The sequence below is a fragment of the Oncorhynchus mykiss genome, chromosome 10 (genome assembly GCF_013265735.2).
Source record: "Oncorhynchus mykiss isolate Arlee chromosome 10, USDA_OmykA_1.1, whole genome shotgun sequence".
Taxonomy (NCBI): domain Eukaryota; kingdom Metazoa; phylum Chordata; class Actinopteri; order Salmoniformes; family Salmonidae; genus Oncorhynchus; species Oncorhynchus mykiss.
In genome coordinates, this window is record NC_048574.1 from 31229918 (window position 1) to 31518275 (window position 288358).

Sequence of the window (288358 nt, forward strand, 5' to 3'; positions counted from 1 at the left end):
GATCCTCACTGAACTTCTGGAGAGAGTTTGCTGCACTGAAAGTAAAGGGGCTGAATAATTTTGCACGCCCAATTTTTCAGTTTTTGATTTGTTAAAAAAGTTTGAAATATCCAATAAATGTCGTTCCACTTCATGATTGTGTCCCACTTGTTGTTGATTCTTCACAAAAAAATACAGTTTTATATCTTTATGTTTGAAGCCTGAAATGTGGCAAAAGGTCGCAAAGTTCAAGGGGGCCGAATACTTTCGCAAGGCACTGTACATGCAAATTCAATTTTTATAAACTCCCATAACTGCCATCAGAGCAGCAAGATTTGTAACCTGTTGCCACAAGAAAAGGGCAACCAGTGAAGAACAAACACCAATTTAAATACAACCCGTATCAATTTATTTTCCATTTTTGTACTTCAGCTATTTGTACATTGTTACAACACTGTACATAGCCATAATATAGATTATTAGTTTATTAGTTTATTGATTAGTTTATTTCACTTCTGTTTAATGTATTTCACTTGCTTTGGCAATGTAAACATGCATTTCCCATGCCAATTGAGATAGAAAGAGAGAGAACCACTATAAACTACATCATAATCAGGGGCGCAACTTTCACTTTCACATTCTGCAACTGCATTTTTGTCCCCCACAGTTTTTTCATTGGAATGTGATACAAAACGAGGCAACGGTGTGCTTTAGGACCATGCAGATGCCCACGAGAGGTCAGGTAGGCTGTTTGGAGTGTTTATCTGACACACCAAAAAATATATAGTTGAAGTCGGAAGTTTACATACACCTTAGCCAACTACATTTAAACTCAGTTTTTCACAATTCCTGACATTTAATCCTCGTAGAAATGCCCTGTCTTAGATCAGTTAGGATCACCACTTTATTGAAAGAATGTGAAATGTCAGAATAATAGCAGAGAGAATTATTTATTTCAGCTTTTATGTCTTTCATCACATTCCCAATGGGTCAGAAGTTTACATACACTCAATTCGTATTTGGTAGCATTGACTTTAAATTGTTTAACTTGGGTCAAACATTTCAGGTAGCCTTCCACAAGCTTCCCACAATAGGTTGGGTGAATTTTGGCCCATACCTCCTGAGCTGGTGTAACTGAGTCAGGTTTGTAGGCCTCCTTGCTCGTAAATTTTCTATGGGATTGAGGTCAGGGCTTTGTGATGGCCACTCCAATACCTTGACTTTGTTGTCCTTAAGCCATTTTGCCACAACTTTGGTAGTATGCTTGGGGTCATTGTCCATTTGGAAGACCCATTTGTGACCAAGCTTTATCTTCCTGACTGATGTCTTGAGATGTTACTTCAATATATCCACATAATTCTCCTGCCTCATGATGCCATTTATTTTGTGAAGTGCACCAGTCCCTCCTGCAGCAAAGCAACCCCACAACATGATGCTGCCACCCCCGTGCTTCATGGTTGGGATGGTGTTCTTCGGCTTGCAAGCATCCCCCTTTTTCCTCCAAACATAACGATGGTCATTATGGCAAAACAGTTGTATTTCTCCTTATGGCAAAACAGTTATATTTCTCCTTATGGCAAAACAGGATATTTCTCCAAAAAGTACGATCTTTGTACCCATGTGCAGTTGCAAACCGTAGTCTAGCTTTGTTTATGGTGGTTTTTGAGCAGTGGCTTCTTCCTTGCTGAGCGGCCATTGAGGTTATGTCGATATAGGACTTTTTTTACTTTGGATATAGATACTTTTGTACCTGTTTCTCCAGCATCTTCACAAGGTCCTTTGTTCTGGGATTGATTTACACCTTTCGTACCAAAGTTCATCTCTCCTTCCTGAGTGTTATGACGGCTGCATGGTCCCATGGTGTTTATACCTTGCATACTTTTGTTTGTACAGATGAACCTGGTACCTTCAGGCGTTTGGAAATTGCTCCCAAGGATGAATCAGACTTGTGGAGGTCAACAATTTTTTTCTGAGGTCTTGGCTGATTTCTTTTGATTTTCCCATGATCTCAAGCAAAAAGGCACTGAGTTTGAAGGTAGGCCTTGAAATACATCCATAGGTCTCCAATGGACTCAAATGATGTCAATTAGCCTATCGGAAGCTTCTAAAGCCATGACATAATTTTCTGGAATGTTCCAAGCTGTTTAAAGGCACATTCAACTTAATGTACAGTGGGGCAAAAAAGTATTTAGTCAGCCACCAATTGTGCAAGTTCTCCCACTTAAAATGATGAGAGAGGCCTGTAATTTTCATCATAGGTACACTTCAACTATGACAGACAAAATGAGAAAAAAAAGCCAGAAAATCACATTGAAGGATTTTTTTTATTAATTTATTTGCAAATTATGGTGGAAAATAAGCATTTGGTCACCTACAAACAAGCAACATTTCTGGCTCTCACAGACCTGTGACTTCTTCTTTAAGATGCTCCTGTTTGAACTTGTTATCAGTATAAAAGACACATGTCCACAACCTCAAACAGTCACACTCCAAACTCCAATATGGCCAAGACCAAAGAGCTGTCAAAGGACACCAGAAACAAAATTGTAGACCTGCACCAGGCTAGGAAGACTGAATCTGCAATAGGTAAGCAGCTTGGTTTGAAGAATTCAACTGTGGGAGCAGTTATTAGGAAATGACTCCAATGATTCCCACAGTTTTGTCAAGTTGTCTGGATTTCCTTTGGATGGTGGACCATTCTTGATACACAGAGGAAACTGTTGAGTGTGAAAAACCCAGCAGTGCTGCAGTTCTTGACACAAACCGGTGCACCTGGCATCTACTACCATACCTCGTTCAAAGGCACTTAAATATTTTTTCTTCCACTTTCACCCTCTGAATGGTACATACTCAATTGTCTCTTAAAAATCCTTATTTAACCCACTGATTGAAGTGGATTTAACTTGTGACATCAATAAGGGATTGCAGACTGACCAGGTGAATCCAGGTGAAAGATATGTAATGGAAAGATAATGTTTTGTATACCCAATGTTTATTTCTTGAGCTTTCTTATATCTTCTATATATTTCTCTGGCCTAACTCCAACGACACTGGGCTTATTGTGCACCGTCCTATGGGACTCCCATTCACGGCTGGATATTATACAGCCTGGATTCGAACCAGGTACTATAGTGATGCCTCTTGCACTGAATTGCAGTTCCTTAGACCACTGCACCACTCGGGAGTCCATGTAGGACAGACACTTCAAACCTTATGATTATTATTTATTTTTTGACTGTCTGTCACATTTATGAATGTGTTATTCAATGCGTTTCTATGGGCTATAGTAGTAAAGGCCAAATTCAATATTTTATCAAATCATTTTATGATATATTTTTTATACCTACGGGGTCCTAAATTTCAAAATCGAATGCTAAATTGGGCTTAGACTTTTAGGGATTAAAGAGAAGTGACTAAACTATTCAACCATAACATTACCCAGAGGGGTACACGCCTTCGAAAAGTACCCAGAGCGGTACACGCCTTCGAAAAGTATCCAGTGTGGTACACGCCTTTGAAAAGTATCCAGTGTGGTACACGCCTTCGAAAAGTATCCAGAGGAGTACACGCCTTCGAAAAGTATCCAGAGGGGTACACGCCTTCGAAAAGTATCCAGAGGGGTACACGCCTTCGAAAAGTATCCAGAGGGGTACACGCCTTCGAAAAGTGTCCGGAGGGGTACACGCCTTCGAAAAGTGTCCAGAGGGGTACACGCCTTCGAAAAGTATCCAGAGGGATATACGCCTTCGAAAAGTATCCAGAGGGGTACACGCCTTCGAAAAGTATCCAGAGGGGTACACGCCTTCGAAAAGTGTCCAGAGGGGTACACGGCTTCGAAAAGTGTCCAGAGGGGTACACGCCTTCGAAAAGTATCCAAAGCGGTACATTTTGTTACGTTTTGTAATGTAACAAAATGTGGAAAAAGTCAAGGGGTTTGAATACTTTCTGAAGTCCATGGACTTCCAGGTCCTCCAAGTCCCCATGGGGATATCCCTGTCTGGATATCCCTGTCCGGGTGAGTCACACTCCCTGGCTGACTGCTGGGTCATATTCATTAAGCACCAAATGGAAGAAAACAGACTGAAACTGGGAGGGACCTCTTTTAACACGTCTTGATACTACCCATCCTGGGTCCGGGAGCGTAATCATCAACTGACACTAATTAGCATAACGCAACAGACATAAATATTACTAGAAAATATTCCTATTCATGAAATCACAAGTGAAATATATTGAAACACAGCTTAGCCTTTTGTTAATCACCCTGTCATCTCAGATTTTGAAAATATGCTTTACAGCCAAAGCAAGACAAGCATTTGTGTAAGTTTATCAATAGCCTGGTCACACAAATCAGAAAAGCAATCAAATTAAATTGTTTACCTTTGATGAGCTTCGGATGTTTTCACCCACGAGACTCCCAGTTAGATAGCAAATGTTCCTTTTTTCAAAAAATATTATATTTGTAGGCGAAATAGCTCTGTTTGTTCTTCACGTTTGGCTGAGAAATCGACTGGAAATTGCGATCACTACAACTCCGAAAAATATTCCAAATTACCTCCATAATATCGACAGAAACAAGGCAAACGTTGTTTATAATCAATCCTCAAGGTGTTTTTCAAATATCTATTCGATAATATATCAACCGGGATTGGTGGCTTCATAGTAGGATAGAGAGAAACAATGGCCGCATTTGTCCTTTATGCACAAAACACTCTGAGAGACTTCAGTTGATCACTGACGCAATGTTGACGTTCAGGCTCATTTTTCAAAATAAGAGCCTGAAACTATGTATTGTGACACTAGACACATTAGGGAAGCCATAGAAAAAGGAATCTGGTTGATATCTCATTCACTGCTCAATAGGGACACAATAGGGACAGAGCTTTCTAAATAAGAGTCCCTTCCTGATTGGATTTTTTCAGGCTTTCGCCTGCAATATCAGTTCTGTTATACTCACAGAAAATATTTTTACAGTTTTGGAAACTTTAGAGTGTTTCCTATCCTAAGCTGTCAATTATATGCATATTCTAGCATCTTGTCCTGACAAAATAGCCGTTTACTTTGGGGACGTTATTTTTCCAAAAATGAAAATAGTGCCCCCTAGATTCAAGAGGTTTTAATCAAAATCACCTTTATTCGCCAAATACATTTGCATGTACAGGAATTTGACTCTGTGAAATGTTGCTGCTGCAATAAAAATAATATACAGACAGATAATAAACAGAATATACGGACAAAATATATTGGCACAGAATTGACACAGTCCACATACAATGTGCACAATAAACACTAAAGCTAAAAACTACAGACTACACTATAAACACTATAAGCTACATTATAACTATGAGTGTAGAGATGTACTGTATGAATAGAATGAAAGCGCAGGGTGCATACTCTGTGAGTGGGAAGATCATCGTGGACTATGTGGCTGGTTAGTAAGGGCCACGGCACGGGTCAAATAAGAAATACTTTTTTTGTGTCCCGTTGCAAAACTTTTTGCTATAGTGTGCCCTAATGAATACCATCCTGGACTCAGTTAGGGGAAGCACCAGCAGGGCCGTCTCATAAGGATCACTTCTGAACCAGAACTGATTATGCTACTCTGCAACTCACCCGCTCTCAACATTCCACATGTTCACTTCCTATTCAAACAACCATTATTTAATCCCGACTGTAATGTTCTGTTTTTCTGAAATATGGAGTTGGATACAGATCAATCATACCATAACACACCAAGTTTAATCCAAGACTTTTCTGCAAGTGTTGCATTTCTTCTACCGTTTTTGATCTTCTAATGTAATGAGCTTCCATGCAGGAAGCTCAACAGTATAGAAGTCAATTCTCTGCCAGCATGGGGGTCTAGAGGAGCTGTATGAGCCCTGCTGCCTGGGGAAATGACTGCCTATCAATCAGCTGCATAGACCAGCAGGAGACACATCTGGAACACATTGATGCTCTGGTGCCTTGATGCTTTTCCATCTTAGAGAGAGACAGCTTCCAATTAAGAGATTAAGAGCCTATGATGGGAAACATGGCCGTTGAACTAGGGTCCTTTAGGTCTAGTGCATGGAGCACTGGTGGAGAAGCCCTCAAGGCATCATCATGGCAGGCTATACACCACCACCCCACCTTCCTAACCTAACCTTGGGTTTAACCACGGCTCTCCCCTGGTTTGGGTCTAATTGCTGCCTGCATCAGATGCAGGGGAAACTGCAGTGTGTGCAAACCTGATTGTTTCTCAGAGTTGTGTTTGTTTTTCTCATCTAGTGTTAACCATTCACAAGTGCCAAAATGTAGAAAATGACAAAGTGTCTGTCATAGAGAAATGTCAGATATGTTGTCACTCAGTCCTTCACACAGCTGAGGTTCTTCTGACTGTCTAACAGGAGTCTAGTTCATGGTTTTCGCTGACTTGACTTCTGTGCTCCCTTCCTTTCCAGTTGCAGCAAAAGCAGACAGGGAGCCACGGAGGTGTGGGAGCTCATCGCATTAGTTTACAATTCATATTGAATGTATTAATCCCATGCTGTTTTCTGAAGGCTGCTTAAGGAGAGAGAAACAATCCCAGATATAGACTCCTTTCCTCCATCTGCTCACAACGCGCGCGTGTGTGTGTGTGTGTGTGTGTGTGTGTGTGTGTGTGTGTGTGTGTGTGTGTGTGTGTGTGTGTGTGTGTGTGTGTGTGTGTGTGTGTGTGTGTGTGTGTGTGAGAATAATGAGGTGGGTGGGAAAGGGAAATTGAGAGGGATCCTAACAACAAGGTTCTGTGCTAAAAGACTGCAGCGGGAAAAAGTGTGTCAGAACATTTACCAGCAGGGATGCACGAAGTCGTCTTTTTCCTGGGCGGCAGCCTTGCAGAAAAGCTCTTGTCTAGTCAGCAGCACAACAAAGGGATAACCATGGCTTTATTTGTGCCTCTAGAATGTTCCTGCACAGGCACTGCATGTACCAGCGCCCATACAAGTGGTCTCTTGCTTCAGCTGCATGGGGAGTGGGGTGCTGTTATAACACAGAACCGACTAGAGGCACACCCATATGTGCATGCACGCACTTACACAGAGGCTTCAGAGATCTGCAAACGTGTCTTAAAACAAGTGATGCTGTCAAATCACTTTATTCTCTCAAACTACAAAGACCCTGGCAGCCGTAGTTTTGACTCAACTGAAAGAGCAGAGCACTGCTCTCTCTGCCCGACTGCCTTTGTGTGAGTGACACAATCTGACAAAGTTCAAAAGAGGCCCTTTAGCGAGTAGCTGGCTCCGTCTGTGCCTCACAGGCCCTTTACAAAGCACCTCTGTCGTGTTGGACATGGAGGGGTGGAGTAGTGAGTCTGGCCCTGTACAGCTCTACATTGTGTCCAGCCCACTGCCTCCCTGCAAGGACGTACCACATTGAAGACAGACAGACCTGAAATTACTCCCAGAAAGGCTAGCCTTATTGGATCTCTCTCCAGAATTATGATTTTCACTGGTTTCCCTTGTTGACCAGAGTTGTGCCTTTGAAATACTCACCCTGCAGCTCTCTCAGAACATGGCTGTCTACAGGACACACATTGTATTTGGATTGTTGGATTTCTTATTATCTTAATTCCACTGCTGAAATAATGTGAGTTGGTTAAAAAAAGAGCCTGATATACAGTTGACTAAATTCACTACATGAACACAGGCTTGATACTATATTTGCTGGCTACGTTAGAGGCTATAAAATGTGCATGTGGTTTTAGTATACGTATAATTAAGGCAGTTGGGTTCATATGTTAATTAGCAAACCATGTGTGAGTGTGTATGGGTGGGGGTTGTGTACTTTATTTGAACATGGTGGCCCAGTTGACCCTTTTGATTACTAAAGCCATTCCTCCATTGTAGAAACTAAGACAAGGATATTACCACTTAGCCTTTGTAAACAAGAGTCTGTAAACAGCTGTGCTGTTGAACTATAGACCTTCCAATCCTGCCCTGCCTGGGCCTCAATCCACACACACACACACACACACACACACACACAAACACACACAATTTAATTCCAGCTGCTTTGACAACAATGAATGTCAATGAATCCCATTATTATGACGCACTCAAGCTATTCAGACTATTTAAAGACCTCCAGATATCTTGCATTCCGTTCACTCTTCACTGTTTAGCTCACAGTCACTCACTTAATAGTGATTGGTGCAATATCCTGCTCCTCTTGCTGCTGTTCTCCTGTCTTATCTGACCACATGTTTTCATTATATGCAGGTTATGGCCTCACAGGCAAAATATCAGATGTATTATTCAATTTCTTTATACAGGATTTAGTCACAGAACAATAAGACTTTTTGACACGTGCTGCACACCGTTCCTTTTTGCAGACAGATAGGAAGGGCCTGTAGACAGTGTTGAATCAGATGGTACAAGACCAGTGGGCTAACTCCTAAGTGCCAAACCACTTGTTATAAACTGGGTGGTTCGAGCCCTTAATGCTGATTGGCTGAAAGCCATAGTATATCAGACCGTATACCATGGGTATGACAAAACATTTATTTTTACTGCTCTAATTATGTTGGCAACCAGATTATAATAGCAATAAGGCACCTCGGGGGGTTGTGATATATGGTCAATATACCACGTCTAAGAGCTGTGTCCTAGCACTCTGCATTGCGTCGTGCATAAGAACAGCCCTTAGCTGTGGTATATTGGCTATATACCACACCCCTCTTGCCTTATTGATTAATTATATACAGTACCAGTCAAAAGTTTGGACACACCTACTCATTCAAGGGTTTTTCTTTATTTGTACTATTTTCTGCGTGTAGAATAATAGTGAAGACATCAAAACTATGAAATAACACAAATGGAATCATGTAGTAACTACAAAAAGTGTTTAACAAATCAAAATATAATTCATATTTTATATTCTTCAAACCCTTTGCCTTGATGACAGCTTTGCATTCTCTCAACCAGCTTCATGAGGTAGTCACCTGGAATGTTTTTCCAACAGGAGTTCCCACATCTGCTGAGCACTTTTCCTTCACTCTGCGGTCCAACACATCCCAAACCATCTCAATTGGGTTGAGGTCAGGTGATTGTGGAGGCCAGGTCAACTGATGCAGCACTCCATCACTCTCCATCTTGGTCAAATAGCTCTTACACAGCCTGGAGGTGTGTTCTGGGCCATTGTCCTGTTGAAAAACAAATGATAGTCCCACTAAGCGCAAACCAGATGGGATGGTGTATTGCTGCATAATGCTGTGGTAGCCATGCTGGTTTAGTGTGCCTTGATTTCTATATAAATCACAGACAGTTTCACCAGCAAAGCACCCCCACACCATCACCACCTCCTCCTCCCTGCTTCATGGTGGGAACCACACAGGCGGAGATCATCCATCACAAAGAGACAGTGGTTGGAACCAAACATCTCCAATTTGGACTCATCAGACCAAATGAGAGATTTCCACCAGTCTAATGTCTAATGTATTTTCTTCTTAGTGGTGTCCTTTAGTAGTGGTTTCTTTGCAGCAATTTGACCACAAAGGCCTGATTCACGCAGTCTCCTCTGAACAGTTGATGTTGAGCTGTGTCTGTTACTTGAACTCTGTGAGGTGCAATCTGAGGTGCAGTTAATTGCCGATTTCTGAGGCTGGTAAATCTAATGAACTTATCCTCTGCAGCAGAGGTAACTCTGGGTCTTCCTTTCCTGTGGCGGTCCTCATGAGAGCCAATTTCATCATAGCGCTTGATGGTTTTTGTAACCTCACTTGAAGGAACTTTCAAAGTTCTTGACATTTTCCGCATTGACTGACCTTCATGTCTTAAAGTTTCGTTTCTCTTTGGTTATTTGAGCTGTTCTTAACATAATATGGACTTTACCATCTTCTGTATACCCCCCTAACTTGTCACAACACAAGTGATTGGCTCAAACTCATGAAGAAGGAAAGAAATTCCACAAATGAATTTTTAACAAGGTACACCTGTTCATTGAAACGCATTCCAAGTGACTACCTCATGAAGCTGGTTAAGAGAATGCCAAGAGTGTGCAAAGCTGTCTTCAAGGTAAAGGGTGGCTATTTTGAAGAATCTCAAATAGAAAATATATTTAGATTTGTTTAACACTTTTTTGGTTACTACATGATTCCATATGTGTTATTTCATAGTTTTGATGTCTTCACTATTATTCTACAATGTAGATAATATTAAAATAAAGAAAAACCCTTGAATGAGTAGGTCTGTCCAAACTTTTAACTGGTACTGTATGCTATACTTTCATTTTCACAGTTGTTCTTGTAGTTTGGCATTGTGTCAGTAGAGATTTAATGAGATAAGTAAGAGAGAGAAATAACCTCAGAAGATTAGATATGCATTTCCTGTTTGTTGCAATGTTATGACAATTGTGCTTATGAGGTCTATCATCAAATGTTTTTCTTTAAAACAATCACACAGACACTTAATCATTCCCCAATAGCTTATCATATCTAGTGGGAGTGATGATAAAGAGAAAAGAGCAGGGAGAGAGAGAGAGAGAGAGAGAGAGAGAGAGAGAGATTATCAGTGCTGTCTGGTGGGAGATAGATATAACGATGGGAGCTGTTGGACCTGTCAGGATTAGATCAGAATCACTGATGAAGGGAGAGAAACACATGATCTACTATCTGGCCTTGGATAGTATTGCCTGCACAGTATCACAGCAGCAAGCATGAACACATGGCGATGCACTGGATGGGCTATGACTTTGATTGAGAATCTCACAGGCAGTGTGACAAAGAGATGCCATTATCAGCTGGAGCGGCATAGCATTTTTTATTTGGATTATTAGATAAGTTAAAATGGCAAATTGTGCTGAATGCTTTGCTTCATTGTGGCTCCTTAGAATTCTGTGCATTCATTACAACCAATCATCTAAAAGGATTGGCCTAATTGAAATGTTTATACAAATGAAGGAGTAGAGCTCAGTATCTATTGTAAGAAAAAAAAAGTATTTGAAAAAAAGAAGAAGTGTATTTCACTATTGGGTTGCATCAGTAAATTGAAATTGACTGAATACTTCATCATAACCAAATGTATTCAATCATCTTGAAGGATTGGCAGCAAAAAAACAAAATAAAGCCATTTCTTCACACAGAGGTGCAACAATAATTTGATCATGTCACGTTTAGTTCTTTCATGGCATGTGTGGCCTGGGGCAACTCTTGAAATCTATTCATCTGCTTCAACTGTTACAGTGTTACTACAGCTTCACAATGGTGTTACAATAGTGTAACAGTGTATCCCCACCTACATTGACACATTCAAGGTGCACGTGTTGTACTCGAATTAGGGCTTTGATTGGATTGCAAGGGCAGGCAGGGCAGGGCACACACAGTTGAATGATGTAAATATTGATGCAAGGAATGGATACATTTCTTTGTGTATGCACTAGGTGGTGCACTGTGAAAGTCGGCAAGTTAGGTTTGATCATTAGTAACAGAATCTGGTTGCTCAGTAGCGCCTCTTGCTCTCGCCTAGCGGCAATACCCATCAGTTACTGTGTTATTACAGCCCTCATGACCACAATGAGCCAATAGGCTTTGGGAGGCAGAGTTCTCCCTGTGGCCGCCATTAAAGAAAGGAATCCATGAATTCAAATGGAAACCAGCAGGAACAGAGACCGAAATAATGGTTAAAATTACCGCAAAAATATAGGCATATGCCAATTTTCGATTGGTTTTTAAGGATGTTATTCGTTTTTACATCGATTTTGATGGTGATGGAGGAGTAGAGGGACGTTTTTAGCAAAGACCGTTTTAAGCTAAGGGGGAGGGGGAGAGTTGCTTATTTACTCTCCTTTTCTTTTTGTTTTAAAGTATTTTTCGCTCCCTTTAATTTGTTTACTTCATGTGTATTTGAGAGGTCGACAGAGAGGTTGCGAAGACGATATTTTAACTGCTTTTATTTTTGGGCGGATAATAGCTTTCGAAGGGTTGTTGAATTACATACTCCAGCCGATTGGTAAAAATAATTTTCGTTGATTAGCTTATACATCTTGCAAAATACTAGTGGAAATCGGTATTTATTTTCCCCGGAACTGCAATGATGGAATGTTCGATCTCGCTGTGAAAGGATGAGTTCTTGTTTTGTACCAAACGGGGCCAGCTTGGAGGATTGCCATTCCAATCTATTTTGTCTGGTAAGAGATTTAAAACTAAAGGAAAAGCAGCCATTTTTAACTAGCTGAAGAGAGCAAAAACGGTAGCCACAGCAGTGAGAAAACAGTCGTAGGGCCCTTCGTGCACTGCAATTCAAACATCATTCACCAAGGCAATGGTTATTTGCATACTGAGAAGTTGTGCACGATTAAGAAATAATAAGGTTATCTATCACTTGCAGCTGCATGCATGTGTTTGCCATCATAAATGTTCAGTTTGATCATATTAAATACATTCCAGCCCTGAGAGTTTTAGGAAATAACTGTGCAACTAATGTAATGTGTGTAGATAAACATCTTAGCCAGCTAGATATAACTAGCAACACTGAATACCATGCATGATGCATGTTTTGCCTCTTCTAGTTGTTTGCTTGGTTGAAGTAACGTTATGCTTTTTATCGAATGCATTGTGCAGCATGTTTACGTGACCTACAAATAAACCCAATCAGTTTGCTAGCCTGCTAACTAGCTTGCAATGTCGTTCATTTGCACAAATAGCAAGTTAACTAAATGACAAATACATTTACATTCAGTCATGGAATGCAAAGTAAAGGCTTGTGAACATTGGCCTCTAATTTCAACTCCCATGTTCAATGAATTAATCATGTTGTTCTTGTCAGTGGGCCGGTGTAGTTGTTCAGATACATTGCTTGCTACATTGTTTTCTTTAAAGTAGCCAATGAAGAGCTTCGTTACTGAAACAGCGTATCCTATTCGCTGGCTTACATATACAGTACTTTCCCTTTGAAGTTGTCGGGTTTGCTTGCCAATCATTTGTTGTTTACACTCTTGGCTCGCGCATACTTAACGGAGGCACGGGCTGAAATATTAATAAACAAGAATGTATTCTTGGCTATTGTTAGTGCATGATAGACTTTAGGACTCACTTCCTCTCTGGCAAGTTGTCAAGTTGAATACATTGTTCATGACAGATTAATGCATTTCACAGTATTGCTAGAGTTGTTGTGTGTATTTATTTTGCTGTTGTAGTTCTCATAGTGCTGATTGATACCGTTGCCAGTCAGTCGTAAAACAATTGAATTATATAGCTATCATAAACGCATACAACCAACAGTACCTAATATATTTAGGTTATAGCCTACTATTACGACTGAAGGAAAAAGCTCACATGTCCACTCTTGTCCCTGACACTACTACTACTCTAGAGGCTTCTCAGTAGTGCACTATCTATAGGTTTGTATCAATGCATTGCATTTTTTTTGTACAATATGCACTGCATGACATATGCTAACAATTCCCCACCATGAAGGTTAAATTAATAAATAATGATACACTTTGGACATTGATAGACATGAACTGTCCTTTTCCAAAGCATTTGACAGTAGAGCTGAATGAACAGGAGAAGCTACGAGGCTAGTAGTGAATTACTGGCTGCTGTATTGCAATAGCAGGGAGACATTTTACTGCATACTGAGACTAAGCATGATACCAGTGCTTCTGTTCACAGTCCTGTATGACTTGCACACTAACCAGACTTAGTGGTTTTACGCTAAAAGAATGCAGTGGACAGTGGCACTTTTACCATGACTTTAAACAGTTCCCAGGAGTCTTATAACAATGTTTTATATACGATTCCTGTTTGTATTTGAAGTTAAACGGATTTTGGTAAAGTTTGAAGATTAGTTATTTTGCTTTAAAAAAAAGTAACATCACAACTGCCCTCACAACTAGTGTCTCCTGGCAGTCTTAAGTTCTCAACCTTGTGTAGAAGATAGTCATTTTAGCGGGCATCAAACTCCCGGGCTGGGCAGGATTAGAACAAAAACCACAGCAGCGACACATGCTGTGCAGAAGGAAAGGCTGGGCGAGACAAGAGAGTAGACCAAGTGGATTTGCATTTCTCTCCAGTTCTCTAAGATGCAAACAGACACTTGTTAACTAGTTTCATGGGTTGCCACAGGAGGGTGAGGCCTTGACGGAGAGTTTCTTGTAGTGGTGGTGGGGTGTCTATCCGTCTGCTCAGGATTGATTTGAGCAACTTCACCTGTTGCCTGTCTCTGGGAGGGAGAATGTCAGGAAGTGAAAGTTAAAGGAAAGGGGGATACCTAGTCAGTTGTACATACCTAGTCAGTTGTACATACCTAGTCAGTTGTACATACCTAGTCAGTTGTACATGTCTAGTCAGTTGTACATGCCTAGTCAGTTGTACATGCCTAGTCAGTTGTACATACCTAGTCAGTTGTACATACCTAGTCAGTTGTACATACCTAGTCAGTTGTACATACCTAGTCAGTTGTACATACCTAGTCAGTTGTACATGCCTAGTCAGTTGTACATGCCTAGTCAGTTGTACATACCTAGTCAGTTGTACATGCCTAGTCAGTTGTACATGCCTAGTCAGTTGTACATACCTAGTCAGTTGTACATACCTAGTCAGTTGTACATACCTAGTCAGTTGTACATGCCTAGTCAGTTGTACATGCCTAGTCAGTTGTACATGCCTAGTCAGTTGTACATACCTAGTCAGTTGTACATACCTAGTCAGTTGTACATGCCTAGTCAGTTGAATGCTTTCAACTGAAATGTGTCTTCTGCATTTAACCTCTGAATCAGAGAGGTGTGGGGGGCTGCCTTAATCCACATCCACGTCATCGGCACCCAGGGAACAGTGGGTTAACTGCCTTGCTCAGGGGCAGAACAACAGATTTTTACCTTGTCAGCTCAGAGATTCGATCCAGCAACCTTTCGGTTGCAACCTACCCGCCAGGCTACCTGCCGCCCCAAAGCAAGGGAAGGATAGGCAGCTGTTGGCACTAAGTGTACTCCACAATGGGACCTGGAGCTCTGAGCTGTGAGAGGGAAGGTAAGCAGAGCTGAGCAGCTGATGAAAGGAGGGGTCGTAACCCTCAAATCCCAGGCCGATTTAACGTCAACTTCCTGAGTCTGTCAAATGGCTTTGCCCTCAGATTCCCCTATCGCCGCTATGGGGGTTTGGCTTGCCATCTGAAAAGGGAAACTTAACTTCACCCTGGTTCTTTTAGTGGGGTACACTTTGCATATACAGTTCCCCACATACCTGAGCATAATACTAACAGTCAGTTAGCCGTGCCATTAGTCATTTTGAAGGAAACACACGGGTTTCCCTGACACTCACTCATTCATCCTGCATACAGACTGTAACTCAGATGTACTGAAAATATGGATTGATTGATTGACAGCAGAAGGCACACAGAACCTTGACGGTGCAATCTACCTCTTGAAGATTGACACTTAGTGTTTGCAGAGAATAGCCTAGTTTACGTATCGAAAGCTTCAACTTGATCTTTGACATGGAAAACAACCAAGCCAATAGCCTCACATTGACAAAAAATCAGAGCTGTCATCAGAAGACTGGATTGTGCGATGAAAATACATTTCTGTAGAAGAATAAGTGAGATGTATGCAGGCAAACTGTCCAAGCATGGCCCGTTTCAGAAACAGTCCGTTTCTATAAGTGCGGACGATCTGGTTTCACACTTCTGTTTTTTTCCCATCCCCTTTCTTTCTGTGCAGCACAGATGTTTCTCTGCAAGATGCAGGTGTCAGGTAGTTCCTCACACCACTGTGTCTGCCAGAGAGAGGACTTGATGGAGGGAGTTAGTGAAACATATACTGCAGCAGTAGTACTATACTGTGGAAGGAAAACGCTATAGGCTATAGGCCTATATGATAATTGAACATTGGTGTGTGAATAGGGTCTTGTCTGGAACAGCGTTTGAATGCCCTTGAGCAAGATTCCTGACGTGAGATATTTCCTATGATGTTGCTTGATTAATTGATAATACGTGATAACATGGCAGTTATGTAAGAGGCTGGGAGTTGGTGTGTCTGTCCATCATAATAAATCTTGGTATTGAAAAGCAAATTTAGGGGCACGTGGGATAGAGTAATGTTGAGGAAGGTCATTTTTTGTTTTGGCCATGTGTGGAATATATTTGTAGTCATCTTGTGATTTTTTGTTGTTGTTGAGATTGTGCCACAAACTCAACAGCCTATGAGCTTTCAATAATTGGTATCTCTCAATTTATGTATACTGAACACAAATATAAATGCACCATGCAACAATTTCAAAGATTTTACTGAGTTACAGTTCATAAAGTGTCACGTTCTGACCTTAGTTCCTTTGTTATGTCTTTGTTTTAGTATGGTCAGGGCGTGAGTTGGGTGGGTTGTCTATGTTCCTTTTTCTATAATTTGGGATTTCTGTGTTCGGCCTAGTATGGTTCTCAATCAGAGGCAGCTGTCAATCGTTGTCCCTGATTGAGAATCATACTTAGGCAGCCTGGTTTCACTTTTGAGCTGTGGGCGTTTGTCTTCCGTGTCAGTGCCTGTTGCCACACGGGACTGTTTCATTTATTCACGTTTATTGTTTTGTTCCAGTGTTCTGCTGTGTTTTGATTAAACATTATGGACACTTACCACGCTGCGCATTGGTCCTCCGATCCTTCTCGCTACTCCTCCTCAGAAGAGGAGGACGAGATCCGTTACAATAACTGGGTAGGGGTACAGCCATAGGCCCACCCACTTGGCAGCCAGGCCCACCCACTGGGGAGCCAAGCCCAACCAATCAGAATGTGTTTATTACAGACTTTATTACAGACAGAAATACTCCTGTTCAGTGTAGCTAAAGTTGCTCATCATATTTGGTATATGAGACTAGCAATTTTTTGCTGAGATAATTTTAGCATTAGGATTTCAGTAGCGTTCTGTGGCCAGTGTATGGCCTTCCTTGCTGTCATGTTAGAATGGATAACTAAAACCTGACTCCAGATGACAACACATCTCCCAGCTTATCCGTGACTAGGCTAAAGACTAGCTATAACACAACCAGGCTTTTATTACTCAGTCATACACATAGCTTTTAAATTGATTTCATTTTACCCTCAAAATGTAATAAATCGTCTACTTCTAACAAAGTGACAGTTGGTCGACTGGAACATATTGCCTAGCAGCGCAAAACAACCTGCCTAAAAAAATCAGTAGGTCCAGTTTTAAATAATCTGGTAAACTGTCTGCCGTGCTGCGAGGATAGATAGGAGAGCCAGCTCCATCAAGAGTAGTACTGCAAGGCAACAGGTTGCGGGGATAGTGTTGGCTTTTGCAGTGTGTAAGTGTATGACATGGGCACAGAGTGTAAGCCTAAAACACTGGAAGGCATGATGTATTCAGCAGTGTAAGTGTTAGTGGTGTGTTAGTGGTGTGGGAGACAGTGTATGGCGTCAGTGTAGGACATGAGCACAGGGATCGCTGGTTGGTTGTATGTACGTAGGGCTGTCTGATGAGTGGCAGCCAGCCGGCACGGCTAAGCAGGCTGCAGTAGCAGTGGAGCGTAATGTTCCTGCTTTAACATAACGCTGTGGTACCCTGTGCTGCTGCTGCCTGTGATTTATGACCTATGAGTTTCTCTGTGTTGTGTTTTCACTCTCTATAAAAGCCAAACAGCATTGGTTATTAGAGAGCAGTGGGCACACTCCCCAAAGCACTCATCATTAAAAAAGATGAAGTTGGTCAGAGAACCCATTTACATGCATTAGGGAGTTTTATCGAGCTTTGAACACGTTGTTCATGTTGTTTTTCTGGAGATTGTGCGCATTTTAGCTTCAGGTGCTTTCAGTCGGAACAAAAACAAACATGCTTTTTTTGTGTGTGCTGCTTCGTTCTCCAGCCGTGTTTCTGTCTGTTTATATTGCAGCCTTTTCTATCACCATCTGTCTGTCTGTTGTCTCAATCCTCCTCTATCTTCCTTTATCTCTCTCTCTTTCCTCCCTCTCTCCTCCCTCTAGATCTCTCTTTCTCCTCCCTCTCTCTCTTCTCCCTGCCCCTATCGTTGTCTCTTTCTCCTGACTTTCTGTTTTCCCTCTCTCTCCTCCCTTTATATCTCTGTCTCTCTCCTCTCTCTTTCTCTCTCTCTCCTCTCTCTGTTTTTCTCTTCCTGTGGCTGTCTTCCTTTGTGTCTCCTTGTCATAAGTGTTCCTGCTGAGGAGGCAGATGCTCCATAAAGGAGAATTAATGCTTGCTCTTTAGTACTCACAAGAACTGGCTTGGTGCTGAGTACTGGTGAATGTAGCAGAAATTGAGACTCTCTCTCCCTCCTTCCCCTCAGGCGGACTTGACGGGGATCAAATGGAAGCGGTACGTGTGGCAAGGCCCCACCTCGGCACCCATCCTCTTCCCGGTGACCGAGGAGGACCCCATCCTGTGCAGCTTCAGCCGCTGCATCAAAGCGGACGTGCTGAGTGTGTGGCGACGGAGCCAGAGGCCCGGACGTAGGGAGCTCTGGCTCTTCTGGTGGGGGGACGACCCCAACTTTGCCAAGCTGATCCATCACGAACTTACAGGTGAGGCTAGAGGGAGTGGGCGCACACACACACACACACACACACGCTAGCTTGGCTATAATACTTGCCATGGTCCTGTGTAATGGCTTTGGCCTATTAACAGAAAAATACAGTCCAAGCCAGAGCCCTCTCAGACCAGGAGTTTCACTCCTTTTTCCATGCTGCTTCCACGTTTCAGATTGCCTTAGCTGGTCACGAGATAAATGAAGGATTCATTTGTCTTTCGATGCACCTTTTCACATATTCACCAAAGATTATAGACGTATAGACATTTGAAGGTCTTGAAGAATAATCTGGCCTTAATGGCAATGTTCTTTTATAATCTCCCCCTGGCACAGTCAGAAGAGGGCTGGCCACCCCTCAGAGCCTGGTTCCTCTCTAGGTTTCTTCCTAGGTTCCTGGCTTTCTAGGGAGTTTTTCCTAGCCACTGTGCTTCTACATCTGCATTGCTTGCTGTTTGGGGTTTTAGGCTGAGTTTCTGTATAGCACTTTGTGACATCTGCTGATGTAAAAGGGCTTTATAAAATATTGAATAATTGATAGAGCTGGTTAAATGAGTGATCATTGTAAAATATAATGAAAAGGGCTTGTTACATCTGTTTGAAAAGACCTCATAGAGCACGCCCTAGCTTTGTGATGATGGTAGTAGTGATCTGGTTGTATAATGTGAAATATTGCATGGTTCAGGACATGGGTTGATTGATGCTGGAAGCTCTGGGGATATTCATTTCCTGTAAATGAGAGCTTAGAAGGCGTTAGAGTTGGTGTAACCAGATAGTTAGTTTCCCCCCTCATCCCCTAAATGACAAGCAGCCAGCCTGGCAGAGAACAGCCTTCCTTCCACCTGCACGTCAATTCTCACTGTTTGGCACAAACGGTCACTGCAATCACAGTTTTGTTTTGTGTTAACACACATTGCGGCATCTAAGCACCTTCCGCCCTCCGGCACACAATAAAGCAGCGCCTTGCACCTTGTGTCGCCAAGGCTGAACAAGAAAGCCTATCCCATCTTCCCATTTAAAAAGGAGGATAGAAATGGAGCTCCCTCCTCCTCACATGACTTCTGTGAAAAATAGAATATGCAGGAGCAATGATGCAGAAATGAGCCTAGCACATCATGGTGGACTGCATCATGGAGGTCTGACCATTTTTTTCTGCAGCAGCAGTGGAGGATGGACAGAGACGTACTTTAATCATACTCTCTTGCCGGGGAGATTGAACTCCTCTCTCTCACTCACTCACTCACTCACTCACTCACTCACTCACTCACTCACTCACTCACTCACTCACTCACTCACTCACTCACTCACTCTACACAATGCGGGAGAACAGAGGAGCCTCACTGGACTGACCTCATGGCAGCCAGACCCTACCTCTCTCCTCTCTATGTATCTATCTGTCTGGTGAGAGGGTGTGCTGTGAGCCCTGAGAACACACAGAGGTCATGACCCCTACCTCACCAGCCGGAGTTGTGAACCTGTGTTTCCCTCTGTGGATCACACCGACTCGCCTCTCTTCTCAGAGCCTGCAAAGTGCCTGTCCTACTGTGTGTGTCCTTGTGTGTGTGATGTATGTGTGTGTGTAGACATTGCTGGGATGGGCTGAGACTGGCTCAGTCGTGATGATTCACAACCTGATGCATTGAAGCCTCTCATGGACTTGCTGGCAGTGAAGGTGTGAAGCGAAACACAAAAGCTAGCAACAACGTGTGTGTTTTGGTGGTGGTGATCAGACTGGCCGACACATCACCAGTAATCTTGCTCTTTTTCTTCCATGCTAGTGGCTGATGGGTTTGTCCTTTTCCTCATCTGTCCTTTTCCTCATCCTTTTCCAAATGAAATTTGAATATCCCTGGAAATATTAAGCACTTTTTTGTTTGTCATTTTTTTTATTCCCCCCATTGCAATGTTGGTGGTAAACATGACAATCAGCTATTTTCTTTCAGTGGAAATGGCGGCGGCTTATTTTACCCTTCCACGCTCATTAGATTAGCTGCTTGGCTATGGAAGTATTACTATTTTGAGCATGTGCCATTTCTGTATAAATCAGTGGGCCAGTAATCCTTTCAAATCAAATAAAAACACATTTTATTTGTCACATGCGCGGAATACAACCTTACCATGAAATGTTTACTTACAAGCCCTTAACCAACAATTTCTCCCCAGAGAGTGAGAGAGAAGGAGAACGAGAGGGGGGCTAGAACATTAGAAAATGTGGAACAAGTCAAGGGGTCTGAATACTTTCCAAATGCACTGTATATATTGTGAATTGGCCATAAGTTTGAAAAAAGCTGAGCTGTGATTTTTAGGCAATTTCGCCCAACAGTAATGTTGACAATTAATCACCATTCAAGGAGCGCTGAGAGGAGGGGGGGCGAGGAGGGGGGATCCCCATCCCCTCTCCCTCCTTCCCTTCACCCCTCCCTCCCTCCGGATGTTTACTCATGTTGCTATCATGGAACCATACACACTATCAACCCCTCTGTATTACTCTGTCTCTACACAAAGCCCTTGCTTTGTCTAATCTGAGCTTGCAATGAAGAGGTTAAAAGCGAAACGAAAGAGTTGTTTGTTCTGCAGAGCAGAATCTCTTATTAGCCCAGCCATCTCCACTGTGCTCCTGGGTAGCACACCCATTCATTCATTACTGCATGTTGGGTCAGATCTCTGGAGGAGGAGGAGGAAAGTACACTTGTCATACTGTGCCCCCTCTGCTGTTTCATGGACGGACAATACATTGTTTTGGATTTTTGTCAGGAATGAGAGGAAGGGGATGTGCTTCATTTAGCTTCTCTCTGAAGGGTTTTATTTTAGTATGGATGTGTGTGGTGCTAACAATCTGCTGGCATAGCTCTGCTCTTGTTACTTTTTGTTGGCTCTGCCAAAAGTCTTTGGACATGTCCAGGCCTGCCCATTCTTTACTATTCAGAACAGCTCTGGTGTGCACCTCTCAGGGCAGCGCCAAGCTCCAAATGGCATATTTCAGTACCCTGGAGGGGCAGAGCAAGTCAAAGTTGTAACTTTTGTCTGCATGTCAGGTCTTTGTTTTTCTTCCTTGCCCTGACCCCTGTGAAGATTGCTACCATTCAGATTGAACGAGGCGTCTGGTGAAAAGAGATCCATCTCTCAGATCTGTGGGAAAGACAAAAACATTGAATGCAGATAATGTTCCGTCAGCTCCGTCTGGTGCAAAACACACTAAACAGAAAATAACTATCCATCACCCATAGTGGGAAAACAGGCTGCCTAAGTATGGTTCTCAATCAGAGACAACGATTGGCAGCTGCCTCTGATTGGGAACAATACCAGGCCAAACACCTAGAAATATAACACACAGAACAAAACATAGAATAACACGGTGCCCTGACCAAACTAAAATAGAGACAAAAAAGGAACTAAGGTCAGGACGTGACACACCATTACTCTACAGTGTTGAAAATAGTTAAATAAAGGAAAACCTTTGAATGAGTAGGTGTGTCCAAACTTTTGACTGGTACTGTATATCACCATGTACTGTTGATTCCTATAATTTGTAACCTACAACGTTTGTTTGGTCACGGTAATTTCTGTTAATATTTTCAGTATATTATTATTGTCACGGGGCTTGAGGTCGCCAAACTGATCATCATTACGCACATCTATCAGCATCATTACACGCACCAGTGCTTCATCGTACTCACCTGGACTCTATCACGTCTTTGATTGCCTCCCCGTGTCTGCAGTGATGTTGTTTTGTTTCTCTTGTCCATCACCCTGTACTTGCTTGCTTCTCCCAGGGTATGTCGTCTCAAGACCATTACAGAATGCAGACACCACAATCGGAAGCATCAAGGAGTTTTTTTAAATTTGATTTATTTTTTGGTGACGTCGGGTCCGGGTGCCACTGCCGTAGCAACTGGCGATGCCTCAGCTGGCTCGAGAGGCTCTCAAGCCTCGGTTGGCTCGTCAGGCTCCAACGCCTCACCCGGCTCGTCAGGCTCCCATGACTCAGCCGGCCCGTCAGGCTTGCCCAGGTCGGATGCCAAGTGGTGTCCCTAGATGGCGGGGTACTGTCAAGTTTGCTTCCGCTTCTCCTTTCTGGTGCTCGAAGTCGCTAGGCTGCTCATCATTATGCACACCTGTCACCATCGTTACGCGCACCAGCACTTCATCGGACTCACCTGGACTCCATCACGTATTTGATTGCCTCCCCTATAGCTGTCATTTCCTCAGTTTCATCCCGGTGTCTGCATTGATGTTGTTTTGTTTCTCTTGTCCAGATGCTATATATAAATGTATATTTATTATTAAATCATCACCCTGTACTTGCTTCCGGTCTCCAAGCGTCTGTCGTCTTAAGACCGTTACAATTATTCCCTTTACCGTTCTCATTGCAAAAAGTGTGTCCAATTCGACAGAGTGCACAACCTATGCAACAAGTATGAGAAACACGTTTTTTTCATTCCATTAACGAGTTTTGTCAATTCATTTTAGTCAGTCTTTGGTTTGGAGCACTCCTGTCAATGTTGAGTAAGGACGCGCACCTGATTACGCTTTGAATTAGGCCTATAGGCTACCTTGCCTGCGTACAAATGTAGGCATAATAAGGTGACCATTTGGGATCTGATAGTATTTCTGATTGGCTTAATGCACCACCACCAATAAGCTGTGGAGCTTCTCAAAGTAATGTTTTCTTCACCTCAAATAGCAAGCAAACACAGTTTGTTTATACAGCCATTGACAAAATAGTTTCTCAATATATTTAAACATCTTTCCAGTGCTCTCCCTTTCGATAACCACTCAGCGTGAAAGGGAAAAGGGCATGCTCTGATCCAGTGGAAACGTCATAAAATAGGCCTTCCTGATTACTTCTTATAAGAGCTTGACTTGCACTGAAATTGGTTCCGGTACTCATTTTGGGTGCTGGTACTGTTTATATTTAGTTGCAGGAGCTCCACAATACTTTTGAGCTAATATTCTATAAGAGGAACAGGAGCTCAAGCAGTAGAATATTTGAGGTGTCGGTACTCAGCTCCGGTGAGCTCCTGCCCAAGTTAAGCACTGCTTCTTATCCCTTGTGCAAATAGCCTACAGCTGTGTCTGTCCCAAGCTCCCTGGTGTGGGAAACTGAGGGCCCAGAATATTTTATTCAATCTCGCTAGTTAGCTAGTGCAAGCTTCTGGCCTGACCCAAGTTAACCTCTTTGGGCTAGGTGGCAGTATTTTGATGTCTGGATTACAGGCGTGCCCAAAGTAAACTTCCTGTTACTGAGGCCCAGAAAAGCTAGGATATGCATACAATTAGATTTGGATAGAAAACACTCTAAAGTTTCTAAAACGGTTAAAATCATGTCTGTGAGTATAACAGAACTGATATGACAGGCGAAAACCCGAGGACAAACCATCCAGAAAAAAAAATTCAGCCCACCATTGATTCCCATGGCTGTCATTTTTAATATGAAGGGAAAATCTCCCAGATTGCAGTTCCTAGGGCTTCCACTAGATGTCAACACTCCTTAGAAAGAGTTTCAGGCTTGTTTTTGGAAAAATGAGCTAGAATTTGTAGTTTTTCTAAGTGGCTCCCATTTTGGCAGTAGTGTTTGTTACGCGTACTGGCGAATGCGCGTACTTTGTTGTTTATCTCCGGTAATGACAATAACGATTCTCCGTCTTCATTTTTATAATTTATTTACGTATTAGGGTATCTCAGGTTTGATCATAAACATAGTTTGACTTGTTTGGAGAAGTTTAGTTTAGTTTGAAGGAGGGAAACCGGTGGATTATTGAAAGAAGCACGCCAGGTAAACTGAGTTTTTGGGGATTTAAAGAAGGACTTTATCGAACAAAACAACCATTTGTGATGTAGCTGGGACCTTTTGGGGTGCCAACAGAAGAAGATCTTCAAAGGTAAGTGATTTATTTTATCGCTATTTCTGACTTTTGTGGCGCTTCTGCCTGGTTGGATTTTTTTTTAATGCTTTTGTGTGCTGGGCGCTGTCCTCAGATAATCGCATGGTATGCTTTCGCCGTAAAGCTTTTTTGAAATCTGACACAGTGGCTGAATTAACAAGAAGTTAAGCTTTTAACTGCCGTATAACTGACGTATGACTTGTATTTTTATGAATGAGAAATAGTCATATTTAAGTCATTTGAATTTCGTGCTCTGCAATATCACCGGAAGTTGTCGAAATGGGATGCAAGAAGTTAGGTTGTTTCAAGTTCGTTGCAGGCAGACCATGCGTAGCCAATGTGATTCTAAGATATTTATTTTTATCTGGATATTTTCTACCTGCAGGCTGCAAAGTTTTTATTTGTTGGCTTTATGTAGGCTAATTTTACATAGTTGGCAATGGCAATATAATTTACTTTTTAGTTATGTTTAATTTTCATTTGAATTTTACCCCTTTTTCTCCCCAATTTCGTGGTATCCAATTGTTAGAAGTTATTATCTTGTCTCATCGCTACAAAGCCTGGGCCCGAACCCAGAGTCTCTGGTGGCACAGCTAGCAGTAGGCACTGCACTGTGGTGCAGTGCCCTAGACCACTGCGCCACCTGGGAGGCCCAGATTTGGATAGAATTTTGATTAACCACATGACAACGATTTTGAGATCTGAAGACGTCTTTATAAATTAAATTAAACTGTTCCATGAAAATGTGCATATGAAAACCATAACTGCCGCACAGATTGGTAGAATTTGTATGAACATGGGCATTCCATGTGAGAAAGGTTGCCGACTTGTGTAGCCTATTACCAGCAACTTTGGCATCATTTTGGCAGAGTCTATGAAGGCCAGCAGGAGCGGGAGGAGAATGTTTGGGTCAGGTTAAGTTTTTTCTTCTTCTGGTTATCTAGATCTCTGGCTCCCTCTTGAGTCATTTGGTCTTATTTCATCACACAGTAAGCTTAAAGCATCAGACAAGCTCAATGCATATAGTTGATTTTATTAAACCACATAGTGTGTCTAAATATGGAAGAATACACAGTAAAAACATTTGACCGAAAGAACAGACGACTTTCGACCAAGATTGTATTTAGTTGGGGAGAGCCCTAGAGCAAATACTGTCCAAATCCATATGGAGGGGAGTGTATGTCCAAAAAAAAGTATTCCTGTTGCACACATTTCAACGCATAGAAATGTGTATGCATTCTTTTAACAGGTTATATATTGTTATCGGGCCACACCTGACAAATGTTTTATGTTTTCCGTCCCAGGTTTTCCGCAAACAATTTAAACACAATCAAGTTGTAACTGTTCTCGATTACACATAGTAGGCCTATTGCTTTAGTTTGTTTAAATTATGATTAGTCACGGTTGCAAAAGCAGCAGTGTAGCGCCAGGGCTGTTGATGTGGGTCTAAGATAATTGGTAAGCAATATGCCCTATTAACCCAGGCTAAGGATTCTGGGTGGTTCGGTTTTTACTCTGTTCTCTGTGTCAATGCTGGAAAGACAAATAAACTGATATGTCTACTCTACTGGCTTGTAGTTGGCTTTTCAGAGAGAGGGATATATCCCTTTCGCAATAAGATGTTTTTTCCGCGAACTTTATCGTACCGCAAACTTTTTCTGTCTTTTCGATATCAAAGCCAACATCTTTATTTCCGCCAAACAACCTGTTAATCATTTCAGTAAAGTTCTGCCTATGGCTTAGTGGGAAAAGTAGACACAATGCTGAGGCGGCATTAGCAGGCACTACGCTCTTAAACTTTTGATGGTTTAAACTTTGCAAAGCATGCCACTTTGCCCATCTATTCGTATAGCCAACTACTAGGCATACACTGGATGTATCACAGAATTACAGAAATATTGGAATAAAGTAGGTTAATGCAATTGAAGACTTATTATTGATTACTTTACCAAAGTCATCCAATCCTTGTAATACATTTGAAGCAATAGCCTACCTGCATGTGGTCAACTAGATTATAATTTTAGCACCATGTAGATTGGAGACACGTCTTGATAAATGTAAGATTTTTGTTTGGATATTGGTTAGGCTACAATTAGCCTTGGGAAATGTTGGGTAGGTTGAGGTGAGGGCTGCTCATGATTAGAGGTCGACTGATTATGATTTTTCAACGCCAATACCGATTATTGGAGGACCAAAAAAAGCGGATACCTTTTTAGTCGGTGATTTATATATATTTTATTTATTTATTTATTTGTAATAATGACAATTACAACAATACTGAATGAACACTTTTATTTTAACTTAATATAATACATCAATAAAATCAATTTAGCCTCAAATAAATAATGAAACATGTTCAATTTGGTTTAAATAATGCAAAAACAAAGTGTTGGCGAAGAAATTAAAAGAGCAATATGTGCCTTGCTCAGAACATGAGAAAGCTGTGAGAAGTGACATACAGTGCCTTGCGAAAGTATTCGGCCCCCTTGAACTTTGCGACCTTTTGCCACATTTCAGGCTTCAAACATAAAGATATAAAACTGTATTTTTTTGTGAAGAATCAACAACAAGTGGGACACAATCATGAAGTGGAACGACATTTATTGGATATTTCAAACTTTTTTAACAAATCAAAAACTGAAAAATTGGGCGTGCAAAATTATTCAGCCCCTTTACTTTCAGTGCAGCAAACTCTCTCCAGAAGTTCAGTGAGGATCTCTGAATGATCCAATGTTGACCTAAATGACTAATGATGATAAATACAATCCACCTGTGTGTAATCAAGTCTCCGTATAAATGCACCTGCACTGTGATAGTCTCAGAGGTCCGTTAAAAGCGCAGAGAGCATCATGAAGAACAAGGAACACACCAGGCAGGTCCGAGATACTGTTGTGAAGAAGTTTAAAGCCGGATTTGGATACAAAAAGATTTCCCAACCTTTAAACATCCCAAGGAGCACTGTGCAAGCGATAATATTGAAATGGAAGGAGTATCAGACCACTGCAAATCTACCAAGACCTGGCCGTCCCTCTAAACGTTCAGCTCATACAAGGAGAAGACTGATCAGAGATGCAGCCAAGAGGCCCATGATCACTCTGAATGAACTGCAGAGATCTACAGCTGAGGTGGGAGACTCTGTCCATAGGACAACAATCAGTCGTATATTGCACAAATCTGGCCTTTATGGAAGAGTGGCAAGAAGAAAGCCATTTCTTAAAGATATCCATAAAAAGTGTTGTTTAAAGTTTGCCACAAGCCACCTGGGAGACACACCAAACATGTGGAAGAAGGTGCTCTGGTCAGATGAAACCAAAATTGAACTTTTTGGCAACAATGCAAAACTTTATGTTTGGCGTAAAAGCAACACAGCTCATCATCCTTAACACACCATCCCCACTGTCAAACATGGTGGTGGCAGCATCATGGTTTGGGCCTGCTTTTCTTCAGCAGGGACAGGGAAGATGGTTAAAATTGATGGGAAGATGGATGGAGCCAAATACAGGACCATTCTGGAAGAAAACCTGATGGAGTCTGCAAAAGACCTGAGACTGGGACGGAGATTTGTCTTCCAACAAGACAATGATCCAAAACATAAAGCAAAATCTACAATGGAATGGTTCAAAAATAAACATATCCAGGTGTTAGAATGGCCAAGTCAAAGTCCAGACCTGAATCCAATCGAGAATCTGTGGAAAGAACTGAAAACTGCTGTTCACAAATGCTCTCCATCCAACCTCACTGAGCTCGAGCTGTTTTGCAAGGAGGAATGGGAAATAATGTCAGTCTCTCGATGTGCAAAACTGATAGACATACCCCAAGCGACTTACAGCTGTAATCGCAGCAAAAGGTGGCGCTACAAAGTATTAACTTAAGGGGGCTGAATCATTTTGCACGCCCAATTTTTCAGTTTTTGATTTGTTAAAAAAGTTTGAAAAATCCAATAAATGTCGTTCCACTTCATGATTGTGTCCCACTTGTTGTTGATTCTTCACATATCTTTATGTTTGAAGCCTGAAATGTGGCAAAAGGTCGCAAAGTTCAAGGGGGCCGAATACTTTCGCAAGGCACTGTAATTTCCCTAGTTAAAATAAATTCATGTTAGCAGGCACTATTAACTAAGTATGCAGGTTTAAAGATATATACTTGTGTATTGATTTTAAAGAAAGGCATTGATGATTCAACGACAGTGCTTTTTTTCGCGATTGCGCTTGTTAAATCATCACCCGTTTGGCGAAGTAGGCTGATTCGATGAGAAATAAACTGGCACCGTATCGATTATATGCAACGCAGGACAAGCTAAATAAACTATTAATATCATCAACCATGTGTAGTTAACTAGTGATTATGTTAAGATTAGTTCCCCAGGTCATCTTAGGTTTCATTACATACAGTCGAGAAGAACTACTGAATATAAGAGCAGCGTCAACTCACCATCAGTACGACCAAGAATATGACTTTCGCGAAGCGGATCCTGTGTTCTGCCTTCCACCCAGGACAACGGAATGAATCCCAGCCGGCGACCCCAAAAAACAACTTTGTAAAAGAGGGAAACGTAGCGGTCTTCTTGTCAGACTCCGGAGACGGGCACATCGTGCACCACTCCCCAGTATACTTCTCGCCAATGTCCAGTCTCTTGACAACAAGGTTGATGAAATCCGAGCAAGGGTAGCATTCCAGAGGGACATCAGAGACTGTAACGTTCTTTGCTTCACGGAAACATGGCTCACTGGAGAGACGCTATCGGAGTCGGTGCAGCCAGCTGGTTTCTCCACGCATCGCGCCGACAGAAACAGACATCTTTCTGGTAAGAAGAGGGGCGGGGGCATATGCCTTATGGCTAACGAGACGTGGTGTGGTCACAAAAGCATACAGGAACTCAAGTCCTTCTGTTCACCTGATTTAGAATTCCTCACAATCAAATGTCGACCGCGTTATCTACCAAGGGAATTCTCTTCGATTATAATCACAGCCGTATATATCCCCCCCCCAAGCAGACACATCGATGGCTCTGAACAAACTTTATTTGACTCTTTGCAAACTGGAATCCATACATCCTGAGGCTGCATTCATTGTAGCTGGGGATTTTAACAAGGCTAATCTGAAAACAAGACTCCCTAAATTGTATCAGCATATCGATTGCGCAACCAGGGCTTGCAAAACCTTGTATCACTGCTATTCTAACTTCCGCGACGCATATAAGGCCCTGCCCCGCCCTCCTTTCGGAAAAGCTGACCACGACATTTTGTTGATCCCTGCCTACAGACAGAAACTAAAACAAGAAGCTCCCACGCTGAGGTCTGTTCAACGCTGGTCCGACCAATCTGATTCCACACTCCAAGACTGCTTCCATCACGTGGACTGGGATATGTTTCGTATTGCGTCAAACAACAACATTGACGAATACGCTGATTCGGTGTGCGAGTTCATTAGAACGTGCGTTGAAGATGTCGTTCCCATAGCAACGATTAAAACATTCCCAAACCAGAAACCGTGGATTGATGGCAGCATTCGCGTGAAACTGAAAGCGTGAACCACTGCTTTTAATCAGGGCAAGGTGACCGGAAACATGACCGAATACAAACAGTGTAGCTATTCCCTCCGCAAGGCAATCAAACAAGCTAAGCGTCAGTATAGAGACAAAGTAGAATCTCAATTCAACGGCTCAGACACAAGAGGTATGTGGCAGGGTCTACAGTCAATCACGGATTACAAAAAGAAAACCAGCCCCGTCACGGACCAGGATGTCTTGCTCCCAGGCAGACTAAATAACTTTTTTGCCCGCTTTGAGGACAATACAGTGCCACAGACACGGCCTGCAACCAAAACATGCGGCCTCTCCTTCACTGCAGCCGAGGTGAGTAAAACATTTAAACGTGTTAACCCTCGCAAGGCTGCAGGCCCAGACGGCATCCCCAGCCGCGCCCTCAGAGCATGGGCAGACCAGCTGGCTGGTGTGTTTACGGACATATTCAATCAATCCCTATCCCAGTCTGCTGTTCCCACATGCTTCAAGAGGGCCACCATTGTTCCTGTTCCCAAGAAAGCTAAGGTAACTGAGCTAAACGACTACTACTACTAGCTCTCACTTCCGTCATCATGAAGTGCTTTGAGAGACTAGTCAAGGACCATATCACCTCCACCCTACCTGACACCCTAGACCCACTCCAATTTGCTTACCGCCCAAATAGGTCCACAGACGATGCAATCTCAACCACACTGCACACTGCCCTAACCCATCTGGACAAGAGGAATACCTATGTGAGAATGCTGTTCATCGACTACAGCTCCGCATTTAACACCATAGTACCCTCCAAACTCGTTATCAAGCTCGAGACCCTGGGTCTTGACCCCGCCCTGTGCAACTGGGTACTGGACTTCCTGACGGGCCGCCCCCAGTTGGTGAGGGTAGGCAACAACATCTCCACCCCGCTGATCATCAACACTGGGGCCCCACAAGGGTGCGTTCTGAGCCCTCTCCTGTACTCCCTGTTCACCCACGTGATTGTTAAATCAAGGCCCCTGAACTTTCGTGTAGTTTCTGCACTATGCAATGATATGGGCAGCGACCATGTAACGCTTTTACAACATACAGAAGTGCACTGGTTATCAAGGGGCAAAGGATTGACATGTGCTTTTGAATTGAGAGACGAGCTTAAAGTTCTTTACTGACCATCATTTTCACTTGTTTGACCACTTGCATGATGAGTTTCTCACAAGACTGGCCTACCTTTTTTCTTGCCTGAATGATCTGAATCTAGGATTACAGGGACTCTGCAACTATATTCAATGTGCGGGACAAAATTTGGGCTTGATTTAAGAAGTTGGAGCTCTTCTCTGCCTGCATTAACAAGGACAACACACAGGTCTTTCCATCATTGTATGATTGTGTGCAAAAAACTTACGGACAATGTAAATGTGATATAGCGAAGCACCTGAGTGAATTGGGTGCGCAATTACGCAGGCACTTTCCCGAAACGAATGACACAAACAACTGGATTCGTTATCCCTTTCATGCCCTGCCTCCAGTCCACTTACCGATATCTGAACAAGAGAGCCCCCTCGAAATTGCAACAAGCGGTTCTGTGAAAAATGAATTTAATCAGAAGCCACTGACAGATTTCTGGATTGGGCTGCGCTTGGCAAATTGCACTGTTAAGACACTAATGCACTTTGCAACCACGTACCTATGTGAGAGTGGATTCTTGGCCCTCACTAGCATGACAACTAAATACAGGCACAGATTGTGTGTGGAAAATGATTTAAGACTGAGACTCTTTCCAATACAACCCAACATTGCAGAGTTATGAGCATCCTTTCAAGCACGCCCTTCTCGTTAACCTGTGGTGAGTTATTCACAATTTTCGATGAACAAATAAGGTTTTATATGTAAGATTGTTAAATAAAGAGCTAAATGAATGATTGTTATATTATTATTTGAGCCCTGGTCCTATAAGAGTTCTTTGTCACTTCCCACGAACCGGGGTGTAACGGTTTTCTAGGTGAGAAGGAGAGTCGGACCAAAATGCAGCGTGTAGATGGCGATCCATGTTTAATAAACAAATGTAAAACACGAATCAATTATAAACACTACAAAACAAATAACGTAACAAACGTAACGAAAACCGAAACAGCCTATACTTGCATAAACTAACACAGAGACAGGACCAAAGACACTAAGGACAATCAACCACAAAACCCAACACCAAACAGGCTACCTAAATATGGTTCCCAATCAGAGACAATGACGAACACCTGCCTCTGATTGAGAACCATATCAGGCCAAACATAGAACTAGACAAACTAGACATGAAACATAGAATACCCACTCAGCTCACACCCTGACCAACCAAAACATAGAAATATACAAAGTAAACTATGGTCAGGGTGTGACAGTACCCCCCCCCCCCCCCCCAAGGTGCGGACTCCGGCTGCAAAACCTGAACCTATAGGGGAGGGTCTGGGTGGGCATCTGTCCGCGGTGGCGGCTCTGGTGCTGGACGTGGCCCCCACTACACCTTAGTCTTCCCCCACGTTATCCTCTTCCGTGGCCTCCTCACCATGGCAACTCTTCTCAATGGACAGAGGGGCGGCAGCTCGGGACAGAGGGGCGGAAGCTCTGGACAGAGGGGCGGAAGCTCCTGGCTGACTGGCAGATCTGGAAGAGTCTGGTCGACAGGCAGATCTGGAAGAGTCTGGTCGACTGGCAGATCTGGAAGAGTCTGGTCGACTGGCAGATCTGGCGGCTCCTTGTAGACTGGCAGCTCTGGCGGCTCCTTGCAGACTGGCAGCTTTGGCGGCATTCTGCAGACTGGCAGCTCTGGCAGCTCTATGCAGACTGGCAGCTCCTTGCAGACTGGCAGCTCTATGCAGACTGGCAGCTCCATGCAGACTGGCAGCTCCATGCAGACTGGCAGCTCCATGCAGACTGGCAGCTCCTTGCAGACTGGCAGCTCCTTGCAGACTGGCAGTTCTGAACAGGCGGGAGACTCCGGCAGCGCTGTAGAGGAGGAAGGCTCTAACAGCGCTAGACAGGCGGGAGACTCCGACAGCGCTGGAGAGGAGGAAGGCTCTGGCAGCGCTGGACAGGCGAGGCGCACTGTAGGCCTGATGCGTGGTGCTGGCACTGGTGGTACTGGGCCGAGGACACGCACAGGAAGCCTGGTGCGGGGAGCTGCTACCGGAGGGCTGGGGTGTGGAGGTGGTACTGGAAAGACCGGACCGTGCAGGCGCACTGGAGCTCTTGAGCACCGAGCCTGCCCAACCTTACCTGGTTGAATGCTCACGGTCGCCCTGCCAGTGCGGCGAGGTGGAATAGCCCGCACTGGGCTATGCAGGCGAACTGGAGACACCGAGCGCAAGGCTGGTGCCATGTAAGCCGGCCCAAGGAGACGCACTGGAGACCAGATGCGTAGAGCCGGCTTCATGGCACTTGGCTCGTTGCTCACTCTAGCCTGGCCGATACGCGGAGCTGGAATGTACCGCACCGGGCTATGCACCCGCACTGGAGACACCGTGCGCACCACAGCATAACACGGTGCCTGCCCGGTCTCTCTAGCCCCCCGGTAAGCACAGGGAGTCTGCCCAGGTCTCCTACCTGGCGTAGCCATACTCCCTGTTAGCCCCCCCCCAAGACATTTTTGGGGCTGACTCTCAGGCTTCCATCCGCGTCGCCGTGCTGCCTCCTCATACCAGCGCCTCTCTGCTTTCGCCGCCTCCAGTTCCTCCTTGGGGCGGCGATATTCTCCAGGCTGTGCCCAGGGTCCATTACCGTCCAAATCGTCCTCCCAGGTCCATTTCTCCATGTAATGCAGCCTCTCCCACTGCTGCTGCTGCTCCTGCCTCTGTTCCTTCTCCTGCTGCTGCTGCCTGTTGACACACCGCTTGGTCCTGTTGTGGTGGGTGATTCTGTCACGGTTTTCTAGGTGAGAAGGAGAGTCGGACCAAAATGCAGCGTGTAGATTGCGATCCATGTTTAATAAACAAATTTAGAGGCCTCCCGAGTGGCGCAGTGGTTAAGGGCGCTGTACTGCAGCGCCAGCTGTGTCATCAGAGTCCTGGGTTCGCGCCCAGGCTCTGTCGTAACCGGCCGCGACCGGGAGGTCCGTGGGGCGACGCACAATTGGCCTAGCGTCGCCCGGGTTAGGGAGGGCTTGGTCGGTAGGGGTGTCCTTGTCTCATCGCGCACCAGCGACTCCTGTGGCGGGCTGGGCGCAGTGTACGCTAGCCAAGGTGGCCAGGTGCACGGTGTTTCCTCCGGCGCATTGGTGTGGCTGGCTTCCGGGTTGGATGTGCGCTGTGTTAAAGAAGCAGCGGCTTGGTATGTTGTGTATCGGAGGACGCATGACTTTCAACCTTCGTCTCTCCCGAGCCCGTACGGGAGTTGTAGCGATGAGACAAGATAGTAGCTACTACACAATTGGATACTACGAAATTGGGGAGAAAAAGGGGTAAAATTCAAAAAAAAAAAAAAATTATAATAAATAAATAAATAAATAAACAAATTTAAAACACAAATCAATTATAAACACTACAAAACAAATAACGTCACGAAAACCGAAACAGCCTATACTTGCATAAACTAACACAGAGACAGGACCAAAGACACTAAGGACAATCACCCACAAAACCCAACACCAAACAGGCTACCTAAATATGGTTCCCAATCAGAGACAATGACGAACACCTGCCTCTGATTGAGAACCATATCAGGCCAAACATAGAACTAGACAAACTAGACATGAAACATAGCTCACACCCTGACCAACCAAAACATAGAAATATACAAAGTAAACAGCGTGTGACACGGGGTGTATATTTGATGGTGTATATCTCAATGGACCCACATCTTCACACACCTACTACCACTCGTCCCGGCATGCGGACGGGAGATATAAACAGCTTATGAAGGCAAGATTGCTGTAAAATGGGTATTTTTGTAAGGGGGTCTTTTTTTTTATACAGGCAAAATACCATAAATCCTATGTGAAAGCAGTAAGAGCGAGTCAGGGGAGTTGATGCCTTTTGTGCTCTGGGATACATTTTTAAGGTGTAATCTCCTGGATGTGACCCCCTCCCTCTCCCTGTTATCTGATGGATCTCTGTTGGCTGTCTGGGGGGCTGTGGGACTGGTGTGGTGCAGCGCAGATGAGGACGGGGACTGGGAGGGATGAGGCCATACTTGCATCTCTCTGGTTTTGTGTGCCTGGGTGCTCGGTGGGCCTTAATTAGAAATGGAGACCTTGTGGAACCCAAAGCACAAAAGACATCAAACCCTTGACTCGCTATTACTGCGTTTACATCAGATTTATGGTATTTAGCTTGTAAAAATGTTTGCCTGGTTGCCAGCCTCTGTTAAGATGTTGCATTCCACTCCTTGTACTCTGTGTCGTTTGCCAAAGACACAGAGTACAATGAGTGGAATATTAAAAAAAAAAATGGTACCCAGACTACCACCACTGGTGCCATTCGCTCTGCTGCTTGTGGATGGATGGGAAGGAGAGGAGGAAGGGGGGCAGAGAGAAATAGAAAGAGGGAGAAAAATATCCTCTGTCTAGCCTGGAAGGAAGAGTCCCCTGGAGGCCTGTGTATCACAATACATTAATCTAGGTGTTTAATGAGCGACCAACTGCAGATTTAATTACCAGAGCATAGAGACCTGTGGCTGGAGGGACTGACCCCCTCCAAGCCTATGCCCTCTTACATTCACCCCTTAGCTCCAACAAACACTACTGGAATGGGCCCACACACACACCTGTATGTATGTGTGCCTGCTAAAGTTGAGCTCATCTGTGGCTCCTCTGCCACACGGGAGACATGAATGTGTTGCAGCCATCAGCTGAGCCTATAGGTTTGGTCTGCGCACCTCTGTGTTTGTGACTGTCTCCAGAGAGAGTATTGCTCTTGTTCTCTTGGCTCTGTTGGACAATGAGAGACATAAGGCTGTTAGGAATGCCTGATGCAAAGCATACACCTGTATGCTCCTCTTCAGCGCTAGAGGAAAAGAGAGAGAGAGGGGCAGGTGTGATCCTGACAGAGAAAAGAGTGTGTCGTGATGATCTGTTTATGTAAATGTAGGTTTAGAGGTTTCCCATCATTTATGCTGGGGCTGTATTCTTATTTTGCAAATTGGCCACAAAAAAGGGGGACTTAGCTTTTGTTCCTTCGTCAGCCTCTTGCTGTTTGTTTGGTCTTTTTCCCTTTTCTCCTCTCCTACACCTACGCTCTCCAACTTTGGACAATTGGTGTTATTAGTAATAGTGAGTGGGGATCTGTCTATATTCAGTCAGGCCAGCATGGCTTTGGAATCGGACGAATCCCATGTTTTTTCTTAATAATCTACTAGTGGTGTTGTCAAGAACTGGCTGGCCAAGCTGGCTGATTCCTAGCTGTCATGACCTTGTGACCTTTGGACCCCCATGTCAGAGGATGGCCGACTGGCCGGCCGGGGCCTTCATGTTAGATCCTTTTTAACAAACAGACTTAGAGAGCAAGGGCTCCCGCCTGCCTTCTGCACAGAATACTAGAGCTGCGTTCAGCAGGGAACAACATTGTGGAACGTTCAGATTAGAGGTCGACCAATTATGATTTTTCAATACTGATACCAATTATTGGAGGACCAAAAAAAGCTGATATCGATTAATCGGACGATTTTGATATGTATATTTGTAATAATGACAATTACAACAATTCTGAATGAACACTTTTATTTGAACTTAATATAATAGATCAAATCTATTTAGTCTCAAATAAATAATGAAACATGTTCAATTTGGTTTAAATAATACAAAAACACTGCGTTGGAGAAAAAAGTAAAAGTGCAATATGTGCCATGCAAAAAAGCTAACATTTAAGTTCCTTGCTCAGAACATAAGGACATATGAAAGCTGGTGGTTCAATATTCCCAGTTCTACAATATTCCCAGTTAAGAAGTTTTAGGTTGTAGTTATTATAGGAATTATCAGTTGACTATTTCTCTCTATATCATTTTTATTTAATATTCCTTTGACCATTGGATGTTCTTATAGGCACTTTAGTTTTGCCAGGCTAATCTCGGGAGTTGATAGGCTTGAAGTCATAAACAGCGCTGTGCTTTAAGCATTGCTAAGAGCTGCTGGCAAAACGCAGTAAAGTGCTGTTTGAATGAATGCTTATGAGCCTGCTGCTGCCTACCACCGCTCAGTCAGACTGCTCTATCAAATATCAAATCATAGACTTAATTATAATATAGTAATCACAGAAATATGAGCTTTTGGTCATTAATATGGTCAAATCCGGAAACTAATTTCGAAAAAACAAAACGTTTATTCTTTCAGTGAAATACGAAACCGTTCCGTATTTTATCGAACAAGTGGCAACCCTAAGTCTAAATATTGCTGTTACATTGCACAACCTTCAATATTATGTAAAATTCTGGCAAATTAATTACGGTCTTCACACAGTTCGCAACGTCTCAACGAGCAGCCCAAACAGTTGCATATACCATGACTCTGTTTGCACTGTACGCAAGAGAAGTGACACAATTTCCAGAGTTAATATTTCCTGCTAACATGAATTTCCTTTAACTAAATATACAGGTTAAAAAAGATATACTTATGCATATTGATTTTAAGAAAGGCATTGATGTTTAGGGTTAAGTGCATTTGTGCAACGCTTGCGCATTCGCGAAAAAAACACTTTTGTTAAATCATCACCCGTTTGGCGAAGTTGAAGTAGGCTGTGATTCGATGATAAATTAACAGCCACCGCATTGATTTTATGCAACGCAGGACAAGCTAGTTAACTTAGTAATATCATCATGTGTAGTTAACTAGTGATTATGTGAAGATTGATTGTTTTTTATAACATAAGTTTAATGCTAGCTAGCAACTTACCTTGGCTCCTTGCAGCCACAAGGTCCTTTTGACGCTGTGCTTGCGTAACCGGCGGTCAGCCTGCCACGCAGTTTCCTCGTGGATTGCAATGTAATCGGCCATAATCGGTGTCCAAAAAGGCCGATTACCGATTGTTATGAAAACTTGAAATCAACCCTAATTAATCGCCCACGCCGATTAATCGGTCAACCTCTAGTTCAGATAGAAATATATAATGTAGAACAGGGAATCACGTCTAGGGCCATGACGGTCCTGACATTTTGTCAGCTGGCTATTGCCATGTAAATGACTGCCGGTCTCACGGTAATTTACCGTTAATTAACATTAACACATTTAGCATCTCCAGGCCTCCAAGCATACAAGCCACTGATGTGCACGTTTGGAACATCTACATTAAAAAAAGGCTAGGCTATATGACAGAACCATATATTTGTAATCTCTAAACACACACTTTTTGCTGGAAACCCACTCCTCTCAACACACTTTTCAGGATTGTCTTCTTTTGGCAGGATCAGAGATAGGTTTGGAATATTGCTCACAGTGACCAGAGGGGCTAAGGAAAATCTTATGAAAGAGGGGTAAAAAGTAATTGAGGAATGTGCGATGTTTTATAGTAGATGGTAGAAGGGTAGACTAGAGATATGAAAAACAAGGTCAAGCTCTCTCTCCAGAGTGGATGGACAGCTTTGTGCTTCAGCCCTTTTTAAGTTTCTCTGGCGGTTGTTTACAAGTGCACCAGTGAAATATAGCTGGCCCTCTACTTAACCTTTTTCTGCAGTGGACTAAATCAGGGTCACACTGTTTTTCTTGGTAGTCTTAAACAAATCTACTTTATAACAAATGTATACACCTCACACACGTGGTTAAGGGCTTAAAACTCACCTGTACCATGTCAGATCTAGAGTTGAAATCTATTCAATTTTGAGTTTGCGTCCCAATATTATACTTCACAGAAGACTGAGATATAACAAAACCGTTTGACATAAAAACACTGGATTTTCGGCCTTTTGAAATAATGTTTAGTAGTTATGAAATTATGAAAAATATGAATAACATTCCACCCATTAGGGCTACAGGAAAAGGCTACAGTCCTGAAAAAATATATAGCCCAGATTCCCTTAAACAAGCTGTTCAGCACTTGCTGCTCTGCCATAGAGCTTCACTTACTATTGATATGGGGGACAAAGGAATCACAGTTTAAATTCCTCTTTCAAAGGCAGAGATACACTATAATCATTGATGTATGTTTATGTCTGTGTAGACTTTCTTCTCACCTAACTAAACTAATCTGTGTCCATTTAAGAATGTAGGCCTAATACATTTTAATTGACCTGAAGTTTATAGTTGCATAGTTTAGTAGCTAGCTCCTCAGTGCTGATACCCTGACCACACCACTCCCATCGCGTGTGCGAGCGTTACAAAATAAATGTAGAAATCCATGTTATTCAATTATTGAACCCAGACTGCTCGCACGCGTCAACGAGTGTCTGCATTGCTAAGGGCTAAAATAGAAGTCCTTTCTATTTCTGACGCTGAATGCGCTGCAAGGCCTGCCTCTCCCATCTCCTCATTGGTTTATAGAAGCAGGTACCCACGTGCTATCACCTCATTGGTTATACCCACGTGGGTGATTGAAAGACGAACTGTGTTGCCGGTTGTCGTGGTAATAGTATGAAAGTTTAGATGCCAATCACAATATAAGTTCACAGATGAAAAAGCCTGGAAGGAGAGATGACTAGAAACGATTCGGTTTACCGTTTTATGTGTGGATTAATTGTCGGAGTGGAGGACCTTGTGCATTTCAGGTAAAATAACAACCTAATGTTTATAACCCAGGACAAATTAACTAGCAACAGCATGCTAGCTAAATAGGACAAATTAGCTAGCAAGTGCAAGCTAACTAGCTAAATTGCCATAAATGTTTAATGCTTTTCGACCTGTCCCCAAATTAATATAATTGGTTCAGGGTTTGTTTTGATATTTTAACGTGCGTGTCGTGATCGCGTTTGGTGTAGGGGGACAAAATACATTTATGCACGATGGCGCACGCGCGCAGCCGGTTTGGGTTCCGTGTGAGTCTCACCACATTAAGGAACAACGTCTTGTCAAATAAGATATGTGGGATAATGTCTCGTGGTCATGTCTGGTGTTTATTTTTTCTGTGCTGATCAGCGCTGCACACTGGGAGAAAGATGTTTGCTGGAGACATGTTTGAAACGAGATTAAGTGCTCTAAAATGTCTCACAGTGGCTGTTAATGAGATTAGCAGAGCATCCAGGCCACAGCCGAGCAGGATCCAGAAACAAACCCCACAACTATTACAGTCAGGTAGTAAAGACACTGCTAGCCCGCTCCCTGATCTATTTGTGCTGTCTTGCCAAATCCTATGGTCATTGTCAAGACGCTGCAAACAGATCCGGGACCAGGATTGAAAACATTTGCTGTCTTGTGTGGTATTCTTTGTACCATCAGGCAGGAGCCCTTGTTCTCTAAGGCAGCAAGTGACAATGACCAAAGGAGTTTGACAAGACTCCACAAACAGATCAGGGACCAGGCTAAAACAGCGCATCTGGAGCTGCTATCTCTATCTACCATCAGCCAGGCTGCAACAGCACTTTCACTTGACTCCTCTAACTGGGCACAGACACACTTGAGCCATGATTGGAAACATGTGGTGAATTGTAGCTAGGTTGTCTGTTTTCTGTCTGCTGCAAAGAAAATGACTTGCTTTGAGTTTTTGGATGTAAGAAATACTTTTCCTGTTATAGTTTGTCTTTCCCTCTTGCTTGCTTACGGTCAACATATGATTTTCAGATGTCACTAAACTGACTGGCTATTTTGCATATCAGGAAATTAAGAGTTTCAAATCTCTATTTTTAGATGCCAGGTACAAAATGCTGCCCTTTGAAGTAGTAGGATATAGTTTGTGATTGTCATCTGCCTCCTGCAGAATCTTTTATGTCTGTATGCTACAATTTAGAATTATAAACAGTGCCTTGCGAAAGCATTCGGCCCCCTTGAACTTTGCGACCTTTTGCCACATTTCAGGCTTCAAACATAAAGATATAAAACTGTATTTTTTTGTGAAGAATCAACAACAAGTGGGACACAACCATGAAGTGGTATGACATTTATTGGATATTTCAAACTTTTTTAACAAATCAAAAACTGAAAAATTGGGCGTGCAAAATTATGACCTAAATGACTAATGATGATAAATACAATCCACCTGTGTGTAATCAAGTCTCCGTATAAATGCACCTGCACTGTGATAGTCTCAGAGGTCCGTTAAAAGCGCAGAGAGCATCATGAAGAACAAGGAACACACCAGGCAGGTCCGAGATACTGTTGTGAAGAAGTTTAAAGCCGGATTTGGATACAAAAAGATTTCCCAAGCTTTAAACATCCCAAGGAGCACTGTGCAAGCGATAATATTGAAATGGAAGGAGTATCAGACCACTGCAAATCTACCAAGACCTGGCCGTCCCTCTAAACTTTCAGCTCATACAAGGAGAAGACTGATCAGAGATGCAGCCAAGAGGCCCATGATCACTCTGGATGAACTACAGAGATCTACAGCTGAGGTGGGTGACTCTGTCCATAGGACAACAATCAGTCGTATATTGCACAAATCTGGCCTTTATGGAAAAGTGGCAAGAAGAAAGCCATTTCTTAAAGATATCCATAAAAAGTGTTGTTTAAAGTTTGCCACAAGCCACCTGGGAGACACACCAAACATGTGGAAGAAGGTGCTCTGGTCAGATGAAACCAAAATTGAACTTTTTGGCAACAATGCAAAACGTTATGTTTGGCGTAAAAGCAACACAGCTGAACACACCATCCCCACTGTCAAACATGGTGGTGGCAGCATCATGGTTTGGGCCTGCTTTTCTTCAGCAGGGACAGGGAAGATGGTTAAAATGATGGGAAGATGGATGGAGCCAAATACAGGACCATTCTGGCAGAAAACCTGATGGAGTCTGCAAAAGACCTGAGACTGGGACGGAGATTTGTCTTCCAACAAGACAATGATCCAAAACATAAAGCAAAATCTACAATGGAATGGTTCAAAAATAAACATATCCAGGTGTTAGAATGGCCAAGTCAAAGTCCAGACCTGAATCCAATCGAGAATCTGTGGAAAGAACTGAAAACTGCTGTTCACAAATGCTCTCCATCCAACCTCACTGAGCTCGAGCTGTTTTGCAAGGAGGACTTCATTCTTCCTGCTGCCGCATATATGGCTGAGACAATGCTGGGGGAAAAGGCATGAACACTAAATACAGGCACAGACTGTGTGGAATATATATTATTTTTTTATCTGAGACTCAACATTGCAGAGTTATTTTCATCCTTTCAAGCACACCCTTCTCATTAACCTGTGGTGAGTTATTCATAATTTTTGATGAATAAATTATGTTTTATATGTAAAATGACTAAATAAAGAGTAAAATAATTGATTATTATTATATTATTATTTGTGCCCTGGTCCTATAAGAGCTCTTTGTCACTTCCCACGAGCCGGATTGTGACAAAAACTCGCACTCATTCTTATGTTTAATAAATGTATCATATAGTGTGATGGCAATGATGGCAAAAAACAACATTTGAGAGTGCGCTGACCCTGGTGCTATTATCAATAGTTCAAAAACATCTGCTATGTGCCTCATTTACACTTGCGTGCTCTATTAGTGGTCTATTAATCAATCAGATATAAGTGCCCCTCTTGCTCCCTTACCGGGTAGATTTTGTCCTGAGCCCAATACCCACTGTCATCTCCCACAGAGAAGTGTGCTGCCTGCGTTGGCTAAATCAAGTTGTGAAGATTTTTAACTGGAGAGCAGGCTACAGACAGTGTCAAGCTGGAGGTTGAATCTTTGAAGGGGTACGAGACTATAAAAGTTTGGGAACCACTGATGTAGACTAGCCTACCCTCACTGTATCTGTGAGCTGTTGGCTAGAGTGCACCAGCCATGACCAAAGTAGGCACATTTGCTATTTAAAGGGATACTTCAGGATTTCTCCAAACTTTTGGATACCATTTTTATGTGTCTGTGTCCAGTATAAAGTTAGATGTAGTTTCGCGAGCCAATGCTAACTAGTGTTAGCGCAATAACTGAAATTTGTGGGTCTACTGGCATGCTTTTGTGACTAAATGATCGTTTGAGTTGAAAATGCGATGGAAACACATTGAACTTTAGATTTTTATTCAGTACATGCAAGCTTAAGAAAAAAAGTACATTTTGTGTGCACTACATCATCAAACGCAGATTTTTTTTATCCGCAACAAGTCCATTTGGTGGAAACACCAATGTTGGTAAAATGCGCATATTTTCTTTATGCAGATTCTAGAATATTTGCGTTAAAATCTGTCGCCAATTAGATGGAAACCTAACTAATGAGACCACCTCAATAATTTGGGATCAAACACAAGACTTCTGTGTTGGCTATGTTGTTTGATATAATTTAAGACTCTAGGTTTAAGGAACTGGCAGGTACAGCAGAAAAAAAGGTAAGTCCGGACCTCCCCACTACCCAGCCTTAGGCCTACATCAGCACAACCAGGGGAGAGCCCTGATTGTACATTTAAACATATTTCTAGCTAGCTACTGAAGAGTTGCCAATTACCAAGCACCCAAAACAGTCAGAACTTTCCATTCCTTCTGCGGCAGTCTTCTGCCAACATCATTATTAGGCTAAAAAAGGTACATTTGCCTATGATTTGAGCAGTGTGTGTGTCGTATTGCCATATAAATTATGTTTGATGCAGCTGATTAGCAGTTGCTGCTGTTTCAGGAGTTAAGGGTCACTGCAGGTGTCTCTACTGAACCTTTTTACCAGTTGCTTGCTGCCTCTGCAGCAGTTCATCTTTTCAAACTGAAGGCTTGACTTTTATTGTTTCATCTCATGCAAACCGAAACACTAAAGTGCATGAAGACGAGACACATTAAACATTTGTTTTTAGAAAATCACTCCGTCCTGTCTCTAACCCTATCGCTCTCTCTTTCTGTCTGTCTCTATAGCTGAGGAAGACGGTGTGTGGGAGAGTGGTCTGTCCTATGAGTGCAGGACGCTCCTGTTCAAAGCAATCCATAACCTGCTGGAGCGGTGTCTCATGAACCGTAGCTTCGCACGCATCGGCAAATGGTTCGTCAAGCCCTACGAGAAAGATGAGAAGCCCATTAATAAGAGGTAAGATGCTCCTACTCACTCCTCTTAACACCCCAGTTCCCCCTTCTTCCCTTCCCTTCCCTTCCCACTCCCCAGTTCCCCCCTTCTTCCCTTACAACTCCCCAGTTCCCCCCTTCTTCCCTTCCTCTCTCCCCAGTTCCCCCCTTCTTCTCTTCCCCTCTCCCCAGTTCTGCCTTCTAACCATCCCCAGTTCCCCCCTTCTTCCCTTCCTCTCTCCCCAGTTCCCCCCTTCTTCCCTTCCTCTCTCCCCAGTTCCCCCCTTCTTCTCTTCCCCTCTCCCCAGTTCTGCCTTCTACCCATCGCCAGTTCCCCCTTCTTCCTCCCCTCTCTCCAGTGTCAACGCTCCCACTGGTGTTGTAGTAACTCACTCAAGGATATAATAAAGATGGATTGAAAACTTAATTTATCAATAGTTCAAAAACATCTGCTATGTGCCTCATTTACACTTGCGTGCTCTATTAGTGGTCTATTAATCAATCAGATTTATGTGCCCCTCTTGCTCCCTTACCGGGTAGATTTTGTCCTGAGCCCAATACCCACTGTCATCTCCCACAGAGAAGTGTGCTGCCTGCGTTGGTTAAATCAAGTTGTGAAGATTTTTAACTGGAGAGCAGGCTACAGACAGTGTCAAGCCTGTTTTCTATACTCCGTTGGCTGTACTCCCTGGAAATGTGTTGTCGAGCCACAGCAATGGCTGAGCCACCCCCTCTACCCTCTATTTGGTGGGCAGGATTTGTCTCTGTCAGTGTCTGGCCTCTTACATAAGAGCAGGTACACGGCTGCTGAGGAGAAAACAACCGAGGTGGTGACACTCAGTCCGTCACTGCCTTTGCATGGCTCCCACGACTTCATCTAGCTCCCTGTTTCGCCCAGATGTTTGTGTATATTGATATTTCAATGGAGGCTTAGAGCTCTGTTTATGTAGACCTCCTGTCCCCTTTCATTTCAATGTGAATATAGCCTATGTATTTCTGAGGTGAAGCTTCTGCAGATTAAATACTTAAACAGTGTGGTGTGGTTAGCAGCCCGGAGCAGGGATTGAAAGGCAAATGAGGAATGAATGATAAAAGCCCCTAACTAACAAGCTAGGGGAGACGGGAGCTCTGTTCTGTTTCATACTGGATGGACTCACGGTGTTGTCACAGTGCAGTCATCCCAGGCAAGGTATTGTGTGTTTTTGTTTTTGTAGTAGATAAATGTCTCATATGTTGTTGCCAGAAACCCCAGGAAATCAGGTGACCACGGGAAATGCAGTCGGGTGAAGCAGGCAGGCATCATTGTGATGTGATGTGAAATCTGGGAGCTACTGGCTGGCTGGGGCCACAGGAACTGGTGGTGGTTGATTCTATGGTTAGTTGTTTCACACTCAGTCGGTGCTACTGTGGTAACAGCCATAGTTGATTATCTGATGGCTGTTATATCTTTATCTGATGATCACATCATAAGTTCCAGCCTTAACATTCTTTTAGAGCCCCTGAAATATTACTCCTTGTTAAAAATTACTATGTTTTCATTGTGCTTGAATGGGAATAAAATTGCTTAATTTTCGCATAACTAATCATACTACTAACACCCAACCTCAGCAGCACTGCTCTCTCTCTCTTTACCTCTGCTGGCTGGCCCAGTCGAGGAAAATGAACAATGGGGTTTCCTCAGTCAGCCCTGGAATTCGCAGCCAGCCAAGCCAGGCCCTTTCTCTCCAGTCTTCACCCACTGTGCTGCAAGGGGATGGGGACAGGGTATAAATATTGTAGATCTTCAGCCACCCAGAAAGGGACCAGTCATGTTCTCCTTAGGATGTTGTTGTTGTTCTTCACTCAGCAGTTTGTTCCTGTTCCAGCCGCTCGGCCACAGAGGCCAGACTAAGAGCAAAGCCATGACGATCGGACATTCATAACACATGGCTTGTGTTTTAATGTTGTGCCCGGTCGGAACAACTGGTCTATCTGAGGAGGAGGCCTTCTACCATTTAACCACCATATTTCAAGAGGAAAAGTTGCTTATTATCCTTTCTATTTAACTGGGACATTATAAGGATGTTTATTTCCAGAGAGTATTGTTTGAGTTGTTAGACTGTTAGGTACACAGTGCTGAGGTGCTGCTCAGAGAGAGAGAACGAGCTCTTTGCTTTACCTCCCCAGTGGCCAGCTCCAAGTCTCCCAGCTATGTGTGTTTTTCACCATGGCAAGGTTAAATTTGTCCTGTTCTTCCCCCAGGGAGCCTCCATCCACCAGGTTGGCGATAGCGTACACCTTATCACACATACCTTCGTGCAGTGGTTCCAAAACCTTTTATAGTCTCGTACCCCTTCAAACATTCAACCTCCAGCTGCATTCCCCCTCTAGCACCAGTGTCAGCGCACTCTCAAATTGTATTTTTTGCCATCGTTGTAAGCCTGCCACACACACACACACACACTATAAAATAATTTTATTAAACATAAGAATGAGTGTGTGTTTTTGTCACAACCCAGCTTGTGGGAAGTGACAAAGAGCTCTTATTGGACCAGGGCACAAATAATAATATAATAATAATACATTTTGCTCTTTATTTAGCCATCTTACATATAAAACTTAATTTGTTCATTGAAAATTGTGAATAACTCACCACAGGTTAACGAGAAGGGTGTGCTTGAACGGATGCACATAACTCTGCAATGTTGGGTTGTATTGGCGATAGTCTCAGTCTTAAATAATTTACCACACACAGTCTGTGCCTGTATTTAGTTGTCATGCTATTGAGGACCAAGAATCCACTCTCACATACAGTTGAAGTCGGAAGTTTACATACACTTTTGTATGTATGAAGAAGCCACTGCTCCTAAACTGCCATGAAAAGCCAGACTACGGCTTGCAACTGCACAAGGATCGTACTTTTTGGGGAAATATCCTCTGGTCTGATGAAACAAAAATATAACTATTTTGCCATAATGACAATCGGTATGTTTGGAGGAAAAAGGGGAGGCTTGCAAGCCGAAGAGCACCATCCCAACCGTGAAACACGGGGTGGCAGCATCATGTTGTGGAGGTGCTTTGCTGCAGGAAGGACTGGTGCACTTCACAAAATAGATGGCATCATGAGGCAGGAAAATTATGTGGATGTATTGAAGTAACATCTCAAGACATCAGTCAGGAAGTTAAAGCTTGGTCGCAAATGGGTCTTCCAAATGGACAGTGACCCCAAGCATACTTCCAAAGTTATGGCAAAATGGCTTAAGGACAACAAAGTCAATGTATTGGAGTGGCCATCACAAAACCCTGACCTCAATCCTATAGCAAATTTGTGGGCAGAACTGAAAAAGCGTATGCGAGCAAGGAGGCCTACAAACCTGACTCAGTTACACCAGCTGTGTCAGGAGGAATGGGCCAAAATTCACCCAACTTATTGTGGGAAGCTTGTGGAAGGCTACGCAAAATGTTTGACCCAAGTTAAACAGTTTAAAGGCAATGCTACCAAATATTAATTGAGTGTATGTAAACTTCTGACCCACTGGGAATGTGATGAAATAATTAAAAGCTGAAATAAATCCCTCCCTAGTATTACTCTGACATTTCACATTCTTAAAATAAAGTGGTGATCCTAAATAACCTAAGACAGGGAATTTTTACTCTGATTAAATTTGAGGAATTATGAAAACATTTAATTTTAATGTATTTGGCCTAGGTGTATGTAAACTTCTGACTTCAACTGTAGGTACGTGGTTGCAAAGGGCATCAGTGTCTTAACACTGCGATTTGCCAAGGCAGGATACTCTGAGCGCAGCCCAATCCAGAAATCTGGCAGTGGCTTCTGATGAAATTACATTTTCACAGAACAGCTTGTTGCAATTTTGATGAGGCTCTCTTTTTCAGATATCGGTAAGTGGACTGGAGGCAGGGCATGAAAGGGATAACGAATCCAGTTGTTTGTTTCATCAGTTTCGGGAAAGTACCTGCGTAATTGCGCATCCAATGCACTCAGGTGCTTCGCTCTTTCACATTTGACATTGTCCGTAAGCTTGAGTTCAGTTGCACACAAAAATCATACAATGATGGAAAGACCTGTGTGTTGTCCTGTTTTACCCTAACCCTAACCCTAATGCAGACAGAGAAGAGCTCCAACTTCTTAATCATGACCTCAATTTTGTCCCGCGCATTGAATATAGTTCAATTGGATATAGTTCCCTGTAATCCTAGATTCAGATCACTCAGGCAAGAAAAAACATAACCCAGATAGTTTGGTCGTGTGAAAAACTCATTATCATGCAAGTGATCAGACAAGTGAAAATGATGGTCAGTAAAGAAAACTTTAAGCTCGTCTCTCAATTTAAAAAAACTTGTCAATACTTTGCCCCTTGATAACCAGCAATGTTGTAAATGTTGTAAAAGCGTTACATGGTTACTGCCCATGTATCATTGCATAGTGCAGAAAATACATGAGAGTTCAGGGGCCTTGTTTCAACAAAGTTAACCATTTTCACTGTAGTGTCCAAAATGTCTTTCAAGCTGTCAGACATTCCCTTGGAAGCAAGAGCCTCTCGGTGGATGCTGCAGTGTACCCAAGTGGCGTCCAGAGCAACTGCTTGCACGCACGTTACCACTCCACTAGTCTTTGACAACTTTTTGGGCCTTCCTCTGACACCGCCTGGTATAGACGTCCTGGATGGCAGGAAGCTTGGCCCCAGTGATTTACTGGGCCGTACGCACTACCCTCTTTAGCGCCTTACTGTAAGATGCCGAGCAGTTGCCATACCAGGCGGTGATGCAACCATGCTCTCGATGGTGCAGCTGTAGATCTGGGGACCCATGACAAATATTTTCAGTCTCCTGAGGAGACTGCCTTCTTCACAACTGTCTTGGTGCGTTTGGACCATGATAGTTTATTAGTGATGTGGACACCAAGGAACTTGAAACTCTCGACCTTCTCCACTACAGCCTCGTCAATGTTAATGGGGGACTGTTCGGCCCTCCTTTTCTTATAGTCCATGATCAGCTCCATTGTCTTGCTCACATTGAGGGAGAAGTTGTTGTCCTGGCACTACACTGCCAGGTCTCTGATCTCTTTCCTATAGGCTGTCTCATTGTTGTCAGTGATCAGGCCTACCACTGTTGTGTCGTCAGCAAACTTAATGATGGTGTTAGAGTAGTGCACGGCCACGCAGTCGTGTGTGAACATGGAGTTCAGGAGGGGAATAGGCACACCCCTGATGGGCACAAGTGTTGAAGATCAGCGTGGCAGATGTGTTGTTGCCTACCCTTACTACCTGGGTGCGGATCCAGTTGCGGAGGGAGGTGTTTAGTCCCAGGGTCCTTAGCTTAGTGATGCACTATGTGGGCACTATGGTGTTAAACGCGGAGCTGTAGTCAAGGAACAGCATTCTCACATAGGTGTTCCTTTTGTCCAGGATGGAAAGGGCAGTGTGGAGTGCAATTGAGATTGCTTCATCTGTGGATCTGTTTGGGCGGTATGCAAATTGGAGTGGGTCTAGGGTTTCTGGTATGGTGGTGTTGTGAGCCATGACCAGCCTTTCAAAGCACTTCATGGCTTTCGAGTGCAACTAATCATTAAGGCAGGTTACCTTCACTTTCTTTGGCACAGGGTATGTTTGAAACATACAGAAAATACAGACTTGGTCAGGGAGAGGTTGAAAATGTAAGTGAACACACTTGCCAGTTGGTCAGCACGTGCTTTGAGTACACGTCCTGGTAATCCGTATGGCCCTGCGGCTTTGTGAATGTTGACCTGTTTAAAGGTCTTGCTCACATTGGCTGTGGAGAGCATCATCACACAGTCATCCGGATCAGCTGGTGTTCTCATGCATGCTTCAGTGTTGCTTGCCTCGAAGCGAGCATAAAAGGCATTTAGCTCGTTTGGTAGGCTTGCGTCACTGGGCAGCTTTGTGGTAGTAAATAGACGTCTACGAATAATATAGATAGTGTGGTCTACAGCTTATCATGAGGTATTCTACCTCCTTTCGAGCAATATCTCAAGTCTTCTTTAATATTTGACTGCGCTCCAGCAGTAATTGACAAATAGACACACACCCTCGCCCCTCATCTTACCAGACATAGCTGCTCTGTCCTGCCAATGCACGGAGAAGTCAGCCAGCTCTATATTATCCGTGTCGTCGGCTAGCCATGTCTCGCTGAAACTTAAGATATTACAGTTTTTAATGCCCCGTTGGTAGGATAGTCTTAATTGTAGATTGTTTTTTAAACTAATGTTACTAATGCTGTAGAACTTAGTCCTTAAGCTATATCTGTACCCATTGGATTCAGTGATCACAGTATAGTGGCTATATCTAGGAAAGCCAAAGTTCCAACAGTTGGGCCTAAAATAGTATATAAGAGATCATAAAAAATATTTTGTTGTGACCCTAATGTGGATGATGTTAAAAATATTTGTTGGTCTGATGTGATTAATGAGGAGCATCCAGACACTGCTCTTGATGAATTTATGAAATTGCTTCTTCCAATTATTGATAAACATGCACCTGTTAAGAAACTGACTGTTAGAGCTGTTAAGGCTCCATGGGTTGATGTGGAATTGAAAAACTGTATGGTTGAAAGAGATGGGGCAAAAGGAGTGGCTAATAAGTCTGGCTGCACATCTGACTGGCTTACTTACTGAAAATTGAGAAATTATGTGACTAAACTCAGCAAAAAGAAGAAACTTTATTATGAATCCAAGATCGATGATATAAAGAATGATGGAAAAAAACTTTGGAGTACCTTATATTCAATTATGTGCAGAAAGACAAATTCAACTCCATCTTTCATCGAATCAGATGGCTTATTCATCACAAAACCATTTGATGTTGCCAATTATTTTAATGATTATTTCATTGGCAAAGTGGGCAAACTTAGGCAGGATATGCCCACAACGAACAGTGAGCAATTGTATTCCTGCATAAAAAAACAAATAATGATAGAAAAGCAGTGCAAGTTTGAATTTTGTAAAGTTAGTGTGGGAGAGGTGGAAGAATGATTGTTATCGATCAATAATGACAAACCTCCTGGCATTGACAACTTAGATGGAAAGCTACTGAGGGTGGTAGGAGTGGCGATAGAGTCAGCTATCTGTCATATTTTTAATCTGAGCATAGAGGAAAGTCTTTGTCCTCAGGCCTGGAGGGAAGCGAAAGTAATTCCGCTACCCAAGAGTAGTAAAGCGGCCTTTATTGGTTCTAACAGCAGACCTATAAGCGTGCTGCCAGCTCTTAGCAAACTGTTGGAAAAAATTGTGTTTGACCAAATACAATGCTATTTCTCTGTAAACAAATTTACAGACTTTCAGCATGCTTATTGAGAAGGACACTCAACATGTACTGCACTGACACAAATGACTGATGATTGGTTGAAAGGAATTGATAATAAGAAGATTGTGGGAGCTGTACTGTTAGATTTCAGTGCAGCCATTGATATTATTGACCATAACCTGTTGTCGAAAAAACGTATGTGCTATGGCTTTTCAACCTCTGCCATATCTCAGAGGGTTTAATGGAAGCGTCTCTAATGTCAAACATGTAAAGTGTGGTGTACCGCAGGGCAGCTCTCTAGGCCCTCTACTCTTTTCTATTTTTACCAATGACCTGCACTGGCATTAAACAAGTAGCAACTACAGCTAATGAAGTCACTGAAACCCTTAACAAAGAGTTGCAGTCTGTTTTGGAATGGGTGGCCAGTGACAGATGATGATGCAGTTGATGATGATGATGCAGTTGATGCCAGGTGATGGAGTTGGCTTGCTGGCACATTCTATGCTCACTTCGAGGCAGATAATACTGAGCTGTCCAGGAAGACTCGCTTCTCCGGACTACCAGGTGCTTTTGATCTCCAAGGCTGACGTGAGGAAAACTCTCAAAAGAGGGATTACTCGCAAAGCCACCTGCCTAGATGGCATCCTTGGCAGCGTCCTCAGAGTGTGTGCTGACCAGCTGGCGGGCATCTTCCCGGACATCTTCAACATTGCTTTAATGAGGTGACATGCTCAAATGACTATTGCAACATTGTGCTCACCTTGGTCATCATGCAGTGCCTCTGGACCCACTCCAATGGACCCACTCCAATGGACCCACTCCAATGAACCCACTCCAAGAGATCCACGGAAGATGCCATTTCCATCACTATTCACATGGCGGTAACACATCAAAAAACACATTCTCCACACTAACTGTTAACACATGGGCCCCCAGGGGTGTGTCCGCAGTCCTCTGCTGTACTCCCTGTTCACCCATGACTGCTTGGATTTGCTCAACACCAACTCCATCAACAAGTTTGCTGACGACACCACAGTTGTAGGCCTGAGGGTCCTCTCCAAATACTACTGCTGCACCATCGAGAGTATCCTAACTGGTTGCATCACGGCCTAGTACGGGAATTGCTCCATCTACGACCGCAAGGCCCTCCACAGCAGGTGAAGACGGCCCAGTACATCACTGGGACCGTGCTCCGACCCATTCAGGATGTCTAGTCGAAACGGTGCCTGAGGAAGGTGAGCAGTATCACCAAGGACCTGACAAACCCCAGCCACAAGCTGTTCTCTCCCTTGCCATTGGGCAGACGGTATCGGAGCATGATGTCTGATACCAAAATGATCAGAGACAGTTTCTATCTACAAGCAAATCAGACTGCTGAACACTTGAACTGGACTGACCACCTGCTCTGATTCTCCACACCTTAGCACACATGCACTCACTCATGCATACACACACAGAGATATACACACACACTCTTATACATTCATGCCACACACATCACAACTGCTGCTACCAATCTCTTATTATACGGCATCTGAGGTAAAGTAGTGACTGGCTACAACTGGACTGAGGCGCGGGAGAATGAGCCAACTGAAGGGGGAGGGGGGAAATTACAGTATATTGATTCTTATTAAGTAAACTATATTAGGCCTACACTTCCTTTCCTGCGGGTCCCGCGGGAGTCCTGTTCCCGTGTCAACCTCTAGTGTTGAGTACAGATAAATACTTTTCTCAGGTGACCTGGGTAAACGTGTGAACGTTAGAGTTGTAGGACATGTCATGCTGTCGTCGCAGCAACCGTGCTGCAGCTTAAAAGTCACACTTTCCCAGTCACTATAATAATCGAATGTCTTATGCAAAGCAGGCTAGCTCAGACTGCAAACTCACTGTGTGGTTGTGCTGCAAAACCCATCCTCTTCAAAGAGTATCTTAAATAATCCCACAGCACACCATCTCACACCCCCTCATCGGTCCCCCATCACCCCCCTCCCCTCCCCCAAACAAAATATGATATGTGGTTGTCCCACCTAGGAGGGAGAGAGGGAGAGAGAGATCAGGTCTGTAAACCTGCTCTAGATAACCCCAAGGCACCATTCTGAAGTCTTCTGCTGCTGTAATGTGTTTGAGAGAGAATGCACTGTCTGAAGAGGAAGAGAGAGAACCTCCTCGTTGTCATGGCAGCAGGGAGATGCACCCCGGGATGGGGATTGTGTGTTTCCATGGGGAAGGAGGATGCCTGTCCGCTATTGGTCAGCTTCAAACAGACTATGTCTATGTGTTGTTTAGCCTAGACCTAATTGGTCCCATTTTCAAAGAGCTCAGAAATTCTTTAAGATCAGTCATCTCCTAGCCAAAGTTCATAATATTAATAGAATTTTCTTGATATGTTGATAGATTTTGCTTGATAATTCTGCTTGATCTCAACATTTCCTTTTAAATATGGCTAAGTGTTAAATTCACTAAACAACACATGAAGTCCTTGTATACTTTCAGTGTTAGCTTCTGTTAGATTTATAGCAGATTGAACAGGTTCTTTGTTATTAAATGGAATGAGTGATATCAGTTTGCCTTACTGACAATTAATTAATGCAATGCAGTGCGTTATGCAATGGAGCATATGCCTGTGTGTTTATGACGAGTGTTTGCATCCGTGGGTTGTACAGTTCTCCTTGCTCGCACTTCCCCTCCTCTCTTCCTCACTCTCTTCCTTTCCTCCCTCCCTCTTTCCCTCCCTCTTGCTCTCTGTCCTTCCCTCCCTCCCTCCCTCTCAGATGGAGAGATGGAGGGAGAAGGGAGGGAGGTGAGTGACACTCCTCTCCTGTGCAGGGCGGAATCAGAGCGCAGAGCTGCGTTAAGTAGGACAGTGCAGGATAAAGACACACACACACACACACACACTGCCTCCAGTCTGGGGCTAAAGCACTCAATTTATCCCCTCCCAACACACACATGCAGATACAAACACACAAATATACACAAACATTCACAGGTAGATAGACACATGTTTACATACATAAAACAATAACAAACACACAAATGCACATGAAGACAGACAAATACAGTGCTTTCAGAAAGTATTCACACCCCTTGACTTATTCCACATTTTGTTGTGTTACAGCTTGAATTCAAAATTGATTAAATATATTTTTTCTCTCACCCATCTACACACAATACCACACAGTCTCTCTCTATGTGACACAGTCTCTCTCTATGGCACACGGTCTCTCTCTATGGCACACAGTCTCTCTCTATGGCACACATTCTCTCTCTATGGCACACAGTCTCTCTCTATGGCACACAGTCTCTCTCTATGACACAGTCTCTCTCTATGGCACACGGTCTCTCTCTATGACACAGTCTCTCTCTATGGCACACAGTCTCTCTCTATGGCACACGGTCTCTCTCTATGGCACACGGTCTCTCTCTATGGCACACAGTCTCTCTCTATGGCACACGGTCTCTCTCTATGGCACACGGTCTCTCTCTATGGCACACGGTCTCTCTCTATGGCACACGGTCTCTCTCTATGGCACACAGTCTCTCTCTATGGCACACAGTGTCTCTCTCTATGGAACACGGTCTCTCTCTATGGCACACGGTCTCTCTCTATGGCACACGGTCTCTCTCTATGGCACACGGTCTCTCTCTATGGCACACGGTCTCTCTCTATGGCACACGGTCTCTCTCTATGGCCGCCAGTCTCTCTCTATGGCACACAGTCTCTCTCTATGGCACACAGTCTCTCTCTATGGCACACAGTCTCTCTCTATGGCACACAGTCTCTCTCTATGGCACACGGTCTCTCTCTATGGCACACAGTCTCTCTCTATGGCACACATTCTCTCTCTATGGCACACAGTCTCTCTCTATGACACAGTCTCTCTCTATGGCACACGGTCTCTCTCTATGACACAGTCTCTCTCTATGGCACACAGTCTCTCTCTATGGCACACGGTCTCTCTCTATGGCACACGGTCTCTCTCTATGGCACACGGTCTCTCTCTATGGCACACGGTCTCTCTCTATGGCACACGGTCTCTCTCTATGGCACACGGTCTCTCTCTATGGCACACGGTCTCTCTCTATGGCACACGGTCTCTCTCTATGGCACACGGTCTCTCTCTATGGCACACAGTCTCTCTCTATGGCACACAGTGTCTCTCTCTATGGAACACGGTCTCTCTCTATGGCACACGGTCTCTCTCTATGGCACACGGTCTCTCTCTATGGCACACGGTCTCTCTCTATGGCACACGGTCTCTCTCTATGGCACACAGTCTCTCTCTATGGCCGCCAGTCTCTCTCTATGGCACACAGTCTCTCTCTATGGCACACAGTCTCTCTCTATGGCACACAGTCTCTCTCTATGGCACACTGTCTCTCTCTATGGCACACAGTCTCTCTCTATGGCACACAATCTCTCTCTATGGCACACGGTCTCTCTCTATGGCACACGGTCTCTCTCTATGGCACACGGTCTCTCTCTATGGCACACAGTCTCTCTCTATGGCACACAGTCTCTCTCTATGGCACACAGTCTCTCTCTATGGCACACAGTCTCTCTCTATGGCACATAGTCTCTCTCTATGGCACACCTGGCTTCCTACTGTCCCACCGTGACCTCCCAGTCTGTCTGCCCTGGGTGCAGGGAGAGGTCGTCCCACGTTGACCTCCCAGTCAGTCTGCACCAAGGCCCCAGGACAGGCTGCTCTGTTGGAACCAAACAGCGGCCAGAATGTCTGAGTGGAGACAGACAGGAGAAAGAGGAAGGCTGTTCCAGAGACAGACAGACCGTAGTGAGGAAATTATGGAGCGATTTCATTGCCAACAGAAACTGTATTGGAATCCAATATTTTTTAAATTTGCATTTAGATATTGAATTTGTAATGCACAAATTCAATAATTGTATTTCATGATTTGACATGGAATTGAATGACTTACATTCAGTTTTAAAGTTATATTTCAATTTAATTGAATATTCAAATTCAATATTTGTATTTTCAGTTACAGTGTGTTAATTTTGCATTAATTTTCTGTGTATCAAGTTCACTAACTATCATTTCAAGTTTACCAAAGTTTCATATACAGTGCCTTCAGAAAGTATTCATATCCATTGACTTATTTCAAATGTTGTTGTGTTACAGCATGAATTAAAAATTGATTAAAAAAATCAAATAATAACTCGACCACTCACAAACCCTCAGTGTCTTCTTAGTATGAAACTGTAGTGTACATTTTGCTTTGTGTTTTAGATTGTTGTCCTGCTGAAAGGTGAATTCATTTCCCAGTGTCTGGTGGAAAGCAGACTGAACCAGGTTTTCCTCTAGGATTTTTCCTTTGCTTAGCTCCATTATATTTATTTTTTATCCTGAAAAACTCCCCAGTGCTTAACGATTACAACTATACCCATAACATGATGCAGCCAGCACTATGCTTTAAAATATAGAGAGTGGTACTCAGTAATATGTTATATTGGATTTGCCCCAAATATAACACTTTGTTTTCATTACAAAAAGTTAATTGCTTTGCCACATTTTTTGCAGTATTACTTTTAGTGCCTCGTTGCAAACAGGATGCATGTTTTGGAATATTTTTTATTATTCCTTCTTTTCACTGTCAATTAGGTTAGTTTTGTGGAGTAACTACAATGCTGTTGATCCGTCCTCAGTTTTCACCTTGTCACAGCCATTAAACTCTAACTGTTTTAAAGTCACCATTGGCCTCATGGTGAAATCGCTGAGCAGTTTCTTTCCTCTCCGGCAAATGAGTTAGGAAGGACGCCTGTATCTTTGTAGTGACTGGGTGTATTGATGCACCATCGAAAGTGTAATTAATAACTTCACCATGCTCAAAGGGATATTCAATATCTGTTTTTTTTATCCATCTACCAATAGGTGCCCTTCTTTGCGAGGCATTGGAAAATCTCCCTGGTCTTTGTGGGTAAATCTGTGTTTGAAATTCACTGCTCGACTGAGGGACCTTACAGATAATTGTATGTGTGGGGCACAGAGATGAGGTAGTCATAAAAAAATAATGTTGAACACTATTTCTGCACACAGTGTGTCCATGCAACTTATTATGTGACTTTCTTCTGAACTCAAGCTTTTCATTATTAATTAATTTGTAAAAATGTCTATAAACATAATTCCATTTTGGCATTATGGGGTGTTGTGTGTAGGCCAGAAAAAAAATCTAAATTCAGTTTAAATTCAGGCCGTATCACAACAAAATGTTGAAAAAGTCAAGTTGTTCGTGTACTTTCTGAAGGCAATGTATATGCTATTTAGCAGACACGAAAAGGTCTGCTTGAAACAGCAGGACAATAACCTAAAACACAAGGCCAAATATACACTGAAGTTGTTTACCAAGACGACATTGAATGTTCCTGAGTGGTCTAGTTACAGTTTTGACTTGAATCAGCTTGAAAATCTGTGGCAAGACTTGAAAAATAGCTGTCTAGCAATGATCAACTTGACAGAGCTTGAAGACTTTTTAAAATAATAATGTGCAAATATTGTACAATCCAGGTGTGCAAAGCTCCTATAGACTTACTCAGAAAGACTCACAGCTGTAATCATTGCCAAAGGTGATTCTAACGTATTGACTCGGGGGGTTGAACACTTATCCAATCAATATATATTAGTCTTTTACATTTTTCAGATAATTTCTTTAAATGTTTGAATTGTTCTTCTACTTTGAAATTAGAGTATTTTGTGTAGATCGTTGATATAAAATGGCAATTAAATCCATTTTAATCCCACTTCGTAACACAACAGAAAGTGGAAAAGGTGAAGGTGTGTAAATAAAGTCACTGTATGCACACACACACACACAGACACACACACACCCACACGCACACACACACACACACACACACACACACACACCCACACCCACACCCACGCATGCACACGCACACACACACACACACCCGCACGCACACACACACACACACACACACACACACACTCACACACTCACACACTCACTCACACACTCACACACTCACTCACACACTCATCAACCCATCCCTGCGCCCACCCAAGTTGTATCTCTAGCAACAGGAATTCCTTAGAGACCAGCAGTGTTTGGCCATGTGATTAGGCAGGGATGCAGGCAGCTCTGTAGATGTTGCCTCTTGTCAGAACAGAGAGGGAGAGAGAAAAGGAAGGAGAGAGAGAGAACAAGAAAGAGAGTGAGCGAGATCCTGCAGATCAGATAAATATGTCTCTTAAGCGCTACACAGGAGTGAGATTACCAACGCCAGTGAGTCCCCACTTCCTTTCTAATACCAGCCCTTTTACTGTGTCTAATACTAATACCATCTGGCCTCACAGAGAACACAGAAACACACAGCAACAGTCATAACCATCTGATAATCTCTCTCTCTCTATAGCAGATGTCATAATGCTACTCAAAGCCTTTTAGTAGCACATTAAAATTCATATGAAAATGGCATAAAACAAAGATGTTAAAAATATGACAACAGAAGGGCTCCTATTACGGTAGTGAGTGAACTTGTGTACAGGGCTAAAGAGGGGGCTAAGCCATTCATGTTTCCCCTCACTCTCCTCCCTTTTCTCTCGACTCCTCTGCCCGCTCCCAGACCCTAACCAGGCATTCCTCCCATTCCATTCCTCTCGCCTCTTCTCTTCCCATGTGACCTGGGGCTCTGGCAGAGCCTTGCTCATTCTGAGGAAGTCATCAGAGTTAATCTGTGTGTGTGTGTGTTTCCTATGAACTCTCTTTTAGTTCAGTACACAGTTGAAGTTTGAAGTTTAAATACACTTAGGTTAAACCTCGTTTTTCAACCACTCCACAAATTTCTTTGGCAAGTCGGTTAGGACATCTACTTTCTGCATGACACAAGTATTTTTTCCAACAATTGTTTACAGACAGATTATTACACTTAATTCACTGTATCACAATTCCAGTGGGTCAGAAGTTTACATACACTAAGTTGACTGTGCCTTTAAACAGCTTGGAAAATTACAGAAAATTATGTCATGGCTTTAGAAGCTTCTGATAGGCTAATTGACATAATTTGAGTCAATTGGAGGTGTACCTGTGGGATGTATTTCAAGGCCTAACTTCAACTCAGTGCCTCTTTGCTTGACATCATGGGAAAATCAAAAGAAATCAGCCAAGACCTCATACATTTTTTTGTAGACCTCCAGAAGTCTGGTTCATCCTTGGGAGCCTGAAGGTACCACGTTCATCTGTACAAACAATAGTACACAAGTATAAACACCATGGGACCACACAGCCGTCATACTGCTCAGGAAGGAGTGCAAATCAATCCCAGAACAGCAGCAAAGGACCTTGTGAAGATGCTGGAGGAAACAGGTACAAAGGTATCTATATCCGCAGTAAAATGACATAACCTGACATGCCGCTCAGCAAGGAAGAAGCCACTGTTCCAAAACCGCCATAAGAAATCCAGACTACGTTTTGCAACTGCGCATGGGGGCAAAGATCGTATTTTTTTGAGAAATGTCCTTTGGTCTGATGAAACGAATATAAAACTTTTTGGCCATAATGACCATCGTTATGTTTGGAGGACAAAGGGGGAGGCTTGCAGCCTATGAACACCATCCCAATCGTGAAGCACGGGGGTGGCAAAAACATGTTGTGACAGTGCTTTGCTGCAGGAGGGACTGGTACACTTTACAAAATAAATGGCATCATGAGGAAGGACAGTTATGTGGATATATTGAAGCAACATCTCAAGACATCAGTCAGGAAGTTAAAGCTTGGTCGCAAATGGGTCTTCCAAATGGACATTGACCCCGAGCATACTTCCAAAGTTGTGTCAAAATGGCTTAAACTCTCTGGGATATGTGGTACGGTAGCATCCCACCTCACCAAGAGTCAGTGAAAGTGCAGGGCGCCAAATTCCAAACAGCAACAATATCATAATTAAAATTCCTCAAGCATACAAGTATTTCGCACCATTTTAAAGATAAGATTCTCGTTAATCCAGCCACCGTGTCTGATTTCAAAAAGGCTTTACAGCGAAAGCACCACAGACGATTATCTTAGGTCACCACCAAGTCACAGAAAAACACAGCCATTTTTCCAGCCAAAGAGAGGAGTCACAAAAAGCACAAATAGAGAGAAAATTAATCATCAACCTTTGATGATCTTCATCAGATGACACTCATAGGACTTCATGTTATGTTTTGTTCGCTAAAGTGCCTATTTATATAAAAATACATCTAATTTTACATTGGTGCGTTAGGTTCAGTAGTTCTAAAAACATGCAGTGATTGTGCAGAGAGCCACATCAATTTACAAAAATACTCATCATAAATGTTGATGAAAATACAAGTGTTATACATGGAATTAGAGATATACTTCTCCTTAATGCAACCGCTGTGTCAGATTTCAAAGAAACGTTATGGAAAAAGCAAACTGTGCAATAATCTGAGTACAGCGTTCAGACAACAAAGCAGCCAAAAAGATATCCGCCATATTGTGTAGTCAACATTAGTCAGATATAGCATTATAAATATTCACTTACCTTTGATGATCTTCACCAGAATGCACTCCCAGGAATCCCAGTTCCACAATAAATGTTTGATTTGTTCGATAAAGTTCATAATTTATGTCCAAATAGCTTCTTTTGTTAGGGCGTTTGGTAAACAAATCCAAACGCGCGTTCAGGTCCAGCCGAACGTCGGACGAAAAGTTCAAAAAGTTATATTACAGGTCGTAGAAACCTGTCAAACTAAGTATAGAGTCAATCTTTATGATGATTTTATGATAAATCTTCAATAATGTTCCAACCGGAGAATTCCATAGTCTGTAGAAAAGCAATGGAATGAGAGCTAACTCTCTCGTGATCGCGCCTCACGATCCTGTGGCACTCTGCCAGACACCTGGCTCAATCCCCTCTCATTCTCTCCCCCTTTATAGTAGAAGCCTGAAACAAAGTTCTAAAGACTGTTGACATCTAGTGGAAGCCTTAGGAAGTGCAATATGACCCCATTTACACTGTATATTGGAATGGCAAAGAGTTGAAAAACTACAAACCTCAGATTTCCCACTTCCTGGTTGGATTTTTTAAAGTTTTTTTTGCCTGCCATATGAGTTTTGTTATACTCACAGACATCATTCAAACAGTTTTAGAATCTTCAGAGTGTTGTCTATCCAATACTACTAATCATATGCATATATTAGCATCTGGGACAGAGTAGCAGGCAGTTTACTGGGCATCTTATTCATCCAAGCTACTCAATACTGCCCCCCTGTCACCAAGAAGTTAAGGACTACAATGTCAAGGGATTAGAGTGGCCATCACAAAGCCCTGACCTCAATCTTGTATAAAATTTGTGGGCAGAACTGAAAAAGCGTGTGCGAGCAAGGAGGCCTTACAAACCTGACTCAGTTACACCAGCTCTGTCAGGAGGAATGGGCCAAAATCCACCACCCAACATATTGTGGGAAGGCTACCCGAAACAAGTTAAACAATTTAAAAGCAATGCTACCAAATACTAATTGAGTGAGTGTAAACTTCTGACCCACTGGGAATGTGATGAAAGAAATAAAAGCTGAAATAAATCACTCTCTACTATTATTCTGACATTTCACATTCTTAAAATAAAGTTGTGATCCTAAATGACCTAAGACAGGGAATTTTTACTCTGATTAAATGTCAGGAATTGTGAAAAGCTGAGTTTAAATGTATTTGGCTAAGGTGTATGTAAACTTAAACTGTTTTTATTAAAGGGCTCCCCTTTAAAAGAGACCCTAGCTCACAGGCCTCTAAATATAGCCTCTAAATAATTTTTTACTAAATAGTTGAAGAAGCACATGCAGTGGCTGATAGGGAAAACAGATCTGGCAATAAGAATAGGCTATAGATAGTCTTGATCATTTGGGACCCCGTAGCTATTTCACTAAGGAGAGGTTATAAGAAAGACTTAATCAATATTTCGTTTTGTCTCATTTATTGATATGGATATTGCTTCTGCGTGATGGGCCTACATACAGAGTGGAATTCACTATCAAAATGCCTAATATAAGGCCTACAGTCCGTGCTCCCAAAAACTGCAAAAAGTGTGATTCATTAGGTTGCATGATCATCACAGCAGACCCACGTGGCTATCAAAGTATATTATGAAATGATAAGGCCATTAAATAATACTTCATGGCATATTTAGTGCAATAAGCCTAGCCTAAATCATATTTACTTTCTATTTTGCAGCTCAGGCAGTTATTCAAGGCAATGCTCTTCTTTGTCTTTATCATTCACACAAAAGTAATTTGCTGAATTCCCAAGCCTATACTATGCCATCTACTGGTATAATGTCATTATTAAATGCAGTTTAAAAACAAGCTCTAGACATTTATTTTGGAAATTATACCGGAAGCTGCTAAGCAACTAACATCTGGGCTAGAGTTGCTTGATTGACTAGCTAACTTCTTTGCAAATGCCACATTACTGACAAAAGTTTGTACGCATAAACAAGATCTTTAACCGAGTAAAGGGAGACGTAAAGTAAGAATTGAACATTTAAATGTTAATTCATAGTCGTAACATAGGGTTTGAACGTTTACAGATCTAATTTAACATTTACTTTTGATGTTTTATGCTTGGCTTTTCTAACGATCCGAACAATTTCCGGATGGATTTTCTTACAATCCTAACGACACGTATGTTCAACCTTTTGGCAGTTATCGCCCTCCATATTCTCAAGCCACCTATGAGTAGCTCCCCAAACAATTCTGAAAGTACATGCAATTTTCATATGTTCTGCCGCAAACTGTCATAAACAAATCTCACAAGTATCAGACACTGTAGACTCCCAGCTACTATATAAACAGTGCAACATTGAGATTATCCCACCCCTGGTTAGCCACTTAAGTTCAAGGCAAACTTAAAACTATCTGACAATTCATTTTCAGCAATATTGCCCCTGTCTGTCTGTGTGGTGCGCACGTTTCTCTGTCCGTATAGCCAGTTGATGTGATAATCTCGTGGGTTCCCCAAAACCCTCTTAATTAAATGTTAACTGCAAGGTAGGCTTACCTGGCAGAAGTACAGTACCAGTCAAAAGTTTAGACACACCTACACATTCCAGGGTTTTTTAAATTGTTTTTAAATGTTTTTACTATTTTCTACATTGTAGAATAATAGTGAAGACATCAAAACTATGAAATAGTAGTAACCATAAAAGTGTTAAACAAATCAAAATTTGAGTTTCTTCAATGTTGTCACCCTCTACCTTGATGACAGCTTTGCACACTCTTGGCATTCTCTCAACCAGTTTCATGAGGTAGTCACATGGAATGCATTTTAATTCACAGGTGTGCCATGTTAAAAGTTAATTTGTGGAATTCCTTTCCTTCTTAATGCGTTTGAACCAATCAGTTGTGTTGTGACCTGGTAGGGGTGCTATACAGAAGATAGCCTTATCTGGTAAAAGACCAAGTTCATATGTTGGCAATAACAGCTCAAATAAGCAAAGAGAAACGACAGACCATCATTACTTTAAGACATAAAGATCAGTCAGTCCGGAAATGTATTTCTTTTTTTCTTTAAGACATGAAGGTCAGTCAATGCAGAACATTTCAAAAACTAAACTAATAAACTACACATTTATTCAAGTCCAGTCACAAAAACCATCAAGAGCTATGATGAAACTGTCTCTCATGAGGACCGCCACAGGAAAGGCAGACCCAGAGTTACCTCTGCTGCAGAGGATAAGTTCATTAGCGTCTCAGAAAATTCATTAGAGCCTCCGAAATTGCAGCCCAAATAAATGCTTCACAGAGTTCAAGTAACAGACACATCTCAACATCAACTGTTCATAGGAGACTGCGTGAGTCAGGCCTTCATGGTCAAATTGCTGCAAAGAAACCACTACTAAAGTACACGAATAAGAAGAAGAGACTTGCTTGGGCCAAGAAACACAAGCAATGGACATTAGACCGATGGAGATCTCTCCTTCAGTCCAAATGTGATTTTTTTCCGTTCCAAACACCGTGTCTTTGTGAGACACAGAGTATGTGAATGGATGATCTCCGCATGTGTGGTTCCCACTATGAAGCATGGAGGAGATGGTGTGAGGGTCCATTGCTGGTGACACTGTCAGTGATTTATTTAGAATTCAAGGCACACTTAACCAGCATGGCTACCACATTATTCTGCAGCGATACGCCTTTCCATCTTATTTGGGCTTAGTGGGACTATCATTTGTTTTTCAACAGGACAATGACCCCTCCAGGCTGTGTAAGGGCTATTTGACCAAGAAGGAGAGTGATGGAGTGCTGCATCAGATGACCTGGCCTCCATAATCACCCGACCTCAACCCAATTGAGATGGTTTGGGATGAGTTGGACTGCAGAGTTAAGGAAAAGCAGCCAACAAGTGCTCAGTATATGTGGGAACTCCTTCAAGAGTGTTGAAAAAACATTCCAGGTGAAGCTGGTTGAGAGAATGCCAAGAGTGTGCAAAGCTGTCATCAAGGCAAAGGGTGGCTGCTTTGAAGAATCTCAAATATATCATATATTTAGATTTTTCAAAACACTTTTTTGGTTACTACATGTTTTCATGTGTTATTTCATAGTTTTGATGTCTTCACTATTATTCTACAATGTAGAAAATAGTCAAATAAAGAAAAACCCTTAGTAGGTGTGTCCAAACATTTGTCCTGTGTATCATAAGGAAGTATATCATTTGTATCTATTATTTGCAAACTTTGCCATGAAATGAGCTGCAGCAGTACAGAACTGTCACTAGACAGGCACATTGGACTGCATATTCCTCTCTCGCTAGATGTGCAATTAATTTAAAGGGGAATTACATTCAAAAATCTATTTCATAGTTTTGTTCCAGACCTAAAAATAATGGTCTTCTGATGTGATTTAAGCATTGGCATGGACTCAGAACATCCCATTTTGTTTTTTCTCTTTGAACAACTTTTTGAGAGTGAAAAAATTAAGACATCTAAAACCAGGAATGTTTTTTTATAGGGCCATTGGAGTTGCTTATTAACTTTTTTTTTTTACCAGGTATATTGACAAAAAACAGTGCACTGCCTCCTCTACACTAAGGACCGACGGAAGAGTTGCAGTGGAGAGGAGAAGAATGTGTCTATTTGAAAACTAGAAAGAATCTGCAGCTTACTACATGTTTCCTTTTTTAAAAGTAGCCCTCATGCTGGAAAAGGATAGACCCCTGGATTAGAGAGATGTCAGTACACTGTCTGGGTAGAGGAAGTGCTCTGGGTGCAGCACTGTTTCTCGCTCCCTGAAAAATATTAAATTAATTGGATTTCTCTGGTTTCTATTTCTCCTGGAGTCTTGTTCTTTCAAGCGCTCCCTCTCTCTCTCTCTCTGTTCTCTCTGTTCTCTCTCTCTCTGTTCTCTCTCTCTCTCTTTCTCTCTCTCTCTCTCTCTCTCTCTCTCTCTCTCTCTCTCTTTCTCTCTCTCGTTGACTGCTCCAATCAGACATGTGTAAAGTGTATCTTCTCTATTTGTGGCAGAGAAGAATCTATTCTAAGTAATATGGCTTGGCTGTGTGTGAGCACGTGGGTGTGTAGAGTTGGTTTAGTGTGCTGCTACACCATAGCTCTAGTATGCTGCCTCAAGAAATGGTGTTTTAATGTTTATAAGTTGTGTATTTGTGTGTATATGCCACGGGTTGTGTGTGTGTGTGTTTGCGTGTGCACATGTTTTCCAGCACGTTCCCCGGCCTGCAGGCTGTGTTGTTGTGTGCTGTGGTCAGGTGGTCTGACAGTAGGGGGAGATGACATCACTCTGGAAGCGTCTCTCTCTCTCTCTCTCTCTCTCTCTTTCTTCTCTCTTCTCTCTCTCTCTCTCTCTCTCTCTCTCTCTCTCTCTCTCCTCTGTTCTCTCTCTCTCGCTCTCTCTCTCTGGCTCTCTCACTCGCTCTCTGTTCGCTCTCTCTCTGTTCTCTCTCACTCACTTCGCTGTCTTTCTCTTGTGTTCGCTCTCTCTCTCTTGCGCTCCTCTTTTCTCTGTCTCTCTCTCTTTCCGCCTTTCTCTGGTAATGTTAGCAACTCTCGTCATTACAGGGGAGTTCGTAAATTGTTTTTGTTTGAAAAATTGGAGTCTCAGCGTAAATCCGTTACTGTGGAATTGCCCTTATACTGTGTGTGGCATCAGAAGCATTCTACAGGAGCATTACTTGTCAAATCGACCATCTTCCCCTGGGGGATAATAAAGTTAATCTTATATTTGATTGTGTGTGTGTGTGTGTGTGTGTGTGTGTGTGTGTGTGTGGAGCCCCACCCCATGCTAGAGCCACTTGTTGTCAGGAGTGTACAGCAGCCCTGTTTTTATAGCACTGCTAGCCAATCCAAACAAACATCTAAGGAATGTGACATCCCTCCCTCTCTCTCCCTCCCTCTATCGCTCTCTCTCTCCAAATCATTTCTGTCCTCAATCAAACTTTCTGTTTACCCTCACGTTTGATAATGTGTGTGAGGAATCTATATGTATGCGCGTTCATGTGTGTTAGTGTTTAAGTATGTGTGTTGAAAGGCCTGTGGTGATCCTCTGGGCTGGTGTGTTTATGTGGTGATGATGATATGATGTATATTCTACTATAAAGTGGAAGTAGTGATAACAGTCAGCCTGATAATGATAATACTACCAGTTATTTCCCTTCCTCTCCTGTCCTGGCGCTGCCTCCAGGCTGTCTTGCTTCCAGACGGCCCTTTGCCTCTTTATTTCCATAGCCTGCCTTTGCCAACCAACACAAGGCAAATTACCCACCTGGTTTTTAAGGTGTACTATGGCACGGGACCAAGTAAATTCGTTTTTCTAGATACTTTACTTAGGACAGTTGATCAGCCGTACCTAATCAAATCAAATCACATTTTATTTGTCACATACACATGGTTAGCAGATGTTAATGCGAGTGTAGCGAAATGCTTGTGCTTCTAGTTCCGACAATGCAGTAATAACCAACGAGTAATCTTACCTAACAATTCCACAACTACTACCTTATCCACACAAGTGTAAAGGGATAAAGAATATGTACATAAAGATATATGAATGAGTGATGGTACAGAACGGCATAGGCAAGACGCAGTAGATGGTATAGAGTACAGTATATACATATGAGATGAGTAATGTGGGGTATATAAACATAAAGCGGCATAGTTTAAAGTGGCGAATGACACATTTTTACATCAATTCCCATCAATTTTCATTATTAAAGTGGCTGGAGTTGAGTCAGTGTGTTGGCAGCAGCCACTCAATGTTAGTGGTGGCTGTTTAACAGTCTAATGGCCTTGAGATAGAAGCTGTTTTTCAGTCTCTCGGTCCCCGCTTTGATGCACCTGTACTGACTTTGCCTTCTGGATGATAGCGGGGTGAACAGGCAGTGGCTCGGGTGGTTGTTGCCCTTGATGATCTTTATGGCCTTCCTGTGACATTGGGTGGTGTAGGTGTCCTGGAGGCAGGTAGTTTGCCCCCGGCGATGCGTTGTGCAGACCTCACTACCCTCTGGAGAGCCTTACGGTTGTGGGCGGAGCAGTTGCCGTACCAGGCGGGAATACAGCCCGACAAGATGCTCTCGATTGTGCATCTGTAGAAGTTTGTGAGTGCTTTTGGTGACAAGCCAAATTTCTTCAGCCTCCTAAGGTTGAAGAGGCGCTGCTGCGCCTTCTTCAAAACGCTGTCTGTGTGGGTGAACCAATTCATTTTGTCCGTGATGTGTACGCCGAGGTACTTAAAACTTGCTACCCTCACCACTACTGTCCCGTCGATGTGGATAGGGGGGTGCTCTTTCTGCTGTTTCCTGAAGTCCACAATCATCTCCTTTGTTTTGTTGACGTTGACACCACACTCCGAGGGCCCTCACTTCCTCCCTGTAGGCCGTCTCTTCGTTGTTGGTAATCAAGCCTACCACTGTAGTGTCGTCCGCAAACTTGATGATTGAGTTGGAGACCCAGGGTCTCGAGCTTGATGCCGAGTTTGGAGGGTACTATAGTGCTAAATGCTGAGCTGTAGTCGATGAACAGCATTCTCATATAGGTATTCCTCTTGTCCAGATGGGTTAGTGCAGTGTCCAGTGTGGTTGCGATTGCGTCGTCTGTGGACCTATTGGGGCGGTAAGGAAATTGGAGTGGTTCTAGGGTGTCGGGTAGGGTGGAGGTGATATGGTCCTTGACTAGTTTCTCAAAGCACTTCATGATGATGGAAGTGAGTGCTACGGGTCGGTAGTCATTTAGCTCAGTTACCTTAGCTTTCTTGGGAACAGGAACAATGGTAGCCCTCTTGAAGCATGTGGGAACAGCAGACTAGGATAAGGATTGATTGAATATGTCTGTAAACACAGCAGCCAGCTGGACTGCGCATGTTCTGAGGACGCAGCTGGGGATGCCGCCTGGGCCTGCAGCCTTGCGAGGGTTAACACGTTTAAATGTTTTACTCACGTCGGCTGCAGTGAAGGAGAGTCCGCAGGTTTTGGTAGCGGGTCGTGTCAGAGGCACTGTATTGTCCTCAACCGGGCAAAAAAGTTATTTAGTCTGTCTGTGAGCAAGACATCCTGGTCCGCGATGGGGCTGGTTTTCTTTTTGTAATCCGTGATTGACTGTAGACCCTGCCACATACCTCTTGTGTCTGAGCCGTTGAATTGCGACTCTACTTTGTCTCTATACTGACGCTTAGCTTGTTTGATTGCCTTGCGGAGGGAATAGCTACACTGTTTGTATTCGGTCATGTTTCCGGTCACCTTGCCCTGGTTAAAAGCAATGGTACGCGCTTTCAGTTTCACGCTTTCAGTTTCGCGCGAATGCTGCCATCAATCCACTGTTTCTGGTTTGGGAATGTTTTAATCGTTGCTGTGGGTATTACATCGTCAATGCACTTTCTAATGAACTCGCTCACCGAATCAGCGTATTTGTCAATGTTGCTGTTTGACGCAATGCGGAACATATCTCAATCCACGTGATCGAAGCAGTCTTGAAGCGTGGAATCAGATTGGTCGGACCAGCATTGAACAGACCTGAGCGCGGGAGCTTCTTGTTTTAGTCTCTGTCTGTAGGCTGGAAGCAACAAAATGGAGTCGTGGTCAGCTTTTCCGAAAGGATGGCGGGGGAGGGCCTTATATGCGTTGCGGAAGTTAGAATAACAATGATCCAGGGTTTTACCAGCCCTGGTTGCGCAATCGATATGCTGATAGATTTTAGGGATTCTTGTTTTCAGATTAGCCTTGTTAAAATCCCCAGCTACAATGAATGCAGCCTCAGGACATGTGGTTTCCAGTTTACATAGATTCTAATAAAGTTTGCTCAGGGCCATCGATGTGTCTGCTTGGGGGGGAATTTATACGGGTGTGATTATAATCGAAGACAATTCGCTTGGTAGATAATGCGGTCGACATTTGATTGTGAGGAATTCTAAGTCAGGTGAACAGAAGGACTTGAGTTCCTGTATGTTGTTATGATCACACCACGTCTCGTTAATCATAAGCCATACCCACCCGCCCCTCTTCTTACCAGTGATTGTCCGAGAGGTGACTTCATCGTCTCTACCTCGTGTTGAACCATTTTGCAACTCAAAACATTTATATGAACAGCCAAAAAAACCCTTGCTGGAGACCAAAACAAACATAAAATGTTGCCATAATATATGCACAAACTGTTCCGAACTGCGTATGCTTTTTAGCCTATTCATTGATGTAAATAATAGTCGATGAAAATACGTTTGACCTGTCATGCTTGTCGATCTATTGGTTAATTTTCATAAATTAGTGGAATTAAATTGGTGGAATTATGTATCTTATTTATCCCACATGCACAGCATACAGATACAGTCTTTTCAAATATGTCAGACTGCGCAAAAGCTGCTGCTGCAGCATCTTGTATGGAACTGGGAACTGGGAACTGGGAATTTTGAGTTGGATGACTGTTCAAAACGATGTTTCCCAGTCGGAACTAGTTTTTTGTTCCGGTTGTTTTGAACTCGGCATAAAACGACAATGGAAGGCAGGCTTCATCAGCGCGTCACACGCCACTTTGCAATGAGCTGGAGGCAGTATTCATTTTGAAAACATTGTTTGAAACCTGAATGTTTTAATACATATTATGAGGCATGTTTTACCTTGCTTCAATGTAGCCTATTAGATCTCCTGTATGTGTTGTGCCCTTTTGTTTTCCCGCCAATTGCATTAAATCAGATAAGATAAGAGATAATTATGTACATGCAGGTAGTGTTGTCGAAGTGGCTATGCATAGATAATAACAGATAGTAGCAGCAGCGTAGTGAGGGGTGCATATAGTCTGGGTAGCCATTTGATTAGCTGTTCAGGCGTCTTATGGCTTAGGGGTAGAAGCTGTTTAGAAGCCTCTTGGACCTAGACTTGGCGCTCAGGTACCACTTGCCGTGCGGTAGCAGAGAGAACAGTCTATGACTGGGGTTGCTGGAGTCTTCCTCTAACACTGCCTGGTATAGGGGATCTGGGTGGCAGGAAGCTTGGCCCCGGTGATGTACTGGGCGGTACGCACTACCCTCTGTAGTGCCTTGCGGTTGGAGGCTGAACAGTTGCCATACCAGGCAATGATTCAACCTGTCCGGATGCTCTCGATCCGGATGCTCCGGATGCTCCCTCGTCTCCTGAGGGGGAATAGGTTTTGTTGTGCCCTCTTCACGACTGTCTTGGTGTGCTTGGGCCATATTAGTTTGTTGGTGATGTGGACACCAAGGAACTTGAAGCTCTCAACCTGCTCCACTACAGCCCCATCGATGAGAATGGGGGCGTGCTTGGTCCTCTTTTTCCTGTAGTCCACAATCATCTCCTTTGTCTTGATCACATTGAGGGAGTGGTTGTTGTCCTGGCACCAGACGGCCCTCCTTATAGGCCGTCTCATCATTGTCAGTGAACAGGCCTACCACTGTTGTGTCATCAGCAAACTTAATGATGGTGTTGGAGTTGTGCCTGGCATGTTAGTCATGAGTGAACAGGGAGTACAGGAGGGGACTGAGGGGGGGACCGAGCACACACCCTGAGGGGCCCCGTGTTGAGGATCAGCGTGTTGTTACCTACCCTTACCACCTGGGGGAGGCCCGTCAGGAAGTCTGATCCAGTTGCAGAGGGAGCTGTTTAGTCCCATGGTCCTTAACTTAGTGATGAGCTTTGTGGGCACTATGGTGTTGAACGCTGAGCTGTAGTCAATGAATAGCATTCTCACGTAGATGTTCCCTTTGTCCAGGTGGGAAAGGGCAGTGTGGAGTGCAAGAGCTTGCAAATTAGAGTGGGCCTAGGGTTTATGGGATAATGGTGTTTATGTGAGCCATGACCAGCCTTTCAAAGCACTTCTTGGCTACAGACGTGAGTGCTATGGGTTGATACTCATTTAGGCAGGTTACCTTAGTGTTCTTGGGTACAGGGACGATGGTGGTCTGCTTGAAACATGTTGGTATTACAGACTCCAACAGGGAGAGGTTGAAAATGTCAGTGAAGATATTTGCCAGTTGGTCAGCGCATGCTCGCAGTAAACGTCCTAGTAATCCGTTTGGCCCAGTGGCCTTGTGAATGTTGGCCTGTTTAAAGGTCTTCCTCACATCGGCTGCGGAGAGCGTGATCACACAGTTGTCTGGAACAGTTGGTGCTCTCATATATGTTTCAGTGTTACTTGCCACGAAGCGAGCATAGAAGTTATTTCGCTCGTCTGGTAGGCTTGTGTCACTGGGCAGCTCTCAGCTGTGCTTCCCTTTGTAGTCTGTAATAGTTTGCAAGTCCTGCCACATCCGACGAACATCGGAGTTGGTGTAGTACAATACCATCTTAGTCCTGTATTGATGCTTTGCCTGTTTGATGGTTCATTGGAGGGCAAAGCGGGATTTCTTATAAGCTTCCGGGTTAGAGTCCCGCTCCTTGAAAGCGGCAGCTCTACCCTTTAGCTCAGTGCGGATGTTTCCTGTAATCCATGGCTTCTGGTTGGGGTATGTATGTACTGTCACTGTGGGGACAACGTCTTCAATGCACTTATAGGTAAAGCCAGTGACTGATGCGGCTATGGAACCCTGGCTTGTTCACCGGATGTGCTACTTGTCCCAGACCTGCTGTTTTCAACTCTCTAGAGACAGCAGGAGTGGTAGAGATACTCTCAATGATCGGCTATGAAAATCCAACTGACATTTACTCCTGAGGTGCTGACCTGTTGCACCCTCGACAACTACTGTGATTATTAGTATTTGACCATGCTGGTTATTTATGAACATTTGAACATCTTGGCCATGTTCTGTTATAATCTCCACCCGGCACAGCCAGAAGAGGACTGGCCACCCCTCATAGCCTGGTTCCTCTCTAGGTTTCTTCCTAGGTTTTAGCCTTTCTAGGGAGTTTTTCCTACCCACAGTGCTACACCTGTATTGCTTGCTTTTTGGGGTTTTAGGCTGGGTTTCTGTACAGCACTTTGAGATATCAGCTGATGTAAGAAGGGCTATATAAATACATTTGATTTGATTTTGATTTGTGTACTCTTCAATGCAATCGGAAGAATCCCGGAACATATTCCAGTCTGCTAGCAAAACAGTCCTGTAGTTTAACATCTGCTTCATCTGACCACTTTTTTATAGACCGAGTCACTGGTGCATCCTGCTTTAATTTTTGCTTGTAAGCAGGAATCAGGAGGATAGAGTTATGGTCAGATTTGCCAAATGGAGGGGCGAGGGAGAGCGTTGTACGCGTCTCGGTGTGTGGAGTAGATCTCAATTTTTTCCCCTCTGGTTGCACATTTAACATGTTGATAGAAATTGATTTAAGCTTCCCTGCTTATAGAGTCCGGCAACTAGGAATGCCGCCTCTGGATGAGTGTTTTCCTGTTTTCCTATGGCAGAATACAGCTAATTTAGTGTGGTTTTAGTGCCAACCTTGCTCTGTGGTGGTATGTAGAGAGCTACGAAAAATACAGATGAGAACTCTCTGGGTAAATAGTGTGGTCTACAGCTTATCATAAGATACTCAACCTCAGGCGAGCAAAACTTTGAGACTTCCTTAGATATTGTGCACCACCATGCATAGGCCCCCACCCTGTGTCTTACCAGAGGCTGCTGTTCTGTCTTGCCGAAAGACTGTATAACCCACCTGCTCTCTGTTCTTAATGTCATCGTTCATCCACAACTCGGTGAAGCATAAAATATTACTGTTTTTAATGTCCCGTTGGTAAGATATACGTGCTTTCAGTTCGTCCCATTTATTTTCTAGCGATTGAATGTTAGCTAGCAGAACGGAGGGCAAGGGCAGATTAGCCACTCGTCACCTGGTCCTCACAAGGCAACCTGATCTTTTGCCTCGAAATCTCAGTTTCCTTCTCCAGCGAATCACGGGGATAGGGGCCTGGTCGGGTGTCAACACTATATCCCTCGCATCCGACTCATTGAAGAAAAACTCTTCGTCCAGTTTGAGGTGAGCAATCCTAGTTCTGATATTTAGAAGCTCTTTTCGGTCATAGGAGACGGTAGCAGCAACATTATGTACTAAACAAGTTTGCTGGTTTCTTACTGCCTTGTGCAGATTTCTGGATTCATAATGTTCTGATATTTTGCATCAGGCTCATTGCTTTTAATTTTTTTTTCTCCTAGGGCTACTGGTTGTATGAATTTGGTATCTTATCGTCCCACAACTGTCCCAGAGTCTGTTTGCAATAGGCTATTTCTTTCTCGACAAGCTGACCAATAGATTGGTAGCCTGAACTTCTCTACTATAGTAGATTTACATAGGCTAGTGATTTTGTTTTTCGTTAATAGTCTTGTTGGTTGAGGAAAAGTACAAAGTGTACATCAGAATTCATTAAGAAGGACCACACATTATTGCATCCTCGACTTGCATGTTCTGTTAATATGAATTACCATATTCTAAGTGTGATTTCTGTCATTCTGAGCACCATGGGTGGACACCTTAATCTGGTTACCACCCAATGTATTTGGGTCCGGTAAATTTCTCAATGTCCGGTTAATTAAAATGTTGCCGCTGAAATTTCTGATGCTACATTTTCCGGAAACCCTGCACCCTACATACCTTGACACATGCCCAACCCCACTCTTCCTGCCCCAGAAGAATTGAGAGATTACAGAGTTTGTTTGGAGCTGACAGTGTATGCGCTGGCCGTGACAGGGACAATGGGCCTGTGGTGGCACGCCACACAGCTGTTGAGCCTAGCCAACAGCAGCCGAGCCTGGCCCAATGTGATTGTGCTGCGTTTTTCAGCCAACTCCCCTCACTGGGGCTGGCGACAAATCCCCTGCCCCTTTGTGTGTGTGTGTGTGTGTGTGTGTGTGTGTGTGTGTGTGTGTGTGTGTGTGTGTGTGTGTGTGTGTGTGTGTGTGTGTGTGTGTGTGTGTGTGTGTGTGTGTGTGTGTGTGTGTGTGTGTGTGTGTGCGTGCGTGCGTGCGACACAGCCGTTAGGTCATGTGTCTCTGCTGTATTTGTTGTTGTTTTTATCATTGCGGGCATGGGTGCTACTAAGGGTTAAAAACAAACACCTGTCTATCTATTGACATTTATTCCTTGCACAATGGACAAAAAAATCAGCCGCTGAGAAATGCCTCAAAAGAATTTGATCAATACTCACTGTTTGATACACTCTCAATGTGACGATATTTAAGATATAGGATACATTGTTTGCATCTCCATTTTAGACAGCTCTTAGGAACCTTCTCATCCTGACCTTCTCATTGTTGTTTTATCTTAAAAATCCATATTAGCCTCTTTCAATGGTAGTTTACTCAACTGATGAGTGAGTATCTCTAAAGTGAGTTTCTCTGATAGAGAGGATGAAAAGAAGCATGTCCAGACACTGTTGATGTGGTGTGTGTGGCTGCCGTTCTGCCTAATGGGCTACAGGTGGCAGCCCTCCATTCTTTTAGCTCCCTCAGCCGGGCAACACAGTGTGAGACCAGAGTGAGTGTGAGACCAGAGTGAGTAAAAGATGTTGTGGTTTCTGTGGTTACTCCTGCTCCTGTCTCCCCCCATCTCCCTCCCTCCCTCCCTCCCTCCTGGGGAAAGGAAACACTTTGAAGTCTGTGGAAATGTGAAATTAATGTAGGAGAATATAACACATTAGATCTAGTAAAAGATAATACAAACAAATAAACATGTGTTTTTCAATTTTTAATTTGTTCATCATATTTGAAACGCAAGAGAAAGGCTATAATATAATATTGCAGTTTAGACACAATTTCGATTTTGGTCACTAGATGGCAGCAGTGTGTGTGCAAAGTTTCAGATTGATCCAGTGAAGCACTGCAATACTGGACAATATTTTGTATCAAGTCTGCCCAAATGAGCCGAATTGGTCAATTGATAATTAATTAATTAATTAATTAATTTCAGTTCAAAACTATAGGGAACATACAAAAATTATATGGTAATACAACATTTAAGTTTACACACTCCCAGGGATGTCATACATGATGGATCATTAGCTTAAACACAAACTTTTACACATCTAGATGGCCAGGTGGGGTGGGTATGGAGTCAGAGACAGCAGGGGTTCAAACTGTAGAACCCAGTTTCTACATTTGATTATGAAAATGGATTTTATCAAACAGAACTATGCTACATTTTATCTATGGGACCCTTAGGATGACACATCAGAGCAAGATTACTGAATGTAAGTACATTATTTATTTTCAGAGGTGAATGTATCAAACCAGTGGCTGTAATAAAAGTTTTTATTGTTGTGCACTCTCCTCAAACAATAGCATGGTATTTTTTCACTGTAATAGCTACTGTAAATTGGACAGTGCAGTTAGATTAACAAGAATGTAAGCTTTCTACCCAGCTTCCTGGAAAGTTTGCTGTTACTTACAACGTCATGCTAATCACATTAGCGAACACAAGCTCAACCGTCCCGGTATAGGGACATTAATCAGTAGTTGGCATTCAGACTTGCCGTATGCAGGTGCATAAAGGGCTTTGCAGGTGTGACTCCAGATTTGGAGTTCTCATTCAATAGGCTTTTCAGTCCATTTATCTAAAGCCATCCCTTTAAGTACAGCGTACCTTTAATTCAATTTTTATTGACAAACTCACTAGAATATATACTGAACAAAAATAAACAAAACAGGCAACAATTTTAAAGATTTTACTGTGTTACAGTGCATAATAGAAATCAGTCAATTTATATACATTCATTAGGCCCTAATCTATAGATTTCACATGACTGGGCAGGGGTGCAACCATGGGGTGAGCCTTTGAGGGCATAGGCTCACCCACTGGGCAGCCAGGCTCACCCACTAGGGAGCCAGGCCCAGCCAATCAGAATGAGTTTTTCCCCACAAAAGGACTTTATTACAAACAGAAATATTCCTTAGCACCCACCCCACCCCCTGTCAGACAATCCTTCAGGTGAAGAATCCGGATGTGGAGGTCCTGGGCTGGGTGGTTACACGTTGACTGTGGTTGTGAGGCTGGTTGGACGTACTGCCAAATTTCCGGATTGACTGATCTTTATATCTTAAAGTAATGATGGACTGTTGTTTCGCTTTGCTTATTTGAGCCGTTCTTGCCATGATATGGACTTGGTCTTTTACAAATAGGGCTATCTTCTGTATATCCACCCCTACCTTGTCACAACACAACTGATTGGCTCAAACACATTAAGAAGGGAAGAAATTACACCAATTACCTTTTTACAGGGCACACCTGTTAATTAAAATGCATTACAGGAGACTACCTCATGAAGCTGGTTGAGAGAATGCCAAGAGTGTGCAAAGCTTTCATCAAGGCAAAGGTGACTGCTTTGAAGAATCTCAAATATAAAATATATTTAAATTTTTTTAAACACTTTTTTGGTTACTACATGTTTTCATGTGTTATTTCATAATTTGTATGTCTTCACTATTATTCTACAATGTAGAAAATAGTAACAATAAAAAAACCTTGAATCACTTGGTGTGTCCAAACCTTGGAGTATGGTTCTCAATCAGGGACAGCTGTCTATCGTTGTCTCTGATTGGGAACCATACTTAGGTACCCTTTCCCCACCTGTGTTGGTGGGAAGGTGACTTTGTTTAGAGCACTTCGCTATTGAGCGTCACAGTTGGTGTTTGTAGTGTTTATTGTTTTGTTTTGTGTGGTGTGGTGTCATTTTAATTCAAATAAAGAAAATGTACGCTCACAACGCTGCACCTTGGTCCTCTCCTTCCAACAGCCGTGACAGAACAAAAATATAAACTTAACATGTAAAGTGTTTGTCCCTTGTTTCAAGAGCTGAAATAAAAATATCCCAGAAATGTTCCATATGCACAAAAAGCTTATTTTAGCTTAAATTCATAAATTCATTAAAAATCCTACAATGTGATTTTCTGCATTTTTTTTTTTTTTTTTCATTTTGTCATAGTTGAAGTGTACCTATGATGAAAATTACAGGCCTCTCTCATATTTTTAAGTGGGAGAACTTGCACAATTGGTGGCTGACTAAATACTTTTTTGCCCCACTGTAGTTTTCTAAATACACCAATGTATGTAGTTAAGATAAAAATAATGCAATATAAAACTTGCTGACACCATTCAAATCAATGATGGTTCGGAACTTTAAGGCCAAATATCTCAGAATCATCTTTCTGCAGATATAACCAAGTTCACGATTTGTCAGCAATCATAAGGTAAAATAGATCTAAAACAATTGTAATTTATATTTACAATCCCCTTATCCAAACAGATTACTCAAATGGTCTTATCCGATAGATCTTATCAATTTATGCATTAGAGTGCATAGAGATTGGTGTTTTTTTTTTCACCCCAATTTTGTGGTATCCAATTGGTAGTAGTTACAGTCTTGTCTCGTCTCTGCAACTCCCGGACGGACTCTGGAGATGCAAAGGTTAAGAGCCATGCGTCCTCCGAAACACAACCAAGCCGCACTGCTTCTTGACACAATGCCCATCCAACCCAGAAGCCAGCCTCACCAATGTGTCAGAGGAAACACCGTACACCTGGCGACCGTGTCAGCGTGCACTGTGCCCGGCCCGCCACAGGAGTCGCTAGTGCACGATGAGACAAGGATATCCCTGCCTGCCAAACCCTCCCTAACCTGGATGACGCTGGGCCAATTGTGCGCCGCCCCATGGGCCTCCCGGGTGCGAACCCAGAATCTCTAGTGTCACAGCTTAGACCACTCGGGAGGACCCGGTGTTAGTTCTATCGGAAAGAAATAAGTCAATGTTTTATTACTTAGAACTAGAGGTCGACCGATTAATCGGAATGGCCGATTAATTAGGGCCGATTTCAAGTTTTCATAACAATCGGAAATCGGTATTTTTGGGCGCCGATTTCCGATTATTATTATTATTAATTTTTTTTTATATACCTTTATTTAACTAGGCAAGTCAGTTAAGAACAAATTCTTATTTTCAATGACGGCCTAGGAACAGTGGGTTAACTGCCTTGTTCAGGGGCAGAACGACAGATTTGTACCTCGTCAGCTCGGGGGTTCCAATCTTGCAACCTCACAGTTAACTAGTCCAACGCTCTAACCATTGCACTCCACGAGTAGCCTGCCTGTTATGCGAATGCAGTAGAAGCCAAGGTAAATTGCTAGCTAGCATTAAACTTATCTTATAAAAAACAATCAATCATAATCACTAGTTATAACTACTAATCCAGTTTAGCAGGCAATATTAACCAGGTGAAATTGTGTAATTTCTCTTGCGTTCATTGCACGCAGAGTCAGAGTATATGCAACAGTTTGGGCTGCCTGGCTCATTGCGAACTAATTTGCCAGAATTTTACGTAATTATGACATACATTGAAGGTTGTGCAATGTAACAAGAATATTTACACTTAGGGATGCCACCCGTTAGATAAAATACCAAACGGTTCTGTATTTCACTGAAATAATAAACGCTTTGTTTTCGAAATGATAGTTTCCGGATTCGATCATATTAATGACTTAAGGCTCGTATTTCTGTGTGTTATTATGTTATAATTAAGTCTGATTTGATAGAGTAGTCTGACTGAGCAGCAGCAGGCCCGTAATCATTCATTCAAACAGCACCTTCGTGCGTTTTGCCAGAAGCTCTTCGCAAGCACAGCGCTGTTTATGACTTCAAGCCTATCAGCCTAATGGCTGGTGTAACCAATGTGAAATGGCTAGCTAGTTAGCTGGGTGTGCGCTAATACTGTTTCAAACGTCACTCGCTTTTAGATTTGGAGTAGTTATTCCCCTTGCGCTGCAAGGGCCGCGGCTTTTGTGGAGCGATGGGTAACGATGCTTCGAGTGTGGCTGTTGTCGATGTGTTTCTGATTCGAGCCCAGGTAGGGGCGAGGAGAGGGAAGGAAGCTATACTGTTACACTGGCAATACTATAGTGCCTATAAGAACATCCAATAGTCAAAGGTATATGAAACACAAATGGTATAGAGAGAAATAGTCCTATAAATACTATATTAACTACAACCTAAAACCTCTTACCTTGGAATATTGAAGTCTCATGTTAAAAGGAACCACCAACTTTCATATGTTCTCATGTTCTGAGCAAGGAACTTAAACGTTAGCTTTTTTATGGCACATATTTTACATGGCACACATTTTTACATGGCACATATTACTTTCTTCTCCAACACTTTGTTTTTGCATTATTTAAACCAAATTGAACATGTTTCATTATTTATTTGAGGCTAAATTGATTTTATTGATGTTTTATATTAAGTTAAAATAAGTGTTAATTCAGTATTGTTGTAATTGTCATTATTACAAATAAATAAATAACAATTATTTGATTATTCGTTATCGGCGTTGAAAAATAATACTCTGTCGACCTCTACTTAGAACCGACAGGTTGCTCGACCTTATTCATGGTTTCCTCGTACATAAAGGTGGTGGAATTATGAGGGAATTAAGTCAAGATCAGAATACTGCGCACCTGTAGACACAACTCTGCCACACCTCCATTTCTGCAATCTCCACCCCAAGCAAATATACGCCTGACACATGCTTTTGCCATGCTTAAGTTCAAGGTCAGAATATGCATAGAGAGAAAGGTGCATGAAAAGGGAATTGAGCTCCATTTAGGCATGTGTAATTCCTAGAGAATAAAGGAGAGGTGTGAGGTTTCCTTCACTCCGCTAATTTGTTGGCTCCCTACCCCACCTTGCCTTAACAGCCCAGACACACACACCACAGGAGGCCTGAGAGGCTCAGCGCTCTACTTTTGGGCGGTCCTGCCCTGACACACCTTACTAACAGAGCCTGTTTCTCTCTCACAGCCACTGGGAAGCCATGTTTCTTTACTCTTCTATTATTACCGGACAGCTCTTTAATATTAGCTGACTTTGATCTGGCAGTCACTTACCTAGCTGCCCTTGGATCTTTGATACTAGCTGTCTCCGATCTAGCTGTGTTGCTCATGTTTCTCTTTCTTTCTTTGACACTCATTCTCTCTATATGGTAAATAGTCTCTCTCTCTATGGCACATGGTCCGTCCCACCGTGACCTCCCAGTCAGGCTGCCCTTGGGGCAGGGAGAGACCGTCCCACTGTGACCTCCCAGTCAGTCTGCCCCAAGGCCCCAGGACAGGATGCTCTGTTGGAACCAAACAGCAGCCAGAATGTCTGAGTGGAGACAGACAGGAGAAAGAGGGAGGCTGTTCCAGAGACAGACAGACCGTAGTGAGGAAATTATGGAGCGATTTCATTGCCAACAGAAAATCTATTTGAATTCAAGATTTTTGCATTTAGATATTGAATTTGTAAATGAAGACTTGTATTAAATGATTTCAAACGGAATTGAATGACTGTTGCATTCAGTTTAAAAATTATATTTCAATTTAATTGAATATTCAAATTCTGTATTTATATATATTCAGTTTCAGTATGGTTAATATTGCATTCTTTGTCTAGTTACAAACTATAATTTAAAGTTTACCAAAGTTTACCATACCCCTTGACTTATTCCAACTTTTTTACAGCCTGAGTTCAAAACGGATAACATTTTTGCAAATGTATTGAAAATAAAATACAGAAATATCTCATTTACATAAGTATTCACACCCGAGTCAATAGATGTTAGAATCACCTTTAGCAGTGATTACAGCTGTGAGTCTTTTTGGGTAAATCTTTTCACATCTGGATTTTACAATATTTGCACATTATTCTGTTTAAAAAAATGCTAAACAGCCATTTTCAGCGTGGGACTGCAACCCTACAATCATCTGTATGTGTGAGGTACAGAGATGAGGTAGTAATTGAACAATCATGTTAAACACGATTTTTGCACAAAGAGTGAGTGCATGCAACTTATGTGACCTGTTAAGCTAATTGTTACTCCTGAACATATGTAGGATTGCCATGAAAGGGGCTGAATACTTATTGACTTAAGACATTTAAGCTTTTCATTTTTAATTAATTTGTAAACATTTTTGTCACTGTTGGCCAGTGATGAAAAAAATCTATTTAATCCAGTTTAAATTCAGGCTGTAATACAACAACATTTGGAAAAAGTCAAGGGGTGAGAATACTCTCTGAAGGCACTGCATTCAACTTATCAAGTACATTCCGATTTCAAATTTAGTTCTACAAATTCAAATTCAAAACCAGAGGCAACATCCTGGTACTTGAACAAAAAGGAATGGTAGAAGAGATCCGGTATAATCAAACACTTAAACGGGTTTCTGACTGTTTCTGAAACCAATGTGGCATTTTGTATTTGCTTATTCATACAGTATGAGTTTGGCTCTAGCGTTTGAACCGTTTGTGTTATTAGCTATTATGACCCCATTTCTGAAAGATAAGATTTTCTGGAACATGGTCATGCGTTCCCCTCTATTGTGTTAGAAGGGAGTGTGACGAAAAACTGAATTTGGCCCCCATAGCAATATATTTGAATTGCCCTGTCATAGCACTTCGTCAGATAGCTATTTCACTCCCTATTTAATCTTGATCTTGTGACTGACTGGGTTCAAACCGGGTCTCCTGCATGTGTTAAGACTGTGTTAGCCCACTTAGCTAAAGCCCATGCATATTTATTTGTATTTTTATCAAGGATATAAGAAAGTTCCAGTCTTATTGCATTGTATAGGCTATCCTTGTTAGTGCATGTATAGTATACATTAGTCTGTAGTGGAAATGTTTCTCTCCTCCAGCCTTGTGCCACTCAATTCTTCCTCAGACCTGTCTCATGATAATGATATATTATTAGTCTGATTCCTTCACTCCTTTTTCATTCCCATTCTTTTCTTTAATCCTCTGCAGCAGAAGCTCTGCCAGGGAGAGATGGAGGGAGAGAGAGACAGAGTGGTAGAGAAGAGGGATAGATATTTACTTAACCAAATCCTCTAAGGAGGCAACCCCTCTTTGATCCTCTACTAAATTAACCGCGTCCGCTTTCATTTGGTCTTCTGTCAGGTGGCTGTGCTGCATAGGATGAGAGGAGGCAGAGAAGGAGGGAGGCTGGAGACAAGTCTCTCTCTCTCTCTTTCCCTGTCACTCCTTCCATCTCTCTCGCTTCTGCTCGCTTTCTTTCTCTACTCCCTCTATCTCTCTCTCTCTCGCTTCCTCTCACCCCAATCAAACAACATACACACTACACACACTACAGTACAGACTCAGCATTCTGCTGTAGTATAAGAATACAGATGTTTGAAACAACTTTATTTTGATTTTGATTATGTCATATTAGGTCTCTGTTAAATCAGTGACATATCATTTCCCTAACCCCTCTCCACCTTTGGTATTCTACCCAGGAGACCCTGTCAAGTTAGAGATTTTGCTCCATGGCTGAACAATGTCATTGTTATCTTCCACAATCTCTCCGCTCCTCCATCCAGCCATTAGCAGGCAAATTCAGTGTTTTGCCCTCTCTCATCTTCTATGGCTCCCCCTCTTATCCACGCTCTTCCTCTGTTGTATCATTCAACAGTTCACACACTTCCGCTTCCAGAATCATCCAAGCTAAAATGACTCACTCTGTGCTCTCTCTCTTTATTTCTCTCTCTCCACAGTGAACACCTGTCATGCTCGTTCACCTTCTTCCTCCATGGGGAGAGTAACGTGTGCACCAGCGTGGAGATCAACCAGCACCAGCCAGTCTACCACCTGAGTGACGAGCACCTCACCCTGGCCCAGCAGGCCTCCAGCCCCTTCCAAGGTAGGTGGAGTGTACACACACCTTTTCACAAGCACACACATATACATACACATGCACTGCAAATATGCACACGCACACACACACACACACACACACACACACACACACACACACACACACACACACACACACACACACACACACACACACACACACACACACAGTCCTTTCACCCCGCACTACCCCTCAGGGAAAGAGTTTATTGCTTAAGTGAACATGTATCATTGGCTTTGAGCACATGTAGAACCCAAAGGGGGAAAAAGAGGTAGAGTATATCAGTGCTGTGTGAGAACAGACTGCTCTGTTCTCTCAGCTTCGTGTCATGTCTCTATAGAAGACAGGGGTAATCCTCAGGTATTAAGAACAGGCTCCTCTCCTCCGCTCTGCTCCTTCATCAGACAGCCTGACAGTAATGATGTGCCACCAGCAGCCCCCACACACCCCCTCTGTCCCTCCCCCATCTATCCACATGTTCTGCTTTTCCCTGTCCTCCTACTCTTCCTCACTTACTCCTCCCTCTTTTCTCCACCTGTCCCCTGCTCCCATCCTTCTCTTCATCTCATTCTCTCTCTCCCTCCACCTTCTTTTTCCTCTTCTTCTTTCTTCCTCCCTCTGTCCCTCCCCCTCCCTCTAGCCCTCAGAGGGCTGTCCCCACTAGCTGAGGTCTGCTGCTGGAGACATCTGTACAATTAGCTGTAAAAGACATGCAGAGGACAGAGAGGAGGGAGCCTACAAAAAAACTGCAATAAAATAAATCCTAACAAAAGAAAGAGGAGGAGAAGGAGGAAAGCTTGAGGGAGCGATCATTACACCAGGCACAAGGGCTTTGCACTCCTTCCCACCACCTACCTTCCCACCTGGAACCTAATAATGTTGATCACTCTGTCCATTCTCTGATCTGACTGGAGTGCAGCACTGCACAGGGAAAATTAGCTGCAGTCATTCTTTCCCCCCACTAGCCTCACAGTAATAATGTCAATTTAAGTTAGAGCCTGGTGCTGTTTAAATGTAAAAGTCATGTAAATGTAAACAAACACCGTATAGCCTCAAAACATGGTGAAAAATGAATAAATGATATGATGGATGGTCAGTTCATAGCTCTGTCTATGAATTTGAGAGTGGTTACATTTCTCCAGCCCCATCCTTCAGCGTTTTACAGAAATACAGAACAGAACGAGCAGTATGGCTGGTGGCATTGTCATGCTGGAGGGTCATGTCAGGATGAGCCGGCAGGAAGGGTACCTCATGAGGGAGGAGGATGTCTTCCCTGTAACGCACAGTGTTGAGATTGCCTGCAATGACAACAAGCTCAGTCTGATGATGCTGTGACACACCGCCCCAGACCATGATGGCCCCTCCACCTCCAAATCAATCCCGCTCCAGAGTACAGGCCTCGGTTTAACGCTCATTCCTTCAACAATAAACGCAAATCCAACCATCACCCCTGGTGAGACAAAACCGTGACTCGTCAGTGAAGAGCACTTTTTGCCAGTCCTGTCTGGTCCAGTGACGGTGGGTTTGTGCCCATAGGTGACGTTGTTGCCGGTGATGTCTGGTGAGGACCTGCCTTACAACAGGCCTACAAGCTCTCAGTCCAGCCTCTCTCAGCCTATTGCGGACAGTCTGAGCACTGATGGAGGGATTGTGCGTTCCTGGTGTAACTCGGGCAGTTGTTGTTGCCATCCTTTACCTGTCCCGCAGGTGTCATGTTCGGATGTACTTATCCTGTGCAGGTGTTATTACACGTGGTCTGCCACTGTGAGGACGATCAGCTGTCCGTTCTGTCTCCCTGTAGCGCTGTCTTAGGCGTTTCACAGTACGGACATTGCAGTATATTGCCCTGGCCACATCTGCAGTCCTCATGCCTCCTTGCAGCATGCCTAAGGCACGTTCACACAGATGAGCAGGGACCCTGGGCATCTTTCTTTTGGTGTTTTTCCAGAGTCCGTGGAAAGGCCTCTTAATTGCCTACCGTCTGTAAACTGTTAATGTCTTAACAACCGTTCCACAGATGCATGTTCATTAATTGTTTATGGTTCATTGAACAGGCATGGGAAACAGTGTTTAAGATTTGTGAAGTTATTTGGATTTTTATGAATTATCTTTGAAAGACAGGGTCCTGAAAAAGGGACGTTTCTTTTTTTGCTGAGTTTAGATAGATAGATACTGTAATTAGATAGCACAGCTTTCCACTTTCTGTCTCTCTTCAGTCACTAGTATGTGTCAGAAGATGTATGCTATATCAGGGTTTGGAAAGTATATCAGATAGTGGACCAGACCTTCTGCTTTTTTTCCAACATACCAACTTGCCAATACTTTGTATGGGACTTGAGGTGGCAGACAGGAAGATATGCTGCTCTATGTGTTTGGTGCCATTATGCACAGGCAAATGGATCAATGGGTTTAATGTGGAGTCAATTGTCCTCTGGTCATCAAATGATCTTCAATTAAAGCCGGCGTTTAATGCTCTGTGCTGGGACCACTGATGTGTCCAGTACTTTATGTCAGAGCACTGCCCTTCTATGAATAGGTGGTTGTTGTGTATTTGACATCAGTACTAACAAACCCGCAGAATTCCCAGGGTGTGTGTGCCGGTATGTGTTCTCGCCATGAGCTATGTGTCTGTTTTAGCAGACCGAGCATAGCGGCAAAGAGGGGCTGACGTCTGCTAGTCCCCCGCCCTCCTACACCTCCCTCACTCCCTCCCTCCTCTCATCTCTGACAGGCTTGGTTTAGTGTGCGGCAGAGCACTCCAGCCTTTTCAAGATATGACCTCATAAAACAGCGCAGCGTGAATGTAATGAACTCTCAGCACCTTTGACTGATCTGACCATATTTACCATGTCTTCAGGGAGATGGAGACAGAAAGAGAGAAGGGGACGGAGGGAGGGTTGTGTATTATGGAGTGGACAGCATAGAACATCAGAGGTGTGTATGATTCAGTCAGTCTTGTCACACTGTCTGTTTGTTTCCCATTGTAGTTTCTGAGGAAACTGGATGTTCACTCAATTGTCTGGTGAGGTCACCATCCACTTACTAGCTACTATGGCCCCTCCATTTAATCTCAGCGTGGTGGGAATATGAATATAGATTGACTACCCTTCTCCTTAAAATGTCCTGACCTTGAGTGGCTTGCATTTAGCTGGCCAGCACTGTGTGGGTTCCAGATGTTCTCTCTGTCTGTGAGACTGCCTTCTCTCCCCCTTCTCCCTCCCTCCCTCAAGCCAGCCAGCCCCTGTTAGTTTCAAGTTTTGATATCACGTGCACAAATTCAGTGAAATGCCTTGCTTGCAAACTCAAAACACAATAATCAATAACAATGTAATACAAAAAAAAAACAAGAAGAAGTATATGAAGAACACAACTAAGTAAGCATTCTAAATACAGACTGATGGAGAAAGATTCAGTATGTATAGGTGTAAGGTGACTAGGCAATAGGATATAAGATAAACAGAGTAGCAGCAGCTTGTATGTGAGTGGGTGTAGAGTCAGTATAAATGTATGTGCATTATGTGTGAGTGAGCAGATAATGGAGTGAGTGTGTAGGGCCCCATGAGTGTGCATAGAGACAGTGCAAAAATAAAAGGTCAATAAGGGGATAGAACGTTAACTCGGATAGTTTGTTAGCTATTTATCAGTCTTATTGCTTGGGGATAGAAGCTGTTCAAGAGCCTGTTGGTGCCAGACTTGATCCACCGGTACTGCTTGCCGTGCGGAAGCAGAGAGAATAGTTTTTAACGATTTTCCAGGCCTTCTTACCACTACGCCTGATAAAGATGTCCTGGATGGCAGGGAGCTCGGCCCCAGTGGTGTACAGCGTTGTCCACACCACCCTCTGTAGCGCCATGCGATCGAGGGCGGTGCTATTACCATACCAGTTAGTGATGAAGACAGTCAAAATGCTGTCAATGGTACAGCATTTTTTTCCCCAACATCCTGAGGGGGAAGAGGCGCTGTCGCACCTTCTTCACTACTGTGCGCGTTTGTTTGGACCATTTTAAGTATTTTGTGATTTGGAAACTGAGAAACTTGAAGCTCTCGTCCTGCTCCATTTGGCCACGTCAATGTGGATGGAGGCATGCTTGTCCCCCGTTTCTTGTATTCAACGATCAGCTCCTTGATCTTACTGACATTTAGGGAGAGGTTGTTGTTCTGGCACCACACTGCCAGGTCACTGACCTCCCTGTAGGCTGACTTAACGTCGCCGGGGATCAGTTCACGCAGTCGTGGGTGAACAGAGAGTACAGGAGGGGACTAAGTACACACCCCTGTGGAGCCCCTGTGTTTAGGGTCAGTGTGGCGGAGGGGATGTTGCTTACCCTCACCACCTAGGGTCGGCCCATCAGGAAGCGTCGCTGCACAGCTATTTTCAGTTCTTTCCAGAGATATTCGATCATGTTCAAGTCCGGGCTCTGACTGGGCCTCTCAAGGACATTCAGAGACTTGTCTCGAAGCCACTCCTGCGTTGTTTTTGCTGTGTGCTTAGAGCTGTTGTCCTGCTAGAAGGTGAACCTTAGCCCCAGTCTGAGGTCCTGAGTGCTCTGGAACAGGTTTCCATCAAGGATCTCTCTGTACTTTGCTCCGTTCATCTTTCCCTCGATCCTGAATGGTCTCCCAGTCCCTGCAGCTGTAAAACATCCCCACAGCATGATGCTGCCACCAACATGCTTCACTGTAGGGATGGTGCCAGATTTCCTCCAGACTTGACGCTTGGCATTCAGGCCAAAGAGTTCAGTATTCGTTTTATCAGACCAGAGAATCTTGTTTCTCATGCTCTGAGAGACATTTAGGTTAATTTTGGCAAACTCCAAGCAGGCTGTCATGTGCCTTTTACTGAGGAGTGGCTTCCGTCTGGCAATGGTTGGTGGAGTGCTGCAGAGATGGTTGTCCTTCTGGAAGGTTCTCCCATCTCCACAGATGAACTCTGGAGCTCTGTTAGAGTGACCATCGGGTTCTTGGCCATCTCCCTGACGAAGGCCCTTCTCCCCTGATAGCTCATTTTGTACTGACGTTCAGCTCTAGGAAAAGTCTTGGTGGTTCCAAACTTCTTCCATTTAAGAATGATGGAGGCCACTGTGTTCTTGGGGACCTTCAATGCTGCAGAAATCTTTTGGTACCCTTCCCCAGATCTGTGCCTCAACACAATCCTGTCTCGGATCTCTACGGACAATTCCTTCGACCTCATGGCTTGGATTTTGCTCTGACATGCACTTTCAACTGTGGAACCTTATATAGACAGGTGTGTGCCTTTCCAAAGCATGTCCAATCAATTGAATTTAGATTTCAATCAAGTTGTAGAAACATCTCAAGGATGATCAATGGAAACAGGATGTACCTGAGCTCAATTTCGAGTCTCATAGCAAAGGACTTGGATATATTTCATTTTTTCATTATTAATACCGTTGCAAAAAAATAATTAAAATATTTTTTCTCTGTCTCATTATGGGGTATTGTGTGTAGATTGATGATGAAAATGTATAATTTAATCAATTTTAGAATAAGGCTTTAATGTAACAAAACATGGAAAAAGTCAAGGGCTCTTAATACTTCCGAATGCATTGCATATACAGTATATACAGTTGAAGTCTGAAGTTTACATACACTTAGGTTGGAGTCATTAAAACTCATTTTTCAACCACTCCACAAGTTTCTTGGTAACAAACTATAGTTTTGGCAAGTCGGTTAGGACATCTACTTTGTGCATGACACAAGTCATTTTTCCCATATTGTTTACAGACAGATTATTTCACTTATAATTCACTGTATCACAATTCCATTTGGTCAGAAGTTTACATACACTAAGTTGACTGCCTTTAAACAGCTTGGAATGTTCCAGAAAATGATGTCATGGCTCTAGAAGCTTCTGATAGGCTACATAATTTGAGTCAATTGGAGGTGTACCTGTGGATGTATTTCATGGCCTACCTTCAAACTCAGTGCCTCTTTGCTTGACATCATGGGTTAATCAAAAGCAATCAGCCAAATCCTCAGAATTGTTTTTGTAGACCTCCACAAGTCTGGTTCATCCTTGGGAGGCATTTCCAAACGCCTGAAGGAACCAATATCATCTGTACAAACAATAGTACGCAAGTATAAACACCATGGGACAATGCAGCCATCATACGGCTCAGGCAGGAGATGCGTTCTGTCTCTTAACCTGTCTACGATACTGGTTCCCAATTGGGAATCAACCCTCCCACGTTCAGCTGAAACGGTGGCGCATGGAACGCAAAAATATTCTTAGTGCGTGCCAATTAGCAATTTTTGACTGATTTTTTTTCCAGTTTACTAGGGGTACCCAATCTCTCCAAAGGGGGCGTATGTCTGCCATATCCTTAACAGGTTTTAAAGATGAACCTACTTTGATGTGAAAAGTGTAAATCAATCCCAGAACAACAGCAAAGGACCTTGTGAAGATGCTGGGTCAGGTACAAAAGTATCTATATCCACATTAAAACGAGTCCTATATCAACATAACCTGAAAGGCAACTCAGCAAGGAAGAAGCCACTGCTCCAAAACCGCCATAATAAAGCCAGGCTATGGTTTGCCACTGCACATGGGGACAACGATCATCCTTTTTGGAGAAATGTCCTCTGGTCTGATGAAACAAAAATAGAACTGTTTGGCCATAATGACCATCGTTGTGTTTGGAGGGAAAAGGGGGAGGCTTGCAAGCCGAAGAACTCCATCCCAACCTTGAAGCAAGGGGGTGGCAGCATCATGTTTTGGTGGTGCTTTGCTGCAGGAGGGACTGGTGCACTTCACAAAATAAATGGCATCACTAGGAAGTAAAATTATGTGGATATTTTGAAGCAACATCTCAAGACATCAGTCAGGAAGTTAAAGTTTGGTCGCAAATGGGTCTTCCAAATGGACATTGACCCCATGGATACTTCCAAAGTTGTAGCAAAATGGCTTAAGGACAACAAAGTCAAGGTATTGGAGTAGCCATCACAAAGCCCTGTCCTCAATCCTATAGTTTATGTGAGGACAGAACTGCGAGCAAAGAGGCCTACAAACCTGACTCATTTACACCAGCTCTGTCAGGAGGAATTGGCCAAAATTCACCCAACATATTTTGGGAAGCTTGTGGAAGGTTACCCAAAACGTTTGACCCAAGTTAAACCATTTAAAAGCAATGCTACCAAATACTAATTGACTGCATGCAAACTTCTGACCTACTGGAAATGTGATGAAAGACATAAAAGCTGAAATAAATCATTCTCTCTACTATTATTCTGACATTTCACATTCTTAAAATAAAGTGGTGATCCTAACTGACCTAAAACAGGGAATCTTTACTAGGATTAAATGTCAGGAATTGTGAAAACGTGAGTTTAAATGTATTTGGCTAAGGTGTATGTAAACTTCCAATTTCAACTGTATCTTTTATCTTTCTGCCAAAAGTCAAAGAGATTAGTTCCCCCCCCCCCCCCTCTGCTTCCTATAAGCATTTTGTCCCTCCTCCTTTCTTCTCCCATCTGCTCCCCATACACATGCATGTTTTTCTGAAGGAAGAGCAGCATCACAACTTTATTCATTTGCCCAATTTCTCTCATTCACTTTTGCTTGTAAATGTCCCCACTACTAGCTCTGCTTGTATAACCTTTTAAGCTGTCTTTGCAATTAGTTTAGGTTAGTTTTCAATTGTTAGCATTTAGGTGTGTGATTTCGCCCCTAATAGAGGCCTAATGGGATTTTCTTGTGTTTTTAGCGCCCCCTTGTGCGCAATGCCGTTAATTCCGTAAATCCCTTGATGAGAGAAGGACGGTATGATGATATGAAAATATTGATACCACCCAAGCCTTGTATACACCCTTATATTATACTAGGGAAATTGTGTTTCCATAGCTAGGGCTGACTATAGCTAGGTTTCCATACAATTGTCGACAGATTTTTATGCAGATATTATAAAATCGGCATAATTTTTTTCCCCCCACAAGAGATATTTCCATCAACTTGACTTGTTGCTGATTAAAAGCTGTGCGTGATGAGGCAGTGCATATAAAAATACCTTTTGTGGTTAAATTATACAATTTAAATGGGTTATACAAGTTAAATGAGTTTCCATCGCATTTTCAACTCGACTGAGGGTTTTCTCACAAAAATGTTGCGTTATATAGCGAGTGTGCCCACTGGTATTGGCACGTGTACTCAATTATTATTATTATTTTAATTTTTTACCTTTATTTAACTAGACATCAGCTCCAGATACAGTGTAGGTATACCCTACAATACATGATGAGATTATTATGGACAAAAGCACCTTATAATTTTTTGTCAAACGGCAGCCTAGCATCACCAGAATAAGACCCTCAAAATGTATTAGAACGTAGCATCAAGCTCGTTACTGTGCACTTTCACCACCTTGTGAAGTTCATCATAACTTATTTAATATGTAACTAAGTAAACTGCATGCTTTGCCAAGTCGTAGAGGGAGGACCACGCAACATGTCATCCCGTGACTCAAAGTTTACTTTGATATAATGGTTATTCTATAAATATTTGTGCATAAAAGTGTTTCCACCGACATTTATCGCATAATACATTTTATCTTTGGAAAGTTTACAGACAAATGTTCTGTTTATATCAGGCCTGTCATATACTTTACTCGCATAAAAAAGTTGGATGGAATCTTGGTTACTGAGGACTTGTAAAAAGTAGAATCAACAACCTCTGCAACAAAGACTGTTGCTTTGTGAGAATGTGTTAAAGTTCACAGTTAGACATTGTTATGTCAATGTCAGCTGAAAAGTACCAGTGACCTGGCATTGTCCTCAAGTCAGAGCAGGTCAGAGCACGTACGCCGGAGACATGGCCCAGTGAGACACGGGTGCCGGTCCAAGTAAATGGAAACAGAAAAGCCTGAGCCTTTTGGGTAAAACAGTGGGGTAAATTCTGTATGAAATATGCACACTGGATGGCTGGTGGCAGGGATGAAGGAATGGGGGTGATGGGTGGAAGGAGAATGAATGAAAGGATGGGGTTACAGAAAAGAACACGGGCGTAATTTTATTTTTACCTTTATTTAACTAGGCAAGTCAGTTAAGAACAAATTCTTATTTACAATGACGGCCTAGGAACAGTGGGTTAACAGCCTGTTCAGGGGCAGAACAACAGATGTGTACCTTGTCAGCTTGGGGGTTTGCAACCATGCCGGTTACTAGTCCAACGCTCTAACCACTAGGCTACCCTGCCGCCCCAGGATGGATGGATGCAGTATGATGGGGATGGGGATTTATTCTGAAGTAACACAGCTTCTGTACTGAGACTGGCTGTGTGTATCTCTTTTTCTCTCTACCTCTCTCTCCCTCTCTCCCTCCAGTCATCCTAAGTCCGTTTGGTCTGAACGGGACTCTGACAGGTCAGTCATTCAAGCTGTCAGACCCTCCCACCCAGAAACTGATAGAGGAGTGGAACCAGTTCTATCCCATAAGCCCCAGCTCTAAAGACAAGGACAAAAATGACTCTCCATCGGAGGACAAGATGGAGTACATGGACTGGGAGGATGACTCGCTGGCCGCTGTGGAGGTCCTCGTTGGTAAGACCTCTATCTCGCCAACACAGACCTCTTGACTTTTTCCACATTTTGTTATGTTACAGGGGTAAAAAAAAAAAAAAAAGAGTCTGTAATTGCTTCCAAAGATGCTTCAAATAAGAACTGAGTGAAGGGTCTGACTACTTAAACATGTGATGTTTAAATTATATATTTTTTTTTACACATTTGCAAAAAAAATCTAAAAAACTGTTTTTGCTTTATCATTATGGGGTATTGTGTGTAGATTAATGAGGGGGGGGGGGGGGATGATTTAATTCATTTTGGAATAAGGCTGTAATGTAATGTAATGTAACAAAATGTGGAAAAAGTCAAGGGGTCTGAATACTTTCCGAATGCACTGTATATGACATGGGGAAAAGGGACGGGGGTTCCATTCCTGCACGGATCACATACACATACTTAACTGCTAATAATGAGTGGGTGTTTGTCTCTACCTCCAGGTGGTGTGAGGATGGTGTACCCAGCCTGCCTGGTGCTGGTGCCCCAGTCTGACATCCCGGCCGTGGTCCCCCAGGGGTCCTCGCACTGCACCGCCATCTATTCTGGTGGCCACCAAGTGCCTGCATCCCAACGAGACCCTGCCATCTCCTCAGTCACCCTCACGCCCCCAACCTCACCCGAGGATGCCCATACAGGTACAATGAGTACGTGGATAGAAACATGTCAACCTATATTTAAGTCTGTCTGTATATTATAGATTAGGCCAGTGGTCACCAATCGGTCGACAGCGATTGACTGGTTGATCTCCAAAGCATTTCTAGTCGATCGGCAAACATTCTTGTAAAAAAACAACAATAAAGCTCCGTTCCTCTTTTTTATTAGTCTCTTGCTGTTGGTTGTAGGTGCACCCGATTCAGCTGCCCTGCGCGCCGGGTAAGCGAATGGTTCCGATTTTGAACCACTTCATGTGTCTGAAGGTACAAACTCTACCTTCCTGGCGGGCCCGGGGAGCAAATCAAGTGCACTATAGGCTTACCGCTGGGCAATCGGATGGCACAGAATACCATATCAGCAGTATCGTAGCAGGCGTAAAAGAAAGCTACAGCAAAGTTGATACTGAAAGTTTTGAAACCTTTTACAGTGCCTTTGCAAAAGTATTCATCCACCTTGGTGTTTTTCCTATTTTGTTACATTACAACCTGTAATTTAAATAGATTTTTATTATGATTTCATCTAATGGACATACACAAAATAGTCCAAATTGGTGAAGTGAAATACAAATAATAACTTATTTAAATATATTTAAAAAATGCAAAGTGGTACTGTATGTGCAGGGCATATGCACCATATGAAAAGTGGTGCGTGCTATGAATCCCCTAAATAAGATCTGGTGCAACCAATTACAGCTTTTTGGCCATCAAGGAAAATGCTATTTCTGTAGCAAACCCAACACTCATCACCCCGAGATCACCATCTCCACAGTGAAGCATGGTGGTGGCAGCATCATGCTGTGGGGATGTTTTTCATCGGCAGGGACTGGGAAACTGGTCAGAATTGAAGGAATGATGGATGGTGCTAAATACAGGGAAATTCTTGAGGGAAACCTTTCCAGTCTTCCAGAGATTGAGACTGGTACGGACGTTCACCTTCCAAAAGCACAATGACCCTAAGCATACTGCTAAAGCAACACTTGAGGGGTTTAAGGGGTATATTTAAATATTTAAATGTATTGGAATGGCCAGGTCAAAGCCCAGACCTCAATCCAATTGAGAATCGGTGGTATGATTTAAAGATTGCTGTACACCAGCGGAACCCATCCAACTTGAAGGAGCTGGAGCAGTTTTGCCTTGAAGAACGGGCAAAAATCCCAGTGGCTAGATGTGCCAAGCTTATAGAGACATACTCCAAGAGACTTGCAGCTGTAATTGCTGCAAAAGGTGGCCCTACAAAGTATTGACTTTGGTGGGTGAATAGTTATGCACACTCAAGTTTTCCGTTTTTTTTGTCTTATTTCTTGTTTGTTTCCCAATAAAAAAGATTTTGCATCTTCAAAGTGGTAGTCATGTTGTGTAAATCAAATGATACAAACCCCCCCCAAAATCTATTTTAATTCCAGGTTGTAAGGCAACAAAATAGGAAAAATGCTAATGGGGGGAATACTTTCGTAAGCCACTGTAAAACCATGACTAGAGAGAGACTGACAACAAGTACAGCAAAGAGCTGCTGTTTTTATGACTGAGTTCATGTTTCAGTTCTTACCCAGCACTGTCAACACTTTTTATTCAACACTTTTAAAAGCCATAAATTTACGCATCCTTCCTACTTCCGCTCGCACTACAACCAGCACTGCAGCTGTAATGAAAGAGTAGGAAAATGTATCAATAGGCTTGCGTTGTTATTGCTAGCGGCTTTTTTACATTTTTTATATAGAGGAATATTTCACCTTCTCTGTTCATAGGAGTAACAACATGAATTTGTGCATGAGGCAGAAATAATGCTGTGTGACTTGAGTTTCGCCATCAGCTGGAAGACGGTATCCCCTTTTTGGTCAGTGTCAACGAAGGGAAGGGACAGCGGAGGGGCGTAGCGAGGCGGACCCTCAGACTGCTGCTCTCTCTCTCCGCTGAGACTGAACATCAGATGCAGGCACCATCAGCCCAGTAAAATAAAAATAAAAAGCAAGCTGTGCCTCAGAAGTGATACAACAGCTGATCTATTTCCAGTGTGATCATATAGCCTACCTCAAATTTTGAAATATATATATTTTTTAAATATCCGACTACGAAGCATTGGCAGGGCAATTCAAGCAAAGCCAATATGTGGTGATAATAGGGGCCTATAGCCTACTGCACACACCTAATTGCTCCTGTACTTTTTTAAAAATAGGTTAATGTAGCATAGGCCTACTTTTTTAAAATCACGTATAAAAAAATCTGAGTGGTAGATCCCGGCTTGTATGTTGACTCAGAAAGTGATCTTGACCCAGAAAAAGTTGTTGACTACTGGATTAGGTAAATATGATATATCATATTTTATAAATCATATAGTAATAGAATATATATGATAAAAATGTGTCTGGAGAGTTGCTGTGACACATGTCCCTCATACATGGGCGCCTGACTTTGTCTGAAAGTGGGGGTGAAAAATATATACAGTGGGGCAAAAACGTTTTCATCATAGGTACACTTCAACTATGACAGACAAAATGAGAAAAAAAAATCCAGAAAATCACATTGTAGGATTTTTTTATGAATCTATTTGCAAATTATGGTGGAAAATAAGTATTTGGTCACCTACAAACAAGCAACATTTCTGGCTCTCACAGACCTGTAACTTATTCTTTAAGAGGCTCCTCTGTCCTCCACTCGTTACCTGCATTAATGGTTGTGACAGACACCTGTCCACAACCTCAAACAGTCACACTCCAAACTCCACTATGGCCAAGACCAAAGAGCTGTCAAAGGACACCAGAAACAAAATTGTAGACCTGCACCAGGCTGGGAAGACTGAATCTGAAAACTCTCATCTTTTTAAGTGGGAGAACTTGCACAATTGGTGGCTGACTAAATACTTTTTTGCCCCACTGTAGTTTTCAGTATATATATTTTAAATACAATAAAACATTTTACAATATTTTTGAGGGGCATTTTTTCAAATAGTTTCCTGCAATTGTACACTTTCTTCACAAGGGGTATCCATATTTATGAACAGAAAACAAACATTTTCTTAGGTTTTCACACAATAAATTATATTGAAACTGTTTTTTTAATGACTAGATTACTAATCTACTCCCTTACCTGAAAATCCCACCCCCAATATTGAATTGACAGGTCTGAAACTCTACCAACCCTCTGACTCACAAACATCTCGCCCCCTCCCCTTACAATCCCACCCACAGTGATCGATTGACAGGCCAAACTGTTAAGAATGTGGCCAGGGTAACGCATGACAATGAAATGAAATTGAAAATGGGAGAATAATATTGTTTTACCTAATAAGAATTATAATGTTTTACTTAGTAGGTTAAGAAAAAGCATTGTTAAATTGCACGTTATGTTTTCATTTTCTTTTTTGTCACAAATAACAGAATCAGAATAATGTAATGCAATGACAAATGTGAATTTTGATGTATCTTTTAACAATTTTCTTTGTCAATGTGTCAGTGTTATCTGGTATTTGATTGAGCAACGACTGTTAACTTGAAAATGCATTATTACATATGTCATTATTTGGCAGCTATATCAATCCATAAATTGCGGCCCCCGAATCTGCAATAAAAACAATCAAATGTAGATCCGGTAATATGGGTCATATTTGAACTGAACTGGCTAAAGCAGGGTTCTCCAACCTTTTCTTTAATAAAAGCTACCTCATACTAAGACATTTTTTGAGTTACTCATATACAGCCTGCATATTTTGTTATTGTGTAGGCCTAATTTGATTAATAGAAACAAAGAACAGCATTGCATACATAATGTAATTGTGTTTTGGTTCTTAGAACCACACATTTTGAACAAAAATCATTCTACTATAGCCTACCTTGAGAATCTTGCCTTTTAATGATAAAACAGTTCTACATTTGATCAAATCTGTAGCCTGCAGCTACAGGACTAGGCTACTATTAATTGTCATTCTGTTTAATAGTTTCAAGTTGTAATGTCACATGCACAAGTACAGTGCCTTTCTTGCAAACTCAAAACCCAACAATGCAGTAATCAAAATCAGTGTATTACTAGAAAAAAACATAGGTGCTTACAGACAGCTTGGCTACATTGCAACGGTTGGAACCAGTCATTTTTTTGAGGAGCAGAATCAGAACCAGTAAGTGACCTATACTATTCTGGAACAGAACAGTTATTTTAAAAGCATGGGAACCGGTTAATAATGTTATTTTACATTCCAGGCACTTTTTTCCAGTCCCACAAAAACGCAACGAAGTGTCTATGCAAAGCCCTCACTGTCATTCAGAAATGTATTCCAGTGTCTGCCTGCCAGCTGAAAATATTTGCCTGTGTGTGTGTGTGTGTGTGTGTGTGTGTGTGTGTGTGTGTGTGTGTGTGTGTGTGTGTAGGATACCTGCCCCTCCGAAGTACAGGCAACTGTAGCCTACTGATGTTACAAGCGTGATTCAGAAATTAGGAAGAGAGATTTTTAATTAGAGAATAATGGATTCACTTTTTAAATGCTAGTTAATGATATTGTAGTTATCACATTTCACATTGGATGTATTAACTACAAAAAGGTTAGAAGTATTTTTATTTCAATTCTGGTGCCGCTCTGCACACACAAGCTTGTTAGCTAGCTAGCTGGTCCAACATTAAGCCAACTCTCTGTTCAATGACATTCAAAGTTCCTTTATAGAATCTGTACCTCGTGGGTATAATTTGGTCAGCCTAATTCAGATAATGCATGTCATAACAACAAGATGCCCAGCATTTCAAACCAAGCCTCCTCCACACTTTCTTGCTCGCTCCCCACCCCAAAAAGTTCTGTCGCATCTCGCGCCATACACTTGTCTGTCTAATGCACGTAAATAGCTTGCCTATTCCATAGCAAGCTGCTCTATCCGCACTGATTGGTTAATAATTTAATGTTGCGCTAAAGGTACAAATTTCAGAGGTTTAAAAAGGAACAGAAAGGAATGATATAAACCGTTACTTTTTGGGGTTCGAACCAGTCCAGAACTTTATTTTGCTGGTCGGAACAGTGGCACGAAACGAAGAAAAAAAAGAATGCTCATTTTCAGAACTGGCCTTGTGGTTAGTGTCTGACCTGAGATTGGAAGGCCGAGTCAGACAAAAGACTGTAAGAATGGGACCTGATACGTCTCTGCTTGGCACTCAGCATTAAGGAGAATAGACTGGGGTTAAGGCCCTGCGATAGACTAGCATCCTGTCCATGGGGTGTACTTGTACATCACGCTGCCTCACTACAGAAACAGGAGATAGGCTCCTGCCTTATGAGCGGTTCTGGCTCACACAAGCAAAGGCTCTGGCAAGGCTACTTACAGTACATACTTACTCAGAACGAAAAGATTGGAATGTAATTTTAGTACCAACCCCTGCTACATTGTAACCGCGAAGCAGCCACGATGCACTCGCATATCAGGCTTAGCCAGGACTGTTACTTTTGAAACTGAATGAAAACATTTTAACGATGTGATTTAACTGACTGACGTTAGGGAAATAGATGGCAAAAATGCAGAATGGTGTTGAATGCCTGTAAAAAGCTTGTGGATAATTTTTCTCACAAAAATGTAATCATGTAATAATATTAGGCGCGCGGATTATTTCTCAGTATCTACTTTGCTAGCTTCTCATTGACAGCCCGCGAACTACCGGACATGCAGTTTCTCATGAGAATCCCAATTGCATACTACTCGTGTCCTCTTCGTGTCCTCTCTCCTCGCTTCCTTTTCAAAACCCATTGGATGAAAAAGCCAGAGGTCCCAATGAGTTTTGAGAAGGAGGCGAGGAGAGAGGGCAACTGAGATTCTCCCAGAGACTGAGGTACCTCAAAGCCTAATCAGACATGCCCGTGCTCATCATGGTTCTTACAGGCAAAGTCAAATGACAAAATTTGCTCGTGGTGCATGCTGCTCAAATGATATGTAACAACACCCTGAGTGCATCCGACATTAAACAACAATACAAATGTAACAACAGGTCAACAAAATAGACAAAAAGACCAGTGGTGCAACTAGTGCTTTCTGACTGCTCTGTTCCAAAACACTGGAGAGACGCAGCGAGAGAGCAAAACCATTCATCTTCCGAACGACAAGGGGAGGGGGTGCAAACTGCAGTCTTTTAATTAATTATATAGTGTATAAAGTCTATTTTAATACAGACTAGCTCAAAACATTACTAATCATCGAAAATTGCTCAATGGATCAGGATACTTTTGTGGTAACAAAAATAAATTGGGGTGCAAAAACATGTTTGAAAGTGGGGATGCAGCTTCTCCATTTGCTCTATTGCTCAGGTGCCTTTACCCCCATATTGTGACCAATGGTCAAGAGGTGTGTTGTCAAAGCTGGTAATTGTAGGACAATAAACATTGCCACTTGCGGTTTCATGAGCCGATTCATAACCTCTCCCTCCCATCCCTCCCTCCCCCAGTGGACTCCCAGTCGGCTCTGAAGTGGGTGAAGATGTCGTCGGCTGTGGACGGCTTCAGTGTGGACAGCACCAGTCACCACGAGTTGAAGATCCCTCGCAGGCTAGCCAGCCAGGTGGTGGAGAGGGTCTGGCAGGAGTGCAATATCAACAGAGCTCAGAACAAGTACGTCTGTCTCTGCTACTGTCTCAGCACACACACACTCTCAACCAAAGCCCTAGAAGAAGTAGAATTGCTATAGGCGTGTGAGCTGCACGATATGGGCAAAATATGTATTTACAATTTTTTTTACAGAATATCGCGATTCCGATTTGACTTGCGATATAGATCAAAACACTTGGGTGAAATGTTGGAATTATAGAAATTCAATTATTTATGTTAAGAAGCAAAGTGGAAAGTAGCATCGTTCTTGTTTGGAACAATCTGTTGACTGCATTTGACCTAACAGAACAGCATGCAAACGTATAGTGAATCTAACAGCGAGGAGAAGGAACTGTGCTGCTTGACTGGCAGAAGGCGGTGCTTGGTGTGTGTGCGAAGCAGCTGCAAGAGGAGAGAGGGAGAGAGATGACAAATGGAGTACACTAACACGACTGAATGGCATTTAAAAGAGTTGCATGAGATATGGAGCTCTTGCATTATGGATATTGTGCATGTCAATATTGCGATTTCGATCTGAATTCAATTAATTGTGCAGCCCTAACACATGGTCACACACACTGTCAACAAACACATGCTCACGCACAGCTCAAAAGAAACCTCACACACATACATGTTTACCACACCATAGACACATTCAACGAAGCCTAGAGAGAATATGCAGGATCTACCACAACACGCGCACACACACGCGCGCACAATCAACGTTGCCTAACACGTTTGTCAAATAACAAGCACACGCCTTCACAATGACGCTTCATTTACCAAGTTGATATTTTAGAGAAGTGTAGTAAGAAACACAATGGACAAATGGTTAATGTTTTGAGTCAATGGTTGTGTGTTGTGTTGTCCAGGCGTAAGCTCTCAGTGACAGTCAACGGTACCTGTGAGGAGGAGCTGATGGAGAAAGTAGGGGCCTGGGACTTTGTAGAATCAACACACAGGTCAAACTGCAACTGCTCCAGGTAAATGATGCATACTGTGTTTATTTGTTTGTTTATTTGTGTTCCACTTGTCTAGGACCTGTACCCTAAGGCCTCTGTAAGGGGATATACTTCTAGTTTATTGTGTAGACACAAGCTTGCCTTTTAAGGAAGTCTTACTCATTGGAAGTCTTACTCAGCAAAACAACATTCGATACGTCAGTCTAAAATCTGAGATGTATTTTAATCTCAATGCATATCACATTCATCTCTATTTGTCTGTTAAGTAACAACCCTGTCAGGGTTCAATAGTAGTGCACAATGTAGGGAATTGGATGTGATTTAGGACCCAGTGGGAGAGACCCAGGGGCCACTCCGACCTCTAGAAGGCTTGTGTAGGGAGATAGCTGGTCTAAAAATTGAGAGTGTCTGTAGACCCTAATGTTGACAAATGATCTGCTGCGTCTAGAGTGGGTTAATGTGTGGATGTGAGGTTGACTGTTGCCAGGCTGTTTCTGTTTGGGACAGACAGACAGACAGACAGACAGACAATATCACGTGTGTGTGTGTGTGTGTGTGTGTGTGTGTGTGTGTGTGTGTGTGTGTGTGTGTGTGTGTGTGCGCTTGTGTGGGTGTGTGTGTGTGCACTTGTGTGTGTGTGTGTGTGTGTGCGCTTGTGTGGGTGTGTGTGTGTGTGTGCACTTGTGTGTGTGTGTGTGCTTATGTGTTCTCTCTGAAGAGGAAAGGCTGCAGTCAGCATGTCCCGCTGCTGTCTCCTGGCAGACACATACACAGCGGCAGAAACACACGTTACACAGAAATAGGTGCTTGACAAATCAAATCAACGTTTATTTGTCACGTGCGCCGAATACAACAGGTGTAGACCTTACAGTGAAATGTTTACTTACAGGCTCTAACCAACAGTGAAAAAAATATATTAGGTGAACAATAGGGAAGTAAAGAAATAAAACAACAGTAAAAAGACAGTGAAGAATAACAGTAGCGAGGCTGTATACAGTAGCGAGGCTATAACAGTAGCGAGGCTATATACAATAACGAGGCTATATACAATAACGAGGCTATAACAGTAGTGAGGCTATAACAGTAGTGAGGCTATAACAGTAGCGAGGCTATAACAGTAGCGAGGCTATAACAGTAGCGAGGCTATATACAATAACGAGGCTATAACAGTAGTGAGGCTATAACAGTAGCGAGGCTATAACAGTAGCGAGGCTATAACAGTAGCGAGGCTATATACAATAACGAGGCTATAACAGTAGTGAGGCTATAACAGTAGCGAGGCTATATACAATAACGAGGCTATAACAGTAGCGAGGCTATAACAGTAGCGAGGCTATATACAATAACGAGGCTATAACAGTAGCGAGGCTATAACAGTAGCGAGGCTATATACAATAACGAGGCTATAACAGTAGCGAGGCTATAACAGTAGTGAGGCTATATACAGTAGTGAGGCTATATACAGTAGTGAGGCTATATACAGTAGCGAGGCTATATACAGTAGCAAGGCTATATACAGTAGCGAGGCTATTTACAGTAGCGAGGCTATATACAGTAGTGAGGCTGTAACAGTAGTGAGGCTATATACAGTAGCGAGGCTATGTACAGTAGCGAGGCTATGTACAGTAGTGAGGCTATATACAGTAGTGAGGCTATATACAGTAGTGAGGCTATATACAGTAGCGAGGCTATATACAGTAGTGAGGCTATAACAGTAGTGAGGCTATATACAGTAGTGAGGCTATAACAGTAGTGAGGCTATAACAGTAGTGAGGCTTTAACAGTAGTGAGGCTATATACAGTAGTGAGGCTATAACAGTAGTGAGGCTATATACAGTAGTGAGGCTATATACAGTAGTGAGGCTATATACAGTAGTGAGGCTATATACAGTAGTGAGGCTATAACAGTAGTGAGGCTATATACAGTAGCGAGGCTATATACAGTAGTGAGGCTATAACAGTAGTGAGCCTATATACAGTAGTGAGGCTATAACAGTAGTGAGGCTATATACAGTAGTGAGGCTATAACAGTAGTGAGGCTATATACAGTAGTGAGGCTATAACAGTAGAGAGGCTATAACAGTAGTGAGGCTATATACAGTAGCGAGGCTATATACAGTAGTGAGGCTATATACAGTAGTTAGGCTATAACAGTAGTGAGGCTATATGCAGTAGTGAGGCTATATACAGTAGTGAGGCTATATACAGTAGTGAGGCTATAACAGTAGTGAGGCTATATACAGTAGTGAGGCTATATACAGTAGTGAGGCTATAACAGTAGTGAGGCTATATGCAGTAGTGAGGCTATATACAGTAGTGAGGCTATAACAGTAGTGAGGCTATATACAGTAGTGAGGCTATATACAGTAGTGAGGCTATAACAGTAGTGAGGCTATATACAGTAGTGAGGCTATATACAGTAGTGAGGCTATATACAGTCGTGAGGCTATGTACAGTAGTGAGGCTATAACAGTAGTGAGGCTATAACAGTAGTGAGCATTGGATCATTTTTTTTTCAATTTTCAAGCACATTTCCTGCAATTCTACACACTTTGTCACGGGGCAGAGAATTTTTTGGGTTGTTGCAGCTTTAAAGCTAATTCAAAATAATTGAAATAGAATATGGATACCAATATACCAATATCCCTGTGAGCTTCCCAGGTCTGTTGTCCTGTGTTTTGTATATATTTCCAAACTATGAGGTTGGAATAATACTGTGAAATTGTGAAAATTATGATAATGCCCTTTTCGGTAAGAGCTGTTTGAAAAGACAGCCTGAAATGTCTGCCTGTTTTGGAGGGAGTGAGTTTTGGCCTTCTATGGTGACATCATTTTTAATAGACCAATAAGAAAAAGACTCTGCCAATAAAAGCACATTTTCAGTTTTCCCCTCCCCACAAACAACTCTGAGACGGTTCTTACTTGAGAAATTGGTATTTTCTAAGAAGCTATTTTTATTTATCTTTGACCATTTGAATTGAAAACAATCACAGTAAGGTACTTAATTGTTACCCAGATTTGATGTTGAGATTTTAAAAAATGGCTGCATTGGACCTTATGAACATAAATTGTAGATCATAATATTACATTGTGTTGTATTGCACCCTCTAAACTTATTCCACGGATCCCTTGGCCAAAATGGGTTTAATATGTTGTTGTTAGTAATATTCATGAAAACAAATTAAATGTAAAGAAAGAAAGAAAAACAACTTTGAGAATCCCTGACCTAGAGTACTGGAGGTGACATTGGAAAGGGAATTCCTGTGTGTGCAGCACAAATTCTAATGGCTATCGGCTTGGCTGCAGGAAGATGTTTGTGTGTGTGTGTGTTATTGTTTCCCCACTCTGCATATTGTTTTTGCTGCGTCTTGCCGCTCTCTGCCTGCTGACAGTTAAGCAGCCCGGTTATATTAAAATCCTGTGTAGTAGTGGGAAGGACAACAGCTACCTCCCTCCCTCAACATGCTGCCTGCTCCACAACCACAAGAGTAGCCTGTGGTTACCGTGCTGACAGACCACCAGCCAAATAACATCCCGGTGCCCCCTCTAGCCGAGCTGACCCTGAGTTGACCCCCCCTCATCCCACTCTTCCCCCCACAGCCACTAGCCAGTGTCATAGCCTGACTTTAGATGTATTGCTCCTCTGCAGTGGTGTAAAGTACTTAAATAAAAATACTTTAAAGTACTACTAAAGTCATATTTTAGTGTATCTGTACTTTACTATTTATATTTTTGAGAACTTTTACTTTTACTTCAATACATCCCTAAAGAAAATAATGTACTTTTTACTCCATACATTTTCCCTGACACCCAAAAGTACTAGTTACATTTTGAATGCTTAGCAGGACGGGAAAATTGTCCAATTCACGCTCTTATAGACAAAATCCCTGATCAACCCTACTGCCCCTGATCTGACAGACTAACTAAACACAAATACTTCATTTGTAAATGATGTTTGAGTATGCCCCTGACTATTTGTAAATAATGGTTTGCTTAATATAAGCAATTTGAAATTATTTATACTATATTTTAGCAATTACATTTACACTTAAGTAAATTTACACTTAAGTATATACACTTAAGTATATTTACTTAAGTATATTTAAAACTAAAGACTTGTAGTATTTTACTGAGTGACTTTCACTTTTACTTGAGTCATTTTCTATTAAGGTATCTTTACTTTTACTCAAGTATGACAACTGGGTACTTTTTCCACCACTGCTCCTCGGTCCCCTTACAGTGAAACATGAGAGGTAACTTAGTAGCTGCCTCTCCCTGGGCCTAAACTGGGGACAGTGTGTGTGTTGGAGTGTTGACAGCAGAGGTGGTGGTGGTATGCACTGGGCCAGGGTCAGCAGTAACAGGCAGGCTGGTTAGCAGGGGAGCTTGTCTGGTCACGACGCGACACACACGATGGTCACAGAGGTGCCAGGCCAGGTGTCTGACAGGGCAGCCTAGAACGCTTTGGGGGCCTACGGGCTGGGGACCACCACAACACATTCCAGACATTTTAAACCCAACCAGAAAAAGGTCTCCTTCCAACCTGGGTCATGTTCATTAGGGCACACACGCTTCACTCAGTTTTCTCCCCAATAAACACAGCCTTTGGGGAATGCTCTATTCTAGTGGGTGTGAGCTAGACAAGATGCATGGTTTTGGTTGTGGTTAGGAGGCCAATAGAGTGCAGAATAATAACATCAGTTTAAGATGTTTGTTAGAGTAGCATCAGCATAACATGAGGAGTTCATTAGATTTGAGAGGAATTCATTTGTTTATTTTACAGTGGCAAGAAAAAGTGTGTGAACCCTCTGGAATTACCTGAATTTCTGCATAAATTAGTCATAAAATGTCACAACAATAGACACACACAGTGTGCTTAAATAATAACATAATAACACAATAAATTATTGTATTTTTCTTGTATATTTTGATACTTTTATTTTTCTTGTATATTTTGATACATATATATTTTGATACATAATTTAAACATTCACCGTGTAGGTTGGAAAAAGTATGTGAAACCCTAGGCTAATGACTTCTTCAAAAGCTAATTGGAGTCAGGAGTCAACTAACCTGGAGTCCAATCAATGAGACGAGATTAGAGATGTTAACATCTGACCTGGTTGTTCCACAGAGCTACTTGCAAAATATTCTGCGGACAGATGAAACTAAAGTTGAGTTGTTTGGAAGGAACACACAACACTATGTGTGGAGAGGTACATGCACAGCACAACAACATCAAATCCTCATCCCGACTGTAAAGTATGGTGGAGGGAGCATCATGGTTTGGGGCTGCTTTGCTGCTTCAGGGCCTGGACAGCTCGTTATCATCAACAGAAAAATGACTTCCCAAGTTTATCAAGACAGTTTGCAGGATAATGTTAGGCTGTCTGTCCACCAATTGAAGCTCAACAAAAGTTGGCTGATGAAACAGGACAACCACACACAACATAGAAGTAAATCAACATCAGAATGGCTTCAATAGAAGAAAATACCCTTCTGGAGTGGCCCAGTCAGAGTCCTGACCTCAACCCGATTGAGATGAGCGGTTCACATCAGACATCCCAAGAATATTACTGAACTGAAACAGTTTTGTAAAGAGGAGTGGTCCAAAATTCCTCCTGACTGTTGTGCAGGTCTGATCCGCAACTACAGGAAACGTTTGGTTGAGGTTATTGCTGTCAAAGGAGGGTCAACCAGTTATGAAATCCAAAGTTTCACATGCTTTTTCCATCCTGCACTGTGAATGTTTACACGGTGTGTTCAATAAAGGCATGAAAACGTATAATTGCCAGATTGGTCATTTGACAGGAAGTGAAAGATCTACAGTTTACTATATGTAATTGGGAATAAATGTAATGAATGTGTTTCATACTATTTGCTCAATATAAATCTGCATTAAATATGTATGCAATATAAATCTGCGTTAAATATATTTTCAGTATAAATCAGCATTAAATATGAATTCAGTATAAATGTATAAATCTCATACACCCGACTTTGAGTCCTAATTTAAATGTTCTGTAGATCAGTTTGTTCTTGGTAATTGCTTGAAGTAGATCAGTGTTGCCTCTCAACACTGTTTATTGAGCTATTGAATGCACAACCTTAACACAGGTGAACGAATGGCATTATTGTTTGTCTTGCAGTGAGACATGTAAATTACATGCTTTCTCTTCCTCTGTTTCCTTCCAGGCATAAAGCCCTGAAACAGCGAGGTGGTTGTACCCCGGGCCAGCCCCAGTCAGCAGGCCAGCCCACCCACACCCAGCCACCCACCAAGCACAAGGCTGGAGGTGACAAGCCAGAGAAGAGCGACAAGCAGACCAAGAGGCCACAGACACCCTTCCACCACCGCAGCGCCGCCTGCGATGACGTTACCATGGAGACGAAGGCGGCAGGCCGGAGGCTTGCCATGAGGGCCCAGCAGGAGGGGGGTCGCTTCCCTGGCCTCCACCCTACCGACGGTGTCACCAAGACCCCCCAGCGGCACGACGGAGGGGTGGGTAGTGCCGGTGGTTCCTCAGAGATGACAGGTTCCCCTCAGCCCCCTCCCCTCAGCCCCCACCCCTGTGAGCGCGACAGAGGAGAGGAGACGGGTGACGGCTCTTTAAAGAACCCCTCCACCCCCCACAGCCAACACTTCTACCAGCCACCCCCGGAGCCCTGCCTGGCGGAACAGAAGGGTGGCGTCGGGGACCACCGTGGACTGGATGGCCTGGCACAGCACTTCCACCACCACCACACGGCCTACCCACCCGAGCCCCTGGAGCCCACTGTGTACGTAAGCTCTGCAGTCAACCTGGAGGAGGATGGCTCCCCAGCGCCATGGAGGTTCTTCAACCTGCCCAGGAGGAAAGAGGCCGCAATACCAACGCCAACGCTGCCTTGGGACAAGCTGAGGGACAGGGAGAGAGACGAGGCCTCGGGAGGACACGAGGTGGTGTCTGTCACTGAGTGAGTGTCTATCCCTGTTCATTCATTCATTCTTATCTCCCCATTGATTTAACCATTCAACACCCACTATTGCCCATAGAGGGTGCTAGAGGCCCCCAGCCATTTACTGACTCACTGGTCAGCCATCCAACCCTCCCTCCCTTCCTTCCCATCACCCCCTCTGGCACACAGACAGAAGGGCCCCTTTTTGAGTACCTCCAACATTCTAGAAAATAAAAGTGATTGAAAGAGCAGTGATGCACAACCGGGCCTCCCCTCCCTCCATCCCCGCCCCTGCCTTAGAATGTTCTGTGGTGGCGCTGAGCACACACAGCATGTTAATCTCTCGCTATGTGCCCTTTTGACATCATACATCACTAATGTGCATAGCCAGCACTGCAGCAGAGACTGGAGAGAGCTTATTGATCCCCCCCAACACACACACACACACACACACACACACACACACACACACACACACACAGGGCACCAGAGATAGAGGGATAGAGGTAGGGTTATATAAATAAAAGGATCCATCTGTCTACTCCCTCTCTATCATAACTCCCCCTGCTTCCTTCCTCTCCACCATGAACACGTGAAGGAGGGTGGTGTCTTCAAAGCCTTGATGTCAGAGCCGAGGTGTCGCTTCACTGAGAGAGGGAGACAATAGAAGTGGACTCGAGGGAGCAGAGAGAAAGGGATGTGGAGGGAGAGAGGGATGCAAAGAGTGACAGAGGCTGAGACGGACTAGGATCGGTGCGCCGGAGAGCAGGCAGGCTAGCTGTCCGGCAGGCTAGCTGTCCGGCAGGCCGAGCAGTGGCGGTCTTGGGAATTATCGGAGGGGTTATACAATTTCAGGGATGGATGCTGGACAGTGCCATAGGCAGGGCTATGGACAGCAGGGCTATTCTGGTACGGAGAGCGGATGGGAGTAATCCTGGTGGCCGGGAAGCAGCTCTAAATGGCTGCTAATCTCTGGCCGGGGCCACTGCGCACTGTCACCTCGCATCACAGCCTAGCCGGAGAGAGGGAGGGAGAGAGAGAGAGAGAGAGAAGGGACCTACATGAGCTGGGTCCCTCCCCCTCAGAGGGGCCCAGCAGGGCTAGTAACATCGGAACAACAACATCAACAACTAGAACACAGGCCCATAGTCATAGGAAAGATTATTCACAGATTACGTTGAAAAAGAGACATGCATAGCAACAGATTCAAATGTCCTCATGCTCTACCTCCCCAAAATGTTGATAGATGATCTGTACAGCCATATAGGCCTAAACAAACAGTATAACTGCATCCCACTCTGTTATCAGTAAATGACTGTACTATGTGGCCCTGTTTATCATAATGAATATTCTGTCCCCTCACTGTGTCTCCTGTTCCCAGGCTGATGGCCACATCTAAGCGGCCTCTGAAGGTGTCGGAGGAGCGCGTGCAGATGTACATTCAGCGGAGGAACCAGTACCTGGCCGCCGCCATCACCGACGACGACCACGAGCCTGAGGTGGACCCGTACGCCTTCGAGGACGGGGACGTCAAGTTCTCCTTCTCCGACAAGAAGGACAAGACGGGTGGCGAACGCCAGCCCGGGAAGAAACACAAGGTAGGGCTAAAGTTACAACTTGATCAACTGGGGGCGGCGGCAGGCAGGCTAGAGGTAAAGAGTAACTGAAAGGTTGCTGGTTTGAATCCCCGAGCCGACTAGGCACAAAAAAACTATCCTGTAAGTCGCTCTGGATAAGAGCGCCTGCTAAGAGACTAAAATTGTACTTGTAACTGGGGCGGCTGAGGCAAATCCTTTCCTCCCCTCGCTGCTGACTCCCAACTTGCCACTGTTGTGATGCCCTTTAGGGTCAGGAAGTAGGATGTGTTCGGTTTAGGGTCACAAGATAAGGTCGTCAGCAACCCTGCACTGTAAATGTGTCACTAGCTGTATTCTGCCCTCGTTTCCACAAAATATAATGCTCAGGAAGCCAGCTCCAGCTCCCTTTGTTATCCCAGCAGAGAGATGCCAAAATAGTTTGACTCTGTAATTTCTCATTTTGTTTAGTTTTGTATATTCTATCTGCCCCATCTCTCGCTCTACTAGCCTGTGGGCTCAGTCTCGCTCTACTAGCCTGTGGGCTTAGTCTCTCTCTAGTAGCCTGTGGGCTCAGTCTCCCTCTACTAGCCTGTGGGCTCAGTCTCGCTCTACTAGCCTGTGGGCTCAATCTCGCTCTACTAGCCTGTGGGCTCAGTCTCGCTCTACTAGCCTGTGGGCTCAGTCTCGCTCTACTAGCCTGTGGGCTCAATCTCGCTCTACTAGCCTGTGGGCTCAGTCTCGCTCTACTAGCCTGTGGGCTCAGTCTCGCTCTACTAGCCTGTGGGCTCAGTCTCGCTCTACTAGCCTGTGGGCTCAGTCTCCCTCTACTAGTCTGTGGGCTCAGTCTCCATCTACTAGCCTGTGGGCTCAGTCTCACTCTACTAGCCTGGGGCTCAGTCTCGCTCTACTAGCCTGTGGGCTCAGTCTCGCTCTACTAGCCTGTGGGCTCAGTCTCCCTCTACTAGCCTGTGGGCTCAGTCTCGCTCTACTAGCCTGTGGGCTCAGTCTCGCTCTACTAGCCTGTGGGCTCAGTCTCCATCTACTAGCCTGTGGGCTCAGTCTCCATCTACTAGCCTGTGGGCTCAGTCTCGCTCTACTAGCTCGCTCTACTAGCTCTACTAGCCTGTGGGCTCAGTCTCGCTCTACTAGCCTGTGGGCTCAGTCCCGCTTTACTAGCCTGTGGGCTCAGTCTTGTCTTAATATTGTTTCTCTCTGTTTCTAAACCTGGACCACCTGTTAGCTGTGGAAACGCCGTCAGCACTAGGGGGAGGACAGGGGGGAGAGCGTGGGAATGGGAGTGAGCTGCCTGGCAGTCAGCCTCCCTGGCCCTGCCTGCTTCCCTGCCTGTCTGCCTGTGAGGATGCATGTCTGCAGCAGGCTGGCGTGGAGGAGGAGGGATGTGCGAGGCTGGCTGGGGCTTTAACAGGCCAATAAACCTGGCTCACTGAACCGTGCATTTTTAAAATAGCTTTTTTGTTTTATTTCACAAGGGCTGCTGAGATTTTTTTCTTCTTCGTTGTGTGTGTGTAGTGGTGTGCTGTGTGTGTGTGTGTGTGGTATTGTACTGTGTGTGTGTGTGTGTGGTATTGTACTGTGTGTGTGTGGTATTGTACTGTGTGTGTGTGTGGTATTGTACTGTGTGTGTGTGTGTGTGTGTGTGTGTGTGGTATTGTACTGTGTGTGTGTGTGGTATTGTACTGTGTGTGTGTGTGGCATTGTACTGTGTGTGTGGTATTGTACTGTGTGTGTGTGGTATTGTACTGTGTGTGTGTGGTATTGTACTGTGTGCGTGTGGTATTGTACTGTGTGTGTGTGGTATTGTACTGTGTGCGGTTGCTGCTGCGCTGCGTCTATACAGGAGGTCCCCCAGTGGCCACTATGTGCAGTGGAGCCACAGTCTGCTGTGCGCTCTGTGTGTGTGTGTGTGTGTGTGTGTGTGTGTGTGTGTGTGTGTGTGTGTGTGTGTGTGTGTGTGTGTGTTACTTCAGCTACCTCCTCCCCCCTGGGTCATGCTTCACACTCCATTGATGATACTGCAAAGTGACAGCCTATCTTTTGTGCACTTTTATGTGTGTGTGTGTTCATGAGTGGGTGCGGGCCACAGACTTTCTAGATAGTACTATTTGCCAAATGAGTTTATGTTCCCCACCCCCTGAGTTGTCTGTGTGCGTTCAGGAGGTTGGCATGCTGGCAAAGCTCCAAACGTTCTGTAGTTGAACTCCTAGAAACTCCTGCCAATGAAATAATATAGCACACTCACTTAGCAGAGGAGCCGGGCAAACAGCAGCAGCAGAGAAAACAGGAAAGGCAAGTCACTGGTGCTACAATATATATATATATTTTCAAGCGAGGCAAGTCAGTTAAGAACAAATTCTTATTTTCAATGACGGCCTAGGAACAGTGGGTTAACTGCCTGTTCAGGGGCAGAACAACAGCTCAGGGGTTTGAACTTGCAACCTTCCGGTTACTAGTCCAACACTCTAACCACTAGGCTACCCTGCCGCCCCAATATGAACACCACACTGACTGCCATGTCACTAGTGCTTCCACGTTCGCATTATTTGGCGTCACAGAGTGGAGAGAGAGAGAGCATTCCCTCATCCCCAACCCCTTGTGTTTGTTCATATGTGCTCGCACAGCGATGGGGCCTCTGCCATGTGCACAGAGGCCCCATCATAAGAGCATACAGCCCTATCACAGAGAGAGATTGACAAAGTGTAGTGGCATTAGGGCTCCCTCCCAGGCGGTCATGGCATTTCTCCCATACACTGGGAGCCTTGTCTGGAAATCTCATTAGTACAGAGTCGTTCGTTCCCCTCGTCTCTTTATTCTCTCTGCATTTTTTGAAGTGCCAAAAATAAACGTGCTCTCCACTGAGACTGAGAGCAGCCCAGCTCTCAGGGGCTGGAGGCACCTGTGTACTTTCTACAGTACTTTCTCGTATGTTATTTACTTTGTGTTTATTGTATTATTTTCTTTGCAGTTTCATATAGACTATCTGCTATTACCTTTTGTCCATTATCAATATCATTTTATTGTTTGATCAGCTGTATCCTATTGGTTTTGTTTCTTTGCATTTGTTTTGTGCACAATATTGATCTCTCTCTTTGTCTGTGTTTCTCTATCTGTCTCTCTCCCTCTATCTGTATTTCTCTTTGTTTCTCTCTCTCTGTCTGTCTCTCTCTCTATCTCTCTGTGTTTCTCTCTCTGTCTCTCTCCCTCTATCTGTATCTCTGTGTTTCTCTCTCTCTGTCGCTCTCCCTCTATCTGTATCTCTCTGTGTTTCTCTCTCTCTGTCTCTCTCCCTCTATCTGTATCTCTCTGTGTTTCTCTCTCTGTCTCTCTCCCTCTATCTGTATCTCTCTGTGTTTCTCTCTCTCTGTCGCTCTCCCTCTATCTGTATCTCTCTGTGTTTCTCTCTCTCTGTCTCTCTCCCTCTATCTGTATCTCTATGTTTCTCTCTCTGTCTCTCTCCCTCTATCTGTATCTCTCTGTGTTTCTCTCACTCTCTCTCTCTCTCTCTCTCTTTGTTTCTCTATCTGTGTCTGTCTCTCTCCCTCTATCTGTATCTCTCTTTGTTTCTGTCTGTCTGTCTGTCTGTCTGTCTGTCTGTCTGTCTGTCTCTCTCTCTCTCTCTGTCTGTCTGTCTCTCTATCTCTCTGTGTTTCTCTCTGTCTCTGTCTCACTCTTTGTTTTTCTTTCTCTCTCTGTCTCTCTCTCCCTCTATCTGTATCTCTCTTTGTTTCTGTCTGTCTGTCTGTCTGTCTGTCTGTCTGTCTGTCTGTCTGTCTGTCTGTCTGTCTCTCTCTCTCTCTCTCTCTGTCTGTCTCTCTATCTCTCTGTGTTTCTCTCTGTCTCTGTCTCACTCTTTGTTTTTCTTTCTCTCTCTGTCTCTCTCTCTCTCTATCTCTCTTTGTTTATCTGTCTGTCTGTCTCTCTCTCTCTATCTCTCTTTGTTTGTCTGTCTGTCTCTCTCTATCTCTCTTTGTTTCTCTCTCTGTCTGTCTGTCTCTCTCTCTATCTCTCTTTGTTTCTCTCTCTCTGTCGGTCTGTCTCTCTATCTCTCTTTGTTTCTCTCTCTCTGTCTGTCTGTCTCTCTCTCTCTCTTTGTTTCTGTCTCTCTTTGTGTTTCTCTCTGTCTCTCTCTCTGTCTTTGTTTTTCTCTCTGTCTCTCTCTCTTTGTGTTTCTCTCTGTCTCTCTCTGTCTTTGTTTTTCTCTCTGTCTCTCTCTCTTTGTGTTTCTCTCTGTCTCTCTCTCTCTTTGTGTTTCTCTCTGTCTCTCTCTCTCTCTCTCTTTGTTTTCTCTCTGTCTCTCTCTCTGTTTGCTTTTCTCTCTGTCTCTCTCTCTCTCTCTTTGTTTTTCTCTCTCTCGCAGGGTGAGGATGGAGCAGCAGGTCCATCAGATGGTAAGGATCCTGTCTGTCTCTGCTGTACTGTGCAACTCTAGGCTCTGTTAGATGACAGGGACATGGCTGTCATTACCTGGGTCAATTACCTGAGTGACAGCAGTAGCAGCCTTTAGTTTGACTTACTGGGGGAGGACAGGTAATGTAATTACATGCACAAGCACAAAACACCACATCTGTCATTTTAGTCCCGTCCGAATCTGCCACTTCGGTAATTAATACTTGGCGGGAAGGCTATTATTCCAGCCCCAAGAACCTATTGTTTTTCTGCAAACTCCCAGGTCCTCTGATAAAGCCTGTGCAAATCCTCATCCCTGTGTTTAGAGGGAGTTGACAGAGTTGAACAGGTGCTGCACCCAGTTTGGGTAAGATCATGGAAACAAATAGAACAAATCAAATCAAACAAAGTCCTGCACGTAGCCTACAGATGAACGGTCTGGTTTGTCACATAACTTTCATAGTGCCTTTTTCTCTTGTGAAAGATTCAGCGGATGATATTGTGCAAATTCATTTATAAATTACAGTGCATGGTTCTAATTGATATAATTATTTTTTCAACTGAAAGCCAAACTATCTGTAGAGAAGTTGAATACTAGTCCTGAGCTTATGGTAGCCTTGGATGATGGGGTGAAGCCATACTGTAGCTGTCATAGGCTTCTCTCAGCAACAGTAAATGCAATAAGTCAGTCTCAGCCAGAATAGTGTGGGGTATCCATAGCTCATACTGTATATCAATCTTAATGACCGTCTTATCTAGATCCCTCAGGCATGTAGGTGCATTACTACGTTTCATTGACTTGATTCAGAATTGATTTAGCAGGGTGTTAGAGCGTTCTCACATGTTTACTGTTGAATGCAGCCTCAGGAATAGGGCCACTTGTAAGACTGACAGCCTCTGATGTTGAGGGATACAGTATATGGGAGTTTTAGAGAGCCTGAGCTAGAGGTGGGTTATTTACCTAGCCCTGGTGTTTGTTGTTCCTCTACCCCCGTCCAGACGCAGCACGAGAAGCAGCAAACGCACGCACTGCGTCCACTAGCCTAATCCACGAGACCGACCTGGCCGTGTCCATCAACGACCTTGACAACCTCTTCAACTCCGATGAGGACGAGCTCACGGTCAGTATGGGGCCTGTGTGTGTGTGTGTGTGTGTGTGTGTGTGTGTGTGTGCACTAAACCACAATGAATATCCCATTAGCTACAGTACCGCCTGGCAAGAGACGCCAAGTGTTTGTGTGTGCGTGCGCATCTTGTGTGTGTTGGTGAGACAGAATGTTGCATACGTGCAGTACCTCAACAGCTGTGGTAAACACGTCATCCTACAACACATTGGAGTGTAAAAGTCTGTTTACACAGGCAGACCAATTCTGATCTGTTGTCCAATTATTGGCAAAAGATTTTATCTGATTGGTCAAAAGACCAATTAGTGGCAAAAATATCAAAATTGGGTTGCCTGTGTAAACGCAGCCATAGTGGCTTAGATTCAGAAAATATTTTCCCAGCCCCAAAGATGGATATGGTGGCTTCCAAAGTGCTCTGTTCTGACTCTGGCCCCCACAGAACAGAGTAGTCACAGTCCAACCCCTTCTGTGCTCTGCTCTCTTTGGTGACTAGGTGGCTGTGTACCAATCGTGCAACAATACACTGAGAAGTGCAATGTCACCGCTGGGTTACAGGCTGCCAACAGGGTTCCCCAACCCATCATTGCAGGGGCTTTTTGTGTTTTTGTGAATAAACTTGTATGTGTTGAATCTTATTATTGCCATGTGTTATATTCAACAGCCTGGTTCCAGACGTGCGGTGAATGGAACAGATAATACATTTGGCACCAAGGAACCAAAGCCAGCCCCTCTGGACCCAGTCTCCTGCATCAGTAAGGCTGCTTCTCACTGCTTTAGACAGAGCTATGGGTGTAAGGACTCACCATCCATGATATCAAAATCATAGTTTTAACCATGTTTTGAGGCTATACAGTGTTTGTAAAACATTGGCATAAAACAAGCTTATATTTTGGGTTCTGATGGGGGTACGACAGTTGAATCCAGCTCATGAGGCATTTCTAAGTTATATTCAGTGTGTATATATCATTCATTTATACGTCCAAAAATTGATGTAGCCATCACAGATTGCTGCTTAAAAGGCCTAAGGATGATAGAGTGAAAATGTGCTCGAGGCTACTCAAACCCATGCAGAAACTCATCATATAACACTTGGAAAGCACACACTGTTCATACTCATTAATTCACGAATGAAGCATGAAGCTTCTTCAGTCACTAGTCTCAGCACACGTTTGCATTCCAGGATCTTTATCTCAGTAGGAGTGCCGATCTAATATCAGGCCCTCATGTTCATAATAATCTTATCAGTGGAGGCTGCTGAGTTGAGGATGGCTCATAATAATTGACATATGGAAACCATGTGTTTGATGTTGTTGATAATATTCCATTTATTCCGCTCCTGAATTTACAATGTGCCCGTCCTCCCCAATTAAGGTGCCACCAACCTCCTGTGAATCTTATTAATAATGATCCAAAAGGCAAAACTGATCCTAGATCAGCACTCCTACTCTGAGAAAGGTGATACATACGGCCTCAAAAATATGTTGTTTACCTATGCTGCTCCCCCTTGTGGCGATAACAGTTGTACAACAGTCACTGGCTGGCTGAGTGGCCCTGCTCTACTCCAAACAGACAGCTCTGTGCCCTGGGGCAGGAACAAGTGCCTCATTATCTACCTCTCTATGTGACTAGTCTATAGCTTTGTATGTGAAACAAGGTGCTTGTTGCCTCAGCACTTAGACTGTTGAGCCTCGACTGCCTTTTGAGACTTCAGATCTTCAGTTGTTATTGTCACTGAATGGGAACCTTGATTTATCTCTAGTTTCTCACGGCCTCTCTCTTCTGTCCCTCTCTCTATCTCTCTCCCCATCTCTCTCTTTCTCCATCTCGCTCTCGCTCCACTTACCGCCCGTCTCTCTCCTACAGGCTCGGCAGACCTGCACCAGATGTTCCCCACTCCCCCCAGCCTGGAGCAGCACATCATGGGCTACTCCCCCATGAACATGGGCAGTAAGGAGTATGGCGGCCTGGAGGTCGGACAGGGCATGACCAACCTGGACGGTGCCTCGTCCCTTGGGGGACACTTCAAGATTGAAGTGGAGGAGGGCTACTGCAGCCCCAAGCCACAGGAAATCAAGGTGGGTTTTTGGGCCCTAAATTGAAACTTGATCCCCTATTTGACCATGCTTAGGAGTCATGGATAATTCCTCTGCATGGCCTAACTGTCTTTGTCCTAACTGTGCAGTTTACATAAAGATGAATGTCAAATGAAAAAAAGACATCTAAGTCATATCAGTGTAGCAGCCATTGGGCTAGTCGGTGTACATATCGGACATGGTCTCATCCTCGCTGGCTCTTCCCCTCAGGACTTCTCGTTTGTATACAAGCCGGAGCTGTGCCAGGCATTTGTGGGCTGCTCCATGTTTGCCCCCATGAAGACCCTGCCCAGCCAGTGTCTGCCCCCCATCAAGCTGCCAGAGGAGTGCATCTACAGGCCCAGCTGGACAACAGTGGGCAAACTGGAAATGCTCAACCACCCCCATGTGCCTTCCATGGCCTACCTCAACAAAGACAGGTAAACACCTGCCATTGCATTGGTGTGTGGCTGTGCATTTTAATTGTCTGATATAGTAAATCAAATCAATCAATCTCTATATGAACCACTCATGACCAGGGATATGAGTTTTTCCTGACTGCTAGGGCAAGCTGACTGTGTCAGGACACTCTCCTCCTGAAGCCTGCGGAACCAATGGATATTTTTCCAGCTGCTCCGAGGATTCTTTACAATTCGTAATGCTTATCTGTGCTGAGGTGTAATTTAGACTTATAGGATATAGGCAGAGGAGAGGAGAGGGGATGAGAGGGGAGGGGAGGGGAGGAGAGGAGAGGAGAGGAGAGGAGTGGAGTGGAGAGGAGAGGAGAGGAGAGGAGAGGAGAGGAGAGAGCATGGTGATTGATACAGAGCAGAGGAGAGGAGAGGAGAGGAGTGTAGAGAGCATGGTGATTGATACAGAGCAGAGGAGAGGAGTGTAGAGAGCATGGTGATTGATACAGAGGAGAGGAGAGGAGAGGAGAGGAGAGGAGAGGAGAGGAGAGAGCATGGTGAATGATACAGAGGAGAGGAGAGGAGAGGAGAGGAGAGGAGAGGAGAGGAGTGTAGAGACCATGGTTATTGATACAGAGCAGAGGAGAGGAGAGGTGAGGAGAGACCATGGTTGATTTATACAGAGGAGAGGAGATGAGAGAGCATGGTTGATTGATACAGAGGAAAGGAGAGGAGAGGAATGTAGAGAGCATGGTGATTGATACAGAGCAGAGGAGAGGAGAGGAGAGACCATGGTGATTGATACAGAGCAGAGGAGAGGAGAGGTGAGGAGAGAGCATGGTTGATTTATACAGAGGAGAGGAGATGAGAGAGCATGGTTGATTGATACAGAGGAAAGGAGAGGAGAGGAGTGTAGAGAGCATGGTGATTGTTACAGAGCAGAGGAGAGGAGAGAGCATGGTTGATTGATACAGAGCAGAGGAGAGGAGAGGAGAGAGCATGGTTGATTGATACAGAGGAGAGGAGAGGAGAGGAGAGGAGAGGAGAGGAAAGGAGAGGCGAGAGCATGGTTGATTGATACAGAGGAGAGGAGAGGAGAGGACAGGACAGGAGAGGAGAGGAGAGTGTAGAGGGCGGTGTAGAGTGGTATAGAGGGTGGTGTAGAGTGGTATAGAGGGTGGTGTAGAGTGGTATAGAGAGTGGTGTAGAGTGGTATAGAGTGCGGTGTAGAGTGGTATAGAGTGCGGTGTAGAGTGGTATAGAGGGCGGTGTAGAGTGGTATAGAGGGCGGTGTAGAGTGGTATAGAGGGCGGTGTAGAGTGGTATAGAGGGCGGTGTAGATTGGTATAGAGGGTGGTGTAGAGTGGTATAGAGTGGTATAGAGGGTGGTGTAGAGTGGTATAGAGGGCGGTGTAGAGTGGTATAGAGGGCGGTGTAGAGTGGTATAGAGGGCGGTGTAGAGTGGTATAGAGGGCGGTGTAGAGTGGTATAGAGGGCGGTGTAGAGTGGTATAGAGGGCGGTGTAGAGTGGTATAGAGGGCGGTGTAGATTGGTATAGAGGGTGGTGTAGAGTGGTATAGAGTGCGGTGTAGAGTGGTATAGAGGGTGGTGTAGAGTGGTATAGAGGGCGGTGTAGAGTGGTATAGAGGGCGGTGTAGAGTGGTATAGAGGGCGGTGTAGAGTGGTATAGAGGGCGGTGTAGAGTGGTATAGAGGGTGATGTAGAGTGGTATAGAGGGCGGTGTAGAGTGGTATAGAGGGCGGTGTAGAGTGGTATAGAGGGCGGTGTAGAGTGGTATAGAGATTATAACAAAACATGGCCAAGATGTTCAAATGTTCATAGATGACCAGCAGGGTAAAGGCTGTATGTATGAGAGCACCAGTTGTTCTGAACAGCTGTGTGATAACTCTCTCGGTAGCTGATGTGAGCAAGGCCTTTAAATAGGTGAACATTCACAAAGCCACAGGGCCAGACAGATTACCAGGACGTGTACTCAAAGCATACGCGGACCAACTGGCAAGTGTCTTCACTGACATTTTCAACCTGTCCCTGACAGAGTCTGTAATACCTACATGTTTTAGACCACCATAATCCCTGTGCCCAAGGAAGTGAAGGTAACCTGCCTAATTGATTACCAACGCGTAGCACTCACGTCAGTAGCCGTGAAGTGCTTTGAAAGGCTGGTCATGAGGCTCACATCAACAGCATCATCCCGGATACCCTAGATCCACTCCAATTCGCATACTGCCATAACAGATCCACAAATGATGCAATCGCACTCCACACTGCCCTTTCCCACATGGACAAAAGGAAAATCTATGTGAGAGTGCTGTTTATTGACTACAGCTCAGCATTCAACACCATAGTGCCCACAAAGCTCATCAGGACCCTGGGACTGAACACCTCCCTCTGCAACTGGATCCTGGACTTCCTGAATGGCCCCCCGAGGTGGTAAGGGAAGGCAACAACACGTCTGCCACGCTGATCCTCAACACTGGGGCCCCTCAGGGGTGCGTGCTTAGTCCCCTCCTGTACTCCCTGTTCACCCACGACTGCATGGCCAAACACGACTCCAACACCATTAAGTTTGCTGACGACACAACAGTGATCACCGACAACGATGAGACATCCTATAGGGAGGAGGTCAGAGACCTGGCAATGTGGTGCCAGGACAACAACCTCTCCATCAATGTGAGCAAGACAAACGAGCTGATCGTGGACTATAGGAAAAAGCGGGCCGAACAGTTCCCCATTAACATCGACGGGGCTGTAGTGGAGCGGGAGTTTCAAATGGCCACCCAGACTTTTTACATCAAACCCCCCTTCCCCCCCATATTTGTTTTTACACTGCTGCTACTCGCTGTTTGTTATCTATGCATGGTCACTTTACCCCTACCTACGCGTACAAATTACCTCGACTGTACCCCGCACATTGACTCGGTACCGGTACCCCCTGTACACGTCGTTATTGTTGTTTTGTGTTACTTTTTATTATTTATTTTTTATTAATTACTTTATTAAGTAAATATTTTCTTTGCTCTTTCTTGAACTGCATTGTTGGTTAAGGGCTTGTAAGTCAGCATTTCACCTGTTGTAATCAAAGAATGTTGTATTTGACATTAAGAACCACATTTTATTTGAATTTTTTAAATATACATTTTACCCCCTTTTTCGTTGTATCCAATTATTAGTAGTTACTCTCTTGTCTCATCGCTACAACTCCCGTACAGGCTCGGGAGAGACGAAAGTCATGTGTTTCACAAGCCACCCTGCTTCTTAACATGACTTACATCCATCCCGGAAGCCAGCCGCACCAATGTGTCAGAGGAAACACCGTGCACCTGGCAACCTTGGTTAGCGTGCACTGTACCTGGCTCGCCACAGGAGTCGCTGGTGCGCGATGAGACAAGGATATACAGTGCCTTGCGAAAGTATTCGGCCCCCTTGAACTTTGCGACCTTTTGCCACATTTTATAAAACTGTATTTTTTTGTGAAGAATCAACAACAAGTGGGACACAATCATGAAGTGGAACGACATTTATTGGATATTTCAAACTTTTTTAACAAATCAAAAACTGAAAAATTGGGCGTGCAAAATTATTCAGCCCCTTTACTTTCAGTGCAGCAAACTCTCTCCAGAAGTTCAGTGAGGATCTCTGAATGATCCAATGTTGACCTAAATGACTAATGATGATAAATACAATCCACCTGTGTGTAATCAAGTCTCCGTATAAATGCACCTGCACTGTGATAGTCTCAGAGGTCCGTTAAAAGCGCAGAGAGCATCATGAAGAACAAGGAACACACCAGGCAGGTCCGATATACTGTTGTGAAGAAGTTTTAAGCCGGATTTGGATACATAAAGATTTCCCAAGCTTTAAACATCCCAAGGAGCACTGTGCAAGCGATAATATTGAAATGGAAGGAGTATCAGACCACTGCAAATCTACCAAGACCTGGCCGTCCCTCTAAACTTTCAGCTCATACAAGGAGAAGACTGATCAGAGATGCAGCCAAGAGGCCCATGATCATTCTGGATGAACTGCAGAGATCTACAGCTGAGGTGGGGGACTCTGTCCATAGGACAACAATCAGTCGTATATTGCACAAATCTGGCCTTTATGGAAGAGTGGCAAGAAGAAAGCCATTTCTTAAAGATATCCATAAAAAGTGTCATTTAAAGTTTGCCACAAGCCACCTGGGAGACACACCAAACATGTGGAAGAAGGTGCTCTGGTCAGATGAAACCAAAATTGAACTTTTTGGCAACAATGCAAAACGTTATGTTTGGCGTAAAAGCAACACAGCTGAACACACCATCCCCACTGTCAAACATGGTGGTGGCAGCATCATGGTTTGGGCCTGCTTTTCTTCAGCAGGGACAGGGAAGATGGTTAAAATTGATGGGAAGATGGATGGAGCCAAATACAGGACCATTCTGGAAGAAAACCTGATGGAGTCTGCAAAAGACCTGAGACTGGGACGGAGATTTGTCTTCCAACAAGACAATGATCCAAAATATAAAGCAAAATTTACAATGGAATGGTTCAAAAAATAATCATATCCAGGTGTTAGAATGGCCAAGTCAAAGTCCAGACCTGAATCCAATCGAGAATCTGTGGAAAGAACTGAAAACTGCTGTTCACAAATGCTCTCCTGTCACGGTTTTCTAGGTGTGAAGGAGAGTCGGACCAAAATGCGGCGTGTCTATTGCAATCCATGTTTAATGAAGAAACACACTAAACACAAACACTACCAAAACAATAAACTTAACGAAAACCGAAACAGCCTATACTTGTGTATCCTAACACAGAAACAATGACATCAGGACACTAAGGACAATCACCCACGACAAACTCAAAGAATATGGCTGCCTAAATATGGTTCCCAATCAGAGACAACGATAAACACCTGCCTCTGATTGAGAACCACTTCAGACAGCCATAGACTTAGCTAGAACACCCCACTAGCTACAATCCCCATACATACCACCTACAAAAACCCATGCCACACCCTGGCCTGACCAAATAAATAAAGATAAACACAAAATACTTCGACCAGGGTGTGACAGAACCCCCCCCCTAAGGTGCGGACTCCCGAACGCACCTCAAAACAATAGGGAGGGTCCGGGTGGGCGTCTGTCCATGGTGGCGGCTCCGGCGCGGGATGTGGACCCCACTCAATCAATGTCTTAGTCCCCTCTCCTCGCGTCCCTGGATAGTCCACCCTCGCTGCCGACCATGGCCTAGTAGTCCTCACCCAGAACCCCACTGGACTGAGGAGCAGCTCGGGAGTGAGGGGCAGCTCGGGACTGAGGTAGCTCGGGACTGAGGGGAAGCTCAGGCAGGTTGATGAATCTACCAGATCCTGGCCGGCTGGCAGATCCTGGCCGACTGGCAGATCTGGAAGAGTCTGGTCGACTGGCAGATCTGGAAGAGTCTGGTCGACTGGCAGATCTGGAAGAGTCTGGTCGACTGGCAGATCTGGAAGAGTCTGGTCGACTGGCAGATCTGGAAGAGTCTGGTCGACTGGCAGATCTGGAAGAGTCTGGTCGACCGGCAGATCTGGAAGAGTCTGGTCGACCGGCAGATCTGGGAGAGTCTGGTCGACCGGCAGATCTGGGAGAGTCTGGTCGACCGGCAGATCTGGGAGAGTCTGGTCGACCGGCAGATCTGGGAGAGTCTGGTCGACCGGCAGATCTGGGAGAGTCTGGTCGACCGGCAGATCTGGGAGAGTCTGGTCGACCGGCAGATCTGGGAGAGTCTGGTCGACCGGCAGATCTGGGAGAGTCTGGTCGACCGGCAGATCTGGGAGAGTCTGGTCGACCGGCAGATCTGGGAGAGTCTGTTCGACCGGCAGATCTGGGAGAGTCTGGTCGACCGGCAGATCTGGGAGAGTCTGGTCGACCGGCAGATCTGGGAGAGTCTGGTCGACCGGCAGATCTGGGAGAGTCTGGTCGACCGGCAGATCTGGGAGAGTCTGGTCGACCGGCAGATCTGGGAGAGTCTGGTCGACCGGCAGATCTGGGAGAGTCTGGTCGACCGGCAGATCTGGGAGAGTCTGGTCGACCGGCAGATCTGGGAGAGTCTGTTCGACCGGCAGATCTGGGAGAGTCTGTTCGACCGGCAGATCTGGGAGAGTCTGGTCGACCGGCAGATCTGGGAGAGTCTGGTCGACCGGCAGATCTGGGAGAGTCTGGTCGACCGGCAGATCTGAGAGAGTCTGGTCGACCGGCAGATCTGGGAGAGTCTGGTCGACCGGCAGATCTGGGAGAGTCTGGTCGACTGGCAGCTCTGGCTGCTCCATGCTGACTGGCTGCTCCATGCTGACTGGCTGCTCCATGCTGACTGGCAGCTCTGGCTGCTCCATGCTGACTGGCAGCTCCATGCCGACTGGCAGCTCTGGCTGCTCCATGCTGACTGGCGGCTCTGGCTGCTCCATACTGACTGGCAGCTCCATGCCGACTGGCAGCTCCATGCCGACTGGCAGCTCTGGCTGCTCCATGCTGACTGGCTGCTCCATGCTGACTGGCGGCCCTGGCTGCTCCATGCTAACTGGCAGCTCTGGCGGCTCCTTGCAGACTGGCAGCTCTGGCGGCTCCTTGCAGACTGGCAGCTTTAGCGGCATCCTGCAGACAGGCAGCTCTGGCGGCTCCTTGCAGACTGACAGCTCCTTGCAGGCTGGCAGCTCCTTGCAGACTGGCAGCTCCTTGCAGACTGGCAGCTCCTTGCAGACTGGCAGCTCCTTGCAGACTGGCAGCTCCTTGCAGACTGGCAGCTCTGGCTGCTTCATGTAGACTGACAGCTCTGGCTGCTCCTTGCAGACTGGCAGCTCCTTGCAGGCTGGCAGCTTTTGCGGCATCCTGCAGACAGGCAGCTCTGGCGGCTCCTTGCAGACTGGCAGCTCCATGCAGACTGGCAGCTCCTTGCAGACTGGCAGCTCCTTGCAGACTGGCAGCTCCTTGCAGACTGGCAGCTCCTTGCAGACTGGCAGCTCTGGCTGCTTCATGTAGACTGACAGTTCTGGCTGCTCCTTGCAAACTGACAGCTCGGGCTGCTTCATGCAGACGGACAGCTCAGGCTGCTCCATGCAGACTGACAGCTCAGGCTGCTCCATGCAGACTGACAGCTCCTTGCAGGCTGGCAGCTCCTTGCAGACTGGCAGCTCCTTGCAGACTGGCAGCTCATTGCTGACTGGCAGCTCATTGCAGACTGGCAGCTCATTGCAGACTGGCAGCTCGGGCTGCTTCATGCAGACTGGCAGTTCTGGCTGCGCTGAACAGGCGGGAGACTCCGACAGCGCAGGAGAGGAGAGAGGCTCCGGCTGCGCTGAACAGGCGGGAGATTCCGGCAGCGCAGGAGAGCAGAAAGGCTCTGGCTGCGCTGAACAGGCGGGAGACTCCGGCAGCGCAGGAGAGTAGAAAGGCTCTGGCTGCGCTGAACAGTCGGGAGACTCCGATAGCGCAGTAGAGAAGAGAGGCTCTGGCTGCGCTGAACAGGCGGGAGACTCCGGCAGCGCAGGAGAGGAGAAAAGCTCTGGCTGCGCTGAACAGGCAGGAGACTCCGATAGCGCAGGAGAGAAAAGAGGCTCTAGCTGCGCTGAACAGGCGGAAGACTCCGATAGCGCATGAGATGAGAGAGGCTCTGGCTGCGCTGAACAGTCGGGAGACTCCGATAGCGCAGTAGAGAAGAGAGGCTCTGGCTGCGCTGAACAGGCGGGAGACTCCGGCAGCGCAGGAGAGGAGAAAAGCTCTGGCTGCGCTGAACAGGCAGGAGACTCCGATAGCGCAGGAGAGAAAAGAGGCTCTAGCTGCGCTGAACAGGCGGAAGACTCCGATAGCGCATGAGATGAGAGAGGCTCTGGCTGCGCTGAACAGGCGAGGCGCACTGTAGGCCTGATGCTTAGTGCTGGCACAGGACGTGCAAGGCTAGGGATGGGCACAGGAGGCCTGATGCGTGAGACTGGAACCAACTTCACCAGCCGACTAAAACGGACCTCAGGACGAGTATGGAGCGCTAACCCAGGTGCCATCAAATCCCTGACACGTTCCGTCAGGCGAATTCTATGCAAAATGCACCAACACAGCAACTCCCTCATTTCTCTCTCCTCCAATTTCCCCATTAACTCCTTCACAGTCTCTGTTTCACTCACCTCCAACACCGGCTCTGGTTCTGGTCTCCTCCTTGGCTCCTCACGATAAACAGGGAGAGTTGGCTCAGGTCTGGCTCCTGACTCTGCCACACTCTCCCTGAGCCCCCCCCCAAGAAATTTTTGGGGCTGACTATGGGGCCTCCGTCCGCGCCGCCTTGCTTGCTTCGCAAACTCCATTCTCCTATATCCTTCCGCGCACTGCTCCATCGAATCCCAGGCGGGCTCCGGCACTCTCCCTGGGTCGGCCGCCCACCTGTCGATCTCCTCCCAAGTCGTATACTCCATACTGTACTCCTCTTTGGGCTGCTCCTGTTGTTTCTTCTCCCGCTGCACCTTTGGGCGGCTACACTCCCCTGGTTTAGCCCAGGGTCCTCTCCCGTCGAGGATTTCCTCCCATGTCCAGAAATCCTTATTGCGCATCTCCTCGCGCTGCTCCTGCCTGTTGACACGCTGCTTGGTCCTTTTGTGGTGGGTGATTCTGTCACGGTTTTCTAGGTGTGAAGGAGAGTCGGACCAAAATGCGGCGTGTCTATTGCAATCCATGTTTAATGAAGAAACACACTAAACACAAACACTACCAAAACAATAAACTTAACGAAAACCGAAACAGCCTATACTTGTGTATCCTAACACAGAAACAATGACATCAGGACACTAAGGACAATCACCCACGACAAACTCAAAGAATATGGCTGCCTAAATATGGTTCCCAATCAGAGACAACGATAAACACCTGCCTCTGATTGAGAACCACTTCAGACAGCCATAGACTTAGCTAGAACACCCCACTAGCTACAATCCCCATACATACCACCTACAAAAACCCATGCCACACCCTGGCCTGACCAAATAAATAAAGATAAACACAAAATACTTCGACCAGGGTGTGACATCTCCATCCAACCTCACTGAGCTCGAGCTGTTTTGCAAGGAGGAATGGGAAAAAATTTCAGTCTCTCGATGTGCAAAACTGATAGAGACATACCCCAAGCGACTTACAGCTGTAATCGCAGCAAAAGGTGGCGCTACAAAGTATTAACTTAAGGGGGCTGAATAATTTTGCACGCCCAATTTTTCAGTTTTTGATTTGTTAAAAAAGTTTGAAATATCCAATAAATGTCGTTCCACTTCATGATTGTGTCCCTCTTGTTGTTGATTCTTCACAAACAAATACAGTTTTATATCTTTATGTTTGAAGCCTGAAATGTGGCAAAAGGTCGCAAAGTTCAAGGGGGCGAATACTTTCGCAAGGCACTGTATCACTACCGGCCAAACCCTCTGTAACCCGGACAACGCTAGGCCAATTGTGCATCCCCACGGACTTCCCGGCCGCGGCCGGCTGCGACAGAGTCTCTGGTGGCACAGCTAGCACTGCGATGCAGTGCCCTAGACCACTGCGCCACCTGGGATGCCTAAGAACAACATTTTTTATGACATTTTACCATGAAGCCAATTTCTTTCTTTACAGCTGGCCCATTTAGCGGAAATCACTCCGTTCTGTCTTCAGGGCAAGATTAATGACAGTAAACATCAACCTGACAAAAATATACTATTTTCTCAGAGGGGCAGCTTGAAATTGCAGCACATTTGCATACCCCGACAGGCAGCCAGTTGTCTCTGCTTGTTTGTTTACCATTCCTCCTTCTGATGGTTTTGTTATAATATACTGAGCTCTGTTTAGTTGTTGTGTTTTGAATCAAACTCTAGCATATTGTCCCAACAGGCTGTGTTGTGTGACTGACTCCTCTTCTCTCTGTCACAGTAACATCCCCAGTGTGGGCAGTGCCATGGAGCAGGACTACAGCCAGAGTTACACACCCCAGACCCATACTCCCTTCATGTCCAACAGTGCCCCCCCCAGCAACAGTGGCACGGGCATCCTGCCCTCACCGGCCACCCCACGCTTCTCCGCCCCCACCCCACGCACTCCCCGTACCCCACGCACCCCCAGAGGGCCCGCCAGTGTCCAGGGTTCGCTTAAGTATGAAAACTCGGACCTCTACTCGCCTGCCTCCACCCCCTCCACCTGTCGACCTCTCAACTCAGTGGAACCTGCCACCGTGCCCTCCATCCCCGAGGCCCACAGCCTCTACGTCACCCTCATCCTCTCTGAGTCCGTCATGAACCTCTTCAAGGACTGCAACTTCGACAGCTGCTGCATCTGCGTGTGCAACATGAACATCAAGGGGGCCGACGTGGGGGTGTACCTGAGCGACCCCACGGGAGAGGCCCAGTACCCCTGCACCTGCGGCTTCAGCGCAGTCGTCAACCGCCGCTACGGCAACGGCTCGGGCCTCTTCCTGGAGGACGAGCTGGATATAATCGGACGCGACTCGGACGTCAGCCGCGAGGCGGAGAAGCGCTTTGAGGCGCTGCGGCAACACTCGCTGGAGAGGACAGGGGGAGGAGGGAGGGGGGAGAGGGTACCAGACGAACTGATCTTACTACTACAAGACCAGTGCACCAACCCCTTCTCTCCCATGGCTGGGATGGAGCCTGACAGCCTGGCAGCGCGGGGGCCCGGGGGTTGTCCAGTGCCGGCCTGTGTGAGGGTGGAGGAGAGGGACTACCACAGTGACTGCTACATGGCTCTGGAGCACGGCCGCCAGTTCATGGACAACATGTCAGGAGGAAAGGTGGACGAGGCCCTGGTCAAGAGTACTTGTCTACACCACTGGTCCAAACAAAACGGTAAGTCTGTGTCTAATAATAAATTGTTCTTCGTATTTGGCCCTGTAGAGCTTAAGTTGGCTAGCATAACTAACCAATATAAACCAGTCTGTTCATTTTCCCTGACAGTTATCAGAATGTTGCTATCTTTTGTGTTGTCAGTGCTCTGTGTGTTCTCTTTCTAACTGTCCTCCCCCTCTCCCCAGTGGTGGACATCAGTGCTCTGTGTGTTCTCTTTCTAACTGTCCTCCCCCTCTCCCCAGTGGTGGACATCAGTGCTCTGTGTGTTCTCTTTCTAACTGTCCTCCCCCTCTCCCCAGTGGTGGACATCAGTGCTCTGTGTGTTCTCTTTCTAACTGTCCTCCCCCTCTCCCCAGTGGTGGACATCAGTGCTCTGTGTGTTATCTTTCTAACTGTCCTCCCCCTCTCCCCAGTGGTGGATGTCAGTGCTCTGTGTGTTCTCTTTCTAACTGTCCTCCCCCTCTCCCCAGTGGTGGACATCAGTGCTCTGTGTGTTCTCTTTCTAACTGTCCTCCCCCTCTCCCCAGTGGTGGACATCAGTGCTCTGTGTGTTCTCTTTCTAACTGTCCTCCCCCTCTCCCCAGTGGTGGACATCAGTGCTCTGTGTGTTCTCTTTCTAACTGTCCTCCCCCTCTCCCCAGTGGTGGACATCAGTGCTCTGTGTGTTCTCTTTCTAACTGTCCTCCCTCTCTCCCCAGTGGTGGACATCAGTGCTCTGTGTGTTCTCTTTCTAACTGTCCTCCCCCTCTCCCCAGTGGTGGACATCAGTGCTCTGTGTGTTCTCTTTCTAACTGTCCTCCCCCTCTCCCCAGTGGTGGACATCAGTGCTCTGTGTGTTCTCTTTCTAACTGTCCTCCTTCTCTCCCCAGTGGTGGACATCAGTGCTCTGTGTGTTCTCTTTCTAACTGTCCTCCCCCTCTCCCCAGTGGTGGACATCAGTGCTCTGTGTGTTCTCTTTCTAACTGTCCTCCCCCTCTCCCCAGTGGTGGACATCAGTGCTCTGTGTGTTCTCTTTCTAACTGTCCTCCCCCTCTCCCCAGTGGTGGACGTTAGTGCTCTGTGTGTTCTCTTTCTAACTGTCCTCCCCCTCTCCCCAGTGGTGGACATCAGTGCTCTGTGTGTTCTCTTTCTAACTGTCCTCCCCCTCTCCCCAGTGGTGGACGTTAGTGCTCTGTGTGTTCTCTTTCTAACTGTCCTCCCCCTCTCCCCAGTGGTGGACATCAGTGCTCTGTGTGTTCTCTTTCTAACTGTCCTCCCCCTCTCCCCAGTGGTGGACATCAGTGCTCTGTGTGTTCTCTTTCTAACTGTCCTCCCTCTCTCCCCAGTGGTGGACATCAGTGCTCTGTGTGTTCTCTTTCTAACTGTCCTCCCCCTCTCCCCAGTGGTGGATGTCAGTGCTCTGTGTGTTCTCTTTCTAACTGTCCTCCCCCTCTCCCCAGTGGTGGACATCAGTGCTCTGTGTGTTCTCTTTCTAACTGTCCTCCCCCTCTCCCCAGTGGTGGACATCAGTGCTCTGTGTGTTCTCTTTCTAACTGTCCTCCCCCTCTCCCCAGTGGTGGACATCAGTGCTCTGTGTGTTCTCTTTCTAACTGTCCTCCCCCTCTCCCCAGTGGTGGACATCAGTGCTCTGTGTGTTCTCTTTCTAACTGTCCTCCCCCTCTCCCCAGTGGTGGATGTCAGTGCTCTGTGTGTTCTCTTTCTAACTGTCCTCCCCCTCTCCCCAGTGGTGGACATCAGTGCTCTGTGTGTTCTCTTTCTAACTGTCCTCCCCCTCTCCCCAGTGGTGGATGTCAGTGCTCTGTGTGTTCTCTTTCTAACTGTCCTCCCCCTCTCCCCAGTGGTGGACATCAGTGCTCTGTGTGTTCTCTTTCTAACTGTCCTCCCCCTCTCCCCAGTGGTGGACATCAGTGCTCTGTGTGTTCTCTTTCTAACTGTCCTCCCTCTCTCCCCAGTGGTGGACATCAGTGCTCTGTGTGTTCTCTTTCTAACTGTCCTCCCCCTCTCCCCAGTGGTGGACATCAGTGCTCTGTGTGTTCTCTTTCTAACTGTCCTCCCCCTCTCCCCAGTGGTGGACATCAGTGCTCTGTGTGTTCTCTTTCTAACTGTCCTCCCCCTCTCCCCAGTGGTGGACGTCAGTGCTCTGTGTGTTCTCTTTCTAACTGTCCTCCCTCTCTCCCCAGTGGTGGACGTTAGTGCTCTGTGTGTTCTCTTTCTAACTGTCCTCCCCCTCTCCCCAGTGGTGGACATCAGTGCTCTGTGTGTTCTCTTTCTAACTGTCCTCCCCCTCTCCCCAGTGGTGGACATCAGTGCTCTGTGTGTTCTCTTTCTAACTGTCCTCCCCCTCTCCCCAGTGGTGGATGTCAGTGCTCTGTGTGTTCTCTTTCTAACTGTCCTCCCCCTCTCCCCAGTGGTGGACGTTAGTGCTCTGTGCTCTCAGGACGTATTGCGGGTGCTGCTCTCCCTCCAGCCTGTACTCCAGGATGCCATCCAGAAGAAGAGGACGGTGCGCTCCTGGGGTGTTCAGGGACCCCTCACCTGGCAGCAGTTCCACAAGATGGCTGGACGGGGCTCCTACGGTAAGCCACCAGGGAAAAATACTCCAAGAGCCACTGGCCTACACAGGCAGATGCGACGTAGTCTGTGTTTGCAGGCAGATCAGTAGTCATCTCAGTCACACTGCTGTAGTCCAGATGTCAGCTCAGTGGGAAGCTGCCACTGCTGTTGTGATGGGTTCACTTTGGGCTCTCAATCCTTCTCTGTGAATGTGACAGGTGGCAGTGCTGCCTTGTTTAAAGCCCTAATCTAGTGTCCTTTTCACCTCATTTAACACCTGATTTACTTAACAAAATGCACATCTCAATAGGTGGTCCAGGTAGGTCATGACATGGCACAAGTGGGGGGTGGGGGTGGGGGTCGGGCGGGTGGACGTTTCCTCTTTTGTTCTCTATTGCTCCTCTACCATCAGACCAACTCCTTGAAGTTTGCAGTTGTGTCTAAAAAAAACCTTTTTACCCTTTAGTGTGTCTGCTTTACTGTTTTTTATTGATTTATTTCACCTTAATTTAACCAGGTAGGCCAGTTGAGAACAATTTAAAATTGCGACCTGGCCATGATAAAGCAAATCAGGGTGACTAAAACAAACAACACAGAGTTACACATAAACAAACGTACAGTCAATAACAAATAACAAAACATAAAATGTCTATGTATTTATACTTGGGATATCACTTTTCAATAGAATTGTTTTTATTTTTATCGCTGGAGGATGACTAAGTACTTAAACCCTCTCTTCTCTTCTCCCTCTCCTCTCTACTCTACTCCCTCTCTTCTCTTCTCCCTCTCCTCTCTACTCCCTCTCCTCTCCTCTCTTCTCCCTCTCCTCTCTTCTCCCTCTCCTCTCCTCTCTTCTCCCTCTCCTATCCGCTCTTCTCCCTCTCCTCTCCTCTCTTCTCCCTCTCCTCTCCTCTCTTCTCCCTCTCCTATCCGCTCTTCTCCCTCTCCTCTCTTCTCCTTCTCCTCTCTTCTCCCTCTCCTCTCTTCTCCCTCTCTTCTCTTCTCCCTCTCCTCTCTTCTCCCTCTCCTCTCTTCTCCTTCTCCTCTCTTCTCCCTCTCCTCTCTTCTCCTTCTCCTCTCTTCTCCTTCTCCTCTCCTCTCTTCTCCCTCTCCTCTCTTCTCCTTCTCCTCTCCTCTCTTCTCCCTCTCTTCTCCCTCTCCTCTCCTCTCTTCTCCCTCTCCTCCTCTCTTCCCCCTCTCCTCTCCTCTCTTCTCCCTCTCCACTGTTCCCCCTCTCCTTTCCTCTCCTCTCTTTTCCCTCTCCTCTCCTCTCTTCTCCCTCTCCTCTCCTCTCTTCTCCCTCTCCTCTCTTCTCTTCTCCCTCTCCTCTCCTCTCTTCTACCTCTCATCTCTCCTCCCTTCTCCCTCTCCTCCTCTCTTCTCCCTCTCCTCCTCTCTTCTCCCTCTCCTCTGTTCTCCCTCTCCTTTCCTCTCCTCTCTTTTCCCTCTCCTCTCTCCTCCCTCTCCTCTCTTCTCCCTCTCCTCTCTTCTCCCTCTCCTCTCCTCTCTTCTCCCTCTCCTCTCTTCTCCCTCTCCTCTCTTCTCCCTCTCCTCTCCTCTCTTCTACCTCTCCTCTCTTCTCCCTCTCCTCTCTTCTCCCTCTCCTCTCTTCTACCTCTCCTCTCTTCTCCCTCTCCTCTCTTCTCCCTCTCCTCTCCTCTCTTCTCCCTCTCCTCTCTTCTACCTCTCCTCTCCTCTCTTCTACCTCTCCTCTCTTCTCCCTCTCCTCTCTTCTCCCTCTCCTCTCTTCTCCCTCTCCTCTCTTCTACCTCTCCTCTCCTCTCTTCTACCTCTCCTCTCTTCTCCCTCTCCTCTCTTCTCCCTCTCCTCTCTTCTACCTCTCCTCTCCTCTCTTTTCCCTCTCCTCTCTTCTCCCTCTCCTCTCTTCTCCCTCTCCTCTCTTCTCCCTCTCCTCTCTTCTCCCTCTCTTCTCCCTCTCCTCTCTTCTCCCTCTCCTCTCATCTACCTCTCCTCTCCTCTCTTCTACCTCTCCTCTCTTCTCCCTCTCCTCTATTCTCCCTCTCCTCTCTTCTACCTCTCCTCTCCTCTCTTCTACCTCTCCTCTCTTCTCCCTCTCCTCTCTTCTCCCTCTCCTCTCTCCTCTCCTCTCTTTTCCCTCTCCTCTCTTTTCCCTCTCCTCTCTTCTCCCTCTCCTCTCTTCTCCCTCTCCTCTCTTCTCCCTCTCCTCTCTTCTCCCTCTCCTCTCCTCTCTTCTCCCTCTCCTCTCTTCTACCTCTCCTCTCCTCTCTTCTACCTCTCCTCTCTTCTCCCTCTCCTCTCTTCTACCTCTCCTCTCTTCTCCCTCTCCTCTCTTCTCCCTCTCCTCTCTTCTCCCTCTCCTCTCTTCTCCCTCTCCTCTCTTCTCCCTCTCCTGTCCTCTCTTCTCCCTCTCCTCTCTTCTCCCTCTCCTCTCTTCTCCCTCTCCTCTCCTCTCTTCTACCTCTCCTCTCTTCTCCCTCTCCTCTCTTCTCCCTCTCCTCTCTTCTACCTCTCCTCTCTTCTCCCTCTCCTCTCTTCTCCCTCTCCTCTCCTCTCTTCTCCCTCTCCTCTCTTCTACCTCTCCTCTCCTCTCTTCTACCTCTCCTCTCTTCTCCCTCTCCTCTCTTATCCCTCTCCTCTCTTCTCCCTCTCCTCTCTTCTCCCTCTCCTCTCTTCTACCTCTCCTCTCTTCTCCCTCTCCTCTCTTCTCCCTCTCCTCTCTTCTACCTCTCCTCTCTTTTCCCTCTCCTCTCTTCTCCCTCTCCTCTCTTCTCCCTCTCCTCTCTTCTCCCTCTCCTCTCTTCTCCCTCTCCTCTCTTCTCCCTCTCCTCTCCTCTCTTCTCCCTCTCCTCTCTTCTCCCTCTCCTCTCTTCTACCTCTCCTCTCCTCTCTTCTACCTCTCCTCTCTTCTCCCTCTCCTCTCCTCTCTTCTACCTCTCCTCTCTTCTACCTCTCCTCTCTTCTCCCTCTCCTCTCTTCTCCCTCTCCTCTCTTCTCCCTCTCCTCTCTTCTACCTCTCCTCTCTTCTCCCTCTCCTCTCTTCTACCTCTCCTCTCTTCTCCCTCTCCTCTCTTCTACCTCTCCTCTCTTCTACCTCTCCTCTCCTCTCTTCTCCCTCTCCTCTCTTCTACCTCTCCTCTCCTCTCTTCTCCCTCTCCTCTCTTCTCCCTCTCCTCTCTTCTCCCTCTCCTCTCTTCTCCCTCTCCTCTCTTCTACCTCTCCTATCTTCTCCCTCTCCTCTCTTCTCCCTCTCCTCTCTTCTCCCTCTCCTCTCTTCTCCCTCTCCTCTCTTCTCCCTCTCCTCTCCTCTTTTCTCCCTCTCCTCTCTTCTCCCTCTCCTCTCCTCTCTTCTACCTCTCCTCTCTTCTCCCTCTCCTCTCTTCTCCCTCTCCTCTCCTTTCCTCCCCTCTCTTCACCCTCTCCTCTCCTTTCCTCCCCTCTCTTCTCCCTCTCCTCTCCTTTCCTCCCCTCTCTTCTCCCTCTCCTCTCCTTTCCTCCCCTCTCTTCACCTCCCTTCCGTTCCCCCACCCATCCTCCCCGGCCTCTACTCCCTTCTCCCCCCTCCTTCCCTCCATCAGGCACAGATGAGTCTCCAGAGCCCCTGCCGATCCCTACCTTCCTGGTGGGTTATGAGTATGACTTTGTGGTGCTGTCGCCCTTCGGCCTGCCCTACTGGGAGAAGCTGCTGCTGGACCCCTTTGGCTCCCACAGGGACGTGGGCTACCTGGTGGTCTGTCCCGACAACGAGGCCCTGCTCCAGGGGGCTAAGAGCTTCTTCAGGGACCTCACCGCCGTCTACGAGGTTTATTTTATTTATTTTATTTATTTTACCTTTATTTAACCAGGTAGGCAAGTTGAGAACAAGTTCTCATTTACAATTGCGACCTGGCCAAGATAAAGCAAAGCAGTTCGACAGATACAACAACACAGAGTTACACATGGAGTAAAACAAACATACAGTCAATAATAAAGTATAAACAAGTCTATATACAATGTGAGCAAATGAGGTGAGAAGGGAGGTAAAGGCAAAAAAAGGCCTTGGTGGCAAGGTAAATACAATATAGAAAGTAAAACACTGGAATGGTAGTTTTGCAATGGAAGAATGTGCAAAGTAGAAATAAAAATAATGGGGTGCAAAGGAGCAAAATAAATAAATTAATTAAATACAGTTGGGAAAGAGGTAGTTGATAGGGCTAAATTATATGTGGGCTATGTACAGGTGCAGTAATCTGTGAGCTGCTCTGACAGTTGGTGCTTAAAGCTAGTGAGGGAGATAAGTGTTTCCAGTTTCAGAGATTTTTGTAGTTCGTTCCAGTCATTGGCAGCAGAGAACTGGAAAGAGAGGCGGCCAAAGAAAGAATTGGTTTTGGGGGTGACTAGAGAGATATACCTGCTGGAGCGTGTGCTACAGGTGGGAGATGCTATGGTGACCAGCGAGCTGAGATATGGGGGGACTTTACCTAGCAGGGTCTTGTAGATGACATGGAGCCAGTGGGTTTGGCGACGAGTATGAAGCGAGGGCCAGCCAACGAGAGCGTACAGGTCGCAATGGTGGGTAGTGTATGGGGCTTTGGTGACAAAACGGATTGCACTGTGATAGACTGCATCCAGTTTGTTGAGTAGGGTATTGGAGGCTATTTTGTAAATTACATCGCCAAAGTCGAGGATTGGTAGGATGGTCAGTTTTACAAGGGTATGTTTGGCAGCATGAGTGAAGGATGCTTTGTTGCGAAATAGGAAGCCAATTCTAGATTTAACTTTGGATTGGAGATGTTTGATATGGGTCTGGAAGGAGAGTTTACAGTCTAACCAGACACCTAAGTATTTGTAGTTGTCCACGTATTCTAAGTCAGAGCCGTCCAGAGTAGTGATGTTGGACAGGCGGGTAGGTGCAGGTAGTGATCGGTTGAAGAGCATGCATTTAGTTTTACTTGTATTTAAGAGCAGTTGGAGGCCACGGAAGGAGAGTTGTATGGCATTGAAGCTTGCCTGGAGGGTTGTTAACACAGTGTCCAAAGAAGGGCCGGAAGTATACAGAATGGTGTCGTCTGCGTAGAGGTGGATCAGAGACTCACCAGCAGCAAGAGCGACCTCATTGATGTATACAGAGAAGAGAGTCGGTCCAAGAATTGAACCCTGTGGCACCCCCATAGAGACTGCCAGAGGTCCGGACAACAGACCCTCAGATTTGACACACTGAACTCTATCAGAGAAGTAGTTGGTGAACCAGGCGAGGCAATCATTTGAGAAACCAAGGCTGTTGAGTCTGCCGATGAGGATGTGGTGATTGACAGAGTCGAAAGCCTTGGCCAGATCAATGAATACGGCTGCACAGTAATGTTTCTTATCGATGGCGGTTAAGATATCGTTTAGGACCTTGAGCGTGGCTGAGGTGCACCCATGACCAGCTCTGAAACCAGATTGCATAGCAGAGAAGGTATGGTGAGATTCAAAATGGTCGGTAATCTGTTTGTTGACTTGGCTTTCGAAGACCTTAGAAAGGCATGGTAGGATAGATATAGGTCTGTAGCAGTTTGGGTCAAGAGTGTCCCCCCCTTTGAAGAGGGGGATGACCGCAGCTGCTTTCCAATCTTTGGGAATCTCAGACGACACGAAAGAGAGGTTGAACAGGCTAGTAATAGGGGTGGCAACAATTTCGGCAGATAATTTTAGAAAGAAAGGGTCCAGATTGTCTAGCCCGGCTGATTTGTAGGGGTCCAGATTTTGCAGCTCTTTCAGAACATCAGCTGAATGGATTTGGGAGAAGGAGAAATGGGGAAGGCTTGGGCGAGTTGCTGTTGGGGGTGCAGTGCTGTTGACAGGGGTAGGAGTAGCCAGGTGGAAAGCATGGCCAGCAGTAGAAAAATGCTTATTGAAATTTTCAATTATGGTGGATTTATCAGTGGTGACAGTGTTTCCTATCTTCAGTGCACTGGGCAGCTGGGAGGAGGTGTTCTTATTCTCCATGGACTTTACAGTGTCCCAGAACTTTTTTGAGTTAGTGTTGCAAGAAGCACATTTCTGCTTGAAAAAGCTAGCCTTGGCTTTTCTAACTGCCTGTGTATAATGGTTTCTAGCTTCCCTGAACAGCTGCATATCACGGGGGCTGTTCGATGCTAAAGGTAAGGCTGGAGAACGTCAACAACTGTCCATTTATCATGCAAGAGAGTGGGCATATTGGACAGCTGAAGCAACCACCGTTTTGGAGTTGCCTGGTCCCAGATCTTGTGTTTTTCATGACAATGACCCATTGGAGTTGACCATAGCAGTTAGGGGTTAAGAGCATATGACCATAAGTGCAAGAATGCACAAATAGATTGGGGACCAGGCTAAGGTTGGGGTCAGATGCGTTTTAATTTTGGATATGAATAATTTACAAATTCCTATTTGAAAACAAAGGTCACTTTTCAATTCTTTAATGAAATAGAATTGACCCAGACCTTACTAGACGCTTACTGACTTGCCTAGTTAAATAAAAAAACATACTAGACCCTTACAACACAGCCTACTGTAAAAAAAAGATCTGTCTGCTCCATTTCCTTACCATTCCTTATTGCCTCGGCATCAAGTCACTCAGTCACTCCCGTGCTGTTGTCTAACTATTCATCCAGCCCTCCTCTCCCTCCATGTTCCCTGCAGTCATGTCGTCTGGGCCAGCACCAGCCAATCTCAAAAGGTCACCCGGACGGCATCGTGAGAGTGGGCGGATCGGCTGCTAAGAAGCTAGCGGAGCAGCCCGTCAGCGATTGGTTCATCAAGGCTGCCAGCAGCAACAGCGATGCCTTCGCCAAACTCAAGCTCTATGCACAAGTCTGCCGCCACGACCTCGGTAGGTTCCAATGACGACACAGGTGGGGAATTGGTCGGGCTCAGGCCTTTCTGTACCCCCCATGCCCATATACCCACGGATTTAGAAGATCAAAAAGCCTATTTTTGGTTTCTAAAAGGATGTTGTTTTTCTAAAAGGTTTGTTGTAGCGGATGATGACTAAAGTGTAATCCTTGTTCATTTAGATGGCTTATAAATGAAGATTTTCTCTGTGCTCCTGTCTCTCCCATCAGCTCCATACCTCGCCGCACAGCCTTTAGACAGCTCCCTCCTCACACAGCCCACACCCCCTCCTGCCACCAACCAATCCTCATCCACACAATCCTCTGGCTCCTCCTCCACCACCTCTGCTTGCCCCCAAAACTCAGCGACCCCCTCCCTCCCCAACAACAACAGCAGCAGCGTGCCTAGTAACAACACTGGTGTAGCCAACAGTGCCAACAGCACGGCGTCGTCAGGGATCCAGCCCAGCAGCGGGCTGCAGTCTGCCAAGCCCAGCTCCTTCCCTCCCTTTGGGACCATGAGCATGCAGAACCAGGGCCAGGGTGGTGGCACCCAGGGAGGGCAGCTGGGCCAACAGGCTGGAGCCCAGAACGCAGGCCTCACCGGGGTGGACTCAGCCAGCCAGGCCCACTCACCCACTGAACCCCTTGAGAGGTAGGTACAACACCGGGCCTGAATTCACTCATGTACACACACACACACAGTGCCCGGAGTGAAACCCCATTCCTTGTCCTAACTCCCTCTCTCTCTTGTCCTCCTCTCCAGCACCATGGAGCGAGAGAAGGTGGGTGTGCCGACGGACGGAGAATCTCATGCCATAACGTACCCCCCGGCCATCGTGGTGTACATCGTGGACCCCTTCACCTATGAGGAGCCTGAGGCGGGGTCCAGTGTGTGGACCCTGGGCCTGCTGCGCTGCTACCTGGAGATGCTCCAGTTCCTCCCACCACACATCCGCAACTCTGTCTCTGTACAGGTAACCTCAACACAAGTCTGTCTCTGTACAGGTCATCTCAACACAACTCTGTCTCTGTACAGGTCATCTCAACACAACTCTGTCTCTGTACAGGTCATCTCAACACAACTCTGTCTCTGTACAGGTCATCTCAACACAACTCTGTCTCTGTACAGGTCATCTCAACACAACTCTGTCTCTGTACAGGTCATCTCAACACAAGTCTGTCTCTGTACAGGTCATCTCAACACAACTCTGTCTGTACAGGTCATCTCAACACAAGTCTGTCTCTGTACAGGTCATCTCAACACAACTCTGTCTCTGTACAGGTCATCTCAACACAACTCCGTCTCTGTACAGGTCATCTCAACACAACTCTGTCTGTACAGGTCATCTCAACACAACTCTGTCTCTGTACAGGTCATCTCAACACAACTCTGTCTGTACAGGTCATATCAACACAACTCTGTCTGTACAGGTCATCTCAACACAACTCTGTCTCTGTACAGGTCATCTCAACACAACTCTGTCTGTACAGGTCATATCAACACAACTCTGTCTGTACAGGTCATCTCAACACAACTCTGTCTCTGTACAGGTCATGTCAACACAACTCTGTCTGTACAGGTCATCTCAACACAACTCTGTGTCTGTACAGGTCATCTCAACACAACTCTGTCTCTGTACAGGTCATCTCAACACAACTCTGTCTCTGTACAGGTCATCTCAACACAACTCTGTCTCTGTACAGGTCATCTCAACACAACTCTGTCTCTGTACAGGTCATCTCAACACAACTCTGTCTCTGTACAGGTCATCTCAACACAACTCTGTCTGTACAGGTCATCTCAACTCAAGTCTGCACATGTGTGTGTTGATGAAAGAATGTTTGGTGGCAATGTTAGAATGTGTATGTTTATTTAGAATAACAAATTTCACAAATAGTTGACAAGACTTTGTTTTAGGGCCAAATATGTCAGACAGGACAATCGGTGCAAGAGAAGACAGAACGTAGATGTAGTTTTGTTAAAGTTGTATGCTGACCGATTGGTTTCCACCTCTCCCCTCTCAGATCATCCCGTGCCAGTACCTGCTCCAGCCGGTGAGGAGCGAGGAGCGTCATATCTACGCTCAGCACCTCAAGTCCCTGGCCTTCTCAGTGTTCTCCCAGTGCAGGCGACCCCTCCCCAGATCCACCAACGTCAAGTCGCTGACTGGCTTCGGCCCCGGCCTGGCCATCAACACCGCACTGAAGAGCCCAGAGGTAAACAAACATGACATGAGCCTAACTAACATTATCCCAACTTTAACTTAACTAATATTATGCAGCTCCTACACCAGGGGGGGGGGGGGGGGGGGGGGGGCATGTCGGGTCCTAAGTGTCTGCTGGTTTGAATCACTGATTGGTTTAGAGCTGGGAAACCAGATGTGTGTGTTATGGGAAAACAATGATGAATAAAATGCCAGAGAAACTGTAAACCGGCAGACACTACCTCCCCTGAGGATCAGGATTGCCGATCCCTGTCATAGCCTGACCCTCCCCTCTGCTCCTCAGCCCTACTCTGGCCGTGTGTGGTGTGCCAGCAAGAGAACGATAGCAAGGGAGAGAGGAAAGGAGCACTGAGATGGAGAAAGTGTTACACTAACCCCCTTAGTCCTGGAACAAGACCAGGGGATCTTATAACCCTCTTCCTTCTCTCCAGTTTTCTTTCCATTATCTGCTTGGCTAGCTTCCGTAGACCTCCCTAAGGGGTTCCAGACTGCAGGTTTAGACAGGGAGAGGCCCCAGACTGCCACCCAATCCTATTTAACTTTCCCAGGCCAGCCAGCCACTACATTACATTTACCCTGTACACAGTGGAGTGGAGTGGAGTGGGGACTAGAGCAAGAGCTGAGCTACTTAGCTAGCTGGATAAATGGTATCTCTGTAGTGACACTGGTAGAATGTTGGCTGTCGACTAACCAACCCAGTGACTCTTGTACGTACAATGTATTTCTAGTCCTAGAGTAGACAGACAGATATATTCCTGGGTTGTGTTCTGTAGGGAACAATGTACCTAACAAAAACATATTCATTGTAATTGGACATAAGTAGGTAGCCGTCTCCCAGTAAAAAAAAAATATCCTTACTGAACATGACCCTCGTCTAACCCCTAACCTTTGACCCCTCTCTCTCTACCCAACAGAGACCAGAGTGTTTGCGGCTCTACACGCCTCCCTTCATCCTGGCACCCACCAAGGACAAGCAGACTGAGCTGGGGGAGACGTTCGGGGAGGCCTCTCAGAAGTACAACGTGCTGTTTGTGGGCTACTGCCTGTCCCACGACCAGCGCTGGCTCCTGGCCACCTGCACCGACCTGTACGGAGAGCTGCTGGAGACCTGCATCATCAGCATCGACGTGCCCAACAGGTGGGACCACATCATACTCACCACTTCTACCACCATGTAGAGTCAGAAAACCTCAAGCAGAGCATTGCAAATGTATTTAGAGTCAGAAAACCTCAAGCAGAGCATTGCAAATGTATTTAGAGTCAGAAAACCTCAAGCAGAGCATTGCAAATGTATTTAGAGTCAGAAAACCTCAAGCAGAGCATTGCAAATGTATTTAGAGTCAGAAAACCTCAAGCAGAGCATTGCAAATGTATTTAGAGTCAGAAAACCTCAAGCAGAGCATTGCAAATGTATTTAGAGTCAGAAAACCTCAAGCAGAGCATTGCAAATGTATTTAGAGTCAGAAAACCTCAAGCAGAGCATTGCAAATGTATTTAGAGTCAGAAAACCTCAAGCAGAGCATTGCAAATGTATTTAGAGTCAGAAAACCTCAAGCATAGCATTGCAAATGTATTTAGAGTCAGAAAACCTCAAGCAGAGCATTGCAAATGTATTTAGAGTCAGAAAACCTCAAGCAGAGCATTGCAAATGTATTTAGAGTCAGAAAACCTCAAGCAGAGCATTGCAAATGTATTTAGAGTCAGAAAACCTCAAGCAGAGCATTGCAAATGTATTTAGAGTCAGAAAACCTCAAGCAGAGCATTGCAAATGTATTTAGAGTCAGAAAACCTCAAGCAGAGCATTGCAAATGTATTTTGCAGCTAGTATTTTTCATTTTTCTTTTGGAAAACAATGTTTGTTGTGGGTTGTTTCCAGGTAATAATGAACACTGTGTAGCTTTGAAGTATAGTGATTATTGCAAGATCAACAATCTACACGTTTCCTTCAACCTGGCAACTCCTTGGTGATTTGTAGTTATGAGTGTAGTGTTAAATGTTTTCAGTGGGACAGTATGTGGGTGTTTTTGTTCTGACAGAGCGCGGAGGAAAAAAGGCTCTGCCCGGAGGTCGGGCCTGCAGAAGCTGTGGGATTGGTGCTTGGGGCTGGTGCAGATGACATCTGTGCCATGGAGGGTGGTGATAGGTCGCTTGGGCCGAATGGGACACGGCGAGTTGAGAGGTGAGGAGCCCTCTATAATCTCAATGGGGTACTTAGGATCTAGCTCTCTTTAATCTCAATGGGGTACTTAGGATCTAGCCCTCTTTAATCTCAATGGGGTACTTAGGATCTTGCCCTCTTTAATCTCAATGGGGTACTTAGGATCGAGCCCTCTATAATCTCAATGGGATATTTAGGATCTAGCCCTCTTTAATCTCAATGGGGTATTTATGATCTAGCCCTCTATAATCTCAATGGGGGTATTTAGGATCTAGCCCTCTATAATCTCAATGGGGTATTTAGGATCTAGCCCTCTATAATCTCAATGGGGTACTTAGGATTGAGCCCTCTATGATCTCAATGGGGTACTTAGGATCTAGCCCTCTTTAATCTCAGTGGGGTACTTAGGATCTAGCCCTCTTTAATCTCAATGGGGTACTTAGGACGAGCCCTCTATAATCTCAATGGGGTATTTAGGATCTAGCCCGCTTTAATCTCAATGGGGTATTTAGGATCTAGCCCTCTATAATCTCAATGGGGTATTTATGATCTAGCTCTCTTTAATCTCAATGGGGTATTTAGGATCTAGCCCTCTATAATCTCAATGGGGTACTTAGGATTGAGCCCTCTATGATCTCAATGGGGTACTTAGGATCTAGCCCTCTTTAATCTCAATGGGGTACTTAGGATCGAGCCCTCTATAATCTCAATGGGATATTTAGGATCTAGCCCTCTTTAATCTCAATGGGGTATTTATGATCTAGCCCTCTATAATCTCAATGGGGGTATTTAGTATCTAGCCCTCTATAATCTCAATGGGGTATTTAGGATCTAGCCCTCTATAATCTCAATGGGGTACTTAGGATTGAGCCCTCTATGATCTCAATGGGGTACTTAGGATCTAGCCCTCTTTAATCTCAATGGGGTACTTAGGATCTAGCCCTCTTTAATCTCAATGGGGTATTTAGGATCTAGCCCTCTTTAATCTCAATGGGGTACTTAGGACGAGCCCTCTATAATCTCAATGGGGTATTTAGGATCTAGCCCGCTTTAATCTCAATGGGGTATTTAGGATCTAGCCCTCTATAATCTCAATGGGGTATTTATGATCTAGCCCTCTATAATCTCAATGGGGTATTTAGGATCGAGCCCTCTTTAATCTCAATGGGGTACTTAGGATCTAGCCCTCTATAATCTCAATGGGGTATTTAGGATCGAGCCCTCTTTAATCTCAATGGGGTACTTAGGATCTAGCCCTCTTTAATCTCAATGGGGTACTTAGGATCGAGCCCTCTTTAATCTCATTGGGGTATTTAGGATCTAGCCCTCTTTAATCTCAATGGGGTACTTTGCTGTTTTACACTCATCTTGTTTTACTCATTCTTTTTAATCTCCTCTATAAAACATTATTGTTCGTCAAAGAATAGTGGTGTCCTCAGAGGTACTTTGCTATTTAACATTTATCTTGTCTTACTCATTGAATAATTCTTCTCTTTCTTCCCTCTCTCCCTCCTTTCCAGACTGGAGTATTCTGCTGAGCAGGAGGAACCTGCAGTCTCTAAGTCGCCGTCTCAAGGAGATGTGTCGTATGTGTGGCATCTCTGCCTCCGACACTCCCAGCATCCTTAGCGCCTGTCTGGTCGCCATGGAGCCACAGTGCTCTTTTGTCATCATGCCAGGTACTATGTCCTGCCTGCGTGTGTGTGTGTGTGTGTGTACTTGCATCTGATGGATGGTGGCAGCCTGTTATCATGCATGTCGCTCCTTGTCGTTATCAGATTGATAGTTTTGAGGACACTGCTTCTCTCAGTCATAAACGACTAGTTCTCAGGCTCCATTGATTTCTGTGTGATGTGATGGAGCTCTAGATCAATGGGTTTATTTTGGGGAGTGATTGGCATGGACCATTGACACTGTCAGTGTATAATATGCTGTATATGAGGAGGGGCTGGACGGGTCCCTCCAGACCGGTGGTTTTGGTGAAAGGAGACGGCTGTCTCCTTTCCCAGGACTTAGCTTTGACCCAGACATTGTGGGTTGTACTCAACAGATAATCATTATAATCTGTGACTAGAGCGCTGGACTAATTAATAATGGCCAGTTGAAAGATGGTTGCTTTTATTGGCACCACTTACATTTTTGCTGCATCAATTAAATGGTGTTACTAATTCATTCACAGATTAATGGATGATAGCTATAGCAGATGTCAACAGTTTTAATTTATGTGTATACTGTCTGCATTCAATGTAGATTCAATGAAGATGAACGTACTGTATTATTACCCTGTCTCCTCTCTCTCTCCAGACTCTGTGTCTACAGGCTCAGTGTTTGGCCGTAGCACCACTCTGAACATGCAGACGTCCCAGCTGAGTACTCCCCAGGACACGTCCTGCACACACATCCTGGTGTTCCCCACTTCAGCCTTCGTCCAGGTGGCCAGCTCCAACTACACTACTGACACCAACATAGACATCGCCTTCAACCCTATCCCCGGTGAGTCACAATGCTTTTCCCTCTGGCCTCACCTCTCAACTCTCACCAAGGCTTCTACTGCAACTTGTGTTGTCTTATCTCTGTTGAAAATAATTGATTCCATTGGAAATAGTTTTTTGCGCTATTCAAGTTCTCAACTCTGTCTTGTTTTTTTGCTTCATATGGATCTCTATCTCTCCATTTTGCCTCAAGAATATATTAAACATTCAAAGTTTATTCTAAGTCTCTCCTCTTCTCTTCCCTTCTGTCTAGATGGGTCGGACGCCATCGGGATCTTTGACCTGCTGGATCAGGAGAACGAGCTGGTGGACCCTGACATCATCAACATCCTGCCCTCCTCGCCCACCACCTCACCCGTACACTCCCCCGGCGGCCACTACCACCAGGGGGGAGACGGCAGCAAGGTAGGCCCACCACAACACATCTCATCTGTGTAGAGACTCTAGTAGTTGTACAGACTTTATAGAAGCAAAGAAATAACCTACATTTAAGATTAACACAAAGTAATTTATACTGAACAAAAATATAAATGCAACATGTAAGTGTTGGTCCCATGTTTCATGAGCTGAAATAATAGATCCCAGAAATGTTCCATACGCACAAAAAGCTTATTTCTCTAAAATCTTGCGCACAAATTTGTTTACATCCCTGTTAGTTAGCGTTTCTCCTTTGCCAAGATAATCCACACACCTGACAGGTGTGGCATTTCAAGATTCTGATTAAACAGCACGATCATTACACAGATGCACCCTGTGCTGGGGACAACAAAAGGCCACTCTAAAATGCGCAGTTTTGTCACACAATACAATGTCACAGATGTCTCAAGTTTTGAGGAAGCGTGCAATTGGCATGCTGACTGCAGGAATGTCTACCAGAGCTGTTGACAGATACATTAATGTTAATTTCTCTACCATAAGCTGCCTCCAACGTTGTTTTAGAAAATTTAGCAAAAAGTCCAACTGGCCTCACAACTGGAGACCACCGTGTAACCACTCCAGCCCAGGACCTCCACATCCGGCTTCTTCACCTGCAGGATCGTTTGAGACCAGCAACCTGGACGGCTGATGAAACTGTGGATTTGCACAAACGGTCAGAAATCGTCTCAGGGAAGCTCATCTGCGTGCTCGTCATCCTCACCAGTGTCTTGACCTGACTACAGTTTGGCATCGTAGTCAACTAAAGTGGGAAAATCTTGGATGGCCACTGGCATGCTGGAGACGTGTGCTCTTCACAGATTAATCTCAGTTTCAACTGTACCGGCCCTCGTGTGGGAGAGCAGTTTTCTGACGTCAACATTGTGAACAGAGTGCCCCATGGTGGCGGTGGGGTTATGGTATGGGCAGGCATAAGCTACAGACAACAAACACAATTTAATTTTAGCAATGGTAATTTGAATGCACAGAGATACCGTGACAAGATCCTAAGGCCCATTGTCATTGTCATGCCATTCATCTGCCACCATCACCTCATGTTTCAGCATGATAATGCACCGCTTATCATGTTTCCGGTAAGACCCAAATGCAGACTGTGTTGAAGTAACAATGTTTATTACAGCAACAGGGGCGGGCAAACAACAGGTCAAGGCAGGCAGGGGTCGATAATCCAGAGTAGTGGGGCAAATGTACAGGACTGCAGGCAGTGTCAGGTCAGGCAGAGGTCGGTAATCCAGAGTACGGGCAAAGGTACAGGATGGCAAGCAGGCTCAGGTTCAGGGGCAGGCAGAGTGGTCAGGCAGGCGGGCTCAGTTTCAGGACAGGCAAGGGTCAAAACCAGGAGCGAGAGAAAAAGAGAGACTGGGAAAAGCAGGAGCTGAGACAAAACCCTGGTTGATTTGAAAAATCAAGACGAACTGGCACAGACAAACAGAGAACACAGGTCTAAGTACCCAGGGGATAATGGGGAAGATGGGCGACACCTGGAGGGGGTGACACTGCCTCCTGTCGCAAGGATCTGTACACAATTCCTGGAAGCAGAAAATGTCCCAGTTTTTCCATGGCCTGCATACTCAGACATATCACACATTGAGCATGTGTTGAATGCTCTGGATCGATGTGTACGACTGCATGTTCCAGTTCCTGCCAATATCTAGCGACTTCGCACAGCCATTGAAAAGGAGTGGGAAAACATTCCACAGGCCACAATCAACAGCCTGATTAACTCAATGCGAAGGAGATGTGTTGCCCTGCATGAGGCAAATGGTGTTCACACCAAATACTGACTGTTTTCCTGATCCACGCCCCTACTTTTTTAAAAAGTTATCTGTGACCAACATATTTGTATTCCCAGTCATGTAAAATCCATAGATTAAGGCCTATTGAATTGATTTAAATTGACTGATTTCCTTATATGAACTCGAACTCATGAATTGTTGCATGTTACGTTTATATTTTTGTTCAGTGTAGTAAAGTCTATCTGTTTTGTATGAAAAAGCAATAGCCTTGTACAGAGTACATCAGGGCTATTCAACTATATTATTTTGGGGGCCAGATGTAAAAAAGGTTAATTTCAGGGAGGTCAGACATTTTCCACATGCGATTATTCTGTATAAAACTGCAACTCAAACCACCAATAAATAACTTTTCCTAAAATTAAATGTTGCCAAAAGTAATTAGTAAAGTGGAGGCCAGGCCGCTCAACCAACGTGAATCGAGGTGCAACCAAAAGATGTGATTGTCATTGTAAAGGAAAAGGTGCAACGCTCGCTGATAATTGTTTTTGTTTTCTTTAAGCAACTATTAAACACTTCTTAAAAATAATTAGGTCATTTTAAAATCATCTCAATAAATAACACAAGTATGTGGACACCTGCTCGGCATTAATATGAAGTTTGTCCCATTTTTGCTGCTATAACAGCCTCCACTCTTCTGGGAAGGCTTTCCACTAGATGTTGGAACATTGCTGAGGGGCTTACATCCATTCAGCCACAGGGGCATTAGTGAAGTCGGGCACTGATGTTGGGCGATTAGGCCTGGCTCGCATTAGGCTTTCTAATGGATCCCTAATGTTTTCTATGGGATTGAGGTCAGGGCTATGTACAGGCCAGTCAAGTTCTTCCACACTGATCTCGATCTCGACAAACCATTTCTGTATGGACTTCGCTTTGTCAATTGTCATGCTGAAACAGTAAAGGGCCTTTCCCAAACTGTTGCCACAAAGTTGGAAGCACAGAATTGTCTAGAATGTAATTGTATGCTGTCACGTTAAGATTGCCCTTTACTGGAACTAAGGGGACGAGCCCGAACCATGAAAAACAGCCCCAGACCATTATGCCTCCTCCACCATACTTTACAGTTGACACTATGTATTTGGCCAGGTAGCCCAGATTTGTCTATCGGAGTGCCAGATGGTGAAGCGTGATTCATCACTCCAGAGAACGCGTTTCCACTGCTCCAGTGTTCAGTGGTGGCGAGCATTACAAATCAAATCAAAATGTATTTGTCACATGCACCGTGAAATGCTTACTTACAAGCCCTTAACCAACATTGCAGTTCAAGAAATAGTTAAAATATTTACTAAATAAACTAAAATTTTTAAAAAATCAATCAATGGGTAACACAAGAAATCTATATAACAATAACAAGGCTATATACAGGGGGTACCGGTACCGAGTCAATGTGCGGGGATACAGGTTCATCAAGGTAATTTGTAAAGTGACTATGCATAGATAATAAACAGTGAGTAGCAGCAGTGTAAAAACAAAGGGGGGGTCAATGTAAATAGTCCAGGTGGCCATTTGATTAGTTGTTCAGCAGTCTTATGGCTTGGGGGTAGAAGATGTTAATGAGCCTTTTGGTCCTAGACTTGGCACTCCGGTACCGCTTTCCGTGAGGTAGCAGAGAGAACAACAGTCTATGACTTGAGTGACTGGAGTCTTTGACAATTTTCTGGGCCTTCCTCTGACACCGCCTAGTATATAGGTCCTGGGTGTCAGGAAGCTTGGCCCCAGTGATGCAGCGCCTTACGGTCAGATGCCGAAAAGTTGAAATACCAGGTGGTAACTGTTGAACTTTTTGAGGATCTGGGGACCCATATGTTGAGGATCAGCATGGCAGATGTGTTTGTTGCCTAACCTTACCACCTGGGGGCAGCCCGCCAGGAAGTCCAGGATCCAGTTGCAGAGAGAGGTGTTTAGTCCCAGGGCCTTAGGTTAGTGATGACCTTTGTGGGCACTATGGTGTTGAACGCTGAGCTGTCGTCAATGAATAGCATTCTCACATAGGTGTTCCTTTTGTCCAGCTGGGTAAGGGCAGTGTGGAGTGTGATTGAGATTGTGTCAACTGTGGATCTGTTGGGGCGGTATGTGAATTGGAGTGGGTCTAGGGTTTCTGGCATGAGGGTGTTGATGTGAGCCATGACCATCCTTTCAAATCCTTTCATGGCTACCGATGTGAGTGCTTCGGGGCGGTAATCATTTTGGCAGGTTACCTTCGCTATCTTGGGCACAGGGCCTATGGTGGTCTGTTTGAAACATGTAGGTATTACAGACTTACAGGCCAGGGAGAGGTTGAAATGTCATTGAAGACACTTGCCAGTTGGTCAGCGCATACTTTGAGTACACATCCTGGTAATCCGCCTGGCCCAGTGGCTTTGTGAATGTTGCCCTGTTTAAAGGTCTTGCTCACATCGGCTATGGAGAGCTTGATCACACAGTTGTCCGGAACAGCTGGTGCTCTCATGCATGCTTCAGTGTTGCTTGCCTCAAAGCGAGCATTAAAGGCATTTAGTTCATCTAGTAGGCTCACGTCACTGGGCAGCTCGCAGCTGGTTTTCCCTTTGCAGTCCATAATAGTTTTCAAGCCCTGCCACATCCAACGAGCATCAGAGCCGTTGTAGTAGGATTCAATCTTAGTCTTGTATTGACACTTTGCCTGTTTGATGGTTTGTCTGAGGGCATAGCAGGATTTCTTATAAGCGTCCGGATTAGTGTCCCACTCCTTGAATGCGGAAGCTCTAGCCTTTAGCTTGGTGCTGATGTTGCCTGTAATCCATGGCTTCTGGTTGGGATATGTACATACCGTCGCAGTGGGGATGACGTAGTCGATGTACTTATTGATGAAGCCGATGACTGAGGTGGTATACTCCTCAATGCCATTGGATGAATCCCGGGAAAATATTCCAGTCTGTGCTAGCAAAACAGTCCTGTAGCTTAGCATTTGCTCTTCAGTACAGGCCATTCTACTGCCAATGTTTGTCTATGGAGATTGCATGACTGTGTGCTCAGTTTTATACACCCGTCAGCAACGGGTGTGGCTGAAATAGCCAAATCCACTCATTTGAATGTGTGTCCACAAGATTGTAGTATATGTCATATCAGGTAATGCCAAATTCCAGTCTAAAGGAAGTATATTTGGAATTCATTCCCCTCAGTCTACCAAGGCACAAGGTGAGACCCAAATGCAGACACAGGAGGCAGAACGTTAGAGTCTTTCAATGTTTATTAATCCAAAGGGGTAGGCAAGAGAATGGCCATGGACCGGCAAAAAGGTCAAGCCCAGATCAGAGTCCAGGAGGTACAGAGTGGCAAACAGGCTCATTGCCAAGGCAGGCAGAATGGTCAGACAGGCGGGTACAAATTCCAGAAACAGGCAAGGGTCAAAACTGGGAGGACTAGAAAAATAAGAATGCAAAAAGCAGGAGAATGGGAAAACCGCTGGTTGACTTGGAAACATACAAGACGAACTGGCGATTAATACACTGGGGAGACACAGCGATTAATACACTGGGGAAAACAAGCGACACCTGGAGGGGGTGGAGACAATAATGAGGACGGGTGAAACAGATCAGCGCGTGACAGTCATTCGGTGTGTTTTTGTCACACTCTCTTCTAAGGAGTCCTTGTGGGTATCAGAGAGGGAAACAGAAGTCACTTATGAGTTCCTTAGAGTCGTAGCCTTCAGGAAAGTAGTCATAATATTTTAGTTTAAACTGTTCAAATGCTCGAGCCAAATTCATATGAAGAAAATATTATCAACATGCCATATAGGTGCTAAAAACCACACTAGACAACCACCATAGTTATTGTCATTTTGGCACTGAACATCAGATTTTGGTAGGGATTGTTTTCCAGATTTGATTAATGTTCAGAATTTTTCAAAGGGCCAGTGTAAATTAATAAACGGTACGGATCTAGCCTGTGGGCCACCAGTTGTATAGCCCTGTTGTACATTATAACAAGCCAGATACTAACTCCTCCTCCCTTCCAGGGTCAGAGTACGGATCGGATGGAATCCCATGATGAAGCTCCTAACATCCTGCAGCAGCCCCTGGCCCTGGGCTACTTTGTGTCCACAGCCAAAGCCGGCCCACTGCCTGACTGGTTCTGGTCAGCCTGCCCTCAAGCTCAGAACCAGTGTCCTCTTTTCCTCAAGGTATACCTGTCAGACAACCTCTGCCAGCCCTCACTCCTGCGTTTATGCTAGCTAGCTTGAAGTACTTATTAATGGCCCTTTTTTTAAAGGATTGTTTTTTACTGATAGGAGTTGACAGACTAAAGCTTGCAGTTGGCATATCAAACACTCAGAGTTAATTGAAACATCCTTTTCTTTAGACCTGTATTAATATTCACTTGCTCAGAATATCAGCGATTGACTGACATTTGCTCTGGTATTACTGTGTGAATGTCTTAACTAGGCCTGTCACTGACTCCCTGTGTGTGTTGTATTGTTGATGCTCAGGCCTCTCTGCACCTCCACGTGTCTTCAGTGCAATCAGATGAACTGCTGCACAGCAAACACTCCCATCCCCTTGACTCCAATCAGACCTCGGACGTACTCAGGTAAACACACACCCACACACACTCTGCAGTCACACACACAATCTGCAGCCACACACACACACAATCTGCAGCCACACATACTACACTCTGTGGTCACACATGCACTCTGTAGTCTCATGGTGAATCTCATCCACAGCTCAGCCATTGAAGATATAAAAAAATGCCCTAGGCTGTCTGTGTATCTAATGTGCTTATGAAAGAGAGAGTGAAGTATTCCACTTTATCTCAAGGTTTTTGCTCTCTTTGAGAGGTGTTCATTGTGAATAACACGTGTTTTATCTCTCCTCCTCCCTCTCTCCTCCTCCACATCCTCTCTCCTCCTCCTCCCGCTCTTCTCTCTCCTCCCCCCTTCAGATTTGTGCTGGAGCAGTACAATGCCCTCTCTTGGCTGACGTGTGACCCCGCAACGCAGGACCGGCGCTCCTGTCTTCCCATCCACTTTGTGGTGCTCAACCAGATGTACAACTTCATCATGAACATGTTGTAACAAATAGCCTGAGGGGGAGTAGGAGAAGTGGAGGGGACACGCCTAAGGAAATTCCAACCTGACAGGCTGATGCTGGACTGCAGTGTTGGACTTCACTATGCATTGTGTGGATCTAGATCTGAATAGGAGATCAGAGGGCTTCCGGATTGAAGAAAGCCCTCAGCCATAGAAACGGCTCAGTCTGCTCCTGCCACTGTGACACACACAAGAAGATGAAGAAGGAAGAGGAGGAGGAAGAAAAAGAGGGAGATTTCTGGAACTGTTATGCTAATAACAGGAACAAGAGAAAAAAAAAGATCCATAGTCAGATAGTCCTTTTGGAAAACGTCTGTAAAATATTGGAAGAAAGGGGACATTTCGGTGAACAAAAACTCGAGAATGGATCCTTGGTTTTAAGACCCGAAATATTCACTTTTTTCCTTTGGATGAAATGTTATCCAAATGAAATGCCTGCATCTATCTTATTTATTATACGTTTTTAATTGTATAATTTGTCTTATTTCTAAAACTCTTTTATTTATATATATATATATAAAATATAGAAGGTTTATATCGCCTTCCTGCTTTTTAAGCAACTTGTCTAAGATATATGTAATAATCTTAATTAAAAAACAAACAAACACCCAGAAAAATGAAATAAAGTTGCAGTAGGTTGCTTTTAGAGTATTATTTTTTGTATTGGGGACAGAATATTTGTATTGTCACGATGTACAGAAGAAGTAGATTGGGGTATTATGTCCATGCCTTTGTGCGTGGAGGATTTACAGCTAAGCTGTAGCAGCAGAGGACTTGTACAGCAATGAAGTTCACTGTGTTCAAATAAAGAGGTACATTGTCGTATATAGTATTTTATACCACACATTTAGACACACAAACCAAACGGCAATATATATATATATATATATAGATAATTATATATGAATGCCATGCCAGCGATGGGTGGTGCGGCTTCTGTTCTAGGAATAAAGTGTGTCAACTCAATTTTACATGTGCTTGTGTGTTGTGGTTCTTGCTTATTGGGTGAGTGATTGTGATGTGCAACTATTTGACAAGGACGCCAATAGTGGAGTGGAAGAAAACTATTGGCTTCTCTTGGATGTAGCTGACCTCACGTTTGACCCCTGTCTGGTGACAGATCTTGATGGAGAAAGAAAAAAGAATAGAGCATGAATGGTTCCTTTCAGATTCAGCACATCCCTCTATACCTCTTCTTATCCATACAAATCCCAATTTGCTCTTGAGGTTTTGCTTTTTGGCACCATTTCTGAGTGGTAACATATGCATTTGGACTAGAGGTCGACCAATTATGATTTTTCAACGCCGATACCGATTATTGTATGACCAAAAAAGCCGATGCCGGTTAATCGGCCGATATAAAAAATGTATTTGTAATAATGACAATTACAAACAATACTGAATTAACACTTATTTTAACTTGATTTAATACATCAATGAAATCAATTTAGCCTCAAGTAGATAATGAAACATGTTCAATTTGGTTTAAATAATGCAAAAACAAAGTGTTGGAGAAGAACGTAAAAGTGCAATATTTGCCATGTAAGAAAGCTAACGTTTCAGTTCCTTGCTCAGAACATGAGAACATATGAAAGCTGGTGGTTCCTTTTAACATGAGTCTTCAATATTCCCAGGTAAGAAGTTTTAGGTTGTAGTTATTATAGGACTATTTCCCTCTATACCATTTGTATTTCATTAACCTTTGACTATTGGATGTTCTTATAGGCACTTTAGTATTGCCAGTGTAACAGTATAGCTTCCGTCCCTCTCCTCGCTCCTCGCTGGGCTCGAACCAGCAACACAACGACAACATCCACCACATCGAAGCAGCGTTACCCATACAGAGCAAGGGAAACAACCACCCCAAGGCTCAGAGTGAGTGAAGTTTGAAACGCTATTAGCGCGCTAACTAGCCAGCCATTTCACCTCGTGACCTCATCTCGGGAGTTGATAGGTTTGAAGTCATAAACAGCCATGCTTGATGCACAACGAAGAGCTTCTGGCAAAACGCACGAAAGTGTTGTTGGAATTCATGTTTACGAGCCTAATTCTGCCTACCACCGCTCAGTCAGATTGCTAGATGCTTGTATGCATTGGATGCGTTGGATTTTATGCAACGCAGGACACGCTAGATAATATCTAGTAATATCATCAACCATGTGTAGTTAACTAGTGATTATGATTGATTGTTTTTTATAAGATAAGTTTAATGCCAGCTAGCAACTTACCTTGGCTTACTGCATTTGCGTAACAGTCTCCTTGTGGAGTGCAACGAGAGAGAGGCAGGTCGTTATTGCGTTGGGACTAGTTAACTGTAATGTTGCAAGATTGGATCCCCCGAGCTGACAAGGTGAAAATCGGTCTTTCTGCCCCGGAACAAGGCAGTTAACCCACCGTTCCTAGGCCGTCATTGAACATAAGAATGTGTTCTTAACTGACTTGCCTAGTTAAATAAAGATTAAATAAAGATGTAAAAAAAAATAAGAATAATCAGCGCCCAAAAATACCGATTTCCGACTGTTATGAAAACTTGAAATCGTCCCTAATTAATCGGCCATTCCGATTAGTCGGTCGACCTCTAATTTGGACCAACTCCATTTGACTTCTGTGTGGTGTAAATTAATAACTTTGGCCAAATGGATGGGTGCCCATTGGATATGCAGTGTTTATTTGTGCAGAGGAACATCATATCTAGTATCTTCACCTGTTCAGAATAAAACTGTACTTTCAGTAAAATCCAAATTTGACACCGCATGGTGTATTCATGCATGTACTTGCAAGAAATGTTTTATCATCAAGATGTACTACTATGGTCTGCTTTTGTGTGTAAATAGACCTCTATTCATATACATATATATATATATACTGTATATATATATATTTTTTTTTAGTGCTACATTACCTTTCTGTTTTGTTCATAGTCCTGTTTGGTTGACAAATAGTTCCTCCCACAATACAGGTGATGGCTGCATGCCGTTGGTGCGAAGCAACATCAGGACCTTTGATGACATGATTTTTGTAAAGTTCAAGCAGTCAACATTACTGTTGCTGTGTTCAAAACAACAGGGAACTCGAAAATCTCAGACTTCAGTGAGTTCACTGGCCTCTTTCTAGAGCTCCAACTTTCCGACCTGAAGATCACTGACATCGTGATTTGACCTCTAAGTTCCCAGTTGTTTTGAACGTAGCATGAGAATCCCAAACCACTCCTTTTGGCACCTACCAAATAATGATTTGTTCGTTTTGAATGACTCTTTTAACTGACTCGAGAGTCATGATTCGTTTTTCTGAGTGATTTGTTCCCTTGACTTGCTGGCCGCAATACATTCCAGACCTGGCGCAAGAACGGGTCTGTGACCAATCTGTCATTATTACTACGAAGAACCCATCCAGATCCTGATCTGCCTTATGAATATTTATATAAGCACATTTTCGTGAAACAGTTTCATAGCAATAATAACGTTTTTGTTTCTCAAAATCATTGTCATGTGGTTAATCATAAAAATCTTAAGTAAAGTTATAAAAATCTAAAAGTTTAAATTCAACTAGCCTCTGCTATATGGACACTGTGATCTATTGCAGCTAAATAAATGAGAGCATAGAACTCAGAGATAGCCTATAGGCCAATGCAGCAGTAGGCCTATAACTTCCATCATCAACTAAGTAAAAAACAGGCCTAAAGTCGACAAATAAAAACAGTAGAAAATATCCTATTCCTACATATTCATGCATTCTGGAGATGCACCATATATTCACCACACCCCCCTCGCCTTCTTGATGCAATGTTTTAAATTATACTCGAGACACATTATCTTAACACATATTTTAGATGCTTTTCACAGACAGCCACTCAATCAGCTAGACATATTGCCAGGCGCAATCCACAGCTAGTAATGCTCTCAGTAATGCTCCCAGGTGAAGTATTTTGAATGATTTTGTTTAGACAGGTGTAATTATATAATTTTGGCAAAACATACATGTACTTTAGGACAGTACATGTACTTTAGAGACAGCAGATTTTCTGACTAAATACACTGCATTCTTTGAGCGAGGTAGTTAGCAAACCAGGCCATAAACCATCAGAAACACCAATACTCCTTAGCCGGCCAACAAAAATGGAATTGTCTACCATATCAAAAGCTTTGGCCAAGTCAATAAAAATAGCAGCACAACATTTCTTAGAATCAAGGGCAATGGTGACATCATTGAGGACCTTTAAGGTTGCAGTGACACATCCATAACCTGAGTGGAAACCAGATTGCATACCAGAGAGAATACTATAGACATCAAGAAAGTCAGTCAGCCTCCTGAGTGGTGCAGTGGTCTAAGTCACTGTGCTAGCTGTGCCACTAGAGATTCTGGGTTCGAGTCCAGGCTCTGTCACAGCCGGGTGAGACCGGGAGACCCGTGGGGCAGTGTACAATTGGCCCAGCGTCGTCTGGGTTAGGGGTTGGCCGGCAGGGATGTCCTTGTCCAATCATGCTCTAGCAGCTCCTGTGGGGGGCCGTGCCCAGTGCATGCTGACAGGTGTACAGTGTTTCCTCTGACACATTGGTGCTTCTGGGTTAAGTGGGCATTGTGTCAAGAAGCAGTGCAGCTTGGTTGGGTTGTGTTTTGGAGGACACACGACTCTCAACCTTCGGGACTTTCAGCGATGAGACAAGACTTTAACTACCAGTTTGATACCACGAAAAAGGTGGTGACCACAGACCACTTCTCAGTTCCTATGCTTCCTGGCTGATGTTTTGGTCACTTTTGAATGCTGGCGGTGCTTTCACTCTAGTGGTTGCATGAGACGGAGTCTACAACCCACACAAGTGGCTCAGGTAGTGCAGCTCATCCAGGATGGCACATCAATGCGAGCTGTGGCAAGAAGGTTTGCTGTGTCTGTCAGCGTAGTGTCCAGAGCATGGAGGCGCTACCAGGAGACAGGCCAGTACATCAGGAGACGTGGAGGAGGCCGTAGGAGGGCAACAACCCAGCAGCAGGACCGCTACCTCCGCCTTTGTGCAAGGAGGAGCAGGAGGAGCACTGCCAGAGCCCTGCAAAATTACCTCCAGCAGGCCACAAATGTGCATGTGTCTGCTCAAACGGTCAGAAACAGACTCCACGAGGGTGGTATGAGGGCCCGACGTCCACAGGTGGGGGTTGTGCTTACAGCCCAACACCGTGCAGGACGTTTGGCATTTGCCAGAGAACACCAAGATTGGCAAATTCGCCACTGGCGCCCTGTGCTCTTCACAGATGAAAGCAGGTACACACTGAGCACATGTGACAGACGTGACCGAGTCTGGAGACGCCGTGGAGAACGTTTTGCTGCCTGCAACATCCTCCAGCATGACCGGTTTGGCGGTGGGTCAGTCATGGTGTGGGGTGGCATTTCTTTGGAGGGCCGCACAGCCCTCCATGTGCTCGCCAGAGGTAGCCTGACTGCCATTAGGTACCGAGATGAGATCCTCAGACCCCTTGTGAGACCATATGCTGGTGCGGTTGGCCCTGGGTTCCTCCTAATGCAAGACAATGCTAGACCTCATGTGGCTGGAGTGTGTCAGCAGTTCCTGCAAGAGGAAGGCATTGATGCTATGGACTGGCCCGCCCGTTCCCCAGACCTGAATCCAATTGAGCACATCTGGGACATCATGTCTCACTCCATCCACCATTGCACCACAGACTGTCCAGGAGTTGGCGGATGCTTTAGTCCAGGTCTGGGAGGAGATCCCTCAGGAGACCATCCGCCACCTCATCAGGAGCATGCCCAGGCGTTGTAGGGAGGTCATACAGGCATGTGGAGGCCACACACACTACTGAGCCTCATTTTGACTTGTTTTAAGGACATTACATCAAAGTTGGATCAGCCTGTAGTGTGGTTTTCCACTTTCATTTTGAGTGTGACTTCATGGGTTGATACATTTGATTTCCATTGATAATTTTTGTGTGATTTTGTTGTCAGCACATTCAACTATGTAAAGAAAAAAATATTTAATAAGAATTGTTCATTCATTCAGATCTAGGATGTGTTATTTTAGTGTTCCCTTTATTTTTTTGAGCAGTGTATTTATTAAGAAGGCACAATGCGCGCTACTATGGTGAGCGAGCGTTGCACCTTTTAATTTTCAAGTATTGATTACTCATTTATGTGTCTCTGTCTGCAAGTGGGCCTCCTAAAAGTTAGGCTATATCCTATATTCAAAACGTAGCAAGGGTCGCTGTCATCATCTTTGCTGCTTTAAGTTCAGCAGCCATACCCGCGAAATCAGGTGCGTGTGTGGTCTCAATTTAATAGAGTAGAATATATAGCCTATACATGGGCGGAGAAGCACGGGGCACTTACTGTATGTAACATCTGACCAAGTTTTCAGTTGTCTTATCTGAAAATGCTGTTTTGTATTTGTTTGGAGAGAAATGCAACATTTCTTGGATAATGATTTGTAAGATGTAGACAAGTTTACTACACGGTCTGCCTCTACACAGGCTGCTTCATGGATGCATCCATGGTGTGGTGTCTCATGTTTTATCCCCCTCTTTCTCAGAGTTTCCCTCCCTGCTTTCCATCATAGATGTGGCAGAGGCTTTGTGAGAAACGGTGACTGGTTCCTGTGCCTGCTGGTTGCTAATGTCCCCGAAAGCTTTAATGACGGTTGACTGAAAGATACAAAATAATGTCTATGCTAATAGTAAATGGACAATAAAGATCCTATGCTGTTCTAATCTGTATGTTTGGAGAAGGGTTAGCTGCATCCCAATATGTTGACCGGAGTGTGGGTGTGTCGAAAGGATAGTAGTGGGTTTGTGGAAAGGAGTGGGTGTTGTCGACAGTGCTCTGCAATAGGTTAGAGCATGGGTGTCAAACTCTGGCCCGTGGGCCAAATTTGGCCCGCGGGGTAATTATATTTGGCCCGCGAGACAATACCAAATTACTACTAGAGCTGGCCCGCCGGTATTATACAGCGCATTCACCACTAATACTACGAATCCCATAATGCTCTGCTATTTTCGCGCGCCAATCAGGACAGGACCCAGAAACGCTCTCTCCTCTGTGACAGTAGTCATAGCAACATAGACGCTACAACTGTCAGCGAGCTAACCCTTCCCAAAAATGGCGAAAAGAAAGGCAGAAAACAGGAGCTTTCTGGACAAGTGGGAGGCAGAATATCTGTTTACAAATGTAAAAGACAAACCTGTTTGTCTTGTTTGTGGAGTCAACGTGGCTGTAAGTAAGGAGTACAACATTAGACGACACTATGAAACGAAACACCATGACAAATACAAGGACCTGGACATGACTCAAAGGAGCCAGAAAGTAGAGGAGATGAAAAGAAGTTTGGTTTCACAACAGAATATGTTTAAAAAAGCCACATCACAAAGCGAGGCTGCTGTAAAGGCTAGTTATATAGTGGCAGCAGAGATCGCAAAATCAGCCCGGCCCTTTAATGAGGGAGAGTTCATGAAAAAGTGCATGATGAAGGTTTGTGACCTCGTATGCCCAGAGAAAAAACAAGCATTTTCAAACGTGAGCCTGAGCAGGAACACAGTAGCTGATCGCACATGTGATCTTGCCACCAATCTGTATGACCAGCTGATGGAAAAGGGAAAAGATTTTGTTGCGTTCTCCCTCGCTGTGGATGAGAGCTGCGACGCATCTGATACTGCTCAGCTGTCAGTCTTCATCCGTGGAGTGGACTCAAATCTGTGTGTTACGGAGGAGCTATTAGGATTCAAATCAATGCATGGCACAACCACAGGAAAGGAAATCTTTGAGGAGGTTTCCAAATGTGTAACTGAAATAAAGCTGCCGTGGGATAAACTCGTTGGATTAACGACAGATGGTGCGCCAGCGATGTGCGGTAAAAAGAGTGGACTGGTGGGCATGGTTCGGGAGAAGATGCGGGAAGAGAACTGTGCAGGTGAGCTAACTGTTTACCACTGCATCATACATCAGGAAGCACTGTGTGCCAAAGCCCAAAAGATGGAACATGTTATGACCACAGTAACACAGGTAGTTAACTTTATAAGAGCCAAAGGTCTAAATCACCGCCAGTTTAAATCTTTTCTGGAGGAGTGTGGTTCGGAATACGCAGACGTGCCGTATCACACAGAGGTGAGATGGCTAAGCAGAGGAAAAGTACTGAACAGATGTTTCGAGCTACGTGAGGAAATATGTCAATTCCTGGAAACCAAAGGGAAGGATACAGCAGAGCTCCGGGAGCAAAAGTTCCTGTGTGAGCTGGCCTTTCTCTGTGACATCTCGAGCCATCTCGATGCGCTGAACCTGCAGCTTCAGGGGCGGGGGCGCATCATCACAGACATGTACGCTGCAGTGAGGGCCTTCAAAACTAAACTGTGCCTGTGGGAGAATCAGATGCTGCAAGGAAACCCTTGCCATTTTCCCTGCTGCCAATCCATAAAAGCGCAGATCTCTACCGCCGTGTTCCCATGCGCACAGTTTTGCTGAAAAACTCAGTGTTCTCGCCGCTGAGTTTAGCCGGCGATTTGCCGACTTCGATGCCCAGAAATGCAAGTTTGAACTGCTTAGTAATCCCTTCGCAGTTGATGTGGAAAATGCACCAACCAACATCCAAATGGAGCTGATTGAACTCCAGTGCAACGACACGCTGAAGTCAAAGTATGATGCTGTGGGCGCCGCACAGTTTCCACGGTTCATCCCTGACACAATGCCTCAGCTCCGCACCCAAGCTGCTCAGATGCTCTCCATGTTCGGCAGCACTTATCTATGCGAGCAACTTTTCTCCTCGATGAAGATGACCAAAACAACTCACGGGAGATGTCTGACTGATGAACATCTTCGCTCGATACTGAGGATTTCTTCAGCTCAGAGCTTGAGCCCAGACATTGATGAACTAGCATCCAAGAAAAGATGCCAGGTATCTGGCTTGGGCACATCAGATTAGACCAGTGTGAAATAATTAACGTTTTCTTTATGCACTTTTTCTTGCTACAAGGCATGGGCTTGAATGGTTGATTGATTTATTATCATTTTATTTGTAAAATTATTAGCCAGTGGAAAAAGTTTATTTAGGTATTTAAATCAGAAGGCTGCAAATAGAAAAGGGGCATACAATTTTTATTTAAATGTTATTTATTTAATAAATGAATGCCATTGATGTGTTTTTTCATTTGAAATTCGATTTTGCATGTCTCCGCTATTAAATTATATATTGTATGGTAATAAGCGATGCTTGTTCCATATTCAATGTTAAAGCAAAACTTGTTTGGGTCCATATTAAAAGGTTAATTTGTTCAATGTTGGCCCGTGACTTTGTTCAGGTTTTACATTTTGGCCCACTGAGTATTTGAGTTTGACACCCCTGGGTTAGAGTTTTGATTGAGCTCTATTTCTTTTCTTCCGTTTCTTACCATGCATCTACCATTTATTGCGCTACCGTACCATAAGACTTTGGACTGTTTTTAATTAAGCAAAGGATGATTCTGAGTTGTATTTCACTGTTATTTTATTTTGACACATAGTCAGTTGTAAAACTGTTAGTTTATTTTTTATTAAAAGTTTTGATGCTTTGTGCTTTGTATGGGTGTGTTTACTGTGACTGTCACCCTGATTGGCTACAAGGTAGCTACTTCCCACACCTTTGCGGGACAGTAGTGTTTGTCAAGTGGGAGCTAATGACACTGTGCCCCGTATTGTTGCCGTTCATGTGCTCCCCATTGAGTAGTAGACTATGTATGTATCAAGGTGACGTCTAGATGCTCATCAATGTTAGTTATTTATTGTGTAGGTTGCTATGCTAATTGAAATAAAATCATGTGAGCAGAAAAATTGTAGCTACCGCTGGCGGCACAACCATGAGACCCAGTAGGAAGCACTTCAAGTCGGCAGGCACACACCGGAGTACTGGTTGCCGGGTTACTATCTACTCGTAGTGCAGCCCAATCAAAAATGCAAAACAGTCTTGAGTGTTAACAAATCTGCCCAATTAGCTGATTCGCTTTCCACCCACTCCTTTTGACACACCCACATTCGCCCATACTCCGGTCGCCATATTGGGCTGTAGCTACTTGTATGTTTGGGATCTTACAGTATGGTGCACAAACTGTTTAGCTTTCATTAGTCAACTAATCTATTAGTATTAATGGCTATTTGGTTTTATTGAGCCCGGAGCCTGACATATGCTTGGCAAAATCATCCTAGAGGGAGTATACTTAATCTAATAGATCTCATTGTAATTCTAGACAGAGAATTATTGACGTTGGCTGGCTATTTCCTGTTTTTTCTCTCTCACCCAATTAGGTATTTCCACTCGTAGTTGGACAATGTTTCAACCCCAGGAGGTAGGACTAGTCTAATGTTAATGTATTCTCCTTATAATATTGATGATGCATATGATTGTCTCGCTACAGGGCCTGTGTGTGTGTGTGTTCTCTGCTTTAAAATACACATTATGAAGGAGGAAATGGAGATCTAGCGCCTCTAGTTGTCTCTCTAGTGCCTCCTTACCCCCCAGGGCTCAGGTCTGAGTCAATAGCTTATTTGCGTTAGCGAGGCGAGAAGGGATGAAGAAGTCAGTCGTTAGGCAGCGTTACATTACATAGTGCTGAACATTAGTGAATCCTCATGGCTTGTTATTGGAATTGGCCTCTTTTATTGTATCGCATTTAAATGAATCACTTTAAGTTGGTGAAACGGTCGGGAAATGGACCGTGTCTCGAGTTATTGCATAGCCTAGTCTATAACATGAAGCGGTAACTAACTCAGTTGCTCTGAGTATTTTATGGCATATGCAATTCTCTGTAAGTAGCGGAGATGGAAGCTAATATCCTTTCAGTCACCATCTCAGTTGACCATAAACATTTAGCCTTTTAAACTGACAGCTGCAGTGAAGAACAGGCCAAAAAGAGAAGCCCTGTTAAAGTGCAGTAGCTTTTGAGAGCTATTAGATCTTATTACAGGCAAATAAATGAGTAATGATACCATGGTTCATTGTATTTCTGTAAGCAGTCCGTCAGCTATGACATAATGCACTGCTACAGACATGGAAGGCATCACAAATAGACAATAAAATGCTCTGGTGGGAGTAATAGTGCAGATCCTTGAGAGAAGGTTAATAAGTGGAGCACTGTGGTCTATAAAAACATGGAACAATGTCTTGATGCGTCTTTGAAAATACTGATATCCTTTGCTATTATTCCAACGTTCAAGTACCAATAAGTGCCAACTCTGCTAAATAAAACAATGGATTAATTGAATACTCCGATCAAATCCCATTATTTCAAAACTCTTTTTTTTTAAATGTGCTTTGGAATTCCATAAAGCTTTCCATATCCTCAGAAAAGAACCCTTCTCTACATAATGTTGGAACCAATATCTCTACTGTGTGTGCAGGGGCCTAATGAAGAATGGGGAATGTCAGGATGAGGAGAGCATGGGTGGGAGGTGCCGGACAGAAGCACTGAGGAAGCTGTGTCAGATAAACCCCTCCCAGGCTCTCAACATCAGAGCCATGGTGGTCAGTCTGTCTTACATAATTTTCACACTATCGTGCTGACCTGAACCATTTGTTCTTTCAGCATGGATCCAGCTAGGTTGGATATGTAACCAGGCCAGCCAGCACAGTACAGCTCGTCTTTTATTAAACCTTTTTTAAAGCGGCAATCAGCAGTAAAAACAATGACAAAGCATTTTCCCCTTGTCTGTTTCGGTAAAAAGCTGAGGGATGGGGCTGGATAAATTGAGTAAAACAAGCTTATATTTTGGGTTCCTTATGGGGTACGAAAGTTCAACTAGGCCCATGAGGCATTTCAAAGTTATATTCTTCAAGAATCAATGGGTACATATAAAAAAAATGGATGTAGCGATTGCTGATTGCCCCTTTAAGTTGTGCCAATGCCAATGCCAGTTTGCTGCCCTGAAGAGAACCGCTGTGAATCTATAGAAAACCTCACTGTCGTTCTATGTGTGTCCCCTGTCCCCAGGTGGAGGAGTGTCACCTGCCAGGTCTGAGTGTGGCCCTGACCCTGGACTATAAGCCTGACGTGGCCGACGATGCGGTCAGCCCTCTGGTGTCCTACATCAGTGGCTTGCTGCTGGGCCCCAATGGGAAAGTACGCACTTGGTTCAGCATGTTCATATGCAACGGACAACCGGTGAGAAACACAGACCACTGCCTACAGTAACATATAGGGCCATACATATTTGAATTCTACATACTTACTCAATTTGTTTTGACTTATCAGTGACCCAAGCACTGCCCTACCATTGTATCGCTGAGTTGTCATAGTGTGGTGTTGGCGGTCATAATGTTAGTAACCGAATTTACAGTGCATTCTGAAAGTATTCAAACCCTTTTACTTTTTACACATTTTGTTACATCACAGCCTTATTTTAAAATGGGTTAAATAAAAACAATCCTCATCAATCTACACACAATACCCCTTAATGGCAAAAACCAAGCCACGAGGTTGAAGGAATTGTCCGTATTGTGTCAAGGCACAGATCTGGAGAAGGACACCAACACATTTCTGCAGCATTGAAGGTCCCCAAGAACACAGTGACCTCCATCATTCTTACAGTGCCTTGCGAAAGTATTCGGCCCCCTTGAAATTTGCGACCTTTTGCCACATTTCAGGCTTCAAACATAAAGATATAAAACTGTATTTTTTTGTGAAGAATCAACAACAAGTGGGACACAATCATGAAGTGGAATGACATTTATTGGATATTTAAAACTTTTTTAACAAATCAAAAACTGAAAAATTGGGCGTGCAAAATTATTCAGCCCCCTTAAGTTAATACTTTGTAGCGCCACCTTTTGCTGCGATTACAGCTGTAAGTCGCTTGGGGTATGTCTCTATCAGTTTTGCACATCGAGAGACTGACATTTTTTCCCATTCCTCCTTGCAAAACAGCTCGAGCTCAGTGAGGTTGGATGGAGAGCATTTGTGAACAGCAGTTTTCAATTCTTTCCACAGATTCTCGATTGGATTCAGGTCTGGACTTTGACTTGGCCATTCTAACACCTGGATATGTTTATTTTTGAACCATTCCATTGTAGATTTTGCTTTATGTTTTGGATCATTGTCTTGTTGGAAGACAAATCTCCGTCCCAGTCTCACGTCTTTTGCAGACTCCATCAGGTTTTCTTCCAGAATGGTCCTGTATTTGGCTCCATCCATCTTCCCATCAATTTTAACCATCTTCCCTGTCCCTGCTGAAGAAAAGCAGGCCCAAACCATGATGCTGCCACCACCATGTTCGACAGTGGGGAAGGTGTGTTCAGGGTGATGAGCTGTGCTGCTTTTACGCCAAACATAACGTTTTGCATTGTTGCCAAAAAGTTCAATTTTGGTTTCATCTGACCAGAGCACCTTCTTCCACATGTTTGGTGTGTCTCCCAGGTGGCTTGTGGCAAACTTTAAACGAACACTTTTATGGATATCTTTAAGAAATGGCTTTCTTCTTGCCACTCTTCCATAAAGGCCAGATTTGTGCAATATACGACTGATTGTTGTCCTATGGACAGAGTCTCCCACCTCAGCTGTAGATCTCTGCAGTTCATCCAGAGTGATCATGGGCCTCTTGGCCGCATCTCTGATCAGTCTTCTCCTTGTATGAGCTGAAAGTTTAGAGGGACGGCCAGGTCTTGGTAGATTTGCAGCGGTCTGATACTCCTTCCATTTCAATATTATCGCTTGCACAATGCTCCTCGGGATGTTTAAAGCTTGGGAAATCTTTTTGTATCCAAATCCGGCTTTAAACTTCTTCACAACAGTATATCGGACCTGCCTGGTGTGTTCCTTGTTCTTCATGATGCTCTCTGCGCTTTTAACGGACCTCTGAGACTATCACAGTGCAGGTGCATTTATACGGAGACTTGATTACACACAGATGGATTGTATTTATCATCATTAGTCATTTAGGTCAACATTGGATCATTCAGAGATCCTCACTGAACTTCTGGAGAGAGTTTGCTGCACTGAAAGTAAAGGGGCTGAATAATTTTGCACGCCCAATTTTTCAGTTTTTGATTTGTTAAAAAAGTTTGAAATATCCAATAAATGTCGTTCCACTTCATGATTGTGTCCCACTTGTTGTTGATTCTTCACAAAAAAATACAGTTTTATATCTTTATGTTTGAAGCCTGAAATGTGGCAAAAGTTCGCAAAGTTCAAGGGGGCCGAATACTTTCGCAAGGCACTGTAAATGGAAGAAGTTTGGAACCACCAAGGCTCATCCTAGAGCTGGCTGCCGTTTAAACTGAGCAATCATGGGAGAAGGTTGTTTGTCAGGGAGTTGATCATGAACCCAATGGTCACTCTGAAGAAGCGCCATAATTCCTTTTGTGGAGATGGGAGAACCTTCCAGAAGGACAACCATCTCTGCAGCACTCCACCAATAATGCCTTTATGGTAGAGTGGCCAGACAGAAGCCACTCCTTAGTAAAAGGCACATGACAGCCTGCTTGGAGTTTGCCAAAAGGCACTTAAATACTCTCAGACCATGAGAAACAAGATTCTCTGGTCTGATGAAACCAAGATTTAACTCTTTGGCCTGAATGCCAAGCATCACATCTGGAGGAAACCTGGTACCATCCCTACGGTGATGCATGGTGTTGGCAGCTGCATTATGCTGTGGGGATATTTTTCAGCGGCAGGGACTAGGAGACTAAGGATTGAGGGAGAGTTCCTTGACGAAAACCTGCTTCAGAGCACTCAGGACCTCAGGTGAAAGACTCTAAGCACACAGACAACGCAGGATAGGCTTCGGGACAAGTCTCAATGTCCTTGAGTGGCCCAGCTAGAGCCTGGACTTGAACCCGATCGAACATCTCTGGAGAGACCTAAAAATAGCTGTGCAGCGACGCTTCCCATCCAACCTGACATAGCTTGAGAGGATCTGCACAGAAGAACGTGAGAAACTCCCCAAATATAGGTGTGCCAAGCTTGCCGCATCAAACCCAAGAAGACTTGAGGCTATAATTGCTGCCAACAGTGCTTCAACAAATTACTGATTAAAGGGTCTGAATACTTATGTAAATGTGATATTTCAGCTTAATTTTTTAATAACTTTGATAAAATGTCTAAAAACCTGTTTTTGCTTCGTCATTGTGGGGTATTGTGTGTAGATTGACAATTTAATACATTTTATAATAAGGCTGTAACGTAACAAAATGTGGAAAAAGTCAAGGGGTCTGAAGACTTTCCGAATGCACTGTATGTCCCTCTAACTACCCTGAAATGCCTCTGTCAGTCCTACGGCTATTTTGTGCAGTAATCATCCGTCTATGAACCTGAGTTATACTGTTAACACTGAGGCAGTTTGCCCTAGTAGGAAGGCCCCTCAGTGCAGCTCACTCTGTACAGCTCAAACAGAAATATCACAGTCATGTCTACTGCTGATAAACCTCCCAGTAAAGCAATAAATACAATCAAGAATCCCATAAATGTGCAAAAAATAGCCTACATTAACATATTTAGGTTAAGAAGCGAGGTTCATGAAATCGATAACGTGCTAGTGCAGATTTCATTCATATATTGACCATCTCTGAAACTGACTTAGATAATACCTTTGATACAGTGTTAGCAATGCATGGTTTCAACTTCTTGAGAAGAGGTAGGAATCCCAACGGTGGTTGTGGTGCCGTTTATATTCAGTCACATATCTGCTTAGAGAGGATCTCATTTCAAATGCTGTTGAAGTAATATGGCTACAGGTTCACCTGCCTCAACTAAAGGCCATTCTTGTGGGACGTTGCTATAGACCACCAAGTGCTAACAGTCAATATCTGGATATTATGTGTGAAATGCTTGATAATGTATGTGATATCAATAGAGGGGTATCTTTTCTGCATGACCTAAGTATTGACTTGCTTTCATCAAGCTGCCCACTCAAGAAAAAGCTCCAAACTGTAACCAGTGCCTGCAACCTGGTTCAGGATATCAGTCAACCTACCAGGGTATTTACAAATAGCACAGGAATTAAATCATCCACATGTATTAATCACATCTTTACTGATTCTGAAGAAATCTGCTCTAAAGCAGTATCCAAATCGATCGGATGTAGTTATCATAATATAGTAGCCATATCTTGGAAAATAAAAGGTCATACAATAAGTTTTGTAGTGATTTCTATGTTGACGATGTAAATAATAGTTGCTCTTCTGTGGTGTACAGTCGAGGTCAAAAGTTTTGAAAATGACACAAATATACATTTTCACATAATCTGCTGCCTCGGTTTGTATAATGGCAATTTGCATGTACTCCAGAATGTTATGAAGAGTGATCAGATGAATTGCAAATAATTGCAAAGACCCTCTTTGCCATGCAAATAGACTGAATCCCCCCAAAACATTTCCACTGCATTTCAGCCCTGCCACAAAAGGATCAGCTGACATCATGTCAGTGATTCTCTCGTTAACACAGGTGTGAGTGTTGAAGAGGACAAGGCTGGAGATCACTCTGTCATGCTGATTGTTTTCAAATAACAGACTGGAAGCTTTAAAAGGAGGGTGGTGCTTGGAATCATTGACCTTCCTCTGTCAACCATGGTTAATTAATCCCATTGAGAACTTGTTGTCAATCCTCAGGAGGCGGGTGGACAAACAAAACCCCACAAATTCTGACAAACTCCAAGCATTGATTATGCAAGAATGGGCTGCAATCAGTCAGGATGTGGCCCAGAAGTTAATTGACAGCATACCAGGGCGGATTGCAGAGGTCTTGAAAAAGAAGGGTCAACCTGCAAATATTGACTCTTTGCATCAACTTCATGTAATTGTCAAGCCTTTGACACTTATGAAATGCTTGTAATTATAATTCAGTATTCCATAATAATATCTGACAAAAATATCTAAAGACACTGAAGCAGCAGACTTTGAAAATTAATATTTGTCATTCTCAAAACTTTTGGTCACGACTGTATAATGAGGAGCAACCAGCATTTATGAAATTGCTTATTCCAGTTACTAATAAGCATTCACGCATTTTAAGAAAATGACTATAAACTGTTAAACCCATGTGGATTGATGTTGAATTCACAGCCGATTAGCAAACGTACTATAAATTGAGAAATTATGTGATTTAAACTGAATAAAAAATAAACTATCCTATGAAACAAAGACATTCTATAAATAATGATAATAAAAAGATTTTGAGCACCGTAGATTACATTTTAGTCACAAAGGCGAAATCGGCTCCATCATTCATTGCATCAGATGGCTCATTGTCACAAAACCCACTTGTATTGCCATCTACTTTAATACATTTTTCATTGGCAAGATTAGCAAATTTAGGCATGACATGCCAACAACAAGTCTTGAGGCGACACATCTATTCATAACTGACCGAATTATGAAAGACAAGCGTTTATATTTTTGAATTCTGTAAAGTGAGTGTGAAAGAGGAGACTAATATTTCTTCAATCAAAAATGACAAGCCACCTGGGTCTGATAACTTAAATGGAAAATTACTGAGGATAATAGCGGACGAAATTGCCACTCCCATTTGCCATCTCTTCAATCTAAGCCTACAGGAATGTGTGTGCCCTCAGACCTGAAGGGAAGTAAAAGTCATTCTGCTATCCAAGAATAGCAAAGCACCCTTTACTGGCACAAACAGCTGACCACCTGTTACCAACCCTTAGTAAACTTTTAGATTTTTGGGGGGTTGACCAGATACAATGCTATTTCACAGTAAACAAATGAACAGATTTTCATCACACTTATATGGAAGGGCATTCAACATGTATGGCACTTACACAAACAACTGATTGGCTGAGAGGAATTGATTATAAAAAGATTGTGGGAGCTGTTTTGTTAGACTTCATTGCAGCTTTTGACATTATCGATCATAGTCTTCTGCTGGAAAAGGTATGTGCTATGGTTTAACATCCCCTGCAATATTGTGGATAAAGACTTACCTGTCTAACAGAACCGTGAGGGTGTTCTTTAAAGGAAGCATCCAACACAATCCAAGTAGAGTCAGGCATTCCCCAGGGCAGCTGTTTAGGACCCTTACTTTTTGAATCTTTACTAATGACTTGCCACTGGCTCTGAGTAAAGCCTGTGTGTCTGCTGATGACTCAACACTATACACGTCAGCTACCACAGCAAGTGAAATCACTGCAACACTTAACAAGAGCTGCAGTTAATTTCAGAGTGGGTGGCAAGGAATAAGTTAGTCCTACATTTTCCTAAAACTAAAAGCATTGTATTTGGGACAAATCATTCACTAAACTCTAAACCTCAACCAAATCTTGTAATGAATAATTTGGAAATTGAGCACTTTGAGGTCATGGTCAAAACACATTGAAGCAACAGTAGCTATGATGGGGAGAGGTCTGTCCCTAAAAAAACGCTACTCTGCTTTCTTAAGGCAGCTCCTACAGGCCCTAGTTTTGTCGCAACGGGACTCAGGAACTTAGGAAAATTGCAAATGGCCTAGAATAGGGCTGGCCCATAAATGTACACAGAGAACTAACATTAATAATATGCATGTCAATCTCTCCTGGCTCAAAGTAGAGAGACTTCATCCCTACTTGAATGCACCTTGGGATCTGTTTTAAACTACTAGCATACAGATCAGACACCCATGCATACCACAAGACATGCCACCAGAGCTCTCTTCACAGTCCACTAGGCCAGAACAGACTATGGGAGGCTCATAGTACTACGTAGCTCCATGACTACATGGAACTATTTCACTTCAAGTAACTCATTGATTTATTTTTATTTTAACTAGGCAAGTCCATTAAGAACACATTCTTATTTACAATGACTGCCTACTCATGCAAGCAGTAAAATCAGGTTTTTAAAAATTATAAAACTAACTCCTTATGCAACAGCGGGGACTTTTTTTGTGGTGTGATTTTCAAATACTCCCATGGGCTTCCAACCACATCAGCACACTGTTTTTTTTTATTAACATTTTATCTGTATTGTTGTATATCCCTTGTTTTCTTTCGCGCAAATAAAACTAAAGAGACACACACAGGCACAGGCACGCATACACACACAGGATAACATACACACCCGTACACATTAAGTTTGTGGTTATAAAGTGCTCGCGCCTGAGGGCACACTGTGTTGTGTAATTTTTTAAATTGTATATAACTGCCTTAATTTTGCTGGACCCCAGTAAGAGTAGCTGCTGCTTTGGCAAGAGTCGTCTGTTCTTTTGACCAATCGTTGGTCGACATTTTTAAACATGTATTTTTCCATATGTTGACACATCCTATGTGTTTTTAGGAAAAACATTCCCTATTCACTCAACCCTTGCTCTCTTTACGTGACACATGTATGCATTGCATGCACATGACCAAAGACCTTTTCGCATGCTGCCTATGTAATTATTACTCAAGAATGTCTGTTATCCCAGAGGACGATTTGGACGGGATTCGTTTTTTTTCCTAACTGCCCCCTGTAATTCTAAATGTTTTAAAAAAAAATCTAAATTGACAGGACGCAAGCCTGGAGGTTTTTTTTATCGTGTTGTCATAGTATTGGAATTGAGGAAGTCTAATCAAATTTTATTAGTCACCTGCTCCGAATACAACCGGTGTAGACCTTACAGTGAAATGCTTACCCCAAACTAGCAATGCAGTTTAAAAAAGAATACATAAAAGTAACAAGTAGTTAAAGAGCAGTAGTAAAATAACAATAACGAGACTGTATACAGGGGCTACCGGTACAGAGTCAATGTGCGGGTGCACCGGTTAAGGTAATTGTGGTAATATGTACATGTAGGTAGAGTTATTAAAGTGACTATGCATAGATAATAACAGAGAGTAGCAGTGGTGTAAAATGGGAGGGCAATGCAAATAGTCTGGGTAGCCATTTGATTAGATGTTCAGGAGTCTTATGGCTTGGGGGTAAAAGCTTTTTAGAAGCCTCTTGGACCTAGACTTGGTGCTCTGGTACCGCTTGCCGTGCGGTAGCAGAGAGAACAGTCTATGACTAGGGTAACTGGAGTCTGACAATTTTTAGGGACCTGTATTATCAGAGGACCTTGGAGTTAGCCAAAAAAACAGGGTATTCTGGTTGGAAATGTTACTCTCCTGCCATCTAATTAGTTTATAAATATATATATATATTTTGCCTTTATTTAACTAGGCAGTCAGTTAAGAACAAATTCTTATTTACAATGACGGCCTACCCCAACCAAACCCTAACCTGGACGACACTGGGCGTCGCCCTATAGGACTCCCAATCACAGCCGGTTGTGATACAGCCTGAAATCAAACCAGGGTCTGTAGGGATGCCTCTAGCAATGAAATGCAGTGTCTTAGATCGCTGCGCCACCTGGGAGATTACTGACATAGCAGATTCGGTTTGGACAAAAATGACAGATGTGGTGTTTTGTGCTCGTGCACATAATTACATTATCCGACCTCCCCCAGTAAAACTAATCCTGTTCGAATAGGGCACAATTGAGCCTGACCTATAGCCAGGGCCGCTCTTTGCCGTTCTGCTGCCATAGGCGAGACCAAAACAAGAATAATCCCAGTAAGCAAAATGTATTTAACTAGGCAAGTCAGTTAAGAACAAATTCTTTCAATGACGACCTAGGAACAGTGGGTTAATTGCCTTGTTCAGGGGCAGAACAACAGATTTGTACCTTTTCAGCTCGGGGATTCGATCTTGCAACCTTTCAGCTACTAGTCCAACGCTCTAACCACTAGGCTACCTGCTTCCCCAAAAATGACGTTGAAAAGATGTAACATACGTCTTTTCCAGACACTGACGTTAGGTTAAATTTAGGTTCTGAATAAAAGGTGAAAATGTACTATCCATATGTTTTAAAATATGCATTTTCCAGAACGCCGAAAAGGCATCTTTTCCGGACATTGAAAAATACATATTTTCCAGATGTTAAAACCAGGTAAATTTTTCATTCTGAATGAAAATGGAAAATACTTATTTTCCTGATGTTGAAAATACGTATTTTACAGATGTATAAAATGTTTATTTTTCTGATGTTGAAATCAGGCTCATTTTTGTTTCTGAATGAAAGTAGAAAAGAAGTCATTTATAGACTATGTTTGGATTATTATAATTATTGGTTCATATTTGGACCTGACCAAAAACCAATGTCTGTGGATGTGGAAAATCCAGGCCGGTCCGGAACCGCACCAAAAAAAGACATCCAAAAGGCGTTGGCGTCGGTCCGTGCTTGCTGAGGTGTAGCCTACAGTGTTGCCTGAAATTGCATGTTATTAACTCCCATCTATGTGGTATGCCTACTGTTTCTAAAACACCAAAAACCGACATCTGTACAGGACCGAAAAAATACTTCCAAAAGACGTCGGCTTGTGCTTACTCTGGTGTAGCCTGCCATTTCAGCCCGCAATGGTTTATGAATGTCCATCCATGTGGTAGGCCCACCGTTTGTAAAACAGGCCATTGCATTGGCTTTATTAGTCCTGATTCCTGTGACTAATCAATTTGGCTATTTATGCACTGAATACAGTGCCTTGCGAAAGTATTCGGCCCCCTTGAAATTTGCGACCTTTTGCCACATTTCAGGCTTCAAACATAAAGATATAAAACTGTATTTTTTTGTGAAGAATCAACAAGTGGGACACAATCATGAAGTGGAACGACATTTATTGGATATTTCAAACTTTTTTAACAAATCAAAAACTGAAAAATTGGGCGTGCAAAATTATTCAGCCCCTTTACTTTCAGTGCAGCAAACTCTCTCCAGAAGTTCAGTGAGGATCTCTGAATGATCCAATGTTGACCTAAATGACTAATGATGATAAATACAATCCACCTGTGTGTAATCAAGTCTCCGTATAAATGCACCTGCACTGTGATAGTCTCAGAGGTCCGTTAAAAGCACAGAGAGCATCATGAAGAACAAGGAACACACCAGGCAGGTCCGAGATACTGTTGTGAAGAAGTTTAAAGCCGGATTTGGATACAAAAAGATTTCCCAAGCTTTAAACATCCCAAGGAGCACTGTGCAAGCGATAATATTGAAATGGAAGGAGTATCAGACCGCTGCAAATCTACCAAGACCTGGCCGTCCCTCTAAACTTTCAGCTCATACAAGGAGAAGACTGATCAGAGATGCAGCCAAGAGGCCCATGATCACTCTGGATGAACTGCAGAGATCTACAGCTGAGGTGGGAGACTGTCCATAGGACAACAATCAGTCGTATATTGCACAAATCTGGCCTTTATGGAAGAGTGGCAAGAAGAAAGCCATTTCTTAAAGATATCCATAAAAAGTGTTTGTTTAAAGTTTGCCACAAGCCACCTGGGAGACACACCAAACATGTGGAAGAAGGTGCTCTGGTTAGATGAAACCAAAATTGAACTTTTTGGCAACAATGCAAAACGTTATGTTTGGCGTAAAAGCAACACAGCTCATCACTCTGAATACACCATCCCCACTGTCAAACATGGTGGTGGCAGCATCATGGTTTGGGCCTGCTTTTCTTCAGCAGGGACAGGGAAGATGGTTCAAATTGATGGGAAGATGGATGGAGCCAAATACGGGACCATTCTGGAAGAAAACCTGATGGAGTCTGCAAAAGACCTGAGACTGGGACGGAGATTTGTCTTCCAACAAGACAATGATCCAAAACATAAAGCAAAATCTACAATGGAATGGTTCAAAAATAAACATATCCAGGTGTTAGAATGGCCAAGTCAAAGTCCAGACCTGAATCCAATCGAGAATCTGTGGAAAGAACTGAAAACTGCTGTTCACAAATGCTCTCCATCCAACCTCACTGAGCTCGAGCTGTTTGCAAGGAGGAATGGGAAAAAATGTCAATCTCTCGATGTGCAAAACTGATAGAGACATACCCCAAGCGACTTACAGCTGTAATCGCAGCAAAAGGTGGCGCTACAAAGTATTAACTTAAGGGGGCTGAATAATTTTGCACGCCCAATTTTTCAGTTTTTGCTTTGTTAAAAAAGTTTTAAATATCCAATAAATGTCGTTCCACTTCATGATTGTGTCCCACTTGTTGTTGATTCTTCACAAAAAAATACAGTTTTATATCTTTATGTTTGAAGCCTGAAATGTGGCAAAAGGTCACAAAGTTCAAGGGGGCCGAATACTTTCGCAAGGCACTGTATATCCTTCCTGTTTGGCCCTGTCCGGGGGATGTCATCGGATTGGGCCACAGTGTTTCCTGACCCCTCCTGTCTCAGCCTCCAGTATTTATGCTGCAGTAGTTTATGTGTCGGGGTGCTAGGGTCAGTTTGTTATATCTGGAGTACTGCTCCTGTCCTATCCGGTGTCCTGTGTGAATTTACGTAACTATGCTCTCTCTAATTCTCTCTCTTTCTTTCTCTCTCTCGGAGGACCTGAGCCCTAGGACCATGCCTCAGGACTACCTGACATGATGACTCCTTGCTATCCCCAGTCCACCTGGCTGTGCTGCTGCTCCAGTTTCAACTGTTCTGCCTGTGATTATTATTATTTGACCATGCTGGTCATTTATGAACATTTGAACATCTTGGCCATGTTCTGTTATAATCTCCACCCGGCACAGCCAGAAGAGGACTGGCCACCCCACACAGCCTGGTTCCTCTCTAGGTTTCTTCCTAGGTTTTGGTATTTCTAGGGAGTTTTTCCTAGCCACCGTGCTTCTACACCTGCATTGCTTGCTGTTTGGGGTTTTAGGCTGGCTTTCTGTACAGCACTTTGAGATATCAGCTGATGTACGAAGGGCTATATAAATAAATTTGATTTGATTTGAATATCAGCTAACCAACTTTATCAGGAGCTATTGTTTTGGAAGATATTGAATCAAATACTTCTCAGATACCGGAGCTTGTGAATTCAAATAGACTTTATTACAGAGAGTAACAAAGATGAGCAATTCCATAGAAGAACTGAATCTTCATTCTTAGTACTTGGCTTTTATACAGACAGTCTTAGCCTTACATAATGTTGTCACTCCACTTTACAAATCTTGCTGTTTTACTTAGTTTCCATTCTCTTATTGGCTCTATTCTATTGGTGGCATTACATGCATACTCCTACTGGTGCCTATCACTGATTAGCTAATGTTCCTGTCCAAAGATCTTCACAAGTTTAGGCCGATGTTGTCTATGTATGATTAATCCATGTGCGTGTCCAGTAGCCTTCACAAGATCAGATATGGCCCAGACCAGCCACGTCTTGCTGCTCTAACTTGCCTCATTAACACAGATTCTGCTTACGTTCTGTTTTTTACATGTCTAATAGTTGACTAGATATTGATCCAGCTTTGTACACTCACATGGGCTTCAGCCTTCATTCTGCTTACACATGTTTAATATTTAAACTTATATTGATTATTATTTCTACTTCAAAGAGAACATTATAGGTACTGAGAATCATCAGATGACTGGAAAATCTCCACCACTATCTCCAGTCTATTTGCAATGTGTTTACACAGTGGGAAATGCAGGAGTATTTTCTTTTAAGGCTATGGTCAGCTTGTCAAAACAGTTACAGATATGAACTTGAAACCACTGATCATGACAATGGGGTGAAACTCCTGAAACACAGTTGTGATTGTCCATTCCATAATGTCCATTTTACTTTGGCCTGTCATGTTTTTAGGATATGCTGTTTGTTAACATGACAGCTACTTTTCTATTTGATTGAGTGCCATTTAGGTTAGGCTATTTGATTGGAGAATCCGGCATGATGTAAAAAGTGTCCCTCATTACATTGTAATTCATTTTATCTCCAGCCTGTAGGCTACAGAAAAGGCCACATACTCTTTCTAACGTATCCTATATCTGCTACATGATTTATGCTGCATTATTTTTTTTGACTGAACGTTGATGCGTCTCCAACAGCACCAGGTGCGCTGGGAATAGACAAGCAAAATATTTTTCACCCCTGCCTTTGACAAAGTGGGCACTGCTTATCAAAGGGCGGCATCAGCGCTCACCTACAAAGCCCATATACCACCGGTTGAGAGAAATTGTAATTGTTTTTGGCAGAATTGTGTTAGGTTTTATGTGTTGTTGTTGGAGGTGCTTCTTGGTCAGTTTAGCTCAGAAAATGCCACCCTCGTCTATCTGCTGCCATAGGCGGTCTCCTAATCCTGCTTAATGACGTGACAAATAAACTCAAAATGGGGGAATATTTACAGGTTGCTCAGGAGGTAAAGAAAAACAGAGATGTGTAGAATAAATGTGGCTCGTTGTGGAAAATACTGGAGATCAAGAAAAAGAAGATGCGCAAGCGCTGCGTGCGTATTATGGGTGCCAAATAGGTGCAGTAGAGATGACAAAATCACTTTTCTGACCGTTTTGTATTACAGCAAAGACAAACAGTCGCAATCATTGGTGAATGCAATATCTGAAATGTAACGATTTATTGTTTAAGCTAATTATTAAAGACTCACTTTATTCTTTTTAAACTAAAATGTGTGATTGCATTTAAAATCACGAATTACTAGTTTCTTGTGTGATGACATGAACGAATGAATGATTGATTAAAACAGTAGCCTATAGAAGTATTGAAAGTAAGTTACGGTATTAAGACTAAACAGGATGTGCTCATTGGCCTACTGCTCAAAGGTGGTTATACAGGACTACTATACCAAGCCTACTAATGATGAAATGACTTATTATAAAAATAACAATAAGGAGATCAAGAAAAAGGAGCATTTATTAATATTTTCCAAACAATTTGGAACAGTGTAAACACTAAATAAATGAGAACTGCCTCTGGTATTATTTATAACGAAGAAAAAGTGTAAAGCTTTAATTGCAGCAAAGCAAAGATGATAAATACTGCCAAATTTGTGAAATTGTTTCTTGGTGCTCACTGAATCAGTAGGCTATTAAACAAACACTCCAACAGGCAACAGATATAGTATCTGTCTTATTTCTGTAGATGATTTATAAAGGCAGGCATATTTATTTATTTATTTTGTTGAATTTGACCCCTTTTTCTCCCCAATTTCGTGGTATCCAATTGTTTTAGTAGCTACTATCTTGTCTCATCGCTACAACTCGGGAGAGACGGAGGTTGAAAGTCATGCGTCCTCCGATACACAACCCAACCAAGCCGCACTGCTTCTTAACACAGCGCCATCCAACCCGGAAGCCAGCCGCACCAATGTGTTGGAGGAAACACCTGGCAACCTTGGTTAGCGCACACTGCACCCGGCCCGCCACAGGAGTCACTGGTGCTCGATGAGACAAGGATTTCCCTACCGGCCAAACCCTCCCTAACCCGGACGATGCTAGGCCAATTGTGCGTCGCCCCACGGACCTCCCGGTCGCGGCCGTTTACGACAGAGCCTGGGCGCAAATCCAGAGTCTCTGGTGGCACAGCTGGCGCCCTTAACCACTGCGCCACCCGGGAGGCCAGGCACATTTAACAGAGTATTGATTATAGACCTAATTAAGTTTGGGTTTCCTCTTTCCTCACTTTTCTTATACAATAAGGCAAGGGCTGTTTTCTCATCTCCTCATTTTGTTTCTGACTCAGGTATTGTTCTCAACACCTATGTGCTGGCTATTATGCACATAGCAACATGGTCTAAGAAAAGGCGCTTATTCAACAGCTCAATGATGTGTTTCAGAACCGTGGACAGCAACCGCAATCCAACGAGGGAGAAAGCGCATTTGTTATAAAATAATATTAAACCGTTGTTTAGGTAATATAACTATGTACAATTCCAGTAGCACATGTCTTAGACTGACTGTGCCATCCCCACGGCCTCCACAATGGATCAGTCCCCTCAGCTTGAATCAGACAGGTATCTTGTACATTGTTACTCACACACACACACACACACACACACACACACACACACACACACACACACACACACACACACACACACACACACACACACACACACACACACACACACACACACACACACACACAACTCTCACTGATACCTTGAAAGTGTCTTATATTCTCTCCTACAGCTCTCAACCCCCCTCCCTCTTTCTCTCTTGCCATCTCTCCGTTGCTCCCTCACTCCCTCCACCAGAGAAAGCATGAGAACACCTCAGTGTGGAGGATGCAGAGAGCAGCTCAGGGTACTCAGGTCTCAGGGAGTAGCACGTGGTGAAGGCCTCCACCCTGCTCCGACTCTACTGTGCACTGATGGGCATCGCAGGACTCAGGTAGGCAACACTGCAGAGAGGAGAGGACATCAGTAGGGATGGCGCTGATGGTCTCTTCTGATAGGTACTCTGTTTTATGAGTTATTTTCAAGAGGGGGGTGAGGAGTTATCTTAGTTTTGTTTGTGTGAGAATGTAATTGACTTTTGAAAGATGGTGTATGTAATGTTTGTGGGTGATTAACTTTAGGTGGCAATTTTGGGTGTTTTGTGAGATTTGAAGTAATGGTGGTGTGTGTGTGTCTTCCCCCATGGACAGGCCTACTGATGAGGAGGCAGAGCAGCTTCTCCAGCTGATGATCAGCAGGCCTCCGGCCACTCCAGCTAGGGTTCGCTTTGTCTCTCTGTCCTTCTGTAAACTACTAGCCTAACCCCACACTAGTCAGGTAGGATCATGTTACCACTACAACCAGCCTCCTACTCGTCCGTATCTCCTTATTCACCCCTTCCTACAGATGTTATTGGCTCTTTCTCAATTGTCCATACGCACTCTTCACTTCATTGCACTGATCTGAAAGAACTGACCAGGTAAAAGCCACCATTGGTTTTGCCTGTCAAATATTTTCCAATCAGTGCAGATGAAGAGGAGAAATGAGGAGAGGGTATATGTTTAAGCAGTTGAGTTAGTCATTGTATCCTATGCCAAGCAGTTGGCAGACAGGTTCTCGCTGGGCTAACAGAGCCAGGTTCAACAGGTAGCTTGTTTGGAAAGGTTCCTGATGTTACAGTAAGTGGTTTTTGACGGTGTTGTGTTCTCCTGCAGCACCCCTGGAGCAAGAGCAGCTGATGGTGATGTGGCTCAGCTGGATGATCAAAGAGGAGGAGGATTTTGAGAGGTGATTACGACTTGTCCTTATGTTTTTGTTTATCAAGCTCTCTTTCATGTTTCATCTGCTCCCCCAGTAACTGCGGAATGAGCAGTCTATCGCTGGTGGGGTAGGTTTCTCAAAAACATGTACATTCTATAACATGCAATATACATCGAAAATACAGATTTGGTTCAAATAAAGTTAATTTCTCCTTTAATGCTGCCTCGCAAAACACAGGTGTACTGTGCATGTTAATGCCCCATCTCCAGGTCTTGTTCTTCCCTCCCCTTCTCCTCTCTGCTCTGGTCTATTCTACTGGAGGGGAAAGGCAGAGGGCAGACAGCTCATCTAAAAATAAGAAAAAACGGGGCAGGGACGCGGGGTGGAATAGGGCAGGGCTAGGGAGGGATAGGGGAGTGGGGGGGACCAACCCGAGAGGCCCTGACAGGCTTTTAAAAATGTAATAAGCCCTTCATCGTCTGTGAGTTATTACTGCATCAGCCCAACTCCCTGTCTGTGTAAACGTGTGTCTCCTCTGTGTGCTGTGGACCCATCAGTGGGAAGGTAAATGAGTGTAGAGGGGGCACTGGGCCGGAGGAGGAGGGAGCAGGGCGTCTGTCATAGTTGGGTATAATCAGTTTATTAAAGTGCCATCCTCCTAAGATGCATTTTCAGCTGCCGGTTTAAATCTCTCTCCGCTGTATTTCTCTCTCTCTCTCTCTCTCTCTGTGTACAGTGCTGCGGGTGTCGCCGCTTCTTTCACAGAGATGCTATTACTGGTTGCCATGTATTTCCATAGCAACTAGCTCAGCGCCATCATCGAGCTGGTCTGCTCCACTTTGGGGATGAAGGTAAGGTGGAGTGATGGCGGAAGGTGGGGGGGATCTGAATTGCATACACCTCGTCTCCTTCTCAAAACCCATTGGATGAGAAAGCCAGAGGCCCCTCCCCTCTAGAGAGAGAGAGACTATATAGTACATCCTCCACTGCAGGAAGCGTACAAACTGAGACGGCTGCCTGCCAATACACTGACTGTTGATTTCAGTTATTTCAGCTGTCACTTCAGCTGTAATTTGATTGTTTTGAACTTAATTTCCCACCCAAGGCTGCCTAAGAATTTGATCCATTATGAATAGAGTAGAATTATTAAATACAAGGTTTTCATTGCTCTCAGGGGTTTTTCAATTGGGTACTAGCTGCAGTAAAAGCAGAGATGGTGGTAGTGGCACCTCTGCCAGCAGATCTCTCCCCAAGTAAAACCAGTCTAATTGATATCTGTGTAAATAATACCAGTCTAACTGATCTATGGGTAAATGCTCCCCTGCAGATTGCCATTAAACCAAGCTTTCTGAGCAAAATGAAGACCATCTTTACCCAGGAGATCTTCATTGAGCAGGTACTTCATATACACAGCCACATGTCCACAGTTAGCTTCATCTTTTTAGATGACATATTTCTTAAAGATGTACTGTATGTTTATTTGCGATACAGTGCAATATTATTTGATTTGTAATTTGTAATGAATTGGTTCTTTATCCATAGTATTGGCCAGGTGTATTGATATTCTATTGGTTTTTGTCCCGGTGGTCACTGCCCACGCTGTGAGGGTGGCGGTTACCAACAACCTGTGTGCCAACATCATAGGCTTCCTGCCCGTCACTGTATTTACCAGATGCTCCACAGCAGAGCCTTCACCAAGGGCAAAGTCTCCATCAAGGTAGGCCTTTCTCCAGTCTGTGGTTATGTTATTGGCCTCATTCCTTTTCTCTTCATTCATGGCTCCATCTACTGGCTATTTCCATTGAACAAGGGTCATGGCTTTGGTGAGCAGCACTGAGAATTCCACCTACTATGTTTTGAGACATGGGAATGAGAACTCACACCTGATCAATTGTTTTTTACTGGTGCTGGTCTCTTGGTACAATACCCTATACAACAAATACGTATCGATATACTAGGGATGTGCATCTTTCCCTTTCAAGGCGTATCTACACACATGAACTCCGATACGATACAGGAATGATACATTTTAGTTCAAAACGTTTCGATGCGGTTCAGTTTGATTAGAGAACGAATCAATGCGGACGATACGATTCAATGTACTAACATTTGTTGCATAATCACATTCATTTTCCATTCTAAATTAAAACCCCTGTCTGAGCTGGTGTGTGTGTGTGTGTGTGTGTGTGTGTGTGTGTGTGTGTGTGTGTGTGTGTGTGTGTGTGTGTGTGTGTGTGTGTGTGTGTGTGTGTGTATGTGTGTGTGTGTAAATTATTCATGTCTATGGTGTAGCATATGTAGCCTATATTTTTTTTGTCCCCCCACTTTGGTTCAGAAATCACTATCACCCACTAATTGTTGTCATTTTTGCAGATTAAGTGTTTGCACGAGTAAAGTGTCCATATTTATCGTTTACAAATTAGCTATGAAATACTGTCCAAATAGATCTATGTGGAAGGTGGATCCTTTTAAATATGCTATTGGACCATAAACAGATTTGGCTCATTTATTTATGTAGTCCAAATAATGATGATCAATGCTTTTTTGAAATATACACAGTGGAAGTCGGAAGTTTACATACACCTTAGACAAATACATTTAAACTCAGTTATTCACAATTCCTGACAATTACTCAGAGTAAAAATTCCCTTTCTTAGGTCAGTTAGGATCACCACTTTACTTTAAGAATGTGAAATGTATAATAATAATAGTAGAGAGAATGATTTCATCACATTCCCAGTGGGACAGAAGTTTACAAACACTCAATTTGTATTTGGTAGCATTGCCTTTAAATTGTTTAACTTGGGTCAAACATTTTGGGTAGTGTCATGACGTTGACCTCTGAGTATAGCAACCCCATCCCCCTCTCCCTGCTCCCCCCCTCGCCTCCTTCAACTAGGCTGCTGTGGTCAGAGGTCGTAAATTCCTGAGAAGACCTCATGGACACACAGTTATAGAGATGGAGACAAAGGAATTTTTCATGGAGACAAAGGAAATCCTTCCACCTCACGGAACTTGAGGTACGAACAAATTTCATGTTCCAGAGAAAGTGTAAAAGATCGGTGAAGAATCCAGCTACGAACTGGTCCGTTTGTCACAACTTGGGAAGCTCAAGAAAGACGGTGTGGCCACATTACCATAACATTGTTTATATAATAGCCTCAGATATGAGGTTTACATCTAATTTTTGTATACGATGAATGAGTGAGTATGATACTGTTTGTATAATTGTGTAATATGATTGTGGACTGTTTAATGAAGAAAATACAATTCCCAATTGGATTTGAACTAAATCAGAGGACCGCACCGACAGAATAAGAACAAGTCTTTGATATTGATTACTAGTCTGTAGCTAGGAATTTGGCATCATGGAACGCGAAGAACGACAACCACCGAAACATCCATTCAATAACGAATGTCACTTTGAACTATCCCCTCTAACCAAGACAGAGAGAGAGAGGGAGAGAGACGGACAATTCTACAAAATAAAAACTTTTCACCAGCGATCAAGACGACACTGAGCGTAAATATATATATTGATTGCAATTGTTCCCGAATGAGTGAGCGTTCATGGGTAAAGGATTAGCATTTTAATTGTTATAATTAACTAGTGACTAGTAGTGACTAGTAGTGTAGTGACTTCTTAGTCGACCCCCACTCCCCTTTTGTCAAACAAGCCGCCATGCCGGTTCAGCCCACTAGGGCACATTCTATCATTTCATGTAACCCATATTTACTGTTTGTTTATGCATTTCTGTGAATTACTTAGTTAGTAATAAATAAACGATTTAAGACTATTGATGTATGGATGACTCATAGTGAAGACTGGGTTCGTGCAGATAACCAACAATTTACGACGTTTGGAATGAGACTAACGTGAGGTAAAGTAAATTATTCATTAATTAGAAGACTAATTGATCAGATAAAATATCTGAAAAGTTATTTTAGGAAATGATAACTTTGTAATCTGAATATTTTTCCTTGGTGCATAGATTTCATAGTTAATTAGTTACATGATTAACCAGTTGATCGCATAGTAACTAATTACAGAGAATCTTTGATAAAAACTATCAGTCTTCAGTTAATGATAGTAAAGACACGACAGTAGCCTTCCACAAGCTCCTGACAGAGCTGGTGTAATTGAGTCAGGTTTGTAGGCCTCCTTGCTCTTACACGCTTTTTCAGTTCTGTCCACAAATCTTCTATGAAATTGAGGTAAGGGCTTTGTGATGGCCACTCTAATACCTTGACATTCTTGTCCTTAAGCCATTTTGCCACAACTTTGGTAGTATGCTTGGGGTCATTGTCCATTTGGAAGACCCATTTGCGACCAAGCTTTAACTCCTGAATAATGCAGAAAAATGTAGAAAAATGTATCTATGCTTTTGTTACTTCAAGGTTAGACTACTGCAATGCTCTACTTTCCAGCTACCCGGATAAAGCACTAAATATACTTCAGTTAGTGCTAAATACGGCTGCTAGAATCCTGACTAGAACCCAAAAAACTGATCATATTACTCCAGTGCTAGCCTCCCTACACTGGCTTCCTGTCAAGGCAAGGGCTGATTTCAAGGTTTTACTGCTAACCTACCAAGCATTACATGGGCTTGCTCCTACCTATCTCTCTGATTTGGTCCTGCCGTTCATACCTACACGTACGCTACGGTCACAAGACGCAGGCCTCCTAATTGTCCCTAGAATTTCTAAGCAAATAGCTGGAGGCAGGGCTTTCTCCTATAGAGCTCAATTTTTATGGAATGGTGGTTGAAGATATCCCTCTAGTGGTGTGGGGGCTGTGCTTTGGCAAAGTGGGTGGGGTTATATCCTTCCTGTTTGGCCCTGTCATCAGATGGGGCCACAGTGTCTCCTGATCCCTCCTGTCTCAGCCTCCAGTATTTATGCTGGAGTAGTTTGTGTCGGGGGGCTGGGGTCAGTTTGTTATATCTGTAGTACTTCTCCTGTCTTATCCGGTGTCCTGTGTGAATTTAAGTATGCTCTCTCTAATTCTCTCTTTCTCTCTTTCTTTCTCTGTCTCGGAGGACCTGAGCCCTAGGACCATGCCTCAGGCCTACCTGGCATGATGACTCCTTGCTGCCCCAGTCCACCTGGCCGTGCTGCTGCTCCAGTTTCAACTGTTCTGCTTGCGGCTATGGAATCCTGACCTGTTCACCGGACGTGCTACCTGTCCCAGACCTGCTGTTTTCAACTCTCTAGAGACAGCAGGAGTGGTAGAGATACTTTTAATGATCGGCTATGGGTTTCTGTACAGCACTTTGAGATATCAGCTGATGTACGAAGGGCTATATGAATACATTTGATTTGATTTGATTTTACTGATGTCTTGAAATGTTGCTTCAATATAGCCACCTAATTTTCCTCCTCATGATGCCATCTATTTTGTGAAGTGCATCAGTCCCTCCTGCAGCAAAGCACCCCCACGACATGATGCTGCCACCCCCGTGCTTCACGGTTGGGATGTTCTTCAGCTTGCAAGCCTCCCCCTTTTCCTCCAAACATAATGATAGTCATTATGGCCAAACATTTCTATTTTTGTTTCATCAGAGCAGAGGACATGTCTCCAAAAAGTACAATATTTTTCCCATGTGCAGTTGCAAACCGTAGTCTGGCTTTTTTATGACGGTATTGGAGCAGTGGATTCTTCTTTGCTGAGCGGCCTTTCAGGTTATGTCGATATAGGACTCTTTTTACCGTGGATATAGATACTTTTGTACCTGTTTCCTCCAGCATCTTCACAAGGTCCTTTGCTGCTGTTCTGGGATTGATTTGCACTTTTCGCACCAAAGTACGTTCATCTCTAGGAGACAGAACGCGTCTCCTTCCTGAGCCGTATGACGGCTGCATAGGCCCATGGTGTCTATACTTGCGTACTTTTCTTTGTATAGATGAACGTGGTACCTTCAGGCATTTGGAAATTGCTCCCAAGGATGAACCAGACTTGTGGAACTCTACAATTTATTTTGAGGTCTTGGCTGATTTCTTTTGATTTTCCCATGATGTCAAGCAGAGAGGCACTGAGTTTGAAGGTAGGCCTTGAAATACATCCACAGGTATACCTCCAATTGACTCAAATGATGTCAATTAGCCTTTCAGAAGCTTCTAAAGCCATGACATTATTTTCTGGAATTTTCCAAGCTGTTTAAAGGCACAGTCAACTTAGTGTATGTACACTTCTGACCCACTGGAATTGTGATACAGTGAATTGTAAGGGAAATAATCTGTCTGTAAACAATTGTTGGAAAAATGACTTGTGTCATGCACAAAGTAGATGTCCTAACCGACTTGCCAAAACTATAATTTGTCAACAAAACATTTGTGGAGTGGTTGAAAACAAGTTTTAATGACTCCAACCAAAGTGTATGTAAACTTCTGACTTCAACTGTACATAATCATTTGGTGGGAGATAATAATACGTTTTTAAGTTTCTCAATGGACTGTAAAGGAAATCTAACTACAAACTATCACCCTCATGCACTTAAGGAAATCACAAATATTAAGAATTTATTGGAACTCGTGGCTATATGGAGCCTGACCTAATGAGATATACATGGGGGGGGGGGGCTCATTTAAGCTAGTCGTCTTGACTACTATCTTATGTCATTCTCACTGGCACCAAAGGTTAGTGTTGATAGGGGACAGAATGCAGTCAAACCATCAAATAATTGCCATACATATTACTCTTACAGAATTTCCACGTGGGTGAGGATACTGGAAATGTGATCAAAGCCTACTGGATGACAACTTGTTTTTAACCTACTACATAACATTGGTACAGCAGGTCCCCTTATTGGATGACACATTCAAATGTGTCTCAAATGTGTCTTTAGAGGCTATTCAATTCAATACTCAAACAAAAACAATGTAGGTCAAAAGAGTTCATATTAACAAAGGAAATAGAGGGACTAACAGTACAGATAGATGGCAATAAAAACTCATTAGAGGCACATAATAAGTTAAAGGAAAAACAAAAAGAACTGGAGGAACTTATTCAAAAAAGTTCAATTGTAATATATTATAAAAAATAAAGTGAACTGGATGGAAAATAGGGAAAATGCACCAAATTAAGTTTTAATCTTCCACATATAAATGCTACCAAAAATAATTTACAGAAACTTACAAATAGAGGGAATGAGTCATCCATGATTCACCAAACAATATTTTTAAAATAGGAAGCAAAGTACTTTTAAGCACATGTTATCATTTCAGTCTCCTCCATCTCCACTAACTGAAGTTAATTGAAAGGTGTCACGCTCTGACCTTAGTTATTTTGTTATGTCTTTGTTTTAGTATGGTCAGGGTGTGAGTTGGAGTGGGTAGTCTATGTTCCTTTTTCTATGTTGTGGTTATGTGTTTGGCCTGCTATGGTTCTCAATCAGAGGCAGGTGTCATTCGTTGTCTCTGATTGAGAATCATACTTAGGTAGCCTTTTCCCACCTGTGTTTTGTGGATGATTATTTTTCCGTGTCAGTGTTTGTTCCTCACGGGACTGTTTCGTTCGTTCGTTCGTTTCTTCACGTTGTTATTTTGTATTTCAGTGTTAAGGCAAATAAACATAATTAACACGTACCATGCCCACTCCTCAGACTAGGAGGACGACAATCGTTACAGAATCACCCACCAACCAAGGACCAAGCAGCGTGGTATCGGGCAGCAGCGGGTTCTGGCCTCCTGGACATGGGAGGAGATTTTGGACGGAGAGGGACCCTGGGCACAGGCTGGGGAATATCTGGAGGCAGCCAAAGCAGAGCGGCGGCATTTTGAGGAGTTGGCATGGCAGCGCAACAGGGACGAGAGGCAGCACCAAAAATGTTTTGGGGGTGGCACACGGGGAGTGTGGCTAAGTCAGGTTGGAGACCTGAGCCAACTCCCTGTGCTTACCGTGGAGAGAGGTGGACCGGGCAGGCACCATTTTTGCCGTGAGGCGCACGGTGTCCCCAGTGCGCAGGCATAGCCCGGTGCGCTACATCGCAGCGCCTCATATCGGCCGGGCTAGAGTGGGCATCGAGCCAGTTGCTATGAAGCTGGCTCAGCGCTTCTGGTCTCCAGTGTGTCTCCTCGGCCCGGGGTATATGGCACCAGCCCTGTGCACGGTGTCCCTGGTTCGCCAGCACAGCCCAGTGCGGTCTGTCCCACTCCACCGCACTGGCCGGGCGACGGGGAGTATCCAGCCAGGAAAGGTTGTGCAGGCTCGGTGCTCGAGACCTCCAGAGCGCCTCCACGGTCCGGTCCATCCGGTGCCTCCTCGACGCACCAGGCCTCCGGTGGCAGCCCCACGCTCCAGGCTGTCTCTCCGTCTCCTTCCTCCAGGTGCTCCCTCCTGTCCGGCGCTGCCGGATTCTCTCTCCTGTCCGGCGCTGCCGGAGTCTCCCTCCTGTCCGGCGCTGCCGGAGTCTCCCTCCTGTCCGGCGCTGCCGGAGTCTCCCTCCTGTCCGGCGCTGCCGGAGTCTCCCTCCTGTCCGGCGCTGCCGGAGTCTCCCTCCAGTCGGGCGCTGCCGGAGTCTCCCTCCAGTCGGGCGCTGCCGGAGTCTCCCTCCAGTCGGGCGCTGCCGGAGTCTCCCTCCAGTCGGGCGCTGCCGGAGTCTCCCTCCAGTCGGGCGCTGCCGGAGTCTCCCTCCAGTCGGGCGCTGCCGGAGTCTCCCTCCAGTCGGGCGCTGCCGGAGTCTCCCTCCAGTCGGGCGCTGCCGGAGTCTCCCTCCAGTCGGGCGCTGCCGGAGCGCCCTTCACTCCGGCGCTGCCTGAATTGCCCTTCACTCCAGCGCTGCCGGAATCTTCCGCCTGTCCCGCGCTGCCGGAATCCCCCGTCCATTTGGGGCCTGCTGCTAGGGTCCCCAGTCGGGGGGTGGGTAGTCTATGTTCCTTTTTCTATGTTGTGGTTATGTGTCTGGCCTGGTATGGTTCTCAATCAGAGGCAGGTGTTGTTCGTTGTCTCTGATTGAGAATCATACTTAGGTAGCCTTTTCCCACCTGTGTTTTGTGGGTGATTATTTTTCAGTGTCAGTGTTTGTTCCACACGGGACTGTTTTGTTTGTTTCGTTTAGTTTATTCACATTGTTATTTTGTATTTCAGTGTTCAGGCAAATAAACACCATGAACATGTACCATGCTGCGCATTGGTCCGATATTTCCTACTCCTCCTCCTCAGAGGAGGATGACAATCTTTACAAAAGGATATTTTTTTCTATTAATAGTGTCAAATTAACAGCTGTTTAAAAAGGCCAAAATACAGAGGAGTAACTTCTTGACGCACTCAAAGCCTTTAAGTCAGAGAAAACACCAGGGGCCTCGTTTATAAACGTTGCGTAGGCACAAAAGAAGGCGTATGCCACTTTCTAAGCAAACTTTGGGATTTATAAAAAACTAACTTGACGGGAGAATGTGCGGTCCTCCAAGGACACTTTGACCCATATGTACGCACCTAAACTGGAGAAATGAGAAACTGCGACTCCGATGGCAGAAGGATAAAACTCGAGAAACGCTTTGAAATTGATACCATTGTGTAAAATAGATCGAAATGTTACCTCACGTATTATATATGAAGAGTTCCCTGGAGTGCACATAAAAATAAAAAAAAACACAAACATGATTTAGGACAATATATACAAATGGCGATATCTGTTTTTGCAAAAGAACCCCTCAAATATGTCGTACAGTTTAATCGGGAATCATATTTAATTGGATCTGTAATTCTTAAACAATACTTCCATCTTCTGAAATGTATTATTATAAATAAGGTGAACAGTAGGACAAATTACGCGTAAACTGATGTTTTCTATGCCTCAGTCAGGCAGACATGAGTGCGGTTTCATATATTGTTATCATGTTCGTTGCGCAGAACTGTCAATGTGATAATGGCCCTGTCATTGTCAGTTACAATCAGGGTAATCACCACACCTGAGGTGTTACGCAATTGGGTAGTTTTGACAATCAAATGGGTGGGTATAAAAAGGCATGCAATTACAATGCGTAATGACGCACTATGGCTGCTTTGGCACTGTTGGAAGATTTGGCAAATGGAAGAATTCGGGGAGAGCGAATTTTCAGAGACCAGCGAGATTTACTGGCCAATGATGAGTGGCTTATGAGCCAGTTCTCTTGGATCTCTGTGCTGTAGTGGGCCCAGTTTTACAGCGAAGCACCCGCAAAAACCAAGCCGTGCCTGTCCCACTTCAAGTCCTGGCAACCCTCGGATTTCTGTCAACCGGCACTTTTCAAAGATAATTGTCTGACAGGTCAGGGATCTCTCAGCCAACCTTTAGCCGTGTTATGCCAGACGTGTTAGGATATATAATTGGATTGATGCACCTCTACGTAAAGTTTCCTTACACCGTGGGTGAAAAGGCAAATAAAAAAAGTGCAATTTGCAGCAATGTCCGGTTTCCCAAATCTAATCGGTGCTATTGACTGCACTCATGTTGCTATAAGGGCACCTAGTGAGAATAAATTTGCATTCACTAACCGAAGCATTATCATTCCATTAATGTCCAAATCATATGTGATGCGGACATGGTACTGACTAATGTAGTGGCTCGGTGGCCTGGTTCAACCCATTCATATGGAGAAACAGCAGTGTTGGGCGCAGACTTGAAGCCGGAGCTGTGCGTGATGACTGGCTTCTAGGTACGGATGAGTAATGTAGAAATTCTAAATCGATTGCAGTTTTTCTCTGTTGCAGTGCCTAACTCATTCACTAACCTTGCAGGTGACAGTGGATATCCCCTCAAGCGGTGGCCACTCACCCCTTTCGCCAACCCACAGAGCGCAGAGGAGAGGAACCTCAATGTGCGCCGTTGCCAGTTACGCGCTGTTGTGGAGTGCACCATCGGGCTTCTGAAGGGCAGATGTGACTGCCTCCACTCCTCAGGCGGAAACCTTTTCATACAAGCCTGAAAACGTCTGCGACGTTGTGAGAGCATGTGCTGTGCGACATAATATGGCACAGCTAAGGAATGTGGCTTTACCCGCTGACGCTGTTGGTTGTGTTGACCCCGACCCCTATCCCCAGGCGTTTGAACCAAACGCAGCTGCCGTGTGCCAGCGTGTGGATGTGATGCGTAACTTGTAAGAACACAAGGAATGGAAACAAATAACATGATTTATTGAGTAATTATTTCAATGGACAGCTTATGTCACACAACATTTCTTATTTCCTTCAACTCCTTGGCAACCTCATTAATAGCGTCAATTGTGTCTCTTTGCGATTGCAGGACACGACCGCTGGAGTGTTGTCACGCACGAGGTGCAGTGGAGACGCCAGGGCTGGGTGCACTCAGCTCTTGCTTAGCTGCAGCACCACCGACCCCACTGGAACACTCAGCGACTAAAAACAATAGAAAATGTCACTTTTGTTTGTGTAAGTAAATGTTTAAACACAACTTGAATGCATTTGGTTTACTCTTTTCAAATGAGGGTATACTAATTACATACCTGGATCATCCAGTGTGTCTTGCATGTCCATGCCCCCCTCCACCTCCTTCACTACTCCACTCAGGAGGGATTCCCCTATAATACCGGCAAGTGGCTCATCAAGGGGGTTAAGCTCCAGTGTCCCCTTTCCCCCGTCTGTGGCACAATCACTTTGTCTAAGGTCCAGCTAAAAAAAACTTGGTCCTTCACACTTCAGTGTTATGATGCGCAAATTCTAGCAAAATGCATAGTGCATACAATTATAAAGGTATTGTCAGGTATTATTAATCTTAACCAGACATGGACGATACATTAGAGATAATATAAAACAAGTACTGGAAACAGTGGAACACTATGAACAATCTGGGAAAAGGCCTTTGATAAAGTATGACTAGTGTCATGAGGTTGCCCTCTTTAGGTACAGCAAGCCCTAACCCCCTCTCCCTGCCCCCCCTTGCCTCCTTCAACTTGGCTGCTGTGGTCAGAGAGAGGTCGTAAATTCATGAGGATCTCCTCATGGCCACACAGTATAGAGATAGAGTGAAGTTTCATAGAGAACAAAGGAATTTCTTCCACCTCACAGAACTTGAGGTCCGAACATCGTTTACGTTCCGGAGAAGGTATAAAAGATCGGTGAAGAATCCAGCTACGAACTGGTCCGTTTGTTACAACTTGGGGAAGCTCATGGGAGATGGTGCGGCCACATTACCATAACACTGTTTATATAATAGCCTCAGATATGAGGTTTACATCTACTTGTTGTATAAGATGAATGAGTGAGGATGATACTGTTTGTAAAATTGTGTAATGTGATTTTGGAATGTTTAACTTGTTATGGCTGAGATCCCCTTACCAGGAGCGATATAACAACAACCAGTGATAGTACAGGGTGCCATATTCAAAAGAACAGAAATCTCATAATTAAAATTCCTCAAACATACATGTATCTTATATCGTTTTCAAGGTAGTCTTGTTGTTTATCCCACCACAGTGTCCGATTTCAAATAGGATTTACGGTGAAAGCATCACAAACGATTATGTTAGCTTACCAACAACTCAGTAAAATACACAGCCAATTTTACCAGCCAAAGAGAGAGAGAGAAAAGGCATATATAGGGATAAAATGAATCACTAACCTTTGATAATCTTCATCAGATGACACTTATAGGACTTCATGTTACACAATACATGCATGTTTTGTTTGATAAAGTTCATATTTATATCAGAAAATCTGAGTTTACATTGGGGCATTACATTCACTAGTTCCAAAAACATCTAGAGATTTTGCATAGCCACATCGTTTCAACAGAAATACTCATCATAAATGTAGATGATAATACAAGTTATACAAGTGGAATTATAGACATACCTCTCCTTAATGCAACTGCTGTGTCACATTTAAAAAAAAGTTTATGGAAAAAGCAACCCATGCAATAATCTGAGACAGAGCTCAGAACAGTAGCCAAATTAGCCGCCATGTTGGAGTCAACAGAAACCAGAAAATACATGATAAATGTTTCCTTACCTTTGATGAACTTCATCAGAATGCAGTCCTAGGAATCCCAGGTCCCCAATAAATGCTTGATTTGTTCAATAATGTCCGTTATTTATGTCCAATTAGCTACTTTTGTTAGCGCGTTTGGTAAACAATTCCAAAGTCACAAAGTGTGTCCACTATAACGTGACGAAATGTCCAAAAGTTCCATAAGTCAGTAGAAACATGTCAAACGATGTATTGAATCAATCTTAAGAATGTTGTTAACATACATCTTGAATAACGTTCCAACCGGAGAATTACATTGACTTCAAATGAGCGATGGAACGGAGCTGCCTCTCACGTGAAAGCGCGTGGTCACCTCATGGCAGTGGTTACCCCCTTCACATTAGAGTCATCAGACAAAGTTCTATTGACTGTTGACATCTAGTGGAAGCTGTAGGAAGTGACAACTCATCAATATCTCGCTGTAATGTCAATGGGAGCTTGTTTGAAAATCTACCAGCCTCAGAAAAAATTCAAACAGGAAGTGGAACTTCTCAGGTTTTTGCCTGCCGTATGAGTTCTGTTATACTCACAGACATAATTCAAACAGTTTTAGAAACTTCAGATTGTTTTCTATCCAATACTAATAATAATATGCATATATTAGCAACTATGACTGAAGAGCAGGCCGTTTACTCTGGGCACCTTTTCACCCAAGCTACTCAATACTGCCTCTGCAGCCATAAAAAGTTAATGAAGGAAACTCCAATTCCCTTTTGAGTTGAACTAAATCAGAGGACCCCCCATGAGCCCAGTTAGGGTCAGGCATCCTGGGACAGCCCCTTTTCTGCAATTCCGAATAAAACCCTACTTTGAGAAATTCTAAGTAGACCATGTTTCTCTCAATCCCCGGAGGACAAAGGTTAAACTCTTAGACTATCGATACCGACAGAATAAGAACAAGTCTTTGATATTAATTACTAGTCTGCAGTTAGGAATTCGGTATCATTGAACGCGAAGAACGACAACCGCCGAAACATCCATTCTATAACGAAATGAATTAATGTCACTCTGAACGATCAGAGAGAGAGAGAGAAAAAACTCTCCAACAGAAACTAACTTTTCAACAGCGATCATGACGACACACTGAGCGTAAATATATATATTGATTGCAATTGTTCCCGAATGAGTGAGTGCTCATGTGCAAAGGATTAGCATTTCAATTCTTATTATTATTAACTCTGTAGTGACTTCTCAGTCGACCACCACTTCCCTTTTGGCTAATAAGCCGCCATGCCTGTTTAGCCCACTAGGGCACATTCCCCTATCATTTCTTGTAACCATATTTACTTTGTTTGTTTGTGAATGCACTTCTGTGATTGTTTAGTTAGTTAATAAATAAATGATTTAAGACAATGTATGAATGGATGACTCATAGTGGAGACTGGGTTCATGCAGATAACCAACAATTTACGACGTTTGGAATGAGACTAATGTGAGGTAAAGTAAATAATTAATTAATTCTAAGACTAATTGATCAGACACAAATGCTTGGATTGCTTTCATTGTAAAGCATAATTTCAAAATCTGAGACGACAGGTGGATTAACAAAAGGCTACTGTGTTTTGCAATATTGCACTTGTGATTTCATGAATATGAATATTTCTTAGTAATATTATTTGATTGTTGCACTATGCTATTCAGCGGTTGCTGACGAAAATGATCCCGCTAACGGGATGGGTAGCGTCAAGAAGTTAATGAAGTTTTATGTTAAAAACATCCTAAAGATTGATTCCATACTTAGTTTGGCATGTTTCTACGGGCTGTAACGGACCTTTTTTAACTTTTCATCTGACGTTCGGACGCAATAAAATGTAAATGAATGACTTAAAAATCATACAAGTTTTTTGTTTTAGATTCCGTCTCTCACAGTTGAAGTGTACCTGTGATAAAATTTACAGACCTATACATGCTTTGTAAGTAAGAAAACCTGCAAAATCGGCAGTGTATCAAATACTTGTTCTCCCCACTGTATATGAACTTTATCAAACAAAACACACATGTATTGTGTAACATGAAGTCCTATGAGTGTCATCTGATGAAGATCATCAAAGGTTAGTGATTCATTTTATCTCTATTTCTGCTTTTTGTGACTCCTCTCTTTGGCTGGAAAAATGGCTGTGTTTTTTTGTGGCTTGGTGGTGACCTAACATAATCGTTTGTGGTGGTTTCGCTGTAAATCCTTTTTGAAATCAGACACTGTGGCACGATTAACAAGACATTTATCTTTTAAATGGTGTAAAATACTTGTATGCTTGAGGAATTTTAATTATGAGATTTTTGTTGTTTTGAATTTGGCTCCCTGCACTTTCACTGGCTGCGGGGGGGTTCCGCTAGCGGAACGGGGTTCCCCAGTCCTAGACAGGTTAAGAACCTGCTCCTGACTCGTTTATTCCACCTTTCTGCTGTAGAGCAACCTCAAAGTACTCGGGCTGCTGACAGTGCGTTTATTTATTTTGGGATATGAATACCGATTATGTTCACTTCACCATTAGATCATTTTATTGGTAAACTAAAAGGTAATGTAAAAGTAAAATGTTGTAGTGATCCAGTACGTGATATGGCACACTTATCATAGTTTGGTTGTAATCCAGAGAGCTAAGATAAATTATTTAGATCCTCTATGAGGCTGTGCAGGGATCTAAATTGTGGATTTAAAAGAAAACATGAATTGTCAGCGTACAATGGCATCTTTGTTTTTAAGCTCTAGATTTCAAGCACCAAGATATTATTGTTGGATCTGATTTTAATAGCCAACATGTCAAATGGTCATAATAAATAAATATGACGATAGAGGACAACCCTGTTTTACTCCTCTTAACAGTTACTGAGAAGTAGCCATTATTTACAATTTTACACTTGGGGTTACTATAGCTAACTTTCAAATCAAATTGTATTAGTCACATGTGCCAAAAACAACAGGTGTAGACCTTACAGTGAAATTCTTACTTACAAGCCCCTAACCAACAATAGTCTCAAAGAAATACGGATAACAAAAAGCAGCAGTAAAATAAAAATAGTAAGACTATATACAGGGGAGTACCGATACAGAGTCAATGTGCGGGGGCACAAGATTAGTTCAGGTAATATGTAGGTAGTTATAAAAGTGACTATGTATAGATGACAACAGAGAGCTGCATGGTGTAAAGAGAGGGTGAGGGGGAACTGCAAATAGTCTGGGTAGCCATTTGACTAGATTTTCAGGAGTCTTATGGTTTGGGGGTAGAAGCTGTATAGAAGCCTTTTGGACCTAGACTTGGAAATCCACTACCGCTTGCCATGCGGTAGCAGAGAGAACAATCTATGACTAGGGTGGCTGGAGTAGTCAACATATTTTAGGGCCTTTCTCTGACACTGCCTGGTAATAGAGGTCCTGGATGGCAGGATGCTTGGTCCCAGTGATGTACTGGGCCATTCGCACTACCCTCTACAGTGCCTTGCGGTCGGAGGCCGAGCCATTGCCATACCAACCAGGATGCTCTCGATGGTGCAGCTGTAGAACCTTTTGAGGATCTGAGGACCCATGCCAAATGTTTTCAGTCTCCTGAGGGGGAATAGGTTTTGTCGTGCCCTCTTCACGACCGTCTTATTGTGCTTGGACCATGTTAGTTTGTTGGTGATTTGGACACCAAGGAACTTGAAGCGCTCAACCTGCTCCACTACAGCCCCATTGATGAGAATGGGGGCGTGCTCAGTCCTCTTTTTCCTGTAGTCCACAATCATCTCTTTTGTCTAGATCACATTGAGAGAGAGGTTGTTGTCATGGCACCACACGGACAGGTCTCTGACCTCCTCCCTATAGGCTGTCTTATTGTTGTCGGTGATCAGGTCTACCACTGTTGTGTCATCACCAAATGTAATGGTGTTGGAGTCGTGCTTGGCTGTGCAGTCATGAGTGAACAGTGAGTACAGGAGGGGACTGAGCACGCACCCCTGAGGGGCACCTGTGCTGAGGATCAGCATGGCGGATGTGTTGTTACCTACCCTTACCACCTGGGGGCGGGCCGTCCGGAAGTCTGATCCAGTTGCAGAGGGAGGTGTTTAGTCCCAGGGTCCTTAGCTTAGTGATGAGCTTTGAGGGCACTATGGTGTTGAACATTGAGCTGTAGTCAATGAATAGCATTCTCACATAGGTGTTCCTTTTGTCCAGGTGTGAAAGGGCAGTGTGGAGTGCAATAGAGATTGCATCATCTGTGGATCTGTTTGCGTGGTATGCAAATTGGAGTGGGTCTAGGGTTTCTGGGATGATGGTGTTGATGTGAGCCATGAACAGCCTTTCAAAGCACTTCATGGCTACAGAGGTGGGTGCTATGGGTCGCTAGTCATTTAGGCAGGTTACCTTAGTGTTCTTGGGCACAGGGACTATGGTGATCTGCTTGAAACATGTTGGTATTACAGACTCGGACAGGGAGAGGTTGAAAATGTCAGTGAAGGCACTTGCCAGTTGGTCAGTGTGTACTCGCAGTACACGTCCTGGTAATCTGTCCGGCCCTGAGGCCTTGCGAATGTTGACCTGTTCAAAGGTCTCACTGCGGAGAGCGTGATCAGACAGTCTTCCGGAACAGCTGCTGCTCTCATGCACGTTTCAGTGTTATTTGCCTCAAAGCGATCATAGAAGTAATTTAGCTCATCTGGTAGGCTCGTGTCACTGGGCAGCTCTCGGCTGTGCTTCCCTTTGTAGTCTGTAATGGTTTGCAAGCCCTGCCACATCGGACGAGCGTCGTAGTGCGATTCGATCGTAGTCCTGTATTGACGCTTTGCCTGTTTGATGGTTCGTCGGAGGGCATAGCAGGATTTCTTATAAGCTTCCGGGTTAGAGTCCGACTCCTTGAAAGCGGCAGCTTCTGGTTGGGGTATGTACGAACGGGTCACTGTGGGGACGACGTCCTTGATGCACTTATTGATGAAGCCAATGACTGATGTGGTGTACTCCTCAATGCCATCGGAGGAATCCAGGAACATATTCCAGTCTGTGTTAGCAAAATAGTCCTGTAGCTTAGCATCTTCCTCTGACCACTTTTTTATTTATCTAGTCACTGGTGCTTCCTGCTTTAATTTTCCTTGTAAGCAGGAATCAGGAGGATATAATTATGGTCAGATTTGTCAAATGGAGGCGAGGGAGAGTTTTGTATGCGTCTCTGTGTGTGGAGTATAGGTGGTCCAGAGTTATTTTTCCTCTGGTTGCACATTTAACATGCTGATAGAAATTTGGTAAAAAAATATTTAAGCTGGGTGAGTGTTTTCTTGTTTGCTTATGGCTTAGTGCCAGCCTCTCACTGTTGTGGTATGTAAACAGCTACAAAGAAAAAAGATGAAAACGCTCTAGGTAAGTAATGTGGTCTACAGCTTATAATGAGATACTCTACCTCAGGCGAGCAATAGATTGAAACTTCCTTAGAGATGGTGCACCAGCTGTTGTTTACAAAAATACATAGACCGCCTCCCCTTGTCAGACGCCACTTTTCTATCCTGCCCAGTACATCATATCACCAGCCAGCTGTACGTTGATATTGCCGTCGTTCAGCCACGACTCCGTAAAGCATAAGATGTTACCGTTTTTAATGGCCCATTGGTAGTTTAATCTCTGTGTAACTAGTCGATATTATTCTCCAAAGACTGCACGTTTGCTAGCAGAATGGAGGAAAATGGGTGTTTATTCGATCGCCTACGAATTCTCAGACGGGAACCCGACCTCTTTCTCCGCCTCCTCTTCACGCAGATCACGGGGATCGGGGCCTGTTCCCGAGGAAGCAGTATATCCTTCGCGTGGGCTCGTCAGAGTCATGAAAAAGGATTCTGCTAGTCTGTGGTGAGTAATCGCAGTCCTGATATGGAGAAGTTATTTTCCTCAATTAAAATAGTCCAGGCATTTATATATAAATTCTAGTGTCGTGTCTTTACTATCATTACATTGAAGACTTAGTTTTTATCAAAGATTCTCTGTAATTAGTATTACGCGATCAAACTGATTAATCATGTAACTCTAATTAACTAGGAAGTCGGGGCACCAAGGAAAATATTCAGATTACAAAGTTATAATTTCCCAATATAACCTTTCAGATATTTTATCTAAGTTTATCGATAGCATATTATAACATTATGTACACTAAGCATTAAGTAGCTAGGTCACGAAAATCAGAAAAGCAATATGAATCGTTTACCTTTGATCTTCGGATGTTTTCACTCACGAGACTCCCAGTTACACAACAAATGTTCCTTTTGTTCCATAAAGATAATTTTTATACCCAAAATACCTCAGTTTGTTTGTCGCGTTATGTTCAGAAATGCACAGGAAAGAGCGGTCACGACAACGCAGACGTATATTCCAAATAATATCCATAATGTCCACAGAAACATGTCAAACGTTTTTTATAATCAATCCTCAGGTTGTTTTTAAAATATATATTCGATAATATATCAAACGGGTGTGTAGGTTTTTCAAAAACACCGGGAGAAACAATGGCCGCTTTACTCTGTAGCGCAAAACTCACTCTGAGAGCCCCCACCTATCTACTTACGCAATGTGACATTTCACACTCATTTTTCAAAATAAAAGCCTGAAACTATGTCTAAAGACTGTTGACACCTTAGGGAAGCCATATACAAAGGAATCTGGTTGATATCCCTTTAAATGGAGGATAGGCATGCATAGGAACAGAGAGGTTTCAAAATAAGAGGCACTTCCTGATTGGATTTTCCTCAGGTTTTCGCCTGCAATATCAGTTCTGTTATACTCACAGACAATATTTTTACAGTTTTCTATCCTAATATGACAATTATATGCCTATTCTAGTTTCTGGGGCTGATAAATAGGCAGTTTCAATTGGGTATGTTTTTTAGCCAAAAACTAAAATACTGACCCCTACACGCAAAAGGTTAATGTTCCAACCGGACAATTCCTTTGTCTGTACAAATTAAGTGGAATGTAGCTATTTTTCACGTGAGCGAGACCGAGGCTGTGGCACTCTGCCAGACCACTCACTCAAAGAGCTCTTATGAGCCCCTCCTTTAGAGTAGAATCTTCAAAACAGTTTGTAAATACTGTTGACATCTAGTGGAAGCCTTGGGAAGTGAAACATAACTAATATCCCACGGTATCTTCAATGGGGGCTGAGTGGAAAAACTACAAGAGTGCAGGCTGCTCCCACGGACAGTAGCCCAGCCCGGCATGTGAGTCAAGGTGATCAGAGGCAAATAAGCACAGCTAACGGTGCTAATGAGCTATTCTCTTTCCCCTACAAAAGAGATGGGAGAAAGAAAAGAGTGTTTGCTTCTCCAAAGGAGACGGCGTACCTTGCGTAATCTACGACAACCAAGATGTACTCGTGTCCTCTTTCAGGAGGGGTCCCACGAGGTCCATAGCTATGCGTTCGAAAGGAGTCTCTATAATGGGGAGAGGAACCAAAAGGATTACGCAGGTGTGGCCGTGGGGCCGTACACTGACATTGATCACACGTCCAACAATACCTGGCCACATCTCGGGTGACACGGGGCCAATAGAACCTCTGCATGATTTGTTGAGCGTTTTGTCCCGTGCCAGGTGTCCTCCTAGGATGTGGGAATCGACTAGCTGTAGGACAGTATCCCTTTATGGTCTAGGCACCATTAGAAATTCCTGTTCTTCCCCCCCTCGTTGCATGACCCAATACGAGAGGCCCCGCATGATTGCATAGTAGGGAAGAGAGAGCTCACCTGAAGGTTGATCACCTTCACCTTCCTCATTGCATCCCATAGGTCTGGGTCTCTATGCTGAGAGGTACTGAACTATCCCTTTAATTCTTGGGGCAGGTCGACCTCGGTAGAGTGGTGTGGAGGTTGTTCCCCATCCCCGTCGTGGGAGCCCAAGGAGAATCGCTTCCATGTTACCTCTGATCAATCAATCAAATGTATTTATATAGCCCTTCTTACATCAGTCTGTGTGGGTGGACCATTTCAGTTTATCCGTGATGTGTACGCCGAGGAACTTAAAACTTTCCACCCTCTCCACTACTGTCCCATCGATGGGGATAGGGGGGTGCTCCCTCTGCTGTTTCCTGAAGTCCACGATCAGCTCCTTTGCTTTGTTGACATTGAGTGTGAGGTTATTTTCCTGACACCACACTCCGAGGGCCCTCACCACCTCCCTGTAGGCCGTCTCGTCATTGTTGGTAATCAAGCCTACCACTGTAGTGTCGTCTGCAAACTTTATGATTGAGTTGGAGGCGTGCATGGACACGCAGTCTTGGGTGAACAGGGAGTACAGGAACGGGCTGAGAACCTACCATTGTGGGGCCCCAGTGTTGAGGATCAGCGGGGTGGAGATGTTGTTTCCTACCCTCACCACCTGGGGGCGGCCCATCAAAGTTCAGGACCCAGTTGCACAGAACGGGGTCAAGACCCAGGGTAGTCTCTCAAAGCACTTCATGATGACGGAGTTGAGTGCTACGGGGCGATAGTTGTTTAGCTCAGTTACTTTAGCTTTCTTGGGAACAGGAATGTTGCAGGAATGTGTCTTCATTCAGGTTACAACCTCTCACTTTCGGTTATTTGAAAATGAAATAATCTCCAAAATATGCTGGTTGCAATTTCAGTTTAATCCACCAGAAAAAAACAGAAGTATTACAACAAATATTATGATTAAACTCAAATACACTCATTGATGAATAAAAAGAAAAACGTTTTGAGATTTTCTTTTAACTATATAATCTTTAATGATATAATTAGGACTGGTGGACTTATGTCACACATGCAGCTAACAAAAATATATGGAAATGTCAAGCTCTATCCAAAATTACAACCAACTGATTGCAGTATTACCTCAATTGGAGGACGAAAGTGGAACGGGGAGAATGTAAGGAACTTCTCTGTCGACCCTACATTAAAGACCAAAATTGTTTAAAAAAAATATTGTGATGAATAAAAGAAGTATACTAGTTGCATTTAAGGACCAGAAAATTGACAGCTGCAAAATATAAAATATAGTTCGGAAGAGATTTTTGCTGTGTTTATGAACTGATGCATAAAACAATGCCGGATTCATCACTTTACATTTAACTTATTATACAAAATTCTTGCAACGAATAGAATGTTATCTACGGTGCATTTGGAAAGTATTCAGACCACTTGACTATTTCCCAATTTTGTTACATTACAGCCTTTTTCTAAAATGTATTAAATAGTTGTTTCCCCTCATCAATCTACACACAATACCCCAAAATGATAAAGCAATAACAGTATTTTTTTTGCAAATGTATGGTGGAAAAAACTGATAATATTTTACTTAAGTATTCAGCCCCTTTACTCAGTATTTTGTTGAAGCACCTTTAGGCAGCGATTACAACCTTCTTGGGTATGAAGCTACAGGCTTGGCACACCTGTTTGTTTTGGATGGGGAGCATCGCTGCACACCTATTTTCAGGTCTCGCCAGAGAGTTTCTATCGGGTTCAAGTCTGAGCTCTGGATGGGCTACTCAACGACTTTCAGAGACTTGACCCGAAGCCACTCCTTCGACCAAGTCTGACGTACTGAGTGCTCTGGCGCAGCTTTTCATCAAGGGTCTATGTACTTTGCTTCGTTCATCTTTTCCTCGATCCTGACTAGTCTCCCAGTCCCTGCCACTGAAAAACATCCCCACCACATGATGCTGCCACCAGCATGCTTCACTGTAGGGATGGTGTCAGATTTCCTCCAGATGTGACACTTGGCATTCAGGCCAAAGAGTTCAATCTTGGTTTCATCAGACCAGATAATCTTGTTTCTCATGGTCAGAGTCCTATTAGGTGCCTTTTGGCTGCAGCAATGGTTGTCCTTCTGGAAAGTTCTCCCATCTCCACAGAGGAACTCTGTAGCTCTGTCAGAGTGACCATCATTTTCTTGGTCACCTCCTGACCAAGGCCCTTCTCCCCAGATTGCTCAGTTTGGCCGTGCGGTTTTGGTGGTTCGAGACTAATTCCATTTTAAGAATGATGGAGACAACTGCGTTCTTGGGGACCTTCAAAGCTGCCAACATTTTTTGGTACCCTTCCCCAGATCTGTGCCCCGACACAATCCTTTCTCGGAGCTCTACGGACAGTTCCTTCGACCTCATGGCTTGGTTTTTGTTCTGACATACACTGTCAACTGTGGGACCTTATATATATTAGACAGGTGTGTGCCTTTCCAAATCAATTGAATTTACCACAGGTGGACTCCAATCAAGTTGTTGAAACAGCTCAATTTTGAATCTCATAGCAAAGGGTCTGAATACAAAATGTGTAAAAGCCAAGGGGGCTGAATACTTTCTGAATGCACTGTATATGGGGGATACAACCATCCTAGCTCGGGCAGATTTTTCTGTGAACATACTTGTCTTGGTACTGCCAATATGTAGCTTGTTTTTGATTGGTGGTTCAGGAATGGCTGAAAATATCATAACATTTATCTAAAGCTAGCTCTGCAAATAGCCCTGCTGGGCGACTTGAAAAGCCGTACTCAATCTATCAATAAAATAACAATACTCTTGGTCATCTTTCATTTTTTAATACTGGAGAAACTATGAGATTAGAAAGCTTCAGAACTTTTGTGAAACATCACAGCACAGTTGAAACATATATGGCAAGTTGCAGCGACGAGACAAGATCGTAAATGGGTATGACAGAAAAGGGGGGGGGGGGGGGTTAATATAAACAGTATCTTTTTTAATGAGCCCACAATCTATGTTACTTGCTTACTTTAATCCGGTAAAACACAATTTTCAATAGGTTGTCACTCAACTAATTAAACCTAATATCTCGCAAGCCATGTTAGCGTTTTAATGCCAAAGGTGCCGAGGAGATGTGGTCAGCTTGCAAGCTGGGCACAGTGTGCTGTTTGACAAGGTTGTATTACTTGGAGTTATTTGGCGTGCAAAATGACTTGGAGATCAATGACTGTCCAAACAGTTACATCCAGTTAGACACTGAAGGGGATGACGAATCAGTTGTGACAGAAGATGAGGTATTTTTGGAAACTAGTTGGAATGTAATATGAGCAAAATACATTTCTAGAACAAACTTTTGTGAACTGGCGGTTCGTAAAGATTGAATATGTTTTCTGACCAATGCATGCTACGTTTGGATCAGTTTGGGGTCTGTGGAACAATGCACTTGTATCTTAAACATTGTAATTGGTGACCGATGTGTATCGGTGAATCGTTACATCCCTATAATATACACATTAATGCTGTTGTACTCCACCTTGTCTCCTATAGGACTGGATCTACAGGCAGCTGTGTGAGACGTCCAGTCCTCTCCACACCCAGCTGCTACCCCTCATCAACGTCTACATCAACTCCATCCTCACCCCGGACCTCCAAGGCCAACCCCAAGGCCGCCAACCCCAAGGCCGCCAATCACCGAGCAGGAGGTCCTCACCGTCTAGCAGGGCTCAGATGGGGTGAGTGTTGTCACTGCATAAACACATCTACACAAATACACAGTAACCAAAGGGTTAACTATGCTGTAAATGTCTCTGAATGTATTAATTGAGTCAGTACAGATTGATACATTTGTGTTCAATTGAATTGGAGGTCAAAACCCATTTCATCAATGGCTAATAATTAGAAAAACTTGTAGGGTTGCAGAATTCCAGTACATTTCCCCAAATTTCTTGGTTTTCCAGAAATCCTGTTTAGAAGATTCCAGAATTCCTGATTATTCCCTGCTGATTCCGTGACTCTTCCACCTGGGAATTTTGGCTAACTTACTGGAATTTTGCATCCCTAGAGTCACGTCAACCTAGCCTAATTAAAAGCCCCCAGATAGTATGTCCTTGTATGTACATACATACATACATCCATACATACATACATACATACATGTACATACACTAAGTTGACTGTGCCTTTTTCAACAGCTTGGAAAATTCCAGAAAATTATTTAGAAGCTTCTGATAGGCTAATTGAGATCATTTGAGTCAATTGGAGGTGTACCTGTGGATGTATTTCAAGGCCTACCTTCAAACTCAGTGCCTCTTTGCTTGACATCATGGGAAAATCCAAAGAAATCAGCCAAGACCTCAGAAATTTTTTTGTAGACCTCCACATGTCTGGTTCATCGTTGGGAGCAATTTCCAGACGCCTGAAGGTACCACGTTCATCTGTACAAACAATAGTATGCAAGTATAAACACCATGGGACCACGCAGCCGTCATACCGCTCAGGAAGGAGATGAGTTCTATCGTCCAAAAAGTTTGACCCAAGTTAAACAATTTAAAGGCAATGCTACCAAATACGAATTGAGTGTATGTACATTTCTGACCCAAGGGGAATATGATGAAAGAAATAAAACCTGAAATAAATCATTCTCTCTACTATTATTCTGACATTTCACATTCTTAAAATAAAGTGGTGATCCTAACTGACCTAAGAAAGGGAATTTTTACTTCGATTAAATGTCAGGAATTGTGAAAAACTGAGTTTAAATGTATTTGGTTAAGGTGTTTGTAAACTTCCGACTTCAACTGTTTTCTGTGTGTGTGTGTATATATATTTGTGTGTGTGTGTGTGTGTGCATATCTCTCTATCCTTCCCTCTGCATGCTGTAAAATGTTGATAACTAACGGGTTGTAAAAGTTTTTTACACAATTGCTGAGTGGATCACATTTGAAAAGCAGGCAGTGACATTAAACCACCATGTAAAGACGTTTTCAACATCAAATAATAGTTGGTCAGTTTCAATTAATCCAGTCATTCATTATGTTTGGAGGCCATTGGGAGTAAATTGCCTTCAATATCATTAAGGTCTCCCCGAGCTATTGGGCTGTCAGCAGCCACTGACTGATATGATATTTCATGATGTCATACATCAGCCATGCTGTATAGATGTCCCGTCATCCACTTGATTATTTTATTCCGCCTTGGTCGCCCTAGAAGGAGAGTCCATTTGTTGCTAGTGGTCCGTTGGCCCTGCAGTGTAGAACACTGGGGTGACCTGCCCCTGACCTCTACTCGTCTCTTTTTCTCCCTCTTCTCTCAGGTCTTGTTCTCTCCATCACTATCCGTCTCGCTCTCTGGCAGGTTGAGGGTGGTCGAGGGGTGCGTTCCAGATACAGCATCACCACACAGCTCCTCATCCTCTACTATATTCTGTCCTATGAAGAGGCTCTAATGGCCATTACTAAACAACTTTGTACGTATCCTGCTGTACAGTGTCTCCTCCTGGCTATGTACCATAGTGTATGCTACTCCTGAACTCCATTCATTCAGCCACACTTGGCTTCTCTCCGAGCCACCCTGTTGCTGCTTATTCTTCTCCTCCTCTTTCATTGTTTTCTCCTCCATTGAAGTTGGTATGCTGTGTTTGAGAAGGTCAGACAGAGAAAGTGTGTCGTGGAGCCAAGAGAAAGACGGGTTTTGTCCTTTGTTGTTAAGCTACTAGGAGACTCTCTATTGCTTTGGGGGTTTCCTTCCCCCAGCTAGGCTTTCTCTCAGGAGAGGTGTTACCTAGGGCTGTTGTGGTGATCATATTACTGCTACACCAGCAGTCATGGGTCATGACTGCGGTAAAATAATCTCCTCTTATGCACTAATGGCCTGGTACACAGGGCTCTATAGTACCTCTAACTACTCTGACATCAATGCAAGTGCAATCAAAAATCGCATTAAACATTTATCAAAAGAGTATTGTGCTTTTTAAACTCACCTCACTGTGTTTGATCAATTTGAAGAAAGAAGTTCAACAATGGGTTAAAACTGAGTGGAAACATGGTCATTGTGGATGTTGTTTCAAAGCCTGTTTCAAACAATGAAATGGACCGTGCTTTCTAAGGTGAAGATGAATAATTCAAAGCACCCATACACATATTAGAGCTTATGTATACGCTTAGGCCTATATATGAGCCCAAGCCTGAAAAAACAAAACTTAATTAAAATGATTATTGTGCGGTTATACATTACATTGCCTACCGCATATTACGCACGGCAGAAAACATTAAAACTGATTTAAGATATATTTATATTCATTATGGATCCCTATTCTCTTCCTGGGGTCCAGCAAAATTAAGGCAGTTTGTACAATTTTAAAAACATTACAATACATTCACAGATTTTACAACACATTCTGTGCCCTCAGGCCCCTAATTCATCACTAACACACATCTACAGTACTAAATCCATGTGTATGTTATTGTGTGTATGCGTGTGTCTGAACCTATGTTTGAGTTGCTTCACAGTCCCCGCTGTTCCATAAGATGTATTTTTAGCAGTTTTTTAAAGCTCTATGAAGTACTGTGTGCTTCCCGACTCTTCTGGACTTGGGGACTGTGAAGAGACCTCTGCTGGCATGTCTTGTTGGGTATGGACGGGTGTCCAAGCTGTGTGCTAGTCATTTTGACAGCTCGTCAACATCTCGTCAACATGTCAATACCTCTCACAAATACAAGTAGTGATGAAGTCAATCTCTCCTCTACTTTGAGCCAGGAGACATTGACATGCATATTATTAATGTTAGCACTCTGTGTACATCCGAGGGCCAGCCGTGCTGCCCTATTCTGAGCCTATTGAAATGTCCCTTTTTGTGGTTCCTGACCACACGACTGAACAATAGTCCAGGTGCGACAAAATTAGGGCCTGTAGGACCTGCCTTGTTGATAGTGCTGTTAAAACTTCTTCAGGCTAGGGTCCTTTTTTATAAATTTCCGCCTGACTGACGTGCCCAAAGTAAACTGCCTGTTACTCAGGCCCAGAAGCCAGGATATGCATATAATTGGTACCATTGGAAAGAAGACACTTTTAAGTTTTTAGAAATGTTTAAATAATGTAGGAGACTATAACACAACAGATATGGTAGGAGAAAATCCAAAGATAAACCAACCGGAATGTTTTTGTTTGGTTGAGAGCCCATACTCTTACAATGGAAAGTAAAGGGAAACAATTAAATCTAGCTCCCAGTATGGGCAATAAACCTAACAAGACCGCATTCCAGAGCATGAGTTACAGTTTTTTCCGATTGCTAAACGACAGTGGACACAACTGGAGTCACATGTGCAAAACTCTAACTACAGTCTGCACAGCAGCAGTTCATGTGGACCAAACTCTAGTTCGTTTTTCATTGCTTGAACACAGTTTTCAAAACTCTACACACTTATCCCATGACTTTAACCACAACCTGCACAACACTGGATTTCCAGCACTTTGTTCAAATGCTAACACACTGCTGTCAAAACTGTGAACCACACATTCAAAACGGAATAGATTTCAGCCTTGTGCCTTTCAAACACTGCTGATTGCAATTTCAGCTGAAAGGCTAAGCAGGTGTCTTGTTTTAGACTTGTTAGTGAACACACACACATATTACAGTATATATAGGTAGAGCTCAGAAAGACTCATTTTGGAAATGGAACAAGGAAGATGGGTTTGTGGAGGGAGAAGGGTGGCAGGGAGAGGGCGGATGCGTGGAGGAAGACAAAGAAGACAAAGAGCTGTTATTTCAGATGAAATAAGGGCTACACTTATAGACCATGTCGTGAACCATGGTCTCTCATTGAGAGAGGCAGGGTTGAGGGTGCAACCCAATCTGCAAAGATCAACAGTGGCATCTGTAATGTGAATTTTCCATCATGCAAACAGGTGAGAGTTACATCCTTACAGTAAATGAAACATTACAGGAATCTATTTTGTATTGCAATTATAGAATATTTACCACGATATATATTACAGTAAGTTTGACTGTAAAATATATTTTTACAACAGGACCCAAAGGCTGCCCCCAACAGGGGGAAGAGGAAAAATATTTTCAGATCCGCAGGAAAATGCTATTGTTGACATGGTTGTTGTCAACAATGCAATAAAACTGCGGGAGATTCAAGATAGAGTGCTGGCTGATAATGATATATTTGAAAATGTTAATTCTGTCAGCACAACAACTATTGCTCGAGTCCTAAAGAAACACCAAGTTACAATGAAACAGTTATACACTGTACCGGTCGAGAGAAACAGTGAACGGGTAAAAGAGCAAAGATACCAATATGTCCAGGTAAGACGTCTGAGGTTACGTACACAGCTATACAAAATATTTACAGTAAAAAAAAACACTAGCATTTCTACAGTAAAACTGTGCACTTACTGTTTTTCAGAGAGTAATGGAGGTGGAAGCACTGGAAAGACCACATTCATTTGTATTTATCGATGAAGCTGGATTTAACCTTGCCAAAACACGGCACAGAGGAAGGAATGTTATAGGTCAAAGGGCCACTGTGGAGGTTCCAGGCCAAAGGGGGGGAAATATCACCATGTGTGCTGCAATGGCCAATGATGGTTTGCTTCTCAACACACCACTCATTGGCCCATACAACACAGAAAGGCTTATAGCTTTCCTAGAACAGCTCTATGCTCAGCTAGTGCCAGCAGAACAGGGGGAGCCAGTAAGAAACCCCCAAGTTTTTGTCATAGGTTGCGATAACGTTGCTTTTCACCACTCTGCAGCTGTCACAGATTGGTTTGCAGCACATCACAGATTTATGGTTTTGTACCTGCCTGCATATTCACCCTTCCTCAATCCAATAGAGGAGTTTTTCTCTGCCTGGAGGTGGAAAGTGTTTGGTCACCACCCACATGACCAAATGTCTCTTTTGGAAGCCATGCGTGCCGGATGTGAGGACACGAGTCCAGAGGACTGCCAGGGATGGATAAGGCACTCCAGAAGGTTCTTCCCCAGGTGCATGGCAAGAGAAAACATTAGATGTGATGTTGAAGAAAACCTGTGGCCTGATGCTAGAGAGAGGCAGGATTAGCTCCTCAATTATTTGTTCGAATTACAGTATGTACTTTTAGTTTCTACCTTTTTTTTCTCATTACTGTAATTCCGTAAATTACTACAGACTATTGAAGCAAACTGCTAATTTTCATTTACCTTAAAGAATTGTTATGTTCTAAAAATTGTAATAAATCATGTGAAAGAATGTCACTCTTTTCTTTGAAGAAAATATTACTTTGTATGAAGTCACTGAAATTGTTCAAACTGTAATGATGAATAGTTTGTATTTTCTGTATTGGTGTTTGATGCTAGTGTTTTTACTCTCAGTGTGTTCTGAGTGACAGTGTGTGTTATCTCAGTGAGGGTTGTGCATAGTGTTTGGCTGCACTGAGCGTGTTTTGAGCCATGTGTTAAGAGTTGTGTTGCTTGGAATGAGTTTTGCAGGTGATGTGAACTGTTTAGCTCAGGTGACTGTTGGTAGTGCAGACTGTGGTTAGAGTTTTGCACATGTGACTCCAGTTGTGCCCACTGTCGTTTAGCAATCGAAAAAAACTGTAATGTTTCTGTTCTATAAGGTACCAGGGAGAGATGGCTCGTGGCCAGACCCTGTTTTATACACAATGAGAACAGTTTTTAAAGCAGATACTGTCTGTTAATAATTAGTATCTTTCATACAAATCTTAACCTTGTGACCCATTCCATACATCTGTTGTTTGTCATGAACATTCAGGAGGATGTGCTTTACTATAAAAAGGGTTGTATTATTTGTCTCGGGGCTATCAACAAATCATCTGAGGGTGATTCGTCGACCAGCCATCGTTATCGCAGAGCACTCAATCGATTCACTTTATATATGTGTGTTGTATTGACCTGCTCCCTTATTAATAAGTGAATAAAGATTTAGTTTAAGTATAACTCTGTCTTGTGTGATAAGTTTGTCTCCTCATTTGATAGTAAATTAATTAACCACCACAGCGCATATCAGCAGCTTGTATGTGGATTGTATGCGTGGACGCCTGGACGTGTTCATGTTAACGGTCAATTACCGTGAGACCGGCAGTCTTTCGCATGACAATAACTGGCTGACAAAATGTAATATTTTCCACCTCCCTAGTGTTACCTACTACACTTAGCAGAATCAGTATTTCTTGGATGATAAGAGGTCTTCCCACCTTTCATTAGTCATCATTTACATCAGTGTTAGTTTAATAATATGCTCTGCTTTCCTCTTAATTGTTGTGTTGATCTAAGTGCCGATATACCCTCCAAGCAGAAATAAGGATTCCCATCAGCGGTGTGTTAATGAAGCCATGTCAGTAAAGAATCACCCCACTCTGGAAGCACTCACACTGAGTGTTTTTAAATGGACAGCAGGGCCAAATTAACCTCTCCTCTCCTTCCTCTCACCTCAGCTCTGTTGCAGAGGAAGTCCAAGTCGTACTCTGCAACACTCATGGACCAGATCCCCATCAAATACCTAATCACCCAGGCCCAGGGCCTGCAACAGGAGCTGGGTGTAAGTACAGCAAATGTACAGGGTATCCCTGAGTATTTATTACAGTAAGAAGAGGTTAGCGCGTCTTTGAATGTACATATTGTTAATCGTCATTAATCGTCACAAAGGTGATGAATGAAATGACAAATATGACGAGATCTCCTTTCTGCCCAAAAAGCTACCATTCACGCTACCATTCACTAGCTCTGCAAGTGTTATATTATCAAATTACTTTCGTTACTCACCAAATATGCCTGGCCTGGCTGCAACTATTATAATTTACTGCCGTTTCACACAGTATGTACGTCCAAGAAAGGTAAAAAAAATTATAATACAAGCAACCAAAAAAAGATAAATGTAGCATTTTTGACCAGAAGAGGCACCTTTTGTGGAAGTACATGCCGGGTTTAACGGCAGTAAATGACAATAGTTGCATGCAGCTTGAATGGTAGCTTTCTGGTGCGGAGAGGAGATCTCGTCATATTCCACGCCTCCTTTGCCCAGATACTGGTTCAAATTAAAGCCTTACTCAGCACCCAGATCATTTACAGGGTCAACTGTATAATTTGTAACTTTAACTGTAAAGTGCAATTTGTTATATACATTTTTTACCTGATATATGTGTTAATGTTATGAAAGCAGCTAGTCAGTCTACTGATTAACCTACAACACTTTCTCTTTAGGGCCTCCGGGAAGTTCAGGTACTCACCCTTTTGCCAGGTAGCCAGTGCTTAGTGTAGGCTACTATCAACCTAATGCAAGCTGTTCTTACCTGCCAATTTGTAACACTGTGTATTATTTTGGAGGACAATATTCAAACCAACTTGTTTCAGAGTATTAACCTTTAGGGTCAGCATTCTTTTTCCTTTGCTTGTTTTAATGTGACATGTCTTTTAACTCCTCTCCCCCAGGCCTCCACTCGGCCTTGCTGCGTCTGTTGGCCACCAACTACCCCCACCTGTGTATGGTGGAGGACTGGGTGTGTGAGGTGCTGGTGACAGGAACCCTGCCTCTGTTTCGGAGGATGCTGCTCACCTCTAACACTTGTAGATACTCCACAACGGTGAGACTGGAGAGAGGGAGGGAGAGGGAGTGTGGTAGGGAGGGGGGCCGTAGAGTAGGAAGTGGAGAAAGGGGTTTAGGGTTGGAGAGAAACAGTTCTGGGAATGGGGAGTTTACATCTGATTTTTATATGGATAGTTTGTGCAGACCTAGATAGAGCTCAATAAAGAATCTATTGTGCAGAGTTGGGCTTTGGGAGTGTAGTTGGGAGTCAATACAGGAGAGGCAGTATAGACTCAGTATTAGTGAGTGGGATAAACAAAGGGTCATGTTATGAATAGGAGATTCAGGCGGCTTTAGGAACAGTGTATTGTAACCCTGCAGTAAGGGCTTCAGTGTCTGGAGGATTATCATGCCTCTAATAGAGATGGACCCCCTGATGGATCATCATGTGTACGTCCCACATGGCACCCTATTCTCTATATAGTGCACTACTGTTGTAGTAGTGCAATATGTAGGGCATAGGGTGCCATTTGAGACGCAACCCCTGACTAAACACTTTCTCCTTGTCACGGAATCAGCCCTATTACTCCTGCATAACTCCAAGGCACTGCTAACCTAATGTAATGTCATCTGTAAAAATACATCTGATTAGGAGGGAAATGACCTACACACAATTTAATCCAACATTCAAAAGAGACATTTTCTTTGTAAAAAATACAATTCTAAATGATAATCTTAATGTGGAGTTTTTTTTTGTGGTTATGTAATTACACTGGATGTGCCACTGAAACAAGTAGCTGTTTTTAGAAAAGGAGGAGAGGGAGAAAGAGGAAGGGACAGAGGGAGAAGGCCCAGAGGTGACGGTCTCCTGTATTACAGTAGACACAGAAAGAGGAATACAGAGAAAGAGAGGAGGACTCCTACAATGCAGCAGAACTGAGGCTTGATGCTGCTCAGTGGAGGCTGGGATGCAAGCAGTGCTTTTATATCATGGTGATATTAACAGCCTCTGTTGGGGAGGTTGACCTTTTTAAGTGTATGACTCCGCTGCAGAACAGTGAGGAGTTGACTAGCTCTGTTTCCTTTCTACCCATCTGTTCCCTCCATCCATGTTGATGTGAATTAACTGGACAAATGAAAGCAAGCCTCACCATTGACCTATGCTATATCACCTTCAAGCTGTTATCTGGTTTCAGATCAGTGGAGTGGAAAGAAAGAGAGACAGCCTAGTTCAGGATTATACAATCCATTGAAAGTGCTTTTTATTCAAGGACTAGGTTTGATTTCTGTCCGGGAAACCAACCCTAAATGTACTGTATTAAGATTCCAGTCATGTCTCCCACTAAATACTCTTATCACCCTCTCTCCCCAGCCTTCCAGAAGGTTCTGTCCAGTGGTCCTAGACTGATGAGGACGCTGGACCACCTGACCCTGCTGTCATCTGGAGACCTGATCCCCTACGCTGAGGCTCTGATGGATAGCATGGGGCTCCTGCTGGGCCCTGGGGTCCCCCGACGCATCCCCCAGACCCTAAACAAGCTCTGGATGGTCCTCAACACCGTCATGCCCCTCAGGTCAGCACGATAAATTTAGGGTTATGGGAAGGGCTGGCTCAATGGATAGTACAGCCAACCAGTGATGGTCCCAATTCTTGAGAGTAAATGTCAATTACATCAATTTTTTTACATCCTAAATGAATGCCATCTGGATAGGACTTCAGTCTCTCTGTGAAGTGATCCTAGTTAATTAATGAATCAGGGCTACTGGTAGGTCAGCTCTTCTGGCCTTCAGCCTCTGTGTGTTCATTGGTGGTGATAAGGGGATTGACTCTCACTGACCCATTGTCCCCAGGAGCACAGAGCCACAGTCAGCAGGAGCAGGCAGGCAGACCAATCGATACCCACAAGCTAAGCTGCTATGTAACCAGGACAGCTCAGGACAGGATAAAGGGAGGGGTCTCTACAGGGTTTGGGTTTAATGGATCATTTTTTTCCCTCCTCCCCTCTGTACTCATCTGCGGTGGTGTTGAATGGTGCGGAGGGAGGAAGGAGTGATGAAGCAGGGAGTGGTGGTGTTGAATGGTGCGGAGGGAGGAAGGAGTGATGAAGCAGGGAGTGGTGGTGTTGAATGGTGCGGAGGGAGGAAGGAGTGATGAAGCAGGGAGAGGTGGTGTTGAATGGTGCGGAGGGAGGAAGGAGTGATGAAGCAGGGAGTGGTGGTGTTGAATGGTGCGGAGGGAGGAAGGAGTGATGAAGCAGGGAGTGGTGGTGTTGAATGGTGCGGAGGGAGGAAGGAGTGATGAAGCAGGGAGTGGTGGTGTTGAATGGTGCGGAGGGAGGAAGGAGTGATGAAGCAGGGAGTGGTGGTGTTGAATGGTGCGGAGCAGGGAGTGGTGGTGTTGGAGTGTCAGCCTCAGAGGAACCATTGATTAATGTCAGCTAGTCTGCAGTAGGGAACACTGACAAGACTCTTGGTGTAGAAGAACTGTTGGTTACAGCTGATTCTCTGTGAAAGTACAATGTGTCCTTGGTTTAATGGCACCCTTTGAGTTTTCAATGGGAAACTGAAAGATATTGCAAGCAATTGGAAGGATTTGATTATCACAAAATAAATCTGCAACAGGCATGGCTAGTAGTAACTAAATAATACATCAAAATAAACAAACTATCTTATTTTCATGCATAGAAAATGTAAATGAGTGTTCTTATTGGACAGGTTCAGGTTGCACTGTTGCAATGTGTCAAAACGTTTTCTGTCGACTGAACATGGTCCTGCTTTCTGTCCCTGAATGAGTGTTGTAACTGGGTCATGTTCAGTTGGCCACAGCATAGCAAAACATTCTGTCTCTGTGTTACCCAGGCTGTGGGTGATGATGGTGAATGCGCTGCAGCCCTCAGTGAAGATGCTGAGGCATCAGAACCTGATGGTGGACGCCCTCATCGTGCTGTGCAGTGACCAGAGAGTCTACAGGTAGATTATTACTTGGCTACCTTTCCTACTGCACCTGTTGCTTTGCTTACTATTTTAGATCACTATATTTGAGAATGTTGTACAATGAAAGGTGTTAAAAAGGAAATTGTTATCAAGTATTTAGTTTAGGTATTTTTTTCAGGACAAAACAATGCTTACTGAGCCTGGAATATGTTTGACATTACACACCTTTATCTAACTAGGCAAGTCAGTTAAGAACAAATTCTTATTTTCAATGACGGCCTAGTGGGTTAACTGCCTGTTCAGGGGCAGAACGACAGATTTGTCAGCTCAGGGGTTTGAACTTGCAACCTTCCGATTACTAGTCCAACTCTCTAACCACTAGGCTACCCTGCCGCCCCATTAATCAGATAATGAAGTATACATATAATATGTGAGTAATTTCACTAAGTGGGCAATTCCACGGTAAGAGTGATGCTGAGACTCAGATTTTTCAAAATGTATGTAAAACTAAAGCCAATGATTGCAAAATTAAACAAACCATACAACTCTATGCACAGGGACAAGGAATGTGTTTTTGTCAAATTTTCGGTGGAAATTGTTGAAAGTAGTCCTTGTTTGTTGAGTTGAAAAATCTGAGTCTCCGCATCACTCTGTTATCGTGGAATTGCCCATGCCTAAAATGTTACATATCTATTGTGTGTTATTTCACCACAAAATATTTGTTTTGTACATGTGAGTAAATAAACTGTTTGTCCCCAGGTGTCCCCCCCTGATGGACATTGTCCTCCACGTGCTGACCAGCTAGCTGCTGGCCTCCAAGGCCTACCTCAACCTTCACCTAAAGGAGACCACAGACTTTGACACTCTCTAACCTGGGCCTAGGACAGGCTGGACAGCCAGAGGTCACCAGAGAAGAGCTTAAGAACGCCCTGCTGGCTGCACAGGTAACACACAGGGACAGATACACACACTCATACATGTGCACACACACACAGTGTATAGTATGTCAGTCATTTTAGTTGTAAGTAGAATCCCACATGGTGTGTGTCTTGTGCTTCTTTCTGCCTCCAGGACAGTGCAGCAGTCCAGATCCTGCTGGAGGTGTGTCTGCCCACCTCAGAGGAGCAGCAGGGGCCCCTAAGGACCGTGGCCAGGTGTGATGCTGGGAGCCTGCTGAGGAGGATGAGGGGCACCCCATATCCATAAAATAAGAAGGGGGAGGGCGGACTGGAGGGGGGGCTACTCAGTGACCTACGAGAGGTGCAGTGTCGCATCTGCTGTCTGCTGCACCAGATGTTCATTGCTGACCCCAACATCGCCAAGCTGGTGCACTTCCAGGTAAACCCTTCTACTACGTAGAAGAGATGTTCTTGCCAAATTCTAATCTCAAATTCTAGCCCTTTTGTCGATAAGGCTCAGAGAGCTGAAAGGATCATGTTTATATGATCACATGTCAAGGCAGCATTTAATCATAACAAACAACATAACAAAATTGTGTCTTCCATAAGATCATAAGTGTGCCACAGAAGTGCTATTGTCAGTGATCTGTGCCTGAGTGGTGAGAGGGGAATCAGTTGCCTGCAGCCGTGAATGACTGCAGCAGTCCCAGACAGTCCCAGTAGTAGGACGCTGCCATATGTTTCACTTCATCAACCCAATCCTGCCTCTCTGTCGCAGTAATCCTGCATGCCTGGATCCATGCTGTGCACACAAGCTGCTGTGTGTGTGTGTGTTTACATCACAAGACAGAAGAACCTCAGTCAAAGGCAATACTAAAGCCTGTCGCATGCTTCCCAAACATTTAGCGCATATATTATGATGACATTTTTATGTTTTTGTTCATTTATTTTTTTCCGGCTGTTCGAGCACACATTTTGTTCTTGAGGCAAGTCTAAGTTGGGTAGCCGAAGTCTACGCCCCTTTGTCTGTGATTTGGTTAACAGTACTACTCCTAGTAGGAGTGGGAACTGTGGACGGGATTCTTCAATTAAGTGTGTTTATCACTCAACAAGCGATGACTTGTTTTCATGGAAGTTTTTTTACTTGAGAAATATTGCACCAGACATCTTAGTTAGATGTAAAATTGCATGACTAAGACCCAATTGCATATTTCTTGATTTATTTTGGATGAATTCAGACTATTTTGAGTAAGTGTGTATTGGCTAGGTTGCTACGGCATCTCAAGAGGAACAAACAGTAATATTGCTTTTTTGTTTTTCAGACAAAAGGTAGTGCAAGGCACAGATGTTCGCTTCACCGAGTTCTGCTTTTTACTTGAATTTCTTTCTCTTTTTGTCTCCTCTCATTTTCTCTCTCAGGGTTGCCCTCAAGCTTTACTACATCTGACTGTGGTAGGCATTCCCTCCATCCATATATGCCTGGACTTCATCCCAGAGCTGTCTGGCCCAGCCCCAGCTGAGGAAACAGGCATCCAAGCCCACAACCCTGAGCTACATTAGCCCTGTGTCTTTTTCAGGGTTTTCTACTGAACAACAATATAAAGGCAACATGTAAAGTGTTGGTCCCATGTTTCATGAGCTGAAATTAAAGATCACAGAAATGTTCTGTGCGCACAGAAAGCTTATTTCTCTAAAATGTTGGCCACAAATTAGTTAACGGTGCCTTTGGAAAGTATTCAGACCCCTTGACTTTTTCCACGTTTTGTTAGGTTACAGCCTTATACATCATTTTTCTCCCTCATCAATCTGCACACAATACCCCATAATGACGAAGCAAAAACAGTTTTTTATTTATTTATGGGAATATCACATTTACATAAGTATTCAGACCCTTTACTCAAGCTTTGCACACCTGTATTTGGGGAGTTTCTCCCATTCTTCTCTGCAAATCCTCTCAAGCGCTGTCAGGTTGGAAGGGGAGTGTTGCTGCACAGCTATTTTCAGGTCTCTCCAGAGATGTTCGATCGGGTTCAAGTCCAGGCTCTGGCTGGGCCACTCAAGGACATTCAGAGACGAATGATGATGCCACCACCATGCTTCACCGTAAGAATGGTGCCAGGTTTCCTCCAGACTTGATGCTTGGCATTCAGGCCAAAGAGTTCAATCTTCGTTTTGTTGGAATAGGCTAAACTTTGAACATTTGAGATATTAAATAGATGATAGAGACAACCTTGAATAGAAAGAGTATGTAAAAAAAAAGCCAGAAGGCTTTGGAATGTGTTTGATGGAGGAGAGGAGAGTGATGTGTTGATATAGGGAAGACAGATGGATATCTGTGGATTAGGTGAAGGATGGGTTGAGGTCAGGAGGTGAGGGTTGAGGTCAGTTCCCCTTAAGGGAGTAATCAGGGTTAGATGGTGTGTAACCACGCCAGCCCAGGAACTCCACATCACTGGCGGGATCATCTAGGTCAGCCACCCTGCAGCTGATGAAACTGTGGGTTTGCACATCCAAAGCATTTCTGCCCAAACTGTCAGAAATCGTCTCAGGGAAGCTCATCTGCGTGCTCGTCATCCTCACCAGGGTCTTGACCTGACTGAAGTTTGGCATCATAACCGACTTCAGTGGGCAAATTATCACCTTCGATGGCCACTGGCACTCTAGAGAAGTGTGCTCTTCATGGATGAATCCCGGTTTCAACTGTGCCGGGCAGCTGGCAGGCAGCGTAGTGTGTATGGCGTTATGTGGGCCGAGCGGTTTACTAATGTCAACGTTGTGAACACAGTGCCCCACGGTGGTGGTGGAGTTATGGTATGGGCAGGCATACGCTACAGACAACAAACACAACTGCATTTTATCGATGGCAATTTGAATGCACAGAAATACGTGACGAGTTCCTAAGGTCCATTGTTGTGCTATTAATTCGCTGCCATCACCTCATGTTTGAGTATGATAATGCACGGCCCCTGTCGCAAGGACCTGTCCACAATTCCTGTAAGCTGAAAATGTCCCAGTTCTTCCATGGCTTGCATACTCACCAGACAGGTCACCCATTGAGCATTTTTTGGAATGCTCTGGATCGACGTGTACGACAGCGTGTTACAGCTCCGGACAAATATCCATCAACTTTGCACTGCCATTGAAGAAGAGTGGGACAACATTCCACAGTCCGCAATCAACAGCCTGATCAACTTTTTTTAATGAATCGGTGAACTACATATGCTGTATTCCCAGTCATATGAAATCTATAGATTGGGGCCTTATTATTTCAATTGACTGATTTTCCTTCATGGAACTGTAACTCAGTAAATCTTTGAAATTGTTTCATGTTGCGTTTTTATATTTTTTGTTCAGTGTACATCAATTAGTTTCCAGGCCACAAAGTGTATAGGGCCTGTATTCGTTTATAATGGAAACCTGTGTCTCTGGATGGGAAGGACTGGCATTAACTATGGTTCTTGTCCCCCTCTACAGATCTTTGCCATCCAGCTGCTGTCCCACCTGTGTTCCCAGTACACCCAGCCCAAGTCACTCAGCGTGGCCCGTCTGTGCTGTCAGCGTCATGGCTACCCTGCTCACACCTCCCTCCCTCCCTCCCTCCCTCCCTCCCTCCCTCCCTCCCTCCCTCCCTCCCTCCCTCCATGTCCTACTTGCTGTGCCTCCCTTTCTGTACTTTAATATGTTACTGCCATCTCCTGGTGGGTCTCTGTTAGTGCAGTATTACTCATGATATACTTTTTTCTGTTTGTACTCACTTCCCTGCTGTTCATTAAGTTTTTGCCTTTTTCATGCCCACTCTGCTGTGCCTGGTGGCGTTCTGCCAGGCCTTCCCTCCGCTCTACGATGACGTGGCGGCCCTGCTTGTGCAGGTGGGACAGGTCTGTGCCTCAGATGTTGCCACCAAGGCCAGGGATATCGACCTGCTCATCGCCAGTAAGTTTGTGTGTGTTTATGAGGCGCGGGTTGACTCTTAAACCGCAGACCCTGTGGTTATATCTTCAGGGAGTGTGAGTTTAGGGTCATGACATATTGTGTGGATGAAGGTGGGTGGTGTGCTGATTGAATAAAAAGAAAACAATGCATTAAAAATCCATAAATGTACCATTCATATCTATAGACTACTTTTAGGGTTTTCTTTCATAATTTTTTTATCTGGCGTTGGTGCGTAAGCCTAAGTTTTAAGGGCTAACTGTATGCTCGACAAACTTATTGCCAAATGCTAGTTAATAACGTCGATCCACTGAGGCAAAAAGAACAACGTCGGAGATTAATTCAACAAGAGAGAACCTGCAAATGGAGAGTTGAAAGTAAATCGAAGGGAAGGCCAGAACAGTAGATGAAGTGGTTAAAGAGGATGATACCTGTGCTGGATATGTTATGTGTGATGATTGTGAGGCGCTATACAAATTTGACAGGCACAAGACTGGGACTTCAAAATGGCACATCAAGGGAATTGTACTGTTCAGATGGGTTAAATGGAACAGTAGCCTAACTGAAATCTGGATACTGACTGTAAGTCTATAACCTCTCACATAGCCTAATTTAATATTAACTCCTGCCGAATTAAGCTTTTCTTGCAGTAAAATGATACACCAGATATAGATTTTGTTTAGAGAACAGGAGTGGTGAAATGTTTTCTTTCTTTCAGCTCTCATGAGAGAATTCATGTACGAACAGCTTTTCATTTCCTTAAAACCAGTCGGGCGGTTGCGAATGGGTTATTAGCCATTGCGTGTGAGTTAACAAACAGCTGACCCGCGCATCACTTGTGTTTTGTCTGTGAGATTAAATAAAAATATGTTTTTGTGTGCTATGCATCTCATTCTAGTTGCCATGTTTCACTCCAGTCTTTCCCCTGTTATTGATTGAGTAGTGTTGGACCTAATTATTGGAGAAGCCGAAGACCATGACCTGGATTGATATTTTGGAATGCTGGCATAGATTTACTCATAAGTGTAATTACATCAGTGACGTGATCAATTCGCAGTCGATTTTACCAAAATGTCAGTCCATTCTGGAGTTCAATGAAAAAGTGCACTTCAATGGAGAAAGTATATGTCCTGAACCATATAGAGTCATTTCTAAAGGTGTATCAAGGCAGCAGGCAAATTCAATAAATGTAAAATATATATTGGCTAACAGTTGAGGAAATACTGACTGCGTCATCTGTTTTTACAAGTTTTATAACTTACACATACACTTACCCCAGCAGACATGCCAGAAGGGGTATTTTCACAGTCCCCAGGTCCAGAACCAATTCTAGGAAATGTACAGTATTTTACAGAACCATGAGTGCATGGAACTCCCGTCTTATTTAGTGCGTGAACAGCAAACCTTGTTTCAAAAAACAAATAAAGCAACGCCTCACGGCACAACCATGTGACCTACTTGTTGTGTGTATATATAGACATGTACAGTTGAAGTTTCAAGTTTACATACACTTAGGTTGGAGTCACTAAAACTCGTTTTTCAACCACTCCACTAATTTCTTGTTAACAAACTATAGTTTTGGCAAGTCGGTTAGGACATCTACTTTGTGCAGGACACAAGTCATTTTTCCAACAATTGTTTACAGACAGATTATTTCACTTATAATTCACTGTATCACAAATCCACTGGGTCAGAAGTTTACATACACTAAGTTGACTGTGCCTTTAAACAGCTTGGAAAATTCCAGAAAATTATGTAATGGCTTTAAAAGCTTCTGATAGGCTAATTGACAACATTTGAGTCAATTGGAGGTGTACCTGCTATTTCAAGGCCAACCTTCAAACTCAGTGCCTCTTTGCTTGACATCATGGGAAAATCAAAAGAAATCAGCCAAGACCTCAGAAAAAAAATTGTTGACCTTCACAAGTCTGGTTCATTCTTGGGAGCAATTTCCAAATGCCTGAAGGTACCATGTTCATCTGTACAAACAATAGTACGCAAGTATAAACACCATGGGACCACGTAGCTGTCATACGACTCAGGAAGGAGACGAGTTCTGTCTCATAGAGATGAACGTACTTTGGTGCGTACGCCCAATTTTTCCGTTTTTGATTTGTTAAAAAAGTTTGAAATATCCAATAAATGTCGTTCCACTTCATGATTGTGTCCCACTTGTTGTTGATTCTTCACAAAAAAATACAGTTTTATATCTTTATGTTTGAAGCCTGAAATGTGGCAAAAGGTCGCAAAGTTCAAGGGGGCCGAATACTTTCGCAAGGCACTGTGTGTATATATATATATATATATATATATATATATATATATATATATATATATATATATATATATATAAAAATAAGCTCTGGAGGAATGGGATAAAATTCACCCAACTTATTGTGGGAAGCCTGTGGAAGGCTACCCAAAACATTTGACCCAAGTTAAACAATTTAAAGGCAATGCTACCAAATACTAATTGAGTGCATGTAAACTTCTGACCCACTGGAAATGTGATGAAAGAAATAAAAGCTGAAAGAAATCATTCTCTCTACTATTATTCTGACATTTCACATTCTTAAAATAAAGTGGTGATCCTAACTGACCTAAAACAGGGAATTTTTACTCTGATTAAATGAGAAAAAAATTAGAGTTTAAATATATTTGGTTAAGGGGTATGTACATTTCCGACTTCAACTGTATGTGTAACTGAACATGCACTACATGTTAATGTATTTAAATGGTAAATTATTTTGTCCTTTGTCTTTTTCGTTACATGTTGGACCCCAGTAAGACTAGCTGTCGCCATTGGCGTTAGCTAACGGGGTTCCTAATAAATCAAATCAAATACATACCCTCTCCCTCCTTCACCTTTGTCCCCTCCCGCAATTTGCCCCCCCTCCCCTCTGTTCCTTAGGGTTGCAGTATCTGAAGGAGAAGCCCTGGGAGGTGTTGGTACCAGGAAGGGGTCAGTCCAAGCTGAGGCTTCCACAGAGGGCAGCAGGGGAGCTGGGTGGTGCCGACTAAGATGTCAAGCTCTGCTACCATATAGAAACCACCTTCATGGACATCGGCACCAGCCTCCACGGACTACAAACACAGAGACTTGCAGGTGGAGAAGCACTGGGGCTGGAGGAGGGTTGTAGATTTAGATATGAGTGTTATTTTCAATATGTACTGTATGTTGTAGTGTGTATGCAATGTCAGTGTTTTGTAGGTGTTGAAAGATACAAATTGCTATAGGTCTGTTTTCTTGACCCCTGTGAACATATATTTTTCTAATCTGCATGTCTTATTTTTCCCAGCAAAAACAGGTATTTTTGAAGTGTATAGTAAACTCAGCAAAAAAAGAAACGTCTTCTCACTGTCAACTGCATTTATTTTCCGCAAACATGTGTAAATATTTCTATGAACATAAAAAGATTCTACAACTGAGACAAACTGAACAAGTTCCACAGACATGTGACTAACAGAAATTGAATAATGTGTCCCTGAACAAAGGGACTGTGAGGACCTGCCTTACAACAGGCCCACAAGCCCTCAGTCTAGCCTCTCTCAGCTTATTGCGGACAGTCTGAGCACTGATGGAGGGATTGTGCATTCCTGGTGTGACTCGGGCAGTTGCTGTTGCCATCCTGTACCTTTCCCGCAGGTGTGATGTTCAGAGGTACCGATCCTGTGCAGGTGTTGTTACACGTGGTCTGCCACTGCGAGGACAATCAGCTGTCCGTCCTGTCTCCCTGAGGTGTTTCAGTCCACCAGGACCAGTCTCCTATCTTTGCAGTAGTTATAATTCCACAGATTCCTGTCAGAGTTCTAGTGGTTTTGGCCCCCAGGTTTATCTTTTCAGTGTGTCCCTCTGGGGCCATGCTACAGTTTACCGCACAGGGGCCTTCTATTGCCAATCCCGCGGCTGGGCTTAGAGCTAGAATACAGCATCGACTGCCTGCTATCAGTAAAGGCATCTGTCTCAATTAGAATCAGCCAGGAGAAGTGTTTGCTTAGACACACCAACCACTTACCTATTATCATCATTATACCTCTTTTGACAGGTTCTTAAACAGATGTTATACAACCTAGCCGGCACTCTGCATTCATTACAAGAGTGTTTTTGTAACATTTTAAACTGCTTGACTGCTGCTGATTGTGTACTAGAGAGAGGGAGACATGTGGTGTGTGAACCATCTTCATTAGGGCTGTCTTTGATGTAGTTCTAGTCAGAGGGCTAGGGGTGGATGGATGCTGGGTACATTATCTTTAATTACGACTCTAACCTGGAGGCTCCTCTCTCTCTGGCTGTGGGCTCCCTCCTGCGCCCAGGTCTCCACGGTTAAGTGGTTTACAGAGTAGGGGATTCCCGTCACACCCTGAGCTATGAGCTGCTGCTGGATCAGATCTGCATAATGGGGGCGACGTGAACGAGCCCTATTAGATAAACACCTGTTTAACCTCTAGCTGCCAAACAGACAGATATTAAAGGTAGGTCACATAACTTTACGAACTCTGTCTGAAGGGAGCATGTGTACTAGAGCTAGACAGTCAAACCAAAGAAAGTCTCTAGTCGACAGTAACACTGTATATGCTTATGAGAAGACCGGCTGTGCACATCCATTATTTATGGAGCGTGTAGTGGCAAGAAACCCAGCTGTCCAGGGCTTCTGTAATGGCTCTCGTGTTGCTGCTAAAGGGACTCTCTAGTCTTACCGGTGAGTGTTTAAACAGAGACTCAAGATCCCTTCAGTAGACACTTGCTAGATTGAAAGTGATTGCTTTGACTGCCATCTCTTGTAGGGGCTTAAAAGCTTAATCTTCAACAATGAGTGAGTGATGTGCTGCTGCTTCTTGATTAAGCTTTGTGGAGGAAATTGGAAGAATTAAACTTGAGCTGATAGAAAATAACACTTAGACTTATAATTGCCTACTGCTGATAGAGAGATCCACTGTAATTTAGGAGGGTGCTTCACAAGAATAGATTTTTCACTCATCTGGATGTATTAATCCAAAATCATCATTCTAAGGCTACCAAGTCCCTAGCTGTCAGATTATATTTTAAAGGTTTTCTGACTGACCTTCTATTCCATGGATTCACCAGAGGGCAGTCTTGCCACACGATAGACAAGTGCTCTCAGAATCCCAGGCAGGATTCATCATCGTTCACCACCACAGCACAGCTCCTCAGAGAGGTAGAATCTAAACTCATCTGGAGTCAGACTAGGGCTGCATCTCAAATGGGATACTATTTGGGATGCCGTCTAGGTTCTCATCCAACTGCTACAGACTTCAGAGCATGATGTACTTCGAGACAGCATAGATTCCCAAGCTGCACTTGGGTCAGACTTCCTGTTTAGATTCAGACACCCCGGCGCAAGATATGGCTCGGAAAACGTACCTCAATCCAGGGATGAGATATTAATTGGCCCATTATTCCAACAGTTACACAGAGAAGATTGAACGACTGCTAACTAGCAGCCTAACTAGCAGCCTACCAACTAGTTGGGAGGGCCCTCTGTTACGTGTATGTGACAAAACTCTGAGGGTGACTTTAATAGAGCGGTGGGGGGGATCAATAAACCCATCAACTTCGGGATACTCTCGTGATTTAAATTCATGTTCCACTTTTAAATAATAAAACAAGCATGAAATTCAAATGAACAACCCCCCCCCCCCCCCCCCCCCCTGACATTTACAAGATTTAAACCTCAATAACATTTAATTTGGGTGCTATTTAATTTATTTTACATGTCCCAAAATCAGAAACAAACACGCACACATAATTAGGTACGCTTATCGATTTATTTTTTCATTTAATTGTGCAAACTCCAAACACACCGCGGTGCATGTTGAAATAGCACTTCGCTCTCGAGCCTGTTGGCTTGGTCTAAGTGGCTATCAGAGGGTCTAATTAGGGTCCATTTTTTTTACTGCCTCAGCTTTGAAGGGGAAGGGACCAGTTTAGGATTCCGCATTAGAACCTGCACCCTTGGTGACACTAGTGAGGCATCATCTTAGTTTCCCTGGGGTCCCCCCTCTCATAAAATAAATGATATATCTCATAGATTTACTGGTGCCTCCTAATAAAGTACATATTTTTATAGCAATGTCAGAGCTGTGCCACTCGGGAGGCCCTTACACCCGCTTATGCTATATTTATTTTCTAGAGCGAATAGGACAGGCATTCCATGGAGGGATTATTGAGCTTCATCTTAATTTGGAGCTGAAATCTGAGTGCAGTCTTCTTTGTCTTGTGTGTAGTGGTTAGCTTGTGGATGCTGTTGTACGGCTCTGTGCAGCAGACTGACATGCAGAATGGGTTTACTGTTGCTGTAACTCACTGATGCTTTGGGAGACGCCTCAGCCAAGCGGGGGTGAAATTACAGAGCGGTTTTGTTTTCAATGAGAGCAATGAGAACACCTCAATGAGAACACCTTTTACTCAAACCACTCGTCTTTTCATTTTCTCTTCCACCCCATGAACATCACATTGTTTACTGCTATGCAGAGACAGAGGGGGGAGAGAGAGAGCATAAATCTATGAGATTAGTCATTAGCTACCTCTCAATTAGATCTGTCAGTGTCATTCAGCGTGTGGGCTAATTATTTGCTCATTTGGTGTCGACAGACATTGAATTAGCCAGTTAATTGTGTGCTAAATGATTGCCGAGCCTGAGTGAGTGGAAAGGGAGTCTTCAATAACACTGCATGTCAATGAAGCTAAAGGTGTATGTATGACCTCCTACTGCAGAAGTGTGCTGCTTCTGCTGCCACATCTCTGTTCTCCACAGCAATCAGTAGGTTAACCAGAAAACAGCCCTTTGATGACATCCAAATACACATACAATCACATTCCGGCTTTGATTTGGACAATTGACATCTGTTGTTGCATTTGCCATGTAGATCTTATCTTATTTCTAACTGATGCTAACTTTCCACATGGTATATCGACTAGAACAAACATAGGATCAGAGTGAATAGAGTTACTGTATATGGTGATCTTTCCCAACAACAGCACTGAAAATTACGGAGACCATAGACTCTGTAACAATCCGTTGATCTGGGGAAAAGTGGCATGGCACGGTCGATGCCAAGATTTGATGTACCACAGCAGGCAGGCACAGCTTTTTGTTTTGTAGTGTTGGATCAAATGGACTTGTTGAGAGAGCTGGCTCTAAAAACCTGCTAGTTGGAACAGGTAAAGGCCCTAAAGAGTTCTGGTCTGTCTGTCACTGAGCCAGACACATTAAATCAAGCCCCCCCTCATCTCACAGACCAATTAGGAAATGACTTTAGTCTGTTGTTAATGTTGACAAAAGTACCCCTAATTATTAAATGTTTTTCTTTGTATTTTTATTATAAATATTGTTTTATTATATATAAAACAACTCCCCAACGGGCTCGGGAGGTGAAGGTCAAGACATGCGTCCTCCGAAACATGACCCGTCAAACCGCGCTTCTTAACACCGCCCGCCTAACCCGGAATCCAGCCGCACCAATGTGTCGGAGGAAACACTGTTCAACTGACGACCGAGGTCAGCCTGCAGGCGCCTATCCCACCACAAGGAGTCACTAGAGCGCAATGAGCCAAGTAAAGCCCCCCCCCCGGCCACACCCTCCCTTAACTTGAAAGACACTGGGCCAATTGTGTGCCTCCCTATGGGATTCCCGATCACTGCCAGTTGTGATACAGCCCGGGATCGAACCCAGGTCTGTAGTGATGCCTCTAGCACTGCGATGCAGTGCCTTGGACCACTGTGCCACTCGGGAGGCCCTTACACCCATAAGAATTTAAAACAAGCAGGCTCACAGTTTGAGATTATGCTTTGTGGTTCCTGTTTTGTCATATTGTCATTTTGGGGCAGCAGCGTAATCTCGTGGTTAGAGCATTGGACTAGTAACCGAAAGGTTGCCAGATCGAATCCCTGAGCTGACAAGGTACAAATCTGTCGTTCTGCCCCTGAACAAGGCAGTTAACCCACTGTTCCTAGGCCGTCATTGAAAATAAGAATTTGTTCTTAACTGACTTGCCTAGTTAAATAAAGGATAAATAAATATAAAAAACAAGCTGCAGTGTAAATCATGCTGTCATTGCACTGGCTGGCACTACTCGCTGCACCACAGCTATTTACAACACGTTCACAATGCAGTGTAAATCATGCTGTCATTGCACTGGCTGGCACTACTCGCTGCACCACAGCTATTTACAACACGTTCACAATGCAGTGTAAATCATGCTGTCATTGCACTGGCTGGCACTACTCACTGCACCACAGCTATTTACAGCACTTTCACAATGCAGTGTAAATCATGCTGTCATTGCACTGGCTGGCACTACTCGCTGCACCACAGCTATTTACAACACGTTCACAATGCAGTGTAAATCATGCTGTCATTGCACTGGCTGGCACTACTCACTGCACCACAGCTATTTACAACACGTTCACAATGCAGTGTAAATCATGCTGTCATTGCACTGGCTGGCACTACTCGCTGCACCACAGCTATTTACAACACGTTCACAATGCAGTGTAAATCATGCTGTCATTGCACTGGCTGGCACTACTCACTGCACCACAGCTATTTACAGCACTTTCACAATGCAGTGTAAATCATGCTGTCATTGCACTGGCTGGCACTACTCACTGCACCACAGCTATTTACAACACGTTCACAATGCAGTGTAAATCATGCTGTCATTGCACTGGCTGGCACTACTCACTGCACCACAGCTATTTACAGCACTTTCACAATGCAGTGTAAATCATGCTGTCATTGCACTGGCTGGCACTACTCACTGCACCACAGCTATTTACAGCACTTTCACAATGCAGTGTAAATCATGCTGTCATTGCACTGGCTGGCACTACTCACTGCACCACAGCTATTTACAACACGTTCACAATGCAATTAGCATAATTCCTGTTGTAAAGACCGTTTTATTTGTCATTTAGTTCAGAATGAGTATGAACAAACAGTCTCACGACATGACATAATGTCTCCAGGCAGGTCTGTGAAATTTAAGCTTGCAGCACTCTACAAAGTACTGCTTTCCCCTTTTGTGGTTTGGCTGAGAGGAAAAGGAACCATATGTTGTTCCCAGTGACCTTATGGAAAGCAATGTTCAGTTTACAGTAGCTTAGGCCCCTTTATTATTGTAGAGTAAGCATCATCTGTAGGTCATGGTATAATGAACACTTTCACTAAGCATCAGCTTTTTGCTATAATGTAACTACCTTTAGAATGCCTCGGGGGTATTTTAAACCATAATTGACTTATTTCCTGCTATACATACTACTGTACATATCATTTTCTTTTCCAAATGATTAACTGTCTATACAAACCACGCATTTACAATTTATCGTTCTGACATTTATTGATTTCTTGTTTACATTTCTTGCTCATTCTACTGCATTGCTGGAGCTAGTAACACACATTTTGTTGCACCTGCTATAACACCTGCAAATCTGTGTACGCAACCAATATACTTGGATTTGATTTACTCTTTACACAGAGAGAGGCTATTTGTTCCTATTTACTCGATGGCAACAGAAGAGAAGCCCTTACGAGCCAATATAAATAGCACTTCAGCTTGTTCTAAGTCATTGTAGTCAGGGACGCAACTTTGGTTTTAGAAGCGGTGGGGACATAACCTTGATGGGTTCTGTGGGTCCTCCCCCATAATTATTTGGGGCATCTAAAGTTAATTTCCTGCATTTCTACACAATACAATATGACCCATGGCCCTTCGAGCCGTCTCTCAAAAATAAAATAAATGCCCACAGTCATCAAGCTAGGTATGATATCATTATTAAATATGTTTAAGTGATTGATAAGACTGAACTAGATTAAACGTAATTCAATAATCAATATTGTGTTGCACCTTTTAACCAGCCTAACAAGCAACTCTTTAAAAAAGGCCAGCCCAAGCCGCCTGCACGCCCAACCCTCACCAGTCTTGTCAATAGCTAAACGTTTTTTTTTTTCCCCCCAAAGGGAAAGGTTTGGAAACACTTTTTTTTAAGTACACACCGACACACATACATTAACACACAGAAACAGCACATCCTCCATATATAATTTATCTCATAGGCCTAATGGTACTGTAAAGCTCTTTTTTTACTTTCACACAGTATAGCTGGGTCTCCCCTTCCTGTCCCTAGGGGTCCACCACCCAGCAGCGTCCCAACACAACACACCCCACTCAGCTTTAGGATCTTAGTGAAACATTCCTTATTGGTTTCAATTGTGTTAGCCCAAGGTCAGAGTGACAGCCCAAAGGACAGCAGACTCCCAGGGCCTGGACTGAGAAGCCCAGCAGCTAGGGATTGCTTAAATAGGTACAGTATCTCCCCTGATGAGGGCATGTTTTCAATAGATTCCTTTCGTCATACTGTATTCCATATAAGGGATCCAGACCTTATTAGAGTTGCCCAGTATACCCTTGTAATAAATCAAATCTAGTGATACATAACTTGACATTTCTGCCATCCGTTGTCATTTGGGAGGATAACCTACATTCAAAGTAATGGCAATGAATTACTTAGCTGCCATAAATGCTTGGTTAAACAGTTTCTTCTGATTTGTCTCCACTATCTTGAAAAAGTAAAGGGGAGCCACACATTCTAGGAGCTCACATGGGGGGGGGGGCTTTTTACCCGTCCCCAGTGAAAGTTCGCCCCTGATTTTGGTCACTAAAGTATTTTCTCACCTCACAGCTTAGAAAAAAGCTTTACAATGGGATTCATTTCAAAGGATTTCTTTGTTTTATTGACTGGTCAAAATACCTTCTTCACTGGAAATATTTGACCAGTCTATAATGTTTAGTTGTAAAGGGTTGCTGAGTGGGGACATTGACGTTAGGAAATTGACCAATTTATGAGGCTTGACTTTGTCCTGACATCCCTACAGGTGGGACACTGTCATCATGACATGAGCTGGTAAACCAGACAGTGACATGCAGTTACAGGAGGCACCTCAATATCAAGAGCCTTTTCAATTAGTCAGGAAAATGTCTTACAGCTCATTGTAGCTCAGAGTATGATAACCATCTCCACTGTCAGTTACAGAGTTTCATTGGTGTAATAGCAGGCAATCAGAACAATAAGGACCCAAATTAATCCAATGTCCAGCAGGTGTCTGTTATGAGGCCCTTTATTATCCACAATATGCTAGCTGGTGCTGCCTGTCTGTCTGCAGTGTGGCAGGTGTTTAGACAGGTCAGGCAGGGTCTAGGTCTGGTGTGGCAGGTGGGCCATTTGGTGAGAGCCAAATCTGTGCGTGTTTCCAGTTGATGGGTAGGTACACCACTGTTCCTCATTATCTCCCTGGCAGCAGTAGAGGTGTGTGCCCATGTTGGACTGTCACAGCCTGTCTGTGTCACCCAGGAACCCGGGCAATGCTCACTGCTGAGGGGAAGATTCTTCTTCCCTAGTTGTTATATATCACTGGTACTACTGAGCTAACCCTGAGACATGACTTTACACTCCTATAGAGACACCAGGATTAATACTGAGCATGAGGGAAAGTATCTCTCTGAGGGGTGTGGATACTGAATAGGGCAGTTTCCACTCAGTTGCTCTCAAGGCTAACATGTATCAAAAAGCACTGTTCTGCTTGATCAGAGAACAAGACTTAACAGACTGAGACTGTCATTCTCCACAGATCTTCTCTCCCCAGTCCCCCCTGTCTGTTTTCAACCTGAAATTGATTACATGCAGCATGAGTACTTTGTAGGGTTTGAATGTGTGTTTGGCTGGGAACAAAAGGACACCATTAAAGAGGTTTTGTATCATCCTCCAAAACTTTTATTTGAAACCCCCTGAGTTTAGGAGAGAGATGAGCGTCGGAAACGAATGGATCGGGAATTTAATTGGCAGCGTGTCAGCGGCGTATTTGCATTTTGCTCCTTAAAGACGCTATTAATTACAACCGATGAAGAAATCTATGGAAAGATGAAACGTGTTGCACTCGTTCACTTATTGTCCTTCCCTCATCTCAACACTCCGCTGCCACTCTTAGGGGGTGTAACCGGGCTTGCCTATTAGCAAAATCCTATAAAAGATCCAGTGCCCCACTGTTTCCGCAGGTAAAAGGCTTAAGATTTAAATTGACTGGGAAGAAATGTGAGATGTGCCATAACATGGAGACACGGGAAGTACTAGTTCCCTGTGGTGCTCTAAGCTTAAAACAAATGAAATCATTATTTTTTAAGAGATTGAAACTCCCAGAGAACATCCTATAAATCGAATCAAATTAGTTTCCTTTATCTCCAAAATAAGTACTCTTTCTCTGAAAGTTTTGAATAGCACAAACTTTTGAATGTTACTGGTCAAATACTGTTTACATGGAAATGAAAACCGATAACTTGTTTCACTGCACTGTCATCTTTGGGTTACATAATGGCTGATGGGAGTTGCCCTCAGAGCCCTGAAGTAACCAATAAGAACCATAACCATACATTGCAATAATGTATTATATGGGTGTTGTATTGGGGAGAATGTGATGTCTGTGTACTGTTTATATTTGTATAATGTGGAGGTGAGGATGACCCCTGAAGCCATAGAATGTTGAAGGGACTTTTCAGAGGTTTTCCACCGCCACCTCGTTCTATAGGCTGGACAATAGAACGAGTCAAAATTCACCCAAGGCTGAAAAAAGTCAAAATAACATTGGCTAAGCTGGAACACTAGTGGGAGCCCATAGCAAATGAATGGAATCCAACGTTCGCAGAGCCTGTTTTGACTGGAGTGATGCTTAGAATTCCATTTGGCCTAAATGGTACAAAAAAAATTATCCCTTTTTATTTTACCACTACAATCTGTTCGTCGGACGAAACTGGAAAACCCCCCCAACTAATATAGAAAGTAAACATCCGCACCTCGTTTGTGTAATGAGAAAGTAGGGAAAAAAGGAAAACTGACTGTCTGGTCTAGTGATCGATGACAACCGAGCTCGCTGCCCAGACTTACATAATTAGAAAGAGGAGATTCACATGATTAAAATTACGTTCGGCCTAAAAAAGATCTGAATATACACATTGCGAGTTAATAGGCAAAATAGACAAATGCCTATATTTCCCCTGTAGGAAACAATGGGACGACCTCAGAGTTCCATGAGTCATTTTTTGTTGTTTACATTTGAACTATAAACAACGTGAGCATGTCTCATTGCCAACAATAGAGACGCAGGCATTGTGACGTAGAACAATAAACTGGGAATAGAACGTTCGGGAGGTGAGTTGGTGCCACGGTTCTCAATAAAACTAATAGGAGCTGGCAGGGGGAAAAAAGGCACTAAAATAAGGCCTGTTTTTTTTTGTGATTATTTAATAACGATGGCAAGCAGCTGGAAAATATGGTCATATTATGAAACTGGGCTCCATGGCGGATGCAATGAACTCGTTTTTTATCAGAAAAAAGCATTGTTAAAAATGTGTCCAGCCTACCTCCAGCAAGCAAAAATAGAGTGGCAGATTCTAGAAGTTGCTGTGGAGAATTCTGAAAAGAAGGTTCAATGAAAATATTAAAACTCCAGTAACATACAGTGGCAAGAAAAGGTATGTGAACCCGTTGGAAATGGGGATGTCTGCTGTGAACTGCTGCCTTGAAGTCATGCCACAGCATCTCAATCGGGTTGAGGTCAGGACTCCAGAAGGCGTATTTTCTTCTGTTGAAGCCATTCTGTTGATTTACTTCTGTGTTTTGGGTCATTGTCCTGTTGCGCTTCAATTTGCGGACAGATAGCCTAACATTATCCTGCAAAATGTCTTGATAAATCTGGGAATTCATTTTTCCGTTGATGATAGCAAGCTGTCCAGGCCCTGAGGCAGCAAAGCAGCCCCAAACCATGATGCTCCCTCCACCATACTTTACAGTTGGGATGAGGTTTTGAAGTTGGTGTGCTGTGCCATTTTTTTCTCCACGTATAGTGTCATGTGTTTCTTCCAAACAACCCAACTTTAGTTTCATCTGTCCACAGAATATTTTGCCGGTAGTGGAACATCCAGGTGCACTTCGGCAAACTTGTAGCAATGTTTTTTTTGGTCAGCAGTGGCTTCTTCTGTGGTGTCCTCCCATGAACACCATTCTTGTTTAGTGTTTTACATATCGTAGATTCGTCGACAGAGATGTTGGCATGCTCAGAGATTTCTGTAAGTCTTTAGTTGACACTCTAGGATTCTTCTTAACCTCATTGAGCATTCTGCGCTGTGCTCTTGCAGTCATCTTTGCAGGATGGCCACTCCTAGGGAGAGTAGCAACAGTGCTGAACTTTCTCAGTTTATAGACCATTTGTCTTACTGTAGACTGATGAACATCAAGGCTTTCAGATATATTTTTGTAACCCTTTCCAGCTTTATGCAAGTCAACAATTCTTAACCTTGGGTCTTTTGAGACCTTTTGTTCGAGGCATGGTTCACATCAGGCAATGCTTCTTGTGAATAGCAAACTCAAATTTTGTTAGTGTTTTTTATAGGGCAAGGCAGCTCTAACCAACCTCTCCAATCCCGTCTCATTGATTGGACTCTAGGTTAGCTGACTCTTGACTCCAATTAGCTTTTGGAGAATTCATTAGCCTAGGGGTTCACATACTTTTTCCAACCTACACTGTGAATGTTTAAATTATGTATTCAATATAGACAAGAAAAATACAATAATTTTGCTGTTATTAGTTTAAGCACACTCTGTTTGTCTATTGTTGTGACTTAGATGAAGATCAGATCAAATTTCATGACCAATTTATGCAGAAATCCAAAGGGTTCACATGCTTTTTTTCTTCTTCCTGGAAATACATTAGTCATGAGAGAAGATTAAATGAAGACGCGCCCTGATTTGAAGTTTAGGAATAACAACTTGAATGCCCCATATTTCCACCCCAGTGACCATTGAAGAATTTGGAGAATAAAGAGAAAGTTTGATGGCTGAACATTAAAAGGAATAATGTTAGATACCTAGGGAGCTCTTTTGCATGTGTTTTTGTAAAGAGGACCAAAGAGGTTGTTTTAAAAACCTTGTATAATTGATGTTACCAGAAGTAATCCAAGGCAGTAACAATCACCTTGGTAACCCAAATCTATACTGAACAAAAATATAAACGGAACATACAACAATTTCATTGATATTACTGAGTTACAGTTCATATGAGGAAATCAGTCATTTGAAATAAATGTATTAGGCCCTAATCTATGGATTTCATGACTGGGAATACATATATGCATCTGTTGATAACAAATACCTATTAAAAAAATGGGCCTCGCAATGGGCCTCAGATTCTCGTCACAGTATTTTTGTGCATTCAGAAATTGCAATTGTGTTCGTTATCCGTAGCTTATGCCTGCCCATACCATAACCCCACCGCCATCATGGGGCACTCTGTTCACACCGTTGACATCAGCAAACCATTCACCCACATGACACCATACACGTGGTCTGTGGTTGTGAGGCCGGTTGGATGTACTGCCAAATTCTCTAAAACAACATTGGAGGCGGCTTATGGTAGAGAAATTAACATTACATTCTCTGGCAACAGCTCTGGTGGACATTCCTGCAGTCAGCATGCCAGTTGCAAGCTCCCTCAAAACTTGGGACATCTCAAACTGCACATTTTAGAGTGGCCTTTTATTGTCCCCAGCACAAGGTGCACCTGTGTAATGATCATGCTGTATAGTCAGCTTCTTGACATGCCACACCTGTCAGTTCGATGGATTTTCTTGGCAAAGGAGAAATGCTCACTAACAGGGACATAAACCAATGTGTTGACAAAATTTGAGAGAAACCAGTTTGTGCACATGGACATTTTCTGGGATCTTTTTTTAAGCTCATGAAACATTGGACCAGCACTTTACATGTTGTGTTTACATGTTTTTTCAGTGTATGTATTTACTTATGAATTAAGGAGGGCCTCTTTGTTCACTGAATTATTTGTAATATACAGTGGGGAGAACAAGTATTTGATACACTGCTGATTTTGCAGGTTTTCCTACTTACAATGCATGTAGAGGTCTGTAAGTTTTATCATAGGTACACTTCAACTGTGAGAGACGGAATCTAAAACAAAAATCCAGATAATCCCATTGTATGAGTTTTAAGTAATTAATTTAAATTTTATTGCATGACATACGTATTTGATACATCAGAAAAGCAGAACTTAATATTTGGTACAGAAACCTTTGTTTGCAATTACAGAGATCATACGTTTCCTGTAGTTCTTGACCAGGTTTGCACACACTGCAGCAGATATTTTGGCCCACTCCTCCATACAGACCTTCTCCGGATCCTTCAGGTTTCGGGGCTGTCGCTGGGCAATACGGACTTTCAGCTCCCTCCAAAGATTTTCTATTGGGTTCAGGTCTGGAGACTGGCTAGGCCACTCCAGGACCTTGAGATGCTTCTTACGGAGCCAGTCCTTAGTTGCCCTGGCTGTGTATTTTGGGTCGTTGTCATGCTGGAAGACCCAGCCACGACCCATCTTCAATGCTCTTACTGAGGGAAGGAGGTTGTTGGCCAAGATCTCGCGATACATGGCCCCATCCATCCTCCCCTCAATATGGTGCAGTCGTCCTGTCCCCTTTGCAGAAAAGCATCCCCAAAGAATGATGTTTCCACCTCCATGCTTCACGGTTGGGATGGTGTTCTTGGGGTTGTACTCATCCTTCTTCTTCCTCCAAACATGGTGAGTGGAGTTTAGACCAAAAAGCTCTATTTTTGTCTCATCAGACCACATAAACTTCTCCCAATCCTCCTCTGGATCATCCAGATGGTCATTGGCAAACTTCAGATGGGTCTGGACATGCGCTGGCTTGAGCAGGGGGACCTTGCGTGCGCTCTATGATTTTAATCCATGACGGCGTAGTGTGTTACTAATGGTTTTCTTTGAGACTGTGGTCCCAGCTCTCTTCAGGTCATTGACCAGGTCCTGCCGTGTAGTTCTGGGCTGATCCCTCACCTTCCTCATGATCATTGATGCCCCACGAGGTGAGATCTTGCATGGAGCCCCAGACCGAGGGTGATTGACCGTCATCTTGAACTTTTTCCATTTTCTAATAATTGCACCAACAGTTGTTGCCTTCTCACCAAGCTGCTTGCCTATTGTCCTGTAGCCCATCCCAGCCTTGTGCAGGTCTACAATTTTACCCTGATATCCTTACACAGCTCTCTGGTCTTGGCCATTGTGGAGAGGTTGGAGTCTGTCTGATTGAGTGTGTGGACAGGTGTCTTTTATACAGGTAACGAGTTCAAACAGGTGCAGTTAATACAGGTAATGAGTGGAGAACAGGAGGGCCGCTTAAAAAAAACTAACAGGTCTGTGAGAGCTGTAATTCTTACTGGTCGGTAGGTGATCAAATACTTATATCATGCAATAAAATGCAAATTAATAACTTAAAAATCATACACTGTGATTTTCTGGATTTTTGTTTTAGATTCCGTCTCTCACAGTTGATGTCTACCTATGCTAAAAATTACAGACCTCTACATGCTTTGTAAGTAGGAAAACCTGCAAAATCGGCAGTGTATCAAATACTTGTTCTCCCCACTGTATATGTACAGTACCTTCAGAAGTTATTTACACCCCTTGACTTTTTCCACATTTTGCTGTTACAGCCTGAATTTAAAATGGGTTACACACAATACCCCATAATGTCAAAGTGGAATTATATATTTTTTTACATTTTTACAAAAGCTGAAATGTCTTGTCAGTAAGTATTCAACGCCTTTGTTATGGCAAGCCTATATAAATTCAGGAGTAAAAATGTGCTAAACAAGTCACATAAGATGCATCGACTAATATTGTTTAACATGATTTTTGAATGACTACCTCATCTCTGTACCCCAAATCTACGATTATCTGTAAGGTCCCTCAAGTCGAGCAGTGAATTTCAAACACAGATTCAACCACTAACCAGGGAGGTTGTCCAAAATTGGTAAACATTTTTTTAAATAAAAAAAGCAGATAGTCAATATGTCTTTGAGCATGGTGAAGTTATTAATTACACTTTGGATGGTGTATCAATACACCCAGTCACTACAAAGATGCAGGCGTCCTTCCTAACTCAGTTGCCGAAGAGGAAGGAAACCGTTCAATTCTTTCACCATGAGTCCAATGGTGACTCTAAAACGGTTACAGAGTTTAATGTCTATGATTGGAGAAAATTGAGGATGGATCAACAACATTGTAGTTACTCCACAATGCTAACCTAAACAACAGAGTGAAAAGAAGGAAGCCTGTACAAAATCCTAATATTCCGAAACATGCATCCTGTCTGTAACATGGCAAACAAATTAACATTTGTCCTGAATACAAAGTATTGCTTTCCAGCAGACACTGGGAGATTAATTCACCTTTCAGCAGGACAATAACCTAAAACACAAGGCCAAATCTACACTGGAATTGCTTACCAAGACGATATTGAATGTTCCTGAGTCGCCTAGTTAAAGTTTTGACTTAAATTGGTTTGAAAATCTATGGCAAGACTTCAAGATCTCTCTTTATTTAATGCTGTGGTGTCTCTCTTATCATGATGTGGGGTTTGGCCTTCTTTTTCTCCCCTTTTTTCATCCCTGCAGGAGGCCTTTTAACTCTTGGTAGGCTGTCATTGTGAATAAGAATTTGTTCTTAATTGACTTGCCTAGTTAAATAAAGGTTAAAGTCTGTCTAGCAATGATTAACAACCAACTTGACACAGCTTGAAGAATTTTTTAAGAATAATGTGCAAATCCAGGTGTGAAAAGTTCTTAGAGACTTACCCAGAAAGACTCAACCACCCCAAGGGCCACTGCCTGTTCACCCCGCTATGATCTAGAAGGCTAGGTCAGTACAGGTGCAAAGCTGGAAAACAGCTTCTATCTCAAGGCCATCACTGTTAAACAGCCATCACTAACATTGAGTGGCTGCTTCCAACATACTGACTCAAATCTCTAGCCACTTTAATAATAAAAAATTGGATGTAATAAATGTCACTAAAACAATACCACTTTATATAATGTTTACATACCCTACATTACTCATCTCATATGTATATACTGTACCATCTACTTCATCTTGCCTATGCTGCACGGCCATCGCTCATCCATATATTTATATGTACATATTCTTATTCATTCCTAGTTATTCAAGGTAGTTGTTGTGAAATTGTTAGCTTGTTAGATATTACTGCAGGGTCGGAACTAGAAGCACAACAATTTCACTACACTCGCATTAACATCTGCTAACCATGTGTATGTGACCAATAACATTTGATTTATTTGATTTGACTCAGCTATAATCGCTGACAAAGTTGATTCTAACATGTATTGACTCGGGTGTGAATTATGTAAATTAGATTTCTGTATTTCATTTTCAATACGTTTGCAAACATTTCTAAAAACATGTTTTCACTTTGTAATTATGGGGTATTGTGTGTAGATGGGTGAGGGACTTTTTTTATTTATTTGTATCCATTTTTAACTTTTTTATTTTCTTTCGCCAGTAGAGAAGGCTAAGCACTGCTAGTAGGTATATGCAGAATGTCAGAAAGGTGTTCACAAGGTCAGTGATGCACGTGGTGAAAAAAGCTCACAAAAGTCACACTTTTCTCAGTCCCATCCTCAAGGTTACACAAGAACAAAGCAGCCCACATCTCAAAGGTCTAAACCAAGTTGCTAAAGATGTGGGGGAGATAATCATCAGCATAGTGAATGTTGATTCCAAAATGAAAAGTGCCACAATTGTGGAAAGGTTGGACATTTACAGAGAGTGTGTAAAGCCTCGAAACGCACAGCAAGAGCGCACAAAGTGTCAGACGCAGCACAAGAAGAGGAAGGTACAACTGAAACAGTAGTGGAACTGTTCACAGTGTACACAGCTCAACAATACAAATATGGAATCTATCTCAACATGGAGTTAGCGGGAAAACCAGTAAAAATGCAGCTGGACACCAGAGCGTCTGTATCTCTGGTTCCAGAGAGACTCTACAAAGAAAACATGAAAGACTGCCCTCTTCAGCCCGCATCCATCCGCCTTTCTTCATACACTGGTGACACTATTCCTGTGTTAGGACAGATCCAGGTACCACCAGTCCGGTATAAGGGGAAGGAGTGGACGCTACCGCTTGTCATTGTTAAAGGAGAAAAATCAGCCATGCTAGGCAGAAACTGGCTACAAAATATCAAGTTGAATCTTCAGTCTGAGAAATGACACACCAGTGAGTCAGGCTACACTCACTAACATGCTGGAGACGCACAAAGAACTTTTCATAGATGGCTACGGTGAAATACAAGACTTCACAGCAAAAGTCAGAGTGCAAGAAGGAACCAAGCCTATCTTTCACAAACCACATCCAGTTCCCTATGCTCTTAAGGAAGCAGTAGAGAAGGAACTGGACCGCCTACAGAAGAATTACATAATCACGAAAGTAGCGGGGAGCGACTGGGCCGCTCTGATTGTTGTAGTCCCAAAGAAAGACAAGACTGTCAGAATGTGCGGTGACTACAAGGTCACAGTAAATCGCTGCATACTACCAGAGGAATATCCACTACCAAACGCTGAAGATCTGTTTGCCACTAGCTGGTGGGATGGTTTTCAGTAAGCTGGACCTGGCATTCGCTTATCAGCAACTGAAGCTGGATCCGGAGTCGGAACAGTATCTGACCATCAATACACACAAGGGGCTATTCAGATTCAATCGCTTGGCCTATGGAATCTCGACAGCTCCAGCGATATTCCAACACACAATGGATCAGATCTTGGACGGTATAGACAATGTTGTGTGCTTCATGGACGACATCCTCGTGTCAGCACCAACCATTGGAGAGCACCTTGTAGTGCTGGACAAAGTGATGTCAAGACTGGAGAAATACGGAGTGAGAATGAAACGCAGCAATTGTGAGTTCCTCCAGGACTCAGTGGAGTATCTCGGATACAAGATTGATGCACAAGGCCTGCACCCAACCAACAGGAAGGTGGAAGCAATCGTAAACGCACCAGCACCCACAAATATATCAGAACTGAGGTCATTTTTGGGGCTCCTGAACTATTACGAAATGTTTGTGGCAAACTTGTCCACATTGTTGCATCCGCTTCACCAACTGCTGCAGGCCGATACAAAGTGGAATTGGTCCCCACAATGAGAAGAAGCATTCAAGACTTGCAAACAGCGTCTGCTAAAGAGCAAGTGGCTTGCCCACTACAACACAGAGGAAGCTGAGACTCGCGCGTGATGCATCTCCATACGGAGTAGGAGCCGTCATCTCACATGTTCTACCGAAGAACACCCTATTGCATTTGCATCACGGACTGTCACCAAGTGAGAAAAATGATGCTCAAATTGAGAAGGAAGCCCTGTGCATAATATTCGGAGTGAAGAAGTTTCACAAATACCTCTACGGAAGGAAGTTCCAACTGCTGACAGATCACAAGCCTCTGTAGGCCATCCTTGGACCAAAATCAGCAATACCAACCCTTGCTGCACTTCAAATGCAACGTTGGGCTCCGATATTGTTAGCCTACGACTACGAGAATGAGTACAGACGATCCAGAGATCACGCAAATGCCGATGCACTATCAAGACTACCGTGCAATAGTGACTCCGACAGTGAAGATGATAGAGCAGTCTTCCAGATCTCTCTCATTGACGAACTGCCCATATCTGCTTCAGACATAGCAGAGGAAACAAGGAAAGACCCAGTGCTTTCCAAAGTCTTGGACTTAACATTAGGCGGTTGGCCAACCTTCGTATATGACAATAACCTTTGTCCATTCATCGACAAGATTGACTAGTTGTCTACTGATCAAGGATGTGTTCTGTGGGGATCAAGGGTGGTGGTACCTCACAAATTCCAGAGGAGACTGCTATCTGACCTGCATGAGGGACATCCAGGGATCACTGAAATGAAAGCACTCGCACGCAGTTATCTGTGGTGGCCTGGACTGGATCAGGACATTCAACAGCATGTAGGCCACTGCTCACCTTGTGAAGCTGTTCGCAACAATCCTGCTGCTGCACCTCTTCATCTATGTTCCTGGGCTGCTACACCTTGGGAACGGATCCATGTGGATTACGCCGAGATTGACAAGCAACATTTCCTTGTTGTCGTCGATGTCCATTCCAAGTGGATGGAAGTGTTCCCTACTCAACTGATCACAGCTGAGAAGACCATCAATCTTCTCAGACACCTGTTCGCATCCTTTGGACTAGTCAAGGAGCTCGTCTCGGACAATGGCCCTCCTTTCACGTCAAACGATTTTGAAATGTTTCTCAAGAACAACGGAGTAAGGCACATCTCACCACCTTAAGATCCGGCATCAAACGGAGCAGCGGAGAGAGCCAAACCTTTAAGAAGGCCTGGACTAGACTAGAGGTTCAGTCTGTTCTCACCCACCAAAGGCTTCCCCGGTTCCTGTTTACTTACCGAAACACACCACACACAGTAACGGAATGTACACCAGCTGAACTGTTTCTGAAACGCCAACCACGTACCCGCCTGACATTGTTGAAACCAGACTTGTCAAGCACTGTGGCAAAGCACCAGCTACAGAAGAATAAAAGCTCATGAAAGACAAAGACTTAAAGAATGTCAGAGAATTCAAAGAGGGAAAGAGGGTGGTGGTACGTGATTTCAGACACCCCAAGCGCCTGTGGAACTCAGGTGTGATCTTGCAATGCAGAGGACCTTTGACTTACCAAGTCCAAATTGGTCATCGCCATGTCAACGTTCATGTGGATCATCTGCTACGGTCCAACGCCCCAGCAGAGACATGCCGAGAGAACAAGAACAATAACGACCCCAGGACTATTCTCTTGACTGTGGACGTACGGGAGAGACAGAGCCTGAACTTCCACCCGAACCTGGCCCACCACCGGAAGCCCAGGAGGAGCGGAGATATCCTATTCGACAGCAAAGGGCACCTCAAAAGCTTGACCTGAGTTGAGCTGTTTCAGGAGGTAACAGACAGTAAAACAAACACTTTAATATGTCCTAGATAAAAGGAAAGAAAAAGGACATTACTTGGGTTAGTTATTAGGACACAAACTCCATCTTCGGGGCAGAATAATCCCCTGGATTTGTGCTGGGCTCTGAAAAGTCTGTTTCAACCCAGTAGTTGAAAAATGTTTAAGAATGCATTGTTCAGATATTGCATTAGTAGTTCCCTAACATGTTTACCTTGTTCTCTGGGAGTTAAACACTATGGGGGAGGAGTGTAGTATCTGGGATCTACATCTGTTTATTTTAGTTACTATGCTGTTACTAAGCAGTAATGTATTACGGCAGTGTTACGTTACTACACCTAATAGGAAATACACATGCGCACTAGGGTGCCGGGAACTGTAGAGCACGAGGGGTTTTGACTAAACGAAAACTAACTACTCCCGTCTCCTGCCTGGTCATTTCTCCACAACACAAATATTACAGCCTTCAAGTAAAGTTGTAACCTATTCTCTTTTAACCAGTTCTCCAGTCTTTGCCATCACCTGGAGAATGACAGAGGGAGCAGAGGCAAAGCTGAATAAACACTGACTGAATGAATAGAAGATTGATGGGTCAATTTGGGCCCCCAAACACCCACAGTGTTGGTGGTGGCATTCTCATTGATTATGTTCACCGTGGACAACGTCCAAAACACAGTCCTTGAAATGAACACGTTGTTTGGACCATTTCCCATTAGTTTCCCCAGCCTAGCCTGACAGACAGATGGCTTTCAATGCTGGAGAAATATCCATATTAATAGCATGATTACAATGCATTACATCAAGATATTTTCATTAACACAGTGATTTAAAAAGCAATTATGTTTTTTAATTATCATCAGCCACACAGTAATACAGTGTGTGTTTTGTTGCCGGTGGGGCTTTAGAAAATCTAAATGGCCGATTGATTTCCTATTTCCTCAGTAAAGATGCTGCTCGGCGTTTTGACTAGCTCTCCTCAACTGATTGATACTTAATGAGTTGAAATAGCTTTAGCATAATTCTTTTTTTTAAGGGAGATTGGTTGAAGGGGGAAATGGCTCCTAGGAAAAGACAAAATAGGCAAATATGTTTTGTCTCATGAATGCATTTCTATGTTAGAGATGGAGCTGGAGTCCTTCATGGAGGTGATGAGAGGATCTGAGGGCTACTAGCCCCACACCGGCCCAAACTGTCCCATTGGCAGCTTTTATCCATCTGGCTGGGGAGGTTGGATCCAGACCCACCTCTACCCTTGGCACTGTGTGGACTGTGGAGCATGGCCAAGCATTGGATTCAGAAGTAAATAAACCCACCATATATACTCACTGCACTTTAGCCCTTTCGAAAGCTGCAATACAATCAATCTAAAACAAGACAAGGTTAGGCCCAAGTTAAATAATGACATTGTTGAAAGGAGTAAAGCAATTATGTATTAGATTAGTTATAAAGTAGTTTTATGATTTAAAACTCCTTGTCCAAGCACTCCTCCAGAATCTCGAACACTAGCCACAACAGAATGACCCACAAACAGAGCATGAGGATTTGAATTAAGCCTTTAGCTATAGTAATTCCTATAGTATAGTAGGAGGATAAAGGGATAAGAGCAGGATAAGGAGTAAGTTAATGTAAGACATTTTGTTGCTGTGTTGGTTTAAAACCATGCCGAGGGGCAAAGCCCACTTCCTGTGTGTAAGAATATGATCCCATCTTTGATGTGGTTGGTTATCTCAGGTGTGAAATCCTTTCCTCACGCTGTCAAACTAGGCGGGCGTGCTCAGCTGTGAAATTTGTATGTTTTCTACACCCCTCCCTCCATTCCTCCCTCTTTCCACCTCTCCCCCTCCACCCTGACAGTGAGGTAAACTGCTCTCCCCTGGTCCAAAAATATGATATATCCCGCTGCGAGACAAAGCTATTGCATTCCACAGTTGAATAATACAGTTCCTCCCTCCCTCCCCTCCTTCCCCTTCCGTGTCCCCCCTCCTGGTAGCTCACATCACAAACTATAAAAACGCCTGAAGTGCAACAACACTGCAACATCTTCAAACTGCCCGACACTGAATGTCAATGGCCGATTTTTTTTACCTTTACAGGTGGATGGGTTGAAATTGTATGTGGTCATGGGATGTGAAGTCTTGAGCATAGGGGGTCAATTGATTAGATCCATCCATTACTTTGAATTAGCATTGAGTTACATTTTGATAGTGGTGCCTTTACATCATAAGAGCATGCCTGCTGGCTATATCAACAGTATATGTGTACGATTTTGAGGCCTGTTCATTCTGGATGCTATTTGGTTGCTTCCTATTTTGACAACATCGTCCTACTTTCTCTGTGTAATCCACCAACAAGACCAGCAAATTGCTCACACACCCTCACAATGCTGCCAGTAGGGCAGAGAGGATGTCTAGCTGGCTTGCCTCACTCTTTCTCATATACTGTGTAGTAAGCTGTGCTGCTGAACAATGACATGACAGCCTAGAGCAGCCACATCTATGGCTCATCAACCATGGGCATTGGCTTCAGAATGCTTGTGTTCTAGCTAGTAATTCAATATTGATAAGAAACATACATGTAGTGGCTTTTGTTATGCCTGTAGGGATGGACAGATGCCTTTTCACTTGTTTTGTTCCTTGGTAAGTAGAGACACAGGTTACCAATCCCTATACGGCCATTAGCTAGGGCTTCTAAAATGACATTGAAAGTGAGTATCTAAGGAAAAGAGGGTTTCATTTTCTGTTGCACATGTTGTAATAAAGTCAAGTGAAATTAAAGGCTCATCAAATTAGAGATGAAATTAAATGAGAAAATCAAAAATGGGGTTTATTTCCTGAAACCCAATATGAAGATAAAATATAAGAAGGGTGGATGTTATTGTGCTTCTGAGTATTGTCTGCACATGTGCTGGATTTGTATGTTTAGTGTCATACCTGTATTTCAGTCTAGTCATATAACCATAACAGATTCATAATCGTCAGTCCATGATGATGTCTACTATCGATATTTAAGATGCATTCATTGATTTTCTTTTTTCAGACGCTCTCTCTCTCTCTCCTCATATTAAACTATAAAATAATATTTTAGAAAATTGGATCGGATGGTCGGGGGGCCGGAACATAATGACAAAATTACATAATTACAAATCATTTGTAGACTGCAAATTGAATGCAGACGGATATAATATTTGATAAAAGCATGATCATTTCAAACCTTGTTTACATGTGTGTACTATCAGTTGTCCCTCTCCATTATGCGTGGGAATACTTGGGAACAGATTTCCAAAATTATAATCACTTGGAGTGATTATCACCCCTTTCTCAGAAAACTTGGGGAGCCAAATTAAACCACCCGTGGGCCAAATTCGGCCCTGGGCCCTAAGTTGGGGAAGCCTGCCCTACTGTCTGTTGAGCTGTGTGGGATGAGAGAGAGGGAGAGGGGATGCTTCTAGAATAACTCAACAGGGCCAGGGAGAGAGATGCTATAGTGAGAAGACAAGACCGAGCCCTCCACTAGTATCCAGGAGGACCCTATAACAATCCACTGTTCTCCTCCCAACACTGTCATTACTGACAGAATTGATTATGGGCCTGGGAGTGACGATACAATTCAGCTCTCCACTTCAAGCCGAGGCGCAATCACACAAGCACTCTATTTTCTATAAATGAGACTGTCTGGGAAATAAAAAAAGCTAATGAGAATTGTCTGAGAGAGAGAGAGAGAGAGAGAGAGAGAGAGAGAGAGAGGAAAAGAAAGAGACCCATTAATATGACGCTGTTACCTTTTCATATGCTCTGAAACATTTATGTCGTGTCCTCATATTAAAGTGCTGGGTGCGGTGTCAGCTTTTGATGTGGCAGGGGACAGTGGAGACATGAAGAAGCCATAATTGCCTCTTAGGTCCTTTGAATTGCTAACTAGAGAGCCTAACATTTTTAAACAGCCTTGATTCTGAAAAGATCAGGACACTGAGGCAGGCACACCAAAGGCTTTTTATTCTAAGCAGCATTTAAATGAGACGGCTTAAACCTTTCGGTGTAGGCTATATATGGAATAGAAAAACAATATCTTTATGAATATCTCATGGAATTTCTGTATGAATAGGAATCTGGTGTATGCATCTCTTAGTAGACATACAAACACACACACACATACAAACACACCAACTGGCCCTCTTCATTTAATTATCACTGCTGAGGTCCAATTAGCTGAAATGCTAAATCAGATGTAGGGTTTCATCACGGCACAGTGCATTATATTAAGAGCAGAGCAGATAGCAGAGGTAGATCTTTCTCATCTCTTCAGTCTGCCCCAGGGTGGGTAGATGATAATAGATGAGGCCTGAGTATCTCCAGACCCACCATGCATCTGTGCAGTGCAGACACACCTTGGCTCATGTTGGTAAATCTTGGTTAATCGTTAATAATATATGCCATTTAGCAAAAGCTTTTATCTAAAGCAACTTACAGTCATGCGTGCATACATTTTACACATGGGTTTCCCGGGAATCAAACCTACTATCCTGGCATTTCAAGTGCCATGCTCTAACCAGGTGAATCCAGTTGAAATCTAAGAGCCCTTATTAATTTAATTTGTTAAATCCACTTCAATCATTGTAGATGAAGGGGAGGAGAAGGGTTAAAGAAGGATTTTCAAGCCTTAGAGCGTTGGGCCAGTGACCGAAAGGTTGCTAGATCGAATTCCCGAGCTGACAAGGTAAAAATCTGTCGTTCTGCCCTTGAACAAGGCAGTTAATCCACTGTTCCCCGGTAGGCCGCCATTGTAAATAAGATTTTGTTCTTAACTGACTTGCCTAGTTAAATAAAGGTTTAAAAAAATGTGTATGTGTGCAATTCAGAGGTTGAATGGGCAAGACAAAAGATTTAAGTGCCTTTTTACGGGATATGGTAGTAGGTGCCAGGCGCATCGGTTTGTGTCAAGAACTGCAACACTGCTGGGTTTTTCAAGCTCAATAGTTTCCCATGTGTATCAAGAATGGTCTACCACACCAAGGACATCTAGCCAGCTTGACATAACTGTGGGAAGCATTGGAGTCAACATGGGCCAGCATCCTTGTGGAACGCTTTCAACACCTTCTTGAGTCCATGCCCTGATGAATTGAGGGCATTCAGAGGGGAAAAGGGGTGGGTGCAACTCAGTTTTAGGAAGGTGTTCTTAATGTTTAATATACTCAAGTGTATACGCCAACATTAGTCCTTGTCCAGGACAGGAATAGTCTGAAAGACTATCCAGGACTGACATATGACTGTGTCAGTCCTGGAGCCTCTTGTCCATGTCCAAGGTTCAAAGAAGAGGAGTTTCATGGTGTTGTAAGGCTTCCGGGAAGCAGACTAGCTAATTGAATTCTCGGTCGTTGTTGTAATGAAACGCTGTTAATCGGCTTCATAACCACACTCTGCATTTGTCCTAATGAATCACGCCAGCGTGTAATTGCTATTTTGACAGAGTTATTTTTATCTTCCTTCCTGACAGCATGTCTGCACCTAAAGTAATTTTCAGCTTCTTTTCATATCCCCAAGCCCCATGGATGGGCATGGAATAACAAATCGAGGGAAAGACCTAATCATAATATGACCAAATTATACTAGTAAACAACAATCTATTTGGCTTTTTGTTGACCTTTAAAATAAGCTCAGACAAAAGGTCAGAAACGCTATTACAGATAGCAAAAAAAACAGTTTTAAAATATGCTATGTGAAACTGTTATGCTGGAAACCACAGGAAACAAATGTTCCAAGAGGTAATGTGTTCCCTGTGACAGCCGGTGAACAAATTAAACACACACACAATGAAAGCCGACAGGGAAGGTGTTTATTCACTGGTCAGTGGTGCTTTACTATAGTAACCCTGCATGTCCTCTGGGGTGTAGTGAATATGTCCTGCCACAGTAACCCAGTAACTCCCTCACCAACCCTCCCAGTCGGCCCCACGGCGGCCCTTCAAAGTGGGCCAGATGAAAGCCTGACCTGGGGAGCCATGCTCGCTTATCCAAACAGTGGCATATGCTGCTGGGTCTTCTCACCTTAGAGAGGAAATGGATGCCTAGCAGATGGAGGGCAGTCTGGGTTAGTAGGGGCTATGGCAGGGAGGTAGAGACGGCTGGGTATTAGTGGCTTTGAATCTTATGTGGCGTGCAACTCAACTCTCTCTTTCGCTCGCTCTCTCACTCTTTCTCTCGCTCTCTCTGTCTCTGTCTCTCTGTTGCATGTGTTCTGTGGATGGGTCCATCCAGATGAGGGGCTGTGATTTGCCAGATGTTCCACTTAGCATAACTGTACCGCTATAATGAGGTCTGCTATGCTCCTGCTCTTCTCTCTCCAGGCCTATTGGCATGCTGAACTAACTGGTCATTGATATTCATATCTGGTTTCTGCTTGACCAAGGTGATGATATCCTGCTTAACAACTCCTCCATTATAATCAGGTCTTACTGTATGGTTCTAGTCTGAGCGGTTGCCATAGCAATGCCCAGTCCACCCACGCAAAGCTGTATCACTATGGGACTTTTATCAGTGGATGTAGATGTCTATCCATGAGATTCTTTGTGGAAAACCATTTTGGCATAAGAGATAATGTGAAGGAGGTAGAGTATATGAAGGATAAGACTTCAAAAATTAGACTTAAAAAAATGTTTGCATGTCAATCAATGGCAAGTATTTCCCCTTTCACCAGATGATTCATGATAAGGTCAAGACTCGTCCACCTTTCTGTGTGAATAGTGAGAAGGATGAATAGTGTCTGAGCTCAACAGTGACAGAATGAGAAGAGAAGGTATGGAGAAAGTGAACAGGAATTTGGGGGAAGGGAGATAGAGGAATACACTAAATGTTACTGTGAGCTAGCTGAAGGTTGACAGAGATAACAAAACACAAGGTATACTTTATTATGAGAGAACAGGATGTAATGTAATTAAAACTGTGAATACCTATTTGTATTTTATATAAAATTATTTTTGTGTCTGCTGGGTCAAATAGTAGATGTTTTTGAGTAATCTGCAAGAAATGTGGACAAATTATTTATATTAATGCTGCAATATGAAACATTTTGGGAGACCCAACCAAATTCACATAGAAATGTAAGTTATAGATCTGCCATTATCATTGAAAGCAAGTCAAATAAGCTTTTCTATGGGCACTATTTCTATTCTTCCTGTTATTAAGTTTTGTTTTTGCTTCTTTTACTTTCGGTTTTGTACACCAGCTTCAAACAGCTGAAAATATAATATTTTGGGTTATTGAAAATATATTTCACAGCGGTTTAGATGGTACAATGATTCACTACACCAGGAGTATTTAACTCTTACCCTACGAGGTCCGGAGCCTGCTGGTTTTTATTCTACCCAATAATTAATTGCACACACCTGGTGTCCCAGGTCTAAGTCAGTCCATGATTAGAGGGGAACAATGAACAAATGCAGTGGAACTGGCTTCGAGGTCCAGAGTTGAGTTTGAAGGCTCTACACAATACATTTCTTGTTTTGTCACAAACTAAAATGAGACAAACTAGAATTTTAGCAACCAGGATATGGCTGAGCGATTTCTGCATATTGCACCTTTAATTTATGCTGTGAAATGTGTCCTCGCTTTTGGATAAAGTCACCTCTATGGCAGGAATAGGCTTTATACCTCTGATGTTTTATAGTATTTTCCAGTCCGGTGGTATTCAGAGCAAGAGGTTATTCAGACAGAGAGAGTGGAGTTACGAAAGTGAAAATTATGTCATGCTCAGTTTCTCTCAGCCAGTGAAAAAAGCAAATGAAGTGGGCACACTTTTCTGAAAGTCATTTTCCAGCTCCTTTGACATGCTTTTTCAATTTACCGAGGCTGTGTCGGCTCTGATTCAGAAGAAGAAGAAAACACTCTATTCCTTCAATTTTTTCCCCGGTGTAAATTATACACTGTCACAATGAACCGTCTGTATTCCATTCACCATGAAACCCCAGTTCGGGGTGGATTATTTTCCCTCAAAATCATTTTTGTGACCCAAGGATATCCTATCTGTCCTTACCTTGTTTAAACCTCCCTTTAATTCATCGCAGGCTCCAGTGAGCTGACAAAGGAGAGAGGGAATTATATTAGTGTGGCGTGTCTTTTCAAAGGTGCCTGTTTCCTTTGGCACAGCCACAGTGTGCTTTTCTCTCTGTTTATTAACTGCCTCCTGGGTCTCTTAACTTTTTCTTGGAGCCCTGTTTCACCGACTTTAACAAGATCTCTTTTTCATCAACATGATTTAGTTTCCAGACATTACATTGTGGTGGGGGACCTCAGGGCCTCCTCACTGTTTCGCCAAGGTTCCTGCTTGTGGAATTTCAAGGCTTGCTCTATAAAGTGGGTATTTAACACTGCTATTTTCACTGTTAAATAGGGAGGAATGGGTTTCCACCTGAGTGTGGTTCCAGTAATGTTATTGCACTTATTATAAACTGTGAATATTTGAAGCTTTATTAGTTGTTACTTGGAACGCAGCCAGCCAGTGGGATGGAGTTTGTATTTCCAGTTCCAAGCTGATGAAGCTAGCTGTTCCATGACCATAATGTATAGAAGACATACCAGGATACAGGCATGAGACCTCCCCACAGATGTTCCTCTGCACAGTCACAAGCACAGAGCCAGAGAAACATGCACCGTATGTATGTATGTACAACATCTCAGCTATTCTGATTAGAACCAGATGAAAAGGAAAGGCTGAGTTTCTACAAAGAACCTTCTGTACACTGGAATCATTCAGATGAAGGATCCCAGATTACAAGAATAGAACACACAAACCAACTCCCAACTTCAGAAAACAAACTGACTAGGATAATCATCACATCTGTGACTGATTACATTTACATAGCCATTGGTCTTTGATATGAGGCATTGAGGCACTACACAACGTTTGATTTGACCAGAAAGAGCGGAATACATCTCTATCAGTCTCCGTCTAAGCTCTGCTCTCTTAACAAAGCCAATTAGGATGAAGGATGACTTGTGCCTCGGCAAGCGTCCCGCGAGAGGATGAATCTACAACTGGGATAAGAACATAAACAAACACCCCACCGCCCCCACACACAATGTTCTATTTGAGGAGATTTGTAGCGGGGGTTCTGATGTATAATGGATGACGACTGAATGGAAGCAGTGTTTTACGGGATGATGGAGGGGAGAAGGAGAAGAGCAATGCTGCTGCTGATTGGCTCTTATTGAGCACAGCTGCCTCTGGGTTGGGAGTTCTACCTGGAATCAAAAAGGGTTGTCCTATGGGGACAGCCAAAGAACTCTTTTGGAACCCTTTTTTCTAAGAGTGCATACACCCCAGCCACCACCCAATCCCAATCCCCATCCCCATAGACCCAATCCCCATACATCCCCTACTAGTCCAGTGCCATGGTATAACTCATGGGACATCATCACTCCACCCCCAGTTCCTCAAACACCCATGGTGTAACCCATGGGACCACCACCACCACAACTACGACTCCTTCCCGAGATACGTATAGAATTGATGTAGTGGTTTATGTATAGAACCAGGAGAAGATCGAAACAGAACAATGTCTTCTCTTGCATTCACAATAGCTTAATATGGAGTGTGATATTACATTCATGTATCTTACCACATTTTCTTCCATAATTGTTCCATTATGCAAAATTATGCTATGACCCTCAGCTGTGCAACTGTTTATTGTTCTCACATATACCATTCATTCATTACATCTAAAGACTGACGATTCAACGTAGCATAGCCTATCTGAGAGTACATTATGAAGCTGTTAAGAAAACTCATTAATAAGCACCTACCCTGAGGATAGAATTAAGATATCATTATCTTTTTTTGTGTGATTCTATATTTATAAATTAATTTTCCCAGCGTCAAACGCAGCCCTGGGGCTCTATAATTTGTTTCATCCGTTGTTAATCAGGAGGATAATTATGTTGAACGGCAGCACAATTCATCAAAGTTTTTTTTAGGGCTTGTGTATTATCTGAATGTCTCTCGTGCTCTATCACTACCTCCCCTTCTCCTTCCCTCCCTTATTTTCTCTCTCCACTCTCTCTCTTTCTCTCGCTCTCCCCATCCCTCCCTTCTGTCCCCCCTCCCTCCATCTCTCTGTCTTTCTATTTATTATGGTATGGTGTGTGGTTGCCAGTGGTTGAGCTGCCATAGCATACACAGGGTCTCCTGAACCCAAGTTAAAGATAAAAAAGAGTTATGTTCAGTGATGACAAGAATTGATTTCCAATTTCCTCCACAATGACTGCATCATTGCCAGCGACTCAGGCAATTTGGCCTACATTACGGTGCCAGCACAGGGCCGTAGATCAGGATGACAGCTGTCTTAACCTGGAGGGGTGCTTACATTGAGGAGAAATTGAGAGAGATATTTAGCGTGAGCGATCCCTTTACTGTTGGTGCGGATCTAGGAAATAGGCCCTGTACTTTTGGTTTTCACAGAAGAAGAAAATGTGTGTGTGTGTGTGTGTGTGTGTGTGGTTGTAGGTGTGTGCTGCTGCTACTGCTGAAGGACTATTTCATCCTACTCTTGTATTTTTAGATTTTTCGAGACTCTTGTATTTCTTTGTGCTGACTGTCCTGTGATGTGCTGGTGTTTTGTAGCTCTGACTTTGATTTCCTACTCTGACCCATTCCAATCTTTTATTCCTCATGAGTTATCACAATTCCAGACAGACATTATGTGATTGCTAGCCTGGTATGTTATGACACATCAGAAATGAATTGATCTAGCATGGATTTCAACTGAGTTCATGGAGAAACCCTGGGAATCATCAGAATTAGGTTTACTCTGAGAGGTACAGTGATGTATGCACCTATACAGGTTCTGATCATATCAAATAGCAATCCATTATTAATTCACCTTGAAAGATGCTTTGTTGAGAGGATTTGTCAGTGGGAAAGTGAGAAAATATTAGACATTTTGACCTGAGAATTCTACCCCCTTAAGGAATCAATATAAATCCATGGAGCTACAGTATGTTCCACTGTGAGACAGTGGAGCAGATCACCCAGCCCGTGGGATGCAGAGCAGATGGTGACAGACTGACAGAACCCAGGTTGGAGGTGGGGAGAGAACCTTTCATCAGCACGCCTTCCTCCTTCGCCCGTCAGCCACTATCAGCCCAGTGTGTGAGTGTTCGCCCGTCAGCCCCTGCCACCGCTGTCATCTCTATAAATGTCACCCTGGCCACACCACTGGGCTGTTTGTTTTTACCTAGACAGACCTCACACACACTGGGCTTGTTTTTACTGGCTGTTTTCCTGGTAATTGATATCACAGATGGAGGCTTGTTTATCAGCTACTGCAAAAGCTGGTTCTCAGTGGCATCTCATTGTTGGATGGTTTTGGGTTGCATCCAAGTGTTTTGGTTTGTGTTTGTGTGTGTGTGTGTATTTTTGTTATTTTATTAGGATCCCCGTTAGGATCCCTATTTTCCTGGGGTCCACACAAAACATGAAACACAAAATATTACAGAACATTAAGAAACAAGAACAGCTCAAGGACAGAACTACATACATTTAAAAATGGCACACAGAGCCTACATATCAATACATACACACAATATCTAGGTCAAATAGGGGAGAGGTGTTGTACTGTGAGATGTTACTTTATCTATTTTTTTAAACCAGGTTTGTTGTTCATTTGAGCAACATGAGATGGAAGGGAATTCCATGCAATAATGTCTCTCTTTAATCGTGTATGCTTTCTTGAATTTGTTCTGGATTTGGGGACTGAATTTTTAAAGAGCCCTGGTGGCATGGCTGTTGGGGTAAGTGTGTAAGTCAGAGGTGTATGTAAGTTGACTATGCAAACGATTTGGAATTTTCAACACAATAATGTTTCTTATAAAAATATGTGATGCAGTCAGTCTCTCCTCAACTCTTCGGCATAATATTTAGTCTTTCTTTGCAGCACTTGGCCACATGGCTGGACAATAATCAAGATAAGACAAAACTAGACTTGCTTTTGGAGTGTGGTGTCAAAAAAAGCAGAGCATCTCTGTCACGATCGTCATTGGAAGAAGTGGACCAAAGCGCAGTGTGATACGTGTTCATTCTATTTATTTATTTAATGAACACCGACAACAACAAAACAAATACGAACATGACGTTCTGCAGGGCAAAAGAACAACCAATGCAAAAATAAGATCACACAAATGAAAGAGGGAAAAAGGACTGCCTAAGTATGATTCCCAATCAGAGACAACGATGGACTCTGATTGGAAACCACACTCGGCCAAAAACAAAGAAACAGATAACATAGAATGACCACCCCAAATCACACCCTGACCTTACCAGATAGAGAAATAAAACGTCTTTCTAAGGTCAGGGCATGACAGTACCCCCCCCCCCCCCCTGCAAAGGTGCGGACTCCCAGCCGCAAACCTGAACCTATAGGGGAGGGTCCGGGTGGGCATCTACCCTCCCTAATCTGATCCCTCCGCCCCTGTGGAACCGGAACCTGGATCGTCACCGGGGACTCTGGACCATGAATCGTAGCCGGAGGAACCAGACCGTGGATCGTCACCGGGGACTCTGGACAGTGAATCGTAGCCGGAGGAACCGGACTGTGGATCGTCACCGGGGACTCTGGACCGTGAATCGTAGCCGGAGGAACCGGACCGTGGATCATTGCCGGAGGCTCCGAACTGGGAACCACCGCCGGAGGCTCCGGACTGCAGATCATCGCCGAAGACTCCGGACTGCAGACCGTCGCCGGAGGACTGGGGACCGTCCGGGGCCTCTTTACGCCTCAGGTATGGAGAGCATGTACTGCACGCACCGGGCTGTGACTGTGCACTGAAGGCACGGTGCGTAAAACAGGAAAACAATGCACTGGAACCGTGACCAACTCCGCTCGCCCCTCTCGCCAACCCGTGTGCCACCCCAAAAATATGTTTTGGGGTTGCCTCTCGTGCTCCCGTCTCTGCCGTAACTCCTGATCTCTCTGCTCCTCTCCATCTACCTCCTGCTGTTTCCATGGCTGGCTTTTGTCGCCTGCCATGATCTCCTCCCATGTCCACAATGTCTTAAACTCCCTTCTCTCCCGTGCCCAGGATCCCTTCTCCTCCTGGCCACGCTGCTTGGTCCTTTTGTGGTAGGATCTTCTGTCACAATCGTCATGGGAAGAAGTGGACCAAAGCGCAGCGTGGTACGTGTTCAGTCTATTTATTTATTGATTTATTTAATGAACACCGACAACAACAAAACAAATACGAACGTGACGTTCTGCAAGGCAAAAGAACAACCAATGCAAAAATAAGATCCCACAAATGAAAGATGGAAAAAGGACTGCCTTAGTGATTGGGAACCGCACTCGGCCAAAAACAAAGAAACAGATAACATAGAATGCCCACCCCAAATCACACCCTGACCTAACCAAATGGAGAAATAAAACAGCTCTCTAAGGTCAGGGCGTGACAATATCTTTATTATGGACAGACCTCTCCCCATCTTTACAACCTTTTGAATCTATATGTTTTGACCATGACAATCTAAGGTAACATCAAGTAATTTTGTCTTCTCAACTTGTTCAACAGCCACACCATTCGTTACCAGATTCAGCTGAGGTCTAGAGTGTAGGGAATGATTTATACCAAATACAATTCTCTTAGTTTTAGAGATGTTCAGTCCCAGTTTATTACTGGCCACCCATTCCAATACTGACTGCAACTCCTTGTTAATAGTTTTAGTGACTTCATTAGCTGTGGTTCTGATACGTATATAGTTGAATCATCAGCATACATGTACACACATGCTTTGCTTAATGGCAGTGGCAGGTCTTTGGTAAAAATATAAAATAGTAGAGGGCCTAGAGAGCTGCCTTGCAGTACACCACACCCTGCATGTTTGACATTAGAGAAGCTTCCATTAAAGAAAACCTTCTGTGTTATATTAGATAGATAGCTCTGAATCGACGATATGGCAGAGGTTGAAAAAAACATGTTTTCTCAACAGCAGGTTATGGTCAATAATATTAAAGACTGCACTGAAATCTAACAGTACAGCTCCCACAATCTTCTTATTATCAATTTCTTTCAACCAATCATCAGCCATTTGTGTCATGTTGAGTGCCCTTCTCTATTGTGTGTGTTTTTTACTGTTTGGGGTTACCTACAAGCTGCTTTGAAAGCAATAGCATTTTAAAAAGTCATTCCGCTCAGGTCAGAAAGACAACTGCATCTTTGATGTGTCTCGGTGGTTTAATGCATCATCCACAGCATAATTATTAACTTGACCATGCTTAAATTGATATTCAATGTCTGATTTGTTATTGTTACCCATCTACCAATCGTTGCCCGTGTTTATGAGGCTTTCATAAAGCTCCCTGGTCTTTGTAGTTGAATCTGTGCTTGAAAGTCAACACTTGACTGAGGGACCTTAGGGATGTTGTATGTATGGGGGACAGAGGAAGGGGTGGTCATTCAAAAAGCATGTCAACCCTGATTATTTCACAGAGAGTGGGTCCATGTAACTTATGTTATTTGTTATGCCAAATGTTTCTCCTGAACTAATTTAGGCTTGCCTAAACAAAAGCGGTGAATACTTATATTTATACAACAACTGTATTGTAGTTGTTTCATTGTTATTAATTTGTATCACAACAAAAACAAATCTATTTAAATACCACTTTGCAACGCAAGAATATGTGATTTTGTTTTTGAAATGGTAGGAATAGAAATGGTCCTGGGTGTCTTAGGTATTTGAACGCTATAATCATTCAATTCCTACCTCACATCACTTACAAGTGCATATCCCCAACATTCATGTTCTCTCTCTTTATTCATTATCTGTAATCAGCTAACAGGTTTCTATTAGACATCTTGAGGATGTATTTTTATCATGGGGTGCAGTTGGCGTATAGGATAAATGGAGTCCCATTTGTCAGCTTTAATGTTGTAATGTAATGTCTCACTGGGGTTTTAATCACAGATCATTTTGACAAATGGCATGGGGGTGGGGCCTGGGAGTGTTTAACATGGGAGTAGATTGGTGACTGTGAGTGCAATATCAGGGTTATGCTCAGTAGGAAGACAATGTTTTGAAATGGAGTGAGTTGGGAAGGTACTGCTTCAACTTGTGGAGAGGGACCTGAAATAAAACCCTAACCTAAAAAAAATAACACTTTTGTATGGCAACCAGATTAGAACATTCTCTGCCCTTAACCCTGTAGGCTTACTAGCAGGACTGAGGATGGATGACATTGATGCCGTATAGCAGTGGAAGACTAGAGTCTTGGTTCACACATCACCTGGTCCAGAGAGGGAAGTGTGATTAACCAATCCCAATGTGGCCATCACCTTTAATAGGCAAACACATTACATCTATCTAACTGGCAATAGCTTTACACATTATTTTATTATTATAAAAAAAAAAAATCACCTTTATTTAACCAGGTAGGCTAGTTGAGAACAAGTTCTCATTTGCAACTGCGACCTGGCCAAGATAAAGCATAGCAGTGTGAACAGACAACACAGAGTTACACATGGAGTAAGCAATTAACAAGTCAATAACACAGTAGAAAAAAAGAGAGTCTATATACATTGTGTGCAAAAGGCATGAGGAGGTAGGCAAATAATTACAATTTTGCAGATTAACACTGGAGTGATAAATGATCAGATGGTCATGTACAGGTAGAGATATTGGTGTGCAAAAGAGCAAAAAAGTAAATAAATATAAACAGTATGGGGATGAGGTAGGTGAAAATGGGTGGGCTATTTACCGATAGACTATGTACAGCTGCAGCGATCATTTAGCTGCTCAGATAGCAGATGTTTGAAGTTGGTGAGGGAGATAAAAGTCTCCAACTTCAGCGATTTTTGCAATTCGTTCCAGTCACAGGCAGCAGAGAACTGGAACAAAAGGCGGCCAAATGAGGTGTTGGCTTTAGGGGTGATCAGTGAGATACATAAATTAAGACAAAGTGGTAGTTAACCACACCATGAAATGCTACCTTTTTAAACGCTGTCACATAAAAGCTAGGCTCTGACAATACAAAATTGGCAACATTTTGCTTTGTTATATCTACATAAACCATACACAAGCTAGACTCCCTATTCTCATAAAAATCCCAGACCTCACAGTTTTATATCCACATCCACTCCACATCCTGTTTCACGTTGTTGCGATTCTCTATTAATATTTGCTGATGATTTAGCTAATCTCAAGCATATGATGGATCGATGTAGAATAGTCTGTGTGTGTGGAAAAATGAGACACTCTGCGCTTCTCGCTGCTCAACGCTTCTTCTGGCTGAGAAGAGATCTGCCAGCAGCCATTACAGCCCTGTGATTAAACAGCAGAAAAAATAAAAGAGAAAATCTATGGTTGAATTCATCCCTCAGATCCCCAAGCGGGATGTATTAGTGTTGTTAAGCACGTTCCACTCAAGGTGACAGATGAAGATCTCTCAGACGCATAAAATGACTCTTCTTTTAAATCCTATTTAATAGTGTGTCTCCAATAGCCATTCAACTCTGCCTCCCAGACCATCATTGGGCCACATCTCATTTCTTGTAAAATGGGCTCGTCAATGGGATTGATTCATACCCACAGACTACACACTGCTGCAAGTGGGAGTTAACGAGGCAGGGCTAGATTCGCAGAAAAATCACTACGGGGTCTTCGACATCAATTCAAAGTTTCAAAGCACCCTTTCCCCCCCTTTTTGTTCCTGCAAAATGTAATTGATAGTTTAATAAAAGCCCATAGCTCACACTACGAGCAACAGGGTGCCTTTCTGGTTAAACGAGATCCTGCAGTCAAACTTATGAAATGATATCATGTGTAATACAGAGCCCTCCGCCATGAAGGCATGTTAAGATTAATTGACTACATTTGTATTTTTTTATATATATATATATATTTTTTTTTTACACAAGTCTGCTTTTGTGCTGCAGGCCAGTGAGAGCTTTTTACAGCTAAGATCTACATCAGGGATGGGCAACTTTGATAGGGGTGGGACCACAAAAAATCATCATGAGAGGCTGCAGTTGCTCATGGGTCTGTGTACTCACATGTTGTCACGGGCGTCGTAAGTAGTGGACCAAGGTGCAGCGTGCGGAGCGTACATATTCCTTTTTATTTGAATGTCACCAACAAAAACAATAAACAAAGTATTACTTTATCATGCAAAGATAGTTGTCGCTGATTTAGAACCATACCCGGACAAAACAAAGAAATACAAAAACGTAGAAAATAGAACATAGAATGCCCACCCAAATCACACCCTGACCAAACCAAAATAGAGACATAAAAAGCTCTCTTTTTTAAAATTTATTTTTTATTTCACCTTTATTTAACCAGGTAGGCTAGTTGAGAACAAGTTCTCATTTACAACTGCGACCTGGCCAAGATAAAGCATAGCAGTGTGAACAGACAACAACACAGAGTTACACATGGAGTGAACAATAAACAAGTCAATAACACAGTTGTCATGTATTGTCATGTTGTGTCTTTCTGTCCTTTCCTTTCACCCTGTCTCCCTCTGCTGGTCGTACTAGGTTACCGTTTCTGTCCCTCTTTCCCCCAGCTGTTCCTTGTCTTCTCTGACTACCTCATTCACCCCTTTTCCCACCTGTTCCCTTTTTTCCCTCTGATTAGGTCCCTATATCTCTCTCTGTTTCTGCTCCTGTCTTTGTCGGATTCTTGTTTGTGTGTCTCATGCCTGAACCAGACTATCATCGTGTTTGCTGCAACCTTGTCCTGTCCTGTCGGAATCTACCTGTCCATCTGAGCCCACGTGTGTTCATCATTAAAGAAACTCTGTTTGTTAATTCGCTTTTGGGTCCTCATTCACGCACCTGACAGAAGAATCCGACCAAGAATGGACCCAGCGACTTCGGATCCTCTCCACTCAGCCGTCGAGATCCAGGGAGCGATGCTAGGCAGACACGAGCAGGAATTGTCTGCTGCTCGACATGCCGTTGAGACCCTGGCCACCCAAGTCTCCAACCTCACAGAACAGGTTCACCATCTCCGCCTCGATCCACCGGTCACTTCCAGGGCTTTCGAATCTCCGGAGCCCAGAATCAATAACCCGCCGTGTTACTCTGGGGAGCCCACTGAATGCCGCTCGTTCCTCACCCAGTGTGATATTGTGTTTTCTCTCCAGCCCAACACTTACGCCAGGAGCACTGCTCGTGTCGCCTACGTCATATCTCTCCTTACTGGACGGGCTCGTGAGTGGGGCACGGCAATCTGGGAGGCAAGGGCTGAGTGTACTAACCAGTATCAGGACTTTAAGGAGGAGATGATACGGGTTTTTGATCGATCTGTTTTTGGGGAGGAGGCTTCCAGGGCCCTGTCTTCCCTATGTCAAGGCAATCGATCCATAACAGACTACTCTATTGAGTTTCGCACTCTTGCTGCCTCCAGTGGCTGGAACGAGCCGGCTTTGCTCGCTCGTCTTCTGGAGGGTCTCCGCGCAGAGGTAAAGGATGAGATTCTCTCCCTGGAGGTTCCTTCCAGCGTGGATTCCTTGATTGAACTCGCTATTCGCATTGAGCGACGGGTTGATCTTCGTCACCGAGCTCGTGGAAAGGAGCTCGCGTTCTCCGTTGCCCCCCTCTCCGCATCACTACCATCTTCCTCTGCCGGCTCGGGAGCTGAGCCTATGCAGCTGGGAGGTATCCGCATCTCGACTAAGGAGAGGGAACGGAGAATCACCAACCGCCTCTGTCTCTATTGCGGTTCTGCTGGTCATTTTGTCACTTCATGTCCAGTAAAAGCCAGAGCTCATCAGTAAGCGGAGGGCTACTGGTGAGCGCTACTACTCCTGTCTCTCCTTCAAGATCCTGCACTACCTTGTCGGTCCATCTACGCTGGACCGGTTCGTCAGCTTCCTGCAGTGCCTTAATAGACTCTGGGGCGGAGGGCTGTTTTATGGACGAGACCTGGGCTCGGGAACATGACATTCCTCTCAGACAGTTAAGGGAGTCCACGGCCTTGTTCGCCCTGGATGGTAGTCCTCTCCCCAGGATTCAGCGTGAGACGCTACCTTTAACCCTCACTGTTTCTGGTAATCATAGCGAAACCATTTCTTTTTTAATTTTTCGTTCACCTTTTACACCTGTTGTTTTGGGCCATCCCTGGCTAGTTTGTCATAATCCTTCCATTAATTGGTCTAGTAATTCTATCCTCTCCTGGAACGTCTCTTGTCATGTGAAATGTTTAATGTCTGCTATCCCTCCTGTTTCCTCTGTCTCTTCTTCACAGGAGGAGCCTGGTGATTTGACAGGGGTGCCGGAGGAATATCACGATCTGCGCACGGTGTTCAGTCGGTCCAGGGCCACCTCTCTTCCTCCACACCGGTCGTATGATTGTAGTATTGATCTCCTTCCGGGAACCACTCCCCCCCGGGGTAGACTATACTCTCTGTCGGCTCCCGAACGTAAGGCTCTCGAGGATTATTTGTCTGTAGCTCTTGACGCCGGTACCATAGTCCCCTCCTCCTCTCCCGCCGGAGCGGGGTTTTTTTTTTGTCAAGAAGAAGGACGGGTCTCTGCGCCCCTGCATAGATTATCGAGGGCTGAATGACATAACAGTGAAGAATCGTTATCCGCTTCCTCTTATGTCTTCAGCCTTCGAGATCCTGCAGGGAGCCAGGTTTTTCACTAAGTTGGACCTTCGTAACGCTTACCATCTCGTGCGCATCAGGGAGGGGGACGAGTGGAAGACGGCGTTTAACACTCCGTTAGGGCACTTTGAATACCGGGTTCTTCCTTTCGGCCTCGCTAACGCTCCAGCTGTCTTTCAGGCATTAGTCAATGATGTCCTGAGAGACATGCTGAACATCTTTGTTTTCGTTTACCTTGACGATATCCTGATTTTTTCACCGTCACTCCAGATTCATGTTCAGCACGTTCGACGTGTCCTCCAGCGCCTTTTAGAGAATTGTCTTTTTGTGAAGGCTGAGAAGTGCACTTTTCATGCCTCCTCCGTCACATTTCTCGGTTCTGTTATTTCCGCTGAAGGCATTAAGATGGATCCCGCTAAGGTCCAAGCTGTCATTGATTGGCCCGCCCCTAAGTCACGCGTCGAGCTGCAGCGCTTTCTCGGCTTCGCGAACTTCTATCGTCGTTTCATCCGTAATTTCGGTCAGGTGGCAGCTCCTCTCACAGCCCTTACTTCTGTCAAGACGTGCTTTAAGTGGTCCGTTTCCGCCCAGGGAGCTTTTGATCTCCTCAAGAATCGTTTTACATCCGCTCCTATCCTTGTTACACCTGACGTCTCTAGACAGTTCGTTGTCGAGGTTGACGCGTCAGAGGTGGGCGTGGGAGCCATTCTTTCTCAGCGCTCCCTCTCTGACGACAAGGTCCACCCATGCGCGTATTTTTCTCATCGCCTGTCGCCGTCGGAACGTAACTATGATGTGGGAAACCGCGAACTGCTCGCCATCCGGTTAGCCCTAGGCGAATGGCGACAGTGGTTGGAGGGGGCGACCGTTCCTTTTGTCGTTTGGACTGACCATAGGAACCTTGAGTACATCCGTTCTGCCAAACGACTTAATGCGCGTCAGGCGCGTTGGGCGCTGTTTTTCGCTCGTTTCGAGTTCGTGATTTCTTATCGTCCGGGCTCTAAGAACACCAAGCCTGATGCTTTATCTCGTCTCTTCAGTTCTTCAGTAGCCTCCACTGACCCCGAGGGGATTCTCCCTGAGGGGCGTGTTGTCGGGTTGACTGTCTGGGGAATTGAGAGGCAGGTAAAGCAAGCGCTCACTCACACTCCGTCGCCGCGCGCTTGTCCTAGGAACCTTCTTTTCGTTCCCGTTCCTACTTGTCTGGCCGTTCTTCAGTGGGCTCACTCTGCCAAGTTAGCCGGCCACCCTGGCGTTCGGGGTACGCTTGCTTCCATTCGCCAGCGTTTTTGGTGGCCCACCCGGGAGCATGACACGCGTCGTTTCGTGGCTGCTTGTTCGGTCTGCGCGCAGACTAAGTCCGGTAACTCCCCTCCTGCCGGCCGTCTCAGGCCGCTTCCCATTCCCTCTCGACCGTGGTCTCACATCGCCTTAGATTTTGTCACCGGACTGCCTTCGTCAGCGGGGAAGACTGTTATTCTTACGGTTGTCGATAGGTTCTCTAAGGCGGCTCATTTCATTCCCCTTGCTAAGCTTCCTTCTGCTAAAGAGACGGCACAAATCATCATCGAGAATGTTTTCAGAATTCATGGCCTTCCGTCAGACGTCGTTTCGGACAGAGGTCCGCAATTCACGTCTCAATTTTGGAGGGAGTTTTGCCGTTTGATTGGGGCTTCCGTCAGTCTCTCTTCCGGCTTTCACCCCCAGTCTAACGGTCAAGCAGAACGGGCCAATCAGACTATTGGTCGCATCTTACGCAGTCTTTCTTTTCGCAACCCTGCGTCTTGGTCAGAACAGCTCCCCTGGGCAGAATACGCCCACAACTCGCTTCCTTCGTCTGCGACCGGGCTATCTCCTTTTCAGAGTAGCCTCGGGTACCAGCCTCCGCTGTTCTCATCTCAGTTCGCCGAGTCCAGCGTCCCCTCCGCTCAGGCTTTTGTCCAACGTTGCGAGCGCACCTGGAAGAGGGTCAGGTCTGCACTTTGCCGTTATAGGACGCAGACTGTGAGGGCTGCTAATAAGCGTAGAACTAAGAGTCCTAGATATTGTCACGGTCAGAGAGTTTGGCTCTCCACTCAGAACCTTCCCCTTAAGACGGCTTCTCGCAAGTTGACCCCGCGGTTCATTGGTCCGTTCCGTATTTCTCGGGTCATTAATCCTGTCGCAGTTCGACTTCTTCTTTCGCGATACCTTCGTCGCGTCCACCCGGTCTTCCATGTCTCCTGTATCAAGCCCGTTCTTCGCGCCCCCGCTCGTCTCCCCCCCCCCCCCCATCCTTGTCGAGGGCGCACCCATCTACAGGGTCCGTAGGATTTTGGACATGCGTCCTCGGGGCCGTGGTCACCAGTACCTCGTAGATTGGGAGGGGTACGGTCCTGAGGAGAGGAGTTGGGTTCCCTCTCGGGACGTGCTGGACCGTGCGCTGATCGAGGATTTCCTCCGTTGCCGCCAGGTTTCCTCCTCGAGTGCGCCAGGAGGCGCTCGGTGAGTGGGGGGGTACTGTCATGTATTGTCATGTTGTGTCTTTCTGTCCTTTCCTTTCACCCTGTCTCCCTCTGCTGGTCGTACTAGGTTACCGTTTCTGTCCCTCTTTCCCCCAGCTGTTCCTTGTCTTCTCTGACTACCTCATTCACCCCTTTTCTCACCTGTTCCCTTTTTTCCCTCTGATTAGGTCCCTATATCTCTCTCTGTTTCTGCTCCTGTCTTTGTCGGATTCTTGTTTGTGTGTCTCATGCCTGAACCAGACTATCATCGTGTTTGCTGCAACCTTGTCCTGTCCTGTCGGAATCTACCTGTCCATCTGAGCCCACGTGTGTTCATCATTAAAGAAACTCTGTTTGTTAATTCGCTTTTGGGTCCTCATTCACGCACCTGACAACAGTAGGAAAAAAAAGTATATACATTGTGTGCAAAAGGCATGAGGGGGTAAGCAAATAATTACAATTTAGCAGATTAACACTGGAGTGATACATGATCAGATGGTCATGTGCAGGTAGAGATACTGGTGTGCAAAAGTGCAGAAAAGTAAATAAATAAAAACTGTATGGGGATGAGGTAGGTCAATTGGGTGGGCTATTTACCGATGGACTATGTACAGCTGCAGCGATCGGTTAGCTGCTCAGATAGCAGATGTTTAAAGTTGGTGAGGGAGATAAAAGTCTCCAACTTCAACAATTTTTGCAATTTGTTCCAGTCACAGGCAGCAGAGAACTGGAAGGAAAGGCGGCCAAATGAGGTGTTGGCTATAGGGATGATCAGTGAGTTACACCTGCTGGAGCGCGTGCTACGGGTGGGTTGCCATCGTGACCAGTGAACTGAGATAAGGCGGAGCTTTACCTAGCTTTACCTAGCATGGACTTGTAGATGACCTGGAGCCACGAATATGTAGCGAGGGCCAGCCGACTAGAGCATACAGTTTGCAGTGGTGGGTGGTATAAGTTGCTTTAGTAACAAAACGGATGGCACTGTGATAAACTGCATCCAGTTTGCTGAGTAGAGTATTGGAAGCTATTATGTAGATGACATCGCCGAAGTCGAGGATCGGTAGGATAGTCAGTTTTGGCGGCGTGAGTGAAGGAGGCTTTGTTGCGAAATAGAAAGCCGATTCTAGATTTGATTTTGGATTGGAGATGTTTGATATGAGTCTGGAAGGAGAGTTTACAGTCTAGCCAGACACCTTGGTACTTAAAGATGTCCACATATTCTAGGTCGGAACCATCCAGGGTGGTGATGCTAGTCGGGCGTGTGGGTACAGGCAGCAAACGGTTGAAAAGCATGCATTTGGATTTACTAGCTTTTAAGAGCAGTTGGAGGCCACGGAAGGAGTGTTGTATGGCATTGAAGCTCGTTTGGAGGTTAGATAGCACTGTCTCCAAGGAAGGGCCAGAAGTATACAGAATGGTGTTGTTTGCGTGGAGGTGGATCAGGGAATCGCCCGCAGCAAGAGCAACATCATTGATATATACAGAGAAAAGAGTCGGCCCGAGAATTGAACCCTGTGGCACCCCCATAGAGACTGCCAGAGGACCGGACAACATGCCCTCCGATTTGACACACTGAACTCTGTCTGCAAAGTAGTTGGTGAACCAGGCAAGGCAGTCATTAGAAAAACAGAGGCTACTGAGTCTGCTGATAAGAATATGGTGATTGACAGAGTCGAAAGCCTTGGCCAGGTCGATGAAGACGGCTGCACAGTACTGTCTTTTATCGATGGCGGTTATGATATCGTTTAGTACCTTGAGCGTGGCTGAGGTGCACCCGTGACCGGCTCGGAAACCAGATTGCACAGCGGAGAAGGTACGGTGGGATTCGAGATGGTCAGTGATCTGTTTGTTGACTTGGCTTTCGAAGACCAAAGATAGGCAGGGCAGGATGGATATAGGTCAGTTTGGGTCCAGGGTGTCTCCCCCTTTGAAGAGGGGGATGACCGCGGCAGCTTTCCAGTCCTTGGGGATCTCAGACTATATGAAAGAGAGGTTGAACAGGCTGGTAATAGGGATTACGACAATGGCGGCGGATAGTTTCTGAAATAGAGGGTCCAGATTGTCAAGCCCAGCTGATTTGTACGGGTCCAGGTTTTTTCAGCTCTTTCAGAACATCTGCTATCTGGATTTGGGTAAAGGAGAAGATGGGGAAGCTTGGGCGAATAGCTGCGGAGGGGGGGGGGGGGGGGTCGGAGCTGTTGGCCGAGGTTGGAGTAGCCAGGAGGAAGGCATGGCCGAGCTTGTTGAAGTGTTCGATTATCATGGATTTATCGGTGGTGACCGTGTTACCTAGCCTCAGTGCAGTGGGCAGCAGGGAGGAGGTGCTCTTGTTCTCCATGGACTTTACAGTGTCCCAGAACATTTTGGAGTTTGAGCTACAGGATGCAAATTTCTGCTTGAAAAAGCTGGCCTTTGCTTTCCTGACTGACTGAGTATATTGGTTCCTGACTTCCCTGAACAGTTGCATATCGCGGGGACTATTCGATGCTGTTGCAGTCCGCCACAGGATGTTTTTGTGCTGGTCGAGGGCAATCAGGTCTGGAGTGAACCAGGGCTAAATCTGTTCTTAGTTCTGCATTTTGTGAACGGAGCATGCTTATCTAAGATGGTGAGGAAGTTACTTTTAAAGAATGACCAGGCATCCTCAACTGACGGGATGAGGTCAATATCCTCCCAGGATACCCGGGCCAGGTCGATTAGAAAGGCCTGCTCGCAGAAGTGTTTTAGGGAGCGTTTGACAGTGATTAGGGGTGGTTGTTTGACTGCGGACCTGTAGCGGATACAGGCAATGAGGCAGTGATCACTGAGATCCTGATTGAAGACAGCGGAGGTGTATTTGGATTGCCAGTTGGTCAGGATAGTCTATGAGGGTGCCCCTGTTTACAGATTTAGGGTTGTACCTGGTGGGTTCCTTGATGATTTGTGTGAGATTGAGGGCATCTAGCTTAGATTGTAGGACTGCTGGGCTGTTAAGCATATCCCAGTTTAGGTCACCTAGCAGAACAAACTCTGAAGCTAGATGGGGGGCGATCAATTCACAAATGGTGTCCAGGGCACAGCTGGGAACTGAGGGGGGGTCGGTAGCAGGCAGCAACAGTGAGATACTTATTTCTGGAGAGATTAATGTTTAAAATTAGAAGTTCGAACTGTTTGGGTATGGACCTGGAAAGTATGACATTACTTTGCAGGCTATCTCTGCAACTCCTCCCCCTTTGGCAGTCCTATCTTGACGGAAAATGTTATAGTTGGGTATGGAAATCTCAGAATTTTTGGTGGCCTTCCTAAACCAGGATTGAGACACAGCAAGGACATCAGGGTTGGCAGGGTTGGTGCTAAAGCAGTGAGTAAAACAAACTTAGGGAGGAGGCTTCTGATGTTGACATGCATGAAACCAAGGCGTTTTCGATCACAGAAGTCAACAAATGAGGGTGCCTGGGGACATGCAGGGCCTGGTTTTACCTCCACACAGAGGAGGAGTAGGATGAGGGTGCGACTAAAGGCTATCAAAACTGGTCACCTAGAGCGTTGGGGACAAAGAATATAAAGAGCAAATTTCTGGGCATGGTAGAATATATTCAGGGCATAATGCGCATCCTCACTGCGGGGTGTTGGGGTGTGGGTATAGCGGAGATAAGCTCAGGCACTGGGTGATGATAAGAGAGGTTGTACAGTATCTCTGGACATGCTGGTTGTAATGGGTGAGGTCACCGCATGTGTGGGAGGTGGGACAAAGGAGGTATCAGAGGCATGAAGAGTGGAACTAGGGGCTCCATTGTAAACTAAAACAATGATAACTAACCTGAACAACAGTAGACAAGGCATATTGACATTTGAGAGAGACATACAGCGAGGCATAAAGTAATCATAGGTGTTGATTGGGAGAGCTAGCTAAAACAACAGGTGAGACAACAACAGCTAATCAGCTAACACAACAACAGCAGGTAAAATGGCGATGACTAGGCAGAGAGGGTCGGATTAACTACACACAGAGCCTGAGTTCGTGGCTGGGGCCGACAGATAAAAAATAAATAAACAGAATGGAGTACCGTGATTAATGGACAGTCCAGCAGGCATCAGCTATGTAGCCAAGTGATCATAGTGTCCAGGGTGCAACAGTAGATGGAACTTGGAAGCCGCCACTACGCTAGCGACACAGCGTTTAAAGTTAGTAGCCCTGGGCAAGTAGGAGCGTCTGCTCCGACGGAGGCCGGATGAAGGCACAGCGGATGGAGTATTCGTCGGCAGACCAGTCGTAGTGGTGCGGCGGGGTGCCGTGTCGACAGAGAATCCAAGCCAGATGGCGAAAGAGGTATTGTGGAATTTAGTTTCCTAGCTGGGAGATGTGCCTGGCTCACGGCTAACTGGTGCTAGCTTCGTGACAGTGGCGTTAGCCAATATATCCAATCGGTAGCAGCAGTGATCCGGTGCCAAGGTCCAGAGTTTACAGCAAGGATCCGGTGGAGTATTGGGCTCTTGCCGTGTATGAGTGGGGTTGCAAGCTAGCTGTGAAGATCAGAAGTAGTTGTCCAGGGATTACGGCAGGAATCCAACGTTGTGGTGGAGAGAAAGTCCGATACTGGTAGACTAGCGAGTATTATCCAGGCTAAAAACAGGGCTGGTGTCTGTGCAGAAGGTAAAAGCCGCTAGCAGTGGCTAACAATGACTAAATAGCTTGAAGCTAATTAGCTGGTTAGCTTCTGGAGGTTCTTGAATGTGTTCTAAAATTTTAAATAATAACGATTCCGTATCACATTGGGTGAGGCAGGTTACCGGCAGGTATAATTGAATTAAAAATCAAAAAGAGATTGAAAATAAATTGAAATATATATACAAAAAATACAAAAGTACACGAGAGGACAAAACAAACACGTCTTCACTGCTACGCCATCTTGGTCAGGGCGTGACAGTACCCCCCCACCCCCCCAAAAGGTGCGGACTCCGGCCGCAAAACCTGAACCTCTAGAGGAGGGTCTGGGTGGGCATCTATCCGCGGTGGCGGCTCTGGTGCGGGACGTAGACCCCGCTCCACCTCTGGCTCACCCCATTTTGGTAGCGCCTCTGGTGCAGGGACCCCGTCGCCTACCCCCGGACTGGGGACCCTCGTAGCGGGCCCCGAACTGGGGAGCCTCGTTGCGGACCCCGGACTGGGCACCCTCTTTGCGGGCCCCGGACTGGGCATCCTCACTGCGGGCCACGGACTGGGCACCCTCGCTGCGGGCCCCGGACTGGAGACCATCGCTGGAGGCTCCGGACTGGAGGCCGTCGCTGGAGGCTCCGGACTGGAGGCCGTCGTTGGAGGCTTCGGACTGGAGGCCATCGTTGGAGGCTTCGTGCCATGGATCATCACTGGAGGCTTCGTGCCATGGATCATCACTGGAGGCTTCTTGCCATGGATCATCACTGGAGGCTTCATGCCATGGATCATCACTGGAGGCTTCGTGCCATGGATCATCACTGGAGGCTTCGTGCCATGGATCATCACTGGAGGCTTCTTGTCATGGGTCATCACTGGAGGCTTCTTGCCATGGATCATCACTGGAGGCTTCTTGCCATGGATCATCACTGGAGGCTTCGTGCCATGGATCATCACTGCCATGGATCATCACTGGAGGCTTCGTTCTGGGCACAGGCACAGGACTCACCAGGCTGAGGAGACATACTGGAGGCTTGGTTCTGGGTGCAGGCACAGGACTCACCAGGCTGAGGAGACATACTGGAGGCTTTGTTCTTGGTGGAGGCACCGGATACACTGGGCCATGGAGGCGCACTGGAGGTCTCGAGCGTAGAGCCTGCACAACCCATCCTGGCTGGATGGTTATCTTCTTTCTGCAAATGCGGGGCGCTGGCACAGGACGCACTGGGCTGTGTAGACGTACTGGAGACACAGTGCGCAGAGCCGGCGCAGGATATCCTGGGCTGAAGAGACGCACTGGAGACCAGGCGCGCTGAGCCGGCACCATCCTTCTTGGCTGGATGCTCACCCTAGCCCGGCAGGTGCGGGGAGCTGGGATGTAGCGCACCGGGCTGTGAACGCGCACTGGAGACACTGTGCGCTCCACCACATAACACGGTGCCTGACCAGTACCACACGTCTCCCCACGGTAAGCACAGGGAGTTGGCTCAGGTCTATAACCCGACTCCACCAAATTCCCTGTGTGCCCCCTCCCAATTTTTTTGGGGGGGGGCTGCCTCTCGGGCTTCCTTGCTAGCCGTGTTCCCTCGTAACGATGGGCCCCTTTACCAGCTGCCTCCGCCTTCCTGGCTGCTTCCACCTGTTCCCATGGAAGGCGATCCCTTCCGGCTAGGATCTCCTCCCATGTCCAGGATCCTTTTCTGCCCAGAATGCCATCCCATGTCCAGTCCTCCTTTTTACCACGCTGCTTGGTCCTTTTGTGGTGGGAAGTTCTGTCACGGGTGTTGTAAGAAGTGGACCAAGGTGCAGCGTTGTGAGCGTACATATTCCTTTTTATTTGAATGTCGCCAACAAAACCAATAAACAATACAAAACGACCGAGAAGCTTAACAGGGCTATGATGCCTCTAACAAAGTTAACTTACCACACTGACAAAAGGGGAAAAGGCTGCCTAAGTATGATTCCCAATCAGAGACAACGACTGACAGCTGTCCCTGATTGAGAACCATACCCTGCCAAAACAAAGAAATACAAAAACATAGAAAATAGAACATAGAATGCCCACCCAAATCACACCCTGACCAAACCAAAATAGAGACATAAAAAGCTCTCTAAGGTCAGGGCGGGACACATGTGCATATTTTCTTTTACATTTTAGAGGTAATTTTGTGTAATTCGACATATTTTTAGAGTAGAGAAAATGTTGCAGTTTTAAAGCAAGTTTGCTGCAATTCTACACATTTTATCATGGGGCGAAGAGGAACATTTGCTGTTTTATAGCAAATTTCCTGCAATTCGACACATTTTATCATGCGGCGAAGAGGAACATTTGCTGTTTTATAGCAAATTTCCTGCAATTCGACACATTTTGCCATAGGTTGGAGAGACATGTTTGCAGTTTTTAAGATGATATGTGAGTGAGACTAGCAAAACAATAATTTGACCATAGTTACTAAATTTAGATAGTCTAGCGGCCAGCTAATTTACCAATCTAAATATGTTTACCTGACATGGGCTAATTGAGAGACTATCAGTGACTGACATAAGAGAAAAATTGCTGATGCACAAACAAATTTAGAAATTGCACCTTTTGTATTCTACTATTCTAACTCGCCACAGTAAGTTGAGATCCCACTGAGTAAAAAAAGAAAGAAAAAAGACTGGCTTAAACCATGAAAGATCTGTAACCAAGTGTTGTCTAGGCCTAGTGCTCAATACTTACTGAGTAAGCCAATAAGTATGATGTCTTTGGTGTTTTGGGGAAAGAGTATTAGCTTGTATTGCTCTAGTCAGTGGTTTATATCTTCATCGACACTAGTTTATCCAAGTAGTTTTGTAGTCTAAACTCATTACAACCACCTAGAAAAGCCTTTGACACCTTATAACCCCAGCCAACAATTAAGTGACCCTTACAATGTGTATCATTCCAGTTGTGAAAGTCAATACATTTCATAAGTAATTGCACTTCAAGGTCCCTTCTATCTTCATTTGAATCATTTCATTCCACGTACATATCAATAAAGGCTGTCAGTATTTGTATTTATTAACCTTATAATTGTCAAACCTCATTACAGTCAATGGTGTCTAATGATGAATTGAACTCGGGTAAGGATGGGCAGGACATGATGGAGGAATGGAGCATTTAATTCCTCCTTTTGTGTTCATCACACTGTGAATAATAGACCTCGTGGAGAGAGAGAGAGCTCCGTCTTTGCCGTCCTCTGCCACAGAGACAGACTGCAGTATATCCTTCTCATCAAACGCAGATGGAAAAGTATCAAGCCTTTGAATGAGTCACAGTGTGATAAGAAGACATCTTATTTCCTGTGTGTAGTAACTTGACAAGGAATGCCCACACGCATTTCTATATGACTTTCCTTTATCCTAAATAAAAGGTGTACAGCCATGTACAAACGGCACCAATACAGCAATACGATATAGCCCAATCAACATGAGATAGAGTCTCCTTGTCCAGATCCGACTCTGGGTTATGACCTCATCAAAGGGGAAAGGTCATGGTCAATGCCAATGCCAATAATAACAATGCACACATGAATAGCAATCATACTAAACTGCAGGTAAGTACAATACATGTTCAATGTAATTATTTATATAGTGTCCACACTATAGCACTGTGGCATGCGGTTTCTCTCTATATGGTTAGTCTATGACTAGTCTATGACTATGGGCTTTTGATGAACTGAGATTTGCTCAGAGTTCAAATGTTGATTCATATAATTTCAGTAGATATAATTCCAGCTCATATACATTTAATGTGCATTTGTCATAGGAAGTTAAGTGAAATGTCCTACTACTCACATTTGTGAAAGAGAAATACAGACTATGCTCTGGTATAAGGTCAGGTGTGTCAAAACCTTACATTACGTGAGGAGAAGCACAGTCTTGGTTCTGTTAGAAATGCTGTGTATTACTGAGCCATGTAACTATTCAGTCTGCAAACACACACACACACTGGCCCTTAGGCCTATCCCTGACAGATATGGTGTTTATTTCTTGTGACAGCAGAAAAAAACCCAGCTTGTGACAGTTTGTCTGATCGGTGCTTGTTCCTGGGTTCTGTGTTGTTGTGAATATTATAGTATTTATATTACTTTCCACAGGTCCAACTGAAGATTTGTCGGAATAGCTCAGACATGAATGTAATGCCAGAACAGAGCAGGTGGGGTTTAAATAAACAATGAACAAGAGGCTTTAGATAAGGACTTCAGCATGAATATTTGATCTAAATGTTGTAGCTGAGCTGACACTGAGTAGTAAAAGGGCCTTGGTGAACAACCAAGATGGAGCACCAGGTGGCGCTATTTTCCAATAAATGTGCCCCATGGTATTCACACACCAACCTCACCCCTGTCTGCCTGCCTGCATGGGTTTTCCTATTATGGTCATGATGAAGTAGCCAGCATCGGAAATACAGTATATAATCTGTGAGGGAGATAATGACCACCAGTATATCTGTCACTCCTGTCATGGATATGGCTCCATTAGGGTGTTGTGTGTGATGGTAGTAGAAAGGTCTCCTTCAACCGTTATGTAACTCCAATAACACTGCTGTTTAAATATCAGAGTTTATGTCATCTATCAGAGAAGGACTTGATGGATGGTTGAAGGGCTGTTGAGCTACTTGTCTTGGCAATGCCTAGGAAGTTTGTGTTGGTCAGAAAAGTCAACTCAATTAACCAGTTGTGTGTGTGCTGTTAATACCATCTCACGTTAGTCCAGGTAGATTTTCAAATGGGGCACAGACAGTTGAGCATTCTCTGCACCTGCCATGCCTCTCCCGTTCGTCTGGCTCAGATACACGCGCACACTTGCATACACACGCACACTTGCATACACACGCACACTTGCATACACACGCACACTTGCATACCCTCTCCTCCTCCTTTCATTTGAACTCACTCCTTAAATAACGCTCAGCCTGAAATCTGAATGTAAACAGACAGAGTTGCACAAGCCTCTCTAAATCCACATCAAATCCAGAAGTATGAAGGAGTTTCAGTCACACCATATGTGTTGTACCTTCATCACAGTGGCTTCATGGGGGTTCTCATCAAATCCATTCTAATCTCTCTACTGCAGTAAATGAAATGTATTGATCAACAATAGGGTGGAAAACACAGGGTTTTAGTATTATTATGGATGATTTGTTTATGGACAGTGTATAAATGATGGGGCTAGCAGCAGTCCCAGGGCCCTGCTCCACTAGGAACGCTCAGATCCAAGGCAGGGCTCAGACCCAGGTCAGCGCTCAGACCCAGGTCAGGGCTTAGATCCAGGTCAGGGCTCAGACCCAGGTCAGCGCTCAGATCCAGGTCAGCGCTCAGATCCAGGTCAAGATTCAGATCCAGGTCAGGATTCAGACCCGGGTCAGGATTCAGACCCAGGTCAGGGCTCAGATCCAGGTCAGGACTCAGACCCAGGTCAGGGCTCCGATCCATGGCAGTAGACCCTGCCTTCCATTTCCCTTCTCCCAGCTCTGTGATTCACTGACAACACTGAGTGTGTCTGGGAGAACTCCCTAAATTCAGCCCATTTCTCTCTATTTCCCAGGCTGCACTGAAACGTGCCAACCCACGCTCTAGGTCTCTCAACACAGCATGACAACAACTCTTGGTGTAGGCGCTCGGTTTCCTTTCTCGGGCGTGTTTTCTTTTTGGCGGCACTTTTTGTGTTGTGTGCGTGTTGTTATTGTGAACAAGTCCCCCTCTGCTCGTAAGTCTTAAGTATGGCATAGCATTAGTATTTGTACATTTGCTCATACGAGAGAGTCTGTTGAACGTATTCCCCGACAGTGAACGAACGCTGTGGATCTTTCCCATGGTGCAGTTCAAAGGAAAAGAGAGACGTGGCCAGATGGACTGAGTAGAAGTTCAGGCCTGCCAAAGCGCTCTCTCAACCACCTGCCACCACAGACCCTTTCTATCTCCATATACATCCAGACGGAGAGAGAGAGAGAGAGAGAGAGAGAGAGAGAGAGAGAGAGAGAGAGAGAGAGAGAGAGAGAGAGAGAGAGAGAGAGAGAGAGAGAGAGAGAGAGAGAGAGAGAGAGAGAGAGAGAGAGAGAGAGAGAGAGAGACATCTTCATTCATCACAGTGCCTACAGATTTGCTGTTCAGCCTGTGCAGTGCTGTCAGTGCTGCTGAGGCAGGACACTTAAATCAAACAGACTACTTTATTTCAGAGGAGATGGGCTAGATCTGCCTGCCAAGCCATGTCTTTACAAACTCCGCTCTAATCGAGGAGCACTTTTAAAGCCAGACGAATCAATACATACTGTGAAGATTTGGTACCAACATGTATTCGGTGTTTACTGAATGTCTCACAGCAGATTTATTGTCCTTTCTTGTTCTAAAACTGTATTTGGTATCTCAAATATATGTATTTTTTGTAATGATGTGTGCAAAGAAATGTGTCTTGTCAGATACGGATTCAGAAAAGAGGCATGAGAGGGACCCACTCGAGTGCTCTGTTATCCTCACAGCCCTACTGTTTCAGCTCATGCTATTGAGTGAAATATTATTTAGAAAACAACCCATGCTTAGTTAACAAACGTGTCAGACTTGGTATACCAAGGTCATCAGACACATTTAGTCAGCAGTTCCTGGTAAACATGGTAGTCTCTCTCTCTCTCCCCATGCACTCACTCATCTAGCTGTTTGTACGGGCAATTCATCTCCTGGGTCTTGTCTATTGACGTACTGTATGTTGGTCTGATAGCAGTAGCATTGCTGTGTGGCCATAAATCTCCAAATCCCTCTGCATAATGTCTGTCATCCCAGCAAGATAAATTCCTTGGACAGCTAATGTACTGGCTGGTACTGAGCAACAGAACCATCCAGTGGAGGCTACTGTTCTGTACCACTACCAGGCCAGCCCTGTGGCTATGGGCCTGGCTCCAATCTGGCTCCACGCTGGCCGGGCTACAGGTTGGAGGCTCATCAGTTTTGCCCAAGGGCAGTTCTTCAGGCATATAGAGAGGGAGAGAGAAAGGAGGAAAGGATGTATGGCGGGCTTTACGATTGGATCACGCCCACTAATAATGATGAATTGTTGATCCTCTCTGCTTATGAATGTAGTTTTCCAGGGTACATTTTATTTCCCCTCTCTCTCTCCTCCCTCCAACCCTTCTCCCTTCCTCTCTCCATTCAATTTCTCTCCCTATCTCTCTTGGGTGTGTGAGGCATTGAGTGCGTAGGAAGTGGAAGCCGAGAGGAGGGCAAAGCTGTTGACAGAGTGAGCTATCAAATGAAAGTAGTGCTGATTAGGAGGAAACGTGCTCACAGCAGAGCATTAAGTGCATCACGGCAGCATTACATTCTATATTTGTACTGCTTGACGCCTCCATCCCATGGTGCCTTAGTACAGTAGCTGTACTGTACTTCATGCAGTTTGGTCTGTATGATTTTAACTGTATTTAACGAGAAAGGCCTTTGGAGAGAGGCTGGATGACGTCAGCAGAGCCACACCTAGGCTCTGCAGATCCAAAGACTGTGTTGTTATACTGCAAAGATTGTGATAGAGTATATACAAGAATAGTCAAAAGGTTTAGATACAGTAGGAAAAAATGAGCTTCCAGAGAATATCTTGCTGGTGTGTGTTTGGTATGACACAGCAAGGGAAATGCGAGACTGAGACAGAGACCTAGTCTAATGGTGGCATTTGGACCAGGTGTTTGGATCAGGCATTTGGACCAGGTGTTTGGACCAGGCGTGTGGTTGGTGTTCTGGTCAGTGCCTTTCAATATCAAATTACTAACCCTTCCCTTATGTTCGGGTCAATTTGGCCCGGGAACAGAGTTTGAAATTGCCAAAAATACAATTTAACGTAATTTTGCCACCATGACCGTTCATGTCACAACTTCCGCCGAAGTCAGCTCCTCTCCTTGTTCGTTTGGCGATCGATGTCACCGGCTTTCTAGCCATCACCGCTCCATTTTTCATATGTCCATTTGTCTTGTCTTGTTTCCATACACACCTGGTTTTCATTTCCCCAATCAATCTACTTGTATTTAACCCTATGTTTCCCATCATGTTTTGTGTGTAATTGTTTCATGTTATGTGATGTTAGTTTACACGCTTTACTGTTATGTTCCGTTTTTTGAGCGCGTTTGATTTTTGTAGTGCTCTCATTTTGGGAACTATAATAAAAGTGTGCCTGTTCATTATACTCTGCTCTCCTGCACCTGACTTCGCCTCCAATACACCATTGATAGTTAATCTACTTCCTTAAGTATGGTCTCAAACTTGGAAAACACATAATTAAAACAATTGAATAAAACATTTGACCTTGGTCTATATAACTTTTGAAAGGTGAAACATAGAATGGTGCACATAAGTATGATGTCCCAGTGAGGCTGATGTGAAGTACATTTTAAGTAAATCTGACCTTGATCTTTGCGCTAGAGCCAAATTGTATTATGTACGGTGCAGATCTATCCATGATGATCACAAGGATATATAACTATGTTTTCCCTGTGATGTTCAGAGGCCGAGGGACAGTGATCGGAAGTTTGGCTAATTATGACCTAAACATTTCATAAATGTCATAATTTGATTGATTAAGGACTTTGGTACAGTAATCAAGCATTTGGATCTACATTTTTAACAGTTGGGTCTATCAACTCATGGGGTTGCATGTGAAAGAGGACATTCTCAGCTACTGGAAAATACATTTTGGGAGGTAAAATCATATATAATGTTCTTATGGTACAGGTCAAATTGACCCGTGTAGGCTGAATTGAACATAAGGGAAGGATTATCATATCTCTTTGGAGCTGTTATTACGTGTTCTGCGCTAATAATGTATGATAGAGGCTGAGTGATCTGAGCCTCCTTTACAAAACACAGGTCTGCTGTTGACGGCTGACAGCTGCGTTCGTCTCCCGGAACATTCTGCCACATTGTGTTACTGTCAGAGGAAGCTGAGAGAAGCCTGTTTGAACTCTCATTCACGATAAATTGGGGTTTGGAACCCGGAATGTAATTAATTAATTTTAGCGATTTGTCAGCCAACGCGTAATTTCTTAAACCAGATGGAACATAAACAAACACAATAATGCGCAAATGAGTCCAAATGAGACGTGACAGTTGTATTTAGCTTAAATTATTAGTACTGATAATGTGGACCTCACTTTTCCCTGGCAGCCAGCGAGCAGAGCAGAGACGACTGAGCATAAATAAAATAAAAAATCAGAGACAAAAGGAACACCTATGTGAGAATGATGTTCATTGACTACATCTCAGTGTTCAACACCATAGTGCCCACAAAGCTCATCACTTAGCTAAGGACCTGGGACTTAACACCTCCTTCTGCAACTGGATCCATGACTTCCTGACAGGCCGCCCCCAGGTGGTAAGGGTAGGCAGCAACACATCTCCCACGCTGATCCTCAACACGGGGGCCCCTCAAGGGTGCATGCTTATTCCCCTCCAGTACTCCCTGTTCACCCACGACTACGTGGCCAAGCACGACTCCAACACCATCATTAAGTTTGCTGACGGCACAACGGTGGTTGGCCTGATCACCAACATTGTTGAGACAGCCTATTGGGAAGAGGTCAGAGACCTGGCAGTGTGGTGCCAGGACAGCAACCTCTCCCTCAACGTGAGCAAGACAAAGGAGATGATCGTGGACTACAGGAAAAGGAGGTCCGAACATGCCCCCATTCACATCGACGTGGTAGTGGAGTGGGTGGAGTGGGTTGAGAGTTTCAAGTTCCTTGATGTCCACATCACCAACAAACTATCATGGTCCAAACACACCAGGAAAGTTGTGAAGAGGGCACGACAACGCCTTTTCCCCCTCAGGATACTGAAAAGATTTGGCATGGGTGACCAGATCCTCAAAAAGTTCTACAGTGCACCATCGAGAGCATCCTGCCCGGTTTCATCAACACCTGGTATGGCAACTGCTCGGCATCCGACCGTAAGGCGCTAAAGAGGGTAGTGCGTACAGCCCAGTTCTTCACTGGGGCCAAGCTTCCTGCCATCCCGGACCTATATATTAGGCGGTGTCAGAGGAAGGCCCAAAAAATTGTCAACGACTACAGTCACCCAAGTCATAGACTGTTCTCTCTGCTACCGCATGGCAAGCGGTACCGGAGAGCCAAGTCTACGTCCAAAAGGCTACTTAACAGCTTCTACCCCCAAGCCATAAGACTGCTGAACAATTAATCAAATGGCCACCCGAACTATTTGCATTGACCACCCCTTTTGTTTTTATACTGCTGCTGCTCGCTGTTTAGTATCTATGCATAGTCACTTTACCCCTACCTACATGTACAAATTACCTCGACTAACCTGTACCCCCGCACATTCATTTGGTACCGGTACCTTATCAGACATACAGTTATAGGCCAGAAGACATTGTATGGAGCCATGGAAAGTAAAATGGAATATAATAGTTCAAATCAATCTTTGCCAATATCTCACCATCATCCACCATTACCCGAGTGACTTAATATGCATTGCTTTTTAATTTCATTAGCTAGCTAGCACTCTGGCACTCATACATTCCAGGAAGTAACACAATATCTATCCTGATTCTATAGGTTTCTGACCGCTTGCATGATGACGAGTTTCTGGCCTATCTAAGTGATGTTTTTTCTCGCCTGAATGATCTGAATCTAGGTTTACAGAGACTCTCCACAACTATATTCAATGTGCGGGACAAAATTGAGGCTATGATTAAGAAGTTGGAGCTCTTCTCTGTCTGCATTAACAAGGACAACACACAGATCTTACCATCATTGTCTGATTTTTTGTGTGCAAATGAACTCAAGCTTCTAGAAAATGTCAAATGTGATATAGCAAAGCACCTGAGTGAGCTGGGTTGTCATGTACTGTCATGTTGTGTCTTGTCTCTGTCCTTTCCCTTCACCCTGTCTCCCTCTGCTGGTCGTTGTTAGGTTACCTTTTCTCCCCCTCTTTCCCCCAGCTGTGCCTTGTCTCCTCCTAACCACCTCGTCACCCCTTTTCCCACCTGTTCCCTTTTTCCCTCTGATTAGGTCCCTATATCTCTCTCTGTTTCTGCTCCTGTCCTTGTCGGATTCTTGTTTGTTGTGTTTCATGCCTGAACCAGACTGTCGTCATGTTTGCTGTAACCTTGTCTTGTCCTGTCGGAATCTGCCGGTCCGTCTGAGCCTACCTATGTTTGGTAATTAAAGAAGCTCTGTTTAAGTTAATTCGCTTTTGGGTCCTCATTCACGCACCGTAACAGAAGAATCCGACCAAGAATGGACCCAGCGACTTCGGATCCTCTCCACTCAGCCGTCGGGATCCAGGGAGCGATGCTAGGCAGACACGAGCAGGAATTGTCTGCTGCTCGACATGCCGTTGAGACCCTGGCCACCCAAGTCTCCAACCTCACAGAACAGGTTCACCATCTCCGCCTCGATCCACCGGCCACTTCCAGGGCTTTCGAATCTCCGGAGCCCAGAATCAATAACCCGCCGTGTTACTCTGGGGAGCCCACTGAATGCCGCTCGTTCCTCACCCAGTGTGATATTGTGTTTTCTCTCCAGCCCTACACTTTCTCCAGGAGCACTGCTCGTGTCGCCTACGTCATATCTCTCCTTATTGGACGGGCTCGTGAGTGGGGCACGGCAATCTGGGAGGCAAGGGCTGAGTGTACTAACCAGTATCAGGACTTTAAGGAGGAGATGATACGGGTTTTTGATCGATCTGTTTTTGGGGAGGAGGCTTCCAGGGCCCTGTCTTCCCTATGTCAAGGTAATCGAACCATAACAGACTACTCTATTGAGTTTCGCACTCTTGCTGCCTCCAGTGGCTGGAACGAGCCGGCTTTGCTCGCTCGTTTTCTGGAGGGTCTCCGCGCAGAGGTAAAGGATGAGATTCTCTCCCGGGAGGTTCCTTCCAGCGTGGATTCCTTGATTGAACTCGCTATTCGCATTGAGCGACGGGTTGATCTTCGTCACCGAGCTCGTGGAAAGGAGCTCGCGTTCTCCGTTGCCCCCCTCTCCGCATCACTACCATCTTCCTCTGCCGGCTCGGGTGCTGAGCCCATGCAGCTGGGAGGTATCCGCATCTCGACTAAGGAGAGGGAACGGAGAATCACCAACCGCCTCTGTCTCTATTGCGGTTCCGCTGGTCATTTTGTCACTTCATGTCCAGTAAAAGGCCAGAGCTCATCAGTAAGCGGAGGGCTACTGGTGAGCGCTACTACTCCTGTCTCTCCTTCAAGATCCTGCACTACCTTGTCGGTCCATCTACGCTGGACCGGTTCGTCAGCTTCCTGCAGTGCCTTAATAGACTCTGGGGCGGAGGGCTGTTTTATGGACGAGACCTGGGCTCGGGAACATGACATTCCTCTCAGACAGTTAAAGGAGCCCACGGCCTTGTTCGCCCTGGATGGTAGTCCTCTCCCCAGGATTCAGCGTGAGACGCTACCTTTAACCCTCACTGTTTCTGGTAATCATAGCGAAACCATTTCTTTTTTAATTTTTCGTTCACCTTTTACACCTGTTGTTTTGGGCCATCCCTGGCTAGTTTGTCATAATCCTTCCATTAATTGGTCTAGTAATTCTATCCTCTCCTGGAACGTCTCTTGTCATGTGAAATGTTTAATGTCTGCTATCCCTCCTGTTTCCTCTGTCTCTTCTTCACAGGAGGAGCCTGGTGATTTGACAGGGGTGCCGGAGGAATATCACGATCTGCGCACGGTGTTCAGTCGGTCCAGGGCCACCTCTCTTCCTCCACACCGGTCGTATGATTGTAGTATTGATCTCCTTCCGGGAACCACCCCCCCCCCGGGGTAGACTATACTCTCTGTCGGCTCCCGAACGTAAGGCTCTCGAAGATTATTTGTCTGTAGCTCTTGACGCCGGTACCATAGTCCCCTCCTCCTCTCCCGCCGGAGCGGGGTTTTTTTTTGTCAAGAAGAAGGACGGGTCTCTGCGCCCCTGCATAGATTATCGAGGGCTGAATGACATAACAGTGAAGAATCGTTATCCGCTTCCTCTTATGTCTTCAGCCTTCGAGATCCTGCAGGGAGCCAGGTTTTTCACTAAGTTGGACCTTCGTAACGCTTACCATCTCGTGCGCATCAGGGAGGGGGACGAGTGGAAGACGGCGTTTAACACTCCGTTAGGGCACTTTGAATACCGGGTTCTTCCTTTTGGCCTCGCTAACGCTCCAGCTGTCTTTCAGGCATTAGTCAATGATGTCCTGAGAGACATGCTGAACATCTTTGTTTTCGTTTACCTTGACGATATCCTGATTTTTTCACCGTCACTCCAGATTCATGTTCAGCACGTTCGACGTGTCCTCCAGCGCCTTTTAGAGAATTGTCTTTTTGTGAAGGCTGAGAAGTGCACTTTTCATGCCTCCTCCGTCACATTTCTCGGTTCTGTTATTTCCGCTGAAGGCATTAAGATGGATCCCGCTAAGGTCCAAGCTGTCATTGATTGGCCCGTCCCTAAGTCACGCGTCGAGCTGCAGCGCTTTCTCGGCTTCGCGAACTTCTATCGTCGTTTCATCCGTAATTTCGGTCAGGTGGCAGCTCCTCTCACAGCCCTTACTTCTGTCAAGACGTGCTTTAAGTGGTCCGTTTCCGCCCAGGGAGCTTTTGATCTCCTCAAGAATCGTTTTACATCCGCTCCTATCCTTGTTACACCTGACGTCTCTAGACAGTTCGTTGTCGAGGTTGACGCGTCAGAGGTGGGCGTGGGAGCCATTCTTTCTCAGCGCTCCCTCTCTGACGACAAGGTCCACCCATGCGCGTATTTTTCTCATCGCCTGTCGCCGTCGGAACGTAACTATGATGTGGGTAACCGCGAACTGCTCGCCATCCGGTTAGCCCTAGGCGAATGGCGACAGTGGTTGGAGGGGGCGACCGTTCCTTTTGTCGTTTGGACTGACCATAGGAACCTTGAGTACATCCGTTCTGCCAAACGACTTAATGCGCGTCAGGCGCGTTGGGCGCTGTTTTTCGCTCGTTTCGAGTTCGTGATTTCTTATCGTCCGGGCTCTAAGAACACCAAGCCTGATGCCTTGTCTCGTCTCTTCAGTTCTTCAGTAGCCTCCACTGACCCCGAGGGGATTCTCCCTGAGGGGCGTGTTGTCGGGTTGACTGTCTGGGGAATTGAGAGGCAGGTAAAGCAAGCGCTCACTCACACTCCGTCGCCGCGCGCTTGTCCTAGGAACCTTCTTTTCGTTCCCGTTCCTACTCGTCTGGCCGTTCTTCAGTGGGCTCACTCTGCCAAGTTAGCCGGCCACCCTGGCGTTCGGGGTACGCTTGCTTCCATTCGCCAGCGTTTTTGGTGGCCCACCCGGGAGCATGACACGCGTCGTTTCGTGGCTGCTTGTTCGGTCTGCGCGCAGACTAAGTCCGGTAACTCTCCTCCTGCCGGCCGTCTCAGGCCGCTTCCTATTCCCTCTCGACCGTGGTCTCACATCGCCTTAGATTTTGTCACCGGACTGCCTTCGTCAGCGGGGAAGACTGTTATTCTTACGGTTGTCGATAGGTTCTCTAAGGCGGCTCATTTCATTCCCCTTGCTAAGCTTCCTTCTGCTAAAGAGACGGCACAAATCATCATCGAGAATGTTTTCAGAATTCATGGCCTTCCGTCAGACGTCGTTTCGGACAGAGGTCCGCAATTCACGTCTCAATTTTGGAGGGAGTTTTGCCGTTTGATTGGGGCTTCCGTCAGTCTCTCTTCCGGCTTTCACCCCCAGTCTAACGGTCAAGCAGAACGGGCCAATCAGACTATTGGTCGCATCTTACGCAGTCTTTCTTTTCGCAACCCTGCGTCTTGGTCAGAACAGCTCCCCTGGGCAGAATACGCCCACAACTCGCTCCCTTCGTCTGCGACCGGGCTATCTCCTTTTCAGAGTAGCCTCGGGTACCAGCCTCCGCTGTTCTCATCTCAGTTCGCCGAGTCCAGCGTCCCCTCCGCTCAGGCTTTTGTCCAACGTTGCGAGCGCACCTGGAAGAGGGTCAGGTCTGCACTTTGCCGTTATAGGACGCAGACTGTGAGGGCTGCTAATAAGCGTAGAACTAAGAGTCCTAGATATTGTCGCGGTCAGAGAGTTTGGCTCTCCACTCAGAACCTTCCCCTTAAGACGGCTTCTCGCAAGTTGACCCCGCGGTTCATTGGTCCGTTCCGTATTTCTCGGGTCATTAATCCTGTCGCAGTTCGACTTCTTCTTCCGCGATACCTTCGTCGCGTCCACCCGGTCTTCCATGTCTCCTGCATCAAGCCCGTCCTTCGCGCCCCCGCTCGTCTTCCCCCCCCCCCCCCCCCATCCTTGTCGAGGGCGCACCCATCTACAGGGTCCGTAGAATTTTGGACATGCGTCCTCGGGGCCGTGGTCACCAGTACCTCGTAGATTGGGAGGGGTACGGTCCTGAGGAGAGGAGTTGGGTTCCCTCTCGGGACGTGCTGGACCGTGCGCTGATCGAGGATTTCCTCCGTTGCCGCCAGGTTTCCTCCTCGAGTGCGCCAGGAGGCGCTCGGTGAGTGGGGGGGTACTGTCATGTACTGTCATGTTGTGTCTTGTCTCTGTCCTTTCCCTTCACCCTGTCTCCCTCTGCTGGTCGTTGTTAGGTTACCTTTTCTCCCCCTCTTTCCCCCAGCTGTGCCTTGTCTCCTCCTAACCACCTCGTCACCCCTTTTCCCACCTGTTCCCTTTTTCCCTCTGATTAGGTCCCTATATCTCTCTCTGTTTCTGCTCCTGTCCTTGTCGGATTCTTGTTTGTTGTGTTTCATGCCTGAACCAGACTGTCGTCATGTTTGCTGTAACCTTGTCTTGTCCTGTCGGAATCTGCCGGTCCGTCTGAGCCTACCTATGTTTGGTAATTAAAGAAGCTCTGTTTAAGTTAATTCGCTTTTGGGTCCTCATTCACGCACCGTAACATGGGTACACAGTTACGCAGGTACTTTCCCGAAATGGATGACACTAACAACTGGATTCGTTATCCCTTTCATGCCCTGCCTCCAGTCCACTTACCGATATCTGAACAAGAGAACCTCATCAAAATTGCAACAAGCGGTTCTGTGAAAAATGTATTTAATCGGAAGCCACTGTCAGATTTCTTGGACAGGGCTGCGCTCAGAGTTTCTTGCCTTGGCAAATTGTGCTGTTAAGACACTGATGCCCTTTACAACCATGTACCTACAGTTGAAGTCGGAAGTTTACATACAGTGCCTTGCAAAAGTATTTGGCCCCCTTGAACTTTGCGACCTTTTGCCACATTTCAGGCTTCAAACATAAAGATATAAAACTGTATTTTTTTGTAAAGAATCAACAACAAGTGGGACACAGTCATGAAGTGGAACAACATTTATTGGATATTTCAAACTTTTTTAACAAATCAAAAACTGAAAAATTGGGCGTGCAAAATTTTTCAGCCCCTTTACTTTCAGTGCAGCAAACTCTCTCCAGAAGTTCAGTGAGGATCTCTGAATGATCCAATGTTGACCTAAATGACTAATGATGATAAATATAATCCACCTGTGTGTAATCAAGTCTCCGTATAAATGCACCTGCACTGTGATAGTCTCAGAGGTCCGTCAAAAGCGCAGATAGCATCATGAAGAACTAGGAACACACCAGGCAGGTCCGAGATACTGTTGTGAAGAAGTTTAAATCCGGATTTGGATACAAAAAGATTTCCCAAACTTTAAACATCCCAAGGAGCACTGTGCAAGCAATAATATTGAAATGGAAGGAGTATCAGACCACTGCAAATCTACCAAGACCTGGCCGTCCCTCTAAACTTTCAGCTCATACAAGGAGAAGACTGATCAGAGATGCAGCCAAGAGGCCCATGATCACTCTGGATGAACTGCAGAGATCTACAGCTGAGGTGGGAGACTGTCCATAGGACAACAATCAGTCGTATATTGCACAAATCTGGCCTTTATGGAAGAGTGTCAAGAAGAAAGCCATTTCTTAAAGATATCCATAAAAAGTGTTGTTTAAAGTTTGCCACAAACCACCTGGGAGACACACCAAACATGTGGAAGAAGGTGCTCTGGTCAGATGAAACCAAAATTGAACTTTTTGGCAACAATGCAAAACGTTATGTTTGGCGTAAAAGCAACACAGCTCATCACCCTGAACACACCATCCCCACTGTCAAACATGGTGGTGGCAGCATCATGGTTTGGGCCTGCTTTTCTTCAGCAGGGACAGGGAAGATGGTTAAAATTGATGGGAAGATGGATGGAGCCAAATACAGGACCATTCTGGAAGAAAACCTGATGGAGTCTGCAAAAGACCTGAGACTGGGACGGAGATTTGTCTTCCAACAAGACAATGATCCAAAACATAAAGCAAAATCTACAATGGAATGGTTCAAAAATAAACATATCCAGGTGTTAGAATGGCCAAGTCAAAGTCCAGACCTGAATCCAATCGATAATCTGTGAAAAGAACTGAAAACTGCTGTTCACAAATGCTCTCCATCCAACCTCACTGAGCTCGAGCTGTTTTGCAAGGAGGAATGGGAAAAAATGTCAGTCTCTCGATGTGCAAAACTGATAGAGACATACCCCAAGCGACTTACAGCTGTAATCACAGCGAAAGGTGGTGCTACAAAGTATTAACTTAAGGGGGCTGAATAATTTTGCACGCCCAATTTTTCAGTTTTTGATTTGTTAAAAAAGTTTGAAATATCCAATAAATGTCGTTCCACTTCATGATTGTGTCCCACTTGTTGTTGATTCTTCACAAAAAAATACAGTTTTATATCTTTATGTTTGAAGCCTGAAATGTGGCAAAAGGTCGCAAAGTTCAAGGGGGCCGAATACTTTCGCAAGGCGCTGTACACCCTAGCCAAATACATTTAAACTCAGTTTTTCACAATTCCTGACATTTAATCGAAGTAAAAATTCCCTTTCTTCGGTCAGTTAGGATCACTACTTTCTTTTAAGAATGTGAAATGTCAGAATAATAGTAGAGAGAATGATTTATTTCAGCCTTTATTTCTTTCATCACATTCCCAGTGTGTCAGAAATTTAAATACACTCAATTAGTACTTGGTAGCATTGCCTTTAAATTGTTTAACTTGGGTCAAACATTTCGGGTAGCCTTCCACAAGCTTCCTATCATAAGTTGGGTGAATTTTGGCCCATTCCTCCTGACAGAGCTGGTGTAACTGAGTCAGGTTTGTAGGCCTCCTTGCTCGCACACGCTTTTGCCACAACGTTGGAAGTATGCTCGGGGTCATTGTCCATTTGGAAGACCCATTTACGACCAAGCTTTAACTTCCTGACTGATGTCTTGAGATGTTGCTTCAATATATCCACTTCATTTTCCATCCACATGAAGCCATCTATTTTGGTAAACAGGGCTCAGCTCAAGTCGAGTGTGGGAAATTTAAGACTGAGACTTTCTCCAATACAACCCAACATTGCAGAGTTGTGACATAACTCACACACAATCTTATGTTCAATAAATGTATTGTATAGTGTGTGTGTGGCAGGCTTACAGAGATGGCAAAAAACAACATTTGAGAGTGCGCTGACCCTGGTGCTCGAGGGGGTAGGCAGCTGGAGGTTGAATATTTGAAGGGGTACGAGACTATAACAAGTTTGGGAACCACTGTTCTAGGCAGCCCACTAGGCAGACCCAGTTACCTGATATCTCCACCCCTGACAGCTCACCTCACACAGCCCTGAACACGCTACTCTGCTTAACACTACAGCTAATACAATTACAGCACTTCTTCAAACAGCCTAATTAATGCTATTCATCTGTTGTTCTCGTCTATTGTTTTCATTTACAATTTCAACATGCAAATTATGCTAATCAAGGTAATTAAACATCTTGCAAAACAAAGCTGTGCAAAGGACTGAACATGTGGAGGAGTAAAAGCTAGAAAAAGACAAAGAAGATTGTTGAGAACTGAAAAGATTTTACTGCGTAATGAAGCGGAGTCAAAAAGCTTCAACTGTCCCATTACTTATCCATTGCTTTCAATTATCTAGTATAAAAATGCTTATCAATCATGTTTTTTAATAACTCTCCTATATATAGTGGCATCAGCAGCTATACAATAAAAAGTGCCACAGGTCAACGACTAGAGCACAGGAATAACAAGTTTAGTTTTTGATATTATCATCTTC

At 44.2% G+C, this 288358-nt stretch overlaps 1 protein-coding gene and 1 pseudogene across 2 annotated transcripts; both read left to right on the forward strand.

Moving 5' to 3' along the window:
• Window positions 1-11508: 11508 nt before the first annotated feature.
• LOC110534883 (mediator of RNA polymerase II transcription subunit 13-like) lies at window positions 11509-152661 on the forward strand. Of its 2 annotated transcripts, none has more exons than XM_036990067.1 (30): window positions 11509-12120; window positions 18242-18476; window positions 43757-43925; window positions 83088-83233; window positions 92560-92775; window positions 93234-93437; window positions 99852-100014; window positions 100863-100973; window positions 107148-107909; window positions 109273-109489; window positions 113844-113874; window positions 114872-114993; window positions 115658-115748; window positions 116860-117071; window positions 117300-117508; window positions 127393-128321; window positions 130730-130897; window positions 134432-134655; window positions 137493-137682; window positions 137915-138338; window positions 138450-138660; window positions 139712-139903; window positions 140826-141049; window positions 141948-142090; window positions 143590-143748; window positions 144374-144562; window positions 144815-144966; window positions 150766-150930; window positions 151237-151337; window positions 151692-152661. In XM_036990067.1, exons 1-30 carry the CDS (start codon window positions 12055-12057, stop codon window positions 151822-151824), a joined length of 6558 nt encoding a protein of 2185 aa, XP_036845962.1. In that variant the 5' UTR covers window positions 11509-12054; the 3' UTR covers window positions 151825-152661. The 2 variants fall into 2 exon arrangements, with proteins under 2 accessions (XP_036845962.1, XP_036845963.1); XM_036990068.1 differs by having other exon boundaries at window positions 93234-93428.
• A 3641-nt stretch (window positions 152662-156302) lies between these two features.
• LOC110534886 lies at window positions 156303-222966 on the forward strand (annotated as a pseudogene).
• The last annotated feature ends 65392 nt before the right edge of the window (window positions 222967-288358 follow it).

What these genes read in the sequence shown, in the direction of transcription:
- LOC110534883 (XM_036990067.1), top strand. Translation starts at nt 12,055, where the DNA reads ATGAGTTCTTGTTTTGTACCAAACGGGGCCAGCTTGGAGGATTGCCAT. An exon ending in GGCCTCCAGCCCCTTCCAAG is followed by an intron (nt 83,234 to 92,559) that starts GTAGGTGGAGTG and finishes CTCTCCCTCCAG; the next exon opens with TCATCCTAAGTCCGTTTGGT. An exon ending in GGGACACGGCGAGTTGAGAG is followed by an intron (nt 142,091 to 143,589) that starts GTGAGGAGCCCT and finishes CCTCCTTTCCAG; the next exon opens with ACTGGAGTATTCTGCTGAGC.